At 41.2% G+C, this 263,437-nt stretch overlaps 1 protein-coding gene and 2 pseudogenes across 13 annotated transcripts; all 3 read right to left on the reverse strand.

Moving 5' to 3' along the window:
- Positions 1 to 42,232: 42,232 nt before the first annotated feature.
- Kank1 (KN motif and ankyrin repeat domains 1) lies at positions 42,233 to 243,406 on the reverse strand. 13 transcript variants are annotated; one of them, XM_004838204.4, is made up of 15 exons: positions 243,301 to 243,401; positions 241,346 to 241,396; positions 209,062 to 209,154; positions 157,347 to 157,496; positions 107,066 to 107,185; positions 65,730 to 68,405; positions 56,020 to 56,202; positions 55,258 to 55,366; positions 53,963 to 54,193; positions 52,629 to 52,716; positions 49,397 to 49,616; positions 46,410 to 46,552; positions 45,616 to 45,816; positions 43,627 to 43,725; positions 42,233 to 43,017 (listed from the first exon to the last, which is right to left on the reverse strand). In XM_004838204.4, the coding sequence occupies exons 5-15, from the start codon at positions 107,100 to 107,102 to the stop codon at positions 42,955 to 42,957; spliced, it is 4,050 nt and encodes a 1,349-aa protein (XP_004838261.2). In that variant the 5' UTR covers positions 107,103 to 107,185; positions 157,347 to 157,496; positions 209,062 to 209,154; positions 241,346 to 241,396; positions 243,301 to 243,401; the 3' UTR covers positions 42,233 to 42,954. The 13 variants fall into 13 exon arrangements, with proteins under 13 accessions (XP_004838261.2, XP_087040180.1, XP_087040184.1 ...); XM_087184054.1 differs by lacking the exon at positions 209,062 to 209,154 and having other exon boundaries at positions 243,301 to 243,405; XM_087184058.1 differs by lacking the exons at positions 56,020 to 56,202; positions 209,062 to 209,154 and having other exon boundaries at positions 243,301 to 243,406.
- On the reverse strand, positions 161,961 to 166,461 carry LOC147825948 (calcyclin-binding protein pseudogene; annotated as a pseudogene).
- Positions 166,526 to 182,080, reverse strand: LOC147825949 (UDP-GalNAc:beta-1,3-N-acetylgalactosaminyltransferase 1-like; annotated as a pseudogene).
- Positions 243,407 to 263,437: the final 20,031 nt, after the last annotated feature.

Below are 263,437 nucleotides of genomic sequence, written 5' to 3' on the forward strand. Positions count from 1 at the left end.
ATTGTAAAGAGAGTGCATTTTTAAAGCTGTCCAAATGCCTATTTATGCAGCAGACCATAACTTTTCCCTTGATAGGTGGCTATGCATTATCAAATAAATGATACACATTTAAAAAACTGTCTGAAAGGGCATTTACCTGAGGGACTGTTATTGTTTGTGGGTTTTTTGAGTCCTTGTGGTTCATTGGGTAAATAATATCTTGTAGCCAATTTTTAAATAAACACATCTAGCAGGATGCCATTTTTATCAATCTTACACACTTTTGTATTTTAAATTGCATATCAAGATACTTCACATCAAATAGTAAAACAATTAAATCCTTAAAACTGAATATGGGGCCTGGGATTTAGCTCAGTGGCACCACACCTGCCTCACAAGTGCAAGGTCGTGAGTTTGATCCCTAATGCGAAAAAAAAAAAGGCTTAAAACTGAATATGAAACAGGGATTTGGCATATTGTTTTTGACGCTGAGAGTCAAATCTAGTATTTAGCACAAGCTAGGCAAGCACTCCGCCACTAACTACACCCCAGTCCCTGATTTTTTTTCCTTTGGCAGATTACAAGACTTTCTTGTATCTTTACTTACCTTTTATGATGTGTTGCTACTTCATTATTAAATTCAAGACACTTTTGCCTGTGAAGTATCATATCCTAACCCTCTCCTTCTGTGAATATTCTTGGTTTGATTAGCTTTTGGAAAAAATGAGGTTGAATTGTCACAGAACAATGTGGAGGTCCTTGGGCATGGCCATGTAGTGGAAAAATGTCTGGTAGGACAGTGTGTGGGAGCATGAGTCATGTGACTCCTGTAGGAAATAGAGCCAAGGATGGAGCATGGGCACAGAAGCTCATACAGGGAAAAGAGGACTCAGTGGAGAGTTGCCAGAATGGTGAGAGCATGAGTGCATGAGACCAAAGGTCTCACATGGGTGAGAGGTCTTAGTTGCAGACAACAGGTTCCACTCAGGCCAGTTCAAGCAGAAGTTTATTTACCATGAAGGCTTGGAAGTGATCTATAAACAGTGTAGCCAGGGAGAAATGAATAGTATAGTACTTCAAAAGGGGAGTTTCCAAGATACATGTGTCCTGGACCAGCAGCATCAGCTGAGTGCTTGGCAGAAATACCCATTCTCTGGCCCCATCTCAGACTACTGGGGTGAGGCCCAGCACTCTGTGTTGTAGCAAGTTTCCAGGCAATTCTGATACACAGTGAAGTTTGCAAAGGTTTTTAGCAGAAGCACCATTGCTGCCATTCCCACTCTGTGGTATCTGAAAATTAAGGACTGGATGCCCCAAACTGCCACAGAAGTCTGCCAGTGTGTTTGCTAGAAGTTTTCATCTGGCTGGACATGTCTGCTGCCTCACATTGTTCATTTCTTCCTCAGAGACTCCTAGGAGTCATGCTCTAGGTAGACACAGAATACATTCCCTGCTAGTATTCTAGTCACAAAGGACTCCAATGAATGGAAGTTAGCTTTCTAGACAATAGAGGAAGTTGGGAGGCAATTTTAATGGATGTTGGGAAAGCTAACCTCTACCTCTATTATAAGCCTAAATCCATATTCCCTTATGAATACCCAGAGTCTTTTACAGCATTTTACAGTAGAAGAAGGTAGAAAACGAGAGTTTAGAGGCTGACCACTCAGCCCCACCTTAACAAGGGCCACAGGAACCCCAGCTCTGGTAACTGTACTCCAGCCACTGCCTGGAATAAGAATTTTCACAGGGTTCACAGAAGCTTACCTCAGATATGGTCTGGGCTCTCTGTAACTTACTGAAGAATGACAGAAGTAACCTGTGCTTTAAATAAAATGTTTTTTCTAGTTCTCTTTTAAAAATTGTAAATGGAAATGAAATTCTTTCAAAGAGAATATTGCTTTCTTGGTTTGTAGAAGTGCATTGTTTCTCAACACGGAAAAGTTAGCAAAATCACTACCAAATGTTTGTGCATATTTTTTTTTGCAATCAGAGGAAGGTCTTTGTGGATAAAGCTTTGTATTTAACTCAAACCTATCATATTAGATGACAGTGCTTTGACAGTACTGATTATAAGGTATATCAGGGTACTATATTTGAATAGTGATTCTTAACAATAGCAGCCTGTTATTGTTATCCTTTGGCAGGATATACCCATCCCTGAGATCTAGCTGAGCCAGTAGGACTGATGACCTCCATTGAGTGTCTCCTGAGGTCTGCAAAGGGTCACTTCCTAATTCAGTTCATCATCACCTTAAAGAGGCATTGCTTGGTGACTGCTATGGTTTGAATCTCTAGTGTCCCCTGAAGGCTCATGTATTAGAGAGTCTCTAGTTTGGCACTATTGCAAGATGACAGAACTTTTAATAGTTGTTATGGTTTCAATCTGTGATGTCCCCCAAAATTTTCATGGATGTGGAAGGTTATTGGTTCACAGGGGCAGTACAGCTGCCTTACTGTTAACAGGTGGGGACCTGAGTGGAGATGAGTCATTGTGTGTGTGACCTGAAAGGATACATCTCCCTCCCCCCGCCCTCTTCCTCGTGCATCTTGGCCACCATGATGTGAGCAGCTTTTCTTCCACTAGACCTTTCCACCATGCTGTTTCTGCATTGGAGTCAGCTGACCATGGACTGAACCTGTGAGCCAAAATACAGCTCTCCTCCTTTCAGTTGTAGGTGTTGTGTATTTTATCCCAGTGATAAGACAAAAAAATGGGCAAATAAAATGAATAGACACTTCACAGAAGAAGTACAAATGCCCAATAAATTCATGAAGAAATGCTCAACATCACTGGCCATTAGAGAAATGCAAATTAAAACAACCCTGAGATTCCATCTTATTCCAGAAAGAATGGGTATCATGAAGAAATCAATAATATGTAGTGGCAAGGCTGTGGGAGAAAAAGGAACCATTCTACATTATTGGTGGGAATGTAAACTAGTAGGACCACGATGAAAATCAGTGTGAAGATTTCTCAAAAAACTAAAACTAGCAATTCTTTATCTTCCCAAAAGAGCTAAAGACATCATATTACAGTGATACATGCATATCTGTGCTGATAGCTGCACAATTCATAATAGGTAAAGCTTTGGAAGCACCATAGATGTCCATTAACAGGTGAATAAAGAAAATGTGATGTTTCTATACAATGGAGTAATACTTTGCCTAAAGAAGGATTAAACTTGAGACATTTGTAGGAAAATGGATGTACTTTTAGACATAATATTAAATGAAATAAATCAGATACACAAGCTTAAATATCACATAGTTTCTCTTACATGAGAATCCCAAAACATAAATAAATTTTAGAGCAAAATAAAAGATAATAGAAAACAGGGAGATGCATCCTTTGTAAAAGGGAAGGAGACCAAGTGATGGAGGAAAGGGAAGGGAGGAGAAGAAGAAGATGAGAAGAGTTAAGATTTGTCATATGCACTGCCGACTTCCTATGACAGATGTAATCATTATGTACTGCAAACATGTACTCATAAAAAAGTCCCTCCCCGCCACACTCAGTATTAGGAATTAAACCCAAAGCCTTACACTGAGCTACATCCCAACCCTCTTTAATTTTTTTTAGACAAGGTCTCACTAAGTTGTCCAGGATGATCTTAAAATTGCAGTTCTCCTGCCTCAGCTTCCCAAGCAGCTGGGATTTTAGATATGCCCAACTGCACTTGGCTTCCTCTTCTATTCTTCTTTCCTAATATCCTTCCAGCCAAGTGGTTGACATTCATTGTTTATATCATCTGTGCCCAGTAATATAATTGAAACATATTTCATTTCCTCCTCAATCACAAGGATTTTCCAGGGCACTCAGAATATATATCTTAAATGGGGACTGTTCTAAGCATGAGTGGCATGTGTGTGATGCAGGACACGCACACTGTGCTGGTAGCTCCCATTTGCCCATTTAGATCTGTTCTTCACCTTCTCTACCCTGCTCTCTGCCCACAAGGTTGGTTCTGTACCCCCATATCCATGGGCTCCTGCCCTCTGGTATTGGTTCAGCAAATAGGGAGCCCTGGCAGAGATAGAAGGGTAGGAAGAGAGTGAGATTGGAATATTGATTCTCCTGACTACCTCTGCATGATTACATCAGGCCTCCTGTGCTCCTCAGATGAAAGAGGCCTTTGGCACATGACTCTTTTCTGGCTTCACTAGCTTTAGGAACTAGAGCATTTCCTATACTTCCTAATGCCTAGATATTGTGTTAATAAGTTGTCCCTCATGAAGTCTTTTGGAGTTTCCCAGACTGAATGTGATGTCTGTTTCATATAGGGCCCTGGCTGGCCCCAGCCCTGTCCTATCTGACCAGTGAAGAAGATAGACAAATATGTATACTATGTTGTCATAGTATGTTATGGTTTAGATCTAGAGTGTTCCTCCAAACTTATGCAGACAGAGACAGAACTTTGGAATGTAATTGGATCATGGGAGTACTATACTCACCAGAGGATTCATCCACTATGAGTGCAGTAGCTTTGTGGTTAGAAAGTGGGGTCTGGTTGGGGGAGGTCATTGTGGGTGTAACCTGGAAGTGCATGTCTCCCCCGCTGGCTCTTCCCTTTACTCTCTGCTGTCTGGCTGCCATGGCATTAGTAGCTTTCCTCTGCCAGACCCTTCTACCATGCCCTTTCTGCCTTGGAGCCAGGTGACTATGGACTGTATCCTCTAAAAACTGTGAGTAAAGATTAACTTCTCCTCCTCTAAGTTGTGGGTTCCACAACTAGTGATGAAGAAAGTGACTAAGACACAGTAGTTATAATGCAAGAAACTGGAGTTACTGTGGATATGTAAGAGAAGCTCCGCCACCCCAGTACTGTGGATTGAGTCCATGGTCTTCATATTGAGCTACATTCTTATCATCTTTGTGCATATGTGTGGGATAGTCTCACTAAATCACTACATTGTCCGGGCTCAGCTTGAACTCATGATCCTCCTGTATTGGCCTCCCACAGTGCTGGGATCACAGATGTGCACCACCACACCCAGGAAAAGAAAACTGTTCATAAACGTCTGCCATATAAATAGCAAGAAGCACAGTATAAGTAATTCAGTAGAATTCAGTTGTTCAAAGAACTCTGCATGCTTATCATATTCAAGGCAGTAATATGAATCAAGAACAAATTCTAATCTAAGACATTTGCAATTTACTAAAGAAAAATTATCACAGAAATGAAAAGATTATGTATTGCTTCTTTTCTTTCAAAATTATTTTTTTAATTGTGTAAATTTATGGAGTGCTCTATGATAATTCAATACATGTATATAATAAGAAATGATCCAGTTGGGGTAATTAGCATTTTCATCTCCTTAAATATCTCATTTCTTTGTATTGGGAAATTTTCTCTCCTCTCTTCTTATTGCAAATGACAGGATTTCATTGTTTTTGTGGCTGAATAATATCTGATTTCTTTTATCATTCACACATTGGTTGATTCTGTATCTTGGATTTTATGAATAGTACAGCAATAAATAAGTGATGCAGGTGTCTCTTCCATATATTGAATTCAATTCCTTTGACTGAATACCCTGTAGTGCAATTGCTGGATCATATTGTAGTTTTATTCCTAGTTTTCAGAGGAAATACCATAACGTTTTCTATTCATATTCCTGTACTAATTCATATTCCCACCAATAATGGAAAGTTCCTCTTTGTGCAGATCTTAGCCAGCATTAGTTATTTTTTTACTGTGTTGTTTATAGCCACTTTACTGGAGTAAGTTGATAACTCATCATATTTTTGATTTACATTTCCCTGATGATTAGTGATGAAAATTTTTTCTATTTATAATTGATATTTATTTTTAATTGACACATAAAAATCATGCATATTTATGAGACATGGTATACCATTTCAATACATGTACATAGTATATAATGGTTAGATCGGAGTAATTGGCATATCTTTCACCTCAGGCATATGAGTATATTATCTGTTTGTATTGGGAACATTCAAAATCCTCTTAAGTTATTTTGAAATATTTAATTATCAACTATAGTTATCCTACTATGCTATTGAACATAAGAAGTTATTCCTTTATCCAACTGTACCCCTATACCCGCTGACCATCCTTTTCTGCTCACATACATCCCTTTATGGGCACTAGTAACCACTATTCTGTTCTCTGTTTTATGGAGATCAGCTTTACCTTCCACATACAAAGTGATAATATACAGTATTTGTCTGTGTCTGACTTACTTAACATTATGTAACATTATGTCCATCAATGTCCCATCCACGTTTGTTGCAAATGACAGAATTTCATTCATTTGTATGGCTGAATAATATCCTATCAGTGTATGCATTCCACAGTGTATATATACTGTTTTGCTTATCTATCCATCTGTCAGTGGAAATTTTTGTAGATTCTACATCTTGGCTATTGTGAACACTGGTGTAATAAGCATGTGAGTGCATGTCTCTTTGACATGTTGATTTCAATTCCTTTGGTTTTATATCTAGTAGTGGGATTGCTCAATCATCTGGTTGTTCAGGTTTTTGTTTCATTTGTTTGTTTGTTTGTTTTTAGGAACCTCTGTATTGTTTTCTGTAATGGCTGTGCTAATTTACATTCCCATCAGGCTGGGGATTTAGCTCAGTGGTTTCGCTGCCTGCTGCGCAAGCGCAAGGACCCAAGTTCAATCCCCAGTACCAAAAAAAAAAAAAAAAGTCAAAGGCCTGAAGGTCACTGCACAATCTGGTGTGAGTCCATATTGGAAAGCCAAAGGGTCTGTGTTGGAAGCCTGAGCAAATGTCCAAAGGCAATGGTGGAAGACCGGAGCTCCTCTGAAAAAGAGAAAGAGCAGACATCTTTCCCTTTTTATACCATCCAGGCTACATGTGTATTGGTTGATGCCACCCATATCCAGGGTGACTCTTCCAGTTTCATTAAGTTGAACATCCAGACACTCCCAGAATTGTGCTCCATTAAACCACTAGGCATTTCTTATTCGAGTTGACATCAAAATTAACTATCGCACTAGCATTTATTTTTTAATCTTTTTTATAATACCTATTGTAACTGTGGTGAGTTGATACATTGTGGTTTTGTTGGTATTTCCCTGATGATTAGTAATGACGAACATTTTTCATAGACTTATTTGCAATTGGATATTCCATTTTGAGAAATGTTTATTCAGGTCATTTGCCCATTTTATAATTGGATTTTTTGTTGTTGTTTTGCTGTTGAGTTGTTTGGGTTCCTTATTTATTCTGGAAATTACAATAATCTCTTGTTGAATTAATAGTTGGAAAATACTTTATCCTATTCTGTAGGTTGTCTCTTTATTTTTATCTCCTTTGCTGGCCAGAATCTTCTTGGTTTGATGTAATCTTATTCACTTATTTTTGCTTTTATTGATTGTGCTTTTGAGGTCTTTTCTAAAAAAGTATTGTCTTTATGACATCTTAAAATATCCTCCCTGTTTTCTTCTAGTAGTTTCATAGCTTTATGTTTTAGATCTTTGATCCATTTTATAATGATTTTTGTATATGCCAAGAGAGGAGGGGGTCTAGTTTATTTCTTTTGTATGTGGCTATCCAGTTCTCTCAGCACCATTCATTGAAGGGACTGTTCTTTCTCTAGGTACACTTTTTTTGTTCCTTTGCCCAAGATCAGTTGGATAGAGATGAATGGATTTATTTCTGGACAACTATTCTCTTACATTGGTCTGTGGTCATTTGTCATGACACTTCCATCCTGTTTTGTTTAGTATAACTTTGTAGTATATTTTGAGGCCAAGTATTGTGAAGTTTTTACCTTTGTTCTTTTTGCTGAAAATTGGTTTTGATCTTTTGTTCCTTATGAATTTTAGGATTTTTTTGTGTGAAAATGCCACTGGTATTTGGATGACAATTGCTCTGAATTTGTAAATTGCTTATAGTAGTCTTATAATTTTACCAACGTTAATTCTTACAACCCATGTGCATGGATGTCTTCCCTTTTTATAGATCTTCTTCCATTTCTTTTTTAATTAATTAATTTTTTGTACTGGGGATTGAACTTAGGACCTTGCAGTTGCGAGGCAGGCACAGCACCATGGAGCTAAATTCCCACCCCCTATTAATTTTTATTGGTTCACATTTGATATACATAATGATCACATTCATCATAGAGCATTTGTACCTGGACATAATATATCTTGATTCTTCTTTTTTGCCCATTACACTCCCCTCCCTCAGCCCTTTTTTCCCTCCTTATTTACAAAACCTTTTTTTCATTTTAAAATTTATTTTCTTTTTCTTTTTCCTTCCTTCCTTTACCTTTCCCCTTCCAATTTGAACATTTTCTTCCTACTTCCTGACTATTATCCATTTGGGTCCTCATAGGACTACTTTCATTGTGTCCCATAAGTTCTGGTATGTTGTATTAACATTATCATTTACTTGTAGAAACTAATTACTTCTTTAGTTTCATCTGTGACCCATTGGTTGTTGAGGAGGGTGTTGTTTAATGTCTATTTTTTTCTGTAATTTCTTTTGTCATTGATTTCCAGCTGCATTGCACTAATGTCTGATAATATGCATGGTATAATTTCAATTGGGGGGGGGTACCAGGCATCAAACTCGGGACCTTGCATTTGTGAGGCAGGCACCGGAATCACTGAGCTAAATCCCTGGCCCTAATTTCAATTCTTTTGCATTTACTTAATCATGTTCTATGAAATAGTATGTGGTCTATTTTCAAGAAAGTGAAAAAAAAAAAAAAAAAAAAGAAAGTACCCTGTACTGCTGAGAAGAATCTATATCCTCTTGTGTAGTGGAACACTCTGTAGATATCTACTAAATCCATTTGTTCAATGGTTTGGTTCAGTTCTGATATTTCTTGGTTATTGATTTTTTTTGTCTAGTTGATCTATTTGTGAAAGTAGAGTATTGAGGTCCCCCATTACAATTGTATTGGTGGATACCTGATTTTTCATGTCAATTATCATTTGTTTTATATAGTTGAATGCATCAGTATTTGGTGTATATATATTTATGATTGTTATATCCTCTTGGACTGTTCCCTTAACAAGTAAGTAGTGACCTTCTAAGTCTCTTCTGATCAGTCCTGGCTTGAAATCTACTTTGTCTGCAAATATAATAGCTACCCCTAGTTTTTTCCAGGTTTCTATTGCATGGAGTATTGTTTTCAATCCTTTAACTTTCAGTCTATGAATTCTTTTTGCATTAAATATATTTCTTGTATGCAGGATATTGTTGGATCTTATTTCTTGATCCATTCTGCCAGTCTCTTTTTTTTTTCAGTCTGTTTCTTTTGATTAGTGATTTACATTTATATTATAACCAATACGTATTAACTTATCCTTGTCATATTAATTTGCTGTTGTTAGTTTCCTTTCTTTGCCTTCTGTTTAATTGCTTGCCTTGCTTGGTGGATTCATTCTACTGGGATTCATGGAATTGTTATTTGTGTTGTCTTTTTCTAGAATATTTTTCAGAACTTTTTGGAGTGCTAGTTTGGTGGTCATGAATTTCCTTAGGTGTACTTTATAATGGAAGTATCTTATTTCTCCATGGTTAAAAGAAATTTTTCAAGGTACATCAGTCTGGGTTGGAGGTTGTTTTCTTTTTGGGCTTAATATATTCACTCCAAGTTCTCCTTGACTTAAGGGTCTGTGTTGAGAAGTCTGCTGTGATTCTCATGGGTTTTCCTTTATAGGTGGTTTGTTTCTTTTCTTGAACAGCTTTTAATATTTTGTTCTTATGTTGAATTTCTGGAATCTTGACTATTACATGCTTTGACGTAGCCTTTCACTTATCAAGGATAATTGGGGTTCCATATGCCTCGCGTATCTGTAAGTCAAATTCTTTTTCCATGCTTGAGAAATTCTCTTCTATTATGTCTGTGAATAGGTTTTTTTCATGTCCTTTGTGCTTTTTTCTGACTTTTCATCAATTCCAATTAATCTTACGTCTTGCTCTTTGCATCATCTAGCACTGTTGGATTGATTTTTATGGTTCCTTGCTTTTTTAAAGAAGTCATTCATTTGGTAGTTGCTAACCACAAGCTTGTCTTCTAGATCTAGTATTCTCTCTTCACATCAATTGATTCTGTTGCTTATACTTTTTTTTTTTTTTGGTACCCGGGATTGAACTCGGGTCCTTGCACTTGCACAGCAAGTGGCGAAACCACTGAGCTAAATCCCTGGCCCCTACTGCTTATACTTTCAATAGAATTTTTTTTTTTCGTACCAGGAATCAAACTTGGGACCTTGTGCTTGCAAGGCAGGTGGCAGCACACTGAGCTAAATCCCTGGCCCTTCAATAGAATTCTTAATCTGGATATCTGAATTTGTTTTATGGATTCCAGTTGTTTCCTATGTTGGGCATTTATGGTTTCCATCACTTTCCTAAGCTCCTCTATTTTAAAAAAATCTGTATCAACTCCAGATTTCACTAACCATGACCTTTGTTACGATTGTCATCTCTTTAGTAAACTGTGCAGTTATTTCCAATTTTTTTCCTAAAGCCTCATTGATCTGCTCTGCTACTTCTGCTGCTGCCATTTCAGAAAGTCCACCTAGGTGGCTTTTGATTTCTTCCACCTTAATGCCCCCTGGATTTGCCTTGGGCAAGCTGGAGGTCTGGGTTTGCATGTTCATTCCATGTTTTCTCATTTTCTATTTAAAAAAAAATTTTTTTTCCATTGATGTTTATAAATTTTTTATGGTAGGTAGCTTTGTTACTAGTACTAAAACCTCTTTAGGAAATTACTACTTTTCAGAAATGTTTTTTACATGTAGCTGGCTTTTGGCTTGTGAGTCTGTCCCAAGATCCCACCTTTTTGCTTTGTTAGGGATTAAAGGTTGGTGTCTGTTTGGCCTAGCACCCAGTTCTTTGGTACTGAACTATGGTAATATTTATAACCCCTAGACAATCGCAGTATTGGCATACAAGAACAGTTGATCGCAACTATGTCTTGTTGGCTAAAGTAGTATGACCAGTAATAACTGCATAGTCCAAAAAATGACAAACTGTGATAACTATTAGTTTTCTACCTTTAACCATAGGTACAGGCTTTATAGTTATATAACAAAATCTAAAACCAATCAGAAAATTTATATACAGTAAAAACCCACTTAATAGAGTGGTTTTACCCTCAAGGGAGAGAATTTTAAAAGGATAAGAGGAAAAAATGTAGAAATAAGAAAAGAGAAAGAAATTAGAAGCAAGGCTGAAGTGAAAAGAAGATTACTCAAGCTTTGGGAAACTGGTGAAGAAGACAGGCAAGAAAGAAAAAGGAAACAGAATTACAACAAGAACAAAGCAAAGCAAAAAACCTAAAAAGAATGTTCACACTCATGAAAAAGCAAAAACAATTGAGAAAAGAAGAAAAAAAACAACCAAACAATAACAAAAGAGAAAAACAAAAACAAAAAAGAAAGAAAGAAAAAAAAGAAATTTCTCTGTGACTTTAAGCCTGTGGTTATCTTCTGGTGTCTACAGTTTCGTGGTAGTGTCCGAGTCAAAGCCAGATCTGTTCTGGGTAACCCCAGTAAGTCTGCAGTAGAATTAGGGTGGGGTGCTGGATAATCCCAGCAAGCCTGGAGTGAGTAGGGTTGGAGCGGAGCACCAAATCTAGTACTTTCAACTGCACAGAAGTTCAGGCTGATCCTGGCCTCAGGCTGTGGGGCTGGGGCTTGAGTCTTCAGCCAGCAACACTCTGGATGTCCCTTGGTGGGTCGCCCATGGCTCCCCAACCCTGGATGTCTCCCACATCTGTCATTCGTTCACTCAGCTGCTGTGGAATTTCAACACTGGGAGCCCTGAGATGAAGCAAACCCACAGCTGCTCCAAGTCTCGGGTTCAGTTGGCCCATCCCTAATAAGATGTCCAACTAAAACCTCTATCTGGGGAACATGCATAGCTGTGGCCTGGACTGGAGTCACTCTCCAGCCCCTGTAGTTCATGGCATCCACTGCTTTGCTGCACTGGTGCATCTCTCCCTGGAGGCCTCTGGACTCACTCATTCTCACTGTGCCTCCATAGATGCAATTACACTGCATTCTGGAAGCACGGTGTGGGGGGAGTGCGGTTTGCCTTCTCTCTCTGCACTGTGGTTCTGCTCCTCACTTTCTCTGCAGGTTCCATTCTTTCCTTCAGATCCTTCCTGAGTCTTGGGGATCCACCTGTCTCCTTCCTCTATTCCCCAAGTTGTTATTCTCTGGCGACTGTATTCTGAATCTTGGAGAGGTTGATCTGTTGCTACTTACCACTCTACCATCTTTCTGGAGGTTCAATTCCTTTCACATTTTATAATTTTTATTGTAGAGATCATTTAATTATTTGGGTAAATTTATTCCTAAGTATCTTACTTTTTTGTAGCTATTATGACTATGGTTGCTTTCTTGATTTCTTTATCAACAACTTTGTTATTAGTGTATAAATGTGCTACTGATTTTTGTATGTTAACTCTGTATCCAGCAACTTTACTTAATTTCTTTATTCCAATATTTATTTGGTAGGGTCTTTAGGCTTTTCTATATATAAAATCATATAATCTGGCAACACAGATAATTTAACTTTATTTTTATATGTTAATTCTGTATCCAGCAACTTTAGTTTCTTTCTTTTTTTTTTTTTTAAGAGGGAAAGGTTTATTTAGCTGACAGTTTGGGTCTACCTAACAGGTATTGCAGAGGAAAAACAACATGGCATGCACAAAGTAGCAAAAGAAACAAGGGAACCTTAATAGCATCTTCCTACTCTTTTTATCTTATCTGAACTACTTAGGGTGGATAACGCACACCTTTAATCCTAGTGCCCTTGAGCCTAGCATTGCACCGTGAATCATTTCCAGCATCACACACCCTAGATCCAGCCACCTCCAAAAAAGCCCCACCTCATTGGCATGTGGCTTTGGGGGTACATCTAAACATAAATCATAACATTCTGCCCCTGGCCCCTGAAAGACTCTTGCACATCCCTTTATGCAAAAGGCATTTAGCCCATCTCTAACAGTTGCCAAAGTCCTAACAGTTTCAGCTTTGCTGAAAAGTCTAAGTCCCAAGTCTCCTCTGAGATTTAAGGCAAATTCTTAGCTGCAAACCAATATACAAATGAAAAGAAAGTTAGACACGTTCAACATTCAATGGCACAAGATAGATATTTCCATTCCAAAAGTTACAAAGAGGAGGATACAAAGGAATGGGACCAAACCAAGACCAGAATCCAGCAGGGCAAACAATAAATCTCATAGTTCCACTTCCAGCATCCCCAGCAATCTGGCAGCAACTTTAGTTTCTTTATTAATTCTAATATTTATTTGGTAGGGTCTTGAGGTTTTTCAATGTATAAAATCATAATCTGGCAACAGGGATAATTTAACTTCCTCCTTATTTGGATGCTCTTTTTTTCTTTCCTTTGTGTAATTGTTCTAAAACTTCCACTGCTATATTGAATACAAATAGTGAAAGTGGGCATCCTTGTCTTTTTCTAGATCTTAGAGAAAACATTTTCAGCTTTTTCTCCATTCAGTATGATGTTAGCTGTGCATTTGTCATATATAGACTTTATTGTGTTGAGGTACATTCCTTCTATACTTAACTTTTGAAGGTTTCTTTATGGTCATGAAGTGATGTTGCATTTTATTGAATGCTTTTTTCTTTTGCATCTGTTGAGGTGATCCTGTGGTATGGGTTTTGTCCTTCATTCTGTTGACATGAGGTATTACATTTATTAATTTGCACATGTTGAGCCATCCTTTTATCCCTGGGATAAATCAAACCTTATGATGGTATGTATATCATTTAGTGTTTACTAGAGAAACAGATGTAATAGGAGATATACAATTATATAACAATTTACCAATTGTCTTATGATGGTCACCCACAGAGTTGGGTGTGGAAGAGTGCAAAAGGTCTGTGTATGCACTGGGGATCCAAAGAAGCCAGTCAAAGGCCCAGAGCTCTGTGTAGTGTCCTGTATAAGTCCATATCAGGAGACCAAAGGGCCTGCACTGGAAGGCTGAAGAGTCTATGCCAGAAGACTGAAGGATCTCCACTGGAAGGCTGAAAGGTCAATGCTGGAGGCTAAAGAGTCTGAGTTGAAAGCCAGGAGATGATATCCAAGGTGAAAGTGAAGACTGGTGCTCTGAAGAACACAGAAGTGGACTAGGGATTTAGCTCAGTGGTTTCGCTGCCTGCTGCATAAGTGCAAGGACCCAAGTTCGATCCCTGGTACCAAAAAAACCCACAGAAGCAATCCTTCCTTCTTCGTTTCCCTTTTATAGTATTATTGTAATAATCCTCCCTAGGGTAGATCTTCCACACCCAGAACTGTGGTGAACCAATTTAGTTGGATGTTATTTACTCAAGTTGACACAGTCAACCACCATAGTATGTAAGCTTTTTGATGTGATATTAAATTTGGTTTGCTACTAGTTTATTGAGAATTTTTGCATCTGTTTTCATCAGGGATATTGGTCTATAGTTTTCTTGTCATGTCCTTACCTGGTTTTGATATCAGGGTAATGCTGCCTGTAATGATTAAGCTTGATTGTGTCAACTTGATCAGCTCGCAAGCCTCCCAGGGGATTGGTGGAGCATACTTCTAGATGTGTCCTTGCTTCACAGTGCCTTCCACAATGATGTTCCTGACTAGGAGTCAGCTGACCATTGACTGAATCCCCTGAAAACATGAGCCAAATCACCTCCCATCCTTTAGGTTGCAGCTGTCAGGTTTTGTGTTCCATTAACAGGAAAGCTCACTAACACAGTGGACCTTTGAGTTATGACTGGCCTGACATACGAACAACTTGGGTTACGACCAGAATTTTAGCTTTAACTTATGACCAAAGTCTTGTGTTATGACCCGAATGCCAGCTGCTTGTGCTTCCAGATGGTCTCAGATACAGATTTAACCCTTAAAGACTTCTGGAAGGAATATTACAACATCCTTTCCTGGGTGGGGTTGAGAAATCCTGAGCCAGTGTCTGTCTAAAGACACAGATCTGCCTGGAAGAAAGTGTGGTCTAAAATTATACAGGAGAGAGACTTTGTAGGCAGTTGACCAACTTGAGTTATAACTAGCCCTCAGGAATGAATTGAGTTCATAAGTCAAGGGTCTGCTGTATAAAACATTGGTCCCAGAGAAGGGAGGTTGTTGCTGTGCCTGTATCTTACCATGTGGTTTATAATTGTTGGAATTCGTTTGTGAAAAGAGTTTGGAAAGATTTGAAAATGCTGGCTAATGAAGCCCTAGAATGCTATAAATAGAGCTTGATGGGTAATTCTGGTCAGAGCTCAGAAGACCAGAATGCTGATTAGAATGTGAATAGTAAATGTCAGGCTGAAGAGGTTTCAGTTGGGAACAAGAATTTAATGGAAAGTTGGGCTAGAGGCCATGTGTGCAATGCTCTGGCAGAAAACTTTTCTACACTTTGCCTATGTCCCAAGACTTTGTAGGAGATTGAGATTAAGGGAAGTGGACTAATTAATCTGGCAAAGGAAATTTCAAAACCTCAACATTCGTACTATGGTATGGGTACTGCTGACTGCTTTTAGCTAGACTTATAGTGAGAATTGGGGGCAAAAGGCAGCACAGAAAAACTTGTAAATTTAAATTTTGGCCCAGAAGGAACTATATAAAGTTGGGGGGCCAAGGAGGTATAGAACTAAAACCATTATTAGTTCCATTAAAAAAAAAAGAGTACTTTGTCCAGGGACAAGAATAAAAATGCCTTGAGGGTATCTTAGAAATCATCAAGACATCACCCATCACAGGCTCAAAGGTATAAAAGCATAAACCTCATTTGAGACGAGAATCCCTGGGCACTTGCTTAAGAAGGGCTCCCTAGGTAATTGGTTTTCCAAGATTTATTTCACTTTGTTCAGCCATCTAGGCACTGAGGCTGCTGCAGCCATTGTCCAAAGGGCCCTGCCTACACTTCCATAGACAGCAAACCTTGGTATCATCCACGTGATGCTGATTTTACTGGCATGCAGAATGCAAGAGTTGTGGGGTCAGGATTCCAAGAATATTTCAAAGGAGGACCTGAAAGGGTCGTCAGGGAGCCCCTGAGAGAGCAGTGCGTGAAGCTGTCAGAATGAAGCCAGATATTCAGGGAAGACCCCGGAAAGTCAAAGATGCCAGGAACTTCTAATATCTGCTGAGGAAGGCTACTGGCTGTGAACAGGGCTAACCCAAGACGGAGGGCATGTTACTCACAGCTCACTATCATGTGCCCCAGATGCCAGAAATGGAGCTATGGTACTTAATGTTTGCTTGCTGGGCTTTGGTCCTATTTTATTGTTTTCTTTTCTTTTCTTTTTAAGTGCTGGGGATTTAAACAAAGGCACTTTTTCACTGAGCTACAGTCTCAGCCCTTTATTTTTTATTACGATACATTGCTAAGTTTTCCAGGCTGGGCTCAAACTTGCAGTCATATTTCATCCAGAGGGGCCTCCAATTTAAAAGTTATGTAGGAGTACAAAGGACCTAGAAAAGTTAAAAAAAAAAAAACAGGGTTGGAAGACATTTAGTACCTAATTTTAAGACTTCTTCTAAAGCTACAGTAATCAAGGCAGTGTTGGTGTAAAGAAAAACATATAGATCATTGGAATAAAACAGAGAATCTAGAAATAGAACCACACATACATGGTCCACTGAGTTTTGAAAGATTATTTAGCATTAGCATTTTACAGAATATAAACTCAATTCAAGAACCGAGGAAGAGATTAGTGTTTTCAGCAAATGGCACTAGAACACCTGGTATCCGTCTATAAAAAAATTAACCTCAACCCTTTATTTCCATACATGAAAATAACTTGAAGGGATCTATGAACCTAAATAAGAAAGCCTAAAAGTATAAAACTTTAAGAAGAAATTATAAGGGAAAATATTTATGAGTTCAGGCTAGGCAAGAACTACCTAGGATACAAAAGACATGATGTACAAAAGAAAAAATTGATAACTGAGATTCCATCAAAATGTAGAACTTTAAATGACATCATTAAAATGAAAAGTAGTCCTTAAATAGACCATATTTACAATGCATATAACCTATGACCAGAATATATAAAGAATTCTTAGAGTTCATTAATAGACAACTCAATTAAAAGGCAGACATAAGAAGATGATAAATAGCCAGTATAGCACAAGGAAAGGTCTGCAACTCTAGAATCAGAAAAATACTAATCAGTACAATAATAAGATTGAATTATACACTCATTAGGGAGATGAAGTTAAAAGTTTTAAGAGCCTTGTCATGACTTTTTCTTTTTGTTGGATTCTCCCCCTTTGCGTTTAATTTGTCACACCCAATGGATTCATTCTCCTGGGTTTCCTGGGGTTGTGATCCTCATTGTTTTTTCCTAGGGTATTGTCTAAAATTTTTTGGAGTGCCGGTTTGATATTCATGAAGTTCCTGAGGTGCTCTTTATCATGAAAGTATCTTATTTCTCCATCAATTTTGAAAGATAGTTTTGCAGGGTACATCAATCTGGGTTGGAGGCTGTTTTGCTTTAGGGCTTGAAATCCATCACTCCAAGCTCTTCTTGCCTTGAGGGTTTGCATTGAGAAGTCTGCTGTGATTCTGATGGGCTTTCCTTTGTATGTGATTTGTTTCTTTTCTCTCACTACTTGTAGAATTTTGTTCTTCTGTTGGATTTCTGGAATCCTAACTATTATATGCCTATGTGTAGATTTTTTTTGATTAAGGCTAGCTGGAGTCCTATATGCCTCACTTATCTGTATGTCAAGTTCTTTTCCCCTCCTTGGGAAGTTTTCTGCCATCACTTCTGTGAAGAGTTTTTTTATGTCATCTGCACTCTCTCCTCTTTCTTCATTGAGTCCAATCAGTCTTATGTTATTCTTCTTTGCATCGTCTAGCAGCTGCTGGATTGATTTCTCGTGTTCCTTTACAATTTTAAAGCAATTTTTCTTTTCCTGGTCACTAATTGCAATCTTTTCTTCTGTATCTGAAATTCTATCCTCACATTGGTTCATTCTGCTGTGCAGACTTTCGATGGAGTTTTTAATCTCTTGGAAATCTGTTTGCATCTGTTTTATGGATTCCATTTGTTTCCTATGTTGGGATTCCATCATATTTCTCAGATCCTCTATTTTTTTATCCGTGTCCTCTCTAGATTTATTAATCATGTTCTGCACCATGAGCACAATCTTTGCTGTTATCTGAGTAATTATTTCTGATTTCATTTTTCCCAGATCCTCTTTTATTGCCAGTTCAGAGAGTCCAGGTGGTTGAGTATCAGATTGTTCCATCTCATTTCCCTTTGGGGTTGCTGTAGGTGATCCAGAAGCCTGTTTTTGAGGCTTGTTTACATGTCTTCTCATTTCCACGGTGGCGGGGGTGCTTCTGGCGCCCCCATGGCTTACGTTCTCTGCCCTAGGAGCTTGGGATGGCGGTGGGGGAGCTTCCTTCCAAATGCTGGGACCGGGTCACCTTCTCTGCCCTAGGACCGTGGCATGGCAGTGGGGGAACTTCCTTTCAGGTGCTGGGACTGGCTCAGCTTCTCTGCCCTAGGAGCTTGGGATGGCGGCCAGAAATTTTTCCCCATACTATTATATTGTTGTTTATTTCTCCCTTTAAATTCATTAGTATTTGCTTTATATATTTAAGTATTCTGGTATATAGTTAGGTTATATACTCTTGCTGAATGGACTCCTTTATCATCATATATAACCACATTTGCCTTTTTTATCATTTTAAAATTTTATTTTGGAGTCCTTATTTCTTCATTTCTGAGGGACCGTCTATCTAGGTACAGTATTCCTGGTAGTTTTTCTTTCAACACTTTGAAAATATCATCCCACTCTATCCTGGCCTGTAAGGTTTCTGCCAAGAAGTTAGTGGATAGATTTATTGAAAGTCCTTTATATGTTATTTGACTTTTTTCTCTTATTTCTTTTTTGGTCTTTTGACTGATGATAAATATATCTTTCAGTAATCTCATTTGGATTAAATCTGCTTGATAACCTTTGATTCTTCTGTACCTAGGTAATTATGTCTTTCTCTAAGGCTGGGAATTTTTCTGCTATTGTTTCTCTTTTGTTTTTGGGCTGGGGTTTGAACCCAGGGCCTTCACACTGAACAATACTCTAAGCCTTTAATTTTTAAAAAAATTATTTTAAGACAGATCTTGCTAAGTCTCTTAAATTGCTCAGGTAGGGCCTAAACTTCTAATCCTCCAGACTCAGCCTCCCAGAGTGTTGAGATTATAGTTGTGACCTACCACACCTGTATTTTTCTCTCCTAGTATATGTTTGTATTATTATTTTTATTTCTCTTTAATTGCTGTGATGAAGTTTTGAATTGTTTCTGTCTTTTGAAGTTTGTTCTTACTAAAACAGGTGTTTTGAATTCTCTGACAGATTGCACATCTCTGTCTCTTTTGGGTTAGTTCCTGGCACCTTATTTTATCTGTTTTATCATTTTTTCCTGATTAATCTGAGTGATTATGGATGTATACTGACACTTGCTCACTGAAAGACTATTTAATTCAGTCTGGTTTTGTTTGTACTGATTTATCTTCAGTAGGCCTATGCAGAATTTCTAAGTGGACTGACTTGTATTCCTTAAACATATGACACCACAGGATGTCCTAAGCCCAAGTTTGCTAGGATACTTATAAGTGCTGTGGGATTGGCATGGTATGCTGGCTCTCTTGCACCTTGGGAAAATATAAGGAGGGCACTTGTGCTGTATGGGACAGCTTATCAGGGATCTAAGCCTGGAAGCCTGTCCCAGTGACCCTGACAGGTTGCCTAACAATTCCCTGAATGTAGTTAAGGAATCTGGCGTACAAGTAGAGAAGCTGGAGCCAAGACTGGGTCCCCTAAGGGTCTTCTATAGGATGGGTGAGCCTGTCCCAACTGCCAAGGTGGATCTATGTCTTACAGCAGCCCACTGCATAGGAGAGATAGTTTCCTGAGTACCGTGGGAAGAATTGGAGTTGGCCCCTTAGATCTGCTGTGGGACAGAGGCTGGTAAGCCTGCCCAGGGATCCAGAGAGGTGCACATCTTCTAGCCTTTCCCTGCACAGTTAAACAAGGTAGTTCAGAATAGCTCCTTGTCTGCACCATAAGGGGCTGTAGCATAAAGGGCTGTAGCTTGGCTACAGCCAAGATTGGAGGCCCCTCTGGATGAAATATGAGAGGCCAGTGAGCCCGTGCCAGGGCCCAGATGGGCACATGTCTCCTTGCTCTTCTTCACACAGGCAAGATGAGTCCCCACCTGCAATAAGAGGGGCTGGAGCTGAGACCAGACACTCTCAGTATCTGTTGTGTGGCAGAACCGGACAGGCTTGTCATAGAGGCTGTCACGATGGGTAACCCAGGCTGCAAGGAAAGGGCTCATCTCCCTCTGGGTCCTTGTCCAAGCAGTACTAAGCTGGAACCACAGATGGGAGAGGCTAGAGCTGAGACAATGGGTAGCTTTCAGGTCCAGTGCCGAGGCCAGTATTGGTGGGTAGAGATGCCTCTCTATTATGGCATTAGGGTGCTTGTTCTTCCTAGATGTCTATAGCGGATGGCCTTGTTTGCAAATTCAAGGCCAAATGGGGTACGGTTATACTCTTTGGGGAATGGGGCCATTTCTGGACTTGAGCCCTGCAGTGTGATCAATGGGTCAGCTACCTAGAAATGGGTCTGCAGTTTCAGAATGATTCTCCTAGGTGGTGGGCTTTACAGATTCCTACCTGAACCCTAAGGCTCCCACAAAGAGACTTTTGTCTGTGAATAGGCAAAGAATCTTTTTTGTTGTGAGGTGATATAAGCAGGTGGCCTACCATTCCATGTCGTGCTGACACCACCCACAAGCATTACACGCTCTCATGAAGGATGCACTCCTGGGTTGGAGAGTGCTGTTTCTATCAACCCATCAGTGGTTCTTCTGCCTTGTTCCTAAGGAGATTCAGGGATAGCATTGTACCTTGGTAGGGCCTTGTCTAGTCAACAAAAATAGTTGGGTGACAGTTGGATACATGGTACATTTCTGGTAATGATTGTTGCCAACCACTGTCCCTCCAGTTGTTGGTTGGTGTTCCTGGGCTGCAGTGAACTTTATGATGTTCTCAGTAACGTCAGAATCATTCCATCAATCTGTAATTACCTGTTGGTCTCTGATTTCTCAACCATTTCCATATGGATACCAAAAGTCACAGGCAAATTGGCATTTTAACATCCAGCCTTATTTTCTTTTTATCTTTGTGACAGTTCTATTACTATGCCTGCAAACACTTTCTTAGTCATGTTCAGGGCTAAATCTAGTTTCCAGACAAAAGCAGCCAACAGAAAGTCACTTCCACAGAGTAAATAAGATATTGCAAAGCAGATTCATCTTATCACACAGTGTGAGCTCCGGTACACTGCAACCATTTGCAAGAAGGTTGCTCATTGGCCAACAGGAGAAGACAGACCACCTCAAAATTGGGGGAGTGTCCTGAATGGATGGATGTTTATTTCTGTAATAAATATTTTAATGAAACTATTTCAGAGATCAGCCCTCTCAGGACTGCACTGTGTTAGTCATAAGGGGGATGAGTGCACTGTAGCCATAGCTCAAATAGCCTGAAGTGACCATAGAAGGAAGAGGGTACCCTGGGACAGATGGGCTACTTCAGTACTGGGGGCTCACATTAGAAGTAAAATTCGACCTCTAAAAAAATTTTTTTTAAAAAAAGGAAGAAAACAAAAGACACACACACACCCCCCCGCCGCAGGCAGGGCCCCTCTAAAAAAAAAAAAAAAGAAGAAGAACTAAAATTTGAATTGGATCTTGGTAGATTGATGAATATTTAGGTTAAGATGTAAAAGGTTTGAGAGGAGCCTATAGGATATTTTTTTCAGTACTAGGACTAAACTCAGGGCCTCTGCATCTAACTGCACCCCCAGTCCTGTGTGTGTGTGTGTCTGTCTGCCTGTCAATCCACCTGTCCACCTTTATTTTGAGACAGAGTCTCACCACTCATTTAGTTGCCTGGCTGGGCCTAAACTTGTGATCCCACTTTCTCAGCCTCACAGAGTGCAAGGATTACAGGCGTGCAGCACCAAGCCCAACTAGAACAAGTAGGATTAGATACAAAAAATGTGAGAGAAGGGCCTTGTGCAAGGGAGGGGAGCAGGGGAGTGGAAAATGAGCAAGAAAGAAAAACAGCCCCACAAACATAGGTCAGAATATCGAGGTCTGTGTGTGTCAAGGTCAGGACATTGGACTTTACATGCTTTGGAGAGCCACAGAGGGGTCTAATTCGGTCTCATCCTTAGAGGAAATGTCCACTGTGTAGGATTGACCCTCTTGATTAAGAAATTCATTGTGGGGCCGGGGATTTAGCTCAGCGATTTAGCACAAGGTCCCAAGTTCGATCCCTGGTACCGAAAAAAAAAAAAGAAAAGAAAGAAATTCTTTGTGGTCTTGAATAACTATTGTTAGGGATTTAAAATGTGTATGGGGCTGGGTATGGTGATACATGCCTGATATCCCAGCACTCTGGGAGGCTGAGGCAGGAGGATCACAACTTTAGTCTCAGCCTAGACAACTTAAGGACTTTTTGAGACCATTTCAAAATTTTAGGGTGGGGGCACTGGGAACATAGCTCAGTGCAAAGGCTCTGGGTTCAATTCTCTGTACCATCAAATAAAAAGTAAAAGTTTTAAAAATGTAGGAATAGTGATGTTACTTCAGGGCTAGTGTAATGAAGCCAGAGTTGTCAGATACTGTTGCTAAAGACAAGTCTTCCAATGACTTCTCCCACGATATGGTAATGTTAGTGAAGAGGGTAAATGGCAAGGCCAGTGACAATGTGGGTACTAGTATTTGGAGTACAGAGAATTGGAAAAGAAAAAGTGGTCTTGACATGTTTAGTTTTTTCCTGATTTTTCTTTCTATCCTTCAGTCTCATCATTCATCTGAACTTCAGTACTTTTATGACCATTCTTAGACTATCCAGAGATGTAAACATTTCCAAAGGCTGGAAAGAGCTGTGATTTTTATTCCAGCCGGTTGGGTGCCATTGGCGGGTGCTGAGTGGGAGAATGGCGTGGCCTTGCGCCGGCTACCGTGTGAGGAAGAGGCTTTGGGAAGCGGCCACGCAGGAGACCACTAGGGACAGAAGGAGAGGGAGGCATCACAGATGAGAGGTCACGGTTGGGGCTGTGGAGGTGCTGAAGTGGAGAAAAGCACCTACACAGACGTGGGGTCTAGTCACAGAAGGAGACACCGAATTTACTGGTGACTTGGCTGTAAGGAGATGAAGGAAAAAGAAAAACAAAGGTGACCACTAGTTTTTTCGCTGGAGTGGCTTATACAGAATAACATAGTACATCCTTTTAAAAAAAGTATACATGGGTACTTCCGTTTAAAAATATGAGAAGTGTACTTCTATATGTATGTATTCTATACGTGTACGGTACATGTGTGCAGCTTTATTTTATATATACCTACATAGATACACATGTACATTTCTATGAATATTCAGAGAAAGAATGAATGAAAATTGTGAACAGTTGTTCTCCCATGTGAGTGGGAGAGGAAGACAAAGTAAAGGAGAGGGGCACTTTCCCTTTTATCTGTTTGCTCCTGTTTAATTTTTTAAAATTTTATTTTGAGACAGAGCCTTACTAGGCTGCCTAGGGTGAGCCACAACTCATGATCCCCCTCCTCCGCCTCCTAGAATGCCAGGATTATAAGCATGTGCCACCGTGAGCCTGGTTTAATTATTTTTTTCAATGATAATATGAACTTTATCCAGGATGATGTACACAAAACTGTTAGTAGTGATAATCTAGTGAGAATGTAAACTTTTCTCATATTTGTTATGTAACTAGGTTAGTTATCTGTTGTTACATAACAATGCCTCAACAAACTGAGTGGCAGAAAACAGTGCACATTTGTTAGCCCACGGTTCTGTTGGTCTAGGCATCCCTTAGCTGCGTCAGCTGCCAGGCTGTACTCCAGACCATGACTGGTGTCAGTCTCACCTGGGCTCCAGGAGGGAAGGATTTGTAATGAAAGCAATGGGTCCCCCTTCTGGCGAGAACAAAACCAGGGAATATAACCAGAAGATAGAAGAATGGAGAGAGCTTTATCCCCCCACAACCTGTACGGAGAGCATGGGGGTCCTCTGCAAAAGGAAGCATGGAATTTTTTATTTTTACTTACTTATTTTTGTACTGGGGATTGAACACAGGGCTTTCACACTGAGCTACATGCCCAGCATTAAAAAATATATATTTTGAGATTTTGAGAGAGTCTGCTAAGTCCCTAAGTTGCCCAGGTTGGACTCAAAGTTGCAATTCTCCTGCCTCAGGCTCCCAGAGTGCTGGGATTACAAGTATTCATCACCATGCCCAGCTGGAAACATGGAGATTTTATTCTGAGAGCATATACAAATTCATACAGGAAAGCCCTTAGGGGTGGGTACGCTCCTGAGCATACTCAGTTTAAAGTCATAGTTCTAGAAGGGAAGATGATGGTCACATTTCTGGGCAGGTTCCATTCAAGATTAGTGTATGTTCAAAGATTAAGATGATGGACACCAAGGCTTCTGGGCATGCTCAGTTAAGGATCATAAAGACAGTGGGGACAAACAAAGGAGAAGACACTTCGAAGGCATGTCAATGCAGGAGTCGGCCCCTCAAAGGTGCTTGTGTCAGGAGCTAACAGTCCATTTCTTGCTCACATGGTTGGTTGTTAGAAGCAATGTCCTGCTAATTTTCATACTCAGGGCCTGTTTCTTGTTGACTTTTGACCAGAGGCTCTGCTCCTTGTTATGTGAGTCTACCCCAAAAGACCACTGGCTTCCTCAAAATAAGCAAGGAGGGGAGTCTCTTCACAGGACAGCCGTTTCAGTTGTGTGTGATGTCCTACTATTATCTTTGGCATAAGAAGCAAGTCCTAGGCCAACCCAACTCAAGAGGACAGAATACTGAGGACAGGAATCCTAGGGAGCCTCAAAGTAGGAGTAGCCATGGAGTCTGTCCCCTCTCTAATGTTCAGATAGCTTATAGTGTATGCGCACCTTTTGTAATGATGTACTGTTTTTAAAACACTATGTTGGCTTTTTAAAACTTTTAAAAACAGAGGGAAAAGATTATAAACAAACTACAAGGGGTTAAACATTTATTTATTTAGTACTGGGGACTGAAGTCGGGGCTTTGTGCGCAGTAGGTAAGTGCTCCACCACCAAGCTACATCTCCAGCCGATAAATAAATGTCTCAAGTTAGGCTCTGCTCTAATTGTGTTTTCTAAAGGTAAATTGTGTTCAATAAAGCTATTAGAAAATATAAGACAAAATATTTATATACCTATATTTTTAAAAAGTCCCCTGAGCCCTCCAAATAGGGGTGTGTGTGTGTGTGTGTGTGTGTGTGTGTGTGTAGGGGGGATCATCAAGGGTTAAAAGTGGAGAAAAGCCTGTTCCTCGCCTGGGGGTCATATACAAGACTATGGCTCCTGTGCAGGCCGTCAGGCCTTGATAGGCATTGCTGGCAGGAGCACCCCTCCGGAGTCTGTCCTCTGCCTGGGGCTATGGGCCTGGAGCAGAGGTAGGCCTCCCCAGAATGTGGGGAACATGGGTTCTGCTTACAGACAACCACTTCTCTGACATCCAGGGAGAAATCTTCTGGGCCTCGCTTTCCTTATGTTAAGGTGGGAATAAAATAATACCTTGTACTGGTTGATTCTTTTGAACCCGATGGATGAGATGAATCAGCCCATACCCATTGGCTTTGTGGCCAGATGTTCAAAACGTAGTGTGAAGATCTCACAATGGTTCGATTTAAGACCTCACTCTGCGTCTCAGAAGGGATTCTCCTATCCAAAGCCCACTGCTGCTTGGCTCAGGCCCTCCTGTGATGTAAACACCCTCAGAAGGTCAGTTCACAAGGATCAAGACCCTTCGTCCCCCTAACCCACAGCTGTTTCTACCAGGGCTGGCCCCAACTCAGCTAGGCCAGCCACTGTCTCACATTTGTGAGTGTGGAGCTGGAACTACAGGTGCAACTCAGACAGCCTCGCCCTTGGGAACTGCCATCCTGCTTCTCACCTCCCTGGGCTCTGCAGAGCAGGGGAGTCCGGTGTTGGGAAAGAAGTTGACTGATGGCCCAAACTTCTACCGATCAGTTATTTCATTCCTTCTTTCACTTTTCCATGAAGTGCTTATTGATCTATGATTCACAGACACTTTATGGTATTTCATTTGCCCTTTATACTGTGATATCCATTTGGCTTTGTAGAAGTTCAGGGGTCAGGAGTCTAAAGGCAGGCATTGTCCTCACCATGTTTCTCAAATATGGAAGGTAAGGCTTAACAAAGTCATGTCGCTTACTTAAAGCCTCAGCTAGGAGTCTGAGTTAGGTGTGTGGAGCTCCTGCTTTCCCCCTGCACCATGGCGGCACATGTTCTCATCGCACAGCATTGGGGTTGGCTGTAGTTGTGTGGGGATTGGTGAACACTCCCGTCCTTCTCAGTCAGTGGAATACTGATGAGACTGCAGTGTCTAGATGTGGGCACTAGGTGGCAGAGTGTCACAGGGCGGATGGCACCCCTGGCCTGAATCTGCAGGGTGCAGTTCCTGGGTATTCTTTCTGCATCATTCTGCATTAAGAAAAGGACATGTCCTACTATAAAACTTAAATTTTCTGACATTAATAAAAAGATAGATATAATTATTAAATAGCTACCCCAACTATAAAGTTTTCATACTTTTCTGCAAGGCATAAAGTGGGAATCAAAGAATGAAACGCCAGTATGGAAAAGAAAAATAGCATTGATATGTAAAATACTGTAAACGACAAAATTTCTGTTAAAATTGTGTTTTCAGAAAAAATATCTGTTTGTTACCGGGGATCTAAACCAGGGCCTTTGTACTGAGCTACATCCTCAGTAGTTTTTATTTTTATTTTGAGACAGGATCTTGCTAAGTCACTCAGTTGCCCAGTCTGGGGTTAAATTCCCAATTCTCCTGCCGCAGCTTCCCAAAGCGCTGGGAGTACAGGTGTGTACCACCAGTCCCTGCTAAAGAAAAAATGTTTCTTCAATTTTTATTTTTCATTAGTACATGTTTGGAGCATGCAGTGACCACATTCCTCACAGGAAGTTGGTACATGTACATAACACATCCCAATTCTTTTTTTTTTTTTTTTTTTTTGGTACCAGGGATTGAACTCAGGACCTTGCGCTTGCGAGGCAGGCAATGGCACCACTGAGCTAAATCCCCAGCCCCCAATTCTTTTTTTATACCCTTCCCCCTCTCTCTGTCTTTTGGTCCCCTTCCCATTTGCTAAAGATCTATCACCCTATTATCTATCTTTTATTTTCCTCTCTCTTTATATTTTGAGTTTCTCATATAAGAGAAACCATTGTGATATTTAAGCTTGAGTGTAATTTATTTCACTTAACTTTATGGTCTCAAGGTACATCCATTTTTTTTTTTTGGTACCGGGGATTGAACTCGGGTCCTTGCGCTTGTGCAGCAGGCGGTGAAACCACTGAGCTAAATCCCCAGCAAGGAACATCCATTTTGTTACAAATGACTCAAGTTTATCTTCCTTTATGGCAGAGTAGTACTCTATGGTATACAAAAATACCACATTTTCTTTATCCATTCATCTGTTGATGGACATATAGGCCACTTCCAGGATTTAGCTATTGTGAATTGTGCCACTATAAACATGGGTGTGCATGTATCACTGTAATATGATGTGTTTAACTCTTTCAGGAAAATACCTAGAAGTGGAATAGCTGGGTCAAATGAAATTTTTAGTTTTAGTTTTTTGAGGAATCTCCATACTGATTTCCATAATGGCTATACTAGTTTATATCCCCACCAACAATGTGGAAGGGCTCCTTTTTCACCAGCATTTATTACTTGATTTCTTTTTTGGTACTGGGGATTGAACTTGGATCCTTGCACTTCCAGGGCAGGCGGCAAAACCACTGAGCTAAATCCCCATTATTTGATTTCTTGATGATTACTATTCTTCCAGGGGTAAGATGGAATCTTAGTATTGTTTTGATTTGCATTTTTCTAATGGCCGGAGATAATTGAACATTTTTTCATGTGTTTTTTTGGGCAGAACAGAGATTTTAAAGAGTGGTATATAAATGTGTATGCATGCGTGTTGTGTATTGAACTCAGGGCCTCACACATGATGTGCAGGAAGTCTATCCCCAAGCTACAATCCCAGCCCTTTTTTTTTTTTTTTGGTACTGGGGATTGAACTCGGGTCCTTGTGCTTGCACAGCAGGCGACAAAACCACTGAGCTAAATCTCCAACCCAATCCCAGCCCTTTTTGAATTTTATTTTGAGATAGGCATGGGCAGCCTGGCCTTGAATTTGCAATCCTCTTGCCTCAGCCTCCCGAATAGCTGGGATTACAGGTATGTAAGAAATTAAATGATGGACTGGGGATTTAGCTCAGTGGTTTTGCTGCCTGCTGCGCAAGTGCAAGGACCTGAGTTCAATCCCCGGTACAAAAAAAAAATTTAAATGATAACTTTTTGCAGTATTTCATGTAGAAACATTTAATGGTAACATTTAAAAAAAAATTTTCACCTGGTGCAAGCGCAAGGACCCGAGTTCGATCCCCGATACCAAAAAAAAAAATTTCACCTGGATTTTGAAAAAAATAAGACTTTTTAAGATTCTCTTTTTCTTAGTTTTATTGGAGGGAAAATATTTTCCAGTTACAAAAAGAAAGTGTATCTGTTCCCATTTTATAGGCGAAGTCTGTTTAAACCGTGTTCTATTTTGGCATGATGTGGTTTAGAATGTTAGTACAGAGACTTGGAATCAGGTTGTATTTCCACAAGTGCTGGATAGGCAAGAACAGGCTCATCTCTTGACACTGCCCCCAGAGTGATGGTGTGCCGGCTGAGCTCCATGCTGCTGAGCTGTTCCCGGAAGCCCTCTTTTGGCCCTGAGCATACTTTAAGGTGAAGTCTGGAGGACAACAGAGGTTTTCACTTTGCCAGAGTAGTCGGTACATGCTTTCAAAAATGAAGCATCCGTCAGTTTGACTGCATGATATATGAAGCCTTTTATTCTGCATACCACGATGACTGGCCATTTAAACCTCCTCAGGGAGGAGAAACCCTTAGCAGAGCTAGACTCAAGCTTCCGGTCTAATGAGAAATTCAAGGCCCCAGTACCCGGGTGCTGACCTGCAGTGCCAAGGCTGTGCCGTGATGGGGCTTGTGAGTGAGGCTGGGGCTTTGCCCGTTTAGTCCTGTATGAAACTGAATCGAACCTCTAGATGGATCACCTGCCCTCCAGCTGTCTGGATATATGGGGAGAGTGTTACTCGGATCACTCCTAATGGTCTACCTGTACTGGCCCTCACACGGATGCAGCTCTCTGCCCTGACCCTGGTTGAGGCTATGTCTCTGTCAATCACTCAGATGCCATTTCCTTGGCAAGGGGCCCCAGTGCTTGTCGTTCCAATTTGAGACAGCTCTAAGGGCCTCAGCTTGTCACTGAACGCACTGAGAATCTGTGAGTAATAAAACAGGTGACAGGTGTAGTGGTTCACCCTTGTAATCTCAGCAGTCTGGGAGGCTGAGGCTGGAGGATCTCAAGTTCAAGCCCAGCCTGGGTAACTTAGTGACTTAGAGCTACCCTGTTTCTTTTAGTCACTTTCTTGTCACTGGGACAAAATACCTAGCATTCACAACTTAAAGGAGGAGAGGTTTATTGGCTCACCTTTATAATCTATGGTCAGCTGGCTCCAAGGCTGGTAGGATGGTAGAAGGGCCTGGGCAAAGGACAGCTGCTCACATCATGGGAGGCAGGAAGCAGAGGGAGAAGGGAGGAGCCGGGGACCCACTTCTTCCAACCAGGCCCACCTCCCGACAGCACATTCACAGATTACCCACAGAGAAGTACAGCACCCCCGTGATCCAGTCACCTTCCCAAACTCCACCTCTGAACGCACGAGCCTTTTGGGGAGATTCTAGATCCAAACCATAACAGTGTATCAAAATAAATTGAAAAAGGGCTGGGGATTTAACTCAGTGCGAAGGTCATGAGTTCAACACCCAGTACCTCAGTAACAACAAAAGATGAGAGAAAGTAAAATGGTTGACGCTAGGGCTTTAGGTCAAGACATATGGCAGTTTGGTGTGGCTTGATTGGAGGTGTAGGAGGTGTGTGAGGGGGCTTAGCCCAATCACAGGGGAGGTTTTCTTGTGCCAGTCTAGGAAGGAAGTGAGCAGAGCCTTCCAGTAGCTTTAAGTGGGAATGCCATGCCCATGCTTGCAAGTGGGTGGCCTATTTGAACCCCCTCACTGCAGTCCAGGAGAGAGGGGCGGTGCTCTGAACTGGGGAGTGGTGGTGGGAGCAAGGGATGTACGCAGAGCTGCTGAGGAGGAGGAACTGGGGGCCTGGTGAGCAGTAGCTGAGGGGGTGTGGGAAGGGTTAGAGCAGACCAGACACGGCAGAAGGAACTGGTCCCTGCCAGCTGCTCTCGAATGGGAGGCCGGGTGAGGACCCATTGCAGAGGTGGGGACAGGAGACACAGGACATGAACCTTGCACACTAGAGGGGTGGCGAGCCCAACACAGAGAGGGACATGGCATAAAGAGAGCCCCAGGTCCACCTTGCAGCAGATCCTGCCTCTTGGGAGGACTCCCCTCCACCCCGCACCACAGAGGTAGCCTGAGGACTCCCCTCCACCCCGCACCACAGAGGTAGCCTGCAGACTCCCTTTGCACTGTCCAAGGGCTGCTTTTCTTATCTCTGTTCCCCCTCTCAGTGGCCTTCTGGGCTCAGTGTGCAGGGGACGATCCAGTCTGACCGTCAGGAGCTCCCCTGGGTGCCCACTGGCCCAGCCTTACACTCAGGGTGACCAGGAAGAGCTGCTTTCTGAGTGAGTGCTCTGGGGAGAGATGCCAGTGAGGGACTCAGGAGTGAAAACCAACCTGACTGAGGGGAAAATCACCTTTCCCTGAGCCAGCGCGTTCATAGCACCTGGGCGAGGGGACAGGGCCCTTTCACAGCATGAGCTCCTGGGATTTCATCACCACTTGCTTGTCCATCTATAACGGGCTTGGAGAAAGCAGCTGTGCGTGCTCTTTGGCTTTTGTTCTAAAAGTTTCTCTCTTTCTGGTGGACAAGTCACATGACCTGGTGTGGCAGGACAGGGTTATTGGATGTTTGTGTGACTCCTATGGGTTTATACATTACTAGAAGGGCGCTATAGCCTGCAGGTGTTGCTGTTATCTACTTGCATGATTCTTCCTTGCCTCAGCTCTGGGCAAAACGGTCACACAATGTCTGTCAGAAAACTGCTAGGCAAGAGGACTGTGATAGTAAATTTGGTATGTCGATGTGGCCAAGGATGCCCACATAGCTGGTAAAACATTTCTGAGTATGTCTGTACAGTGTTTCTGGCACAAAACAAATTAGCACTTGATTTGGTGGACTAAGATGATCACATCACTCAGTCCCTAGTGGGCCCAAGTGGAACAAAAAGGCACAGGAAGGGCAGATCTGCCCTTTTCTTGGGCTAGGATCTCCATCTTCTGCCCTCAGACACTGGCTCCTCTGACTTTGGAATTGGACCGGAACTGTCCCCCTGGCCTTCCCCGGGCCTACAGCCTGGAGACTGTCTGGCTTCTTGGCCTCACTCATTACATAAGCCAGTCCCTTATAACAAGTTGCTTTCTATGCTTCTGTTCTGTTCTCCAAGAGAATCCTGACCGCTCCAAGTGGGCCTCATAGGAAAATGTACAGAGCAGGCTGGAAGGTGATTTACTGAGCACCAGAGAACGGGGCTGGGACAGAAGCCTCCAGGCTGGCAGGAGAGCAGTTCCCTGTCCTTGACTTCCCCCATACTCCTGATTTCTGCAGTTCCTTCCTTTTGATGTGAGTGACACTGGTTCATGCTGGCCAGGCCCCTGAGCTGGCAGTGCCTTGGCCCTGCCCTGCAGGTGAGGCTTTTCCAGAGGAAACGGTGGCAGCCAGCAAGTGGGGTGCTCCAGAAGGGCACCTTGAAGGAGGTCTTATCGGAGCTATAGCCTGATGTACTGCAGCAGGTAAATAAGTTCTGTTCTTGTTGACTGATCAGCTCAAGTCCCTAGATTTGCTGACTGCAGCATGACCCGGAGAACCTGACAGCCACACTGCAAGGACATGGAGTCCCTGGGAGCTCAGACTTCCTAATAATATCTTTTCTCCACAAAGCCTGGAAATTAAGGGTTTTTGTTTGTTTTACTGAAGACAGCAGGCCTCCCTCCCGCTCCTGTTTCCCTGGGGTGAGAGTGATACTCGCATCACTTGCTTTTCCAGCTATAACAGGCTTGGAGAAAGCAGCCATGGATTCTCTCTGGTTTTCATTCTAGAAGTTTCTGTCTTTCAAGTCAGAGTCACGTGACCTAAATATAATTAGGGCAGGGTTTTGGAAGCCTGTATGACACTTCTGGGCTTTGCAGCTTGCTGGATAAGCCCTACTTGTAGCCACCATCGTACCTTGGAGTGTAGGCCCCAGGTACCTGGAACCCAGGGTAACTGCTCTCAGAGCAAGGACCTCCCCAGAGCCACACCTCCATGTCTTTAACTAAGCAGAGTCTAGAGCGTGTGGGAGGACCCACGCAGCCTAAGGGTTCCATTTGCCCTGTTTCGGAGGAGACTCTCCCTCACCAGTCCCTGTGGGGCTCAGGGCCACTAATGTTCCTGCAAGTCAAGCACAGTGGTACCTCAGTTCATGAACTTAAGTTTTTCCATGATTCTGGTCACAGAATTCATTCCACAATTCTGCAGTCTTCTCCCTGGGGGAGAAATAACCTTGGCTTTCTGACTTTCAGATAGAGAGCATCTTAGTTGACACTTCCTGTCTGGAAATTGAGAGCTGTAGTGTGGCTTTGGTGAAGAATGCTGTTCTTTCCAAAGAGAGGCAGAGTGGCAGAGCGATGAAGTGCAGGGTCTCTGGAGCCAGATAGGCCTGGCTTTGCCACTTGATAGCTGTGTGACCTTGGGTAACTTATTTAATCTCTGTATGCTTCTGTTTTCTCATCTGTAAAAGAGGAACAATAACAGTGTACAACTACCTCATGGGGTTGTGGTGAGGAGAAAGCGGCCCAGCATACAAGTTCTCCAAACAGTGCCTGGTATGTAGTTAGATACAGGGTTTGTTTTTATTTTTCGCCATTAAAACCAGAGGAGAATGTGAAATAAAAGGGTGTCAAGAAAAGGCAGGCTCTCAAAAGTCTGCAATAATGACAAAAAGGTTTGGCCCAGGCGGTTGGCAGGCCTGGCCTCTCTGATCAGCTCCTCACTGAGTAGTGGGTTACTTTGAGCCAGTCAGGCCTTTGGTCCCTTCATTTTAAAATAGGCTGATAGGGCCGGGGATTTAGCTCAGTGGTTCTGCTGCCTGCCTCGAAAGTGCAAGGACCCGAGTTCGATCCCTGGTACCAAAAAAAAAAAAAAAAAAAAAAAAGGCTGATGGTAACAACCCAGGTGTCTGTCTACAGATGACTGGATGAGTGAAAGATGGCACATCTGCACGATGGAGTGCTACTCGGCCGTAAAAAGGATGAAGTTCTGACGTAGTTCACAATGTGGATGAGCCTCAAAAGGGAAGCCAATTACAAAAGGACAACTATCATATGATTCCACTTATATGAGGTATCTAAGCAAAAGCAGAGAGACAAGTTAGGCATGGTGCTGTACACTGGTAATCCCAATGCTCAGGAGGCTGAGGCAGGAGGATTGCAGAGAGTTCGAGCCCAGCCTGGACTACATAGAGACTTCAAGTCCAGCCTGAAGTGCATAATGAGACCCTGTGTCAGAAAAAAACAAACAAAACAGTAGTCAGAAAGTAGAACTGGGGCCACCAAGGGCTGGGGGAGGAGAAAGTAGACAGTTATTACTTAATAGTTGTGGAGTTTCTTTTTTGGACCATTAAAAAGTTCTGGAAATGGACAGTGGTGGTGGGTACACAACATTGTGCATGTACTTAATGCCACTGAATCATGCATTAAAAATACTAAACTTCCTGTTATGTATATTTTTCTACAATATAAAGTCAGGCATAATAAAAGGAGTAATGACAAGCGAAAGATAAAAGTCAGCTGACTTTGAAACTATGAAACTTTTGTGGTCCACAAGGCTATAAATATGGGTCACCAGGAAGAAGCCCGAGGCAGTGAGGGCGTCAGCCCGAGAGTCCTTTCAGCTCCAGCCTGCTGTGCAGTGAACACCCTGCTCCTCTCCGGCACTTTCAGGGCCACTGTGTGTGTGATGACACAGCTAGGGACCCATGTCCCGGGTGCCCTGTCGTGTTCCATGGCACTTATCCCTACCTGCTGCTCTGCCTGCTGCTCCTGTCTCAGGGGCTTGCAGCACCATGCCCTGCTTTTTCCTTGCATGTGTGTGGCTGGTTGGTTGATTAGCTATTTCTTTTTTGGTACCAGGGATCGAACTTGGGACCTTTCACATGTGAGGCAGGCTGTGGAACCACTGAGCTAAATCCCAGGCCCTTGATTAATTATTTTATCATTAATCTCCCAATAAGCAGGAAGTTATCTCCTCCTTTATTCTTTTCCTTTTGTTTTTGAGATAGTGTCTTGCTATATTGCCCAGGTTGGTCTTGAACTCTTGGGCTCAAAAGATCCTCCTGCCTCAGCCTCCCATGTAGCTGAGACTACAGCTGCACTCAACCATGCCCAGCTATTCTTCTTGCTTTTTGCCTCTCTCCAACCTCAAATCCCTCACCCAGAGTGAGGCCATGTGCACACTTGAAGATGATCCTTCCCAGTATTCCCCGCTATGAGGAACTAGGTAAGATCTGTTTGCATCCTGATCTAGACCTGGGTTTTGCGAATATTTTAAATTATACCCTATTCACCATAACAAGAGCATTTGACTTTTTGATCCAGAACATACACATAGTTTCATGTAATAGTATTGACCATTACTGTATGTCATACAATCTAAAGTGTCAGATTTATTCAATTCTTAGAGCTTCTTGTAACATTGCATTGTTTTTTTTTTTGGTACCGGGGATCGAACTTGGGACCTTGAGCTTGCGAGGTAGGTGGCAGAACCACTAAGCTAATCCCCGACCCTACATTGCATTAATTCTTGTAATCCTTTACATCCTGTTGGAGAAACTGTTTTTTTGTTTTAGAATGGCTCAGACTTGGCTGTGTCCACTACTGGCCGCTAGGAGGAGCTGATGGCTCAGGCTGCGGGGCTAGAGGTAGCAGCCTCTGGCTGGGCCCTCAGGACGCCCACTCAGGCTCTCACTGCCCTTGTCAGGCGTGTACAGAGACAGGGACGCTCATTCCATTTATTTCGTTGGAGGAACACCCATTTAGTTGACTGAGTTAATGGAATTCCTGGCTTCCAGTTTACTCGCCAGTGTGTTGCTCTGTGCAGATTGTTGGGTTTTTGGTTCAGCAGCCACTGGACAGGCCCCACGCTTTCCCTGTGCGCGGCTCTGCTGGGTGGGTGGATGGGAGGGTGCCTTTTATTAAAAAAAATTTTTTTTTGGTACCAGGGATCGAATTCGGGTCCTTGCTCATGCTCAGCAGGCGGCAAAACCACTGAGCTAAATCCCCGGCCTTTTTTTCTTTTTTTGAGACAGGTTGTTGGTATGTAATTCAGGCTGGCCTCAAACTCACAGCGATTCTCCTGCCTCATCCTCCCAAGTGCTAGGATTAGAGGCATGCACCCCCACACCCAGTGAGTGATGCCTTCGAGAATGTGCTCACATACTGAGCCAGACCTTCCGTCTAAGACTGCCTCATGGACAAGAATTCAGGAATGACTGTGGAGCCTCCTCCGCTGGCCTTAAGGAGTAGCCATAGCTTGTGGTGAAGAAAGTGCTCCACTGAAAACAGTGGGGCTCCACAGGGCTCCTGGCAGGTGCGCTCAGCTCTGTCAGTGGGAAACAGAAGGCAGAGACAGGCACATTTCCCTGAGCTTGAGGTGCAGGCCCCCTCAGCTGTGCCTCACCCCAGTCCTCCTGAAAAATCTCACTTGTGAAACTGGCTCCCCGGATACTTTGATAACCTTCCTTTCCTACAGAGAAACAGACTCCGTGCAGCAGCCGTCTTCTGTCTTTCACTCACAGGCACAGCAGGTGCTGTGTGGCAGATGTGTCTTGTTAGGGTCCTCCGTGGTGACAGTCACAGCCAGTGTGGCTGAGAACTCACTAGGCTTCCAACACAGAGGAGCGGAGACATGGCCAGTGTACTGCCCTCCCTTTCCCACAGGTGTGTGGTAAGTTACTAAGAGAGCAGCTCTTGAGCAACCCATTCCTGGCCAGAACTGACTGGGGAGGATCCTACTCTGATAGGTTTACTGCATTTCGTGGTTCCAGATCTTCACTGCTTTCTGTGGCCAAACACTGTGGCCTGTGGCTTTATCATTTCTTTCGCTAACAAATTCAGTTCCTAAATGTCTTTGAATCTGGGCTGGTCTGGAGACTTGCTTGGGCCAAAATGATAGCATGGAATTGATGGGGTTCCAGATCTGAGCCTCACTCCCAAGAAGGCTGGGCACAGTGGCACACACCTAGAACCCCAGCGCTTAGGAGGCTGAGGCAGGAGTATCATGAGTTTGCAGCCCACCTGAGCTACAAAGTGAGACCCTGACTCAAAAAAAACCCCAAAAAACAAAAAAACAACAAATGAAAAGAATCCTTATCCACTTGTCTTCTTGCATCTTTGTATGGCAACAAGAACAAGTTTAGGCAGCCTCGCTGGAGAGCGGGGTCACATGGGACCATGTGGAATCCTCCCCACGGCCTGACCAAAGCAGCTTGTCAGTGCACAGCTGTGAGCAGCTAGGGCCCCAGAGCCACTTCACTGGCCCCTGGGACCTGGAGCGAGAAACGCTTACTGTTGTGTGCTGGGTGCTGTCTGTCCTATACACTGCTGCTGTTCAGCATAGGTAACTAAGGGCTCACTTAGAAATCGGAGGGGACCCTCTCTGAAGAGTTGTTAGAAGCAGCTTGCACCTGCAAACAAAATAGCTACCTGCAGTTGCTATTTGCTTCATTGTCCCTGGCTGAATATTTTTCACTGGTCCTCAACTCTACAGATACATTTAATGTCTTAGTAGACACCAGAGAATGAACACACACAAAGGGAAAGCCATTCACTGTTAGGGATCAGATGCACAGCAGGAGAGGAGCAAGCAGAACCAAAGAGTGAACAAGAAAACCCTCTCTCCCTCGGTCGTGGGGTGTTCACCCCGTAACAGCATGTTGGCATCTGGATAAAACTCCTTCACATATAGGAGTTAGAGTATGTGCAGACAGTTGAAAGGTATCTTCATAGGGTTACTGCTAAGCAATGGCACTTTTGGGCCTTCCTAATTTTAATATGGGTTAGAAGCACAGATAAGAGTTTGATAAAACATCCCTGAATCCCCTGTTCTCTGGAAAGTGTAGGATTCTTGTCTGTTTCAGCTGAAATCCCTAAACTCTGACATAGAAAGGTAAATCAAAGTTGTACCTTTTAAAAGATTATACCAACCAACGTCCAGGGCAGGATTTACACGTCAGACACCGTGTTTCTGGCTGTTTGGTTATGTGTTAGGACACATATCCTGACAATGACTGAATGAAATGTATGGCGCCCTTCACTGATGTCCCTTTGGTCATCTGAGGCCTTCCAACAGTCCATCTTGGCAGGTGGTCTTTGAGGACGTAAGTCTTGTCTCTCAGAGGTGAACTTGTAGGTGGGCAGGACAGAAATGGTGACCCATTTCCTGGTGAAACTCTGGTCTCTGGCTTGTTGCTCATCTCCACTCTGTGAGCCCAGTGCTGTGATAGGCATTCCATGCCTTTCAGCAGGGGATCCCGGAGCTGGCTCCTGGTCCCACGTGGGCCTGTGAGTTCCACGCACAGATGTCTCTATCTCAGGCCTGGCATGAGTACCCAGAATGACCACTGTCCTGACTGGAAGGGACCATTGTGTGCCGCTCCCACCAAGTGCAGAATTAGAACAAAGGGTGGATTGAGGCTCAGAGCGGGGAGCGCGGCGATGCAGCCTGCTCGCTCGCTCGCTCCTTTGCGCCTCACTGGGGTTTCCAGAGCAGACTGTGGCTGCGACAGGAGTCTTCACTCGGGAGGGAGCCAGCACACGGAGACTCGGGCATGAGCATAAAGGGAGATTTCTTTCTGTCTAAGCGAAATGTGTGGGGCATTTTTTATTGTAAAACTGCCAAGATTCAAGTCAAGGCCTTTGGCCGAATTCTAAAACCCAATTGTAGATGAACACAGGATTTATAAACACTATCTTGTAAAGCTGTAGAAAGACAGACCTGCTATTGGGCAATAGCATCTTTGCAAAACAGTGTTATAAATTAGGGAGTAGAAGTTCCACAGGGAAAGGCTTAGTATCTGGAAATGGCAAAAGAAAAAAAATTTTAAAAATAGTAAAGTTCAATGCTAAAACCCCTGAGATGCATGAGACCAGAGCCATAGGGCTCCCTCTGGCGGGCACCTGCAGGGAAGGTAAGGCAAGGGGTCCTGCTCTCCTCACCGCCCTCCCCAGGGCAGTGCTTCCCAGTCGCGCTCCACACCAGCAGCACAGCCCTTCGGAGCTTGTTACAAATGCTGATTCCTAGGTCTTTCCCTTGACAGACCAGGAAACTCTGGGGCTTGGGGCCCAGGGATCTGTTTTCACAAGCCCTGCCCTCCTGATGCAACACACGCTTAAGAGGTACAAGTTTATAAGCTTTGAGCTGCATCCCAAGGTGCATAGAAAGTGGCTCTTCTTTTCCGGAGACAGGCACTGAGTCTTTGAATGGCCTCAGGCCCTTCACTCTTGGAAACAGAAAACCTCTCTGCACAGCTGGGATGGTACTGGTGTGAACTATCCCCGGGAGTACTAAGATAGTACTCATTCACGTAACTTTTGGTGTTCTGTGATGGATTCCCTCAACGAGGCCCATTCCTTTCCACAAGGAAACTACGCAGGCCCTGGGTCACAGCAGCACCCGTTACAGTGAGGTGGTTTCTGTATTGGCAAAGAAAAGCCAAGTCATGCTGCACTGATAAACCAGTGATTTTATTTACGTCGGGGAGCTGGGAGAGGTACATAGCACATCTGAATTCTTTTTTCATCCCTCTTCCCCTCTCATTCCTCCCTACTCCCAACTCTTGTTTCTCTTCCCATTTGCAAAAGTTCTAGTTCCATTTTTTCTTCAATTGTTTTTTCCATCTCTTTCCTCCCCACCCTCCATCTTGTGTTCCCCTTCCCATTTGAAAAAGATCTCCCTACTTCCTGTTGTCTTTTATTTTGCTCTTTATTTATATTTTGGGTATCTCATATAGAGAAACCATGGAATATTTAAACCTGTGTCTGATTTATTTTACTTAACATTACGGTCTGAGGTGCATCCATTTACCTGCAAATGCCTCAAGTTTATCCTTCTTTGTGGCAGAGTAGTACTCCAGGGTGTATAAATATCACATTTTCTGTGTCCATTTGTTGATGGACATATAGGCTGTTTCCAAGATTTAGCCATTAAAAATTGTGCTGCAATAAACATGGGTATGAATGTATCACTGTAGTATGACTTCAGTTCTTTTGGGAAGATACCTAGGAGAATAGCTAGGTCAAATGAAATTTCTATTTTTAGTTTTGAGGAATCTTCATACCGATCGTAATGGTTTACATTCCCACCAACAATGCAGAAGCCCCCCTCCCCACTGAGCCTCACCAGAAATATTATTGTCTGAGTTCTTTTTTTTGGTACCGGGGATCGAACTCGGGTCCTTACGCTTGCGTAGCAGGCAGCGAAAACACTGAGCTAAATCCCCGGCCCTGAGTTCTTGATGATACTCATTCTTTCTGGAATAAGATGGTATCTTAATGTTGTTTTAATTCAGAAGTGGTGTTCTTTGCTTTCCAGCTTCTCTGCATAAGCCTTGCTTGTATTCAGGATAGGTGGGGCTCAGGGTTACCATCATAAGTTCTGACTCCATTTGTCACCTCCCAGAGCAGACCAGGACTGTCCACTTCCCCTCTGAGGAAAGAGCCAGTGACTGCAGTGGGAGGGAGAGAGCACATGGAGGTCAGCCACATCCTTTTGTGGTAATAATCTTTAACAAAGCTCCCTTAAAATATCTTTTTATTTTCAGGCTGGCTTCTACATTATAGCCATGCTGAATAAGAGCAGAGTAAACATATGATTAGTAATTTCCTTATGCAGAAAGTAGAATGAAATAGTTTCTTGCTAAGACTCAGGGCTTAAAACAATGTTGTGCTTTCAGTAAAAAATAAAATGGAAAATTATTATTTCACAGCCAAAGCAATGGGTTCATGGCCTTCTTCTTGAGCAGGAATAGTCCAGCTCCTTGAGGAAGTGGGCAAGGAAAAGATTAAGATGAGAAAATCCTTCCAGGGCTGCCTGGTTGCTTAGCATCTGTCACATACGTAATGAACCACTTATTCCTCAGGTATAGAGAAATGACTCTGTAGCATTTGTTTCTGAGCCTTCTAGAAATGACAACCCCAGGAGATGCAGAAACGCCACTGAACATGGACAAACACCACACACAGATTGGTATCTCAACAGTAAAAGACAGGCTCTGGACTCATTAAAGATAATAAACAGTGCTGCTGGTTTTGATATAGCTCCTCCTACCCTGCCTAACTTGTTTGAAAAGAACCTATATAGAGGGCTTCACAATTTGGGAGTAACTAATTTTCAGTATGGACCTAAGGCCACTTGGAGAAATATGTGAAATGCCTGGTAATGAGGCAGATTCCCAGACATAAAAGATGTGAATTTCCCCCAGGAATTCTTTTCTGTTTTGAAGGGAAAGCTTATAAAAAAGCATCATAAAAATAAAGTATTTCTATGTGCAGCATGCTCCACTGAAAAGGACCCCCAAGGACTACAAGAAGGTTTGATTAGTTGCTCATTACTTCCTCTGAGGGAAAGATGGTAGTTTTCTTTCTATCCAAAGGGTATCACCTATCTGCAGTGTTTCAGTATTAAAACTGGTAGAATACACCATCTGCCTTGCAAGCACAAGGTCCTGAGTTTGATCCCTGGTGCCAAAAAAAAGTAGAACTGTTCCCAGTATAGGCAATTTATATACAAGGCTCAATACTTAACCTATTTGGGGACTTGTGCTAGGTAGTGTGCATGTTCTTGCTAAGTTTCTCCAAAGGAAAAGTATCTCATGCTCAGTGAGAGGTTAGTCATCAATCAGTCTCAAAATTTCTGTTGTCCTGGGGTGAATTCCAGCCTCAGCCACTCACTTTTGAGGGCAAGAGTTCCTGGGAAATTGCCTCTGTTACCTATAGGTTTGGGCTCCTCTTAGGCTAGAATTAGCAGGAATCCTCAACCGTATGCTGGCCTCATTTGAGAACCCACCCATATCTCTTGTCACAGATCCCTTTATGGAGTTGTGCTTCAATAAATTGCAGCTGTACTAATGGGGATAATCAGGCTTGTGTATATAGCGTGTCAAGATCCCAAGATAAAAAGCATTTGAAGTGCCCAGTGTTATGAGAGCAAACAAGGCCCACACCAGTGTACGTTAGCCAGAGGTTAGATACACATTGTATAAGAACTCAACTCACAGATAAAACAAGCACTTTACCCCTCTAGAACCCAGCACTGAAAGACAGCAGGCAGAGGCAAGGTTTTCCCGTGCATTTACAATATTAATGCCTTTCTCAGATGAAACCACCACCACCAAAAAAAAAAAATCCCAAAGGCCACAAACCATGTTGAGATGCAGCCCTCTTTGCTCAAAAGGCATGGAGCAGACAAGACACTTACTTCTCTTCACAAACCCACTCTAATTTCCTGAGCCACTTCAGGTCTGTAGGAACCTGAGCACGAACAACTACCTGAAATTCAGCCTGGATCCCACAGCTGGCAGGGATCCTGTCTTGGTCTTGCTGACTTCACTGTCAGTTCATGGGAAGAAGACAGCCATCTGACAGAGTTTGTCCAGCTTCATCATTTTTTGTTGCTGTTTTTCAACCAGTCACCAGCAGTCACACAATGAAGAGTCAAGGACGAGGGCTCCTGAAGCTGGGAAGAATCAACCTGGGGTTCCCTGGGAGATCGCCTGGCTGATGAATGTATGCAAAACAAGTCTTCACCTTCAGCCTTGTGACATGTAGCCTAGGGACATGGAATCCAGCACATTCTCTGAAGACCAGCCCCCCTGGAGCCCAGGACCTGGAGGCTTCACATTTCCCTTCCCTGCTCTGCCCACCTTCCCAACTATCCACACTTGTGCACTGTAAATCAAGAAGTCTGGGGCAGACAGCTGTCAGAGATGATGCAGGGAAAAGGAAAAGAGCTGAATGAAATTTTATTTTGAAAATAATGGCAAGAGTCTAAGGCACTTCAAACATTTAAATACATATAAGACCAAGGTAAATGTGGCATGGTATAAAGGAATCCATGAATACGTGGAGAACTACACTAAGTTTTTCTGGAGGCAAATACAGAGCCAGTTCCTCTAAGACAATTCAGCCTTTATCAATAGATAGATAGGTCTGTGCAACTGTTAAAACTGTGGTAATGTTACATGTAGTTCTTCATGTGTTTAATTACTATGGAATATAAAAGTTTAAAACACTGTCAATTTCATATAGATGCCTTTTATATAAAAAGTCATATAATACATCCTCCTTTCAGTTTTATACTATTTGAGAGCTCCACCTTTTATTTTTAACCAGAAACAATCAGCCTGGCCTGAGTTACTGATAATCAAGTCATCTCAACTTCCTCACTTTAAAAAGACTCATCTTTGTTGCAGGAGGAAGGGGAGAAGGGAGAGAAGTTGTCTGTCCGGGTCAGGTTACCACTATCCATAATGGAGCCGACTCACAGCCATAGAGAAGAGAGACAGAGGAGGCGGTGCACCCAGGATGGCCTCTCCTGCCGGCACTGCTTCTGCTTCCGTGTGTTGGTGAGTGCAGGTACAGTATATTTACATTCAGTATCTGTCACCGCAACAGGAACAGTTAGCAGCTTAGTGGTGGCATGTCAAAGAAGGGCTACTTTGCACAAATTAATCAAATGAACCTCGGTGGGTGGGACCAGGAGACATCTTCCTTCCAAGCCTAGGGGTGCCCTAGAAACCAGGAAAGGAAAAACAGTAGGGGTTAGTAAGGCGCATGTGTCCCCTGTGACCTTGGGAATTGGTCCACCACAGCTGACAACTACCCAGGAAGAGGTCTGGCTGAGAACACTAGGCAGATGTCCACCAGCAGCAGCCCCTGCTGTATGGCCAGCAGGCCTGGCCTGTCAGCTGTCGGGGAAGTCAACTTCCTACTTGGAGTCAACTTCGGAACTGTAAGCTGCCCGCTGGCAGCTTTAGGAACAATGCCAGGAATGTGGAGACACATATCTGCAAAGTGAGAACATCTGTCTCCCGAGGAGGAGCTGGGCTCAGCCTCTGCTGCACCTCAGCTCTGGTGGCTCTCAGGGTGGTGCAGAAATGATGAGTTCTTTTTTTTTGGTACCGGGGATCGAACTCGGGTCCTTGCGCTTGCGCAGCAGGCGACGAAACCACGGAGCCAAATTCCCAGCCCCAAAATGATGAATTCTTAAGCTCTGGACTCAAACTTCCATTTTCAGAATCAGCACAAAACCCGTGTGTCCTTTCAATTCCCTGAGGAAGGGGACCTGCCCATCTGGTGGGTTTCAGTCTACTTATCAATGCCAAGTGTACAACACTGACCGGAGACTGGGCTTTGGCGAAGTTGACGTGGGCGTACAGAAGAACGGCAATGTCCTTGTGTCCTGCTTCCAGGGCTATGGAGAGGGCAGTGCTGCCGTCCTGAAAATAACACAGACAAGCTGGGTTGGGTTTCTCAAGTGTCCAGATAGCAGAAAGTATAAGACACTCTCCAGCAACTGACGAAGTTCCCCCACTCCAGCCATCCACTGAGACCTTCAGGACACATTTCCGGACCTCTTAAGCTTTGGGGCCCAAGCCCAGGAAGATACAGGAGACAAGCCTCCACCCTGCAGAAATCAGCCGTGAAGCTCACTCCACTCACTGTGTCCTTGCTATCAACGTGCAGCACAGAGGTCTGTAAACCACGGATCCTCAGAAAGGCAGGAATTCCCTGAGGAAGTCCTGTTCAACCACTCACCCATGAGAAGGGGGCAGCAGAAGAAGATGAAGTAGAAACATAACTTAAGTTTCTTTCTTCTTATGATTACAAATGACCAGACAAGTACAAGGTATGCGTGTGAGACACATCCATTTGCCAGAGATCTAACTGTCCCCTTGGGGACAGAGCTGTGGTCCTAAAGCTCTGAGCATCTCTACTGAGTGCCACAAGTAACATCCATGTGAGCACTCAACCCTGGCAGCTTACATATATGTATCTTATGGAAATGCCAACGGAAAGCACCACACATGTGAAGGGAACCTTTTGGTGCATTACTTGATTTCCATTCATTTGTAGGGGAGGTGCAACAAGGCGAACAACACGTAACTTATTTTCTGTCTGGCCTTGAAATAAGGCCTCCCCTCTGGTCATAAGCAGCAGGAAACAATTCTAATGTGGCTTGAATCTTAGCCCCATTCCCTCCCACGCTGTGAATTCTAGAAGCTGCTTTTCTTCCGGAGACCATGTGGACCTTCTCCAACTCATTTATGGGTAAGGAAGTGGGCACTCAGTGGTGAAGCCAGGATTTCTGCAAGTTCCTTGGCTCTACAGATTATTATTCATCTGCAAGCTTATTATTTGCAGTAGAAGTAAAAGCGAGCAAAACCCACAACACATCTAAACGCAGATGGTTCTAGACACTCCGGCTGCTCTCCAGGAAGTTAAGGGAACCTGATGCACTCCTGTTCTGTGGAGGACCTGAGGAGCCAGAGCTGGGGAGCCCTGCAGGCCAGGGAAGACCTGAAATTAATGGCAAAGGATGATGTTTGTTTTCCCTCTGATTTTTAGAAGTTTTGAGCTGAAGGAAGTTCTGGTTCAAGCCTGTGCTCCACAGAGATAAACTTTCAAACACAAGACCAGCCTGACTGCTGTGACCCTCAACCCATTTTACTGCCTTCTGCTTATCAGTGGTGTTCCTCCCCTCTAGCCTGGAGACACCCAGAATATCCCTTTGCCTTAGGAGATTTCCCAGGACAGAGGTTATCTGGGAATGGGGACAGCTTGGAACTAGGTGGCTATTACGGGAACAGACTGAACAGAAGTGGGAAATGTACTTAAAGGCACGGAGGTCTTTTGGATCCCCTCCCTCACAAGTCACCCACTTTGGCAGGCCACAGTGGAGCACTTCCCTTCCCTGCATTTGGGTGGGAAGTGTCTCGCCCAAGGGAAAAGGAGCTGGTCTCAGTCACCTACTCACCCCAACTTCTAATAACCTCAGTTCCCTGAGGGACCGATAACCTGGTCATCTCCTTGTGGACTTCTCAGAAGCTGCCTATGTGGACTTCAATTCTGTAGCCCAATTGTTTACTGCCCTTTAGTATATGGGGTCTCATGTGTACCCAGAAATCACCTTCTTCCTTTTCTGAATGTGGGGAAGAGGGCTATTTTCTGCCCTTGGCTTTAGCTGATGAAGTATTAGTTTTCACACAGTAAAGGCTGCCACACTGGGCCACAAAGGGAAATGCCTGGAAGGCAACACTGAGGGACACACTCGGAGACTCTGCTCGCCTGTCCCCACCCCGCCTGCGGGCCCCATGCAGTCGGCTTACATTGTCCTCCAGATGGCCATTGCAGCCTGGCTGGGCCAGCAGCAGCTTGACGATCTCCACGTGCCCATGCTCACTGGCACACATCAGGGCAGTGGAGCCCTCGTCGTCCTGGACGTTGACGTCAGCCCCACAGGCCAGCAGGCCCTTCACCATGTCTATCCGCCCGTGGCTGACTGCCAGCATGAGGGCTGTCTGCCCCGCCTGTGGGAGGGAGTGATGGCAACTTCAGAAGTACAGGAGGAGCTGGCAGGCGGAGCCTGTGGTGGGCTGTGCTGGGGGGAAGGGAATGAGAACAGTGCAGTGACGAAGAACCTGGCATGTAGTAATTTGGGGGTGGGGTGGGGGCTGGCATGGAGAAACCAGTTTGTTGTGAGATCATAAAGTAAGGAGTCAGTTTTTCACTACAGCTCGAAGGATCTGTCTCAGTACACAAAAGAGCTGGGAAGTTCAGAAAAGTTTAAAATGAAGGCATGAACACATCTGGACTTGAGACTGGCATCTGGCATGAAGAGACTACAGCAGGAAGCAGCAAACACTTGGTGCCTGGTGGGGACACGCAGCCACTTATATGCAGGCAGGCTGGGGCTGTGGGCCAGACAAAGGAGGGGGAGGTTCTGGTGGGAAGTGGAAGTCCATGTGTCATTAGTACATTCAATCAGCAAGAACTGGCTGGGACTGCACGGGTTCCGACTGGGCAGCGTGACACTAAGGCTGCTTTGTCACCTTGGTCGTAGTATTCCCCTCCACCTTGCTATGATGCCATGCTGGTGAGCACAGGAAACATCCATACTGACCTGGCTGGCTTTGGCATTCACATCCCCACAGCCGAAAAGTTCCTCTACAACCCGCATGTCCTTCTCTGCCTCCACGGCCGCGAGGGCTGCCAGCATGATGGGGGTGTACCCTGCCTTGTTCTGGTGATCCACATTACACACATCTGCAAGAAATGAGTCTCTTCAGGGAGAAGCCCTCTCCTACGAGCAGCAGATATGGTGTTATGGCTTGTGTCTAGACGTCCCCGCAAAACCTCATGCAATCACAAGTGGGGCTTTTTCAGAGGTGGCTGAATCTAGAGTGTGTGATGCTAAATCAGTCTGAGTGGTTTGGCCTAAGCCTGGTAGCCTAGAGTATAAAAGGGACAGAAAGAAGCTAAGGCCCTGTGCTTGCTCTGCTACCTTCTGCCTGCCATGAAACACCCCTCCACCATTCACCCTGCCTTGGAGCCAGCCTATGGACTGAGACCTCTACAAACTGTGAGCCAAATAAACCTTTCCTCCCTTAACTTGTGGGTGTTGGGTATTTTGTCCCAGCAGGGAGAAAAGTAACTAAGACACATAGGAATGCAAAGTATGATGCTGTCAGAGTCAGTGAAACAGAAGGATCAAGTGCTCAGAGACAGAGGGACTCAGAAGGAAATGTTTTTATGCTGAACAAAATGTTTCGTCCTATCTCACATGGCCTGCAGCAACAAAAAGGCCTGTCAGTTTCTATAGCACATCTTGCTGGCAACTGGTGGATGAACTGTAAAGCTTGGAGCTAAAGCCAGGCAGTTCAACACTGCCCTGGAGAATGGGCACGAATGTGGGGTCCGGACATTCTGTTGCTCAGGAACTCACTGTTCTGGAGGGAAAGATGCAGAATGAGCGATAAATCAAAGAAAGGTTTGCAAAAGTTGAGCATGGAACACTGTATATGGTGCTGCTCCTTAGCCAATACTACTCAGTTCTGAGGCCCTAATATACTACTGTTCTGATGTGTGGGGTGCCCAAAAGCAGAACTCCGGTCATATACCTTCTAACTCTAGGCTTTGTGGTCAGACAGCAATATAATGCAGCAAGTCCCCTAAGATACTGCCAGAGACCAACACATCTGATGAGCTAGACCTTTGCCATTCTATAATTCTTTTTTTTCTTTTCATGTGTTTTTTTTTTAGTAGTACACATTTCCAGTACATAATGATTATATTTATCATGGGGAATTTGTACATGCACATGACACATCTTAATTCTTTTTTTTGGTCCCCTTCCCCTCCCATCCCTCCCTGCTCCCTCCTATTCTGTAATTCTTAGGAAGTCTTTACGGGCTAAATTATCCTCCAGGCATTTAAAAGTTCCTTCAGCATCTCCTAATGAAATGACAGGATAGTGAGGACTGGACAGCAGCTTTTGTATGTGACTAAACAAGTTTAAAATGTTCAGGATGTTTCTGTCATAAAAGGTGAGAGGGAAGGTACCACGGAAACATTCCTTGAGGTCCCAATCAACTGCATATAAGAATATAAGAGCATTCACAAAAGTGTGTATTAGGAGATGGCCCGGGGCTTTAGCTCAGTGGTTCTGGCACCTGCCTTGCAAGTGCAAGGTCCCGAGTTTGATCCCCGGCACAAAAAAAAAAAAAAAAAAAAAAAAGGTGTGTGTTAGGAGGGAAAAAGAAAAGGCTGTGTGGTGGAGAAGTAGGTGACACATGTACTCGGGCTTCTCGGTATCAGTTCTGAGGATGCTAATGCATCCTAGACTCAAACTGAAGCCAGAATTCCAGCCTATAATGGTAAACTGTAAAAAGTAAGCAGATAAAGAAAGGTGATGAACCAAAATCTTCCAAAATCAGAATTAAAATTATTTAATTTGCCAAGTTATCTTCTCTAGTGTTGTAAGAGTATATAAAAATTGTCCCTTTCAGAAGAATTCTGAAATCTCATTTTCAGCTTCTTTGGATGCTGTTCACTTCTGTTTTCACAATAACCTTGGCTGACGTAACAGCTAACTCTGTTTAGAGTCTGGAAAGTCGACAGGGAAGGAGGCCTGAAATGCCTTCCTGTCAGATGGAATCAGCTATACCCTAACATGGGCCCTAAAATAGGGACTAAGCATTTTTTCCCTTTAGGGGAAAAAAAGGATACATCTTTTTGGATTTCTTTTCTACTTTAATCTTACAACCCTAAATCAGGGAAGAAAATTGGGCACTGGATCAAGATGTAGTAAAAGAAAACTGGGCAGTTTTATTGTATATTCTAAATTGGGTATTGACATTATATCATTAATTGGACCGAAATTAGTGTGAATTTTTCATTAGTCACATACTATTAGTAAAAGGTGAAGAAAGCTCACTATTTCTCAAGGGGATCCTTCTTTGTGCTACTCTATCATTTCATGTTTAAGGCACCCACTGGCTAGATCCCAGAATGACAAATTTCCGCTCTTCTCATTAATATGGTTCAGATGTAAGAACCACACTTTCTCTTGTTTATGCTGATTCCTTTTTTGGAAGGAACAGTGATGGATCTACCATAGCTTTGTTTGGCGCCAATCTTGACCAACCACCACATCCAGAGGCTGATGTGCAAGGACAAACAGCAATCCACAGGCACAAACACTGCAAGTCTGAGCCAGTGAGTAGCACTCTGCCTCCTGAGGGCAAACAAACCAAGCCTGCATGATTCAGCAACAGCATGAACATGAGTCACATTTGTTACAAGGCATACACCTCACTTGAATGCAGATGACTTGCGGTATGTATAGAGTTAAACCCTCCATGTAACCCATTTCTGTCTAAACTTCAAGTTTCCCATATAGGACTCAAGAATAGGGTTCTTGCCATGTCACACTGAAAAGCACTGAAAGGATTTTAGAATAGTCAGAGAGTTCAGGGGTGGATCAACCTGGTTCTCTGAGATGAGTCACAACTTGGATGCTATTAGTAAATGGCGAAAGATTTACACAATCTGAAGAGAAACCAGAGTATCTCAGGTGCTTTCAGAGAACAGTCGGGGCACATACTGTACCTGCGTCCAGGAGTAGCTTGACGATCTCAAAGTTGGAGTGGGACACGCTATAGTGGAGCGCTGTGTTGCCGTTGCCATCAGCCATGTTGATGATGTAGCGGAGCACGTCGGGGGAGACAGCCTCAAAGGCAGCTATGTAGTCCCCCACCATGGCTGGCACGGATGACTTCTGACTGGACACACGGAACCACTCGTGCTGGAGGGTGTTCAAACAGAACCTCTGCCAACACACACAGCTGCCATTAGTTCTTCTATTTATAGGCCTTCCTCAGGCTGAGCTGCAAGGCCAAGTAACCAGGCCTTTTATAGTCAAAGTGTGTGCAGTTAGAATCTGCTCTTAAAAATAGCTAACAAAGCCTAGAGCCCTAAGAACAGCCTTGAACACCAGACTGGAATATCCCTCTTGACTTTAAAGTGCACACAGCATGAATTCTAGTTTCTATAAAAGAGGTCAATCACACAGATGTGTGTGACAGAAATGGGTCTGGAGCCGGAACCCCCAGGCTCAAATTCGGGTTCTGCTTCTTTTAAGGACCCTGGGGAAGTTACTTATTGGGCAATTCAGTTTCCTCATCAGAAAAATGTCTGTGACAAAGATAATAAAACACTGAGGGCTGATTTAACTTTTGAACTATTACTCATGGAATTGGGCTCTGCTGGCCTTGCAAATGCTTTTCATAGAAATCAGAAAGAAGTTAACTGGCCACCCTTCTTTATGCAGCCTCCTTCCTAGCCAAACCAACTCCAACTCTCTCAACTCCATCAACTCCTCCAAGCGCTGGGTTGGAAGACCCTCTCATGTACCCAACCAACTCCGACTAATGTCGTTCAGCCATGGAGAGGGTACTCAAAGAAGTCGGGAAGAAATTTCATTTCTCATTGGGATCATCCAGCCCCACTCCTAACTTCCTTAGACTGTGGACATGTCAATATGGGCTTTGCTTCATGGATGATCAAGAATAACCTGGGACAAATGCAGTTCAGTGTAGGCTGGACACAGCCAGGGCTGGTGATATAGAGTTTAGTTAGGTGTGATTTGTTTATTCTTTAAAAATTCTTACCTATTGTTTAACAGTATATCAAAGAGACAGAACGCCTGCATCGTAAGCACCAGCACACCCAGGAATGTTCTTTGTACTAACAGGGCAAGGCTGGGATTATAGAGTGTCTATGTCTTTATTTTCCTGCTACTGAAAACTCAGTTTTAACCCATTCATATTTTGAGTCATTCAAAAAGGGTCCTGGCCAGAAAAGAATTAATCTATTTTTCCTTCTCTCTTGCTTAGTGTCTTACATACCCAGATTTCTATTTCTCTGGACTTGTCACACAGAAAAAAGTGAAATTATATCCTCTGGCATTCCTAACTCTGTAATTGCCAAGTAATCAGGGTCCTGAAAGGATTATCTGGCCTGGTACTGTGATCACTCTCACAACTAGCACTCTGCAAAGAATAACACTTAAACACGTTTGCAAGGAATGAAAATTGTAGGGGTCAGAGTGTTTGACACCATATTCAAGAATTCAGGTGAAATGTAAAGTCCATAAAGACCAAATGACCCTATGTTCTGAGAAGAAAAAAAGAAAAAACTTATATTACAGCTATAAAACATGGGGTCCTAAAGCACCTGTTTCAAATTGAGGCTAAGCCTAGGGTTATGTTGACATTGAAGTGACATTTCCCAGTTTTACTGTCTTCTACAAAGGTGTGGATAGTACTGCTGAATCTCAGTATGTAGTCCTAGGGGCTGGGAGTGTTGTTCAGTATAGAACACTTACCTAATGTGCGTGAGGACTTGGGACTCCATCCTCAGCACCACTTAAAAAACAAAAAACCCTCAACATGCAGTTCGGTGTTACCCACTGACCAGGAATTTTACTTGGTATTTCCTTCTGTAAATGTCATCGCCGTGCTACCTTGTCAGCACACTAACTGAATATCAAGACTCAGCTGGCTCTGATGAATTTTTCTACAGCAATATCAATAAATATGAAAAGACATCTTAAAATCTAAAAAATATGCCATGTGATAAGGCTACATCCCTTAATTGGAATAACAAAAAACCAAAAGGCAACATGCTGAAGATAGGTTCTAATCCCAGCACTGTTGGTCTAATCTAGTGGCCTCAGGAAAGGGGCTGGACTAGCGCAGCCACATGGGCAGGTGCACTTGTGGTGACTGGCACAGGCAGAGGCAGGAAACACACTAGCTTTTACCACTGTGCGGGAGCCACAGAGTTCCAAATGGGATTTTCATGCAAGAGGAAAACCGCCTTGCCAGGATTAGGTAATTCCTTAGGTCCCTTCTAGTCCTAACATTTTAATTTTATTACTGTAGAATCTTGAGAATCTTATAGCCAACTTTTTCACCAGCTGCAGACTTAGGTTATTTTGCATAAAACAACACAGTAAGTCTGATATGCAAAGATTCATATGCACATGATTAAACACGAGAAGCCATATATATATATATATATTTATATTTCTTTTTTCGTGCTGCTGAAGTGAGCACGAGAAGCCCTATTTTCTCAGTGTGCTGAAGATGAAGCTGTCAAGCAGAGGGTGGGTCTGGTTTATAGAAAGCTGCATATAAAAACCTCAGTGCATCAAAGAGTGACATACTCGGCCAAGGCATCAGATTAACCGTGACTGTAGTAATCTCTGTCCTAGCTTGTGCCATTTGTGATCACCAAGACAACCACAAACTCTTGTTGTTTGCTTCTGGATTTCTCAAACTGAAATGACAAGTGCACTTATTTTTCTGTTTAAAAATAGTGACCACCTACATTCCACATCAGAACATAATATGTACTTTAATAAGTAAAAGGAATGTTGTTCTCGGCCCAGATAACATTTCTTTTAAAAGAACTACCCTAACCTAAAAAAAATTCTGAGGTGCTGTTTCTTGGATCAGAAGGTTCTGTGAACAAAAGTAGAACATGTAGAAAAAAGATAACTCCCTGCAATCAGCTGTCCCTTATGACTGCAACTATGTGGTCCATGGATGTCCACAGAAGCAGAGTGGGTAAGCGCTATGCAGAGCTAGGCCTCGGGGAAACCATGGGTGTGCATGGGGGAGCCAGGTAGAGCAATGAGCACCCACTGCTCATGCAAGGAACAGTTCAGGGAGAAGCATGTGCACAACAGCAGCTCGGGCGGGTGGCCAATGCCTTGTCAGTGATGCCACCTGGGCACTCTGTACAGCCCACAGACAGTGTTTATATGCAAACTCACCATGTCTTTGCTCGTCAAAGCTTTGGGATCATTAATACTATTTTTTAGTAAGTTGCATGCAGACAACATCTTTTCACTTAATTCATACCTAAAAGAGAGGGAAAAGAGAGCTCAGGATTGACCACAAAAAGGAAAGTCATTTTTATCTTCAATCTTTAACCCTGTAAAAGATAATGGCTCTGAACAATGAGCCTGGGGACATGGTGATGGCTGGAGGGGTCTCCAGGCATCCACAATTAATGTCTGTAAAGAACCAATACCACCGGCCAGACCACAAGGTCTTTTCCTGAGGGCAGCTTCAGCTATACCAGTCTGGCTTTCATGACATTATAGAATAACTTTGAGATATAAAAAATTTTTTTACTTTTAACGGGCTGAGGAGATCTAAATTCCTGCATATCCATTATGCTCACCAGTACACTACACATCTGGTGACTCAAGAAGTGTTTGTTCAACTATATGAAAAATGAAAAATCAGATGGCACACAGAAATAAGTTACATCTCAATAAACCTGATGACATTTCAAACCATTTGAATCACCTGGAAATACATACTTGAAACACTTACCTTATGTTAATGCAATTAACTTTCATTTCATTTGCCAAATTAGTTTTCTCCACTTATACCTTCCATAGTGAAAAGGCATACTGAAGTTTCCATTTTTCTAAATTTTCGCCTGTTTCTATGAGGATCAAATCCATTTTTGCTAATAGTCTTTAAAATGCACTTCATTTTGAGGCACATGTGTTAGCCAACCAGAGAGTTTGGTATTTTATTTCACCTGCTATTTATGACATTCCCAAACCCATGGCTGTGCTCACTTAGAGCAACCAGAGACATGATACACATCTTTACAGTAAATGTGCAAATGTGATCTTTGGTCGAGGCTAAATAAATACCGTTTCTCGGGCATACTGAGAAAACGTTGCTGTATCAAGTATGGTATGGCTTGATAATTGGCTAAAGATAAAAAGAAATCAAAATCTGAAAATCTACCAAAAACTTTGAATATATCTTTAAATATAAGGTTAAGTGTTCATACAGTGGAAGCTGAAGTGGATGGTGGTTCCACACATAAAATGAGGTTAACAAAAAGTTGATGTTTCAGAAAACAAACGAGGCTCTATCAAGCCATTCTCTTCGCTTCTCTAATAGATCTAGGAGTTACTATACTCTGCACTTGTATTAGGGTTGTAACCAGGCACACATACTTCTGATGTACAGATAAGACACCCCCATAAATATATATAACTGAAAAATTTCTGAATTGGGCAATTCTGACAAAGTACTAAATGTGGGAGGGCTCAGGGGAGGGGAGGGGAATGTACCACACCTCTCTCTGATTTCCACCTTCTCAGGTTCACATGCTTGAACCTGCATTTCATGGTCCACCCTGGCAGACTTGAAGCCTTCAATATTAACTGCATGGTGCCCTTCTGCCACTCCCCGAGTGTCTTCATTCTCCTCTTCCTCTGGAGGATACTCAACGACATCACATTCGTCATCTGACTCGGAAGAAGAGCTTTCATCTGAGCTGGAATCATCACTTGAAGTTGTTTCATACCTAGATAGCAATTAGGATTTCAAAGATGCAAGGTGTGCCCATAAAGACCCAGCAACCGAAATTTCTATGAATGGAAAGCTGCTGATTAGACTCCAGAAATCTCACCAGTGGTTAGAAGTTCAATGTAAGGTCTATGTGAGTACCTGGTGGTTTTCTTAATGGGTTCTGACTTAAAAGGGACAGCTTGAGCTGCCAAGTGGTACCATATACCACTTGTTAAAAATTAGGGCTCCTCTGGCTAAGTATCAACTGCAAACACCACATGTGCAGTTGCTCAAATAATATTTTTCTCCATTCTTGCTATTTTGCCCCATTCATTCTCCCAGTGTCAAGGTGAAACATAAGTAACCAACATACCTCCTCTGATGCCTGACTTCCAAAATCTCCTGAGGCACACCACCCCATGAAACATTTTAAGATTTGGAAAATGGGCCCCATCATGGTAAGCCTTGGCAGCTCAGTCTACTATAAATATTATTTCAGCTAACTCCGCACTATTGCTTTGTTGATTAGTCAACTAATTGCTTTGACTGTAGGAGGATAAACAGGCTTAAGTATTTACATGAATCAATGGGAAGAGAAGGAACAAACAACTAATAAACATTCTGTTTAGAAAGAAAGGGAGCATTGGCATGTCGGATTACTCTTCAGGTGAAAAGCCTAGTTTCTCCATGAACATGGGGGCTAAGCAAAAGGCACCCCATGCTCTGGAGTGATGTTCTCTTTCTCCTCCTTTCTGAGTTGTAACACAGGCAAGGAAAAGCTGTCCAGCACAGTACAGCAACTACTGTGTGCTGCTCTTTATTGAAGACTTTTTTTCAGGACAGTAATGAGATGGCAATGGCTCAGCTTCATCAGGAATCCTTACAAGCATGACATATCCTTGAAGACAGCAAGAGAAGGAGGGAAGCAGAGAAGCTCAAATGCACCCTTTTGATGAGGGAGTCCTCCTTCACCCAGGTGTGGCAGCACTCCAGGCCTGGCACCTTGAACTGAGACTTAAACAGGTAGGAGGCGAAGGAGACAGACAGATACTGAGATCTAGTACTGCCACCTTTCCTTACCCTCCATTAATGCCAACAAACTGAAGATTCTTTTTTGCACCATTTGAATCTTTACTCCCATCTCGCTTCTTCATGATGGACTTCAGTGTATTTTCATTATTCGTACATACTGTGAAAAAACCATATCAAGATGATCACAATTAACAAAACTCATACCTGTCAAATTAACAGGTATTCTCTCTTCATGTACATTTGGCATGCATACATGAGAAATTTGCACAAATCCATTGGGAAAAGTGTGTGCATGGAGAGAATAAAGTCCTATTAATAAAAAAAAAATAAAGTCCCATTAATAACATTCTTTAAATGGGGAACATTTCTATTAGTACTTCCAGACATGACAATGCCATGACACCTGGCATCTTATCAGACCTGCTGTTCACGGAGATGTGTCTCATTTCAAATTAAATAACCTGGAAAAAATGTTTGCCTGCTAGAATGTGAAAAAGTAAAACGCTCTTTATATTATTTCATAATTGGCAATACCAGATAAATTTTTAAATTAAGATTATCAAAGAAAGCTTAATTTTTAGATATCATAGGCCTTTTTTCCAAACAGCTATCTAATTCTTTCTCCAGGTCACTTGGGGGGGGGGTGCGCCGGGGATGGAACTCGGGACCTTGTGCTTTCGAGGCAGGGGGCGGAACCACTGAGCTAAATCCCCAGGCCTCTCTAGGTCAATTTAGAAGACACACTGTCATTTAACTGGAATGCTGGCAATGGGGCCAGAAAGAATCCTGATGCCAAGGAGTGAGACTTACTGTAGAGGCCAGAAGCCACCTGGTCATCTGTCAGGTTCACCGGGGTCGGTATTCCCTCCTGAGAGGGGAAGGTCTCCTGGATGCTCTCTGGCATCCCTTCTGCCATGCCCACCTTGAGCTCAGGCCAGGACACCTGAGTGCTCAGTAGCCCTCCACACTGGCACGTATATTCCAAATTCTTTCCTGTCCGGAAAGAGCAGGGCATAAAGTAATGTGATACCAACTCTGGATGAAATGGACTGAAAAACAACTACTTGCAACTTATCCTTTTCTCAAGTGTTTCCTTCCCATGTTTTCTTTCTCAGTAAGTGACACCACTCTCTAAGCCACCTAACCCCCCAAGGTGACCTTTGACTCTCGACCTTTCCTGCATTATCACATCTGCCAAAGCTTGTCACTCTAGCTCCATGCGATCACCTCTTTTTTTCCTGTGTTCCTGCTGTTCTCCTCACATTGGCTCTGGGAGACAGCAGTCACCTCCATCCTGTTGCCTCTCTCTTTTCCTGCCACTCCCCTCGGGCACATTGCTGCAGAGGAATACTCCCGCCAAGCTCTAACGCTATCATTGCTGCAGCTAAAACAAGACCTGGCAATCTCACCTCGGGCCGCCTAGGAAGCTTGGTCCACACTGCTTATCCAGATACTCTAAGCCATGGGCAATGCACCAGTTTTCCCCTGCAACCTCACTCCCACCACCCCTGTGGTCCTTTCTGGGACAGGGAGTGTATCAGGGTGGAGGGAACCACTCTTTGGCTGCAGGGTGGGGGTCTCTGGTTCGCACTTCCTCTTCTGTGGAGGAATGCCCCTCTTCCCAACTCCACATGGCCCACCCTCCCACCTTCCTATTTAAACACGACTTTCCTTTCTCTGATCTCTCACAGCTCATCTTCCATACCCTCTTCTGGGATCTACAGTACAAGGTACAAGATGATTTTTCTGCCTCTGTGAGATTCCCTCATAGACTACATGCATATATGTATTCAGAAGAGTTATTTGGAAGACTAGTAAAATTAAAGTTACAATGATTTAATTTCCCCCCTTATTTGCCACTTCATAATGGATATGGACTATGTTCAAAATCACTCTTATAAAAATAATTCTTTGACTTGGTAATTTGATTTCTAGAACTTTTTTCTTAAGGATATACAAAAAGGTATAAGGATGGTTGTTTTCATATCTGAAACAGTGAAGAGAGCAGGCACCATAGTCTGCCTGTAAGAAACTAGTAAGTGCTGGGACATTAGACAGGAATTCTCTGTAGCTATTAAACAGGCTGATGTAGGAAGGCATTTGTTACATACAATAATGAGCATAGCTTGCTTGAAAACGGGTTATAAAATAGTATGGGGCAATTATTAGTAAATAATTATATGTATATATATATTTTCTAAAACCTGAAAGGTATACAAGAAAAAAAAGAATATTTAAAAATTTTTATTCTTTTGGTAATGCTGGGGATGGAACCTAGGGACCATGGCCTAGAGCAGGCTGGGGGAGTTCTCTACCACAGAGCCCCTTTCATACTGCTCGTTTGAGGCCAAAGAATTACAGTTGCTTATAATTTTTCTTCTTTGTATCTGTTATTTTCTGAATTATACCTATAAGGTATAAGGTATTAACAAAATAACATTTAAATCTACTCCCAATATTGTCATGGAATAAGAATTTGATCAGTTTTCCCTTTTAAAAATAAAGCTTTGAAATCCATTAGATGTTTAGAAGAAAAGGAAATTAATCACTGTATTCTGAGGCAATCTAAAGAAAGATTACTCATGAGAAACACTAAAGCTAAGTTCTAGTGTTCAAAATAATCACAGGTGTATCAAGTGCAGATCACCAGGCCTGGGCTGCCAGGAAGTCACTGTCCTGGCTGGGGCTCAGAGATGGGCCTTTCTGACACGGCCCCCCAAAGAGTTTTTGATGCAGGGGCCCACTTTGAATGCCGGTAGTTTTAAACAATGGCAAAAGAAATTTTAGGAGGAGGGGCAGACAAAATATTCAAGATGAGACATTAGAGAACATCCAAAATTGTTCATTTTCATATTTCTACTTATGAACTCCGAAGGTCACTGAGATTCGGTAACTTGCCTGAGGCCATGCAAGCTGGACCCGAATTCACTTCCTTAATTCTGTGAACAGTGCTTCCTCCTCCAGTCCTGCAGGCACTGGGTGTGTATGTGTACAGGTACAATCCTTCACAAGCCTGCCTGCCTCCACACAGGCAGTACTGCGTGCTGCCCTCCATTTAACGGCCCCAGGACCTGATGCAGCCCCTAAATGCCAATGTGAAATGTCCAGCTTGCCTTTAACTTACTCCAAGTAAAATCAATAGGCCGGGCAATGGCACATTTATCTTCATTTCTTCCTCCTCCTCCACTCATCAGTAGTTTGAAATGGCTGCATCTCCTCCAAAAGGTCTCACTAGTTAGTGTGAGTGCAAGCACTCGTCCTAGAGGAACACTGAGTAACCATTTTCCCATGCAAGACCCAACAATCATTTTTAAACACAAATACATCAGTAATGTTTTACCATTATAAATCCTTAAACATAGAAAAGTGGGCAATAGCACAATCTGGCATCACTTAATGATGAGGACACATTTTGAGAAATGCATCCTTAGGTGATGTGGAGTGGAGTGGACATCACAGTATGCTGACAAACACCCCTAAGTGACACACTCTTGTGAGACTCCCATTGTAATGTGGTCTCTGTGGTTGTCTAAAACATTGTTATGTGGCACACAACTACATAATAAATTCCCTTGTTCCCATCACTACGTTCAACATCTGGTTTCATCTCTCACTTCCATTCACTTACACAGGATTATTTTCAAGTAAAAGCTAGACGTCCAATCATTTTCATCCATATATATTTTAGTATATATCTCTAAAAGAACTCTTTAAACAGACACATACACAAAATATTAATGATAAAACTAATCAAACCTTAAAAAATGATAATCATTACCTAATCAATGTTCAAATTTCTCCAAGGCTCTCACAAAAAAAAGGGTGTAAGAAGCCTGAATGAGAATCCCACTATTTCCATTGGCTGTTATGGCTTTAAAGTCTTTTAACTCAAAGGTTACCAATTGAAATGTGGTTGTAAAAAATACTTTGAAATTAGAAGCTCAAAGGTAGTATTTACTTAGTGTAAGGCCCTGAGTGTGATTCCCTGCACAGCAAAAAAAAAAAAAATTATATACATATAGAAATGAAACTATACACACATATTTTTACAAGGTATTACATACAATTAAAATGTAATTTTTATGTGTATACTTACATGAGTTTGGGTAAATGCATACACCTGTGTAACAACCTAAAATACTGAATATTTTAAACTCAGTAAACCCCTCTGCAAATTCTTGAGAATCTCCCCACCTGGAGACACCAATACCCTGATTTCTCTCACCATAGTTTAGTAAGCCAAGACTTCTTAAAGCTTTCCCAACCCCAAGCCTATGTGGGTCCTTCATAAAGAAAGTGAGCAGCTTTGTCTTGCCAGCGGGAGTTGTACCACTCAACTTCTCCTACCTGCCACTTTGTTCAGGGAGGTCTTCGTGTCTTCATTCCTCCCAACTCTCTGTCCTTACTGCCGTTGACCAGGCCTGGAATTCCAGCATCTTCACAAGGTGCCCCCCATGTTCTTTTCAAGGACTGGCCCAAATCCTACTTCCTTTGTAGTTTCTTTCATTTATTTATTTAGGCTACTACTCCACAGGTGTTTTTTTCCCTTGTTGCTCTGCAGCACGTATGTCCAGACTCAAAATTCGTCCAGCCCTGTTTTCTCAGCTTCACCTGTCTCCTCCAGGAGGAGGTAAGCTCCCCGAGCTCCTTGACTGTGGTCTTATTTGGTGTGCCCCCGCCCCCATACTTACAATAGTGCTGGACAATAAAAGGCCTTTCAGAAGTGCCATGTGACTCACCTGAAAGTCACAGATTCTGTTGAGGCCAAAAGGTAAGCCAAGAACATTGTGAAACATCAAACTGGTGCTTATTTGTCCAGTCTGAGGGAAACTGCGCCTGTATGGCCAGAAAAATCTTTTTTGGGATGTTGTTCAAACGCTGGCTGGAATCAAGCAGCCCATACACTATTCTCAAGAGGTTAATGAGAACCAGCCCGCTGTTGTAGGTGCACACGGTGCTGTACCTGCACCTGCAGCTGAGTAGGGACTGCCATGTCCAAGCAAAACAAAGGACATGTGCGGCCCGGAAACACAAAAATAAAGTGGCCACCAAACTAAATTTAATGTTTTCAACCCAGCTGCCTTTATAGTCACTGGAATTGAGGGTGGGGGTTTAAAAAAAAAATACACTGAGCAGTCTGCAGATGGGCCCAGACAGTGAATTTTAACCTCCCACCCCCACACCGGTGATTCTGCTGTGCAGGCAGGATTGAGAACCACTGAATTAAATTAAGCAAAATAAAACTCAACTGCTAAAAATTTGACTATAGATTCCCCTGTGGTCTCAACTCATAAACCTGGACCTTGTGAATTCTTAGGAATTACTAGTGGTATAATTAATAGCCCTGGGTCACTGATGGTGGAAGTGCATGGGAACAGTAAACAGTACCCCACATGACTGCCACAGCACAAGAGGAGTGATTACAGAACACCCGCAAACTCTGGCCCTCTGGATGGACCTCAAGACTCCCACCGGCTGGCAACAGTCTGCGCATGCACCACTGGGGAGCTGGTGGGCAGGGGAGCAGGCAACAGTGAGAAACCTTCTGTCACTAACACCATGGCTGTAACTGTCAGTAAAGCATCAGACTCATTTTACAACTGGCCAGATTAGTGATGACTAAACGACAGCAAGTGACAGAAATCTCAGTGTTCTGGAAAATGGAAAGCATTAAGCATCTGATATAGAAATAATCACAGCAGCTAGGGGAAACTATAATGAAAAGAGACTTAAAGTGAAAACTGTTTGATAATGTCCTGAACTTTAAGGATGTTAGATGCAAACAACAACAAAAAAATTCAATAAAAACTAGAGCTGGGAGAATAGTTTAAAGAATCTCTCTTGCCTGATTTTATCCATCTAGAATGAGTATCAGCTGATGGGATACAAGGAGTGAGCTTCTAAATTGGAAGTCATACATTTTTAAAATGTATTAAAATGTTTGTTTTGTTTTTTTGGTACTGGGGATTGAACTCAGGACCTTGCACTTTCGAGGCAGGCACGGTGCCACTGAGCTAAATCCCCGGCCCCCTAAAATGGGTTTTAAAGGCTGGTCTGATCTCAGATGTCAACTGTTCTGCAATGCCAATCCGTATTTTTGTTTATAATGTCAAGTGCTATCTCCCCAAAACACAGCTCTGAACAGTGTGGCCAGTGAATTAACCATGGTGTGTGCCCAATTTTCAGCAAAGCACTCGGATTTGATTTTTAAACCACTTCTAACTTGTCAAGAATAGGTAGGACTGAAATATCTGACTCGTTATGGAGGCCATTCAGTCTGTTTTCCCAAGTATGACTCGGAATTTAAGGAGATCTGAAATACTTTAGCTTTTTCATAAAGAAAAAGGGCTTCAGCATGAATTCACCCCTTAGCCCAAATATTACTGTAGAAATTCTTCATGAAGAATCAATCACCTTCTATTTTGGTGTGTATTACTTTGCAGGGGAAAGTACGGAGTGTTGATGGAGGACAAACCCTCTCTGCCTCTATGCTCTCCTCTCTGAGCCCTGCCTGAAGCCTCAGACGTGTGGTCACTGGCACAAATAGCCAAGTCAAACTGGGGATGGAAAACTTAAAAGGTCAGAGCTGCAGTTTCAGGGCCTTTTTTTTTTTTTTGGTACCAGGGATCGAACTCGGGTCCTTGCGCTTGCGCAGCAGGTGGCGAAACCACTGAGCTAAATCCCCGGCCCCCAAGGGCCTTTTTGATATTTTCCTGGGAATGTATTGAACAGCTGCCATGGATGTATTTAAAAGTGGACACTTAGAAATTAAAATGCTAGAGTGGATTAAGAACCAGATTCTCCCTCAACCCCACCCCACCCCACCCACATTTAATCATATACCAATCCCAAGACTTGACCCAGAAATCCCAGGCTGACTGGCTGCATTAACTAAAGCTGGGTAAAAATATACTTCTCCCGATTCGGCTGAGGTCCTCCTTTCCTTCCCAGACCTCAGCTAACTTGACTACAGCTGCACCCGGAGCAGTTTCTAATTGCACACCATTTTGAACCTAATGTATACTGGTGTTGCCATAGGTGTGCATGTCCTGGCTTCCCAACTAGATGCCGAGTTCTGCAAGGGACATCCTTCCACCTCTGTTGCAGTATCACCACATTTTGCATACCAGTGACACTTAATGCATAGCTATCAACTGAGATGACAGAGGTGGGGACAGGGAAGACTTTCCACATCTTTACTGAAGTATGAATGACTTGCTGCTCAGAAAAACAAACAGCTGTGGCTGTCATCCAGTATCGATCATTACATCTGTCATTGAACTCAACACTATTTCAGTTCTTGAAGATGGCTAATCTCCATGCTTTAGCCTGAAATGAACTGTACACCTTAAGATTCAAAGTTTCAAAGTAAACCTGCATCTTTTACCAGAGCACATTTCCATTTTACTAACACTCATTAAAAACTATTAGTTTAAAATAACAAGATTTTTAAACAAGTGCCTACTGAAGGGCTTACAAAGGTGATGGGCCGAATTAAATCTTCTGAAGATCTTTTCCTGAAGCCTAAGTGCCTTTTCCAAAGTTCTGTCACAAATGACGTACAAATAAGCACTCCTGACTTCCGGTCAGTAGGCCCCTCACACACTATGCCAATTTATACCCCTGCAGGGTTCCGGAAACACCAGGTTTAGATTATTTTGATGCTCTTGAACTAGGAGACAAAGAACTAGAAATGGTGTTCTGTAATGACCTCATTTTCCCGCTTTTGGTATCTCTCTACAAACATTTTTACAGTTATGAGAATGACTTCAAGCTCATAAACGTTTTAACAAACCCAAGATGACCAAGAGTACAAATACAGAAGCTGATTTAAAAAGTAGTCCTTTTGTTTGGATAGGAGATAAATTTTCTATAAATTTACAGTGGTTCTGCCGCCTGCCTTGAAAGCACAAGGTACCCAAGTTTGATCCCCAGTACCAAAAAACAAAACAAAACAAAACAAAAAAACATTACTATGCACTTTCTTTGGCAGATGTCAAATCCAAATTCCCTTTCACTTTGGTTGGTGGGGGGGAGGTGTGAACAAATACTTCACTACATCTTACAGTAGACATCCACTTCACACTGCGTGAGCAATATACTATATTATAATATGTATATATTATGGTATATTGTTATAATATGCACAGCAATCCAGGGTACATTTTGACACACCTTCATTCTTCACAGCCTGCAGGTGTTAGCAATCTGAACTCAGTATATCAAGATGCTTTAGTTTTCAGCCCCATATATACAAACACCATAATGTGGGTCAAGTTGGCAACCTAATTCTTTTCTCATCAGAACTCTAAAGCAACGTGGTTAAAACACAAAGGTAACATGGATTTCAGATATACTTTAAAGATGTTCTTGTGCACGCTGGGAGAGACTACTACTATGACTAAATCAGTGCCATTAAAATGTTTATTCTTGGGCCGAGGATTTAGGTCAGTGGCACAGTGCCTGCCTTGCAAGCGCAAGGTTCTGAGAATTCCATCCCCGGTACCAAATAAATAAATAAGTGAATAAAATATTTGTTTTGTTCATAAATGCTGTAGGCCTCATATCTTTTAGCTAATCAGGTGTTTGTTTGCAGTCACATCTACACAGTGCTGTGCAGAATGTCTGCAGCAGTGGAGACAGACCAAAACACACCGCAGCACAACCACAGGGCACCTGCTCCTTGGTCTCCAAGCCCAGGGGCCAAACAAATTACTTCATTGTTACAGCTGAATATTTTGGGCAAGAATGTGAAAGAGAAGGAGGGAGGAAGCCTGGGAAGAAAATGCTTTTATGATCCTCTGTGCCATCTGTTGACTGGATGTAAGAATTTTATTTTCCCTTATCTGACATCATGATTTTTAAAAGGATGTGGAAGCAGACATCTTGTTACCTAAGACTCTGCTTCAGTCCACATATCATTATAATCCTGTTTACTCTAAAATGACTCCCTTGTACATTTATTAGACTCTTGATTCTAAAAGAAAAAACCTACACAGCAGCTGTCATGTTCATTTTTTTCTTTCATAAGAAACTATATCCCATAGCAGATACTAAAAACTCTTAGTCATTCAGATTGAAAGTGGAAATACAGGAAGATATAAAAAGAATCTATTTCAGTCCATTTTGATCACTGTCCTTTCAGGTTTACAGAACAAAACAGCAAGACTGAAAGCTTTTGTGGATGGCTTAATTAAGTCTATATTGCACATTTTCACAAAAAATTCTGATGCACACACACCCTCCTCCTGATCATGCTGCTCTGTGAGAAGCAGAGTGTCCAGCATGATAGCCAGGTGGTATGGCCTCAGCCCCAGGAAGACACGGGGTATCTGATCCTCAGGGAAGGGATTTCAGTGAGGCTAACAGGGAAACCACACAGTGTAAAATCTCCCCTGGTAGTTTCTCAGCGATCAGCTTCAATTTAAAGAAAAAAGCACAGGTGAGTAGGAATCCCAATGAATAAAGGGAAAGAAAGGGAAAGGCAAAACATATGTGTTTACTAAAATGAGCAGTGGGAAAAGACCCTCTTCTCCCAGAGCTCCTGCCCATCTCCAACAGCCCCACCCAGAACCACTGCCACTCTGCCCCCAGAAGTGGAGTCTCATGCTCAAAGTACCTGCGCCTCCTCCTGGGCCTGTTTCAGGTCTGTCACCTGTGCCCCTGACTGGAATGGTAAGCCCCTCAGGGAAGGGACCCTGGCTTCGCTTGCTAAACTATCCTCAGAGCCTCCACCTGTGCTTGAGATGGAGTAGAACATTAATCATTATTTGCAGTGTTAGTAAAATGAACTGATGAAGTCTCTTCCCTTCGTGGAAATATAAACATTTTATACTGCTGATAATTGTGGGTACAAATAATACAAGATTTTCTTCAGAGAGATCTATATAAAATGAGAAAGTTAATAGCTGGAAGACAATAAAACATCACATAAAACTAGCAGCTCCAGAAGATAATCTCTAAGCCTGCCAATACCAGTTTATTTTTCTTATGTTAGTCTACAGACAGAGACCAAAGAAACAACCAGATACTAAGAATCAGTACAATTCCTCACAGATCTGGACTCTCAGTTTTCATTCTGTCCATTATCATCCTAAGGCTTTCTCCGTAGTTCCAAAAAATGGCTCAAGTAGTTAAAAAAGTATCTTTAGCTCTTGAGAAGACATTCTTTCCCAAGAGAATGTGTCCCTAAAACTTCAGGGACAGGAGTTCGGGGGTTGGACACTTAACCTCTGCTCTCAAAATGGACTAATGTCACTATCAGGGAGTGGGTCCATTAGTGCAGGAGTCTCTGGCACCCTTGATTTTTTTGACCATTTGATGCCCTCTGCCTTTTTATGATGGAGCAGAAAAACCCTTACCGGATACGGATGCCATGCTTCGGGCTTCCCAGCTTCAGAACCATGAGCTAAATAAACTTCTATTCTCTAGAAATTTCCTAGTCTCTGGAATTCAGTTACAGCAACAGAGAATGCACTAAAGCACTTCCTTACTCCCAGGTCCCTCAAGATGTCACCTACCTGCAATTCTACCCAGACTGGTTTTCTGGAAGTCGGAGTTCTTGAGCTCCTCAGTGCTTGCAGACTTCATGACAGAATTGATGGAGGTCAGGGTGCTAATGAGCTGTGAATTGAGGGAGCCAATCTGTGAGTGAGGCTCCCCAAAAGCTTCTGCTAGTTCACTGTAGTTCTCAGCCAGCAGTGTTTGCTGCTCCGCCAGCAGCTTCTGGACACGTTCAATGTAGTGATCCAAGCTCGTCACCATTCCTGAGGGAGCCTGGGACTGGGGGTCCTCCAGGAGCTCCCCTACAGGCTCATCCCCAACACCCACGCTCCTCCTGTTGCCTGTCAGCCCCATGGTCAACTGTGGGGGCCCACAAGCTATGGTCCTCATTTTGAGACCAACCAGATAGTTGTCATGAATATTTATCTGCCCCACACCCAACTCTTTGGTCTTCACAGCAGATGGCCTGTCAAACCCAGAATTGCCCGAAAGCAGGGTCCCAACACCAACAGAACGCATCTTGGTGGAGGAGTTGACGTCCTTGACTCGGCCTTCTCCTATGGCCACGGTTCGCATCTCTACTGTCTGTGTGCTGGTCTGCTTGTCCAGAGTGCTTAAGGAAGTGTTGGTACAGCAATCCACCAGCACGGTCGTCTTAGTGTTAGTGGACTGGCTCACCTGTTCCCAAACTGTACTGGTGTGCTGGTCTGTGGTAGCAGGTGCTGCCATGATGGCCGCTTCCACCTGCGCAACAGCCTCTGTGTTCACGCTGCGGGAGGCGTACTCTTTGGGAGAGCAGACCGTCACGTCCACGCAACAGTCTCCACAGCCGATAGACCGCACGTCTTTTAAATTCAAGTTTGTCTTGAGCAGTGTCAGGTCACTCACAGACGCCTCTGTGTTGCTGCCTGTTTCACAGATGCTGACTTCCACACCCACACACTCGTCACAGGTCTCCACAGACCTCCCTGTACACCGGTCATGGGTTTCCACCCTCTCCTTAACAATCCACCGATTCATGGGCAGCTCGGGCCCCACAGCTTGATTGTTGCATTCAGGCTGGCACGAGATGCCTACACTACTTGCCTGCACCGAGGTCCCGACACAAGCGTCCACCAGGTCCACATGACTGCCAACCATTTGGTCTCTTGTTGGCACCACTGCCTCCACCAACTTGCTGAAGACAAGTGGCTGGGCCGTCGTGGCCTTGTCAACTTTCTTCCTTGATCCAGCAGCCTGCAGCTCTTGTTTCAGTTTGGTCATCTCCCGGTCGTGGGTGGTTTCTTTAAGCTGTACTTCCAGGCGGTAGACCTTCTCCTTCAAGGCTTCTATGGTCTGCTGTTGCAGCTCAATTTCTTTGTCAGCTTCTGTTGTCACTCCGAGCATAGCCTCTGTCACACCAATGCCAGAATCCCTCATCTCAGTGACTGTCCCTACAGCGGCATCCTTGCAGGCCCTGGAACCCTGGGGGTACACAACAATGTCATTCATGTTCTCATCGCCGCCTACAGCCACAGACCGGTACTCCTGAGGTGGACACTGTCCATTCTCCCTGAGCGCCGAGGAGGCCTCACAGCTGCTGTCCTGGATCTTCTGCTCCAGGGCCTGCATGTCTGCGGTAAGCTGCCGGAACTCCCTGATTCTCTGTGTGCTCTGTTCCATGCTCTCCATCTCTTCCTCCTCATAGTCAATGTATAACTCGCTACCACTTCTCCGCGCTCGAGAGAGCTGTTCCAGCTGGGAGGCGTTCCCTGCGCTGTAGGAGCGCTTCCGCACACCACAGATATCATTCTGTGATGCTGCCCTCTGAGTCTTCAGCTGTGAGGCCAGCTGCCGCTTCTCCTCTTGCAAGACAGAGATCTTCACCTGGAGCACGGGGATGGTTCTCACCTGCTCCTCGAGCTCCTTCAGGCGTTTCAGGGCAATGGCCATCTGCTCACGGATGTGCTGCAGGTGCACGGGGCTCACGTTGGTCACTGGGGTGGAGATCCCTGAGCTCAGAGGGCTGTGGCGGATGGAGCTCCCCATGGAGGAAGTGGTGGCAGCCACCGGGGCGTACCCGCCATAATCCCCATTGCCTTGGTATCCATTCTGAAGCTGGTGAATGGCAGCACCGTAGTTTCCAGAACCCATAAAGGAAGGAAGAGAGCTCGTGGAGCTCATGCCTCCAAAACTGGCCAGCCTGGGCCTTCTGAATTCACCTGGTGACATTTGCATGGCGACTCTCTCCTGTTCAAGTCTTCTCCGGGTCTCCATCAGTGTCTTGGTGACATGAAGGTTGTGCTTTGGGAATTGTGGGGAGGGAGGGGGCAGCTGTCGATTTTCAGGGATGGGAAGAAAAGTGGGTGAGGTCTCTAGAGGGGGAGGTGGCTTTGGGACTGGGGTCGATGTAACTTGGCCTCTGGCTAGGAGGAAGCTGGGACACTGTTTGTTGTCATCACTGTTGGAAGATGATAGAGATTCAGTGGAAGTCCACACACCTTGTGGACCTGGAGTGACCCTGGGTTCTGGGCATGGCGCAGATGGCTTCCGCCTCTTTTGGATGTTCAGTTTCTTGATGGTATTTCCCTTCTGGATGTCATCCACATATTTGAGGAAATCCAAGTCTAGTTGATAACCATAGGGAGTTTCCACAAAATAAGGGTCTTTCTGTCCCTTGTCATGGTCTCCATTCAGAACATCATCTGTTTTTCCTGAGAGAGAGAAGAGAATATTACAATGCTATGTATTACACGGTAGGGTAAAAACTAAGAGCTGACAGACCTATGTTCTTACGCTGGATCTACAACTTAGCTGGTGAGCAACTTAACACACTTTTCTGGACTTCAGTTTTTCCATGAGTAAAATTTGAGATCACGTATTTAACTTATAAGGTTAAATAATGTAATGAGATAACATTCCTTTTTTTTTTGAGTACTGCAAACTAAACCCAAGGTATGCTGGGCAACAGCCCTAGGTCTTTTAAAATTTTTTGAGAAAATGTCTGATTTCCCCAGGCTGGCCTTGAACCCATGATCCTCTAGTTTCATAACTGGAATTGCTGGGATTAGGGGTATGCACCACGGAGGAATGTGACATGAGATAATGATCTGAAGAGTTAGGCATGGTCCTTACTAAGTATTTTTAAAAGAATCCATTTAAAAAGGCTTAGTAACGCTGTCAAAGAGATTGTTCCATTTGTCTATAGTTCCTTGAAGAAGGGAGAGCAGACACTGCAATTCCTATTTTACAAAATGGTTTCTGAGACACAAAATCTGAAACTTAGCAGACTAAGGTCAGTGCAGACCCTTGAGCCTGTGACCACCCCCACCTCGATTGCCCCCTCAGGCTGGGCAGCCTCTCGCCACTCACACAGAGCCACCCGGGCGCTTGACCACTGTTACAAGACCATGATTTCCCTCGGACCCTTCTTGCTAGAAAGCTGGTCCATGGGATGTTGAGTGATTGGCTCGAGCACAAACATAGAGACTTCAACTCTATTCTGTCCCACACTTCTGTCTGTCTCCCCACCTAAAAACAAAACCCTCTCCCAACTGGAGAAACGTTTTCACAGTTATTTTCTGACAAAAATCTACTTCTGAACAATACACATATGACAAATTTAAACAGATTCCAAGGAGAATGAAAAGAAGAGCAAAGCCGATTCCGGCTATGGGATCATATGGCTGGCATTCAGTAAATGCTACTTCTGGCTAAACCAAACATTTAAAAAAGGAAACAGGAACTTTTCAAAGCACAGCCCTTGGTGCTGACCTGAGCTTTGCATTTCAAATTTTAAAAAAGCAAGGCCATTTTTTGTTTGTTTAAATTATATGATTAAGTAATGTGTTTTCCTAGAGCTGTACTAACAGCCTCTGGATTTTCAGAGCGATGGAAAAACTCAACAGCAGAGAAGAGAAATGGAAACCACCCTACCTCGGTCCCGGTCCTGCACACAGCTCCTCCCCTCCCCGACCCCACCCCACTGCCATCAAGGTCCCAGGACTTCCAGCAACTCCTAGCTGCCTGTCCCCAACACTGCGGGACTTTACAGCTGACAGCGTGAATTCTCTGAATGATCTTTTTGCCCCCACTTGTCTGTTGTGAAATGTTAGTGGGGGCAAGTACAAGAAGATCGCTAAGCAGAGGAGTGAAGAGGGTGTGGATTCTCCCGGTTTTAATTTACAACAGTGCTAAAACTATTCTAGCTCCCAGAAGGCAGACACTCGATTTCCATCCTAAAGCAGGAGAGAAACGAATTCTATTTGAAAGTTCCAGCCTAAACCCGGGCAAGCGCATTCGGAGCGCGTGCCTGGAAACTGGCGCTCACGTTAACTTGTCTCTGGTCTCTCTCTTTTCTAACTTTACTCGGGAAGAGGACGCCTGGCATTCAAAATATGCGGCCAGACCTGTTTCCAGAGCTGTCTGAAATTCCTTAAGCAAAGAGGAGCCCGAAGATAGGGTGTCAGGCGACCCCAGCACGGGTCACACGTTAGCAACGGATTCTACCTGGACCGCGCAGCCCAGTCTGGGGACCCAGCGGGAGGCGCTCGCCCCGCATGCGGCATGCCGCCCGCGCCCACCTACCTGCAGCGCACACGGCCGGCTCCCGGCCGCGGACGCCCTCCTCAACCCCGGCCCGCAGCCCCAGGAAAAGACCGTCCGCCCAGCCGCTCCTCCTGGCCCCGCGCAGACGCCATAGGCCGACTTCTCACCAATGAAGTGTCCCTGCTGCTGGGCGACACCGCCTCCACCACACTCGGAGGGTCGGCATTCCTTGCTTTCTTAATGAAAACAGGAAACCGGCATCGTTTGAAAATGTATATTCTTCACTCCAGTTCTGCCAGGAGTACAAATAAACCCAGCAATGGAAGCATCTCCACAGACAGGCTGCCTTTCCCGAAGCAGCCCCTTCTCCATGAAAGAGGCTGTGTTCTGGGCTGCAAACCTAGCAGCCTCAGCCCGTCACCTAAGGAAGGGCAGGGCCACAATCGGCCACTGTTCTCCGGCTCCGCAGAGCAGCCAGCAGGACCGCCTGGTTCCAGGGCGCATGTTCCTAACAGGGAAGACTGGTAACTCTTTAATCCCGGCCTCAACTGCGCCCTGCAACTGGTGGAAGTATTTTTTCCCCAATTAATAAAATTTCTTTTCCAGTTACAAAGTAGTTCATGCTTGTTCATAAAAAACAAGTCAAGGTGGTGTACACTGCCTGTAATCCCAGCACTCTGAGAGGCGGAAACAGGAGGATTACAAATTTGAGTCCAGTTTGGGCAATTTAATGACTTAGTGAGACCCTGTCTCAAAATAAAAAGGTTTGGGAATGTAGCTCAGGGCTAATGCCATGAATTCAATCCCAACTACTGGGGTGGGGTGGGGGGGAGAGTCATATAGAGACCATATAAAAAAGAAATAAATATATGCTCTGGATATCTCAAGTGTTGCTATTTTGACATAACTCCTAGGCTGGTGTGTGTGTCCCCTCGAGCCTGTGGTACTGAGGATTGAACCTAGGGCGTGTGCACTGAGCTACATCCTGCCTTTTTTTTTTTTAATTTTCCGACAGGGCCTTGTTAAATTGCTAAATTGCTAAATTGCTCAGGCTGAACTCAAACTTTTGATCCTCCTGCTTCAGCCTCCCAGAATGCTAAGATTACAGATGGTGCCACCAGGCCAGCTTGACTTTTGTTTTTTGAAAAACATAGCTACTCCACCCCCCACCCTCAGCATTTTCAATAGGAAAGGTGAGCTGATTCAAGGTCAGGATTTAGAACACAACAAAACATAGCACGCATTTCAGCATTTCAGTAAAACTTAACAGGCCCACCTTTGGTTCTTTTTCATCTTTAGTAGAAATCACCAAAGGCCTGAGTCATGTCAAATTATCCCCAAGTGAACTTCAGACTTTTATCTCTGGGAACCTGGAGAGGTTAGAATTTAACCATGCTAGGTTTCATTATTTCCCAGTTTGGCTTAACCCAGGCTACTTAAAGGATTTGTAATTCACGATTCATTCTCTAGCAACTAAAAAAGTGAGATATGTTCTTAAAGTGTCATTTGTACAAACAGTTGTCCTTGGCACCAATTATGCTACAATTAAAAATATCCAGTCATTTTTATCTCCTGCTTTCTAGTATATCTTATATCTTTTACACATGTTAATACAAATAGGGCATTTATGGAGCCCTTGTATATCTTATCGTTCTCAGAATGGAAGCCTCCTAAACCCAACAAATTCAATTTTTAAAATTCCCTGGGCCAGGGATTTAGCTCAGTGGTTCCACCACCTGCCTTGCAAGCACAAGGTCCCAAGTTGGATCCCTGGTACCAAATAAATAAATAAATAAATAAATAAAATTTCCTTCATTGTTCCACTCTCCCAATCACACAGCAATTAACAAGATGCTAGGAACAAAGAGGTCATTAAAAAGTATTCACTAAAGTAACAAATAACTGAATATACACTATAACATAAACTCAAAAACATTAATGATCTGAAGATAGTTATTAAATATTAATATTATGGACATGTCTTGCATGACACTGTTTCAGTAGTTATTTTTAAAGTAGGGAATTATGGGCAGTTTTTATTTTGTTCTTTATATTTTATAAATTTTCACATCACATGGGCATTATCTTTTAAAACTATTACAAGAAGTCACTGTTAGTAAAATGAAAAGAATGTAAGACATAAACTGGGAAAGTTCAAGTGGGAGGGGCATGAATGTGGGAAGCCACAGCAAATAGAGCTGCATATTCCTCCGTATGCATTATCCAGCCTTCCACACTAATAGAAGTACCTATTTTTAAGATGGATAAATATGAACTGTATATTTCCCCCACCTTCCTTCCTGTTAGCAGGCCCATAGGCACAAGTGTCATGTAGCAATTTCCAGGGATCTCCCTTAAAAGATAAAGGAATATACCACTGATCTCCTTTCTTTTCTTCCTCTATCCTGCTACCCAGAATGCAGATGTAATGACTGAACATTAACTGCTACTCTGGGCTTTAAGTCCACACCTAGGAAAGGAGGAACATGGGTCTCAAAGGATCAGAAGGACTATAATACTCCTGAAGAGTCTACCTCTACCCTCTCCTTCACTTTTTGCATCATGGAGACACAATACCCAACAACCACAACTTAAAGGAGAGGTTTATTTTGGGTCATATTTTAGTACATAGTTGGCTGGCTCCAAGGCAGAACAACATGGCAGTGGGGAATAGTGGAAAAGAGCTGCTCATGGCATGGTGGACAGCAAGTAGAAAGCAAAGGGAGAAGCTGGGGAGTGAGACAAACCCTTCCAGGCCGTGCCTCCACACACCTGCTGTCTTAGTTACTTTTCTCTTGTTGCTAAGACAAAATACCTGACACCCAAAGTTAAAGGAGGACAGGTTTGTTTAGCTCACAGTTTGTAGGGGTTTCAGTCCATCATTGGCTGGCTCCAAGGTGGAGTGGCGTCGGAGAGAAGAATAGTTTATCAGAGAATAGTTCATGGTGGGCAGAAGGTAACAAAACAAAAAGGCACCTTCGCAGCATCTTTCTATCCCTTTTATACTCTATCTAGGCTGCCCTGATGAGGGCAGTGTGGAAACCAATCAGTGGATTGGTTTAGTAATCACACACTCTTAATCTCAGTCTCGGGCAGTCTCTGGACAGAAGCAAAATGCAGAAGTTTCTGCCACAGCATAATAAATCACCTAGAGCCAACAGCCAATGCAGTCCTTCTTAGCAGAATCCTCCCCAAGCCTGGTCTTTACCAGCAGAATTTTTCTTAGTATATTGGTCTTCTGAGCTCTGACTACAATCTCCTATCAAGTAGAGCCTAAGGCATTGCAGCTCTACTTTTTTAGCCAGCATTTCCGAACCTTTCCAAACGCTTCCCACTAGCCATTCCCAAAGGCTCCAGCCTGAACCACATGGTCAGGTTACAGCAATGATCCTACTTCTCTGGTACCAAATTCTGTCTTAGTTACTTTTCTCTTGTTGCTGAGACAAAATACCCGACAGCCAAAAGTTAAAGGAGGAAATTAGCTCACAGTTTGTGGAGATTGCAGTCCATAATCAGCTGGCTCCAAGGCAGGGTGGCACATGGCAGAGGAGAACAGTTGATGGCGGGGAGAAGGTAGCCCTTGTGGCCTCTCTCTCCAGCTGGCTTTGCTTACTCCTTGTAGTTTACCTCAGACTTTAACATTTCTAACTTCTCCAACTTTTTGGGGTCTCCACTGCTGTCTTTGGCTTCAGTCTCACAGCTTCACTCTCTGCCCTCTCAAGGCCTCCTTGCCTGGCTACCCAAGCCTTCTTTACCTCAAAACTTGTATATTCTTCATGGCCATAAAGCCAGCACCATATGGATGATACCATGTGCCAGCTTGAGAAGTAGCTTGGCCCTCGGGCATCATGGCTGCAGAGGTCTCTGAGTGCTTGGATGGCTAAGCCCTAAGAACAGAATCCCATTCTCCTGCATGGTGCCCTGGGGCTTTCTTTGAAACAAAGTATTGCCTTTTGAAATTTTGAGCCTGTAAGGGCTGGGACCTTGCTGATTCCTGACATGGCCTTAAGCGATTCTTCCTATTGTCCTGATTCAAAATACTTTTTTTTTTTTTTGGTACCGGGGATGGGATTTAACTCGGGTCATTGCGCTTGGCTTGCACAGCAAAATACTTCTTTTTAATGTTAATCTTTTCAGCAATCGAGCTCTCCTTCTCTCCTACCTTATAGACAGTTTCTTTCAGGGAAAACTGAAGACCTCCCCCGCACCTGGTACTGGGGATCAAACTCAGGACCCTGCACTTGTGAGGCAGGCGCAGTGCCACTGAGTTAAATCCCCTGCCCCAGAAACTGAAGACTTTTAAAAAATCACTCAGCTGTGCCATTTGTACATGATTTTCAATGTACAGCTGACTAAAAGCCCCCAACAGTATCTACAACACAGCCTGAACATTGGCCTGCCCTGAATCTCTGCCAGATTAGTGAGTCCACTGCCCTTAATCTCAGTCTTCCCCAGTTTTAGTACCTGGGCAAAATGTAGACAAATTTTCTGCCAGAGGGTAACACAAATAGTCTTGAGCCCAAGTGCCACTGAGTTCTTGTTCTCAACTGAAACCTCTTAAAGAGTGGTCTTTTGTCTTTTCTCTGTCTGCTTTTTAAAATCTGCATTCTGGTCTTTTGAGCTTTGACCAGGATCTCCCATCAAGCTCAGCTTTCAGCATTCTAGGGCTGTTTCTCCAGCCGACATCACCAAACCTTTCCAAACTCTTCCCCTGAACCAGTTCCAAGGGTGTTTAAAATCACATGGTCAAGTAGTCACAGGGATGACCCCACTTCCCTGGTACCAAAATCTGTCTTAGTCACTTTTCTCATTGCTGAGACTCAATACCTGACACCCACAGTTTAAAGAAGAGGTTTATTTTGGCTCAGGTTTCAGTGCAGAGTCAGCTGGCTAAAGGCTGGATAGATGGCTTGGGAGAGATGTATGGCAGAGGAATAGCTATTCCCATCATGGCAGTCTGGAAGCAGAGAGGGAAGGGAGGAGCTGGGGAGAGATAAACCATTCCAGGCCACACCCCTAGACACCTGCCTCTTCTTATTGGACTCTACCTCTTAACAGTAAGCCAGCTATAAAACTCCATAATCCAATCACCTTTCAAAATCCAATCACTCCTACCTATGAGTACCTAAGGCTCTTGTGGAATATTTACATATGAACTGAAACAATGCTTTTATGTGAAAAAGGAATAAAATTCTAATTTTGTTTGGTTATTATTTGTTTTGGGTCTTGACTACATGGAGCTAAACTGAATTTTAATAGACACAGAAGTTTTCCTCTCATTTCCCGAAAATTAAGACAATACCTTAAAAAGAAGAAAAATGCTAAATGATAAACTGATGAGAGACTTCAAAAATTTTTATTATAAAAGGTGGTAAATCAAGAATAACTAAGAGGCCGAGGATTTAGCTCAGTGGTTTTGCCGCCTGCTGCACAAGTGCAAGGACCCGAGTTTGATTCCCAGTACCAAAAAAAAAAAAAAAGAATAACTAAGAAAGTATAAAAACAAGTTGTTTTTTTTTTTTCTTTTTAAATACCCCCTAAGTACCTTATAGGAAGCGTCTCAGCCTAAAAAGCCTTTTCAGACTAAGAGAACTATGTCTGCTTTTACACAGCCAAAAATCCCCTGGCTGTACCTGCAACTGCAATTTTTAAAGTAGTGGCTTCCAAGCAAATACTCTGGAACTGGAGAGCTGTCCCTTGTGTTTATAAGAATTTTCTGAATGTCTGGAAATCCAGGGCTGGAGACCACTCCTGGTATCTTTCCCTTCATTATATAACATTTGTTGAAATTTAATCGGTGCAGAAAAAGGGTCATATTTAGTAGAAATGGTAATATTTAGAGCAGGAGGAAGAATTATAAGACATAAAATGAAATACTCTAGCTGAAAGCCAACATAATATGAATTGAGGTCAGTTACAAAGGCATATTCTTAGTAACTCAGTACGATGGTATGTGAACAAGTAACAAAACAGCACAGAGTTAGCCTGCAATTGAGTTGTGAAGACCAGGTAAGTGAGGATAGAGTACAAAGGAAAGGGAGGGGCGGAGAAGAGGTGAGGCGGAGCTTGCAGTTGCGGGGGGATGAGCACAGAAGAGGCCTTCGCCGGGGCCTGGAGCAGGGCAGGCTGGTCCACTTAATCACTGCTGGATTGTTCCCTGAGCCCATGGTAGGGGCTATGAGGCATTAACAATGATTTTCTTGACGGCTGTGTGTGGATTAGACGGAGTTATGCAGAGATTAAATTCCAAGGGACCAGTAAAATGTTGTTCTACCCAAGTGTGAAGAACCGAACAAATACAAAAATTATACACATGTTCAATTTACATTTGTAATCGATACCAAGACAAAGGCATATTAATATCCATCATCTGCCCATTTTTATTATTTACTGGGTCCTGTTCTAGGAGCTGGGGACACAGTGTAAACAAAAGAGACAAGGTTTCCACTCTCAAAAGGCTAAGAGATGAAAAGAAAAATAAATAGATAAAATGCAAAGCACAAGTGAAACAGAGGTGTCGTAGTACGGGTGGCCTCATCAGAATCGGTTCAGGATTAAGTGAATGGCCTGCTAATAGCAGCTCCTCTCTGAGTCAACCCCCCACATCAAGGGTCATGCAGTCCTTTTTCTCCTCCTCTTCTCCCAGCCCAGTCTGTCCAGTCTGCAATTTGTGGTAACCAAACACCAATGTGACAGCATCAATTAGAGAAAAGTCCAGCCCCAAATGCCATACATGTGGAGAAAGTCAAAATCAACAAAGTGATGGTAACATTCCTCTTTATTTATATACTTACCTCCTGTAAAAGTTAGTGCTCCACGAGAGGCCCCAGTTTATGGCCTCAAGAGCAATGTGAAATTTCCTTGCAATTCTGCATTAACAAAGTGAAATGGAGATAGAAATATTTTTCATCTAGATTCAAAATGTATTCTATGATTTTAACTTTTCAAAGAAACAAAATTTTACTGACCAAATAATACTTTGGAAAGACAAAAATTAATGTACTCATTGGGAAGTAGAAGGTAACACAGTAGGAGACTAGTCTGGGAGGTTCTCATCCAGGGGCAATCTTGCCCCCAGGCAACATCTGGCAGTGCCTGGAGGCATTTCTGGTTGTCACTACAGGAAGTAAAGGGTACTACTGCATCTCATGGAGGAAGGCAGGGGTACTACTACATGTCCTACAAGGTACAGAACAGCCACTTTCTCCCCTCACCAAAGAGTTTTCCAGCTCCAAATGTCAACAGTTCTGAGGCTGAAGAAGCCTCTGCTGGAGACAGTGAGCAGAGTATAAAATCTACATCCAGCAACTGAGACTCTGGCCATAAGGCTGTGGTCTTCAAGGCTTCCACTTCCTAGTGGGATAACATTATATGCATGTGACAAGGTGACAAAAATACCACTTTGGAATAAGAAAGTATTCAGTATTCTTCTTCTACATACTCTACCATAAGGGGTCATTCTTTAATGTGAGCAAAAAGCACTGGAGGTTTCTGAAATAATGTGTCCTGGCAGACTTCATGGACAAGCTTTTGATGTCATTACTTTATCTGTTATTAGGGTACACTGATTTCTTTGCACTTGTTTTACTACTGCACATTCTGGGCCCAAACACTGATCAGTGGCACCCTGAAAAATAATTCCACCCATATGCCACAATCTTTCACACTTTGTCCATGTGTTTTTTTTAACCAGATAGTCTTCCTGACCTATGGAATTAAAGAATTTGCTAATTCTCATTAACATATTGTCCCCTCTCATAGGAAGTCTGAAGATCTCTGCCCCAAGAGCTACACCAGTCCCAGCAGAGCCTGTAATTCCCACAGATTCCCTCAGCTAGGAGCAATGGCTAGGTGACATCACAAAGGCTTCCTTCAGCTGAGGCCTGAGGGCAGGAAAGGAAACTGGATGGACCTGGGAGAGAGGCGAAGTTCTCACGAAGCTAATCACTCAGAGTATGAAGGTAACTGAGCTAGCAATTCAACTTTTCGAAGAAGGGAGCGCTGGGACAGAGAAGGCAGCAAAGCGGAACGGCGTCCTGTCCTTCTGAACAGGTTTGGCAGGAAGCAGAAACAAGTCCTAATGACACTGTTAGCCTTGTGCTCTTCAACACCCAAAGGGCTTCCCTCTCTATACTAAATCCACATGTGAACACCACAGTTAGAGAACCTGCAACAAAGAGGCCAGTAGTACTGAGTGTTCTTCATTCTGTTGTCAAAGAATGTGTGGTAGATAAGGTTTTTCTCCTGTTGCATTTGCCAAAGAGTTCTTTTTAAACTTGTTTTTTACCCCCTCGTGAAAGCCCATCCATCCGTCCATCTATCCATCCATCCATCCATCTATCCATCCATCCATCCATCCATCCATCCATCCAAATCAAAGGCAATACAGAGTTAGGCTCTGTTCTAAGAAAACTCTCTCTCTCTTCCTATGGAGTTTATACCACTTTTCTCAATCTTAGAGCTACTCTAAGCAGCTACTCAAACACTTCATGCAAATAAAATAACTTTATACAAAGTAAAAGTGTATGCTAGAAGTTCATGGAGAAGTACTAAGACAATTGCCATGTCACTTATAACTGCAATTTTATAGGCTTGGTTTGTTCATACGGCTAAGTTTTAAAGTGGTGCTTGCTAATATTCATAACTCTTAACTCCCTTTGCTTCTCCTCAAATCTTTAGATTTCTTCTCTCACATGTGATTTCATTCTACTTTTTAAACCTGTATTATATGCTGGGAATGCCACAAAAGAAATGCTGATCTAAGGAAGATGCAATTGTCACACTGAAAAACATTCATTTTTACAATCCATAAATATTTATCAAGAACGTACCATGTGGCAAACACTGCTGGGTACTAAGCAAAGGGATGTGCAGCCTGTCTGGGTAGAACTTAAAAACTATAGGAAGAGACAGCAGTGGCTGCAAAAAGAAATAGCAAATGTAGAAAGTGCTATGAAGGAAAAACACAGGTGTGGGGCTAGCACCGAGCAGGGGGCTCACCAGAGGGTGTGCGAAGTGTTCCTAGGAGCCCCATATGAGGAGCCTGCTGGCAACCTGTGGGGTACATGGAGTGAATGGGAGGACTACTAGGCAGAGGAAACAGCATAGAGGAAACTTGCCGCTTTTAGGCACTGAAAAGGAAAACCTCAAGTGAAGCAGAGAGGGGATGGAGCCCCAACCAGGCAGGGCCCAGAGAGTGGTGTTTTTGTTTGGGTTTTTTTGGTACCGGGGATCAAACACGGGACCTTGCGCTTGCACAGTAGGTGCTGGAACCACTGAGCTAAATCCCTGGCCCAGAGAGTGGTGTTTTTGATTCTTAAGTGCATTAGGAAAGCACAGAAGTGTTTTAAGCAAGAGGGTGAAATGACCAATTTCTGCTCTGGCTAGATGCTGGAGTATGCACTAAACTCTCTTCTCCATCCTCCATTAGGTTTTCCATAATTTTTTTTCCATGAATTTTTCTCTCTGTATCACAAATTCCTTTGCAACATGTGAGTGTCTTCTATAAGTATACACAAGTATTAAACCATCCAAACTTAGACACTGCTCGAGCTTGGGCCAGCTGACATGTGGCCCTGTGTCCCCCGCCGCATGTCTAGGAGGAAGATGAGAAGCCCTAACAAATTTCAGCTGATCTGGGCTGAGCTGGAGATCAGGAGCACAGCTCTGGGTTTGTCCTCTAGTAACTCCAGCTGTTATCACTCTGCTGCTAAAAAGGAAAATATTTATTTTTCCTTAAGCAAATGGATACAGAGGGAAAATGATGGGATTTCCTTTTCTATTAAAGTACAATAACTCTAATCTAGGAAGGGCAGATGTGTCATGAGTGATCTTCGGAATAAAGCAGAGAGGACATTTTAGGGAATTCAGGCTCTCACTTGGACACTGAGACAAGGAACACAGATTTTCTCTGTGATTGAGACTCTTTTAAGATGGGCACAGCAAGGACTATAAAGCAAAGATGTTTTCAGATTATGGCCAGGGAGCATCTCTGTGGAGGAGGTAGAGAAAGCACTGTTTATGTAAGCACTATAGAAGCAGCACTTTTTCTAACCTCTGTGGACTTCCCCACCTGCTCCTGACCAGGGGCCTGACGGGAAAGCTAAAGGCAAGGGATAGGACTAGGAGAACTTTCACTATACACCCTCAAAACTTCTACCCACTGGCTAATCTCTGCAAGCTGGGTTTTAGGTTGGGTTGTCTCTAGGGTCTTGATTATTACTGTCTGCCTGCGTGACAAGGCTCTTGCTACAAGGGATCCATTTTGCCTGAAGTGCTAAAACCCACTGCTGTTACTACTCTTAAGTATCAGCACATATCACATTATTTCAAACCAATGTCAGTTGGTTCAGAAACCCTTTTGGGCTCCCATTGCCCAAATCTTGGATAATTTGAGCATCAAAATAATCTAAATAATAATAGTAACAGATAAATAAACTGGGTATTTTGTGAGTCCATAGTACACAAGTACAGTGGACTCTGCTATAATACCTGAGTACAGTGGAAGGTCAACTAATGAATATAGAGGGATTATGGAAACAGAAAATCATCACATACTAGTCACACAGCAGTGGCTGATTCAAGCAGGAGTCATCAATGGATACTAAGGTTATTGGATAGGCCATTTCTCACCAAAGATTAAAATACTGCTACAGTCTTAAGAAAAATTCACCATGAAACAGATTATCAATCACAAAGGAAAAATGATGACTCCACAGTGAAAAAAAATCAATGGCCAACCACCCACACCAAGGCTGACACCATCCCCTGCAGAATACACCAAGAAGAACACATGACTTCTGCCAAGAAAGTATGGCCTTGCTCTAGAAACGAGGGGCCCCATTTGAAAGACCTCCTACAAAGTAAAAAGGCTCTTTTATAAAACTATCAAAGCCACAAAAGGAAGGAAACAGAACTGTTTCAGATGGAAGGAGACTAAAGAGACATGATAATTGCATGTGCTTACAATACAAGTACACAAAGGCGCGCACGCAGAAGGAGATGGAGCAAATTTGATAAAGTGTTAACTACTGGGGAAATCTGAACCTGTGTGAGGGAGCTGAAATTTCCTTACAAGTTTCCTATAAGTTTGAAATTACTTAAAAATAAATTTAAATCCCTCTCTCCCTTCCTTGCCCCGTACTTGATGTGTTTATTATGATGAAGCAGTAATGCACTGTATAAGACAGGCCTTTGCCTTGCCCCCATGCTTTTTTTTCCCCCATAAGATGTTCGGTCCCAGAAATGTAACCATTTGGGCTCCACAGTGTTCCAGCCCAATGTATCAAAATATTCTGTGACTGTGCTCCACATGTACCTGCTCAAGTATCAAAAGTGTTTTGTTCAAACAATGTAACTGTTAGTACCTGATGTTTCTACCCCAAAAGGTTCCTCTCAACTGACTTTCCCCAACTATACATAAACCAACTCTTACTGCAACAAGGCATTCAGAATCCCCAGTGGGCAAACTCCTCTGAGCTAGCTGGCTAATAAAAGGTTTTCTCCATCTCTCTGAATAATTTTTGGATTCTCAAGTCTTCAAATTGCTGTAGTTATAACACAGAGCTGTAACACTTGGCTCTAACACTGAGCTGTTCCACTTTGCCACAACATTTAGAGTACATGAATACGGGACGTTAGTCACCAGGGAACACAGCCAAAACTGTGTGTTGTCCATTTTGCAAATTGAGCAGCCTATTTTTAAGAGTGCATGTTCTCACTCTTATTAATTACTGAGGAATTTTACCTTTGTTTTAGGTATCTTTTAAAGTTGTATAGCTTCTCAATCTTGCAGATTAATGTGCTCAGAGCTTCATTAGAGAAAAGCTTAAAAGCGCCTTTCCGTGGCATTGAAAATCTTTAACAATTTAGCCCAAATCACCACTTCCCAGGCACCCCCACCAAACTGCAACATACCAAGCAACTTTCACACCTACCTACCTTTACTCATTCTGCTCCCTCAACAGCATGCTCTTCCCAGCCCCTTCCAAATGTCAAAATCAGTTGTACTGTTGGAGAAGAATGGGTCGCCTCCCCTCCCTTCTCCTGAAACCCCTTTCCCCTATGTACTGAACAACTGTGTTAAGGTTAGCAGGCACATGCTCATCTTCCCCACCAGACTGTAAGTGTTTTGGGGAGACAGGCATCAGGCAATATTTATTTTTGCATCCCTCAGTGCTCTGCATAATGCTTAGCACATGGCATGCTTAATGTTTGCTAGAATGAAAAACTTAACATTTAGACATTTCTTGATTTAAAAAAAAAGTACAGGGGAGGAAGAGATTAAAATCGGATAATCTGGGGCCAGCATGCCCGTGCCACTTTCTAGCTATTAGCAAGTTAGATTAGGTGCCAATGGTATAACCTGGGAAATTCCATTATCTATATCATTGGGGTGTTTCAGCACACAGAGAAATGCCTGGGCTCTATATTACTATTACTGGATCACACTATTGTTTGGTAGGGTGCACAGCCTTGGTATCCCAGCAATGACCCAGAACTCTTCCCTTATACTCTGTCCCCCTTCCCTATGAAGTCAGGGTTAGAGGTGTCTGTGATTCCTGTGTCAAAATCATGTGAATCTGGGCCGGGGATTTAGCTTCGTGGTACCTTGCCTGCCTGGCAAGCTCAAGGTCCTGAGTTCAACCCCTGGCACTGGAAAAAAAAAAATTAAAAATCATGTGAATCTGTTAAAATCTTGAGGGCTACATTGGTTTCTGCTTCCTAAGTGGATAAGCAGATGCTGGTGCCGTGTGTGTGTATGTGTGTGTGTGTGTGTGTGTGTGTGTGTATGCACGCCTAACTCTCAAGATAGGCAGTGGTTAGGTATAAAGAAGTCCTGGCCCCACATCAATTATGCCCAGGAAGGACGTAAAATAAAAGTGGACAAACATGCCTCAACCTTTAAAAGCGTATTTGGGCAAGTTAAAATATTCCCTTCCTACACTCAGGGGGTGAGGGTGCGCACTGTGTGCTGAGCACATGCACTCAGCCCCCTCTGGGAGGTGCTCAGGGCAGAGGGTGGTTCCATGCTGTGCACAGCGCCTGAGACTTGTCCAGGGCACAGCTCCACAGCAGGCACCAGAGGGCCTGCCTAAGCTGGGGAACAGATTAACTGCCTTTTCATGGGGCCGACACAGAAGCTACGAATGTGTTCTACTTCATGGACAAGCAATGCGCAGCAGAGGCTTGGGCCCACACAACAAAATAACAAGATTTGTACCCATAAAACCAGGTGGGTAGGACACCATGATTTCCAAAGCTGCTTCTGGACTATGATGTCATTACACTGACACAAATATAGCACGCTATGTGATCAAGGGAAGACAAAAGTTAGGCCCAGCAGTGTCGGAGGTGAGCTCCAGCCGCCTCCTAGCAGACACCATGGAACGCAAAGACAGCATCCCTTCTGTTGCAGATCATTTTTAGCTTGGACATAACTTCAAAGGCCGGAAGCCAAGCACCAGGTGAGAGGCGGGGAAAGTGGAAAGGGTCACTATTATTGGGAAAGAAAAGCTTGTACCTTTCTAAAGGCACAGTGGATTAGGGAGGCGCGTGACAGAAGCAGGCGCCTTGTGTCCCGCAGTGGCCCCGTCTCCAGCGTTCAGCGCCCACATGAGCTGCAGGAGGTCTTCACCCAAAATCTGTCTGCGAAGAGCCAAGCATCTAGGGCACCTGAGTGCTTGCCGATTACCAGTCCCACATCACTCTCTAATGCCAGCTGTTAATACAAAGAATTACTACTGAAACCCAGCCCAATTCATCTAGACAGAAGAGAACTAGCTTAGGAACAAACTGCCACTTTCTTCAAAAATTTCTTCAAAATTTTTCTTCAAACCTTCTTCAAAAATCACATGCTGTTCTCAGGGTCAATAGGAAATGTGTCCATCAAAGGAAAATTTTGTGAAAAGCAGAGAAAGTACACAAGTTAAGACTTTGAGATAGAAAAGCTTTTCTAACAAAACTGTGCAGTTTCGGGGGATGAGGTGCCGGGAAAGAGGTGAAAAGCTATAGTATTTATGTGAATTCCAGCCCTTATTTTGTTTTATAGTGTTTATATAAGAAACTGAACCAGCACTAATGTACACTGAATAACTCTATTAGAAAAACAGCTGAAAACAAATGACCAAAGATGGATTTAACAACAAAAAAGGGAAATTCTGGAATTCAAGTAAACCATAAACTTAAAACTCAAACCTTAGCAAAAACTTAAACCCTTTCACTCCTGTAACAATGGCATCTTTATGTTAAAGCCATAGCTAAAGCTGAAATTTTTGCTGAACCAAAAACCAAGTACTGAGTTATCCCTTCCAGGGTAATAATTGTAATAAAAGTAAATATTTTTCATAACGTACAGAGCTTTACTTTGTATTTCACCAACCCCCACCCAAATGTCATACTACACTCTCTCTCTTTTTTGGGCTCTCCTACTTACCCACCCAGAAACAAAATAACTGTGATCTGCACCAAGCAGGAAACCAAGTCTCAGGCACACTTCCCTCGGCATTAAAGGGACTACACACTTTAGCAGGCACAGAGCCCGGGAGTGGTTGCCGAGAACTTATTTATACTCATTTGGAATTTCCTGGCCAAGTAACAGCCTGCTGGCCCTGGGGTTTAATTCCAGAAGACACTTGGCGTCAGTGAGACAGCAAAAATGACCCATGAACAAAACGGCTGCAAGAATCTTAATGACAACAACAACAAAACAAGTCAAAGACACAACTCTATCACTCTAATTTTCCAAACTGTCCTCTTTCGACACACGAAACACTGACCTAGAAATGTAGCTGTAAACCTGTTAATTCTAGGAAGAATCTGAAGAGAAAGGCAGCAAATGTTCTTCATTCTTCTTCTTCCTGCCAACTTAACTCCTTCTCCCTCCACCCCTCTGGTGCCCAGAAAGGCTCCTGGTTATAATCAGAATCTGAGCTACAGCATAGCAGCTGGCTCCAAAGGAGGAGCTTTTGTCTTATGCAGACCCGGTACTGGGCTGCAGCAGGTAGTTTTCCTGGTGGGTTTATCCTTATTTAATGCAACGTGTAATCTAAAGGCTAAAAACACGCACTGTGCAGTTGTAAACCACAGATTCACCCCTCCCACTATCCCCCTAAAGATTTTATCCAACTTAACATCATGTGACTTTCAAAACCACAGATTTAATTCCCAAAGGCATTTTGTTTTTGTGTAATACCATCATCCAGCAACCTTTTGTTCTGTTTTTAAAAGTTAATAAGCATGATTAGTCCCTTAAGTAGTTTAAATTTGTCATTGCAAAAAAAAAAAATTCTTTAAAAAGTTCTTTTAAATGCCTGCTTCGCCTGTACCCAAGTACAGCAGGCAAACTTGGTCTCAGTGGAAGAGTTGCCCAATTTTGTCACACAGTAAACAAGTAAAGCAGCTTCTAAACAATACAACAGAGATCAACAAAGATTGGGGATGATTCTAAATAGCCTGCTTAGTAAAATTCAAAACAGGACAGCTTCATTTTAGAAGAATACATCCAATTTGCCTAGCGTCACTGGTTGGTCCCCGTGTCTGCACGTACCCTACCTCACTCCATTTTCCATCTCCTTCCATCTGTCCTCTTCCCACAATGGTGTCCAACTGCAGCTGGATGGGTGCCTGGGCATCTTGGGGACAGACGGTTTTTCTCAGTGAAGCAACAAAGACTGAATTTTCTCAGACCAAGACCATGGCACTCCTGTGCTCTTGTTGTATACCAAATAAACCAACTGATCAAAGAGAAATACTGTGAACTGAGGACAAAGCTTCAAGTGCCATAGACTTTGAAATATCCACTCCCAATAATTCCAAATTACTTCAGCCCACAACAATCCTTCAGCTAAAAGATTTGAGTTGACCCTATTTTTTTTTTTTCCTGGTTTTGGACTTTAAAAAAATAGGAAAAAAGAAATGAAACTATGGAGGTATACTTTACAGAGCACAAAGTTCACTCATTTAAGAGTACAGTTTGCGTTTTAGTAAATATAGTTATGTATCCATCAGGTTTCAGAACATGTCCATCACCCTAAAAGACAGCATTTATCATTTTCTTCTATTTTTGAAAAACATTCTGGTGTTATATAATCATATTATTATATTCAAAACTAAACCTTAATACCAAAAACACTTGTTCTTAAGAACTAAACTGAGGAAAAAATCTGAATGTAGTATTTCTTGATCCTATCAAAACATTCTGCTAAATTAAAAAAAAAATTCTCCTACACTTTTATTCAGAAATATGGTGTTCAAGTAACCATATACTTTCATATATTTTACTATACAAAGTAGTTGAAGGTAATTATTTTGCTAAGGTAGCTTATATTCTATGCATTTCTATGAAGGTGATATCACCCAGACAAAAGTAACTGCATGCAAATAAATGCCTAATGCTTTATCAGAGGATGACAAGCGCTCGGAAGGGAAACAATTGAAAATATGAGGTCCTTCTGCCTGGAAACCATCAGTCACAAAGGTTCCCACTGTAGACAGAAGGTCATGCCTATCTGCCTCTCTTCCTCTTAATAGATGTATAAAGAAAGCCAAAGGAGCTGTGGGAAGATGAGGATTACTAAAGCTTTTCCTGTGATAGGTGGGGAGCAGTGACTCCCAGGGAGAAGGGAAATGACAGCAGAGGGAAGGCGTCTGCAATACCAGACTAGCTGAGAACACACTAGCCCTGTCTCCTCTGAGTGGGCTTAGAACTTGGGACTGCAAGCAAGCACATCTGAACCCACAGTTCCGACACTCAACAGGATTAATGCAGTGAGACTTCTCCCCAGACTGCCTCCCTTGTCCAAAGACAAGATAGGCATGAATTTAAGAAGCAAGCAGATAACATGGATCACCACTGTGGACAACTCTGAGATGCATGTCTCCTGAAGTATGCTGAGTTCACCTTCCTCCCTCTGCATTCCTCTCCTTGTTAGGAAGTTTACAGCGCCTTTCCAGCCTCACCCTACAGCACACTTGCACTGAGTTATCAATGTTGCAATGGCACCTGCCTGCTGCTAAGGCATGCTTTCCTGTCTTCTCCCACCACCCACTGTGCACAGTGCTTCCGCAACAGTTCATGTATCTATGAAGCACTTGAAACAGTGAGCTCATTCAGTCTTCATAACAACCTTTTGAAGCAGGTCTGATCACTTGGGCATTTTACGGACTGCGGCACTGTTGTGAAAAGCCATAAACCAGTGATAGTCTCTCCTCTAGTCCTTGGAGGGCAAAGCAAGGTGGAAAAGGGAAGAGATTAGCATTTCTGAGGCAGGAGAAGGAGAAAAGCACTTTCCTGTTTCAGTGATTTGCTTATACTTTTCCTTCCTTTTCTGAGGTGCCCCCAACTTTCTTTAGGCAAAACCTTCTAGTTTGCAAGGACCAGCTACAACACAGGCTTCAAAGCCACCCCTTATCTCTCCAGTCCCCTCTCCTGTCTCGCCTTGCAGAACAGCTGATTGTCCCCCTGTTCCCACCGGCATACACCTCACATCTCCTGCAAAGAGAAGCTCTGTCCTCTTCATCTCAGCCAGGGCTGCACCCGAGAACTTCAACAGTCCAGGATACCTTCAACTGCGTTGCTTCCCCGGGAGCCAAGCTCTGAGTGTTTGGTTTTTTTTACAGAGCTCTGTGAGCACACCAAGAACTCTGAGCCCACACCCTCATTTTACAGACAAGCTGGACTCTGGGCACAGAGAGGGGCCAGTAATGACTTTAGCGCTACCATTCAAGGCAATGGTGCCAAGTATGGAAGCTTCCAGAGCAGGCACCCTGCTGCAGACTTCTCAACACTGCTGTACTGGCTGGGGCAGTTTGTAAAATTGCTACCTCCACACCTACCCGTAAAGCACAATCTTCTCAAGTGGGGCAGGGGCATCAGGATTTTTAAAAAGTTCTGCAGATGATTCTGTCCTGCATCCTGGGATGAGATCCAGGCTTTTAACTTATGCAACTCAGAACATGTTCTCTTTGGCTTCTGGGGAATTAAAGTCAAAGTGGCTTTTGATTCAAGCACACTGAAGGTCCCCACAGCAAGTTCAGATACCTGCAGGGTCAGGCCAGTCACTGAAGGAAAGGGGTCCTGAAGAAGCTGGGGAGCCTGAGAACGCCCGTCCTCTCTAGGTGACTGGCCATGGGGAAGTTCAGACCCAGTGATATCAGATCTTCTGATTTTTCTCCCCAAAAAGCTGAAGAAATTGGTATTATTTATATGAAATTAATTTTAAAATCATGGCAATCAATTCAAATTACAACAAAACACTGGGTAAGTCAAACAGAACACACCCCCAGGCCACCAAGGAACTCTACCAAGGCCTTTTTGATATTCCCTTTGTGATTCAATTTCAGTCCTGTTTCTATTCTTTTCCTTTCTCTGTTCTTCCTGTTGGCCAACTTTTGCTTTCTCATTTTAAGTTAATTTTGTCTTACAAGCTTTTGGGGGGAGGGGAGTAAAAAGTATAACATCAATTAGAAAAAACATTTTAATTCTCCTGCATATTAATTTGATTATCTCTCATGTTTAAACTTAGCTATTTAACTAATGAGGAGTTTTTAAAAACGAAATAAAGACAAGGACAGCAGCCAAAATAACATCCTAGCAACCCTACCATTTCTTCTCAGACAAACATATCTTGCAAAAACTCTACCTATGCATAGTCATAAAGAGATACTCATTGCTTGATGATTGAAAGATTAAAAGCAAAATGCTCGACTACCCTTCTCTGAAAGTCTGCCATTTCTGCTATGTTGGAGACTCCTCTCAAATCCTGAAGACTTCAAATACCTTTTTGTGCTACTTTTACCTGCCCTCTCTACACAGACTGCTGGGATGTTGGATGTCTAACAGTTGGATGTCTAAGAAGTCAGCACTTCCTTCTATAAGAGGATCACTTCCTTCTATAGCACTGAGGCGCTTTTCCATCCACCTCTGTCAGTCTCTAGGGGTGACAGGACCGGCAGGGGCAGGGAATTAAATGAGCAAGTCTTGCAAGGGCTCCATGCTTTCTTCTCCTCTTAGGTGTGTATTGTGTACCTTGCTGGGTGCTGGAAGAGGACTCCTATACTTGCTTGTGTTAGCAGGATCTGTTCAGTAAGGCTTAACAGAAGGGAGGACTCATCCCAGGAGAGGCCACCCTACATCTAAGAGGAGCAGGGTGTGCCCCAAGGAAGGGTGTGATTCTGTCTGCAAAGGGACACTGAGGAGAGGAGCTACTCAGATTCCAGGCTTATCTTGTCCTTCATTATCTCCTATGCACCGCTAGTGCCTTTTTCTGAACACAACTGAGTTCTATACGTTAGACTTTCTTTATAGACTGGGTTCCCCCACCATTAATGTCTCCATCAAACTTAAAGGAGAGACTGTCTCATAATACATTTTCATCCCAAATGTGAAATCAACATTTAAAAAAAGCCAAATGACAAAATGAAATGAAGGGGAGCTAAATAAAAGAATTAAAACCTTCTTAGATTGCCATAATGATTACATAGGCTATGAATATGGGATAATAAAGGCTGCTTATTTCCTTACATTTTAAAAGAGGTGGTGGGCGAGGGATTTAGCTCAGTGGTTCCACCGCCTGCCTCGCAAGGGCAAGGTCCTGAGTTCAATCCCCAGTACCAAAAAAATAAAAAAGAGGTGGCAAGTCTATGGAGACTTCCCCAAGAAAACAGTGTGAAAGTAGAGCAAACTGGGCACCCTCCCAGATCCTCCTCCATAATTCTAACCAGCCCATCCAACTGGACTAAATAATACGCTTGGGGCAAAAGGAACAGATTGGTCCCTACCTCCTGTCTTACTGGTTGGCTTGGTAATGAACTGTGGAAGGAGCAAAGGTGGGGGAGGCTAGAAAGAGCTTTGCAAATGGCCTATGACAAAAACCTTCATGGATAACCATATTATTCCTGGTCATTCTCTGGAACCCAAAACACTGACAGAAAATACCATTTTAAGCCTGTCTTACAGCAAATGATGGTGAGAGAGAGAGAGAGAGCAAGAGAGAGCAGATACTACTATTAAACTTGCACAAGAAAGCAGGAGAATGTGTGAGACACAATGAAAGCCAACTGTTTAGTGAAGAAAATTTCCTAGGTGAACTATCAGGGGATGAATTAACACAGGATTCAATGGGTGATTTAGAATAGGCTGTAAGAAAACCGCAAAGAACCAGAGTGGCATCAGACCAGTAAATGGCAGGGTTCACTTCAATGCCACAAGTTCTCAGGCAGGCACTGGGCCTGCCTTTTGCTCGTGTCACATGTCTGGTATTAGCCAGCACAAAGTGGAGGCTCTGCAAATGGGCTTGAAATGGAGTTGGCTGACTCTACCGAGTCCTCAGCAACCCATGATGGGCTCAAAAAAGAAGATGACATTATTTTTACCTCTTAAAATCCTCAAGTTTATGGGGCCGGGGATTTAGCCCAGTGGTTTCGCCGCCTGCTGTGCAGGCGGCAAGGACCCAAGTTCAATCCCCGGTACCAAAAAAAAAAAAATCCTGAAGTTTATAGATTCGTAAGGCACCTAGCCAAATTCATAACTGGAATAAATGATGGTGACGATTTAATAGAAATGTAAAGTACTCTAGGAATAACGAGGAAGCGATGCATTCCATTGGGAATATCTGAAAACACTGCTGGGAGGAGAACAGCAGGACATGAGGAGAAGAACCTTTATTAATAGACATGGGAAGGATCTATATTAATAGACACAGGAAAGCCAACCAGCCCAGAGAAGAGTCCTTTGAGCAAAGCCACAAGTTGGGGAACAGGGCAGGGTGGGACTGGGGAACAGCAGCTGGGTTGCAGCAAAATCCCCCTACTTCTTACACAACACTTTGCACCTAGCCAGCCTCCTACTGCCTGTAGCCAAAAAGGGATGGGAGTGGCACCATGAATTTTGCAGACACTGGAACTAATGAAAGCAGAAGCCACAATTTCTGCCAAAATAAGGCCCCAAATAAAGGTTCACAGTTAAGAGAATAGTTATCAAGTTTATGAAAGCACAAATATTTGGGGAGACAGAAAAATAAAAGATTACAAAGTCAATGATCCTTAATCTTGCCAGCCATCCTTAACAAAACAAAATCACAAAGTAGTGAAAATAAGGCAATGAAAGGGCAAATTTTACCCGGCCTCAGGACTGGTCCATTACACAAAGAAGGGATACAGCTGCCCTTCTGCCAAATAAATCTGTGTGGTCATTTTAAAGTGAGCAGCTCAATGAATGAACTCACTGAATTCAAGTATTTCTGCTGAGTTTCATATTATTCCTCCTGGTAATCTCCAAACCACCCCTCAGTTTAAATTCACCATTATTTGGAAAGTTGTCTTTCTCATCATCAAAGTATCCAGGAGACAAAACACCAAAGAATAATAATTCAGAGGAAAACCCCCCTCGAAGCCTCCTTTACCTTTCTGAAAGATGCTGTCTCAGGAGCTTTCATTTACAATCAGGAGGAATAGCGAACTCCAGTTGCTGACTTCTAACACTCAGGTAAAGTCCTAGCACCTTTCCTCACAGTTCCAGCAAGCCTGTGTGATCCCTGGAGTACAGGAGGCAAAGCTCAGGCCTGCTGCAACCCCTTATGGTTCAGGTTGATAGGTAACCAGCCACAGAACCCAGGGATGTGATGTGGCTGTTGCCCACACAGCCCAGATCTGCTGTCCCTGGGGCAGACTGGGAAGCTATGTAAGCGTGGTGCTGATGGAAAAATCTGGTGGCACAGGGCTTTGGTGTTTTGTAATTTTTTCCTGTAAGCTACATTGCTGGAATGGTTTGACATGCAAACCGCCGCTCCTCCCCCATGGCCCAGGTCTCCACCCTAGTGTGTTGTAAAACTCAGTGTATCATCAGGCTGATTCACCAGTTGGGGTACATGCTTCATAAACCCAGCAGGTACTTCTGCCTCCTCTGCCAGGCCATAGAAAGACAAACCAGTCTCTGTCCTCACAGCTGGAGGGGAGCACACCAAATAGGCCATTCCAAAAACATGTCCATGGTACGTCCCTGATATGAATAAAGCACCTCAGCCAATCAATCCAAAATTTAGAGGGAAAAGAGAGCAAGAAGCTGTACCTTGATTGGTATTGAACTTAGATGAGGGAGATAACGAAAGCAGAGGAAGAGAGAACTTCTTTGGATTTCAGTTAGAGCAAAGGAGCTGATGCACATGATTATGGTTACAAAGTTATTAAGCACTGGACTTATGAAGCACTAGAAATACACCATTATCTCTCCCAGTTGTATTTCTAGTTTGGAACAGTCTTCCTTACTCTTGCTGCAAACTCTTAAATATACCTGCCTTATAGAAACACAAATTCTTCGCTTGATGGACAGTTGATGCAAGGGGAAACGATACCAAGAAAAGAGGGCAGTGCCGGGAAAGTTGGGCAATATGAGCGAATTAATATTTTCACAAAATTTTTTGCAAAGCTGATGGGATTTAGCAACTAAAACAAATGTGAGAATAAATTCAGAGAAACCCAATTCTACCTTTAAAAGATCATGTACAAAATATAGAGATCTTTTGGAGAGAAAACTTTTTCCAATTAAATAAAATCACAAACAAGGAATTGTGACTATACTACCAAACCGCTTCCATAAATAGTTACTCCCATCTCCTTCCAATAAAAGTTTATATAGTACAACTGTATTCGGGGCCACAACCTCTGATTCCACTGGGAAAGATGTGGAAGGATGGCTCAAATTGGGCTTGCCAAAGAGATGGAGAACAATATCACAAAACCAACAACTTGTTCCTTGGCAGAGCTCTCTGGCGCATTCATAGCTCTACAGTCTCTCTACTGATCACAAAGGCCTCCTCAATATTAGAGAGTATGGGCCGGGCATTTAGCTCAGTGGTTTCGCCGCCTGCTGCACAAGTGGCAAGGACCAGAGTTCAATCCCCGGTACCAAAAAAAAAAAAAAAAAATTAGAGAGTATTACTTTATCTGAACTTGAGCTATGGCGTGTTCTGAGAGCTGCTAAGATGAGAAATCTGGTCACTATATTTAAAAAAAATCTTCAGAATAGCAACATACTTATTTTTAAGTGGTGAGATCACTTGTCTGTATGGAACTACCCACTGAGATGACTAATGCTATATGTACAAATGGGCCACTTATTTTTAAACTTCTTCTGTTTTCAGGCTTTATAAAGAACTGCAGCCCAAAAGCAGAACCCAACTTGACCTGTAAACATGAATATATTTTTCCAAAAGCATATGGAAATGAGTAAATCAGTTAACAACTCACTCCAAATATATCCATCAGAGAAGCCAAAAAGGCAAAAGAAAATAATTTTTAGTCCAATTTTATTTGTACTAAGAATTTTGTACAAGTTTGAATGAATCTCATAAAATCTGATTTCCTGGTTGCATCCTGAGGTTTTAAAGAAGTCTACTTAATATTATTTTTAAAAACTGTCAGAACAGAGTAAGAATTTATATTGCTTCTGTGAATCTGAGAACTATGCTAACATTTTTCATGCCAGATCAAATCAAACAGCCTTTTACAAAAAAGGATGCAAAAGCAGAAACTAGGAGCTTTAGTAACTCCTTTTTCTCCAAGCCTATACAAACCTTTCTCAGAAACTACCCAAAGGCAATAAGCTGAAATTATCCAAGACACAGGAAAAAGGAAAACTGGAAAAGGAAGCAAATGAGCTGACTTTTGATGGCTTCAGCTAGCCCACCCAACTCCTTCAAGAAAGAGGGGAAGTGCATAATCAGAAATAAATGGCAATACTCACAATGGGAAGTCGGGGTGGCAATACGCAAATCCTGTAGGAAGGGTGAAGGGCTGTTTTGTTCCTCTGATTGACTACCCAGTCTCTAGGAATAACAGCAAGAGCTCAAGTTCTTAACACAGTGACTTTCTGAGCTGGGTTTTTATTTTGTGTTTTTTCTTTCTTGTTGGCACCTACAGTGCATCTGGGCAGGAATCTCCAACTGAAGAGTTTTTTTTGTTGTTGGACAAGAAGGAGCTCAGATTCTATGCTTCCTACACCCAAATAGGCTGGTACTCGCTAAAAGGTAAATCATCCTTTCTCAGCTTAGTTGGAGAGCTAATCGCCTGTCTGAAATCTGATGGTTAACCCATTATGACTTGCTCAGGGTTTGGGGCAGGTTTACAAGATGAAGCTGGCTACAGCTTGAAAGAGTAGAGAGTTTGTAAAACAGACATGTCCTGGTGAGGGAGGACTTTCAAAATCTCTCCAGGGATTCATGAATTCTGGGGTTCTGATTAACTATAAAGGCAAGATTCCGAAACCCAGGGTCTCATATTTACAAGTGGTCTTGGCATTTTAACAGTTATAAAATTCAAGTGTAACTACTTTGTACTTAAAAAATAATTATCTCAAGATCATCTCTATAAGAAAATTATTTCATTTATAATCTTCAGTGTGAAATTAGCCTTCAATATACGAATTTCATTTAAAGCCACAATGTACAATTTAGTTAAATCTAAATAATAAACACATCTAATGCTACCATGAAACTGCATGATGCAATAAATCACACATTAGAAAAGATTAATGTGGCTTCATGAAGAAAAAATAACCTATGAACAAAACGTCTAGGAGGGAGGACTTTTTTTTTTTTTTTTTTTTTTTTGCTACCGGGGATCGAACTTGGGTCCTTACGCTTGCGCAGCAGGCTGCGAAACCACTGAGCTAAATCTCCAGCCCAGGAGGGCATTTTTTAACCATTCTACTTTCAGATTTTATGTAGTTTCCTGAAATACATACTTTTCCCTTGACCTGTTAATCAGATCTTTTGATTTTTAATGTTACCATAATGCCTTGAACAAAGGAAAAAGTCCCTCCATATCCTGCTTCTACTCTAGTCAGTAACTTGCTGTGTGAACTGGCAAGTTGTGTTTTGTCATCTGTGGGTAGGGAAGGGAAGCTGGACAACTGAAAATGAAAATGCCCCCTCTAGTTCTGTTTTTGTTAGCCAGCTTTGTTTTACCCTCTCAGCTCTTCTGATAGTCAGACCATACTACCTAGGGGAGAACACAAAGCACAAATAAAAACACGTATCTTAATCCTGCTGCACTAGAAGTCACAGAAGGCACCCAGGAATGAAAGCAGCCTTTCCTAATCAGTTCACCATGCTCTGCCTTTAGGGGAAGGGCAACCAGATAACAGGTCTAAGACTTACCACCTCTGCTCTCTGTGCCTCTCCTTACAGATGGTCTCAAAACACCAGGCTGATTCCAGACAGACCAGTCAGGGCAAGCCACTCATGGTTGGCACCCAATTCCTACTGTCAGGTTCACTGCAGGGGGCTCAGAGTTCTGTTTGAGAAATGCTCCTGCCCAGAAACAATATTTACTCAACCAAGTGGGCTGCACAGCCCTGGAGCTCTCCTGCTCTGCAGGAGTCTTTGGAGCTGTGTGATTGACCTCATCTTATCAGTGGCCTTTGTACCTCATCTGAGATCAGCACAGAGACAAAACCTAGATCCTAATAACTGACCAAAGTAACAAGATTCAAGCCCACAACAGTTACTAACGCTGCCATAAGAACAGTCGGGCCCTTTCATCCTGTTGTCCTGTTCCTGTGAGATTATCCTCAGGAAGTAATCAAAAAGGAGGAGAAAAATGACTAGGCAATGTTCTAGGCCTAATGACTAGGCCTAATGTTCTACCTAAATGAGGAAAGCATGGAGACTTTCAGTTCAAACATCCAAACAAAAAAGAGCAGCAACTGCAAGACACACTGGAGCATTATACAGTAGCTGAAAATATTAATGTGAAAACTATTTTCCATGAAGACTTGGAAAAGTGCAAAGAAGGTTAAAGCCAAGGATTGAGTACCAAAAAGTACAAAAACTTATTAAAACTATGTTTGTTCGTCTGACAAGAATGAAAAATATTGAAAATAAGACCTACTGCGTATTTTTGAGTGATTTTTCTATTTTCTTATCATTTTATTCATGTTATATTAATACAAATAAACTAAAAATTTAATATATTTGAGGAGGCGCCTTAAATAAGCAAGAAGGTGCATGTTTGAAATAAATGTCATATATATGAAAAAACTGAAGGGAAAAAGCTATTATAAACTGGGAAAGGCAATTACTAGCAAAAATAAAATGGTAATGGTGACCATAAAAGTCACTTCACAATGGTCACTTATTCATTTCAGTTAACTCTTAGCGACAGTAACACAATTTTTCATTTGTGTTACAGCACCTGGCAGGATGTGATGCGAGAACAAAAACAATGGTGCTAGCCACTGACCTCGGGCTAGCACTTTGTATTTTAAAAAGTATTTTTCACTGAGTTCGTGGTACATACCTATAATTCTAGCACTCTGGGCAAGGATCACCAAGTTTGAGCCTACCTTAGGCAACTTAGCAAGACCCTGTCTCAAAATAGAAAATAAACACTAAAAAAAAGTCTGAGGACGTAGTTCAGTGTGAAGACCTTGGGTTGAACTCCCAGCAAGTGTGGGGATGTGTGTTTTTATAGCTATTGTTTTATTTTTCCCTTGCAATTCTCTTGTGAAGAAGATAGGACAGGTGTTATTATCTTCATCTGACAAATACATCACTTGTTATTTGGCTTCTAAAAGAATTCTAAGCTGTAATTAAAGTTTCACAACATTAATTATTATTTAGAGAGGTATCAATCAGTGTATCTGATATGGAAATAATGCACAACAGGGCAAGCCTTTGTCTGTTGCCAAGCCCTCCTCCATGTTTTTGCCATAAGATGTTCTGTTCAAGCAATGTAACTGTTTGTGCTGTGGTATGTTCCTGCTCAATGTATCAAGATGTTCTGTTCAAGCAATGTAACTGTTTGTGCTGTGGTATGTTCCTGCTCAATGTATCAAAATGTTCTTTTCAAGCAATGTAACTGTGCTGCATGATGTTATCTACCTAAGGTTTCAAGAATGTTCTGTTAACTCTGCCTATCCGCCTCAATGAGCATGCTCTCCTCAGACTTTGGAGTAGGAACTCCTCAGACCCCACCAGCATAGTAAAAGTTTCCTCCGTCTCTCATAATGTGGCTAGATTTCTTCACCTTGAGACCTTCGGATAGCCATAACACTTGGCTGTTTAACACTTGGCTATAACACTGAGCTGTCACACTTTGCTCTAACATATCTAGTTCATCAATTAGATTCAGGAACTTGGGTAAAAGTAAACTATCTCCTTTCTTTACCCTGAAGAAATACAGTATAGCCGTTTTCCTAACCAATGATCCCTACTTACTTCCTAGCTGGCTGTAAGAGAAGGGTCAAGACCAATTTAGGATCTTCCTATTTTGTTACACTAACAAAAGACAGTATGGTACTATTAGTAATACTATTTAGTAAAAATTGAAATGTTTTAAATTAACAAATACAAAACTGGGCCTGGGATTTAGCTCAGAGGTTTCACCGCCTGCCGCGCAAGCACAAGGACCCAAGTTCAATCCCCGGTACCAAAAAACCCAAAAACAAAAAACAAAAAAACAAGTACAAAACTGTACCAGTCAACAGAAAGTTGAAGCACTGGTGAAGAAGAACTAACATTAGCACCAACAGTTGATATCATTGTGGGGGAAAGGGATGAATGGGGGTGTAATCCAGAAGGGCTACACAAGTGAGACTACGAAGTTTAACAGTTAAAATATAACATCCAATTAACTCTGAACTGCAGGTGAACAAATGATGCTTCTTAGGTATAAATATGTTCTCTATTTTATCTGGCCACCCTGTACACCAGAGATCGCAGCTTCCACTAGAATGTATAATTCTTGAGGACAGGGATTTTTGCCTGTGTTGTTCACTGCTATCTCCCTGGTACCAAGCAGTGCTTGGCACAGAGTAGGTACTCGATAATATCTGTTGTGTACTAGCACTAGTACATGTACCAGTTTACTTCTTAAGCTAAGTGGTGTGCATTCAGGTACTTGTCATACAACCTTTATACATTTTTATATGTCAGAAATCTATCACAATAAAATTTATAAACTACAGTACTAACAAGCTCTTTAAAATCAGTGTCATTATCCAGTCTAACTGAAAGTCTCTATGGGAAAGTGAGATTTGAAAAGGACTTGTGAATCATTCCTTATCCAGTTTACACCCTAAACAAAGGCACCAGTGTGAGATGATCAGTCGTCATTGGGTTTTACAGCTGAGAGAAGCTATAGTTTTATTTTTTAGTGCTTTTCTTGGCTGCTTTTATTTGGCTTCTGTTTTATTCCTAAGACCATGAAGTTTTTCTTTCCTTTGCCACTGTCCTAACCCCACCTTTCCCTGGGATTTCTATTCATGTTCTATGAACTCCAAAGCAGTGATTTTGGGGGAGGAAGTATAAGGGAACCCTTTTTGGGCCCAGCACATCTATGGGAAATATAGGCATATATAATACTTTATCCCTAAAAAATGAAAAAAATCATATAATTTACTTTACATTTAAAACTTTCAAACATCCCAGACAATTTATCTTTTTCTCATAGGAAAGATGAGTAACTGGCCCTCATTAGCTGCTATAAAGTCCTATCTCATCAATCTTGGTGGGGCCTACAAATGCTTCTATGTTAATTACATTTAAAAACTGTATTTATAACCAACATACATTTTTCTATTATTTTTTAAAGCATGGGTATTTCTCTTGTAGTACAAAAATGGGAAAAGAAAAACTCAAAGAATGCTTTTTATAAGCATCTTCTCAACCATGGAGTTATACAAAATTTTAAAACCATCTGAAAAATAAATAAATCATTTATATTGGGGTGATAATATTACTAGTAATTCTTAATTTTTTAAAAAGATAATGCCACATTTCTATATTTATAAATTTTCTATGAGCATTATACACATGTATATACAAGTATGCATATAAAGTAACTGAACGACTGACCCTCTGAACAGATTTATGTACAGCTTTCTGGGGTTATGATGACTAGAATGAGCAAAAGCCTTCCCTTGTCTAGTCCAGGCACTTAATCTGCAGTAACAGTTCATACTCAGGTACCCTGGAAGTCATAAAGCAGAGAGTTTTCTTTTGCTTTCAAACTCAATACCAAGACCTAGCACGCAGGACATGAGAAGAGGAAGAGGAGTTAGGCCTGGATCAAAAGAACTCAGGGACAAAGGAAAACTGAAGTATAGGACAAGTTGGAAAAGCCATAAATAGTACAAATTCGATGAGTATTAAGATATTGTCATTCATATTTGTATGATTGACAGCAATCCTTAAGCAGAATCTATGAAAGTCCCAAAAAGCTGGGTAGTAGAAAGGATAAACAAAAGAAAGTACAGGAAAAGAGCAGCTGACCCAGAGTAAACAGTGCACTAGAGTTTGGGCAAGTTACAATGTTCTTGCCAGAGGAGTACTTGCTGACAACTGGGATTGCTGAACAAAAGTCAGGAACATGGGGGCGGGGCATGCCACTTCAGGGGCCTCTTTCTCTGCTGCTGTCTTTACAGTGCTTTAGAGCTCCCGCAGCATGTGTAAGTACACTTCAGGTGCTCTCACTGATCCTATCTCTGCAGGTTGCTATACTTACCAATGTCATATGTGTGGAGAAATACACCTGCCTGCTATTTTACTCTTAGTGCTGCAACTAATATAGACAGCCAAAGTAGAGAGAAGCATAACAGACAGTCAAACAGGGCTAGGCCTTCGAGAGTCAGGTCGAAGGTGAAATACATCACAACTGTGGCCGGAGACACATCTGTTAGAGACCAGACCTCAAGATAAAAATGAAATGAATAGGCCTCTATAGTACCCAAAAAGACACACACCATGCCTAATGCAGCCTACATAGATATCAGTCACCCTAGTTGGTAACCATCACTTCCTTTTAAAAAAAAAAAGTCTTTGTTCTTTCCATGCACCCTTGTTACGTGACTTGTTCCCCCACTGGATCACTATTACCTAAGTGACTATACTCGTAACCTTATTTGGTTAACCATAGCTGTAACCCACATGGGTTTTGCTCTAAATACATCCCTACACAGTGGGATCCCTGGGTACCCACTTGGGTCCCTTTCTGCCTCTCAAGAGCAATCCTTTCAATAAATATTTTCCTACTCTTAACTTCTGTTTTCCTACAATTCATTTTTAGAATTTAGAGAACACAAACTCAGTGTATCAGACATCTAACAGGTTGGGAGATACAGTATTTTCATATTTAATCTATATCAAAACTAAGACTCTGTAAGTCTCCTGGCTCCAATTCCACCTCCCACCAATATACAGTTGATGTTCAAGGGTCCCAGCAGACCTAGGACCTTGCATCCCGGCTCTGGGAAAGAACTTCTAAGTAGATGATTACTGCTCCCATTCATTCATCTGTTTGACAACTCTAGACAGGAAGGAGCACTAGGCATGCTGTTTTGCACAGGGTGTCATCTCCAGTCTTTTCCCATCTCTTAGGAGGATGTCTTCTCTACCTGTACTACACATTTCTCTCAAATCTTACATAAGCAATATAGGTTATTTAAACAATACAGATCTCTAATATAAGCAAAGTAAGAATTAGAATATAGGTCATTATGACTCAAAATATAGATTACTGCATATTTCTCTCTCGATGTCACTTTACAGAATATACCCATCTCTTCCCTTCTTTCTCTCTGGTTAGCATCATCAAATATAAAGCTATCAGGAATTAGTTTTCAGCATCTAAAACCATTTCTTCTCTCCTCATTCAATCTCTCAGAAAAAAAGCACAAGAGGAGTTTACTATGCTTGTATCAGCATTCAGGATTTAGAATTTCCACTTCAACATTTCAAGAGAATTCACTTAGTAATTTATCTAATTTCAGTACATAAAGACTCTAAAGATAAAAGTAATTTTTTCTAATAGATCAAGAAAAAGACAACAAAATTTCAACTGATAGAAAACTACTTTGACATCCTACTTATCAAGGCAACTTGCTATTACCTAGCCATTAAAAAAAGAAATAAAAAACACACACCGAATCAGCCTGCTGCAGACAGGCAGCCACCTGATTCCACACTACAAAGACGCAGAGGATACCAGACCACCAGACCACAGTACTGAGGCCCACTGCTCCCGGCCCAGAGGTAGGGGATTCTGAGCCATCGTCCCACTGCTCCTGGTCCAGAGGAAGGGGCTTCCAGGTCACCATCCCTCCCGCTGCTCCCAGCCCAGAGGAAAGGGCTTTTGGGCCACCTTCTGTCCCATTGCTCCTGGTCCAGAGGAAGGGGTTTCCCAGCCACCATCCCTCCGGCTGCTCCCAGCCCACAGGAAAGGGCTTTTGGGTCACCATCCCTACCGCTGCTCCCGGACCCTGTCCCAACTCACAGAGCTCAGAGGAGGTAATGTGTGCAGGCGCTAACAGCCCCCCACCCCAGTCGAAATGAAAAAACACGTAAATAAGTCTCAAAACCAGACTTCCAGATCACCTACAGCAACTCCAAAGGAAAATGAGATGGAACATTCTGATACTCAACCACCTGGACCCACTGAACTGGCAACAAAAGGGGATCTGGAAAAAAGGAAATCAGAAATAATTTCTCAGATAACAGAAATTGTGCCCCTAGTGCAAGATGTGATTAATAAATCTAGAGAGGAACTGAGGAACATGATGGAATCCCAACATAAGAAACAAATGGAATCCATAAGACAGATACAAATAGATTTCCAGGACATGAAAAACTCCACTGAAAGTCTACACAGCAGAAGGAGCCAATGTGAGGACAGAATCTCAGATATAGAAGATAAGATTGTAATTAGTGATCAGGAAAAGAAAAATTGCTTCAAAATTATAAGGGAACATGAGAAATCAATCCAGCAGCTGCTAGATGATGCACAAAAGAATAACATAAGACTGATTGGGCTCAATGAAGAAACAGGAGAGAGTGCAGATGACATAAATAATCTCTTCACAGAAATAACGGTAGAAAGCTTCCCAAGGAGGGGAAAAGAGCTTGACATACAGATAAGTGAGGCATACAGGACTCCAAATAGCCTTGATCAAAAAAAATCTACACATAGGCATATAATTGTTAAGATTCCAGAAACACAACAGAAAAACAAAGTTCTCCAAGCAGTCAGAGAAAAGAAACAAATCCCATACAAAGGAAAGCCCATCACAATCACAGCAGACTTCTCAACACAATCCATCAAGGCAAGAAGAGCTTGGAGTGACATATTCCAAGCCCTAAAAAGAAAACAGCTTCCAACCCAGATTGATGTACCCTGCAAAACTATCTTTCAAAATGGATGGAGAAGTAAGATACTTTCATGACAAAGAGCACCTTACGAACTTCGTGAATACCAAACCAGCACTCCAAAGAATTTGACACAATAGCCTAGGAACAGACATTGAGGATCACAACCCCAGGAAACAAAACAGAATGAACCCATGTGGCATGACAAGAAATTAAATGGAAAGGGGGAGAACCCAACAAAAAGAAAAAGACATGGCAATGACAAGTCAATATGTTTCAGTTATAACCATCAACGTTAATGGTCTCAATTCACCAATCAAAAGAAATAGACTGGCAGAATGGGTCAAGAAGCAAAATCCAACAATATGCTGCATACAAGAAACACAATTCAAAAGGAAACTCATAAACTGAAAGTTAAAGGGTGGAAAACAATACTCCATGTGACAGGAACCTGAAAAAAAGCAGGAGTAGCTATCCTCTTGGCAGATCAAGTAGATTTCAAACCAACACTGATTAAGAGAGACGAAGAAGGACACTACATCCTTGTAAAGGGAAGAATCCAAGAGGAAGAGATGACAATCATAAATATCTATGCACCAAACACTCGTGCACCCAACTATATAAAACGAATACTAACGGACATGAAAAGTCATATATGCACTAATACAATTGTAGTGGGGGACCTCAACACCCCACTGTCACTAATAGATAGATCAACTAGACTAAAAATAAGTAATGAAATACTAGAACTCAATCGAACTCTTGAACAAATGAACTTAACAGATGTTTCCAGAGTCTTCCACCCCACAAAATCAGAGTACATGTTCTTCTCAGCTGCACATGGGTCATTCTCCAAAATAGACCACATACTCACACATGGAACATGTTTAAGTAAGTGCAAAGGAATGGAAGTTATCCCCTGTATATTATCAGACCATAGTGCGATGAAATTGGAGATCCATAGCAAAAGAAACTCAAAAAATTTCATAAACACGTGGAAATTGAACAACACACTTCTGAATAACCAATGGGTCACAGAGGAAATTCAAGAACAAATCAGACAGTTCCTTCAATTAAATGACAATGACAATACAACATATCAGAATCTATGGGAAACAATGAAAGCAGTCTTATGAGGGAAATTCATAGCAGTGAATACGCATATTAGGAAAACAGAACGAGCCCCATTAAACAACCTGATGCTGAACCTCAAGCTTCTAGAAAAAGAAGAGCAGGACAACCCCAAAGCTCAAACAAGGGAGGAAATTATAAAGATCAGAGGAGAAATCAATGCAATGGAGACTAAGAGAACGATACAAAAAGTCAATGAAGCCAAGAGTTGGTTCTTCAAAAGAATCAACAAAATTGACAAACCTTTAGCCAACCTTGTCAGCAAAAGGAAAGAAAAGGCCCAAACCCATGCAATTAGGAATGAAAAGGGTGAAATGACAACAGACCCAGCAGAAATCCAGAGGAGCATCAATGCCTACTTCCAGAACCTATACGCCAATAAGATGGACAACACAGAAGAAATGGACAGATTCCTAGATACATATGAATTACCAAAGTTGAACGAAGAAGACCTAAAAATTCTGAACAACCCAATATCAGCCAATGAAACTGAAAATGTAATTAAAAACTTATCAACTAAGAAAAGCCCAGGCCCTGATGGCTTCACTGCTGAATTCTACAAGACATTTAGAGAGGAACTGCTGCCACTACTGTTTAAACTCTTCAATGAATTTGAAAGGGAAGCAATACTCCCAAATTCATTCCTGGAAGCAAGCATCACCTTGATCTCCAAAGCAGAGAAAGACCCAACCAAAAAGGAGAACTATAGGTCAATCTCACTAATGAACATAGATGCAAAAATCCTTAATAAGATACTGGCAAACAGAATGCAGAAGATCATCAAGAAGATCATACACCCTGATCAAATGGGATTCATCCCAGGGATGCAGGGATGGTTCAATATATGAAAATCAATTAATGTAATACCCTATATCAATAGAGCCAAGGACAAAAACCATATGATTATCTCCGTAGACGCAGAAAAATCATTTGACAAATTCCAACATGCATTTATGATCAAAACCCTACAAAAAATTGGAATAGATGGTCTCTACCTCAAACTGATAGAAGCCATCTATGAAAAGCCAACAGCCAATATCATACTAAATGGTCAAAAACTGAAATCCTTCACACTAAAATCAGGAACAAGACAAGGATGTCCACTATCACCACTCTTGTTCAATACAGTTCTGGAAACATTAGCCATGGCAATTAGACAAGAGAAAGAAATAAAAGGAATAAAGATGGGAAATGAAGAAGTCAAATTGTCATTATTTGCAGATGACATGATACTCTATATAGAAGACCCCAAGAACTCCACCAAAAGTCTTCTAGACTTAATAACCAAATTCAGTCAAGTAGCTGGTTACAAGGTCAACACACAAAAATCAATAGCTTTCCTCTACACAAATGACAGACTCACTGAGAGAGAAATAGGGTGAATAATTCCTTTCACAATAGCATCCAAAAAACTGAAATACCTAGGAATCATCCTAACGAAAGAAATCAAAGACCTCTTCTCTGAAAACTATGGCACTCTGAAAAGAGAGATTGAAGATGATATCAGAAAATGGACAGACATCCCCTGCTCCTGGGTAGGAAGGATCAATATAATGAAAATGGCCATACTTCCAAAACTGCTATAGAGATTTAATGCAATTCCAATTGAGATCCCAGCAGCATACTTCATAGACCTCGAGAAAACAATCCAAAAATTCATTTGGAGCAAGAAGAGACCCAGAATAGCAAAAGCAATTCTAGGTAACAGAGACATGGCAGGGGGTATCACAATCCCCAACCTGCAACTATACTACAAAGCTGTGATAAAAACAGCATGGTAGTGGCAAAGAAACAGACTTGAGGACCAGTGGAACAGAGTAGAAGATGCAGAAACAACACCAGACACACTCGGCCATCTCATCTTTGACAAAGGAGCCCAACACCCTCACTGGAGGAAAGATAGCCTCTTTAATAAATGGTGCTGGAAAAATTGGGCTTCAACTTGCCAAAGATTAAAACTAGACCTATGTCTCTCACCATGCACTAAACTAAAATCAAAATGGATTAAAGATCTAAATAAAAATAGAAACTCTGAACCAGTTGGAACAGAGGTTAGGTAGAACTCTTGAAGACATCGGTGTAGGAAAAGATTTTATGAACAAAACCTCAGTTGCCCGTGAACTAGCACGAACAATCAACAAATGGGATCTCTTCTTATTAAAAGGCTTCTGCACAGCAAGAGAAACCACCAGCAGTGTGAAGAGACAACCCACAATGTGGGAAAAAATCTTCACCTGCTCTTCCTCAGACAAAGGTCTACTATCTCGAATCTATAAAGAACTTAAAAAGATCAGACCTCCCAAATTTAAAGACCCAACCCGAAAATGGGCATCTGAAATGAACAGACATTTCTCAGACAAAGAAATAGAAATAGCAAATAAATACATGAAAAAATGTTCAACATCACTGGTCATTCGAAAGATGCAAATGAAAACAGTGCTGAGATTCCACTTCACTCCAGAAAGAATGGCTGCTATCATGAAATCAACCAATACCAAATGCTGGTGGGGCTGTGGGGAAAGAGGAACCCTGCTCCACTCCTGGTGGGAGTGTAGACTGGTGCAACCACTGTGGAAATCAGTATGGAGATACCTCAAAGAACTAGGACTGGAAGTCCCATTTGACCCTGCTCTTCCACTGCTGGGGATCTTCCCCAAAGAATTAAAAGAGTCATACCACAGTGATATATGTGCGCCCATGTTCATAGCAGCACAGTTTGTAATAGTTAAAACTTGGAAACAGCCCAAATGCCCATCAACTGGAGACTGGATAAAGAAAATGTGGTTTTTTTATAAAATAGAGTACTACTCAGCCATAAAAAATGAGAAATTAGAGACATTTATAGCTAAGTGGATGCACATTGAGGGAATACTCTTAAATGAAATAAATAGGACACGCATGTGTAAATACCGAATAGTTTCTCTGGTGTGAGAAACTGAAAGTGTAAATAAGGACTAAATGTATAATAGGTCATGTGAAATAGGAAGAAAAGGGGCAAAGGGGAAGGAAGCGGGAGGGCTAGGGGAAAGGATAGAAGGGAATGGATTAATATGAGAAAATGGAAAAATAGGAACAAAATCTTTGTAAGTAGGGAGGACTGGAGGGGTTGAAGGGAGGGCTGGGCAAGGGTGAAAAATAAGAACCAAGAGAGACTATGTAAAGGTGCAAATTTCCAATGATGAATGTCATTATATTGTATACCTAAATTGTACCAATGATTAGAATGAATAATCGATAATGTAAAATAGGAAGAAAAGGTCCAAAGGGGTAGGGGTAGTGGGAGGGGCAGGGGAAAGGAAAGAAGGGAAAGGAAAAGGGCTGAGAAATGCAAAAAATGGAAATAAAGTCTTTGTAAATAGGGAAGGGTGGAGGGGGTGAAGGGAGGGCTAGGAATGGGGAAAAAATAAGAACCAAGATGCATTACGTAAAGGTACAATTCCCAATGAGAAATGTAATTGTGTTGTACACCTACAATGTACCAATAAAAGAATTTAATAAAAAAAAAAAGAAATAAAAATTAGTTTCAGCAGACATACTCCCCTCCCCATCCCAGTTACCTGAGGCACAGCCGTTAACCTTTGTGGTGTGAGCCATGCTGGCTTGAATCCAAGGACAGACCCAGAAAGGAAGTAGGAGTCATGCAAATTTTATGCATCAAGTTCCCAAACGCATTCAACCTGAAATAATAAACACAGTGCCATCAACAAGGATCATTTAAAAATATGTACAACACTAAATCTTAAGAGTTCTGTTTACAAAGATGACTACTAATAAAGAAAGCAAATTGGAATAGTGTTTGACAGACTGAGGACCCGAGGAGTGGCTTCATGGGACCTGGCCACTCAGTGCAAAGACATAGCACAGGCCCAGGGATGGGCTACCTGGTCTGAAACGTCTCCAAACAGACTGCTCTTACAGAAAACTCAGGCTTGACTACTTTAGGAAGGTGGTTTTCAAATGTGTCATTCTATAGCACCCCCCGCCAAACTATTTTGGTTTTTAAGTTTATCCTCCTTTCCAAATGTTGGTTCAACAGCTTCATTTATTCACTGTAATTTCAAAGCAGTTCTTGCACCAAATGTTCACATTTTAAAAAAAATCAACTTCATCCAAATTCTTCTAAGATATCAAGTCTTTCCCACAACCCCATCTTTCCTCCACGCAGTCACCTTTCTAAAATACATGTATGATGTGATCAGACTCCTCTTAAAATATAAACAAACTTCAGTATCTTCCACTGTCATGTTGGATAAACTTCAAATTACATGATATGGCACACCATTTGAGCCACAAAATTCTTATTTTATATTCATTTTCCATCTTGAAGTTACCTGAGGTTATTATAACAAGATATGTTACCACAAAATTTAAAACAAATAAAATATAAGCTAGGAAAAAAAAATACTGCTCTAACACTTACTGTTTGAAAATTCCTTTGGAAAAACGCCGACAAAGCAAATAGTACACGTAGAAATATTCCATTTCTATTATGCCTACCTTAACTCTAGACCCATCAAACCAGAAGAAAGTGAGCTAAATAAATTCCAAGCTGAAAAATTAAAACTTCAATTAGAAGCCTGCACGACACCCCAGTAGCATGAGGATGCTAAATGAACAACACAAGCATATATTGGATTCTAATGTGGCCACTGAAATCATGTAAGACTTAAATAACCTGGTAAAATACTCAAAGTATGCTGATGGAGAAAAACAAAGATGACCATCACACTGATGATAATGCCAACAGCTAAGAATCAATCTCTTACTGCTATTAAAATCTAAAATGTCACCTACTTTAAAGTGCACCATTATTTTAAGTATCACTATTTTAAAAAGAAGCTACCAATTAAATCATAAGCCAAACTTAGTTAAAAATACATATGCATACAAACATTTAATTAAAACAGATGGCCCCTGGGTGAAGCAATGATGGATGAGTTCCCCTCTTTTATTACTTTTGTAATAAAAATTATTAAAAAGAAACTTCTCTACTCATATTGTTAATGTTGATTTTATCTGCTTTGAAAATCATCAGAGAAAGGAAACAGTACTTTAAAATGCTATGCAAAAGGAACCTATCAGTCTCCAGTCCTGGAGATGATATAAGAGGTAGGGAAGGGCTGGAGGCTTTGATCACACAGGTCAGAACCTGGTGCTGAGCTGGTGAACCTTTCCTCACTGTTGAAATTGGTTTGTACCACAATTTAATGCTAACTACTATGGAAGCAGCTCAGTGAAAGGTCACTTTTTTTTCCACCTCAAAAGGCTGCTTTGCCCAGCATGGTCTCCTGCAGGCTTTTGCCCTCACAGCAGCCAGCGCTGGGCTCACACACTCCCAGTGACCAGGCCCTAAACTGGCTGGTCCCAGTTTTGGCTGGCAGCACTCCAGGACAGGATGGCTCTGATCTCTGTCTAAAGAGCAATCACCTGACATCTCCAGGGAACAGGGGCACTGGTTCAGGTTCAGGGCCTTGAACTTGGACAGCAAAATAATCTTTGTGTACAGCCCAAGCTCACAGAATTAAGAGGCAGGAATAGAACAAGTATTATCTCTAAGAACAGGAGTGAATGTCCATCCATGTCTGACAAGTGCAGTTTTACAAACACTGTGGGGAACTGGGAAGACTAGACCAGGAGGAAATGAAAGGTAAAGGAATGAAGCCCAGATTTTATATTATTCTACGAATTATACTGCTAAACGCCAACAACAATAACCTAAGCCCAAACCCTGTTTACCGGCCCCTTGCTAGCCTTCTGTGTTTGAGCTCTTGCTTCATAGGGGCTTGTAAATACTACCATTCAAGCTCTGGAGGCAAACAAAAGGCAAGAAGAGACAAGCTGCATGCGTTACAGGTGAATGAAGTACATGTCAAGCTTTCTGGATGGAGATGTGCCCAGAATCTTCCTAGGTAAGCTCCTGTTATTGAACCTCCTTCACCAGGCAAAAGATATTTATCTCAGATCCAAATTAGTCTGTCCTATCCTCCCCAGAGCTAAGCAACAAAATCAAAAGGAGGAGGAAGCCTAAAATTAGTCACTACAAGCACAGAACTTGTAAAATAAGAAGACACCATCACTGGGTCAGGATGCTGGCAGTCTCAGTGTGAAGAGAACAGTTGTGCATTGTGCATCGATTTCTCCCAGTTATTGTTCATGTCTGACAGGTGGCCTCAAATTGTGGGGACTTGTTCTTCTTAATGATATGCAGATTCTTATGTCAGTGCATTGTATGAACCAGAAAAAGTTTGGCCACAGTTCATTCCTTTGTTCTAGATCAATAAACTGCTTCTTCTCTCTCTTGGAGCAAAGTGCAAACCAGTAAATCTTTAGTGGTATAATGGTGGCTTAGTTCTGCTACCTAAGAAAAAGCAGCTCTTCTTTCAATGGATTTAGAAAAATAACGAATGTCTTCTCTGTTTATTTCAAGAGACTGAATGTTGAAGAACATTTTAGTAGCTCCCCAAGAATGATAGAGTGAATAATATAAACTTTGCATGAACTCTCCCACAGTTTACATTTGCTAAAATGAAACAAACTGTGAAAAACGGCTCACTAGACTGTTTCTAAGAACACACCAGTGAAAGCAATTTTCAAAACTGAGATTTGGTATGTACTCTACCACTGTGAACAATCAAATGCCACATATGAGTTGGAACCGTGAGAACAATGACGATCACGCTGAGGATAATGCTGACGGCAACTGACATTAACTGACCATTTATGATTAGTTACTGAAATCTAAAACATCACTGACTCTCAGGAGCACCATTATTATTATTATTATTATTTATTTATTCATTTTATTTTTGGTACCAGTGATCGAACTCGGGATCTGGCGCTTGCGAGGCAGGCGACGGAACCACTGAGCTAAATCCCCGGCCCAGGAGCACCATTATTTTAAATACCATTGATTTAAAAAATATATCACCCATTAAATGATGATGAAATGATTATTAAAAATTACATTGGGGCCGGGGTGCAGCTTGATAGTACAGCAGTGATTAGCATGTATGAAGCCCTAGGTTCAATCCTTAGCACCAAAAAACAAAACAAACATCAACTCGAGACACATTCTCATTTCACAAGTGTTGAAATCTAAAAAATGTGCATCTTAGAATTGATAAAATTATACTACGATCTAGGGACTTAACAGTTATTACCTTGTTTAAACCTCACAACAATTTTGCAAATACTAACATCCCCTTCTCCCATTTTAACAATTGGAAACTGAGGCACAGAAAGCCTAAAAATTTGCCCCATCACACAGCTAGAGCTAACACTTAAAGCTAAGCAACTCAGCTCTGGCATTCATGCTCCTGACCTGTGGTGATGTGATTGGAGGGAGAACACTTTTAACAAGGGAGAACACTTTTAACAAGGGAGAACACGGTGGTCACTGTAGAGATCCAGATGCTTACAGTAAGAGTGCCTTGCTCAAAGCCCTTTTAGACAAAGTCTCAGAACTGTATTTACAACCTTGTTCTTCGGGACCACATGTTTGAAAGCCCAAGGGGATACTTTTCTGACACACAGGAAATGTCTTTCAGGACTTGGCCATCACTCTGTCCTAGACTGCACACTGTATCGGCTTCATCAGCAATACTATTCCTTAGACTTCGTATGAGTGTCATTTGATGAGCTGAAACACTTTCTTAGTGGGAAAAAAAAACCCCTCTGATCACTGAGGCCAGGTATAAAGCTCTAAATGGAAAAACAGGAGTTTCAGAAATGGATAAAAGGAAAGTATTATAATTGGAATAGGAACTTTGTTCCTCAAAATGACAATTACAAAAGAAAAATCAAAAGTTTTGAGTGAAAGTTATAAAATTTCTTTTTGGTGTCATACTTTTTTACTTAACAATAAAATGAAGAAAGTCATGTAATTACTTTAGCCTAAAAACTTCAATCCGGTAATCTTAACATAAACATTGTTAGAACTGGAGACAATTTCTTTTCAATATTTTTATGTGACTGTGTGACTATTTTAATTAATTGCCCTACAGCATCCTAGGATTTGGCACTAGAAACGATTTTGCTTCTCTTCTGGAGGCATAATATAGACTAAGGGTGGTACCATACCTACCCAGTCACAAATTCATGCTGGAAGAACACACAGATTCAATTAATGGAGAAAGCATTAGAAAAGCAGTGTACAAACCATTTGATCTATAGTAAAGATGTCTTACTTTGTCTCAAAAGGGTGGCAGTGGCCAGAAAAATGCATTCCTAACAACAGATCAGTTGGTTCAGGTCTTGAAGAATGAGCAAGTATTTTCCATGGGCAGAAAGGCAAAATGGCTGGGCATGGTGGCACATGCCTATAATCCCCGCACTTGGGAGGCTGAGGAAGGAGGATTGTCTTGAGTTTGAGGCCAGCCTGGATTACAGGGTGAGTCAAGATCAGCATAAACCACATAGCAAGTCCCTAAGACCTGGTCTCAAAAACAAAACAAAACAAAAAAACCCAACCAACTAACCAAACAAACAGAAAAGACAGAACAACACTCAAGGGTAGTGATGGTGAAACTTCTAGAGCTTTCAATTATAACACAGAGCTGGGTGAGGCATGCGTGCCATAGGTTTGCCACCACTGTTCTAGCAAAGAGGACTGCCCCATGCAAAGACAAGAGCCAAGAACAGTGCACAGCAAGTAGCTTCTGGGACAGGAGCATGGTTTGTTCATGGGGGTTCAGTCATAAAGGAAGCCAACCACCTGGGACAAAGATGACTTAAGGAAACTGGTGCTACAGAGGAACCTAAAGGAAGGAGAATACAAAAAAAAACCAAATGGAAGACACATAGATATCTATACCCCAGTAAAAAAACTCAGAGCCACTGTGGATGCAGCTCAGTGGCACAGCAATTGCCTAGCATGGGTTCAGTCCCCAGCACAACACACAAATAGACTCACAAAAAAGGCAGAGCTCATTTATTTCTTCAAATCAGTGAATCTTTCAAGCAAGCAAGCATCCAAAAACTTGTCTAATTTATTATACATCCAGTATGATTGTCCACATACTGCTGTAGACCACAATGCAAAGGCAGTCAACAACTTAATTAAAAGTAGCCGATAAATGTATGTTGGAAGGTAGAGTCTGGCCACAGTTCATTATCTGGTTACCTTCTAGCGATCTTCAATGCTGGCTCCTACTGTGATGAGGGCGGGGAGAGTGTGGACCACCTTTTGGTTGTTTTGTCACCAAATTACCTAATATGACCCAACCGTGTTTGGCCTCTTCAAATACAGCGGATAATTTCCTTGGGATTGGTAGGCTAATACTTGGTAGGAAATCTCAAGTTTGGATCAAGATCTAAATTAAAATCTTACCTGAATATTGTTTTCATTTCTAATGTAGGAAAAAACACTGATTTTTCTATTAGGAAAAACTGTATACTATGTCCGAACAGCTATATTTACGATTTTATTCCTTGGAGTAACATAGTTAAGAAATTAGAGGAGGTATTTATATCATCACAATAAATTTTAAAATGCAGACAATAAAGAGAAAACAGAAGCAGTGATATTTGTTAATTTGTTCACAAAATGAATGAATGTGCATTGTGTGCCAGGGTCTGGTTTTGACACTTAGGACGTAGAAATGAACACAGGAGGTACCCAACCAACCTCTCCTCCAAAATAAGGAAACGAGACCGAAGAGAATTTAGGTTGACTGTGTGCTTAATAGATTAGCTGAGCTAAAAGCCGATTCCTCACTCATCTCTCTCTTTTTTTTTTTTTTAGCCTTACTTGAAGAGTTCCCAGAATAAAATTTGCCTCCTTGTGCCCCGAAGTGGGCCTGGGAGAGTCCCGCCCTCTTGCAGATCCCAGCGGCTCATGCACATCCATGCTACATCAGGAAAGGACACTGCCATCTTTCCCAGGTGTGCGTAAGGTTAGCGGAGCCTGCAAATTTTTCCTGAGTCCCGCACTAGCTCTGCTACAACTGGGTGTCTGAGACCCATGGGGCTTCCTGAATATTTAATGAAAACTGATGCATTAACAACCTCGTAGGCGATGACTCTGCCATATCACAAAGGTTCTCAAAACTCCTGCCTTAAAAGATAGATTAACTGGGGAAAAAAACCAAGCTCTGTGATTCCAAAAGCCAGGATTATTCTCTGATTTTAGGAAAACGATACCCCGTAATTTAGAAAATACTCCTCAGGAAGTCTGATTTTGTTTCATTCAGTTATTTGTTAAAAAATGCTTGAACTGTGTGCATGTAACAGTTTTAGATACTAGAGTGATAAACAAATGGACTCTGCTTTTGGTTTTTTTGAGCCATATATCCCTCAAAAATGATATATCCCAAGAGTGGGTTACTAAGATCTCACTGAGAGGATTTCACCTTGAAGACATAACCCACACTTCAATTTCATTTAAAAATTTTTTTGGGCCAGGGATTTAGCTCAGTGGTTTTGCCGCCTGCTTCGCAAGCGCAAGAACCCGAGTTTGATCCCCGGTACCAAAAAAAAAATTTTTTTTAATCTTCTGTTCATAGCAGAAAGGCTCAGCCGTGCTAAACAGAAATTCCCTGGATTTCCTTGTGTTTTCCCAAGAACATACAAGTACCTACTTATTTAAGATAAATTTAAAGGTGGTCAAATGCCAAGACCAGATGATCTGCAATTCACTCCCTGACAAAAGTTCTCACAATGATAAACTATGTTCCCATGGGCCAGGGATTTAGCTCAGCAGTTTCGCCGCCTGCTGCACAAGCATAAGGACTCGAGTTTGATCCCCGGTACCAAAAAATAAAAATAAAAAATAAAATAAAATAAATTATGTTCCCAGAATAGCATATGTACTTCCACTGAAAATGGCTTGTGGAAATGCTAGAACTAGAGACTGAATACAGAGATTTTAAAGGCAGAACTAAATCAAAACTTCATACCCATGAGGATGGCCACTATCAGAAACCCAGAGAATAACAAGTGTTCCTAACTTGTGGAGAAACTGGAAGGCTTGTAGGCTGCTTATGGGTTTGTAAAATGGTGGTGCTGTGTAGGAAACAGCATGGGAGTTTCTCTATAATGAAAAACGGTGCTTCTACATGATCCAGCAATCCCATTTCTGGATATATATCTAAGGAACTGAAACAAAAACTTGAAGAGGTAGTCATATCTCCATTTTCGTTAGAATTATTCAGAAGTCAACATGTAGATGCACCTAAATGTCCACTGACAGATGAGTAGAGGAAATGTGGACTAAGCATAGGAAGAGACAGTACCCAGCTTCCGGACAGTCACAGAGGCAGGATGCACATGTGAAGAAACTATGCTAAACAACATGGATAAACCTTGAAGACCTTATGCTAAGTGAAAATAACCTAATCACAAAAGCCAAATACTGAATGACATTCCCTTTACATGGGGTATCTAAAGTAATCAGGCTCACAGCAACAGAAACCAGAATACTAGTGCCAGGGGTTGGAGGGAGGAGAAATAGGGAGTCATTTGATATGTGCAGTTTCCTCCAAAATGAGAAAAGGATATTGGAGATGAAAGAGATTTGAGAGATCTGTTATACAACAATATGTATATAGTTAACAAGTACAGTATTGCAATGTACCTTTTTAAAAATTAAGTGAGTAGATTTCCGTGTTATTTTAACACAATAAAAGAGGGCAGGCCAGTGTGCACTGCGCCCAGGCACACCCCAGGTTCAGCGGCCTTCCCCAAGCCCTACAAACAGCTCAGCAAATCTTGAATGATGCATTCCTTTAAGTGAAATGAATCTCACTTAAGCTTTTTCCTTTTGAATGCAGGGCAGTCAGAACATTCTCTCCTCTTTTATTGTCATGGGTTTCCCTGGGGGAAAGCACAGTGCTCTCAGGGTTCTTTAAGAGTCTGCGGGCAACAGTCCACCCAAGCTAAGCAGGCAAGTACCACGGCACAGGGTAGAACTAAGGGAGAGATGGAGGACCCACCATACAAATGGGAAATGACTAGGTAGATATGATGGCACATGCCTACGGTCCCATCACTCTGGGAGGGCGAGGCCTGCAACTTTGGTCTCAGCCTGGGCAACCTAACAACTTAGTAAGACCCTGTCTCCAAAGAAAAGGAGGACAGGGGATGTAACTCAATGTAAAGGCCCCGAGTTCAATGCATAGTAAGGGGGCGGGGGGCAGTGACAGACAGATGGAGTTTAGGGAGAAAATATGAATGAGAACACGACTCACTAAAAACTCTTTCTTCCTGGCTCCCATCATGCTCAGCGATGCTTTGGAGAATAGCAGTATGAAGTCATTCTGAGCAATGACAGGCCATGCTCAGAAGAGTCCCTGTCCCCTGCTCAGCAGAGAGAGGGCCACTGGGACATCCTTGCCAATTTCAAAAGATCATCCTCTTAAGGTCCAATTCAAAGGCCACCAACTACGTCTGCTGTGTTCAGCTAGGGAAATGCAACAGGGCAAGGAAGCAGACTCCACAGCTGCAACTCAAACCCCTTCCTCCCCACTGAGGCCCTGCCTCTTCCTTTCCCCTGTCTCAAAGGCTCTCATGGCAATGTCTCCACTCCAGCACAACAGGAAAAGTGCCAGAAGATGAGACCTGCCAGAGAAAAAGATTCAACTCTCACCCAGGCTGCTGAAATTGGGCTCCTGCCAGAAACAGGATGCAACCATGTCTCAAGAAGCCCAGCTCTCCAGAGTGGGCAATCTGACAGGCCGAAGGGTAGGAGCCATTCATTCACTCCTGAAAGGAGGGCCCTGCAGCACTACAGAGCATTTGACCTCCAGGGCAGTAACATCCAACAGGCCAGGTCTGGGATAAGGGCAAGGTCAGAAGGCAAGATCCCCAAACTCAGAAAAACAGCAAATCTTGAGATCCAGTTATAGGGAGAAAGGCCTATTAGTATATGTGTATCATACTAACACAAAATTAATTGACATTTTTAAAACTGTGAGTAAATGGGTAGGAAGCCAAAACAAAAATTTCTACCATCAAAGAAGATAAATGCTCATGAATGGTAAAATAGCTTTTATTTCTAATTTAAGGTGTTGAAATCTCATTGTAGTTACTTTTTTTTTTGTTCTATACTGTTTTAAAACTTAATACAACAGAAGTGCTGACAGGTATGTACACAGGCTTATTAACACTTTTTAACCCCCTTGCCAGTGGATGTGGACCTTCTGCCAAAAGAAATAGCATTACTAACTTGTTAACAAGCAGAATTGTGGGCCCCACCTACCCCAGGCTGTGGAATCAGAATCTGCATTCTAACAAGCTCCCCAGCAGATCATACACACCAAGTGTCATAACTGCTGGCTTGCCCCTTTCTGCACGAGGCCTTCAGCTTCCAACTGTGGCTGATCTTTGGAATTACTCTCCAGGCTGCATCAGGCAAATTACCTTCTGGGAGTGAAACTCAAACACAAGTATTTTTTTAATGCTCCCCTAGGAGATTCCAATTGCTATGCTTGAAAGTTACTGGTCTATTTCAGTGATTCTCAAAGGATGGTCCTTGGACCAGCAGAATCATTATCATCAGCGGACCTAACTGGAAATGCACCTTTCTTCTCCTTCCTCACTCCTTCGACCCATCTGCTCATCCATTTGTCTGTTTGTTTCTCTTTCACACACACACACACACAGAGAGAGAGAGAGAGAGAGAGAGAGAGAGAGATGACTGCTTATTAAAAGGGAATTCAGCAAAACTTCAGGAAATTCTCAGAAGGCAGGCATTGAGACAACACATTAGCATCTGAAATACAAATATTTATGTTGTTAAGGATTACTTAAAACGCACTTTAAAAATGAGGATCTGCCAGGGGATATGCTTCTGGCGACTGAGGAAGGTCAAGAGTCAAAGCAACGATAAAGAAACTACAGTTCAGAAATAAGTTCTGTCCCACGGGTGGTTTGCAAGCAAGCAAAGCTCCATTAGGGCTGAACCAATAGCAACAATATCCCCCCAGCTCTGACACCACTGCACCCAGGACTCTCCCAGAGTCTGATTCCATATGTGAGGCATGGGGTTGAAATTTACATTTTTAACACACATTCCCAAGTGATTATTACCAGAGAAGCTTAAAGAGCATACTACCTGAACTAGAGAAAGGGGGTTGTTCTAGTTCATTGTTTCTCGAAGTTTGGTTCTAGATAAGTCTTGTAAGATTACCTGGGAACCTACTAGAAATGCATATTCTCAGGCTCAGCCTGGACTATCAAATCAGACAGTCTCTGGGCGAGCCCAGTGGTCTGTGTGGTAGGTAACAAGTCCCCCGATGATCTGAAAACACTGCACAAGGCCATTCTTACAACTCTTACAACCTTTTAAGTGGAAGCTACCTCTTCTCATTCAAACACCTTATTTTTGGTAAGAAGTATAAAGAAATACTGGCCTGACCTCATTCTGTGCCTTGACCTGTATCTATCACATGAAGGATGTCCTGTCTCAAAGGATGGGAGGAAGGAGGAGGGTGATGAAGATAGTCTTGGAAACAGTGGAGCACAGTGCAAATCCTGAACAGCATTATTCAATGGAAAGACAATCCAACAGCAAGTAAAGAAAATGCTACACGTCTAATGTGACAAGCCTTGTTTACATAACATGCATTCATCCTTTCCTTCTCTTTCCAGACTGGTTTGGGCAAGAAAGCATGTTTATCACAAAGTTATGAAAACTAGTTCGTATTCCAGGGAGTCCAAATACAAGAGAGCTACTTAAGAATGTAGGGGATGCAAGACAAAGGACAAAGAGCATCTGAACATCTTTACAGGGTTCCTGGAACTTCTAAATCCAAGTGTAAACTTTGCGACTTTCAGCAGATGTGCACTGTTCAAGAGAGAAGGTTCACAGCCTTTATTACATATCCAAAAGCTGCCAGGCCCAAGCAAAGACAACCACCTCTGAATTTCCACATACTTCTTTGGACAGTGATCTGGATGAAAGACCTAACAATTTAAGGTTCTAAGGTAGGAAAGAAAGATCATCCTCTTACCTGGGAACCTTCTTTTCTGGCCTTAAAAGCCTCTATGAGACTGGGGATTCAGAACTTGGAGATAAGCAGAACAGTAGCACTAGGTATCCAGGCAGCTGCAAACCATGTTTTCATCTCAACTTGGCCTGGAACCACCTCTGGAGCTCTGGGAAAGTTTCTCAAATCGTGCTCTCCTAAGTCCTGGGCCCAAGAATGAAAAGTTCCCTTGGGTCAATGTTGCCTAATAAAGTAAGAGCACACACAATGCTGTGTACAGGTCAGGAGGACACAGGTCCTGCTCCCAGAGGGCCCCTACATACAGCAGTGACTGGTCACAGAATTCCTACCAGCCAGCACCAGAGATAATGAAACACCCAGGCCCTGTTTCTCCTCTAACTCAGCTCTCAGAGAGGCTGGTTTTTTCCCACCCCTTTCAAAATAAGTTTTCTATTCTCCTCTCTCTACATGATACTACTGAATACTCAACAGTAAAGTATAAAAGAAAAAGTGCGGAAAAAAATCAGCTATAATTCCACTGCTATCAACATTTGGGGTAGGAGACATAACTCAGTGGTAGACACTTCCTTAGCATGCATTAGGCTCTGGGTTCCATTCCCATTAACACACACACACACACACACACACACGTTTAGTTTCTTAATTGTCCCCTGTGCTTATGTTTACTTTCCAGTATGCTCCTTATAACTTTTAATATATTATAGCCATATTTCTAGGACAGTATTTTTTCTTTTTAATGGCTGCATGATATTCTCTCACATTTATTCCATATTTTACTTTACCCTTCTTTACTATCGAATATTTGTTACCGAATTTTTCACATTGCAATATTTTGATGAATATACTTTCCTAGGTAGTTTATGTGCTTTTTCCAGTAATTTTTTATGGGTAAATTTCAAGAAGTGGGTTTGTAAGATAAAAAGATGGCGAGTAGACATATCCTACAATATGTTTTTTTTTTGGTACCGGGGATCAAACTCAGGTCCTGCACTTGCGCAGCAGGCAGCAAAACCACTGAGCTAAATCCCCAGCCCCATAACATACAATATGGATAAGAGCAAGCTATCCTCAGAAAGGAGGCATCAGTTTATAACCTTACCAAAACCTCATGTGATACTTACTGAGTTCCTTTCCCAAGTTGTTTTGAATGCTGTAAATGCATTCTTAAATAAAATGTTTCTGAAGTCTCTCTGCATAAAGCATTTTCATTAAGTTTTGTAATAACTTTAGATGTTCAACGTGGAATTCTATGTTTACTTTTCATCCTTTTCTCAGTGAAATTTATATTTTATAAAGCTCAATCCCGGTATGCAATATGAACACTGTCTCTGAGAGCAAATTTATAGATACAGTGAAACCTTGGTGTCAAACTTGATTTGTTCCAAATTTGTTTGAACACCAAAAAGTTTGAGAACTGAGTATGTTTTTCCCACATGAAATAATGGAAAACCAAATAACTGGTTTTGAGGCCCAAAACTTACACTTTATAAAATTTATTTTTCCAGGACTTTAACACATTTCACAATGATTTCTTTAACTTTGTCATGGTTCTCACAGTTTTCCTCTTAGCTTTATTGCTGATATCACTTTCTTTGAAGCCATGGTTACAATATTTTATACAAATAAAGTGCACAAAAATAAAGCACAATCACGGATGTTTTCGTGCAGGAATACAAGCAAACAGAAAGACCCAATTCAAAAATGGAGATATGAAATGAACAGACATTTCTCAGACAAATAAGTAAAAGCAGGAAATAAACACATGAAATAATGTTCAACATCATTGGTCATTTGAGAGATGCAGATGAAAACAACACAGATTCCACCTCACCCTAGAAAGAATGGCTGCTATCAAGAAATCAACCAATAACAAATGTTGGAGGGGCTGTGCAGAGAAAGGAACCCTTCTCTGTCGGGAGCAATGCTACATAATTTTAGGGAAAAATCATTTGGGTAGCCTAGTTCTCTTGCCTACAGCCCAGCTATGGAATTCCAAGACAATTCCATTTTGGCCTCCGGTCACAACTGAAACTTCAATGATCCGGTGATGCTATGATTCTCCAGGACAAGAAACATCCTGGGAGCTGAGAACATCCTGGGAGGAACAAATATCTACTCAGTTCCTCATTGTTCTTGGACTGTTACATCTTGTTTACGCAGATGTACTGAACTCTCTGCAAGTCATTTGTTACATTTGTTTCTCCCGATGTACTTAGTACTGAATAAAAGGTGCGGTAAGGTGGGGGCTTTTGTCTTTGACTCCCAGAGCAGCACTGATCAGACCCAAAGCTTAGCTTCTTCGCAGTGTCATTTTTCCTACCTTTCCTGTAATTTGCCGTGTAGTGCCATGGCTCGCAGGAGACTAGGACTTAACTGCACAAGTTCTAGTAACATCCCCTTTCCCTGGTTCCCTACACTTCGCCATTGTTGATGGGAGTGCAGACTGGTGCAACCACTGTGGAAATCAATATGGAGACACCTCAAACAACTAGAATTAGAACTCCCATTTGACCCAGCTATGCCTCTGCTGGGTATCTTCCCAAAAGAATTAAAAGAATCATACCACAGCGATATATGCTCACCTTCACCCATGTTTACAGTGGCACAGTTTATAATAGCTAAAGCTTGGAAACAGCCCAACTGCCCATCGACTGGAGACTGGATAAAGATGGGTTTTTTTATAAAATGGAGTACTACTCAGTCATGAACAAATGGATGCACACTGAGGCCATATTCAAGTGAAAGAAATAGGACACGTGTAAATACCGAATAGTTTCTCTGGTGTGAAAAACTAAAAGTAAATAAGGATCAAAATGTGTAATTGATATTGTGTAATAGGAAGAAAAGGTCTAAAGGAGTAAGGGAAGTGGGAGGGGTAGGGAAAAGGAAAGAAGGGAAAAGAAAAAATATGAGAAAAGGAAAAAAATAGAAACAAAGTCTTTGTAAATAGGGAAAGGTGGAGGGGATGAAGGGAGGGCAGGGGAATGGAAAAATAAGAATTAAGATACATTATGTAAAGGTACAAGATCCCAATGATGAATGTAACTATTGTATACATAAAATGTACCAATAAACTTAATGGAAAGAAAAACAGTCAAATATAAATTATATACAAAGAAAAATTTCCAGAACATTTGAAATCATGAAATAAAAATCTTTTTTAAAAGGAAGAGATTAGGTAACAGAAAGATATAAAATGTACATATATTAACACTTACTTAGGAGGTGGCCTTACTGCTATAAAGCCACCTTCCAGTACTGAAGATGGAACCCAGGGCCTCACGCTACGCAAGAGCTCTACTACTGAGCTACATCCCCAACCCTAAAACCACATTCTTCTTCAAGTAAACATATGTATTATATATGATTATAAACTTATTTGCATGCTTTCACAATCAAAAAGGCTCTCAAACCATTTGGATCCAAATTATCACTTTTTTAGATAGCTATTTTGTGAAGTAACAGAGGTTAAACAGCCAGAAGACAGTCACACAAACTAGTTAGTAAGTTCTGTTGCTTTATCAAGAGGTATAAGGAGAGGATGACACATAATTGTGTTGTTTTTCCTAAGATGGAAGAATGCAGCAGGAAACAGTGTTCCTCCCACTTCCTAGTACTTCCTTAGTCTCCTGCCCCTCCTTCCATTCCTGTCCTTAACAGCCTTTAATAGACTCAAAAGGAGCCAATTTCTGGTTTGTTTGTTTGGGTTGTTTTTGTACCAGGGATGGAACTGGGAACCTTGTGCTTGCTTGCAAGGCAGGCACTGGAACCACTGAGGTAAATATCCCTGGCCCAGGAGCCAGTTTCTGGAATTCCAATTCCAATTCTTTTCACAAGAGGATGTTGGGCCTCTGCCAGAGATACCTGGAGATGTTTTAGGGGTTGAGGTGATATTTAGGCTCCAACCGTCCAGGAAGTCCCTCTCACCTTACTGTGTTGACCTCTAAGGAGATCACTGCTACTCCTGACAGCCAAGGGTCCTATCTGTGCCACTCCAAGTTGCACATGGTACAAGAGTGACTTCCCCAGTCAGAGCCAGCTGATGTACTCCTTTCCTGACAACCTGACACTTCAGTTGTGTAGCTTGGGGTTTGGGTTGATAGCACTAGCATTCCCTAGACCTGGTTGGGAACTAGAATTTTATGTTCCATTCCAGACTACTGGGTCAGAATCTGCATTTCACTATGAGCCCCACACTAATGGGTGAGAATCACTTTTTTTTTTTTTGGTACTGGGGATGGAACTCGGGTCCTTGTGCTTGTGAGGCAGGCTGGCAGCAGAACCACTGAGCTAAATCCCTGGCCCAAGAATCACTATTTTAACAGACATCTTTATACCATTTTTCCCTTGCTGGAGAGTAAAATGAGGATAGCAGTAAAAATGTCCCATTTCATTGGTATTTTTTTTCTTTATTCACATTTCTTTAGGGCACATAAGCACAGAGATCAACCCTAAACTCCAATATAGCTGTCAACAGAGAAGGGAGAATTATGCATTTGATTTTAACCAAGCATAACTTGCCCTGAACTTTTTTCAAACTGCCCTGCAATTTAAAGGCTGAGAGTACATGTAATAAAAGAGTAAAGTATCCCTTTGGCCTTTATATAAATTTTGTATTAATGCCAACAGCAAGGGACAATTTCATTACTTTATACTGAGGATTGCAAGCAGCCAGACAAAGTGCACCTTTCCCCTTTGGTGTGAAAAATATAGGACTGTAGAATTTTCTGTTTAAGCTTCTGGACCTTTTCAGTCTTGCCTTCCATTCTGGGGGCAGGAGGTAGGTAGCAGGCATGCTGCAACACAGGCCCATCCCTCCGAATGCATCCCCTCTGTCCCCTTGGCTCATTCCAAGGAGCTGAGGGAGCTGGGGAGCGGGCGACAGATCCTCTTGGTTGGCTGACTGACAGACAGGTGTGGACTACGTTCAGAGAGGGATCAATACAGTCTTAATGCACATGCTCACACTGAATGCAAACCTTGTCAGGCTTTCAGAAGGAATGCTGGCTTTCAAGCTGCAAACAAGCCATGCCAGAGTGAAAACTGCTCAAGGTGTCAAAGCTACTGGTCTGCGCCAGGAGGAAAAAACTCATGCTTTAGTTTTAAGTCAAAGGAAGCCCACTGTGATATGTAACTATAGTTGGACACTACCGACTTAAATCTGTAAGTTGCATTCTGGGATATTACTAGACCAGATCCAGACTTTGTAAATCAGTTTAGTGCTAAGTCTGCTATCACAGATCTTTTATAATTCCACTAATTTGCTGGTTCATCCTTTAATTTTCTTCTATGCCTTGAGCCAGGGTGACCAGGATCACTAAAGGTCCAAATTGGGGTGATTTTTAGAGAACTGAAATGTGAAATAGAAGCAATACTGGACAATAGGTGTAAACTAGGACTATTCCGAGCAAATTGGGGCATGTGATTTACCTACTTTTGAAGAATTAAGAGATAAAAAGGAACATAGAGGTGAGTAATAATTAAAAAAATTTGGTGACTCCTAGAAGGATACTCTAGAAACCAACAGTAAGACAAGCATATTATGTGTATCTCTAGGCCATGTGACGCAACACATTCTTAGTGAGACAGAGTAAAAACATACTGTGAACGCCAATAATGTGTGATTTCAAATGAAACTATGCTGCTCCCAATGTCACCACTACCTAGTATAAATGCCAACAAACAGTAACTGTGGAATGAGGAGCTCCTATGGATACAGTCTTAACCACTCTCCTGGGACGGCGCAGTTTCCTTCACTTTAACCAGGCTAATGGACTGTCTACATGGTTTTGAGATAACAGTTCTCCTAAGCTTCTATTTTAAATTAAACACAACAACATACACATCTTCAGCGTTTTCACACACATTGTTTTAAGCTTTAAAACAACTTTGCAAGGTTCTTTCCCTTGAAACTGGTTAAGAAACTGAAGCCCAGAGAAGGGAGATCTGCTTGGTGTGTACAGTACTCGCCATGCTGTACTTCTGATCCTAATGCATGGCCCTTCCCACTCGCTGTTAAGCTTTCCAAGTACAATGATTACATCATCTCAGTTTCGCCCGTACCCAGCGCTCACAGACTAGGACAGCCAGTACTCAAAATTATTTTTATTTTACTTATTTGTTTTTGAAGCAGAGTCTCACTGTGTAGTTCATGCTAGCCTGAATTCACTATATTGCCTAGGCTGGCCTCAAATTTGTCATCCTCTTGATTCAGCCTCCGAAGTGCTCAGATTATGGCTATGTGCCACCAGGCTCACAGCTATGAAAACATTTTTTAATTAATCTCATTAAAAATTGTATTTTGAATGAGTGGATACAATACATAAGAAAAGGAACTGGTACATTTTTATTTCTGTGTCTATATTCTCACCTTGATCCAGAGAAGGCAAATTGTTTTTTAAAAAAATACTGAAAAGGCTGGGGATTTAGCTCAGTGGTTTCACTGCCTGCTGTGCAAGCACAAGGGCCTGAGTTCAATCCCCGGTACCAAAAAAACTGAGAAGATCTCATGGGGGGGGGGAGGGAATTTACTACTATGTAGATAATACAGTTTAAAGGAAAAGAAAACCCAGAAAGGTTATCTTAAATTGTAGATTAGCAGTGTGTCAGATCTACATAAAAGCAGAAGGGTTTCCCCCTCTACAAAAAAGAGAACAGTAAAAGGCTCATCTAGTTTAACATAAAAAAGAAAAATTGCTTTAAGTAGGAGTTAGGTTAAAACTTGCTTCTAATTGAAGTTATAATCAAATAGGGTAGTTACAGAATTGTCATCAACTACTGAATATACTGTATAATAATTTCTGTTTTAGAAGCTTGCCAAGAATAAAAACTTACATGTTTAAGAAAAAGCAGAAGGTTGTAATAGATCAAATAGATTTTGGACCAAATAGATTCTTTTGGTTTCTACGGAATTTCCTTGGAATTCAACATCTCTATGAAAACCTTTCCCCAAACTACCCACTAAAAGGGTTACAGACTGGAGCTGATACATTACATCTCTGCTATATATATGTATGGATCAGAAGAACTGGGGTTGTTCAGTACTTTAGTGCTCACTGATCTGAGTCAAAAAGGAAAAAACAGCCAAGGATTTAGCTCAGTGGTTCCGCTGTCTGCCTCGCAAGCGCAAGGTCCCAAGTTTGATTCCTGGTACCAAAAAAAAAAACAAAAAAAAACAGAGAAAGAGAAAAAAGGAAAAACAGCCTGGAACAATTCACTGGACTGCAGTGAACTGAGACCTGCAGTGAGACCTGCTCACAATGTTTTCCCTCATGCTGCAGAGGCAAACAACTACATTAAACTTCTCGTGACTATGCTCGTAAGGCAAGCTAGAATAATTTTTTAAAATCTAGATTAAATATACATTTGCAAAATGAAAAGATATGGTCTCTAAAAAGCTATACTTGCTTCCTGGTTCTCATCAGTTTGGGACCTCCCTGAGGGTAAGCAGTCATAATGGACTGTTTGTGTTTCACAGAAAAGCAGAGAAAGAAACTGAAGAGGCAGAAAGTGATAAAGTCTTCCTAAATTTAATTTTTGCTGTGTATTTCTCACATTGCATAAATATAATAAATAACATTTTTTTCTTATTTATAATGTCAAGAAACACTGTTAAGACAGCATTATGCAACAGTGACAAATCTTACCTGGAACTTAGCTGTCACGCCACAACACTGGAACACTAATGAGAAAATAAAATAATAAAAAAACATAGCACCTATGAATTTAACTTATTAGAAGGTCTCCTAGGCCAATTTACATATGGTCTTTTGATTGTCATTCCTCCCACCACCATGTCCAGCCTGCATCAGACTATTTTAGAATGAGCATTGCTTTGGAAACGTATAGCAATGCAAGGGTAAAAATTCCTATAGCAAAGGAAATGATTTTAAAAATGACATTTAGGGCCGAGGATTTAGCTCAGTGGTTTCACTGCCTGCTGCACAAGCGCAAGGACCTGAGTTCGATCCCCGGTACCAAAAAACAAAAAAAAACCCCACATTTAATAAGAAGAACTGCTGGGAAAAAAGCTCTATAGGATACACAGTTCCTACAGGCATAGATGTTACTACAGCACATTACAGTAATTATCACTGAGATCAAACATGTTTAATACATAGTCTTAAAAAGTCTGTAAGTCAGGCTAGGGATTTAGCTCAGTGGCATTGTGCCTGCCTTGCAAGTGCAAGGTCCTGAGTTGGATTCCTAGTACTAAGAAAAAAAAAAAACTGTAAGTATATAACCAATTTTAGAAAGCTTCACAACAAAATTATTGAAACTAGAGAAGGAAAGAAAAGATGAATTAGAGAGACAGACCTTGTGCCATCTAGAGAGCTCAGTTATCCAGAATAACTTTCTCTCTAGTGCGGAAAGATAATCTACACTTGTGCTATAATTTATCCTTAAAGACTTTTTTCTATTTCCTTGTGATGCTTCGTGATAGCTATACTTTCCAAATAGGTCTCCTAAACAAATGCAGAAAAATTCATTTTTAAAAAAACAGCAAGACACAGCAACTTTCTTATAGGTCTGCTGTGGCCTGAACTGTGAGGTCCAGGGGACTGCTCTCCTGCGAAGACCTCCTATCATTCCTGAACATAGTCTCACATGGCAAGCATTCAATAAACATTTGTTTGGAATGTATCTTTGAGTGTTGTGGCTAAATCATGAAATTAATTTCTGAACCTGCTCTTGTGGTATACCAGAGGGTAAATATTAATTTTTAAGCATTAAGGATTTCATTTCTTAAGAACGTGACTTCTCGTATTTACTAATTACTAACATCAGGCCTAATTTTTAGCTCCTAAGTATTTCAGAGTGGAGCCCAGCTTGGTGGTACACTCCTGTAATCCCAGTACTTTGGAGGCTGAGGCAGGAGGATCATCACGAGTTCAAGACCAGACTGAACTACAAAGGGAGACCCTGCCTCAAAAAAAAAGTTTTTCAGAGTGGAACTCAATCCTCCCACCTTTTTTTTGGTACTGGTGACAGAACTCGGGGCCTTTAAGAAGCAGGTGCTTGAGAGGCAGGCAGTGGCACCACTGTGCTAAATCCTCGGCCTCAATCCCTTTTTATCCAGACTAACAGAAACTGATGCTTCCTCTCAAAAAAGTAGAACACACCCACAAGTCATCTTGACTGAAATCTTAGTAACCATATTGATTTAAAAATGTGTGCTTTAACTGCTTTCCTGGAAGACAAGATAGCTTATTCTCCAGACTCACAGGGCCAGGCCCCTGCCTCTATTACTAGGATTAAAAAGCCAGGTCCTTCCTACCACGGACATGACATCTAGACTAACCAGGGTGATCATGGTAAAAGCAAGGTGTGTTCTTTGCAATGGCATCACACACAACATTAGAACACATCCTTTCCCACACACAAAATAAATCAAAGCTAAGAGTAGTTCATTTCTGTCAAAATTTCTTTACTTTTAAACAAAATTCTCATGTGAGAAGGCCCTTAAAGTTCTGACCATTATTCTGGGTGGACAATAAATTAAACAGAACAATGTCTTGCAAAATGGATCTTATTCGGCAGAAGAAACATTTAAAGAGTTAACTAATACTGAAAGTTGTTTTTACATAGCCAAAAGCAGATTTTAAAATAATAATTACAGTAAAATTTAGCCACTGAAAAATATCTGAAGGCAGTAGCTTTGAAAAGCTTATGGAGGTTGTAGACTTTTTCCTCAGAGGTTGCAGATTTATACACACACCTCTCAAAAAAGTCTGGAGGAGATTTCAAAGAAAATGGAGATGGGAGAGTGTGACCTCCACCCTTGACCTATCCTTGGTTCGAAACTTTTGTTCTAAAATATGTACAACCATCATTTGCCAATGCATAAAAAATGTTTTAAAACTGTGCCTGTGCTATTTTTATATGTTTCCAAGGAGGGTTTTTCTCTTTTTTGGTTTTGTTTACAAGAAGGTTCCTAACATATTTAATATACAGCCATAAAATAGAAAAAACATAAATTCACACAGTTATAACATGCATCAAAAACATCTTCCGGACCATCAGTGACACTTACCCTCACCATCACTTCAACACTGGCTTTACTGAGGGAGATGGCAGCTAAGCAAAGGCACAAAAATAAAACTCTCAAAATATCAAAAGGCGGCACTAACTTCCTTCCATTTATAGTACAAGCTAACCTGATGTAGTAAAAATAAAAGAGGGACAGGCACCTACTTACTATAAGGACACAGACAGAAATTAATTTGCCTCTAGAAATTAACAAACATTTCCAGTAATAACTGCCCACCCCAAAAGTTCTTGTCTGGCTTAAATATTTCTCCCACAAAGATGGAGAAGTCTTACCAGCTGGTAATCAGAAAAATGTGAACTCTCTCTAAGTTCTGGGGACTGAGTGTGTCTTAGAATCAAAAATTCTTGGGCCGGGAATTTAGCTGAGTGGTTTCACCGCCTGCTGTGCAAGTGCAAGGTCCTGAGTTCGATCCCAGGTACCAGAAAGAAAAAGAAAGAATAAAAAATTCTGGGTAGAAAATTTACAAAAGTAAGCTTATGTGCTACCAAGATCAGTGAAACCAAATACCTATGTAAAACCAGGTCTGTCAGCTAAGCTCCACTCTTCTCTTTGCAGTTATTTGATCAAGTGCCAATCAATTTAGAAAAGCTGCTATGAGAGCAACATCTATTTCTCAAGATTAGAGTAGATAAGCAAATAGCACTTTCTAATGTGACCCTGAAAGAGAAAGGCTGTTCCTTCCCATCATCTTTGTAAAACATGAATAGGGTCACTTAACAGTGAGGTTTTCTGTGTACCTATTTATTCCAAGACTTTTGGAATATGATATTATGCTACAGAGCCAACAAGTCAGGAGACACAATGAGAAAAGAAGTAAAACTCCAGTACCTGTTGTATCAGAGTGAGTAGCTTTAAGCCAGTGAGCAATCCATGCCAACAAATCATCTGAATTCAACCTTCTAGACCAGTGATGCCGAACCTCACAGCTGGCTGGGGCACAAGTGCCATAGGTTTGCCACCACTTGCCTACTAGAATGTAGATATCAAATCCTTAATAAAAACAGTCTAGGGCCGGGGATTTAGCTCAGTAGTTCCGCTGCCTGCCTCCCAAGCACAAGGTCCTGAGTTCGATCCCCAGTACCAAAAACAAAAAAACAGTCTACTCATAGAGACAGAACACAGATTAAGGGCTGCTGAGGGCTAATGGGTTGAGAGGAAAGGGCTCATGACCACCAATGGGTATGAATTTTCTTTCTGGAGTGATAGAAATATTCTAATATTATTTCTGATGATGGTTGTATAATTATGTGAATATACGAAAGACCACTGTACAATTTAAATGGGTGAACTGCATGCTTTGTGAATTATACTTCAGTGAAATTATTATTTAAAAAACAAAATATCTGAATTTCCTTGATCATTAAGATTAGGGTGAATTGGCAGGAGAAGGCTAAAACCTTTTAGAAGAAAAGGCAAGGGAATAAAATGAAAGACAGGTGGAGAAACTACTATCACCGAATCATTCCTCCACTGACGACAACACAAACTAAGACTCCCTAAGGTCAGGACTCGGACGCCTCTGCTCCAAGTTCCTAAGTGGAATGTATGTGCCCTAAAATTATTTGGAATCTCAGTGCTCAGCATAAATCCTGAATTTTGTAAGCAGTCCCACTTCTATGTTGTTGATGGTGATGGAGATGAACTTCCCAGCCATTCTGTAAAACAAACGCATCTCCTAGAAAGGGTATTCAGGGTACTAAGAAACAGAGAGCATTACCTCCATGATCAAAGCACACATCTGATAAGAACGACTCTCACACAGGAAACAACAATTAGGCGAAAGACTTTCCAATTGTTTATCTGATGGAGACAGAGTATACATATAGGAAGGAGCATGCCCGGACTACCTTCCAACATGATGTACACATGTAACTGCATTCACTGTAACTTCCATAAGAACACTGGTTTCTTACAGCTGATTTTCCCCTATGAAAGGGATCTTCTCAGCAGAGAACTACATTTTTCAAGCTTGAAGTTTCATTGATGGTAAATGGAAAACTGGTTTGTTCTATCAACATGGCTCTTGGCAATGTCTGTTAAAAACTGATGTTAAAATTTAGCACTGCTTTTGAAAATTTTATTGTAACACAGGCAGATGTTTTAAAATGCTGACATGTACTCAAAAAAGAAAAAGTTTCTGGGCCAGGGATTTAGCTCAGTGCTATAGGGCCTGCCCGGCAGGCACGAGGTCCTGAGTTCGATCCTCAGTGGCAAAAAAAAAAAAAAAAGTTTCCATGCAGAATGACTACCTCTGCCTAAACACGATGAGGTTGAGCAGCCACGCATCTTCAATTCCATGAAGCAAAGGCTTAGAGATGAGGGCTTTTGGGTCCCCAACTCACATATGGAGTTATCCTGAAAAGAGGCTGCGCACAGTGGAATACGGGAGGCTGATGTGGTCTGAAAGTTTGTGCCCTGCCTCTCAGAGATCCATATGCTAAAACTTAACTTCCTGGGCGGGGATTTAGCTCGGTGGTTCAGGGTCCAGAGTTTGATCCCCGGTACCAAAAAAAAAAAACCCCAACTAAAACTTAACTTCCAAGGCGACAGTATTAAGAGAAGATCTGAGCCTCTCCTCCCACCCTGAGATGTGAGGCACTAGGACTACAAGTCTGAACTCAACCTGGGCAATTTAGTGACTTAGCAAGTCTCTGTCTAAGTAAAGGGGGAGGGAGACTGAGGATGTAGCTCCATGCAAAGAACTGGATTCAACACCTAGTACTGTTTTTAAAAAAAAGATCTATGGGAAGTCATAAGGACTCCATCCTCACGAATGGGATTTGGCCCTTATAGAAGGGCTTGAGATAGCAGGTTGGCCCCCTCTGTCTTTCCACCATGTGAGGACAGAGAAGGCACTATCCACTGAGAACAGGCAAGGCCCTCCCACATACTGAATCTGTTTATCCTTTTATCTTGGACTTCCCAGCCTCTAGAACTGTGAGCAATACATTTATGCTGTTTATAAATTACCCAGCCAATGGGGTTTTTGTTAGAGCAGCCCAAACTAAAGAGACTAATTTAGAGCCTGAGACAAACACAGAGGGCAGAAAGGTGTAATACTATTTGGGAAACCACCCCAGATCCAATCTACAGGTAGAAGAAAGCAGGCTTTTGATATGCTGATTACCACTGATAAGAAAGAGAAAATTAAAGGGAAGGTTTAAGTGAAATAGGGTAAATGTAATCCTAGCAAATATAAAATGACAACTTTGAAGATAACTGTTGAGTGAAGCAGTGTTTACCATCAGATTTATGGAGAAAAGCATATTTTTAAGAGTGTTTTTATGAGGTTACTGTAGGAATGTAAGACTTACATTAAGAGTGTGTGTTTTTGTACTACGCGTTTTATAAAGCTTCCAAATCACTGGTTTTCTTTAAGCTAATGTATTAAAATATAAAAATGAATGTGTTTAGATCCAATTTGAGAAGATTTAGGTTAAAAGAAGTAAATGGCCAGTATGCTGTGAACAAGGCTGATGTCCCTTTCACCTGTCTGTTCCTGGAAACGAGGTGAAACTCAATGGCAGAGAGAAGAATCACTCTGGAGGAGTCAGAAGAGGAGACTCCAATACCTAAAGTCATTGGAGGATGAGAGGGATCTATAGAAGATGATTATAAGGAACCAAGTGCTAGTTCAGCAGAAATTAAAATTAACAAGTTTATGAAAGACAAAAAGTCACTCTACCTCAAAAGAATGGATAACTCAAGGTTTGTCCAGAATCTGGTAGTGAAGAACCAATATCTGCCAAATATTCTGCCTGTGACAGAACACACTGAGACACTTTATGGAGCCAGTGTCCCGTCCAACTGTAACCCCGTGCCTAAGAAACAGATTTATCAGAGATTCTATGTATATGGTTATTATGAACTAAAACAGAATATCCTTGACCCAGCCGAGGGGGACAAGTTACAGATTCCATCATGAAAGGCAAGATGATAACCATGTGAACAAAACCTCACAGAAGGTATAAGAAGAGAAGAAGGTAGGAAGTAGCTAGTATGGTTCAAGTGAGGCTTCAGCCCAGCAGGCTTTGTTAGCTCCCTGGGGCAGGAATGCAGGGAACTCAAGTCAATGAACTCACTGCCTATTCCCATTTAGTTGACTGCTGTTTGAAACTAGCCTCTGACACAAATGGTGAGCCCATCTGCTGTTTCATGTTGCCACATTGGACTAGCCACAGAATTCCAGACAGTGACAGAAGTAGCTTTCTTACTGGCCTGGTTAAAAAAAAAAAAAAAAAAAAAAAAAATATATATATATATATATATATATATATATATATATTTACACACATACACATACATACCTACATACACACACACACACCTTGGAACGAAGATTCTATGAACCCTGAATTATTAAGATGTTTACAAAGCTGATGCAAGGCTTCAATATTTATGGAGTAGGTGAGGAAAGAACCTCAAGAGTATACTTCTTGGATAAGTAATGTGTGAACTACTGCTAGTCATGGAGAATGCCTAAGAAAATTAACTTGTCTCAATGACCACTTAGAACTTCAATATCCCCAAAGGTTACTAAAACTGTATAAGCTAGGACACTGGAAAGAGGGTATCTATCTGGATGTGATAACTGGTACTTGCAAAGACATTCTGCTACCACAGAGCTAATCTGAGGATACACAAGCACAGAAGGATGGAGTCACAGTACCCAGGGTCTCCGGTGACATCATTGGCATTAATTACCACTTAATCGACCCCAAAACTTGCTTTCTGGATTTCTGTTGTAAAAAATATTGACATTTCTCATGCTTAAGGGAATTTTCCATCTGCCCCAACTTAGAGAGTTCCTGTTAAAAATCTATGATATATAATGGATATCACATGAAAAACTCTGAGTACTTACTATTAGGGAAAGAATCTGAAAAGCACTTATCTAAAAAAATTCTAAATATATTAAGTATTTAACTTGGGTTGTTAAATGGTCCATGGGTTGTTTCTTGGTCCAAGAGGACAGTGCTTCTAAAACTGTGATCACCAGATGAACAGCATTATCATGACCAGGGAACATAAATTCCCAGGCCTCACCCAGATCTGGTGAGTCAGAAACCCATGGGGGTAGGGCTCAGCAATGTGTTTGAACAAACACTTCGGGATTGAGAAACCTGCTGCAGTGTAAGAACCTCTCCTGCAAGAAACTCAGGTATGACACCAGATATTAGTCATTATTAGTCACCCACGTGAATGGTGCACTCTACAAAGTGGGCTGCCTAAGTTCCACCCTGTCCTCCAGTTCTTAAGCCAAGTATTGTTAGAGACGATGAAAGGCCAGAGAAAATAATGAACATTCAATAAATGCTCACACAAAAGCTTTCACATCATTACTGTGAAGAGATAACAAGAATATTTGGTAGTATCTATAAAGGAAACAGAAGACCTGGGAAGAGCAAAATTGAGGGGGAAAATGGGGTTGAGAAAAGGACAGCTTTCTTGATACAGCTGAAGTGAAAGAGTTGTTGGAGAAGTAGAATAAAGGCAAAATTGCAGGGATTGGGGTGTGGTGGGGTGATAGAACAAGACGAAACTAGTGTTAGATGAAACACTGCATCCTGACAGGTGCAAAGGTCTCAAGACAGGACCAGATGAAGGACAGCAAGCTCTAGAGCTGCTGCTCAAAGGCTCAAGAAGGAAGTTGGCCTCTGGACCTAAGGAGGTTGTGCAAAGTATTCCGAATAGCATCCCAGCAAGCATCAGGCTGACAAATAATGTTCAGGATCTGGGCAATAACTACCCTGCAGATGGGAACTGATTGAGCCTCCATGATATCATTCATATTGCTGTGGAGAGAAGAAAAAGGAGATCTTTACAATCCACAAAAGGGAAACAGAAAAGGGGCAGGTGGCTAGTTAGCTATCAAACTCACAAGCTATTAGTTATCTTTCATGATCAGATGTACCAATGATGAGAAACAGATATGACAACTGAATGGACACAGATACTGAAAATTTTGTAATTATTCTTACAATTCCACACAAGAAGGGTTTTATACATGGAAATCTAAGGCCAGAGCTTTCAACCAGGCTGACATCAGAATGGCTTCGGGAACTTTTATGAATAGATTGGGTCCTTCTCCAGGCCAAGCAACACTGAGTCCTGAAACGGGACTTACACTGGCTTTTTTTTTTTTTTTTTTGGTACCAGGGATCAAACGCAGGACACCTTGCTCTTGGGAGGCAGGCAGCAGAACCACTGAGCTAAATCCCCGGCCCTATATTGACATATTTTTAAAAATACTCCCTCTCAATGATCCTAGTGAATAAACACTTACCTGAGAATTTCAGAAAAAAACAGCGAAATTTAAAAAAATTAAAGCTTGTATGTCCTGTGCAGAAAATGAGTTCATGATATTTTTGAAAGAAATAAAACGGAAATGTAAGTAAAGAAAGAATGTGAATAAACTGGGAATGCCACATTTACTCTTTCTTATTCCATTATTATGGAATTCTTAATATTCTAATAATGGAAAGAGATCACTGTTATCCTATTTTATGAACTAGCCTAGACTCAGAGGATCTTATTGTGCACAGGATGTAAGAACATTTCCTTCTGCAGGTTATATTAGTCTTTTTGCACAAATATTGTCAGGGTCCTCTGAAAAGTACACAAGCAGAGAAAAAACACAGACATGCCCTGAAAGACCTTACAGTCTATTGCAAAGGTGTGAGATTCATACCAGTGCCAAAGGACAGAGCAAGCAGCTGGCAAGGAGAGATCCATAGAGCAGACAGAAGGGGAGTTAGGACTTGGGAGGTGCAGGGTCTGCAGGGGCAGAAAAGAACTTTGGTGACAGGCAGGCACTAGGCTTTGCAGGACATCACAAGGAGACCACAATGGCTGATTACCATAGTAACCCAATTCCCCTTATCAGTGCTGGTTTAGGAAAGGACATGTGACTCAGTTCTGGTCAATGAGGTATTAGGAGACAGCCCTTAATTTGGGAAATGCTTCTGGGGAAGGTTTCCTCATGCTTAAGAAGAAACACCAGATGCCCAGCCTGGATGTGACAGCTGTTACTTTTCCTGCCACTCTGCCTCTCTGAAGAGCCCATCTGAGGATGCACCAGCAACTGTAGGATGGCAGAGCGGAGAGACAATACCTGTTGGTATCAAAAGCCACTGAATCAGTTAATCTCAAAGCTGCTCTCTGCACTTCACTTATGAAAAGATTAATTATCCTTATTGTGGAAGGGAATTCGCACTAAGATTTTCTTGCATTTTTTACTTGCATCTAATACACATTCAAACATTAAGACTGGAAAATGAGTATGACTTTTTAAGCACCTGAAAGCCTAGATTCAGGAATCTGGATTTTGTGTTACAGATAAACAGACTTCATTAAGTAGGAGTCCTGTAAGAAGAACTAGTGCTACTGGAAATAACCTGAACAGCATAAAAAGGGTTGTGGATTTATTAACAGTCCATGAAAAGTTTTACCCCATAACCTTACGGGACACAAAAAGTGTGATGTGGAAAACCGAGACTGGGCACAAAATAGTAACATCTCCTGAGGTGTGAAGGAAAGAGCTGTGCTTCCTCTGCCTTTGTGCTTTGCTAAACGCCCACATTCCCTCTCAGATGAGGCGCCACTTTCCCAAAGTCAATTAGAAATCCTCCAGAGGGTCACTGAAATGGACATGGCCCGCCCCCTCCTTACACAGCAGCCAAGTTGCAGCTATGCAATTAATTTTAAAAGTCCCATCAAAAGGTAGGCCTAGCCTTGTGCCTTGAAGGTTGCTAAACCTGCATATGACAGAAGTTGTAAAAAACAAAAACTACAAGCTGTTTTATTTTGCGTGAAACCTCCAACTGCACCAGTTACAGTAATTAAAAAATTACCCTCTCCATGCTCTCAAATAATTATCTTCTCTAACCAGTTTTTAAAAGTACTTTCCATTCAACTTTCATTTTAAGATTAACAACATAATTACTAAACCTTTTATTCCTTTAACCTCTTCTCTTAGGGCCCCAAGGTGGAGCCTAATTATCAAGACAGATAATTACATGGCCTAGATGTATCATCCCAGATCTTAAAATTTCAGTAATATTTTTGGCCAAGAAAGCCTAGAAAAGCTGACTGCCAATATCTGACATTAAAAGAAAATACGAGGGCCAGGGATTTAGCTCAGTGGTGCCGCTGCCTGCCCCACAAGAGCAAGGACCCTAGTTCAATCCCTGGTACCAAAAAAAAAAAAAAAAAAAGAAAAGAAAATATGAACTCTGGCTTCAACAGAAGATTACTGCTACTATCTACCAACACCAAATCATATTTAAATTGAGAGTCAAATATCACTTCCTTTTCATTCAAACTTTTATTAAGTGATTGTTTAGTTCTACACAGGGTGCACACCCTAGGCTAGGGAGACACAAGTAATGATAGAGCCTTTGTACTCATGGAGCTCTGAGGGATGAGAAGGACGTGACTAGACACACTGCAATTGAACTGTGTTAAGTACTTGCCCTACTGGTGTGAGCTGAAAAGCTCCTGAACCACAGAGGTGCAGTAGAGAACCAAGGCCCAGGATGTGGGGAAGGATCAAGCAAGGACAGGACCCCTGAAGTGAGCCTTAAAGATGAGTAAGCTGGCCCTGGGGGGAGGAAGCAGTCTTCAAAGACAGGAGCAGAGCAGAGACCACAGGTTGAGGTGTGTATAAGGGAGGCAGAAGAAATTAAATATACAAGGGCTTTGTATCCCCATCTACGGAGTTTGAATTTGATTTTGAAAGCATAAAGAGTCACTGAAAGATTCTTAAGCTCAGGATTGGGTTACTTTTTAGAAATTACTACGCTGGCTAAAATGAGGAAGATGACTTGCTCAAAGGAGGAAACAAGGGAACCCTCAGAGGTTGTTCTATTTCAGTGGGTAGAGTAGGAATGGCCTGGAGAGGGAGGCCTGCAATGGAGGTGAGGCCAACAGCCTCAAAGAGTGTGGGAGGACTGAGCCTGAAGGGATGGCTGCTGGTCCTCACTGAGAAGAAGGAAGTCATGAATCCTGGGCTGAGATACTGTGGAGACCGTTCTCCAGGTAAGGTCATCTAGAGGGAAGCCCTGAAAGTCTTGGATGCTGATGAGTCCATACAGTATTCCATCTCCGTGGGTCCCTTAACTTGCACAGATTATTGTTATTGTTATTGATTATTGTTTGCTGAGCACAGACTGCGTATCTGATCTACTTCCAACTCAACTTGTAAGTTCATGCTCTTTGTCTCAAAAGCAGATATATTTGTAGATGGGTGTGGTGCAAAACATTGAACACTGAACAGAAATAACAACAACAACAAAACATACATTTCATTCCTACAACTCTTTATACCAAGACATTTCTGCCTATCAACCAGTAATGCTTCACTTTGTCATTTTCTTGATCTTCAACAATAAGATTTTTTTTATGGAGGGAGTGGTATTAGGGTTTGAACCTAGGGCCTTCTCACTGGGCATGTTACACTCCCATTCCTTTTTTAAAATTCTTTTCTTTTGAGAAAGGGCCTTGCTCAGTCACTAAATTGCCTGGGCTGGGCTCGAACTTTTGATACTCCTCCTGGCTCAGCTTCCCAGGGTGCTAGGATTACAGGCATGCATGACCACACCTGGCAAACAAACAGATTTTGACTAAGTTTTCTGTAGTCTCTCTCACTTCTCTCTCACATCTGAACCACATCTATACTTTTATTATCTTTTATTCTTCTCATTATTCCTTTGTTCTTAAACTAAGCACTCAGATTCCATTTACAGATGAGTTAATGTATGCAAAATGCCTTGTAAAGTGCCTGACACATGGGCCCTCAGTAAGTTATTGTTGCCAACTATATTACTGCCACTTTCCTCTCCCTGAATCACTGACCAAGAAGCTATTAGTCTAATTTTCCCCTCCACTTCATTATATTCATTCTCCAGCTATAAGTATTATTTTTAAGTATTATTATCCCCTCATGTTTCCACAACAGATTACAACTGTAAGGCTATGGAATTGAGCTGTTTTTGATCTTCAAGTGGAGAATTGAGAATGAGGTATCACTTGTTATATATATTTGCTTCAGAGACCAATGTCTTTCTCTTAGGATATACACTTGGATATTTATAATGTGTTTGCATATGATGTGCCTTCCAGGAGGCTGGAAAATAGTTAAGCTACTGAATCAGAAAATGTCACTGCTTTTCCTGGTAACTCATCTGAGCAGATGGCAAGTGACTATTTTAACAGCTTGTTTCTCCATTACATGCAGAAATATTTATTAACATTGTATTTCTGCTACATGTGTGCAACCAACAAAAAAACAAGCTAGGCATCAGCCACTGCGGCTGGGGAAAGGGTGAATGTGGAATCACTCCGGCCTTTGTCTTAGCAGGTAAAGAAGCCCAACATTCACCTGAGGGAAGGGTGCCCAGAAAGACCCACTTGTTTCCCTGTAGCCAACAAGTGCTAAGCTAGTAACACTGGGAGAGGTGAGGAGCAACTCACCAGACATAACCATATTTTATCACATCTATTAAGTCACTGATCACAACATGCACATTATTTTATGTAACCACTAAGAAAGCAAAAGCATTTAAAATTGGGGCTTTAGCAGGGCAGTTCCCCAGGAAGCTGGGGCACTAAAAGGTCACAAAGAAATCAACCCACCATCTAAATAAGGATGACAAGGAGATTTATATGTCAACCCAGCAAGTGGCAGGAGAGGAGTCTCTCTCAAGGACTTGACCCATAAACCATTCTCACCAGGGTTTACATTCTGAATTCACACCACCAGTGAGGTTCAAAGGCTGTCAGGAAGAAAACCTGAACTTTGGTCCTAGGTTCATAGTACCCAGTATCAGAAAGAAATGGACTCCATAGCAAGTATGAGATACACTAATGCATCTCTCAGATACACTAATGCATAAAAATAGGTGCATCTGGGAATAGAAATAAATACAGTAACCTTCACCCATTGTGAAGCCACCATAAGTTATTCAGAGTATGGAGTTATGAATATAAAAATCAGAAAGAGGTCAAGATAGACACCAAAGTCCAAAAATCAGGCCAGGATCCAAAAGGTGACCCACAAAAGGCCACAAAAGGACCTGGGAGAGGCAGAGCCAATGATGTCTCTGCAGCCAGGAGGAGGTTACAGACAAAAAGGCTTACAGTTCTGACCGCTCATTTTCTCATTTAGGGTCAGGTGAAAAGCATCCTCTGCTTCAATTCTTATCATTAAAGTGGAGAAAACATCTTCTCTAGGCTTACTGATGAAATGAAACAATATATTTTAAAGTGTTTTGTATACTGAAAGAGCACTGTCCCAATAAGATATTTATACTCATTCTTAATAGAAATATTTTGAATGCTCCTTTAGTCAATTCTTTGTTTTCTGATTTCTTAATTTTCACTTAAAAGAGGTCTGCACATAAATCAAGCCCTTCATAAATTCTTATCAAGTAACTAAATAAATACTGCCAACATCTAGCATCAGCCCTATTTGGTCCCGAATTCCTAAGGAGTGGTTACCACTGTTGCTGAAAATAGAAAGGAGAGACAAAAACACACACAAAAAATCCATCAGTCCAGGACAGGATGTATTTGTGCTTTAAAAAGCACACCGTTCTCATACAGCCACTCTTAGCCTCCTTGAAACTCACAACAACAAAACCAAAATGTAAGTGACACAGATGTTTTCACAACAGACTGAAGAGAGTCCGCAGGAGGAAGCGTCACAATGGGAGCCGAAAGTGTAGGGGATAGTCAGCCTCAAAATGAGAGGCCTGTTTCTTACTGGCAAAAAGGACTACCGGCAGCAAGCAGGAGCACCGTGGGGAGAAGAGACACATGCCTAGGTTACCTGGAACATCTTGGTATCTTTGGGTGAAGATCATTAACAGGGACAGATGGGAAAAGAGGTCCTTGCCAACCAAGCACAATGCTTGACATGAAAGGGGACAGAAGGCACATGGCTGGGCACAACTGGGGCTGAAGAGTGGCCAGGAATACACTGAAGGGCAGCTGTTGTTCAAGGAGAAGAGCGTGAGGGAATGGAGACTTGGGTTTTTGCAAGCTCTGACCTCCCCTATCACATGCCCTTGGGTGGACCTAACCATGAAATAAACAACAGGGCAGAAGAATTAAGGCATGGTCTCTACCTCACACTTCATGATCCCAGATATTTAAGGATGAAAATGTTTAAGGAGTAATAGTGCTGTTCATTCTCTGTTGCTCAATCTTCATTTTGGGCTGAGAAACAAGCAAGCTGAGGAAAGAAGAAATCAGGTAAATAAAGGCAAAAACAGCTACACAGAACTTCAAAAGAGATAAGTTGGGAAATGAGATTGAGAAACAATATGTACGTACACCTGGAATGCAAGAAATTAAAGGAGAAGCCCAGAGAGTTGAGCAGAATCCAGGGGTGATCTGAATTAATGATCTTTTGGTGTAGTGGAGACCAGTTAAACCCAGGAGATAAACTGAGGGGGGAGGAGAGTCTAGAGAAGGGCCCAACCTTTCAGTCTTCCAACACATAGTATCACCCTAAGCCAAAACTCTGTGAGATGAACATTTTAGAACACAGGTCTGTGCTTGACTGACGTGGACTGAAACTACATTTCATTCTTTTTATTCTAAGTATCTGTCTGAGTAACTATTTCTATGGGGGCTGTTTCAGTTAACAAACATGGCAAGGAATAAACTGGTCCAAAGCACTAATTATACAAAATGACCACAAGTTCTGGTCTTTTCCAGACAGTCCTGCACAGGAAGGTATGTAGAAATACACACTATCTAAAAGTGATAACCATCACAGGACCCAACCCACACATTTCTTGTGGATTAAAGGGCAAAGAAAAACAAAAACAAGGAGGTCTGGGGTTTGCCTGCTCCTAGTCATATTTCTGGGAAACTTGGATACAAGGTTTATTTTACCTCAGGCAGGCTGTTTGGCCAGGATTTTTGTTGGACTCGATTTCCTAAAGATTTAAATATTTCCTATTCTCAAGCTTTGGCCTACAGCTAAATATTCAACGGTTCTTATCTGGAGGCCCTCTGTGATAAGGACTTAGAAAAATACACTAAAAAATGTGCTTCAACAAATCTTTTTCATGTCAGGAGCAGTCTTTTCCTCCATGAGGAAATCTGGCCCTTGGAGCTCTCTGCAGGAAATCTGCTGTCAAAGATGACTGCACGGGCTCTGGGGTTTGCTCTGCACATTCACAACCCCAAGTGCTGCACACCTGCGGAACATCTTCAAGACTCAGAGCATCTCACAAGCACTGTTTCACAGCAGGTTCGACTGACATTTTATGATTCGGAAATTAAGGAACTAAAACGTTAAGTAAGATTGCCCAGGTATATAAAGTAAACTTAATAGAAGATTTAAGCTTTAAACTGGTCTGTCTGGCCGCAAACCCCTTGCTCTCATTCACAGATGGGCTTTCACTGGTGCTATGGTAAGGAAACTTTTTTTTTTAAGTTACATTTTTAAAGGGGATATTATTTATTGTAATTCTTTAATACAAACTTCAGGATGCTTCTGTTTTTCCTACAACCCTAGTAATTAAAATTGACAAAAAATATATACTCACAGTGCACAATGTGATGATTTGAGATGAGGATTATCACAATTAAATTAAACAGCATATGCATTACTGTGCAATTTATCCCGTGGGTGTGTGTGAGCTTCTGTGTGTATATAGGGGAGAGCATGGTAAGTATACTTAAGATTGATTTACTCTTGCCAAATTTCACATGTAGAGTATTAATAACCATAGTCACTCTGCTATACAGTAGCTCTCCAAAACTTACTCCTCTTAAACTGAAAGCCTGTATCCTTTGACTTAACACCTCCCCATTTCTCCTAAGCCCCAGCCCCTGGTAATCACCATTATACTCTATGTTTCTGAGTTTGTCTTTTTTAGATTCCATGTGCAAGTGAGATCATTCATTATTTGTCTTTTTGTGTCTGGCTTATTTCACTTAACGCCTTTCAGGTTTGACCATTGTGTCTGGAATGGCAGGCTTTCTTTTTTATGGCTGAATTGTACCCCCCCCCCCATACACACTGGTTCACAAAGTCAGGTTTTAGTTGATAGGTTATTAAAGAGTTAATGTCCCATTCCAAGACAGGGTGGGAAGAGAATGAGATGTGGTAAGGACACTGAGTAATAAAGAGGAGGAATATTTTGGAAAACACCAGTATGCCTAAACAAAGATGTTTGGCCTGCCTAGACCTGAACTAGATAACTGATAATACAACAAAAAAATTTAGGCTGGCCAAATACTTGAAGAAAATAATCCCACCTAAATAAGAGTATACTTAACATATTTTGAAATTACAGCAAATTCTTAAGGTTTCAACATTTTAATATAGGAATGTGTTGCATATAAAATCCTTAAAAAATATAGTAAGGGGGCCGGGGATTTAGCTCAGTGGTGCTGCCACCTGCCTCACAAGCGCAAGGTCCCGAGTTCAATCCCTGGTACCAAGGGAAGAAAATAAAATAGTAAGGCTGACCTGAGAAAAATCTGTGTTCTGTGGTTTGGTAAAGCAAAATTAGTAATGGATCATCACATATTTTTATCCCTTGCCGAATGTTGCAAAGCTATTATGATTGCAGTATCATCTGATTTTAAATACATGACAGACCTATTCTGAATTAATGTGTCAGCTCTTTGTATAAAAACTATGCATTTTCAAAATTTAAAGCAACTAGGCCCACCAAACCTAATGACATGTAAAGAGACAATCATGTAAAGAGACAATCATGTAAAGTTCTTGTCCCAAGCAAGTAACATGTCACTATAAAATCAGCTTGTCCTTGATGCTGCAGCCTTGATTTAATCTCATTCTGTTCTCTCTTGCCCTCTCTACACAGCTAGACAAATACTATGAGTTTTCTCAGTATTATATGGCTTAAAAAGTAACATTTATACCAACTAATCTTAGGCAGGGATAAGAGGCCTCCTAAAAATTCAAAAGCACCATAAATCATCCCCACTCTTTTGAGACAATTATTGACTCTGAAGCTACAAGGGGGCTTTTTAATCTGATCTGGAGAAGCTACCCTAGCCCCAAAGAGAGTCTTGCACTTTTTTATGTCCAGTTTTCCTCCTAGAGGTGATGTGGATTTTCACCAACAGGCAGTGAATTTAAATTCAGAAAATGTTAAGTCCACATCTAAAAGCAATTTTAATTTTCTTTCAGTACTGGGGATCGAACTCAGGACCTTGCACTTGCCAGGCAGGTGTAATGCTACATCAACTTTAATTTTCTTAAGTTACAAGATACCCAAATAGGTAAAGTTTGGTCAATAATTCTTTACTTCTTTCCTTCAACAATTTGTTCTCAGTTTTAAGGTGGCAAACTACCAAGTGCAGTAGATTATATTTGTGACAACAGAGAGGAAGCAATCTTGCCTCAGGACAGACACTGGAAGCCAGGAACGAGAAGAAAGGCAGCCTCCCCACCATGCAGGACCTTTCTTACTGAACGGAGCATATGACCAACTGGAATGCTGTGGCCAGAGACTTTTTTAAACTGAGCAAGCTCTAGTATTCATTGTCAAAAAAAAAAATCAGAGTAGTATTTTTAAAAATCATTGATGCCTCTTGTATATGTAAAACAGTAAATTAGGCACTTAAAAGTGAAAAAAATTTTAATGCTTTCTTTTTACTTAAATTTTAAAAAATTGGTGTGGGGGGGGGGGGGTGGTACTGGGAATCAAACTCAGGACCTTGTGCTTGCCAGGCAGGCACAGTGCTACTGACCTAAAACCCCAGCCCTCTTTTCACTTTAGAAGAACTATGTACTGGTAAATATTTTAACTGGGAGATAATACCTATTTCTTGGTTTTTAAAATATGATCTGGATCTCAGAACACTACTTTTTTCCTCAACAAGTGCAGTCTTACAATACATGGGGTCTAATCTGTGTATTTTATTCCTAGGAATGCAGCTAATTGCCCAAAGAAAGCTAAACTCCATGGGTAGAGTAGTATTAGAAATGATCTTCAGGATGATGCCCGGCACACAGGGTGGATTACAGCAGGAGGCAGGAGGGTCACACTTGTTTCTCTGATAACTGCTCACAATGAGCTTGGCATCCGGAGGGTGGTTCCATAAATACTAGTGACTGACAACAGCCAGGATTCATTTCATCCTTCACTCTGCCCACATCTTCTTTCCATAAGATATTCCACTCTATAAATATGCTCTTTCTTCTGTATGAAAGTGCTAAGTCTTAGGTAGAGGCCAGCCCTGTGAGAAACATGAGCAGGAAAGAGGAAAGTAATCAAAGTGCACTTATGTACGTGTCAGGAACTGGCCTGCAGATCTGAGTCTCTGCCAAGGAAGAGAGGTGCAGGGTATCAGCCTAAGTTGGCAGTGGGAAAATACACATTAGCCCAGGAAGAAACTTTTCCTGCCAGCCCATTCTGCTTGTGTCTCCCCTCACAGAAAGGTGAAAGACAAGTAGCTGGGTCCTTATCGTCATTAAGTAGCTGACAAGGGCTCTGGCTCTGCCTGCCAGGCTGGCTTCAAGATTAAAAGAACCTAGTTTCAGGGTTCCCCAACATCCTTGACCAGAGAGCAAAAATAAATACTTCTCAAACTAAAGACATAAATGCAGGTGAACAAGGGCTGACATTTCTGAGAAAATTAACAAAGGAAATAAAACCTAGGATATTAGATATTTGCCACCTTTCTTCTTCCATATCCTTCCAATTCCATTTGTCTTTTGAAGACAAAAGAAATGTCTGATTCTAGAAAAATACAAGTCAACAAGTGTGAGCTGTAGAATATAAACTGATAAAAAATAACATGGTAAAAAAAATTCAATGACAGCTCAAATATATGGTTAACTTTTTACTAGAAATTTTTAGCAGAAGTGTCCTGTATCATTCCAGGAGGAAGCTTTTTAAGGGCAAGTTTAAAAAAAAAATGTTTTCAAAAGTCTTTTTATTTAAAGCCTTTAAGGGCAAGTGTGAAACTTTACCTTGCTCCCCCCCTCCCCTCCGTCACTAGGCAATGATGTAGGCATAGGTTCTCCATCAACAGATGGGAGGTTAACAGCCAGCAGAGCTGTAGCTAACCCACAACAGACATGTAGCGAAAGTGAGAAATTTTGGCTTCTGCTGTTGAAAGCCACTGAGGATTTGGAGTCATGCAGAATGATTACTATCTTGATTGATACTGTTTGGAAACTCTGGATTGGGGTTGAACATGACCACCTTCTCCACACAAACATAAAGGTGGCCATCTTTTCCAGAATCATGGAATGAATTCAGTTTGTGAACTGAGGTACCACTGTAGTGTATTCAGAAATTCCAAGGCTGAAATTTGGTTAAGTATCAAGTAAATATCAAATAAATTTCTTTACAGGGTATGGAGACAAGAAGCTTGTAGATTAAATGACAGCTTGGAGAAATGACAAACAAAGATTCTGTAGGTTAAAATAAATATCTGAGGTATGCAGTTTGACAGTAACTTGGGCAATGTTTAAAATATCTATTCGAATGATCAAATGAAGACAGCACCTGCCTTTAGTTCCAAGTTGCTTCAGACATGAGCTCACAGAATATCGACTAAAACCAAATAAATCACTAAATGACTACAGAAAATGGATTCACTTTCATCCTCATGGTATACCTTGCAATGAGACATTTATAGAGGTTGGGTGAAAAATTAAAAATCTAATAGCCTAGACAATTTCCTAAGCTTACCTATTCTTAAAGATTCTATCTTGTTGAATGATACATTTTAGAATTAAACAACACTTCTTCACTGACTGTCAGTTAGGGTGTGGTCCAGGCTGTTGTGGGGTAGGGAAATAACACCGGTATGATGGTTGCAGAAGTCCCTGCTGATCCTTCATAGGAGACATTCCTTAGGCTTTTGTGCCTGACGAGGCTTGTCTAGGAAGGAAAATGGCATCTGCCCAGATACAGAACATGTGTATAAGTTGGTATTCCTTTGGAGTTTGGCATACCAAGGTCCAGAAATAGACAAGCATTTCTCACCTGGATTGTTTGCTCCCATTTCTCTTTTATTCCTCATGGGTCTTTAGTTAGATCAGGTGCCATTTTGCATCTCCTCTACCACTATCTTCTATCTCTAGACATCAAAAGGAATATGTGATGTGGTGGACATACTGTATGGTGACCTCACCTGTATCCAAAAGTTAGTGTTAACTGCCCTAATACAAAGACCAAACGCGGAAATTAAATTGAGAAGGTACCAATTATGTAATTAAGTCTTTACCTAAAGGATGTAGCACTATGAAACTATCCCTATGCTGAGTACTATGAGAACGAGTAGAAATCCTAAATTCCAGCCCTTAAGTTTAGGGTTTTTTTTTTAAGCTAGTGAGATAAAACAGTGAGAGAAGAAACAAGATCATTCCTCTCCTCAACTAGCATAATTAAGAAATGAACAAGATGTGGACATGCAAGCCATCCTAGGTAAACTGCATCCTTCCTGATAATTTTTCTGGGAGGAAAAAATGGAAAAGCACATGATGCCACATGGACTAAAATGGCAAAGATTATAATTCTTCCCCTAAACAATTTCAGTTAAAATATAATAAGAGTCTTTCTAAATCTCAAGAAAATGATATTAAAATTCACACAAGAAAAAAATAAATGGTTACAACTTTCAAAGAGCATTATTTTAAAAGGGGGAGTGGGAATAGGGTGGAGAAGAACGGACCACCCTGACAAGATGCATTAGCTAAACAGACAGTAAGGAACAGAAGGAAAAGTACATGCCATGGTCCTATAAAAAGTGTAGTATAAAATTATTTATGTGCAATTTTGTACTAAGTAAAAACTGGGTTTATACAGAATTAACCAGAATCAGAATACATAAATATAGATGAGTAGAAGTTTCAGGTGATGGGCTGTAGTTGTGAGGTTTTGTAAATATATAAAGTAGATTGACACACATTTCTTTAAAATACTACTTCCATTAAATTCCACAGCTCCATTACTCACTCTACCACCTCTGGTGCAAGCAGTGCCCCTCCCTGAAGGCACATGGAAATGTGCATGATGTTCCTGTTAGTCATGTCTGAGGGCACTTCTGCCTTTAATGGGTGAGGGACAGGGGTGCAGAATACCTGTGACACACACAACAGTCCCACACAGAGACAGACTGTCCCCTTAAAAGCACCATCGGCACTACTGTAAGAAATTGCCACTAGGAGTAGGTCAAAGATCAGTTTTTCTAGGACCTTGCAGATGCTAAGACACGCTAAAGATCCTAAAATTCAACCAAATACCATTAATGTAATCATAATATGATTTTAAAATAATGAAGATAGACATGGGGAAAAGTTTACATGAATAGAGAAAACACTTCATTTCCTGAGATACATTACTCTGCTTTAATGCTAGATGTAGCAAACACTGAGGGTCTAAGTTATCACCACTTACTAAAACACAATTTTGCAGCTTATCAATACACCAGTATCCCACAGCTGGTTCCTGAATGATTGCAACTCCTGCCCTGATCTGAAAGTTCCCAAAGAAAGAAGCAGGGAAGCCCCGCAGCCCCTGGAAGACTAAGAGTTGAACACACAGCTAGCAAATTCACCCCTAGTGAGTAACAGCCCTTTGCTGCCGTCCAGAAATGGCTGTGCATGGCACCTTCTCCCTGGCCTTGAACAAAATAGAAGGTAGGGATGGAAAAAGATCCTCGTGCAGGGTGTGGAAAAGAAGAGCATCTATGCTCAATTAAATGGTTTTCCAGCTTTTATGCATTTTTCAGTACTTAGGAGAATCAAGATCATAATTAACTTCCCAAAAGGCTGTTGATACTGCCATCTAGTGAATATAATCCTTTTTACAACAGAAAGTCACAAAAACTCAAGAGCTCAAGGGACTCTATTTCTAAGGTAGACTTGGGTAAGTCTAAGTGTCCTGTTTTCCATCTCACTTAAAAATCACATATGGTATACCAAGAAGAAGAAAAAAAGTAACGAAGTTAGTGGTCTGTGGCTCAGTACATTTAGGAATTAGCAAAACTTTACAAATAAGCACAATGGGGCATCAAGCATATTGTTTTCCCATGAAGGAGTGAAGCTCTGCTCCATCTCCAGCAGTGACTATTACAGCTGTACTATCAGTGCACTGCTCACAGCCTGCCCCACCTGCCCAGTCTAGAGAACACTTGGGCTTTTCCTGAGTTAGTAGCTCATTTCATCTTAAAGCCCTGGTAACTGTACTGGTCACAATCCCTTGTTGGCCTAGGCTGCCTGGGGGCCAAATCAGTGGTCCATTCCCAGCACGTTGATAATAAAGTCTTACACAAGACAGGCTATCTAAATCTTCTTTTTTCATTTCCTCTTTGTATTATTTTCCCTCTGTCCCAATCACCTACTGGTTTTAAATTTTATTTTCTATACTTTTTAAATCACTTAAAGATTTTTCCCAAAACAAGATTGGGTACTTATAAATAAAACATGTTAGTTACATTTGCTGTGTGTATGATGCTCTTGTTGGGATCCTGATCACATAACCCTAAGCACAGGGATGCAAGTATCAGGCAACAGCAATTCCTTTCTTAGATAACTGTAAGGTCTCTTTTCAATTAACGCTCCATTAGAGAAACTACTGATAGTTTAAACAGGCTCAAACTAGTGTCACTGTCAAGGAGATTACCCTCTTATAATTATTGTCTTCTTCACATTTCAGTATGGCCTCCTGAGATGTTGGGCTTATATTTCTGCAGCTCCTTTAACTGAAGGGGCTGCTTCTTCACTTCTCATCCCACAAATCCATTCTCCTTGTTTCTTCATTCTGTCCTATGTATTCCAAAATGTGAAGTATTTATGTAAACGTTTTACTTGTTTAATCTAAGGACTGAAGGCAGAACATAATCTGCCGCAATAGACATGAAGATAACAATCCTGAAACTCTGAATACTGTCACACACACAACAGGGCTACCTCATTGCTACTTTAGTGCATACCACATTAATCTAAGAAGTGGGATCTGCATGCTGATTAACTGCTCTCAATCTATGTTTAGATAATTTCCCAGAAACTGCCAAGAGCACAAAACAGCTGATAGTTTCAGGCAGGGCAGAAGGCACTCTGGACAATATGTGTATTCTTTTTTTTTTTGTACCAGAGCTCGAACTCGGGACCTTGCACTTTCGAGGCAGGTGGTGGCACCACTGAGCTAAATCCCTGGCCCCCGTATGTATTCTTTTCTTTCTTTCTTTTTTTGGTACCGGGGATGGAACTCAGGACCTTGTGCTTGCAAAGCAGGTGGCGGAACTACTGAGCTAAATCCCTGGCCCCCGTATGTATTCTTTTCTTTCTTTCTTTTTTTGGTACCGGGGATGGAACTCAGGACCTTGTGCTTGCAAAGCAGGTGGCGGAACTACTGAGCTAAATCCCCGGCCCATCTATGTGTATTCTTTACATACGAAAGTTTGTTTTTTTTTGAAATGGAGTCTTGCTGTGTTGCCCACACTGGTCTCAAACTTGTAATCCTCTTGCCTAGCCTTCCACATTTTACTTTAAAACACTGCATCTGTATATGTACAGACATGTATATCCAAGTATTAGATGGTTAAGAAAGGTGATAAAGAGAACTGAAATATAGCTGGGATGATAAATTATTAAAAAGACCTGGGAAATGGAAAAACAGTATATTTGAAGGTCAGGCAATTAGCATCTAAGGGTCTAAATTTTGTAAATCTATTTAATGACATATATACTTCATTTTATTAAAAAGTGACACGAAACATAACATCTTCAATGACTTCTTGTTTGAAATTCACTTTTTGCTCTGGTAGCAAGGGCTAAGTCATATCTGAAATGCATGACAGACAAAGGACAAGGATCCTGTGGTTTTTATCTCAAGTTCAGCTATCACTTGAGGTTTCTATCAGTGTTCTAGACAGAATCTTGATGGTAAAGTCAAATTTTACAAATAAGAAATTAGAGCATGCAGTGAGGAACTCAACCCAGTGAGCTATACTCAGCTCAGTGACAGTGTTCTGTGATTTACCGCAAGATTTCTAGTTTGCTTGTTTTTAGTAAAAATCTATCGACGGGGTCCAAGACTGGTAAACAGAACTCTGGGGGTGACAACGACATCTCGGAGGGACAAAGTCCACTTTGCGTGTCAGGCCCACCTTCCCTCTGAACATGGAGGTAGAGATGGGGCTGTCAGGCAGAGTGCTATCGTCACCTGATGAGAATCAGTCCAGCATAAGAGAGTGAGCACAGAGCACAGCAGACCCTTCCCTCAGAGACAGAGAACTGAACAATCCTATAAAACCATCCAATGGGAGAACACCACTGCTGCCTTACACTACAGGCCTGTAGAAGAAGTTAACCTTTTGGAATTAGCCGTCTTCTGTTCACTTTGCTTAGCTGCAGGGTCCTACTCCTAGCCCCAAGTGGAAAAGACCACACACTTGATTTATTTATGGATCTAGGTTACTAAAGCAAAGTCAGATACCCAGTTCACAGACACACAAGCCAGAAAAGTTGTCTCAACTTACTCTCCCAGCCTTCCAAGGCTGGTCATCCCTCCAGGGCCTGAAATTCCTCTCTTATCTACAAGGACCTTTCCAGGATCCTTAAACCCAGGAAAGTTGAAACCTCAAGATTCCAGGGATCTCTCAAGGGGCCTGGACATCACTTAACACATCTGACACAGTAGACTGCATTTTGTCAAACCAGATGCTCTATTAAACCAACACTGGACGCCTCAACATCTTGTAGAAGAGAACTGCTTGGATTCCATTTTATAAGTCACACAGATAAATTAGTACCTTATTTTATTGGTTAACTACAAAGTATGCCACCATCTCTTCTATCAGAACCATCTTTTTTTTAGTCTATACAACATCTACTTAAGGGCTCATCACGGTTCATTTTGGAGAGAGGGACTGAGGTCAGAGAATTCTTTTTTCTTTTAACCTTATCTATTTCTATATTATTTCTATGTTAATTTTGTAGTTTAAAGATTTTTTAATTAATATAAAGTGTTCAACAAAACAAAACACATTCCTTCTTGTGACTTTATTATTCTTTTAAGTTTATCACAAGGAAATAAATTATTATGGCCTGAATATTTCACTGTAATGATATCTAAAGTAGCAAAGAACTAGACACAATCTACTAACAGTGGGAAGATGGTTTTTAGAGTATGGTGCATCAATGTGACTGAGTATTATTTTATCATTATAACTGGAAAGGTTTCATAAATGAGTGGCAAAACCTGACATCTCAAGTAAAAGCCATATTTTAGCTAAAGATTCAACCACATAAAATGCAAACTAACCATATAAAAAGACTGAAACATGTTATATTAGAATAGTAAAGTTTATAGGTAATTTGAAAATATTTTGATAATTTTCTTTAACAAATAAATACAAAATACCTGTTAACCAGTGGTCTAGAAAATTCTGCCATAGTACCAAACACATTGATCATTGTAGGATAATTCTCCTTAGAATTAACTTTATTGGAATTTATAATCTTTCCTAAATTTAAATGATGTCTACGAAAGGAAATAAAGGAAGTACCAGTGGATTAAGAAGCAAAATATATGTTGGCAGAATCAATATACACTGAATCTATCTAAAATGAATTCGAAGTAGCTAGCGATTAAGTTTAAGAAATCCGCCCCCCAAATTTACAAAGTAATAAACTTATCAAATGCTTTCTAAATTAAAAGACTATGGATTCATAATATCTTTTAATAGCATGTCTTTGTTTTTTTGTTGTTGTTTTTGTGGCACTGATGATTGAACCTGGGGCCTTCACACTGAGCTACACTCCCAGCCCTTTGTATTTTTTATTTTGAGAGAGGATCTTGCTAAGTTACTAAGCTGCCTAGGTTTGGCTTGAACTTGCAATCTTTCTGCTTTAGCCTCCCAGAGTGCTAAGATTATATGTATTATCAAAGTAAATTTTACTAGAAAAGTGATTTCAGTTACTATGATCCCCACAAGCTTTTCAAAGAGTTTTAGGTCAGGTTTTCTTCCCTTTGTGTTCTCATAACACAAGGATGTGCAATGCTCTTAAAAGATTCAAGTTCCAATGGACAACTGGTTAAGGAAGAGAGCAGGAGGCCAACTGTGACCCTGAAAGCTAACAGGAGGCGTGAGTAAATGCCCATGTGCTATTTCCCATGCTTCCATCCAAGAAAATACTGTACTGAAGCAATGTGTATGAATGCATCCATTATGCATATCGCCACTGCCTGATCCCACTCAAAGTTTTAACACTGACTTCGTTCACCTCCCTTGGATACAATCTGGAGCATCAGCTGGGGTGGAGGCTCCTAAGTAACTTTATAAGTAGGCATCATCTAGCTGGCTTCTCAGGTGCGGTTCAGCAGCCACACCCTAATAACTGACAATCTTTGTGAACAAGTGTTCAATTCTGTTTATCCTTTTGGTTTCGTGAAAGCCGGACTGACTAAATCAGCTTGGTTGATGACTACACTAGTCCTGAAGTACAGTTACAGATGCAGCCTAGTCTTATAAACTTCAACTACTGTGATAGAGCCCACATCCAGACACCCTCAAATTACCATCTTCACTTCACATGCTTTAATGCAATGACATTTTTCTATTTATTAAAAATTTACTTCTTTTGAGGGCCGGGGATTTAGCTCAGTGGTTCCGGCGCCTGCCTCGCAAGTGCAAGGTCCCAAGTTCGATACCCGGTACCAAAAAAAAAATTTACTTCTTTTAGATCTTTAACAGAATACACAAATACTGATAAAGAAGAACTGGTCTAATTTCATGTAGCAGTGGTACATCTCAAATGAAATCATTATTGTTGTAATTCTCAAAGTTTTACACTCTTTCAAAAATTCCATGATATTAGATAAATTAACTACACAAACACACACAGAGATAAGCAAACAAAAAAACAATAGAGACAACCAGGTCAGTTACCAGTAACCAGAGAAGGGAATGTTAAGGTGCTTCCAAGAGATCAAGCTAATTGCAAGACAACTTCCATTTCAGTGTTTTCTTTGCCTACAATCCTTGCCACTCCACTGTATGTTTCCTCCCACCACAGTGAGTTAGCAGAGGAAGAAAGGGAGAAGTCACGATGGCTCATACAGCTCTGGATGCATATTTTTCTGGAACTGCACCTCGGGGCTGGGTGCAAAGAACAGGGCGGCCTCCTGGACTGTGCTGAGGTATGTGAGCAGGAATGAGCAGCTGATTGGGACTCTGTAGAAGCAAGAATCTGCACAAGAACCAACAAGCCCACAGCAGAGGTGCCAATCAGACTGTTTAGCAGGCGTGGCCATCTGCTTTCAAGTGGATTATGGTGTGCCAAGGCTAACTTCACTGCCATTCGGATGACCAGAAGCATACAAAGGAACTGAGAAGAGCAAAAAAAGTATCATTGTGTAATTATTGGTCTAAGACCAGGTTTTAAAGAAAACTTGTAAAATTACAATTCAAGTGCCAGTCTCAGGTCTCCCTTGGGCATAAATCTTTAAAAATAAAAATCTGAATGGACAGCTATACCTCACCAGTTCCTTCCTAGGTTTTGAGCCAACTGAGTAGACAGCCTTAACCAGATCCAAGCCTCCTAGAACATAAACTCCCTGAATGCACACACTTTGCTGTTTTTCTCTGGCTTTTCTACACAAAAACAGTGCCTACCTTAGAACAGGTCCTCAGTATGTATTTGCTGAGTGGATTAATATATTTTAAAAGCTTATTAATTATAGTCCTCTTTCTTTAGCTGCAATTGTCCTACGAGAGCATCTCAGATCACGAACACTTTTGTTTGCAAATCATTTGGTTCACAAACAGAAGCACATTTGGCAAAATTTTGTTTCTGTTTGCAACTGCATAGGATGACAAACAGGACCCCGGCCATCTCTCCCGCAATGAATACTAACGTGGCCATTTTTTCCAAAATTGTAGAACAAATTAAGTTCGTGAACTGAGGTACTACTGTATTAATTTAATACAATTGGTTGAATGGCGAGACATAGAACAGAATTTAGCATGCGGCAGAGCTTGTCTAACCACCACCTATTCTGACAAGAAGAGACATGTGAGAGCCCAGAAAGGTATGTTCCCAATAAAAGTGACCTTTATATGATTTCTACCCATTTAAAAAAAAAACAAAAAACTGGTGCCACTGCCTGCCTCACAAGTGCAAGGTCCCGAGTTTGATCCCCAGTACCCACAAAAAAAAAAGTAGATAAAATAATGTTGTGTAGAAAAATATACAAACAATATGAGTAATAGCCTTTTTTAGATTTCTGGATGCACATTTACAAGGTAATCTGGAGCTTTATAAAAGAATTTACATTAATTAGCATAAAGCATTTTTAGCTTACATTAACATTAATAGCATCACATGACACACACCTTTAATTGTCCTGCATTTATTATATGATCAGAGAAGTCACTACTTCAGAAATCAGAAGCATCCCCGATGACTATTCCCAATGGCTGGAAGCCTTCTTGCCCACTTTAATGTAACATAGCTGTTTTAAACCCAAATTCTCAAAAATGACTTTGAGAAGCTTTACCAAACATTCCATACCTGCTTTGAAAGGTGCCCACCTAACCATAGGCCAGGCCATGGACAAGGCAGCCCAACCTCGGTGCTGAGGGCACAGTGCACTCAGTGAGTAAAAGTACTAGGCCAGGCCAGAATGCGGACAAATCAAAAAGCAGAGGGTGAGACCCAAAAGGCGGGTGTAGGGAGACAAAGGCTTCTGCAGACTAGCACTGAAAATTACCGGGGGCTTCTCCCTGCTGTACTTGAGGTCAGCAAGAAGGGCAGAACTCACTCTCTTTCCATGAACACTTGAATGCCTCACTGCACCAGGGTCACTATATTAAAATCTTCTAAAACCAAAAAACTTCAGTGATAAGAGATATCTCCCATGTCATGATATACTTAACTTTAGTAAAGCAGAATCCGGTGTTTTCTACTTAGGCTAACTTCCTCAAATTTTTAAGTCTATAAACATCACATATTCAATTATAGAAAACTTTTCCTTGCTATTTTATTTTCTAGTCACTTTCTAGGTGTGATTTAAGATACCAGGTGGTAAAAAGATACTTTCCAACACCAACAAAAAACACAGATCCGAACTAACTGCTTTTACCAACGTGCCTGTTTCTACAAGGACAAGAGCATTCTGTGAAACATAAATTGTAAGAGGGTGGTTTTCTTACTTACTTCACAGATACACGCAGCAAATACAAAACACTGACAATTTGTTTTCCAGCTCATATTCTAAACATCACTTACATGAAGCCCATGTGATGTTTTGACATTCAAACCCATTTGCCAACCAGTTTCTTTTTGTGTTTAAGTAAACTGTGATTCCTATGTTCATGATCTCTACTATATTTTTGGGTAAGTAGAGAAATTCCAGACTTAATAAACTACATAACTCCATTAAGTCCTAAATCATTTATCAGACCAAAATCCTTTTGTACCTTAAATCCAACACCTACGACTCCACTTTTGCAGAGCATGTAAACACGGGTTTTTGATGACATACCAGATGAAAATCTACCCTTTTCCTTTTCTCAGAACCTCCTTCTTTTAAAAGATCTCATCATGAGCCCTACTCATCATGAGTTAAAGGCTCTTATCTTCGAGACCTGGGAAGGACAAATGGAGGGGGTGGCAGGCTGGAGTTAAGAGCTTTTTATTTATCCAGGTAAGTTCCCAACTACTTCATTTTGCTGGGCTTCTTCAATTCAAACTCTGTACAATGTTAATTGGGAACAGGGTGAAGCCAGGGGTGCTCACACTAAAGTTCCAGGTAGTTAGAACTGACACCTATTTATAGTCTACACATTGTTGTGCTTGGTGCTTTACTTTCCCGGTCATTAATGCTCCACCAGGCCAAAGCCTGAAGTTTCCACTTACAGGAAAAAAACAAAACTCTAGAGTGAAGACATACTCAAGTTTCAAGGAAAGGTATGGTATGGGCTGGGTGTAGTGGTGCTTGGGGAGGGGAGGAGGTGGGGGGAGACATTTTTACCACCTTAAAGTAATTACTTTTCCTTATATCCAATATTAGAAAGTTTCCATTAAGACTGAATGAGATAGTTTTGGAAACCACCCAACACAAGGTCTGGCACATAATTTCCATTCAATAAAGGGCTATGACTGGAATCATCATCATTATTTACTATGTCTCCAGAAAAGAGATGGAGAAAAGAACCAAACAATTACTTGTTTGGTGCTCTGAATATTAGCTATAACTTTCACCTTAGTAATGAATTTGTGAACAGTTACTCCAATTAAAGAGCCTGAGATCAAAAAACTTTGCTGAAATCAAGACCATTGACACTTTACTCTCTTCCCTGAGACTTAATGGAAAAAAAAAGACAAAAAACCAACAAGAACATCATCATCAACCACAAAATAAAATAGTAAGTTTAAAATAATTTTGGATTTTTTAAAAAAAAAGAACAACTTTAATGCACATATTCTTTTAATTAATAATAGGATCTTGGGGCCAGGGATTTAGCTCAGTGGTTCTGCCGCCTGCCTTGCAAGCACAAGGACCCAAGTTCGATCCCCGGTACCAAAAAAACCCCAAAAAACCCCAAAAACCCAAAAAAACCAGGATCTATTGTGAGCCGGGGATTTAGGTCAGTGGTTCTGCCATGCAAGTGCAAGGTCTCGAGTTCGATCCCCAGTACCAAAAAAAAAAAAAAAAAAAAAAAAAGGATCTATGTAAAATATCCTTTTGTCCTAGAACTAGGAAAAGATAAAGAAGGCGGCCAATGTAGCAACTGTTCAGAGTAAGAAAATACAAAATACTGACATGATGTATCTCTACATAACTAGAATCTACAAGCACTAAGAACAAGTCTGACAATACTGACCTTTAAATTAGATGCAAGACATACAAACTGCTCTTAGTAAATTCTTCTGGCTGAATGATTAGTTATCAGACCTACTTCAAGCTCTACAAGATCTCTTCTTGGGCTGGGGATGTAGTTCAGTGGTGGAGCATTTGCCCAGGTGGCTTCTTCCTGCAAAGACAAAGACAATTTACACAATCGTGGTCAGTCAGCCAGCCATGTTTTTGAACTACAAACAATTTGACATAGGCTTTATTTTTCAACCAGGATTTGAGCCATATTGACACACTTAATCCCATCCCAAATTAAAGTCTATTAGTAGATGAAAGAATATGAAAATTTCTAAAAAAACACCAGAGAAAAATGTCCTTAAAAAGGAAAAAGGGTTGAAGGGAGGGGAAGGGAATAGAGGGGGGAAATAAAGATATATTATGTACAGGTACAAATTCCCTATGATGAATGTGATCATTAGGTATATCAAAAGTATACCAATAACGTGATTTTTTTTTAAAGATTCATCTTTTAAAGCCTAATAAAAACTCACTTTTCCATCTATATTCTAGAAGGAAGAGCAAGAGATTCTTTCCCCATATATAAGAAACAGGAAGCAAGACACAGAAGTGTTTTGAAATGGAGCAGAACGCTTACATCCCCGCAGATGAACACACTTTGTAATTATCACAATCCCACTATCCACACACAAATGTGCCCTGATATCAGGCTTTGTTTTCTCAGAAACTGCTATTCAACTTAGTTGAGATGTAAGAGCAGAAATATGAAAAATTCCAAAGGAAAATTAAATTACAGTGGAATCTCATCTAAGCAAAATTTTGTAAGAATTAAAACTATCAATCAAAAGAAATTATGCTGGATCAGCAAGGAAAAGGGGACTTAAATGCTTTTAAAAAATAAAAATATTTTTCAATATCCTCTGTACAGTTCCACAGATAAAATTATAAGGACAGGTATAATTTATTATCAAAAGTGCTACACAAAAATAAGGTTATTTTATTCCAGGATGATCAATCTGTACTTAGACACTGAGTAAAATACCCTAATAGAAATATATCAAAGAGTATTTACCTCTATAACTAATCAAGTTATTCTCATTAAATATAGAATGGGCTAAAAATGGAGTAAAAAAAACCAATGAAGGGCTGTTACAGTAATGTCAGAGATAACTGGACGGTAATATTTGCCTTTCAGTGTTGAAGTATTTTTCACATGAAAAATGAATCCATCCCATTTATAATCAAAATATCTACAAGTCTCCTCATGTGTGCTAATTTTAACAAGTCACCATTAAGTGGGCTGATCAAACTGACTTTACATCTACTGTCTGTCTGGAAATGTCAAGTTCTAGTTTCAGACCTGCTATAACCATACTCACAAGGAAAGAGCTTACTTTAAAATTGACAAAAGATAAAAGTAATGACACCCAGTTGCAAAGTACAGGCCTAGCACACAGATACCAGTTTATAAACACCACTGTCCAGTAGAAGGACGCAGAGCTTCTTGAAGTGATTGATTCTAAGGGTAGGGTAAGGAAAATTCCAGATAAGCCTGGGATATCAGCAGATGCCACAAAGCAAGAAAGTACTTGCAAAGGGTTAGAACACATTAAAAGGATATCAGAGTCAGCCTGAAGGAGCTCACAATGGCCAAAGCTGGAACAATCTGAGCACCAAAATAATAACTTATAGAATAAAAGAACTTCCTACATGTTCATACTAATATAAATGATTAATTAGTTGATAGATAAGAGACAGCTCTTCTTATAGAATTCCAAATAATAAATATGCAATGAAGGCAATTTAGACAAATTTGTAGTAATTATCTGTAGTAACTGCAGTAATTATTGCCGCGAATAATATGCCAATGGATGCCATATTCTGCAGGTAAAAGCTTGAAGAGAAATAGGACACTTGTACAGTGCCAAAGTGTCTCCTCCAAGATAATTGTTAATTACAAAGGGAACAATAGTCGCTTGAGAAATCCAGGAGATACTACTTGAATCAAGGGATGAAGTTACCATCACCATTCAGATGAAAACTAACATTAAATCATTCATTACAAGGTAGTAAAAAAGATAATTTATCACTTTCGTGGTATTCCTCCCCAAAATGCAAAAACCTCAAAACAAACATTATAAAATACCAGGCAACCCTAAATCTAGAGTCAACCTACAACACAAAACTGACCGGTACTGTTCAAAAGTATAGACCACTGGCTCTGGGATTTAGCTCAGTGACAGCAAGCCTGCCTCACAAGCACAAGGTCCTGAGTTCAATCCCTGGTACCAAAAAAAAAAAAAAGTACAGACCATGAGAGATAAAGAGTTGAGGAACTGTCACAAACTGTTAGCACTTCAGGAGTCAGAACACCTAACCACAATGTGAATCTGGGAACGGATTAGTAGGATACCAGGTAGAATGCTAACAAGTCTGCTGCTCAGTTAGTACTGTGCTAATTTAAATCCCTTGATTTTGATCATTATACTATGGCTACATGAGATACTAACAGTAGGGGAAGCTGGTAAAGGGTATGTTTGAACTCTGGACTAGCTTTACAACATTTTTCTAAATGTAGTATCATTTTTTAAAAACGTTTTTAAAAACTGATGGTAAAGGAATACAACTAGTTATTCTTGCTCCTCATTCCCGTCTGGTTTTCTTTTCTTAGAGAATTGTACAAAAGCCTCTCTATGTTGAAAATGGTCAAGGAAGGTACAAGATAGGAAGGTGTGAAATCTGAGATCCAGACACACAATATCACAGAGGCCCTCCTCCAAAAAGAGTATGATCTGGCCTCTACATGTAGGTGAACTTTTCAGTTATCCCTGGACAAAACTCAGTCTTTAACTTTAGAACATGTGAACAAATTCCCCAACTGGTCTTTCTTGGATGGTGCTAAAGCAGAGAACATGGGGTGTTCATAAAGTCTGTCCACAAGCAAAGTATCTATTGGCATAAAATGCAAAGCTTTTAATGAGTGACTGCCAGTGGTGAGTGGAGGCATAACGAAAGGTACTTCTGGAGCAATGTGGGGCCTAAGGAGGGAAAGAGCAGAAGAGCCCAAGAAGCACACAGGGGCTAACAGCTGCTTTCTCCCCTAACCATATTAACTTGGACAAACAATGCATTTTAAAACACTCCATTTTACATAGACACATGCCCAAAAGGACTTCACCATTTACATTCTATTTAGATTTTTATGTTCGCACATTATATATGAGATTAAAAAATTATACCCCTCTTCCCTCTTTTCTTTCCAAGTGCTCAATTACTCAATATGATGTTCCTAGCTAATAGTGGGTAGCATCTATGACCACAAGTAGTCATCTCTTACTGTTCATCAAAAGACAAGATGTACTACAAGAAACCTCATTCAGCCTTAAAAAGGATCAAAATTCTGAAATGTTACAAAACTGATGAATTCTGAGAATGTTCTAAGTAAAATAAGCTGATCGCAAAAAGATAAATGCTGTATGATTTTACTTAGATGAGTACCTAGAATAGTCAAAATCACAGAGAGTTGGGCCGGGGATTTAGCTCAGTGGTTCTGCTGCCTGCCTCGAAAGCATAAGGTCCCGAGTTTGCTCCCCGGTACCAAAAAAAAAAAACTCAGAGAGCGAGAAAGTAGAATACTTGTCAGGGTGAGAAGGGAACGAGTTGTTGTTTAATATAACACTTTTGTTCAATAAAATGAAAAAGTTCTGAGACTAGTTGCACAGTAATGCTAGTAGACATATAACATTCTGAATTGAAACTAAAAAATGGTTAAGATCATAAATTTTATGTTATGTATATTTTAACACAAAAATTTGAAAATTTTTTGTGGATGTGTGGGCATGTGTGGTGCTAGGGCCTCACATAGTGTTCTGTCTCTGAGCTACATCCCCAACCCCTCAAAAAAAAAATTTAAAAGGTAACATGCAGTTTTTGGCCTCAGCAATTCTTATTACCTTAAAGATATATTCACACAGGTACATGTATCTATATAGATATATAGATATAGGTACAACACTTAATTGCTGTGCTGTTTCTAGTAGAGAAAACTGAAAACACTGAATTCTTATTAAAATAACAACCTTAAACAGACCATAGTATCTCTGTACAGCAGGCTGCTCTGTAGCATTTAAGAGAAATAAGGTACTGATGAAGAAAGGTACACATAATTTATAAGCAAAATAAATATATAAAGCATATTATATCCATAGGAAAATTTATTTTGTGCATATATATATAGGCACAGAGAATATGGAAGGATATATATGTCAAACTTAACAAGGGTCACTCTAAAGAATATCTGGAGGAATGGTAGGGTTCTTATTGTGATTTTTTAAATAACCAACAGAAATAATAGTTGTTATTATAATTGTTGCTACTTTTATTGTGCTTGTGTATGGTGCTCAGACTTAACCTAGGGCCTTGGACATGCTAGGCATGCTCTACCACCAAGCCACACCCTCAGCCCCCAAAATTAGTTTTTAAAATAAAAAATCATAAGTAGTTATTTTTCTATTCACCAGGATTGAATAAACCAAAAAGAAAATCAAGAAGGCAATTTTACTGTTAAATAAGAAAAATTTAATAGAGATAAAAGTCTTGAACACCAAAAACTATAAAACACTGTGGATAGAAATTAATTAAGACCTAAAATAATGGAAAGACTTTCCATGTTCATAGATTAGAAGTCTTAATATTTTTCTTAAATTTTATTGTAATTTTATTAATAAGACATAAATGGTTAATGGACAGGCATCACCAACTTGACTGACTTATCTAGCCTGTGGAAAAAAATATTTTCTATATCATCCAACTTACCAGTGATTGTTCATATGCTGGTTGAAAATGTCATGTTGGACCCCACGTTTATACAACAAATAATTCTAATTTATAAATCAGCCATTACATCTTTTAAAAAAGCTAAAAACTAAACTAAAACAGTATCACTTTTCTTCAACTTTTAAAACACTCGTGCAAGTTTCTTACTGCGATCAGAAGCAGAGAGCTGACAAAAAAATATAAGATGGTAACATGAGATAAAAATATCTGTGAGACTGTCCATCATTAATGTTTCATCAATGGGCAGGTCTCTCATACTGATGTATCAAAAACACATTTCCAACAGTAAAGCAGAAAATTCCCTTGTTCATTTCTTAAATTTCTTTGCCCTTAGTTGTTCACATCAATAAATCCTATACTTCACGTGAAACACCATGACAATGTATATTACATAACATACGGTATACTGAAATCAAATACCAAAAGACCTAACAATTTGGGAAATGCTTCTCAGTCCTCTCTTTTCTTGCTTTTTATTGATCTGGACACAAGTACATATGCCTGGAAACAAAAGAATCTTGTAGTATTTCCACAATGATAATAATTAACTTTCCTACCAGGAAAAAAAGTAGACCATGCAGCCCAGGACAATTACATAGAAATGGGCAGCTCCTACGATAACAGCAGTCCTCGGGTCTGTCTCCCATCATCATCACAAAGGTGGTTATCTCCACTGTAGAAGTCTTAACATTTTTAAGAGGGCAATACTACCCAAAATCATTTGTATTCAATGCACTTCTATCAAAATTCAACACTGTTTTTTGTAGAAATAGAAAAACTGATTCTTTAATTGGTAAGAAACCTCACGGGATCCAAAACAATATTGAAAAAACTAACAAATTTTGAGTAGTCAAATTTTATTTTATTTATTTACATAAAAATCCAACTTTACTGAACATAGGAATAGATGGATTTTCAAATTAATTATTTTTGCTCTATGGTTATTAGTATCTGATCCATGGTAGTACTAACTGCTACTATATGAAGATGCTTGTTTATTCTTAATTCTATATTCATAAACAAATATATTTAAATCTAGAGAGAAACATTTGTGATTGGCTTATTAGTGCATGGTAATCCCTGGTATATGCACTGCTCAAGCTGGTAATAAGGGATCATCCATTCTACAACAAATTTGAAGCACAGGCACAAATCTGAATTTTATACAAAAATTCAGTTTTACTCTTATTCTTAAATTAAGTGGGAGCTGACATCTGTAACTTACAGGCAAGCAAATACTTTTGTTTGCTACCTCCTAGCTGAACAAAAACACATATAATGTTTTTAGACAAGACTTGGTTTTTTTTTTTGTACTGGGGATTGAACTGGGGTCCTTGTGGTTGCAAGGCAGGCAGCGGAACCACTGAGCTAAATCCCCAGCCCTAAGACTTGCTTTTTGTATATTTCAATGAGAATAACATATAACCCTTCCTTAAACAAAATGACCAGGGTATAATGAAACCATTTCTGGAGGAAATGTTTAATATGCATATCTTATTTAAATAAATCCTCCAATAAGAAATGGAGAATTCACTGCCTTTACTTTGAAGGCTTTGCAGTTATCTACCAAATTTATATGTGCAGCTCACCAACATTCCCTTATTGGAAATAGCAGTATTTCCACATAATAGTTCTCCAAAGGACTTAAAAGTCTCAAAATTCTGCGTCTCCTTTGGCTTGTTTCTCTCTTGATTCCACCCAGGCTTTATTAATGGTTTGCTTCATATCATCATCTCCATCTTCATAAATTGTCTTTAGAACATTCATTAATCCCTCACTAGGATCTGTTTCAGCATCATAGGTTGGCTTTTCTTTTTCTTTGCATTCTTTTTCAACCTGAGTCAAGTATTACCATCGCGTGTTTTCTGCTTTCTTTCTACATAAGATAAGAACTGTATCAGTCTTGATTTTTTTGAACTGCCTTCCACTGAGATGGGTTTTAAGAGATTGTTCACAATCATAGAGTAACTCTTCCCATTTAGATTCTTTACCAAAAGATCAAATGACCTCTCTGTGAAATGCACCTGCGCATTCTCAGCAGGAACTTGATGAACTCCAGTTAAGGTAACGTAGATTTTCACAAACTTATCTGACTGATCCCATCTGTAATTACTGATTTTCACAGTATATCCTGTTGTGATGGGAGCAACCACAGCACCTGGTTTTTCACTGTCAAGAAATTCTGACTTCTTTTGTGATTTTTGTTGCACCTTATTCTTTATTTCTGTTTTAATCTTGGATTTTTCAGCTGTCAGGGCATCTGGTACTCTCTTCCTAGTGGCCTTTTTCAACAACACCTTTACCTCTTCTAGATCATTCTGCAACTCCTCCAAAGCTGAAGCCATGGCCGGGCTGGGTCAGACCAGAGGCCAAAGCAGCAGGCGTGCACGCAAGGACAGGACCCAGCGCGCTCTCCGCAAGCATGGACCACAGCAGTGCAGGATGCGGGACCAGCCTCAAATTTTATTTTTGATAAAAGCACAAAGCATATTTAATGAAGACAAATAGTTTCCTCAACAAATGGTAAAGAGCTCGATATACATATGCAAAAGAATGAAGTTGGGCCCATCTCTCACAATGTAGGAAAATTAATTTAAAATGAGTTAATAAAAACTAGAGCTGAAAGCATAAAACTCTAAGCTAAAAACATAAGGAAAATCTTCATAAATTTTGATTAGCAATGAATTCTTAGATATAACACCAAAAGTATAAATAATGAAAAAACATATAGGTCACCTGGGCTTCACCAAAATCAAAAACTTCTGTGCATAACAGGACATTATCACAAAAGTAAAACAGAAAACCTTAAAAACGAAAGAAAATATTTGTAAATCGCATATCTGATAAGGGGATACTGTTAAGAATGTATTAGAAACTATTACAACTGAACAATGAAAAGATAATCCTACTGAAAAATGGGCAAAGGCCTTGAATAGACATTTCTCCAAAGAAAATATACAAATGGCCAATAAGCACATGAGAAGATGATCAATACCATTAACCATTAAGGAAATACAAATCAAAACCATAAATGAACAGCTTAATACTTAACAGCCACAAAGATAATTATAACAATTTAAAAAATAATAGTATTGGCAAGGATATGGAGAAATTGGAACCCCATGCATTGTTGGCTGGAATGAAAATGGTTTAGCTGCTATGGAAAATACCACATGGTCCATCACAACTCTAGATTCATACCCGAAAGAACTTTTAAACAGGATTCAAATGCTTGAACACTCCTGAATCACAATTGTCAAAAGGTAAGGGAAAAAACCCTAATGCACATCAACAGATTAATGGATAAACAAATTATGGTATATCCACATAGTGGAATATTATTCCACCAAAAAATGGCTGCTACATGCTACGGCATGGATAAACATTGAAAATACATTAAATAAAAGCGGCCAGACACAAAAGGTCACATATTATATGACATCATTTCTATATCCAGAATTGTTAAACTCATACAGACTGAAAGCAGATTTATGATTGTTGGGGAGGGAAAAGGGAATATGGGGTTACTGCTTAATGGATTCAGGGTTTTCTTTTATGGTGATGAAAACGTTTTTAAACTAGTTAAGAGGTGACAGCTGCACTATACTAAATGTCACTGAACTGCTAATTTTTAAGTTGTTAATTGTTATGTTATACAAATTGTACCTTATTTAAAATAACAAGTTTTTTAAAAATGTATGGGCCCATGATGAATGTGATCATTGTGTATAGCAAATATATACTAATAAAAATAAAATATAATATAATGGATGGGTAAGAATGAACACTAATTCCCTGTCAGTGCTGCACCGTGGAATAGTGGGACGTTGGTACCAGGACGGATGCCCATCTTCCGCACCCAGGTGCCTCTCTGTGGCACTCTCTGGATGAAGGGCGACTGCCTGGGTAAAAGGGAACACATTCAAAACCAGGGATTGTAAACACTCACTGGCCCCAGGGCGACGGAATGATCCACTGCCTGGGAAATAAAGTCTAGTCCACCATAAGGACTAAGGGGATAGTCAGGCCTCGCTACCTTTAGCTTCTCTGTATCCAAACCTCATGGATATTTTTTTTTTTATTAAATTCTTTTATTGGTAAATTGTAGGTATACAACACAATTACATTTCTCATTGGGAATTGTACCTTTACATAATGCATCTTGGTTCTTATTTTTTCCCCATTCCTAGCCCTCCCTTCATCCCCTCCACCCTTCCCTATTTACAAAGACTTTATTTCCATTTTTTCCATTTCTCAGCATTTTTCCTTTCCCTTCTTTCCTTTGCCCTGCCCCTCCCATTACCCCCACCCCTTTGGACCTTTTCTTCCTATTTTACATTATCGATTATTCATTCGAATCATTGGTACATTTTAGGTATACAATATAATGACATTCATCATTGGAAATTTGCACCTTTACATAGTCTCTCTTGGTTCTTATTTTTCACCCCTGCCCAGCCCTCCCTTCAACCCCTCCAGTCCTCCCTATTTACAAAGATTTTGTTCCTATTTTTCCATTTTCTCATATTAATCCCATTCCCTTCTGTCCTTTCCCCAGCCCTCCTACTTCCTTCCCCTTTGCCCCTTTTCTTCCTATTTCACATGACCTATTATACATTTAGTCCTTATTTACACTTTCAGTTTCTCACACCAGAGAAACTATTTGGTATTTATACATGTGTGTCCTATTTATTTCACTTAAGAGTATTGCCTCAATGTGCATCCACTTAGCTATAAATGTCTCTAATTTCTCATTTTTTATGGTTGAGTAGTACTCCATTTTATAAAAAACCACATTTTCTTGATCTAGTCTCCAGTTGATGGGCATTTGGGCTGTTTCCAAGTTTTAGCTATTACAAACTGTGCTTCTATGAACATGGGTGCACATATATCACTGTGGTATGATTCTTTTTAATTCTTTGGGGAAGATCCCCAGCAGTGGAAGAGCGAGGTCAAATGGGACTTCCAGTCCTAGTTCTTTGAGGTATCTCCATACTGATCTCCACAGTGCTTGCACCAGTCTACACTCCCACCAGCAGTGGACCAGGGTTCCTCTTTCCCCACAGCCCCGCCAGCATTTCTTATTGGTTGATTTCATGATAGCAGCCATTCTTTCTGGAGTGAGGTGGAATCTCAGCGTTGTCAAACCTCATGGATAGAGATGAACACACACAGAGGCCCCGCGCCCTCTTTATGGATGAGGAAACTGAACTGTGGTGCTTCCAAAGCCTGCACCTGGGCCTTTGGGGGTACTTGGAAATATTTAGTGGTTTACTATAAATGCTGTTTGTTACCCTAAACTCTAGAAGTCAGAATTTCCAGCTCTCTCCCTCCAAGTCCTCTTACAAGTACCCTATCCAGAAGCACATCCTGAGAAGCAGGAAGATCACTCTGCAGTTTACTCCTAGGATTCTTATTCTACTAATGAAGCTGAGAGCCAGGGTGCACCTGCAAGGGCATTCCATCTCCCCACCAGAAATGCACCCCAGAAAAACACTGCCCTTCTATGGGTCATGTAAATTTAGTTAATCCATTTTCAACAGGTACAACCATCAAATTTTAATTTAAGCTATTTGTTCCAGTCATTTCAACATGATTATTAGGAAATATGCAAGACAAATAAATTCAACTCAAAGGAAGAGTTTTTAAATTTCTTAAAATCAAATTCTTTTCATAATAAGAATGACATTCTTATTACATTCATCTTTATTTGTCCTTTGTTTTTTAATATTTGATTGGAGTAGGTTATCAATACAAAATGATTATACCAAAAGGATATAATTTACATGTTAAAGGAAGATGAAAGGAGCAGGGAATCTGAATTTTATGTTCTGTTTTTGAAAATATTTTCCTCACTGTCCAGGGATTTAGCTCAGTGGTTTCGCCGCCTGCTGCGCAAGTGCAAGGCTGAGTTCGATCCCCGGTACCAAAAGAAAATAAAAATTTTCCTCACTGTAACTGTTACTATTGAGAATTACTAGGGCTGAGGATGTAACTTAGTGGTACAGTGCGTACTTAACATGCATGAGGGTCCTGAGTTTGATACTCAGCCTCAAAAACAGTAATTACTAACACTAATTTTTACAGTTCTAGAAACTTAATACTGAAACTCCATTCAGTATTTTTGAATACTTATGATCGGTTTGAAGTTATGAATGCAAGTTTAGAGAATTTTTTTAAAAACCTCATGAACTCTACTTTATTGTATTTTAAGATATTCTGCAAAATATGAACAGTCTCAAGCATATTAATTTAGGATTTCAGAGTGTTTGGGGCTCATTTCATCCTTGGCAAGGTTGGTTCCCATCCTGAAATGAAAACTCTATGCTAAGGTAGAGGATTTAGGGACTTACAAAGTCAAAAAGAAATCATAACTCCCACATTTTTAATCATCCATTCTCCTGGCCGATGATTTACCCCATTAATTCCCACCAGAAAATGAACAAAGTTTTGAAGAACGAGTTATTCTCAATGTAAATCTCCAGCCAGCCTCTGTCAATCATGTTAGCCTTTTCTCCTAGTTAGCTTTTCTCCACCTCCTGCCTGAAAACTACACTATTATTTAATTGCTTTGGGACTTCACATTTTATTAAAAGGCAGAAAAACATAGAGAGCTAAAACAGGGAGATAAGCCCATTGCCATAAATTGTCCCCGAGGCAATGAAACTTGCCTCTCTAGTGTAATAAGCTGGGCACTGTGAAAAACTCCAACAAGCACAATTCTGTGAAGTCCACAGCCCCATCACTTACAGCCACCCTTACAGTTTTCTGGGCTGCAGGGCCATAGATCAGTGCCCAGGGCAGTCAGCTGCACACTTCTCAAAACTAGTGTGAAGGGCACGGCAGGAGTCACTTTCTCTTCTACCATCACCCATCCCCAACTTATCTTCCATTCTCACAGGGTAAGAGAAAAGCGTTAAGAAACACCAGACAAATGAAAAATTTTATAACCTAGCAGCACTCTGTCAACCCATCTCCCAAGTAATTAAACTAGGTTTATAAACCAGCGAAAACACAATAGCTAAAGGTTCACTCTATGAACTTCTAATTCATTACTATCCCACTCACTGGCTTCCCACCCAAGTTCCCATTTCTTCCTCTGTAATGAGACAAAAATCATTAACAGATTATCACTGAATCCTGGAATGTGCCCAAGCCCTTGCTGCCTTCCACATCCGCCAAGTCTCAAAAACTAAGCAGGGCTTGATGTTTTAAAGCCCCTGGAAAACATCAATTGGTGACTTCTCTAGAATGCTGTCAAAACAAAGGCTTTGCCACAAAACAAAGGCTTCAAGTGCTTTTAAAGCTGACTATTGATGTGCACAAAAGAATGGGTTTATGATACTATTCAGAAAACCAATGAATGTTTAGCGTGTGTGTAAGTGTGTATGCAGATACAATACAGCCACTGAACATAAAAAGGGTAAGCAGCGGTTACATTAAGAAGGCCGATTAGAAAGTAGAATCCAAGTCTATTTTTTTTCTGTATATGTGTTGTAACAATGGGCATGCACTACTTTAGTCATTAACTTTCATTTAAAAAGAGTTCAAATATGGAAAAGAATGGTGATTGATATTTTTCAAACTAAAAAATCTGAATACATATTCTGCCAAAGCAATTTTGTCCTACATCTAGAGGCTAGAGACAGCTTTAGAAGCAGTCCTATAGTCATGTTAGGAATGTTGGAGTTTGTTGGTTTCAATGATTTTTAAAAAGTGGCAGGCAGAAATTATCTCAAATAAGATTATCTAAAATATCCAGCACGTTAAGCAGCATTAGACACTGGGTTAATGGTAGAAGTCCCTAAGGCACAACACTATGTCTTCCTTCCTTTTAGAAACCTGGCCTGGAGGGATGACCCTGGGATCATCTTTCCTGGCAACAGGCCAGCATGCACACATGCTGGAATCTAGCTCAAGCACTTCAACAGTTTCTGCATTTATTTTCTGCACACAACCTCCAGGGAGAGAAAACCAAACAGAAGAAACAATAATCAATATCCAAGTCCCCAAGGATGTAACTTGAGCTGGTGCTCATTTAAAAGAATTACAAAAATTGCAATTGACTATTCATTTGGTAAAATATTAATTCTGATTCCTGCATCAGATCATATTTCAAGACAAGGTTAATACAGATGAAATATTTAAAAATATGAAAAATAAAATTTCAGTAAGAAAATGTAGGTAGCTGGGTGCAGCAGCACAAACCAGTAATCTCAGCTTCTCAGGAGGCTGAGGCAGAAGGATCATAAATTGGAGGCCAACCCATACAACTTAATAAGATCTTGTCTCAAATTAAAAAATAAAAAAAGACCAGGGATGTACTTTAGTAGTAGAGCACCCCTAGGTTCATGTCCTACAACTGCAAAATGAATGAGTAAAATTCTATGCAATCTTGTGGCTGAGACATTGCTATTTATTCCTCCTATAAACACTATATGCTAAGCACTAGCAACCTCACCATGGACAACCCCTCCTCTGGAGTTACAGAGTAGAGGCGAACACTGGAAAAAAATAAGTGAATAACAAATAAAGATTGCATACTGAGGACCAGAGATTTAGCTCAGTGGTTCCACCACCTGCCTCACTAGTGCAAGGACCCAAGTTCGATCCCCAGTACCAAAAAAAAAAAAAAAGAAAGAAAGATTGTATACTGAAAAGTGTTTAAAGAGGAAAAGACAAATTTAGGAGCTAGAGAATACTGCAGGGAACGAGCAGTGTTAGGGGGCACTCTGCAGTGAAATTTAGGTTGAAACCTGAAAAATGATGAATGGCAACATTTAAGCACTGATGTGCCTTGGTGTGCATAGAGTACTTTTCCAAGAGCTTCACATGACTTAATCTCCTTAATCTTCCCAAATAATTCTGAGATAGGTACCATTACAATGCTGTTGCTGATTTTACAGGTGAGGAAGAAGCAAAGTAACATTCCAAAGGGCAGAGCTGGCAAAGGGGAAGCCAGGTGAGCCCAAGCAGCGTGTTTTCAAGTCCTCGGCCCAGAACTGTCTCTGGGGAATCAGCTACAGGCAATGCACGTGAACACCTGTGTGTGTGTATACACATGTGGCTATGCATGCAACTCCCCCAAGCAAAAGAAGGGCACCTGCAGAACCCCAGGGAGTAGGGTAGAGGCTGACCTGCTCCCTGAACTGAGGATACCACCAGGCTGAAACAAGGTGGGGGATGTCAAGGGGTGGAACTGAAGAGTAGGAACAGCCAGACCCAGTCGCCTTCCAGGCCACGGTGAGAACGTGCGAAGGCTCAGGCACAGCTGGAACAATATGACCACACCTGAGAGAGATTTCTCTGCTCTGTGAAAACAGACTGGGGCGCCAATAACACCACATTCTGCTTCCTAGTTAGTCTCTATGGAAACCATAAAGATCTGGCAGCTTAAAATTAAATATTTACAAATACTCAAAAGCACTATGCATGATTCATGCTCACAAATTCTTAACACTTTATAATGAAAAAGTTTTAAAGAGTATTTTAAAAATAAAAACACTCTTACAAATTACAAATAAAAATAAATGTCCCCCACTAGAGAAATGGATAAAGGGTATGAACAGAAAATTCACAAAAGAAGCAACATAGGGCCAGGGATTTAACTCAGTGGTTCCGCCTCCTGCCTTGCAAGAGCAAGGTCCCAAGTTCGATCTCCGATACCAAAAAAAAAAAAAAAAAAAGAAGGAATATAAATGATAAATAAATAGGAATTCATCTGTCCATAAAACTAGGTAAATTTTTTGGTGGTTTTTTTTTTTTTTTTGGTCTTTTTTCCTCTTTATTCACAATTAAACTGTTAATGAGGAAATACATGGGGAAGATTAACAATGCAACTTGGATATTCAGTTTTTCCAACTCAAACTCTGGAATACACTTTTCATAAATTCCTGGCTGTCAGGTTCTTGCCCTTCTTTTGTGCTTTCAAAGTCTTTTCCAAAAGGAAATGTACTGCCTGGCATTCTATATCACTCCTGAGTTTCAAGAGGAAAAACAAAACAGATGAATGACATCTAAAAGCACTGGGGACTATGTTTTTAAAAACAAGATGACAATATCTCAGATTTTCTTGCTTTAGTTCTTCTTTGTATTATCACAGTAAAATATGTAACAAGTTCAAGAGATTAATACTCAATAATGACCTATGGCTTCATATTAATGGGGTATCAATAATAAAATGATCAGTGAAGTAAATGGAACAAAGTTCAAGTGTAAGAAGTGATTCACTATTCCATTTATACAGTATTTAAACCACCATAACATTTAAACATTCAGAAAGTCTGAAGTAATATTAAATAATAATTGATAACTCTGAAATATTGCAACATCATGAAATATCTTCTGAATGACTGAAAACAGATGAAAGTTGTTCAGTATAATTTCAGTGAAGTTTCTTTACACAGAACTACATACTTTTTAAAAACTGACAATCCATGTAAGATACACACTAAACTCCTAGACTGTTCAATAAACAGAACTCCACAATGCTTTGTTGTTATAGATTAATGAGCTTATAACTCAGGGAAACCCTTTTAAGAAGTCCTAATCTATAGAATGACATGTTCAAATTGTTTGGTCCCATTAATTTTATGAGCAAACACCTCTGACTCCTTTGTAAGATGTTTAATTCTGCCAAATACCATCTTAAAAGACCTCATTTGAATTTTATCAAAATAAATCACAAGTACAGCATACCCCTCCAATCTCCATTGAGTTGCACATCAGTGTGAGCCAGCACACTGACCTTTCCAAGAGTTTTCTACAGCACTCTCCACAAAGTATGTTCCCCTTCACTAGGCTTTTGGTAGAGTGTGAAGTTAATAATGGCACGTGGTGTTTCTTAGCATAACCTGCCAAAATGTGATGATTTCCTTAGAAGAAAATCCATGGGCTGCAATCACACGTCTGAGCTGACAGACATCCAAATGGATTCTATACAAAAAGAAAAGGTTGGTATCTTCTGGAATATGAATGTCCACTTTTAACAAATTCAAACAGATCCCAACATGAACATCTTCAAACTTGATGGGTTTTACGTGACTCATCATTTCATAGATCCTTGGCACCAAATCTCTGGACATTATATAGCCCAACCCACTGCAGTAGGGAGGGAACACTTTGAAAGGATACTCCTGATATGAAATATGAGGTTTTTGGTAAAATCCTCTGTAGGAATAATTATCAATTAGAGGATAACCTGTGAAAAACTTCTCTGAGTGGTTTAAGTTTAAAAGATACTTCACTAAATTACCAGTATTGACAAAAACATCAGTGTCTGTCTTCATGATGTACCTGGCATTGGGGCAAAATTCAGTTACCCACCTGAATGCCATAATGGTTTTTAAGGTCAGGTTATTATATGTGTCTAGAAAATCTTGTCGTATTATGTCACCATAGAGAAGGTGCTCATCCTCTAAGGACAGCATTAACATTTTGTCTTCCCTTTCAGACTGTTGGCCTAATAAGAAAAATGTAAGAACTTCATATCCCCACCAAGACTTTTTCTCACCCCAAGTAACTCTAATGGCCTGTCTGGCTTTCACATCTGAGGGATGCGAAGTCACAGGGATGACCAGAAATGGGTTTTGATGAGAGCAGTTTGAATGCTCTCAAAGTGTGAAGTGAAAGTCTTGTCTGTAAACTGGCTCATACTCATAGAAGTACATCAAGTTCACATGTTCGATCATTGTAATGGGGAAGGCTGAGGTACCAACATCACCAGGAAGCTCAGGAGTGACAGCAGCAAGGGGCTCGCTCCATTTAAGGGACCTCAGTGACATCCTACTGGGAAGGGTAGTCAAGAGATCCAGGGCCATCCACAGCAGCTTCTTGATTTATTTCTTCTGAAAGAACTTCAGTTTCACCAAATGAACATTCAGCAGTATGTAGTTATCAAAAATGATGCTGAAGATATAAATTAAAGGAGGAGAGGTTTACTTGGTTCACAGTTCCAGGGGGTTCAGTCCATGGTAGGCTGGCTCCTGGGTAGGAACATCATGGCAGAAGGTCATGGTGGCTGGGAAGCCAGAAGTGTGCTTTACTGATCCTCTAGGCAGCTCCCAAGCCAGTCAAGTTGACAATTAAATGTAACTGTCAGATAGACCCGAATTTGGGCAACATACCAGGGGCAATCCTCCTTCCACTGTCCTGTTGAGTTTTAGATGAGATTTGATCACTAGCTGAAGTTTTTCTGTGGTTGTGTACATTCCATTCTTTAAAGCCCTCAGATTTGTTGTGAACCACTCCCGAGCCGGGGGTGGGGGTGGGGGGATGATTGACCTTGAGACCTTATTATGCTTGCAAGGCAGGCAGTGGAACCACTAAACTAAATCCCTGGCCCAGTAAATTTTTTGGTTTTTAAAAAATTCTAGTATCTAATGTTAAGAAAGGTATGGGAAAACAGACCTCTTGCATATTGTTTGAGACATTATAAATCGGTCCCATCTTGTAGGTAATATACATTAAAACCTCTTTCCTAATTTTATCATAAGGAAAAACGTAAAAGTGGTATCAGAAGTACAGTCAGAAGAACATTCATTAACATACATGGCCAAAGAGATTTTTGGTAAATGCTGTATGTTCCTGAAATAAAATCTTTAACCATCTTTAATAATTACAGAGTACTGACTTGATGTGAAAAGATATTTATACACTGTTGACTGAAAAAAGCAGACTGCATTTTTGTATCTTAAAAAACCTTATTTAGGTGTAGAAAACTCTCTGGATGGATATTAACAGTGGTGATTTGAAGGTGGTATGATTATACATTTTTTTTTTGGTACCGGGGATCAAACTCGGGTCCTTGAGCTTATGCAGCAGGCAGCAAACCCACTGAGCTAAATCCCCGGCCCGATTATACATTTTAATAGAACATTTTCTTTAATTTTTCTACAATCAATATACATCACTTTTTTCTTCAACTAGTTTTTGTTATGCATAATGTTTACACTTTTTGTGCGGAATTGGTACACGGACATATCTTCATTCCTTTTCTCATCCCCTTTCTTTCCTTCCCTCCCCTCCCCATCTGAGAACCATCTCCCTACTTCCTTTATCCATCTTCTATTTTGCCCTTTATTTATATTTTGAGTATCTCATATGAGAGAAAGCATGTGACATTTAAGTTTGTGTGTCTGATTTATTTCACTATTTCATGGATTATTTCACTAATCACTTTCACTGATTTATTTCATTTAAGTCATTCACAAATGACTTAACTTTTATGGTAGACTAGTATTCCACTGGGTGTAAGTACCACATTTTCTTTATCTATTTGTCTGTTGATGGCCATAAAGGATGCTCAGATATTACAAATTATGCTGCTATAAAGATGGGTATGCAGATATCCCTGTAATATGGTATCTTTAACTTTTTGGGGAAATACCCAGAGGGTAAATAGCCTGGTCAAATGCAATTTCTATTTTTACTTTGTTAAGGAATCTCCATACTGATTTCCATAGTGGTTGTACTAGTTTACATTCCTATCAACAATGTAGAATTCTTTCTTTCCCGGCAGCCTCATCAACATTTGATACTTGATTTCTTGATGATGGCCATTCTTTCTGGGGTAAGATGGAATCTCAGTGTTGTTTTAATTTGCATTTCTCTAGTGGCTGGTCATGCTGAGTATTTCTTCAGGTACTGACTGGCCATTTGCAAAATATCTATTCATTTCACTTGTCCATTTTTTGATTGGGTCTTTTACTTGTGGGGGGGTCTAATTTTTGAGTTCTTTGTATATTCTAGATATTAGTCCTCTACATGAGGAATAGCTTTTAATAATCAGCAAAGGAGTCTGACTTGCCAGTGCATGTTTATAATCTCAGCATTCTGGAAAGCTGAGGCAGGAAGATCACAAGTTCAAGCCCAGCCTGGGCAACTTAGCCCCGTCCCAAAATTTAAAAAAGGAACGGGGACGTAGCTCAGTGGGAAAGCCTTGAGGCTGGGGGAATAAACAATTATAAAATGAAACTGGAGATGTGCTAAACTATTTAGTAAAGGCAGTGACAGACAGGAGTCTGAGTGTAGACTGGACGTGAATTAGAAGGTGCCAATGGCAGGACGGGAATCGGGAAGCTTCTGATGAGTCCGACTCCTCATTTCACTCCCTACGAAACCTCTCCCCTCTTTCCACTTCACCTACCTAACTGGAAAGCACAGTCCTTGACAAAGGCTTTTCGAACCAAGCCCTAGGGACTCCTGCTTTTTGTTTCTCTGCTGACCATGAAACCACGTGCCCATCCACACAGGTATAAATACTGTCACTGCTGTGCCTAACTCTTAAGCAAAAGGCATTTGGGGACACAGCCGGACAGTAGTTTTGGTCACTGGAAACAAGAAGGTTATTGCAGAAAGTCATTTCTTTTCATTCTATAGGCAAATAACAAATTTCATTTTCCTAATACTGGCCCTGTACCTGTCTTGACAGATAGAAAAGTCTGGCAAATCATCCACAGTCCCTCTAGTTCAAGCAGCTGGCTCACAGTCTCTGCCCCAGTTGGGCCCATAGGTTACCAGGTTCCTGCATCCTGGGCCACAGAGGCCTCTGACCGCTGTTTCTAAGGCCCTGCTCACTTCCCACAACACATGTGCCATACAGTCCTCCTTTCTCAGTTCTGAATCCCAGAACTTACCACTGTTCTTCTCTACAAATACTTTTGTTTATTCGGGAGTTTGTCAGGCCACAAGTCTTCAGCTCCTGAAACGTTCCTTTCTACCCAGAGCACCCTAGTCTATGTTCCCCTTCTCTTCCTTTCTCCCAGCACGGAGGAAGCAGCCCCTCTCTCTGAAAAATGGATCTGGGCTGTTGCCAATGCCAAGAAATGATAAGTACTGAAATCTCACACTGCATCCCCATAAATATGTATAATTATGTGTCAGTTTGAAAAAGCCCTCTTCCTTTCCCTCCTCAGCATGGGCACTGAGGTCTACAATACTTCCCCTTTATGACTTTTTCCACCATCCCCTTCACAGGCTCCTTCCCTCATCCCTAGAATGTCCAAGTTTGCTTATCCCAACTCTGCTGCCACCCTCCCTTTTGCTCCTTCTTTTCTAGGAAATCTCTTTTCCAGTAAACCTGGCTAACCACACCTGTACCTCCTTCGTATTGTTATGCCATTAAGCATCAATCAAGGGTGAGGGTTCAGAGGCAGGCATGGCGGTGTACACCTGAAATCCCAGCACTCTGGGAGGCTGAGGCAGGATAGTAAGCTCAAGGCCAGTCTGGGCAACTTGGTGACTTAGTAAGAAACTGTCTCAAAATAAATAAATGAATAAACAAAACTAAAAGGGCTGGAGATATAGCTCACTGCAGAGGCCCAGGTTCAATCTCCAGTACTGGAAGGAGAGGAAGAGGGAGGAAATAGATGTAGACTGATTGATTCACAGTCAGAAGGCCTAGAACACACATCCAGCTCTGCCACTGACCCATTTCCATAACCCTGAGTAAGCAAAGAACTTAATCCTCCAAGTCAATTTCCCCCTCCCTAAACCTGGTTAGTAATATCTGCTCCACCTCTCTCACAGGTGTGTTGTGAGCACTGAACGAGATAGTGCATGGGAAAGTGCTTTGGGAGCTGTAAAGCTGGTTGATGTTCTTGGGCTGTTCACTACTTTCTCTTCATTACTCTCGACCTCTCTGCATGAACCAGGGCAGGGAAGGTAATTTGTGATCGCTGGGTTGGTTAGTGTTAACACAAATAATATAACCATGCCACCATTTTACTTTCAACTGTGAGTTACTAATTTGGGAGTAATCATATTTCATTCAAACCAAGCATAACATATTTGTTTTGGGGGTTTTTTTGGTCCCGGGGATTGAACTCAGGACCTTGCGCTTGCGAGGCAGGTGGTGGCACCACTGAGCTGAATCCCCGGACCTGGTTTTTTAATTATATGTTGTGGACTTCTGAAAGACCAACAATTATCCAGCAATACCAAAAGTCAGGCACTGCTCTAAAGGATTTAACACAAGGTCTTCCTGTCACATATTTCCATTTTGTTGGTGAGGAAAATGAGGCAGAGTAGCATAGCCATGATTGGAACCCAGCTATCTCCTTTCAGAGCCCATGGGCTTACGCACAATTCTTTCACTGACAAAGCAAGTTCTAGACAGAGAGAGAAAACAGGAAGAAAGTCATGAATACTAAGATATTAGAGGCATGAAATAATATGAGCCCTACCAAGAATCCTTGGAATCTTAAAAACAAACACCATATTCAAGTGGCTATCAATGTTGCCGAAGGGAGCGTCATCAGGCACTTCTATATATTGCTGCTGGGAACACATGCTGGCACAACCTTTTGAGAAACCAATTCACAGAGAGTATCAAAACCCGAGGGCTACATTCCCACTGACCCATTAATGCTGTTTGTGGTAGCAATTCATCCTAAGGATTCATGGATGTGTGCAAAGAGTGCTCATGGCACTGTCGTTTCTAAAATCAAAGAAAAGAGTAACGATGTCCAATAAAAAGAGAGAAGACAGACCAGCAGTCCCCAACCATTTTGGCACAGAAACTGATTCTGTAGAAGATATTTTTCCATGGACGGGGGCAGGGTGATGATTTCAAGGGTCTTTCCCCTTTTTCAAAGAAGTTCTCCCAGTGACATTTGTTTTTTGCTCATTTTGGCTTGGGTCAGTATATGAGCTTATCAAAACTGTTACTGACACAAGCGTGCAGTGCAGGAAAGAGGCACAGATAGAAGTGGTCAATAAAACAATGAGTGGGACACATGGGAACTAAAATAAGTGTCAGATTCTGACTTAAAGCCAGCCACGAGATACAGCTTCATTATCGCTTGCCACTCACTGACAGGGTTATGATCTGAGTCTGCAAGCAACTGATTACTATGACCACGGTACAGTCAAACCTCCTTGCTAATGTTATCTGTATTTGCAGCTGCTCCCCAGCTAGCATCACCTTCTCAGCTCCACCTAAGATCACCAGGCACTAGATTCTCATAAGGAACAAACAATCCAGATCCCTCAAGTGTGCAGTTCACAGTAGGGTTGTGTGCCTATGGGAATCTAATGCTGCCACTGAACTGACATGTGGCAGAGCTCCAGTAGTAATGTGAATGATGGAGAACAGCTGTGAATACAGATGAAGCTTGCTTAGGTCACACTCCTGCCACTCACCTCTTACTGGGTATCCCAGTTCCTAATGGGCGGTAGACCAGTACTGGTCTGTGGCCCAGTGGTTAGGAACCCCTGGGGCATAGAAACCATTGCATACCTATATAACTGAACATATGTATCTATATACAAAGACGTAGGTAGATGTGTGTGTGTGTGTGTGTGTGTGTGTGTGTGTGTGTAAAATGATGTAGAGAAAAGGAATAAGTATTTTGTTCAGTATGTATAAAAGATCACTGGTATGGGCTTCAGCACCTAATTCAAGTTAATGGGTTTCCTGGCTATGCAAACATGGCCATGTCATTTAATTTTTTACACACAAGAGAAGAACGTACCAACCTCACAGGGTTGTGAGAATTAATAAATTAGCACATACAAAGTGCTTGGTGCAGAGTCTCACACAAGTGAAGCCTGGGATAAATGTTACATATTTGGAAAAATCTTGTAAGTGAACACAAGTACTACAAAGACTAAAAAATGCTGTGAAATTTTAATATTATCGCTAAAATGGAATAATAATTTTTTTCTTTTAAATTCTGTTATTTAGATTTTCATTACTTGAATGAACCCAGAAATTAAGTACCTCCATTTTTTTTCAAGAAGCCTCAATAATACCTTTTGATCCATTAAGATTTTCTACTATAACCCAGTCTACGCATATTGTTTATGGAAATAGAGTATTTTTATTGATTTAATCTGAAGAGTAATACATTTCACTTTTATTCTTCAGAGTCAAACAGGCTGCTTATATTTCATCCTATAAAAGTCTTTTCTGCACTCTTATACATTTTGCAGACTAAGTTTACTATGAAAGGAGCATTAGAACATAAATGTTAGGAGAAGAAAAGAGATTAATATCTCTAAAAAGCAAAGTTAAAGGACAGAAACATGACAATGTCGTGATAGATGTAGGGTAAAAATTACATTTTACCTTAATTATATTAGGCCAGAAGTTTCTGCAATAAATATTTCAACACTGTGGACAATGTCCACTGTGGGCAAAAGATGGAAGTAATTCAATTGTTTTGTTGAGCAGTTCATCCAGTCTGGGGACCAGTATTCTGGGAAAAAGAAGCCTCGTTGAGGGAAATGTGACAGAGCAACACTCCTTTCTAGGATTGAGACCCACGGGAGAGGAGAATCAATTATGAGAGACAGCTATGCATTTCAGAAATCAAAGTACAGCTATGCCACTTGCCTGCTGGGGTGAAGGGAGCGGGCTGGAATAAAAAGAACTGAGGACACTGCAAACGTTAGTCACCATTATTTCAAAGGAAAGGGCTTGACCCCTCAACAGCCCTTCACCTTCGGTTCTGTAACTTTACTCCTCCTCTGTGCATTTGCTAATATAGACCTAAGTCAGTTCATGCATGCCGCCCAAATTTTACATTTTGTTACCTGTCACTTCAGACTCAGGGCACTCCATCACAAACACTGTAAATGAAGTTCCCTGGGAGTAATAAAACCTTCAGACTGCTTTTCAAGACATCCCTTGCCATCATTTCCCATTCCAAGATAAGCCTGCCATCCCTTCCCGTGAATGTCCTGCTTCTTTTTCACTTCTACACCACCTCTATAACCAAATTCTTTGGTACGCACCATCTCTACAACATTTCATCATCCTCTAACCTGGCCTCTTGGCTGCAGAGCAACTGCTTCATTTTAGAACCTATATAATCCTGAATGGGTCCCTGACCCTGTATGGTCCCTGAAACCACTGGGACTCAGTTTTCTTAGCTCCGAAGCAGATGTCCCTGGGCATGAGTCCTGCTCCATTCTGCAGAATTTCGACAAGTTCTGTATGCTCTGCTCCAAACTCAGTTTCATTATGCAGAAAGTGGGGATAATCTCAACCCCTAAGGGTGCTGGAGAATAAAAACAATGAAGCTTGGGCTGGGGATTTAGCTCAGTGGTTTCACCGCCTGCTGTGGAAGTGCAAGGACTAGAGTTCGATCCCTGGTACCAAAAAAAAAACAAAAACAAAAACAATGAAGCTTGGTATAGTGGTGCTTGCCTGTTCCCTGCAACCTGAGAGACTGAATGGAGCAGGAAGATTGCAACTTCAAGCCCAGCCCAATCAATTTAGCAATTTAGTGACAACCTGTCTTAAAATAAAATAAAAAGGCTGGAAAGTAGCCCAGTGTGAAGGCGCTGGTCCAATCCCCAGTACCACATAAAAGCACACAAAACAGAAACAATAAACAACAACAAGATCTTGGACCTTACAGATCACAGCACATTAGCCATTTCTATTCCACCCTACAGAATACTACCAAGTCTAAAAAGTCTTCTCGGGCTGGGGATTTAGCTCAGTGGCTCTGGCGCCTGCCTTGAAAGCGCAAGGTCCTGAGTCCAATCCCCAGTACCAAATAAATAAATAAATAAATAAAGTCTTCTGGTCTTGTATTCCCAGATCCAGTGTTTTCTTCTATCCATACCCTTGGGATAATTGTTTCTTCTATCAAATATAAAATCTGCTAATTTTCAGTTCATGATCTAACATTTTTAGTGGAAGTGTTGCATCATTTAATAGTCTTCTGCAACTTTCTTCCCCCCCTCTTAGGTATGGAAAGTATTTTTTTATTCATTAAGTTTACTGATACATTTTAAGAATACATTATGATCGCATTCATCATTGGGAATTTGTACCTGTACATAATGTATCTTGGTTCTTGCTTTTTCCCATTCCCCTTCCCTCCCTTTCACCCCTCCACCTGTTCACAAAAGCTGTTTTTTCCTTTTCCCATTTTTTTCTTTCCCTTCTTTCCCTTCCCCCACCCACCCTCCCTAGTTGCCCTTCCCCATTTGAAACTTTTCTTCCTATTGCACAGCATCAATTATACATTTTGCTCCTCATTTACACATTGTTTCTCACACCAGAGAAACAATTTGGTATTTACACATGTGTGTCCTATTTATTTCACTTAAGAGTATGGTCTCAAGGTCCATCCATTTAGCTATAAACATCTTTAGTTTCTTGTTCTTTATGACTAAGTAATACTCCATTTTATAAAAAAATCCACACCTTCTTTATCCAGTCACCAGCTGATGGGCACTTGGGCTGTTTCCAAGCTTTAGCTATTACCAACTGTGCCTCTATAAACATGGGAGTGCATATATTGCTGTGGTACAATGTTTTTAACTCTTTTCAAAAGATACCCAACAGGGGAACAGCTGGGTCAAATGGGATTTTTAATGACATTGTAATTCATTTAATAAATCCCTTCAAACCACTGAAATCACTTCCAAATTTTCAATGATACAAATAATGTTGAGATGGATATCCTTCCATCTGTTATTAAGTATTTACCTGGATAAAGTTACAAGTGGTTAAAAGTATAGGAAATAGGGGGTTTTGATAGTTCATTCGCTTTGCAGAGTGTATGACCAACAAGAAAAAGACAATATCCACTCTTCCACACCCTAACACTGGGCAGTATTACTTTTTTAATGTATTCTACAAAAATTTATTTAAATTAACATGTTTGAGGTTGAGCACCTTTTACTTTTTAAATACTTGTTATTCAAGCCCTTTGTTTATTTTTCTACTCGAGTATAAATCTTACTGATTTGTAATACCTCACTACAACATAATTAGCTTGGTACCCTGATAATGGGGGAAAAACTGTACATTAGCTGGGAACTTTGGGCTACAAGGAACAAAACTAAGATGAGCCTATTAGTTCCAGAAAGGATCCTTATCATATGAATGATCCTTATCATATGAATTTCTTATATAAGGACAGCAGTATGGTACGTTAACTTCATCATATGTACTGCAAACAATTTTCTCAGCTTATTTTTATTACCAAAATGGAAACATCACAATTCATTGGCTCATTTTGAAGACTGCAGAAAATGCAGGGAAGTCATGAGTAGACAATTACACACACACATCACTGCTACACAGTAAGTAATAAGGCACCTTATTGTTTTAGTCCTTGTGATAGCCTATTAGGCAGGTATTATCATTCCTTTTTTTTTTTTTTTTTTTTTTGGTACCAGGGATCGAACTCTGGACCTAGCACTTGCAAGGCAGGTGCAGTCCCGCTAAGATAAATCCCAGGCCCTATCATTCCTCTTTTACAGATAAACTGTAACAGGCATCCATAGATAATAAAGTGATAATTAGATTTTTATTTTTACAAATAAGCTCTATATTGACCTTAAAAGGCTTTATTCCCAGCTGAGTCTTTTTCTTAGACATTATTCCAGACTACTCCAATTTCTCCACCTTCTGCACCATACACTCTTTTAAGTTTTTGTTTTTGAGTAAATTCTCTTTTCCTTCTTCCGTGATGTGTATTTATTATCAAGCATTCTGATAACACGGTAAATATTTTTGGCTAGCAACCAAGGCTACTTTATCAAACACTACAAACTCAACCCAATGCCTTTCTTCCAAATAACCTTGAAGGTGCTTCAGCTGTGTATACGTCAGCACCTTAGTAACAACACACACCTGAACCCATGCTTTTGTCAGAGGCAAAACGCTGTGCTCTATAAATATTTCATGTATAGCCTGTACTGAAATTCTACCCAAAGTATTCACAGAACCTCTGAAATATGCTGGTTCCCCAGTGTATTTTGATCAATGCATATAGGCTTTGTCATCTCTTATCTGAGTTTCCTTCAAGCAACCCTCATTACCTTCCCCCAAAAGGTTTTTATTTTTTTTAATGTATTGATGGTGCTGCAGCAAGGCAGCATCTGAAATAATGGCAAAAGGCAGACAGCTGCAACTTGTTGGGAGCGGTAACTCACAGTAGTCCTGCCACTGCAGATTCAGGGGGTAGAAGTGCCAGTGTGTGTGAGCCTGGGAGGTTGAGTTTCTATGAAAGAATATTAACAGAACTAAATTAATCATTGCCAGAAATAAATATATATTTTTACTAATTCATTGAAGATTTATACATAATGTTTAGGAATCTGAAGGCTTCACTTGAGGAATAAACAAGTTTTGAAATTGGTTTTGGAAAGCCAATAAAATGCCTCAAATCCCCTGCCAGTCTAGAGCAGGTGCAAACCCCCTGCAGATGACTAAGTATGAGGCGATGCTGCTGATGTCTCAGTGGGCAGCTGCCATGGGAGATGACAGCTAGGTGACCATGGAAGCAGTGCCCACCACAAGCCAGGCTCCCGCCAGCACTGGGATAGGCACTGACTCTGGGCAGGTGGCTTGCTTTTTTTTTTTTTTTGGTACTGGGAATCAAACTCAGGACCTTGTGAGGCAGGCAGCGGAACCACTGAGCTAAACCCCCAGTCCCAGGGGGCTTTCTAATAGTCTGCCCAGCTATCTCAACTTTCCACATGCATGTGGGAGTGGCCTCTGCTTTCCTGCTTCAGGTAAGTTGTGGTAGGCCTTCCTTAAGGAGAAAAGAGTTGGAGAAGAAAGCAATATCCCGAGACTAGGAGATTCTTGGACACCTGCTGATTCTTGGATGTGTGATGGTTACCCTTAAATGTGCAGGAGCCCCAAGAGAATGGCTAGATGCTGAGCCCAGGCTCCACATGTGACAGGGCATTGGCACTCTCCAGCCTCACCATGCCCCAGGGGTGGCAAGAACCAGTGTGAACAGAGACCCAGAGTGGCTTCCTGACATCAGCACACATCATAAGGCCTGGAACCTTGGCACAACCCCGAGAGGGTGGCACGGGAATGTGCTGAAGAACAACTAAGGTGAACCTTTCTGCTACTTTAGAAAAGCTCAAAGTCAAAGTTAAGGGCCGGGGAATTAACTCTGTGGTTCCACCGCTTGCCTTGCAAGCGCAAGGTCCCCAGTTGGATCCCCAGTACCAAAAAAAAACAAAAACAAAAAACCCCAAAGTTAAATCATTTAGAAATCTGCAATATTCCTCAGATTCCAGGTTTGTGGACCAAGATTCATTCCTAACTTAAATCACCAACTTAAGTAAGCAAATGAATGAGAGAAACAGGGTTAATATTTCATAACCCATGTTTTTCTTAGATCAAAGGCACTGGCTTCCATCAGTGGGTAGAATGGTATTCAGAATAAAGGAGGCTTTCAAACCAGAGACTCGGGTGAAGGCTTTCGCACAGTGTGCGCATTTCACCAAGAAAACCCAGTCTCAGGTATCATCACTGCTATGTGAAGAGTCTGCTCTGACAAAGACAGACATCCCTGGAGCCATCGGGTGCCGACAGCCAGGAGACCTCAGTGGGTGGAGTCACCACGGAATTAACCAAAATCCATGACTCCCAACTCACTCACTGTCTGGCTTGAGGTTTTTCAGGTCTATCACCTTGGAGCCAAGGCAGATTACTCCCCATAGTGTGGGGTTAGTGAACAAACGCCCAGCAATATGCTAATGGTATGTGTACGGTAAATGTTTTTGTCCCTTCTGCAAGCTGTTCCTCTCCTTGGGATCTTCTTACTGGGTCATGGGGTCAAAGGCAGTGCTCCCTCACCCCCATACCACCTCCCAACAAATACTTACCCTACCCAAACAGGGATCACCAGAACAAGCAAGGACCTCAGACCCAAGTTGAGTATGATTCTCCCCTAGAGCTTTGAAATCGGGGCTTGGGATCTGCTAGGCAGACTGCAGGTGCAGGAGAACCTGCAACATGTACCTCTGGGCATCACAACAGACAGAGGTGGTCTGCAGAAGGTGAGGATGGAACTGAGAGAAGTAGGGACAATACAGAGTTTTCAACTCCCTTGTGCTTTTCTAGTCGTGATTTCCAGACTTACTCTTAAGTGTCCAGGGTTCTTGGAAGTATTTCAGTATTCTGATAAAATCTTCCCTAAGCTTGTTTTGTTCCTCAGGTTCGCAGTTGAAGACAATCAAGCTAATAACCTGAAGCCCTGAAGCAGGGGGAAATGGATACTTGGTGGGATGGGGGTGGTAGTGCATGGTGCAGCAACTGGGAACAACTGCCCAGTGCCTGGGCATCTCACCCCTCCAGACTAAGCGTGCTTCATCGAATCCCAGTTTTTGTGGCATGCATGTTGAACACTCTTCAGCTTACATTTTTTAATGTCTTTACGTTCAAACCTGCACAGAGTCAATCCTCCTGTTTTCTACGGCAGACATTTTACTAAATCAAGATAAAACATTAAAACTCCTAGAGTTATGAGGATGCTCTGCTCTCTGCCCCTATGGGTTTGTCATCTTAGAGATGGAATTTTTATATTCAATTGGGCCTACATTAAAAATAAAAGTTAAGGGGCCAGGGATTTAGCTCAGTGGTTCTTCTGCCTGCCTTGCCAGCACAAGGACCCGAGTTCGATCCCCAGTACAAAAAAAAAAGTTAAACATTATACATGGGGGGAGAAAATGGTTGTCTAGACTAGTATCAGTTTTCTGAAACAACTGGTAGGGCTGTAATAATTTCTCCCATAAACATTTAAGGACAATTTCTTGAAATGGAAAAGGATAGTGTAGCTTGGAAGTGGCTGTTTTGTTTTCTATAGTCATAACTGATTTTTCCTTAAGAACTTGCACTGATGTCACAATAATGTATAAATCCACTTTTGTGGATTTTAAAATATTTATGGCAAAATATATTCCTAAACTGTGATGATGTCCCAGGGAAGATGAAGTTACAGTAGAGATAATTCGGCCAGGGATTTAGCTCAGTGGTTTCATCGCCTGCCCGGCAAGCGCAAGGACCCGAGTTCGATCTCTGGTTCCAAAAAAAAAAAAAAGAGAGAGAGATGATTACGTTTTAAAATTTAGTATGGAGGGCTCTTGTTTTTAAAAAAATCCTCTTTTAGGATTAATCAGAAATTAAACACTAAACTAGGCTATTAATACATACCACACTTGGGAACCACTCAGTAAACTTATGTCTAAAGCCATTGTTTCCTTACTATTGGCTAGAACATGCTCTCTGTAATTAATTTATTACACCAAACTGATCTCTTAAAAGTACTAAGGATGTGGTTTTTGTCACCAACTGTTACGAGTGACCACAAGGCATGTACTTTACTTTCTCTATCCTTACATTTCCATATGTACATGATGAACACTTATCTCCATTAATACTGTAAATCTCACTGCCCATTATTACTATGTAGTTTATAAGATGTTTTTAGTATCAACTGCTGCCTTTTAGAATACTGTTCACTGCTTTAACTGAAATAATTCGTAACATTTAAGACTAGTGCCCTAGGTCCCCTCATCAACTAACCAAAATAGGAGAAACCCAAGAGCTTTTAAGATAAACCCTTACAAATATAAGCGCTCTCAAAATTCAAAATAATCTGAGAAATTTTATTTTCTCTCATGAAAAAATTACTTCAGTCAAGTTCCACTGTGTGTATAAAGACAAAGCCAACATAGGTTTCAATTTTGAACATGTATACACTTGAGAATTTTTAATAAAGCATTACAAATCCAAAGCCTCTTCCCTGTTGAGAAAAGGGCAGTGCTGCTATTAACAACCATACAAATGCCATACTTCAGGGAGGAAAAAGTGAGAAGCAGGGCCCTTTTCTCCAGAGCACGCCAGTCAACTGGGTCAGCCACAAAGTATGCCCAGGAAATGATCTCTTGAATCTCATTAGTTATCAGGGCTCAAACTCACATTTGGCAAACGCAGCTGGTGCCCTGCCCACTCACCAACCTCAGGATCCTTAAGCTTATGGAATGTTTTAGTGGCCTGTCCTAAAAGAGAAGTGGGTCTGAGGGGGCCTCTCAAGCCTTTCCAGCCAGAGAACAAAGGCCACGTGATGCTAGGGATGTATCAGGGACTGCTACAAGACAAGATGCTTCCACTGAGACAAAGCCAGGCTACCCTGGCACACATCCTAGAAGGACCAAGCCACAGTAGATGGCATTGCCCATGAATCCCCTGCCAGGCTCCTCCAAGCAGCTCCTAGCTTTCTGCTCTGAGCCACTAATTAAAGTTAACTGCAATCACAAAAACAAGTAGTGCATTGTTCATCTAAAGCCAACCCAATCCAAAAGTGAGCCTTTTCAAAGCATGCATGCATCTTGTAGTGTAGGAAGACTGACTTTTCACCATCAGCCACTCTCACCACAATAATTTCTCCATCTCTCTTCTTACTCACGGTTTGCAAAGCAAACAGCAATCAGTGGGGTGAGGGACAGTGCTGAGTTAGAGGACTGTCAACCCTTTTAACATTTTCTTTAGAATGAAAACAATACTTATGACTTTCTTAATCCATGCCCCACTCACGAACTTCTCTCACCGATACTGGCTTTTGTTAGTTCTGGCTTAAATGGGGAAAAAGTCCTATTTTTATGTTTTAAATTTGGAGACTGGTAAAGCAGCAACTATTATTCTAGGCCTGCCATATGTACAGATTATCTTTTACTCTCTCACTATAAAGATTGACCTTTGTGATGTCATTAACTCATGAAACGCTTGACTAATTTCAGCCATCGTGTACTAGCGCTGGAAACCCTGACAGACTCTTACACCTCTGCCAGTAAACTCTACATCAGCTCAAACATTATTCTCAAAGCATGCGAGAAGAAAAGGTAACAAACTTCCTTCTAAACCTAAACATTACTGCATTGTGACACTCTGATGTCTACAGAGACTGGAAAGCATGAAAAGTTAAGTCCTATAGATACCTACTACCACTTTTTTTTTTTGGTACCAGGGATCAAACTCGGGACCTTGTGCTTTCGAGGCAGGTGGTGGAACCACTGATCCCCAGGCCCCCTACCACTTTTTTTTTTTTCAGAGCTAGGGATTGATCCCAGGGCCTTTAAATTGAACTACATGTCCAGCCTCTTCCCCCCGCCCCATTATTAAATTTTTCTGATAAGGTCTCACTAAGTCACTAAGTTGCCCAGGCTGGGCTTGAAATTTGTGATCCTCCTGCCTCAGCCTCCCAGAGTGCTAGGATTACAGATTATGTGCCACCATGCTCAGCTGATGTCTACCACTTGATCAGATCTTACTTTATTCTAGCCCTAGAGGAAATTATATTTCTGAAATCTTCTGATATAAAGAGAGGTGGCAATATCATTCTGCCAAAAATACCCTTTGTCACCTTATCAGATAAAACATGCACTGATACAAAGAGTGCACTATTAAAATTTCTGATGAAAACAGATGTCCCCTAAAAAAGCATATTCTAATTATTATTTATTACAAATACAACCTAGAGATAATATTAATGGAGGGGAAACACTGACTATCCAGTTTCAACTTGTTTTAAACTGAAATACCTGAAAAAAGGAGAACAGGCATTTATGCTTGGCCACTGCTATGCGGGATGGCAAAGGCACCCAACTGCAGGGTTCTGAACCCCGACTCACAGGTGACCTGGGAGGGACCACTGCTTGGTGAACTTAGCACTTGATTTATGAGAATGGAGCTAAAGAACAAAAATCTGAGTCCATACCAAATACAGGCATTTTTCTAAAAGCCTGTACTGTACTTTTCTCTAAATAATCTATCTACTGCCTTACAAAATGAGTTGCCATTAATTTTTCTGATAAATTAAGGAACACATCCCACTCCTTGTGTTTAAGTTTTTCAGCTTAGATTTTACACTCCAACTGCATTTTTGGCACTCTTTCAAAAGAGCTGAATTGGGTAAGTCTAGAAGTGTAAATTTATTAGATTATACATGCCTAAAGACCAGGGAGCATACCTCGGTCATCATTCTTGTTTTTAAAATGTGTTCAAGTTCTTTCAAGGCAGATAATTGAACTTGAGCCTCATGAATGCTAGCCAAGCACTGTACTATGGGGATACATCCCCATCCCAATGTGTTTACTTAAAAAATGTTTTTAAATTTAAGAGAAGCATGTCTATTTCCTCACCTAGTAAAAAGAAAAAAGTAATCTACCTTGTTGAACAACATGTGATCTCCCTTGCTAAATCTTAACAAGCAATATATTCCTGAGGTCATTTATTTTATTGCTACATTTTTCCAGTGTAGGTGTTCAGAATTTCACTTTAGAAGGGCTCCAACACTGGAACAGTCAATTAGCATGTGTTGCCAAAGGAACACTATGTAACTTCTGTACTATCACAACCTCTAGCAATTGTCAACAATCTCTCTGCAGAAGGCTTCTTTGAAATAGACCCAAGGGTATCAAGTAGCACTGTTTGCCTTGGAAACAATGCTTGTGCTTGCAGGGAAGACACAGGACACCACCTTGTAACACAAAGCACTCACAGTGGAGCTGGGCCTGGGTGAGGCCAGAACTCTTTCTTTCATTCCTGGGTCTACAGGGAAATGGGTACACCCATATATGAACAAACTGGTCTTTTTTTTTTTTGGTACTGGGGATCGAACTCAGGACCTTGCGCTTGTGAGGCAGGCAGCAGAATCACTGAGCTAAAACCCCGGCCCCAAACTGGTCTTGTTTTAAAAGATGGCAATTTGGCAAAATGCACTGAGGGCTTTTAGAGTGGTTAGTTTTTTCTTTAAAAGATCTAACTTTCAACTCCCCCCCTCTAATAATATATACTAAGGAAATAACATTCACAAAATATGCCCACATAAATTTAGGCACAAATATATTCATCTTCCTCTATTATAACAGCAAAAGACAGAAACTTAAATTATCATTAAGTTATTATGCAGACATTAAACATGTTTATGTAGTCTTGCAAAGAACAAAACCAAGAGGTCTTAAATGACTATTCACATGAAAAGCAACTTAACTTGGTCACTATCTAATTAGTGTATATACACCTACCTTAAAAACTTAGAAAAAGGACAAATTTTCACATGCTTGGTATATACAATTATTGTATGTTACTGAAGGCAGGCAGTTTTAAAAAGGAAAATGAAACCTCTAATGCTCACTCTTCATAATAAGCAGTATTAAACAGGATGTATCCAGACCTTATCAACGGAATTAAGAAAATTGTTTCTGCCTTGAACCATGATGAAAGATTCTCTAACAGATTAACATTCTGACAGAAGCACCTCAGAGACAGGGTCTGGATCACAGAGTAGGCGTCTAGGGAGGGTTCCGTATTGTCATTTTTTTTCTATTACAGGCAGGCTGTGCATCCAGCTGGGCCCACTGACTGACAGTGCAGCCATGAGGTGAGACTTTTATCTCCACACTGCTGTGCTTGAAAAGGAGGTCAAAGCTTCATATTCAGGGCATGCTGAGGATGTCAGATTTTCATTATAATGAAAATACAGTACATCTGCTGATTTGAATATATCTAAGTTAACTGTACAAAGATAACTTTTCTCAAGTGTACACCTCACACATGTAAAGCATAGTAGACAAAAGAATTCAATAAATTTTACAAAGTAGCAATGTTAGGCCATACTCCAAATACACATTAAAACTGTCACAGAAAAGAAAAACAGGCATGTATAATGAACAGCCAACACATGAAGAAAAAAAAAAATCTCCTAAATAATTAGTTTTAAAGAAATACAAATCCTATTATCAGACTACTTTGAAATAACAAAAAGAATTGAGGGCCAGGGATCAAGCGCAAGGTCCCAAGTTCGATCCTGGGTACCAAAACAAACAAACAAACAAACAAACAAACAAACAGAGTTGAGGTAGAGAAAGAGCAGAATGAAAACAGAAACCCCACAGACTGAACTTTATTGAGTGAAGTAAACACACGCCTTAAGTAATTAAAATACATGAACTACGCATACAAATGACAAAAAAAGACTCAACCCAATTTGTCTGAAAAAAGACAACAAAATATATCAGTAACAATGAATGCATTAATAAAATGAGCCAGGTGTGGTAGCACACACCTGTAATCCCAGTACTGGAGAGGCCATGAGTTTCAGGCCAGCCTGGGCTACACAATGAGTTTAAGTCCAGGTTGAAATACACAGCGAGACCCTGTCTCAAAACATAAAAAATTAAAAATGACAAGGGCCGGGGATTTAGCTCAGTGGTTTTGCCGCCTGGTGCGCAAGCACAAGGACCCGAGTTCGATCCCCGGTACCAAAAAAACAAACAAACAAACAAAAATTAAAAATGCTAAGTCCAAGAGCTTCTTTAAAAATGAAATCAAAGAGGTAAATCTCTTGTAAGACTACACAAGAGAACAGTGAATATCTGAGAAATAACAAAAGTACTGTAACATGCTGAGGAGACATCAGGAAGAAAATGACAAATACAGACAGACAGGAAGCTATGCTTTGTGAGACAAAGTTGACACAATGCTGAGGAGACAGGGCAGCCAGTAGGTTCTAGGGCAGAGAGGTGGAAACAACAGGGTATCAGATACACTGAGAGGACACCTTCGCGCTAACTGCCTCCCAAAGCCTCAGGAGTTGTCCCAGCAACCCTGCAGCTGAGGAAAGCAGCACAGATACCACCCGTCCTGCCCTGAGGAAAGGTCTGCAGGCAGACAGGCACACACACTCAGTGCTGTCTGGGAGAGATGAGCTCCATTTTTTAAAGAAATCAATCCGCATGGCCGGGGATTTAGCTGAGTGGTTTCGCCAACTGCTGCACAAGCGCAAGGACCTGAGTTCGATCTCTGGTTCCAAAATAAAAAAAAAGAAATCAATCTGCCAAATGTATTCAGTTTTTCAGAGTTTTTCAGGTAGTTATAATATTTTTAATGTTACTTATGACCTTATAATTTTATACCTACTAATACACAGTAAGGAATTTTTTTTTTTAACAAATCAATCCATATACTTGGGCACAAATACAGTCACTACAGAAAAATTTCAGAAACTGTTAAATTACTATACAAACATTAAACATTTATGAAGATTTTAAGATGAGGAAATAGTTTATAAAGTTAAGTTGAAAACACATATGAAGTTAAACAAAAATACATTACTGATTGGAAGGAAATATATCAACATTTGAATTTTTTGCTCTTGGTCTAAAGATAGTCTCCAAGGGAGTGATTTTTAAACCTTTCACACGTGGTGAAAGTAAATAAAATGCACCTTAAAATGCTTGGTTAAGAGAAATGTAAGCTAATCTGACACAAGATCAATTTCTACCTCACACCTGACCAGTCTGTGACTTAGTCAAATTACTTAACTATGAGGTTTTTTTCTTCCCCCTCTGTTAGGTAATCATAGTTGACAGAAGCACAAAAATAAAAAATAAAAAGAGTGCAAAGTGCTAAACTCTGGCTGGCTAGTGCTCCCCCAATGCCAGATTAAACTGTTCATGTTGGATGCTTCTGAGTCCGTTTTAAAAAATTAACTCTAAATTCAATACCTTTGTACCATTTAGAGTTATGAGAGGCTGCAACTTTCTATACTTTAGAACATACTGAAATGGGAAAAATCTAACAAGACACTCAGCTACCTCTCCAGGTATTCAATAAACTTATGGAAAATTGTCCAACACTGCACCAAAGCTCCATGAAGGGACTGAAATAAGTGCTGCTTTTCAGAAGAAAACATCCACATGGGTGCATAAATAGGTTTTCCATTCCCAAATATGTGCGTCATTCACATGGCACTTTCAAACCAGGGAATGCTGCAAGTTTTGCCAGCTCAGTCTATGTGGAAGCGATTCAGACAAACCAAAGTGTGCCCTGAGGAAGAAATCTTTAAACTCTTCTCTGCACACCAGGCTGAAATGGAGCAAACCTAAAAATGTTCTTCATGATGGACCTCCCCAATCCAAGAACTAGTGGTTAAGTCTTAAAGATGAAGCTGTGTTTTCTCCCCAGTAGTAACTAGACAGGGTAGGTGAATGGGTAGCAAGGATCTTTAAGAGAATAAATGGTCATCACTTCTCTGATTTACTTAAATTATAAAGTCTGCCTAACCACACAGATGTAAGGATTCTAAGTATGGATATACAATGAAAAACCAGAGGAAGTCAGACTCTGTCCTCTTCTCTATCCACAGACCTTTCTGTCATGGTGAGGCTGATGCCCATTCAGCCTTTCACCAAGCTCCTTGTCCATGAAGGTGTCTGTCACTGTCACACTCACTTTGCAGCCGGGACAACCATGTTTGTGCCAGGCAACTCTTATATCCCACTTAACACAGCCAGCTGTGTGCAGCAGAAGGGACTTCCCAAGAATGGCCAAAATAACACTTTTATCCAAGAGATTCACCTGAGCTGACCTGACATGATAAAGTGAACTGAATGAATCAGATCTCAACTCCCAAGAGCTGGGGTGAAGAAGCACGGAGAATAAGCAGCTGGTGGTCTGCTTAAAAGGTATTAGGAGGCAGAAGAGGAAACACAAAGAGCCAGAGCCGGGTGCAAACTCAGATTATGAGGCAGCCAAAAGGAGGAATGAACGGAAAGCAGTCTACAGTGTGCCTTTTACAGTAGCTAATATTAATATGGAGCCAACTCAGTCATCAGCCTTTCCTCATTCCTATTTTAGTAACTATGTGTTTTATATTATCAGCATAAAACAATCAAAGCACATCCTCAACACAGACACATGCATGTATATCCTTTATAAATAAATGCTTATATTGAGGATATGTGCTCATATTGTTTCGATGAATTAGGATGTATAATCAGTAAAGTTTCAAGACTTCTATTTTGCCTAGACAGCATGCTAGCTAGGTGATGAGATAGGTTAGCTGCCAAGGGATTTAAGACAAAGACCCTGTTCTTGAGGGTATCACTGGCCATGGGTTACAGATAAGGAAAAAGAAGCACCTGTGATTTTTATTGAGCTCCAACAAATATGTTTATGTGTGCCCTGTGACATCTAGGTATTTCGTGTCACAAAGTCACCATGGAGCAAACAAATTACTGAAATAAATTTGCTGGGCAGTGGTCTCTAAACATTTCTGAACCATAGAGCAATTTGAGGTTCTGATTATTTTAATGGAACATCTAGGAAAGCATACAAAAATACAAATTCTGGATTCAATTTCATTGATACTTTTCACTGAAAGCCCAAAGGTAAGAAGCTACTGATTCTACCTTTTATTTGAACATACAGACACAAAATCTTGAGATCCTAAACTGAAAGAATATTTGTTTCCAAAATCCAAAGTACTTACAAGGTTTATTCATAGGCCTATTTTTTTCAGTAGCATCATTTTATTAGTGGCAATGAGAGAAGTCCCATCAGAAATAAAAAGAAATGTTTATCCTCAAGCACAATACATAGAACTGACAAAGAATATCACTCCGGCCACACAATGGCTTTTCAGAGTTCTTAGTTAATAGAATATTGACAGTTTAAGAGCAAACACAATGTATAAAGAACAAAAATACAGACAAAGATGCTGTATTGGAGATGTAGAGGACAGAATTAGCTTCCTAGCAACAGACTTTGGTGACAGTGATATATAAAACAAAGAAACAAAAATTATTTTCTACTAGGTATCAGTAAGTAAAAATAAAGTCTGACACAAAATTTTATCCATTTAAACAATTTTACACAACAGAACTACAGAACACAGTCTTGATTCCATCTTGTCTTAACCAACCAAAGGAAGCACTTGATATATAATTAGAAATCACCTGAAAATAGCACTGTCTAGCAATCAGATTGATTTGAGAATCAATGGATGTTTCCCTGTTTGTTTATCTTTCATTGTTTTATGCCAATTCAAGCTACAGCTCACAAATATTTCTTGAACTCATACAACAAATCTTTACTGAATTGCAACTATGAGGCAAAATCAGACCTAACTTCTTCCTTGATGAAGTTTGCTAGCTCCTTCATCCACTGGAAAGGTTTAAAGCCAAAAGTGCCATTACCTGATAGTGGTAAGCAATATTTGTGTAGTGTTTTACAGATGATAAAGTGCTACTCTATATATCTCATTCACAGGTGAAGAGACTGGCTCAGGGGCCCAGCAGCTTAGCCAAGCAATGCAGCTGGAATCCTGTGCAGATGACTTCAGGACATTACACCATCTCACCGGAGTTGAGTTAGGGGCTGTGAGGATAAAACATGTACAACATCATTTTGAGCTCTTCATGGATGTTTGTCTGCTCCCATCTTCCCAGAGGCAGGTGTTACTCAGTTCTACTAGTATGTACAAATGCAACTGACTTAGTTTGGAAAAGTCCACCTTTGTAAGTAACAAAATAGTTAATTTGCTGAATGACCCTTTGCTATTTCTTTTACACGTGCAACCTAACAGCACTGAGTTCCAGCCAGCCATATGCCTCTCTCTGACTTGTGGATTTCTAGTGTTTTAAAAAAATTAAATCCAATGGAAATGATAATCATGACAGTAGTCTTCCATGAAGAACTGAGGCCTTCTCAGGAACGGGAAGCAATTCATGTCTTAACTGTGATCACATGTGCTTAAGTATGTGAATATTGACCAGAAAGTCATACATGCTTCATGATGAGACTAACAGAGACTTTCTTTGTTATCCTTTGAGGAAAATCAATGGAGGGATGTGGCACCAACTTTCTGATCACCAATTTCCACACAGAGAAGATATATAAGCATACCTCAGTGGACTTGGTGATGACCTTCATGGAGGAAACAGGAAGGGGGATCCGTGGAATGAAGTACAGTGGTACCTTGGTAATTCTTTCTGTGATTCTGGTCACAGAATCTGTTCTACGATTGCAACTGAAATGCAAGCATACATGATTGTGTGACCAGAATCATGAAAAGAATTATGTTGGTAACCCGTGGTACCACATTGTTGTTGCTCACTGCCAGCAGCATGCACCCTGTGACCAAGAAATTCTGTAAGAGTTTTTAAATAATCTGGTCTACAGAGATTTTAGAATGAAGAAATCTTCTACATTATCTTCCTCATTATAGACTCTTAATTTAGTTTGCTATGACAGTATGACTTACACGTAAGACTGAAACATGACAGCTCTAGATGAAATAATCACCTCGTCCTCAAACATTCACAATATCTTTGTTTTGTTTTGAGACAGAGTCTCACTTTGTAGTGCAAGCTGGCCTTGTGCTCACTATGTAGCTACAGCTGGCCCCAAACCTGAGTTTATCCTTCTACCTCAGCCTCCCAAGTGCTGAGACTAAAGGTATGCACCACCATGCCCAGCAATTTTACAATATTTTTAAAGGGATCTTAGGCCAATGTCCAACATACAACCCCAAATCCCTTCTATTAACATCTCTGATTTCAGGTAAGCTGACATTTTTTAACATGTCCAGTTCATATTACTGATAAGGCAGTTTGGCAATAAGTATCCAAAGCCACAAACAAACACTGACCCAGCTATTCCACTTCTGGGAATTTGTCTTAAGGAATTAACTCAACAAGTACATAGTGACAAAAATGCTCACTGTAGTGTTTATGATACCAAGAAGTTGGAAATAATTACAGTAACTACCAATAAGGGGTGGCTTTACTAAGTAAGAGCACCTTCATACAAAGGAATGCTATGTTGCCACTAAAAATGGTAATAATTATTAATATATATTTCATTTACGTGTTTATGTACAAGAAAATCTCGTTACTGAAATACAAAAGCATGTTCACTTGATGTCTATCCAAAAGTTCCAATTCTCCTCCCTGAAACTGGGAATGTATGTTTGTTCCCCTTTCAATAGCCTTTCAACTATTCCTGGTAGGGAACAGTTTCTAGTCCATTTACCTCCCTGGTTTCCCTCCTAAAGCAGAGCTTGTTTGAAAACAAGCCCTTGGAGCAGCCCAACTAGGCAGAAAACAATAGGACGATTATCTCCTTCATTCTGGGTGCCATTAGTGCTGCTGGAGATGCCTCAGAATGTCAGTCAGTCACCTGACATCTTAAATCTTAACAAGAGCTGCTTCTGATCCAGGTCTCCCCATTCTATAAACACTCGGGGACGTTGCACCCAGCACAGCTTAATTGTATATTTCTTCCTGTCAACTGCCACCAGCTTTTTCAATCCTTTACTATCATGATTTCTGATATCCAGTTGGTTAGCTTCCCTCCCAACGAGGCAGATACAAATCTGACCCATCTTCCTTTACCAAAGGCCACTTTTCTCAAACTAAGATACCATGTCACTTCACAGGGGCTACTCATCCCATTTTATTTGATGAATTTTTTTTTTTTAGAGTAGCTTTTTTATTTTTTATTTTTTTTGTTAAATTCTTTTATTGGTACATTGTAGGTATACAACACAATTATATTTCTCATTGGGAATTGTACCTTTACATAATGCATCTTGGTTCTTATTTTTTCCCCATTCCTAGCCCTCCCTTCACCCCCTCCACCCTTCCCTATTTACAAAGACTTTATTTCCATTTTTTCCATTTCTCAGCATTTGTCCTTTCCCTTCTTTCCTTTCCCCTGCCCCTCCCACTAACCCTACCCCTTTGGACCTTTTCTTCCTATTTTGCATTATTGATTATTCATTCTAATCACTGCTATTATCTCTCGCCATGCACTAAACTAAAATCAAAATGGATTAAAGATCTAAATATTAAAATAGAAACTCTGAACCAGCTGGAACAGAGGTTAGGTAGACCCCTTGAAGACATCGGTGTAGGAAAAGATTTTATGCCCATGAACTAGCACAAACGATCAACAAGTGGGATCTCTTATTAAAAGGCTTCTGCACTGCAAGAGAAACCACCAGCAGTGTGAAGAGACAACCCACAATGTGGGAAAAAAATCTTCACCTGCTCTTCCTCAGACAAAGGTCTACTATCTCGAATCTATAAAGAACTTAAAAAGATCAGACCTCCCAAATTTAAAGACCCAATCCGAAAATGGGCATCTGAAATGAACAGACATTTCTCAGACAAAGAAGTAGAAACAGCAAATAAATACATGAAAAAATGTTCAACATCACTGGTCATTTGAGAGATGCAAATGAAAACAGTGCTGAGATTCCACTTCACTCCAGAAAGAATGGCTGCTATCATGAAATCAACCAATAACAAATGCTGGTGGGGCTGTGAGGAAAGAGGAACCCTGGCTCCACTGCTGGTGGGAGTGTAGACTGGTGCAACCACTGTGGAAATCAGTATGGAGATACCTCAAAGAACTAGGACTGGAAGTCTCATTTGACCCTGCTATTCCACTGCTGGGGATCTTCCCCAAAGAATTAAAAGAATCATACCACAGTGATATATGTGCACCCATGTTCATAGCAGCACAGTTTGTGAGAGCTCAAACTTGGAAACAGCCCAAATGCCCATCAACTGGAGACTGGATAAAGAAAATGTGGTTTTTTTTATAAAATGAAGTACTACTCAGCTATAAAAAGTGAGAAATTAGAGACATTTATAGCTAAGTGGATGCACATTGAGGCAATACTCTTAAGTGAAATAAATAGGACACACATGTGTAAATATCAATAGTTTCTCTGGTGTGAGAAACTGAAAGTGTAAATAAGGACTAAATGTATAATAGGTAATGTGCAATAGGAAGAAAAGGGGCAAAGGGGAAGGAAGTGGGAGGACTAGGGGAAAGGATAAAAGGGAATGGGATTAATATGAGAAAATGGAAAAATAGGAACAAAATCTTTGTAAATAGGGAGGAATGGAGGGGTTTGAAGGGAGGGCTGGGCAAGGGTGAAAAGTAAGAACCAAGAGAGACTATGTAATGGTGCAAATTTCCAAGGATGAATGTCATTACATTGTATACCTAAAATGTACCAATGATTAGAATGAATAATCGATAATGTAAAATAGGAAGAAAAGGTCCAAAGGGGTAGGGGTAGTGGGAGGGGCAGGGGAAAGGAAAGAAGGGAAAGGACAAATGCTGAGAAATGGAAAAAATGGAAACAACGTCTTTGTAAATAGGGAAGGGTGGAGGGGGTGAAGGGAGGGCTAGGAATGGGGAAAAAATAAGAACCAAGATGCATTATGTAAAGGTACAATTCCTGGGCTGGGGATTTAGCTCAGTGGTTCCGCCGCCTGCCTCGCAAGCGCAAGGACCCAAGTTCGATCCCTGGTACCAAAAAAAAAAAAAAAAAGAAAGGTACAATTCCCAATGAGAAATGTAATTGTGTTGTATACCTACAATGTACCAATAAAAGAATTTAATAAAAAAAATTTTATTTGTAACCCTAAAGTCCAAATATTTGAGTCATTCTACACACACATTTCCAGCCTGAAGTTAAGGCCATACCTACAGCTCTCCTAAACAGATGTCCTTTCGGGCAGCCTTTCTTTGTGCCACTTCTTGGGGGATGGGGGGTTGTGCCTTTTGGTGGTGACTTAGCTGTTTAAAACAGCCTCCAAGCATCTAGCATAAGCAGTGTCTTAGGTTCCCAAGTTAAGAGGCCATGATGTCTTAAGGAGAAAATCTGCATCAGATAAGCTTCAGTAGCCATGAGTTATTGTGCTGTTGCCCACGAGCCTGACATTAAGGAATTAACAATATACATCAAACAAGGTATCTCTAAACAAAAACATATAAAACAAGTCATGTATTGATCAGTTGGCAAAAATGTTATGACCAGTCTCCTAAGAATCTAACCCAGTATTACTTCCCTAGAGGCTGTGGCTCTGAATTCACTAATTTGATGTTCACAGTGAATCTACAGAAAGTGACTACCATAAATAATAATTAACTCCTTATCAGTGGTGTGAGGGAGGGGGTCCTCTGCATTATTTTATATTTCCTATGGTTTCTTAACTAAGGGTCGCCTATTAATATTACAGAACACCTCCAAGTCCTATGTCTATCCCTTCTTGCCAGACTTCAAGGATATTCTAAAATTTTTCTGCAGCTTTTCAAAATGTGTTGGCCCCCTTCTAGACTTGACATTCTCCACCTCTCTGACAGTATCTGACTAACCTATGCTTATCATCTTTGAACAGGCCCAGTTACCAAATAATTTCCCTTCAGTTCTTGGGTAGCTGCAGCCACTGCTTAGCCTGCCTTCGTCTCCTCTTCCTCACATACGGATTATTACATTTGTGACCAGACCTCTACATTGATGTCTTTGGCCAAGGAACCATACCTAGGTTTTTGTCTAATTGTTTAAAACACATTTTTCAATACCCATCTGACAAAAATTCCCTATTTTAAACTCTACAATGTAAGTATTTTTCCCCAATGTCATTCAAGTAGCCTTTACAAACACTTGATTGGATCCTAAAACTCCAAGTTCATTTTTGCTCTGATTTTTAAGAATCTTTTAATATGGAAAATTTCAAATATACACAGAATATACAATGAATCCACTGTGTGCATCAATGAGCTGCAACAATTACCAATATTTTGCCAGTCTTCTTCACCTATTCCTTCTCTTTTTTTGTCCTATTTTGGTTTTTTGTTTGTATTTTTGGTACCGGGGATCGAACTCTAGGACCTTGTGCTTGCAAGGCAGGCACAGTGCCACTGACCTAAATCCCGGGCCCCTTTTTTGGTTCTGTTTTGCTAGAATATCTTAAGAGCAAAACAAAGATAATGTATCTTTTTATCTATAAGAATTATTGTGCGCATTTATAACAAAATTGTTTTTAACATAACCACAATGCCATTATCAAACCTGACAAAATTTATACTTTCTGCTCCTCAAGAACTATGTATTGAAATTTTCATTATCATCTCAAAAGTGAAACATTCCCCATACTGCATCTCACTGAGACCCGTTTTGATGCTGATTAATGCAGAGGGTTCAGTTCTAAATGAGTTTGCAAAAAAGAAATGCCTCACTCAATTAAAAGAATTAAATTGGAGGACTAGCCCCAAAAAGTGGAAAGCTAAAACTATTCAGGAACATCATGAAGCAAAGCGAGGCCCAGAAAGAACCCAAGGAACTAAGAACTTGAGGAAAGAAACTAATTGGACAAAAGATTGGATTTTCTTAAATTGGGGACAAGGATGTGAGCTGGGGGAAAAAAAATCTCAATTCAGATCAATGGAGTAATGAAAAATAGGTATTAAAAAGGGACACCTTCTAGTCACTGAATCTAGTTTACGTCACTTCCTAATCCTTAGTTTCATAAGCACACTTGTGCAGCATGGCACTTTTAACTTTAAAATGATCATGAGTACAAGTTTTTTTTCATTAGACATCAAAATAAAATAACCCTGAAACATCATATTAAGCAAGTAACAGTGGTGCAAGTATCTCTTGGACTCTTACCTATCTCAGTCTCTTGGAGTTGGACTTCTCTTTTCTTGCCAGAAGAAAATGGAGATGGTCTGCAACTTATCAGGGTGGAGTTAACAGTACAGATGACTAAGCCAGGTACCTCACACCAACATGTGATGCTTACTATAACAATACCTATGTTCCAGATGTGGAAACTGAGGTTTCCCAGTCAAAAGATATTGTTAGGGTCATATCTAGCAACTAGCCATGCTGGGATTCTAAAACTGGCCGACTCCAGAGACCTCAGCCCACACAAATCGGGCCAGCACAACTTAAGACACCAGGATCCTCAGATGCTTCCCTAACTTCTCTCTGCCCTATACACACAAGGAGGAATTTTTAGATAAATGATACATGCTCAGTAATTTTAAAAGAGAGAAAATTAAGGAAGTTAATGAATTCAAGTTTGTTTTCCTTCTCTTTCTTTTAGTCACTAAGGACTAAACCAATGGGCTTGCACACTCTGGGGGAGGATTCTACCACTGAGCTACACCCCTAGACTTTTCTCATATTTGGGGGGTTCATTATCAGAAGCTGCTCTAGAAGTTCCCCTCCTCTCCGCATTTGTGTTTTCCCCCAAGCTAAGCTAGACAGAATCTAAAGGAGTTACAACTTACCACCTATCAACTTTGCAGTAATATTTTAATTATAGTAGTATGATTAAAATGTAGTTAAGTATAGCTCTGAAAAAACCTTAATGATCACTTTAAACAAGGCCATTAATGTTTGTCCATACAAAGTTAATGATGCTATTGTAATACCAGAAAGGTTAAAAGTTGTTTTATTTCTAAGTAGAAGTGGCTGTCAGCATCTTTATCATTAAAGGGTAATTTTCACATTTCAAAGGAATTTTTTCCTAATTGTATTTTGAGAAACATTTCTTAAAAACACTTATGCACTGGGAACCCACGGATCTTGTCAAATCCAGTATTTCATATATGAGTACAAGTCTGGACACATCAACTCTGAAAGAATTTCTTAAGGCTTACTAAGCCAGCCTGTGTGACTTAACTTGCAGCCAACTAAGAATTTCAGCTTGTAGCTACTGCAGCTGATTCTCAGTCACTGTAAGGACAGATGGGGAAATTTAGCCAAGCTTTTGGCTCTGAAACTTTTCAGAAGAGAGACAACCTCCATAACGGGCAAATTTGAATGGATATCCTACATAATTGGGATCTGAATCCTGATTTATGTTTACTCATTTGACTTATCCAATTTAGCAATGTCGGTGACTATGCCACATACACAGGAGAACAAAAGAGTTTAATCATTACAGAGGTGACAGTGCATTCAATGTACACAGCAGAGTCGGGCATCATCAGGTGGTGTGGGGGGGATATACAGGAGCCCCTGCTGTCCACCCAGCAGTGCTGATGGCTCCAGGGAGTCCTTGTATCACCCTAGACCCTGGAGGCATCATCTCTGCTTTGGGTTGTAGATGTGATCTGAGACAGGAAATGGCTTTCTCAGGGATTAGGTACTGGCTCATCTAATTCCACTGGCACTTAATACTCTCCAGTGGCTCTGTATCTTACCTCTCACTAGTGGTTTTCAAAGTGTGGTCCCTAGACAAGCAGCAATGGCAGCCTATTTGAGTGTGATAATTTTATGTGCCAAGTTGGCTAAGCTAAGGGATGCCCTGGTGGCTGATTAGCATGAGTTAGCAGACTTCACAAAGAAGACTGCTCTTGCCAATGTGGGTAGGCATTATCCAACTTAATGAGGACCTGAATATACCTTAAACACCGAAGAAAGGCAAAAATCATTCCCTCTACTTGGAGCTTTCATCTTCTCTTGTCCTCACTCATCAGTGCTCATGGTTCTCCAATCTGGGCACTCAGACCAGGACTTACACCAGCAGGTTTGGGTTTTTTTTATCCCTAGTTCTCATCCCTCAGGCTCATAATGAATTACACCCATGGCTCTCCTGGCTCTCCAGCATTCAACTTCTTGGCCTCCAAAATCACATGAGCCAATTTCGATAATGAACTTCCTTCTGTCTCTCTTACTCATCTTTATCTGTGTCTCATAGACAGATACAGATATAAATATTCATATATAATTTGTTCCTCTGGAAAAGCCTAAGTAATACACCTGGAAATTTGTAATAAATATAAACTCTTATGCCAGTCCCAGATTCCCTGATCTGAAAGGGCAGAGCTGGGCCCAGCAATCTGTGTCCTACTACAGCTCTCCAGGGAATTGAGATATGCATTAAAGTTTGAGAATCACTGCTATACACAATGTATTTAAAGTAACCATTCATTTAGACTGCCATTGTATTTGGGTTTAATTTCCACTAACTCTATTTGGTATAGTTTAGGAATATCTAATATTCCTTTAAAAGTAAGTATCATCTGTTCTTTGTAAGAGAGAATCTTTTTGTCAATGTCTTGTACCCTTGAGTAACTACTTTGAGGATAATGATACATGCTGTATTAACTATTTTAGTGTATGTGCTGTCTGAGCAAGCACCGTGTGTATTAACTGTTGCTACTCTTATTCTTATTTTATGAAATTTTATTTTTTCAAAAAATAAAAAAGTGAACTAAAAAAGAGGGAACACTGGAATTTACCAACAATTGAGTGGAAAAGAGTATGTGAAATTTAAAGTTTAATTTTAAAGTGTTTTTAAATTCCATGTTTCCCTAATGTTCTCTGGAACAAAATCCTTACAATAGTTTGTAAGGAGGGCTGGGGATTTAGCTCAGTGGTGCTGGGCCTGCCCTGCAAGCGCAAGGTCCTGAGTTTGATTCCCAGTACCGGAAAAACAAAACAAAACAAGAATAGTTTGTAAGGAAATACCGCATTTCATTACATTGCTTACATTTAGTTGATGTCCCATGTTACACAGGTTCTCAGCATTTGAGGTGACTTCCAATAATTGCCTAAAATGAATTTCACCCTGAAACCAGAATTTCAGCATGCCAAAAAGCAGGCACCCTGAGAGGGACTGAAATTGAATGGAAGTCTCATCTTCATCACTTTCCACATGGGAGCTCTTGAAAAAATCACTTAGTCACTTTAAGTCTCAGTTCCCCTAAATGTAAAACGAAAATTACCACACAACCCTCATCACAGAGAACTTATGACAATCAAAAGTATTCAAAGCCTATTGTCTAGCACAAAGTAGCTCTCTGTGTACAATAGTAATTATCGTTATTAGTAAGGGAGCTATTCAAGTTTAAATATTTCTGAACACACAGAAGTCTCTAGACGTGGGAGAGGATGTGAACATCTACAATGGTTTCCACAGAAAGCATCTGCTGGGTTGGGGTGTCTGCAGCTCACTGATAGAACATTTGTCCTAGCATGTGCCAGACCCTGGGTTCAATCACCAGCGCCACGAAAAAATAAAAAATTAAAAAGCACCCAGTAAGTGATTTTTTTTAAAATATGAGAAAGTTGGGCTCAGTGGTTCCGCCACCTGCCTCGCAAGCTCAAGGTCCCGAGTTCGATCCCTGGTACCAAAAAAAAAAAGTGAGAAAGCTACAATTGCATTCATTTCTAACAAAGGATGTCATGGTAGAATAATAGCTTGTTCTGCAAATGAATGTAGTGTACACAATATCTAACCACAGAATCCTGATCAAGAGAAAACATTTCATAATATTTTCTCTAAAGATCTCAAAACTGTCACAGGGGAAAAAAGCCAAGGCACAGTACGGACTTGAACAGATTAGTTAAGAATGTGATTGAAAGAATTAAAGAAATTACATTTTGGCAAGGCCGAAGCCGAATGCAGGCAAAATTCCAAGTTTCATCTGGTTCATTCAAATGAGTACTTCCCTCCCTTTTTGCAGCTGATAACTTAATATTCAAACATTTTATATTATAAATCAAAGTTCCACTGCCTGCCCCGCAAGCGCAAGGACCCGAGTTCAATCCCTGGTACAAAAAAAAATAAGCAAAATAAAATAAAAAATAAAAATAAATCAAAGAGCAAAAAGCCATGTGAAGGGCTGGGGAATTTAGCTCAGTGGTTTCGCCGCCTGCTGTGCAAGTGTAAGGACCCGAGTTAGATCCCCGGTACCCAAAAAAAAGCCATGTGAAAAGAAATGTCACTTAAGGATCTTTTAAATACGCATTGACTTGATATAAGCATCATTACTAAATATTATTTAACACACACTAGAGAGATGAAGAGTGTGTTGCGTTTTTACAGGTCTCAGCTTGGTCATTTATCAGCTAAGTGACCTTGGGTAAGTCCCTGAGCTTCTGCTTCTACCCATGCTCCCATAGCAATCACACCATCCAAATGTCCTCAGGAAGGCTAATGCTCCTCCTACCTAAGGACCTCTGCACACCACTCTTACCCTTCACAGCACAAGCTCCCAACCTTCACTCAGCCAATTATACTGACCTTTCAGGTCTGAAGTCCCTTCCTTCCTTGCCTAGGATAACTTAAGATTCTCCTATGACATGTTCCCTTTACTTACTTTTATAACTTTTGTCACCATTATAATACCATTTGTAACTTTTTGTGTAATGTCAGCCTACCCCACCAGGTTTGGAAAGCTGCACAGGGGCAGCAGGAACTGTGTTTTGCAGCGTGTTTCTAGCATCAAGCATAGTTCTAGAGCACAGGAGAAAATAATTACAAACAGCCCTCTGAGGACTGTCTCAGCAGGCCAGAGAAGCCATTTAAATTCACAGGGTTAAGAGGGAACATTTTCAGATCTGCTGGATTCTGAAATATTATGAGATGAGTCAGTTCTCTCAAGACCTTTCTAATTTCTAAAAGAAGAATCAAGAAAAAGCTGAAAAACTGAACCCTCCAAATTTAGACAGACAGCTAACTTGAGATTAAAAATTCTAGGAATCATGCCTAATAACTCAGTATACTAAATCTAGTACTACATACCATCATGGGTTACAACTGCATCTTCCATTCAGACACTAGATAAAAGCAGCAAATGGACAAATGTGTCTGGGTCCCATTTGCCCTCATCCTTCCCATCTGCCTCTCCACTTTGACCGTAACTAGGAGAAGGCCTGGGGGATGCAGGCGGCACTTACCCGGGCTTCTCACACTCTTGGTTATACTGAACCATACAAATTGCATTAACCCTAAATTGACATTCCCCTCCTTGTCCTATTCCTGTTCATCACTCATTCCCACCAATTTTCTATCTTGGCTTTCCTCCCTGGTCCCTCCTATCTTTTCCAGCTTTCCCTTACTCTCTCCCACTGAACCCTCAAAATGAAATTCTAAGGATACTGCAGAAAGAGGGCTGGGTTTCAAGATTCCTGGAGGTACACTATCTTAAAGACACTGCTAAAATGAGGAAATGTATCCAGAGTACGGAAAAAGGAGAAAGATTACATTAAAAATGGATGGTTTAGGGCAAGAAAGGAAAAAGAAACAGGATAAAATGGAATAGTTAGAGAAGACTGCTCAGCCTCTCACTCAAAAAAAAATTAACCCATTCCCTCTCACAAACCCACAGAACTGGACTCTAAAGGCTATGTGTTTTCTCAGGCTGTTGGCCACTGACTCTCACTTCTAAGAGGATTTAATGTGGCAGACAAGTCTGAGTTATTTTCTCTTTTTTTGGTACTGGGGATCGAACTCGGGACCTTGCACTTGCAAGGCAGGCGGCTGAACCCCTCAGCTAAATCCCCAGCCCTAGTCTGAGTAATTTTCCATAGTGCTTTGGGTATATGGCCTCTCTGTTTTTGCTGTTTTGCCCAAAGATCTGCTGCAATCAGGATTACATCTCAAGCATGACTTCTCTATTCCTGTTGCTCAGCCCAAACATCTGCAATCAACCTTACAGATGGATGTAGGGAGAAAGGAGTAGCTAGCACTGTTATTAAATAGTAAGAAGGTTGTTTTTTGGAACACCTTAAGAGATTTCAGAAAGCCCAATTTAAAAACTGAAGCATCTCTTTAGAATTATCAGTGTTCAAAACATAAAACAATTACAACCTGAAGGGAACCTGGTGCAGATTAGGTGTGCTTATTTATCCCACCTGCAGTGTATGTTTTCAAGAACACATGTGACTTTCAATGTCCTGCATTTAATTTAGTGGTGTTGAGACTGCTGACATTCCACACATACTCACATCAGAAAGTGAGTCCTTGCTCTGAAAAGCCTCAGTTATGTGGAGAGAAAAGATTAAAATCCACCCAGTAAGTTTTCCCCAGTGTTAAATCTACTGCACTTATTTCCCTAGGGAACTTTCTGACCACCCCCTTCTTTGTGTATGCCCTCCCCCAACCCCCATTAAGTATTATTTTGCCCTCTGGAAGCTATAAGGAGATGAAAGCAGTTCCAGGAAGACCCAGGCTTGCTTTCTTCAGACAACAGCCAGCCACCTGCACAGGGATTTATTCCCCAGCTTCCTAGTTCCTGTGTCATGGAGTCACTGCCGCCTGCACCCCAGACAACGAGGAGAAAGAACAAAGGGGCCAGGTGGCTGGGCCAGAGGGAGGATGGGTAGCTTCTCTGTCACACCCCCACAATGCGGCCTGTGGCTTGAGAAATCCAGGTTGCTCCCATCTCAAGCTGTGTGCTGGGACAGCTGTTAAGAGCTAGAATAGGAAAAGGAAGGGAAAATACTGTAGCCCTTTCTAAGGATGGCTGGGCTTTTATTCTGAAGGAAAGAAAACTGCTCAACCTGAAACGGAGCCCATCCTGCGACGCTTGCTGTGGACTTTCCTCCCCAGTTCCATTAGATCCTGCCATGAACAACTCCTTGACAATTATTTTCAGGATAAACTTAAGAAATTTAAAAAGAAGTTAGTTAGCCACATGAATGAGGCCCCATCACTGTTTACTAATCACCCTTTACCCAAAGGGCAGTCTGCCACGGAGTGGGGAATGCTGAGGACGGTTAGCTGGGCACCTGCATGCATTCCCAGGAGAGCAGCGATCTCGAAGAGTTCTGACGGGGTAAGTGCCACTTCCTCCATAAGTCTTTGCGACAAGAGACCAAGAACTATTTAAGGAGAAGAGAGGAAGAAATAAAAATCACATAGAAGGAAAATTGAAAATTCACACATATCTCCTTTCCCTCTATTTTTCTGCAGAAAAAGAAAAAGGAAACATTTCTTTGAAATTACTGATGAAATTAAAATAAATATTAACTACACTATCTCATTTACAATGATGCAATACATAGTTCTCCAACCACATCATAAAATTCCTATCATTTACATAGTTGTACTTTCCCCGTTTTATTTTTATTTCTTAAGTATAACATGGTCACTATAAAACTCATAAAAATCCTGATCAGAAAAAAAATTAAAGTACCACAATTCCCAGATAAATTTTACCAGTTAATATTCTAGTATATCACTTCATATCTCTCTATGCAAAAATATAGATATAGATGCATGGTGGGTTAGTGAGGAGTATTGTTTATAAAAATTTCCTAATGTTAAACCTGTTGGAGTTTTTCACAGAAGCCATGAATACTGTTTATACAAATAAATGCAGACTTGTTTGTATTCTCTTCTCAAACATTCTTGGCACACATTCCTTCCATTTACTGTTAAAACTTCAAAAGCACACAGGGGGACCAGTATCTGCTGCAGAGGGTTTAAAAGCCTACAAAGTACCAAATTCACCTGCAGCACTGCCAAAAGAAATCAGATTTATGCATGATAAATATTCTTTTCTCAAGAAATTATAAAGGATTTTTAGCACATAATCAAAAAAAACAACATATGAGAGGGCCGGGGATTTAGCTCAGGGGTACCAGCACCTGCCTCGCAAGCACAAGGTCCTGAGTTCAATCCCTGGCACAAAAAATATATATATATACACGTGTATATATATGTGTGAGAAAGTATTAATTATCAAAAAGCAAATGCTAGCATGGTTGTGAATTTCATGAAATGTAGATCTAATAAACAAGATAGACATTTATCAACATTTCCTGCAGGCTATAACTGCAGTCCTCACAAAAGACAAGACAACAAATTGCTAGAAGATCCAGGTTCTTTCTTTAAAAATTTATTTTTGTGTGAAGTGACAGATGACGTATATTTTTATCATATACAAGACTTTTTGAAGTGTACATACACTGTGGAATGATTAAATCTAGCTAATTGACATTGACAAGTGCTTTGCCTTTCATTGTTACTATTATTGTGCTGAGAGCACCAAAGCCCATTCTCTTTACCCTTTTCAAGAACACAGTATGTTGTCATTAACTATAGTGACCTTGCTATAGACTAGATCTCTTGAGTCTTATTCCTATCTAACTGTAATTATGTATCCTTAGACTGATACCCCCCCTCCTCAAGGTTCTTAACTAAATGGGAAATAAGATTTTATATCAACATTCTATATCCCTTTTTTTTGGTACCGAGGATTGAACTCAGGTCCTTGCACTTGGGGGCAAGGTGGCAGAACCACTGAGCTAAATCCCTAGCCCAATATTCTATAGCCTAAAACTTCCCATCCACCACCACTTTCCCTTTCACAGCATGGCTTAATCCACTACAGAAATGTCAGAGCTCATACACTGTGTTTTACTTTTGTGGAGTTGTACACTGAGTGAGGCCATACATATACAGATACATTTTTAATGATACCACACAGGAAGAGAATTCTTACTCAGCCCTATCTTTGAAACTATACAGACGACAATTTAATCAAAAGGGACCTAAAACACATCTACAAATATAGTAATTTGTTCAGAAGCAATGTCCCCACAATCAAGGCCTATTTCACACTCAACTTGGCCTGCAGCTTATTTTTTATCTTCCTACAGCATTTTAAAATTAATACATCCTGTTCTTTTCTGTTTGTTTTTTTTTGTTTGTTTGGTACCAGAGATCGAACTCGGGTCCTTGCGCTAGCGAGGCAGGTGGCGGAACCACTGAGCTAAATCCCCCGGTCCCTGTTTCTTTGTTTTTGAGACAGGCTCAGGGTGCCCTCAAGCTTGCGATCTTCCTGCCTCAGTCTCCCAAGTGCTGGAATTACTGGTAAGTGCTACCATGCCTGGCTCACTTCCTGTTCTTGACCCAAACATTCTCAGTCTCCCACATACTCTTTGCCAAACCTTAACGTTCAAGCTGGTTTTCATTCTTTCAAGGGGTTTAGATTTACACAGTGCAACAGAGTAAAACATTCCTGAAAACAGAAAGAACACCCAGGACTTTCCAAGACTGTTTTCTGAATTCAAATCCTTCCCCATTGATGAAACCACAGAATATTTTCTTGTTCACTGGATCCAAGATACTGTCGGTCTCACATTAGAGGGGCTCACAAAATTTAGCCCACAACCCTTTGTACCAAGCAAAACACAATTATCAAATGAGCAGCCAGCATGTCTAAGGGAGTCTCATGCTGCAATTTGAGAAGGCTGAAAAAGGACACCAAAGGACGGAGATGCTAATTAATTCTTCTCCCCATCAGCCCCAAATGTTTCAAACAACAACTGATCCCAGAACACAGTTTTGACATTGTGGAGATAATGACTTGATTTGTTCCCAAAATGCTGGGAGAGCTACTGAAACCCTATCTGGTGAGAACCATTTGTACTCTATGCTTCTCAAAGCCTGAAGCAAGGCTTGCTTCCAAAGACAAGGAATACTTCCTGTCTTTTTCCCAAGCTGGCAGTCCAGAGGCTGACTGGCCATGCATTAAGCCTTCTCAACCTGGCAAGGAATCACAGGCTACTTTAGCTTAGCCAAAGCAACATCTGTTGGTTGCCAAAATAGAATTTCCTGCTCCATTCTAGATATTTTACAATGTATCTAGAAGAAGAAATGAGGACACCCTGTATTACATATTCATGGCCTGGGAGGAGCATGAAGAAAGTGGTTACAGAAAATGAAACACGTGAAGAGCTAGACCTGATGACCAAGAGCTACACAGTACAGAGGTGGGGGAGGGAAGATGAAAACTGCCACAATCAACCAGACTATAGCCAAGGACCTAGTGCATTCCCCTAAAGTCAGCCTCCAACTCTGGCCCTCCCTCCCTCACAGCCAAAGATCTTGAAAAGTTCATCTACACTAGAGTGTCACAACATCTGTACAACTGACATTGGGGGCTGGATCATTATTTTTTGTAGAGGGAGCTGTCCTCTGCATGTGGGGTGATTAAAGGCATCCTGGACCTCCCCTCATCCCTGCCAGATGAGAGCAGCATCTACCCTGCCGATTCACCTGTAACCAAGTTGCAGCCAGACCTGGCCAAATGTGCCCTGGGAGACAAAACTACCCTGGATGGACACTGATGACTGGCCTGGGGATGTAGCTCAGTGGTAGAGCACTTGTCTTTCATGTGCAAGGCCCTGGGTTCAACCCCTAGCAATGCAACACACACACAAACACACACACACACACACACACAGAGTGATGATCTAGGCCACCGTGCATGCAGGATACAGTTTGTACACTGAAAATTTGCACCAGCTTAGATGACGTATGGGAGCTGAATTCCCATCCACTGTCCTCACCAATCCATATGCCACCTGGAAGAGCCTACATTTTTTTCTGATGTCCTCAAAGACCCTATATAAGCCAACAAGAGCATAGCATCCACATAAGCTGTCTCCTTTCTCACTTTCCACTCACTCCTGGTCCGGCAGCTATCAAGCTTCTGAAACTACTATTGTTGCCAAATTTAGTAAAAATGACTCAATCCTCACTGCTCTGGAGGACCTGACCCTGGGAACCACTCCCTCTCAGACACACTCTTGCAGGCGTCCTCAGTACTCTGGCCATTCAGTCTCAGCCTCCCTCACAGGCTGCTATTCAGGGCTGTCTTAGCATTCTTTTGCTCTACTGCTCCTAACCAGATGATCTTACTACCTCAAAGCTGCAGCTACCATCTGGATGGGAGAGACTCACAGAATTCAATCCACTGTGCTACTTTCTTCTGAACTTTAAGTGCAGAGTTCCAACTGACATTTCCCCTTCAACGATCCAAACACCCCTGAACTCAGTCTATCCATAAATGAGCTCATTTTCCCCCTCACAAACTTCCTAGGCTTCCTCTCCCTTAGTAGTTGCCAGGTTTCTGGGCACTCTCTGAATTTGACTTCCCTCTTCCCAGTCCAGAAATTCTTTGTAAAGCTCCAACTGGTTCACCTTTTTCTAACCCCATGGTCACTGCCCTAGCCCACGTTAGGTTTGTTCTTACCTGGGTATTATAGGTACCTCAGTTCTCAAGCCATCCTCACCCCCCCAAACTGGAAAGACTGGCACTTCTAGTCATAGGACTCACCAGCTTAAAACTAGTCAATGATTTTCCACTACATGGCTTCTCAGGCCTGTTATGATCTACTCCCACCTCACGCACACTCAGCTCCACTCTCAAATGTGAAGTCATAAGCTAAGCTCTCTTTATGGTGTTGGCTGGTCCCTCCATTAACTGGTAATCTCGTCTGTTATAGCTCAGCACCAACAGTGAGTATAATAAATACTAAGACTGCAGAATACCCTCAAGAACTATATATGGAACTAACCCTCAAGATATAAAAGCAGAGAAATAATACAACATGAAATATTATATACATTCAGCAGCCTCATCTAAAAACCTGAAATCTGAAATGCTCCAACATATGTAGCTTTTTGAGCACGAATATGACCCCACAAGTAGAAAATTCCACGCTTGACCTCAAAGGACAGATCACAATCAAAACGCAATAAAATACTGCATAAAAATACTGTGTAAAATCTGAACATATTGTGTAAAAATACCTTCAGGCTACGTGTACAGTTACATGATGCGTAAATGAAGTTTGTGTTTGGACTTCAATCTCATAACCTGGATATTTCAAGGATATGAGAAAAAATCCTAGAGATCTGTGTTCTTTTGCCACAAAAGATCAAATGGCAGAACGTACTTCTCAAATATCAATTTTTTTCAAAATACAACTGTATAATTAACAGGGTCCATGAAAAATTAATTACATCTAGTGACACTTTTGTATATATTTATTTTTGACCACTTTCTCATTTCATAAAAAGTTAGCTAAATATATTTATAGTATATAACAATGTTTTGATATATACATTGTAAAATGATTAAATCTAACATATTGCCTCACATACTTATCTTTTTTGTGGTACACCATTTGAGGTAATGCTTTACTAATTTTTCAAGTATATACTATTATTAACTGTAGTCACCTTGCTGTGCGATATATATCCAAGGCTTATTCATCCTAACTGAAATTTTGTATCCTCTGACCTGCATCTCCTCCAAATCCCTCCACTCCCAGACTAACTGCCATTCCATTCTCTGCTTCCAAGTTCAACTGATTTAGATATTCCACATATAAGTGAGATAGTGCAGTACTTGTCTTTGTCTGGTTTATCTCACTTACCACAATGTCCTTCTGGTTCATCTCCATTTTCAAAATTAGCTGAATAGCATTCATTGTATATACATATGTGTGACAATTTCTTTACACATTCGTTGATAGACACTTAAGCAGATTTGATATCTTACCTATTGTAAATAATGCTACAATGAATATGGGTGTGCAGATGTCTAACTGATTTCAATTCCTCTGGATGTATACCCAATAGTGGAACTGCTAGATCGTATGGCAGTTCTATTTTTCATTTTTTGAGGAACTTCCATGTTGTTTCCACAACCGCTATACTAATTTACATTCCCAACAACAATGCACAAGAATTCCAATTTCTCCACATCCTTGCCAACACCTGTTATTTTCTGTATTTTGGGTAGCAGCCATTCTAATAGATATGGCATATTATCTCATTTGCATTTCTCTAATGCTTAATGATATTGAGCATTTTCATATACATATTTAGCAACCATTCGTAAGTCTTCTTTTTTCAAATGTCTATTCAGTCATTTCTGCACTTTTTAATCAGGTCTTAGACTTTGGGGATAGGACCAACTCACCTTCCTAGGGAGCTAAGAATAATCAAAAATGCGTAACACTTCCTTATGAAAATTTTAAAGAGCATCTCTCTTAAATATTCACATGCATCTTAAGGTGGGCACTATTATCACTTCTATTTCACAGATAAGAAAGCAGAAACAGGGAAATTTAAAGCTTGTTTTCTTGCTAATCAAGTGCTTGAGTTCCTTATACATTTGGGATATTAAGTCTCTTGACTGTTTCCTTTGCTGTGCACAAATTTTTAGTTTTGTGCAATACCAGGTCTATTTTTCTGCTTTTGTTGCCTGTGCTTTTTTTTTTTTTTTAAGTCATATAGTGTTAGTTTTAAAAATAGCTGAATCCTGAGGCAAGATGTGCCTCAGGTACTTGAGGCTGTATTGTCAATCATGGAATACTCTTTACTGAAAAGCTGTAAATTTCTTTCATCTTCCTATAGAGCTAAAAACCACCCCAGAATGCATACAATTTCCTTATGAAAACGTTAAAGGGCACCTTTCTTAAATATTCACATGCATCGCACAGTAAGCACTACCATGACCTCCATTTCAGAGACTGAGGGAAGTTTAAAGTTTGTGTTCCTCCCACTCTCCCTACCAGGCTGATTCTGCTACAATTGGGCCATTTGCTTTGTCAATGCTACTCTCAGGAGCTCTGCTCCAGGCCAGAGGATGAACCCCTTAACAAGTGCGTGAGGGACAAGCAACAACAGATAGATGCTTGAGCCCACTACGCACAAGCTGCTTTGCTGAGTAAGAAAATAAAAGAAATACACCTTATCATAGATTAATATTAATAATTATTAATTCAGGTTCAATACTAAGAGATATCTAAATAAGTGAAAATAGAAAACCATCTGTTTCTCAACCTCAACCCTATTAAGTTTGGGCTGAGCCATTCATTCTCTGTTGTGGGCCTATGCTAGGCATCGTACATCGGTCAGCAGCCTCTGTTCTCTAGATGCCAGCAGCACCTCTGCTGAATTATGATGGTCAAAAATATCTTCAAACTTTGCCAAATACCCTCCATGGGGCAAATCATTCCCCTCCCCAATCTGCTGAGAACCACTGCTCTAAATGAGATACAAGCTGAAATCACCTAGCATTATCATTTCAGGGCTTCTTTTTACTTAGGTCAGTACAAGTTTGCAGAGTTCTTTTTCAACATATTAAGATATGAATCAATCAGACATAGAATTATAATCTTAAAAGAGAAAAAAAGAGCCTCAAAATTTACTCCTTCACCAAGGACATTAGCACACTTAAGAGATAATGTTTACATTCTCCCGAACCTTTGTTGAAAATTAATTTGCTCCATCTATCCTTTGATCTTCTTGCAAATTATTTCCTGAGACAAGATTTAACATGAGAGCTCAACAGCCTAACCAGCTGTCAGATCGGAACTGGCATCAAATTCCAGGTGTGTGCAGAGAGGGGTTTCTGGTCCCCCAAGGGGACCCTGCTTAGTAGCATACCAAATGCCACAGTGGGGCCCAATTTTCCCATGAAAGAATAGAGGATCAAAAGACAATGCAGCTTACCTCTGTCTTCAAAAGAGAAAGAGGCCTTTGGGAGATAATTCAATTTTATATACTAGCGTTCCTATTTCAGTTATAAGGAGTGCTTTATTGATGTTTTAAGTTTTATCTCTTAAATTTGCAATAAGGAGGCTAGTCACAACCCAAGTGGTCTCCTTGCCTCTTTCTCACTTCCTTTCACTAAAGAAAAGGAGGAGGGATGTTCCACGCTTCTCCCAACTCTTGCTTATCTCACACCTGCCCTGCAAGGTGTGTGCTGTCAGCCAGATGGGACAGATGTACCCTGTGTTAAAAACCTCATGTACCACCTACATGAGCACCACCTGCAAACTCAGACCAGAGTACGTATTTTCATGTTCTGTGCATGGTAAGCAGAAAAACGCACCCTCTAAAGCTGTGCAACTCCTAATTCCCAAACCTGTTAGCACGTTATGTACATGGCAAAAGTGACTGCACATGGGATTAAAAGTAAGGACCTTGAGATGGGGAGATTTTCCTGGATTAGCCACGTGGGCCCAGTCTAGTCTTGAATCCTTAAAAACCAAGAGATTAGATAGCAGAAAAATGGGCAGGAGAAATCTGAAGTATAAAAGGGACTCAGCCATTAGAAGCACTAAAGATGCTGGAAGCGGGTCACAGACCAATGAATGCAGTGGCTTCTAGAAGCCAGAGACAGCAAGGACACGGATTCTCCCCCAGAGCCTTCAGGAAGAACCAGCCCTGCTAAACCCTTGATTTTATTCCCATGAGGTTCACACTGAGCTCCTGACCTACACAATGGTAACATAATAATCTATTTTCAGCATGAAGTTTATGGTTTCTATTACAGCAGGGATGGAAAACTGATACAGACTTTAGTACCTGCAAATAGGGTGATGCCGTAAGAAATACCAAATAAATGTGGAAGTGGCTTTGGAATTGGAAAGTGGGTAGAACTTGGCAGAATTTTAGAAACATGTTAGAAAAAGTCTAGATCGCTTTGACCCGATCTGTTAATAGAAATTTGGACATTAAAGACAGTGAGCGCTCACAGAAGTGGGAGCAGTGACAAAGTATACTTGAGAATACCTAAATTGTCAAGAACAGAGGAAATCACAAATAACATGATTCTATGGCCCAGATGCTACTGACTGTGCCCTAAGAACAGGAAGCCCCCGAGTTTAAGAAGCCATCTTAACAGCCCAGGGGGACAACTGACTCCCAGTAGTTCTCCTGTACATTCTGTCTCACTTTACAGTGAGTAAAGTGGTTTCCTTGGAATGCTATTACATGCTAGCCATGTGACCTAGGGTCCAACAACCTCTCCAAATCCTACCTGCGGATGAGGAGCATGCGTGAAAAACTCAGTACAGTGCCTCATACACAGTAGATACCCAAAAATGGGAGTCATTTTTCTGACTTGTTTAGAAGGGAAAATAACTAGACAGAAATGTGTTCTTCTTTTCTCCCCCAGAAAAGCATGGGATGAGCCTTCCCACAGGAAAGACTTAGGGCCTAAGCTTAAAAGAAGGATACAGAGCAAAATGCAGGAGATATTCAGGAGGCCAGGGCTAAATAAATGAAAGGTCCTCGAGGTTTGGGGACTCCATGGGGCCCTTCCAAAGTACAGAGGACGCTGGTAATGAGGCCTGGGGAAGCTGCCCAAGGCAGCAGAGAAAGAAAAATAGGAGACTGAGTTGTTTCCCTGGGAGACTCTATTACTGGAAACTTGCCAGGTGAAGTTTGAGACCTCTGGGCAGAGTCACTGTGCCACTGCTGGTGCCAACCCGGACAGGAAGTGATGTGCAGAGTCCCGTGGTCATGAGGGGGGGTGGTGAAGGGGGCACCCTCAAAGAAAGACATCATTTAATTCTCTGGCCCAACTGCCTACCTCAGCCTTCCCTCTCCCCAACCCCCACCATCTCTATCCATGGATAATACACAACTCAAATTAAAAGACAATTGTTCCTCATGGGCAAGGCAAAGCAAAATTTTGTAGAAACTCATAGAATGTTCTATATAAGAATGACAGTCCTACATAGAAGAATGACAATTTTCAAGAAGGCATTGAGTGAAGATAGACACAAAAAAACCATTTAATCCTTTCTATCTCTTTACATCTGTACCCTTGAATATAAATGACAGCAGCTCATTCCCAGGATTAACAGTCAAGAGCAAATATCAACCAGCAGGGCTTCTACATAACTAAGGAAGAAATCCCTAGGAATGATTAAGATAAAACTAAGGGAGAATAATTACATCATTCTTCTCTATCACGTCTGCAAGATACTGACATCTGCCAGCCAACGCAGCATTTTCTGTTGCCAGCAGTATTCTGCCCCCTATTCCTTTTTTTTGTTTTTCCAAAAAATCTCCTAGGACCTGCTGAGAAGACATCACAACCTAGACCTTGCTGATGATACTGAAAACCACAGCATCCTCAACGTGATTAAGGCACAAAGTTTTGTGGCCAAGGAACATGTATCCACTGAGCACAGCACAGCATTCAAAAGCTCTCCCAAGGATCCCATTGTTTTAGAAGCATAAGCTGGAAGAACGTACATTTTTGCATAACATTTTCTGAATTTCCCCAAGTTGGATTAGTCTAAAGGCTCATTCTTCACACTCCCACTAGTTATTACTCAATGCCCTTTCCAAGGGAAATAAGGCAGGCAACTATCAAAGAAGATACATTATTTGGGTACATTAGACAACAGAACTGCTCTTATCATCGACCCTGCTCCCCATGCTGCAAACCTCTGCTCAGGCCTGTGGATAAACAAGCAAAGTGGAGAAGGCGCTGGGTGACATCCTCCTCTCCTTATCTCAACCCGAATCTGTGGAATCTGGGAGTGCCAGCTGGTGAATCTCCAGATCCCCCTAAAAGGACGATGTGCCTACTGGTTTTGTTTTGCTTTACGTACACCATGGGAGAGGGGAGGCAGAGCTTGGAGACAATTAAATAATGAACTCAGCTACTGAAAACAAATTCCAACCTACTTCTCCAAAAGGAAAACAACGCAGTGTGTAGGATTCAAATGAGTCAAATATGCAGGATGAAATGATCTTAAAAATGTTCTGGAAGAATTCTCCAGGTCATATGCCCTGTTCAGGGACAGAAGAGGTTTCATGTATTAAGTATTTAGACTTTGCCAAGCACTTCAAGTACATTATGCATTATCTCATCTCTCCCTTACAAGTAACCCAGAATGAATTTTCTCTATGTCCATTTCTTAGACAAGGAAACTGAGGCTTAGAAAAGTTAAAGATGCTTAAAGTCACAATAGGTAGATCTAAAGCCTGAATCCAAAACTCATCCTCTTAACCCAGAATTCTATGACAGAGATAATACTTAAAAACTCCCCGGAGGGCTCAACAAATTTTGTGGCAAAATAAATGATTATCTCCTTTTTCTCACCGACCTTTGTTCCTCACACACCCAACTTTGCCTCTAACCAGCAGTAAGTCACAATATCTCCATGGTGCCAGCTTCAAAGCAATGCAAATATTCAAACGGGGCTTCCTCTTCAAAGACTCTCCATCACTGTGGGACAAAATTCAATTCCAAAACTGCTCCAACCAACAACTACACAGCACCAGATGCCCCATTATGTTCCGCAAGTCACCCAGCCTCTGACAGACACCTCCCCATCCTCCTGCAGCTGTGTACACAAGGTTTATTATACCACAACGGCCAGTTCAGCCTTCTGGCCAAGAGATAAAAACAAGGTTGACTGAAACACTACTGTTAGTAAGAAAATCTTTGATCCACACTCCCAGAGAGGACATTGCTCTGTAATAAAGTTTCACCTGCCTGTGTGATGCTCCAAAAACAGTGATGAATACTGTATTTTAGTCCTAAAATAAGACTTCTCCAGCCCTGTGGATGCTCAAGCCAAAGAGCTTGGTGAAGACTTATTATGTAGAGAATGTTAAGCTCCCCCGAGGATCAACTGTGTATCTATCTAAATTCAAAAATACAAGTACAATGTAGAATGGTGGTGACCAAGGTCTGGAAAGAGAAGGCAGGATAAGGAGTTGGTGTTAATGAATACAGAGTTTCTGTGAGAAGAAGTTCTGGGGATGGATGGGGGTGATGGGTTGTGTTAAATATGGCAGTTGTGCAGCCACAGCTGTATGGTTAACAACGGTTAAAATGTTTTTAAAATGCTGTTTAGTTACTGTATACATCATATACAGTGAACATCTAAGTGGTACCCAAGTCTTCTGTAGGATCCTTTAAGGAAAGGACTAACCACAGGGTCTCAGAGAGGCTTATCAATTATTTTACAGTGTACTGTGTAGCAGCTTTGTATCCGCATTCATATTCAATTACGGTTTGAAACTAATTACCACCTGGAGAGAGAAAACAACTTTGAAATGCCCTCATCATAGGCATGCTGTCTGAATACCAGGTGAGCATCTGAACAAGTCCCGTGCCTCAGTGTCACAGTAAATGAGCAGTGGCCTCGTGTGTGCACACATACGCATACGTGCACATGCGCATGCACACACACAAGTGGTGATAATTTTTCCCATTTTACGGGCCATTTCAGAGTAACCAAAAGACAGATGCCAAAAGGCTACCGAAGTTCAAAATGCAACAGCTTCTGGTTTACTATGGGTCTCTTTTCTAACTCCTACAAATGAAGGCTGTTCCTGAAGGAGAAGCGCCGAAGCTGTTGTGCCCCCTAACTGCTCACACTGCTTTGTCATTACCTGAGAAGGGACCCAGAGGTGCATCTCAAATGGCAGAGTCCCCACAGTCTAAGTCTCTTCGTCTCAGACAGAATTTTGCTTCGCAATTGTTGACCTATTTAATCTTTTTTTCCCCTTTGTCCAAGGCTAAAAGTTCTGATTTATAAGTCAATCTTGATCCCAAAGGTAAATAATTAGGTGCTTCCTACCTTTGCTATAACATCCCCCCCTCACTGGAGGGAGGGAAAAGGGCAGAGAACAACTTTGAGTTAAAACTCAGACCTTCAGCTTAGGTTAGTATACTTCTTTTGAGTTATATAAAATCCTGATCCTTTTCCTTTTCAAATGTCACTATAATATTGATGGGAAAATATCAACAGCAACAGTAAGATATGTAAAATAAACCTAATCTTCCCTAATACAAAAATATTAACAATTGGAATAGGTTACCATTAAAACATGACTAGTCAGGCGGATCAATAGAACAGAAAAGAAACACACAAATGTAAATGGGATATACTCTATGATAAAGATACCAGTTCCAAGAAAAGGAAAGAAAATGGACTATTAAATAAATAGATGGTTCCGCAAAAAAAATAAATAAATAGGTGGGAAAACCAGTGACCATCACGGGGAAAAAATGCATTGGGATCCATATTTACTAAATTCAAGATGGAAAACTAGTTTATATATAAAAAACAAACTAGGGTAGGGTAACAGCTCAGTGGTACAGCATGTGCTTAGCATACCCAAGGCCCTGGATTCAATCCCACCTTCCAAAATCAAACCAACCAAACAACAAAAAAATAAAACCATGAAAGTACTAGGAAAAAATCCTGGATGACTGAAAAAAAATAACATTAGGGCATGGAAGGGCTTTTTCTCTTTATTATAGTCACTCTAAAGACCTTAAACTAAGTATCTGGTAAATCTATCTGGGTGGAAAAAATGTAATATAATTCAAGTTAAAGGATGAACAATAAACTGGGAACAACTCTAATTCTTACCACAGATAAGGGACTTATTTCCCTTATATATGAAGCAATACAACTTGATACCTAACAGTTAACAGTTCACAGAAAGTAAATACAAATGGTTCTTACAGACTCATGGAAAGATACTTAACCTTTTAAAAAGTACAAACTAAATAAAAACCACTTTAGATACCACTTTTCACTCAACAGTTTGGCAAAGATTAAAAAGTTTCCTAACTCACTGTTTTGGCAAGGATGAAGGGACAGGTACTTCTGTATCCTGCAGGTGAGAGGATATACTAGCACAGCTTCTAAGGAAGCCATTCAGGGCAATACTTTCTACAAGCACAAATGCACACGTCCTTTCACCTGGCAATTTCATGCCCATCACACATGTCGTTAGTACATGGGAGCAAAATAATACAGGCGCAAAGCTATTTCTTGAAACACAGCAAAACCAACAGGAAACTGATTAAACAAAATATGAAGTATCCACTTTTTAAAAATACTATGCTAGGGCCGGGGATTTAGCTCAGTGGTTCTGGTGCCTCCCTTGAAAGTGCAAGGTCCTGAGTTCGATCCCCAGTACCAAAAAAATAAATAAATAAAAATACTATGCTGCTGAGTTTAAATGATAAAACTGAAGTATAGTAAAAATCATATCTATACAGAAGAGTCTTAAGACACATGGTTACATGAAAAAAGCAAGCTGCGTAACAATATGTAAAGTATGCTCTCACCTATAATTTAAAAAGATAATGGATCTCTCTCTCTCTCTCACACATGCACATACACACACCTCTTCACATTTTCTTATATATGTACAGACTGTCTCTGAAGGAGGACACCGAGTTAGTTGCTAGTGCTGCCTACCAACTTCTACCTGTAGTTAGGCATCACCTCGCTGTCTCACTCCCTGGGAAAAATGCCTCCATGACAATGTCAGGATGATCGTGCTCCTTAAAGAATTCAGCATTTTTCAGGTTTTCTCACTAACAATGCAATTTTTAATCATTCTAAAATGATGAAGATCACAACATAAAATCCTGAGAGGCCGTCAGGAATAGGTGTGGAATTGCATACAGAACTTAGTTAAAAGCAACTTGAATAGGAAACTGACCTAATGTGTAAAAAACAATGGCTTAGGAAAACAGATTTTCAAAGTAGAGACTACTGATCTTTTAGGTGACAAATTTAAGGAATTAAGAAAAACCAGCTGTGTGCTTTCTAAGGAGTCACAGCCAAAGTTCCAGTTATAAGGGACGAGCAGCCGTCAGGGAGGCAGGGACACCGGCACAACTCACTGTGGCTCTCCCTGTCATAGTACTAACATCAGCACATTCCTGCTTAAATACAAATGTAGCTGTCACTAAAGTCACTGACTCAAATTGGCCAATTCAGAAATACGACAATTCTACAGATTTTTATAATCACCTGTGCATCAGAACTTGCAAAGATTGCGCAAATTCAAAGAGATTTCTCTGAAGATTTCAAGTAAAACTGAATTTCCAGGATAATGCTTATTTTGTGGCTTTGGGTACCTCCTGAAACTATCTACATATGAAAAACATGCAGTAGGATGGGTTCTTCTGTGTCCAGGCTGAATACCCTAAAAAGAATGTAATCTTTTCTACTTTTAGCTAACAATTCCTTTCATGGAACTGTGACAAGAAGTATTTCAAAGCATATTCTGTCAGAAATTAAGGGCCTGGGGTTTAAGAAGAGTTGGGGACTAACCAAAAAGTGGACAATAGTGGTTTACAAGTATGTTAGTACTTATTTAAGTGCAATTCAAACAGAAACCTATTCAGAGAGCATACCCAAAATGGCTGCTTCATAACACGATCAATCCCGCAAGCAACATACTAACTGAAACTGGTGCTAGCCAGGCCCAAGCAAAAACAAAACCAGCTGTAAGCTCAGACAAAGTTGAATGATGAACCCCTTTTCTTCCTTTGTAGATTAGATTTCAATTCTTATACATCATACCTTCCCAAAAGTTATGCGAAGATTCTAACATCAAAAGGCTAACTTATTGTAAAAAAAAAAAAAAAAAAGGAAAGGGGGAGGTGGAATTAGAATTAGAGAAGTGTTAATCAAGGATTAGAAAGGAAGAGAAGGTTTGTATTATTTTACCAACATATGTAGTTCCTGACATGTTGGTAGCCAAAGCAGAGAAGGAAATGTGATGAGTCATGTGATTGTTTTATAACAGGCTTAGGGGGTCCCCTGTTCACCAGTGAACTGAAGCACACCACTTCTTCATATAAGGGATTTTGAACAGCATAGTAAGTCGTTGTCAGCAGTTCAACAACAATTATATATGTAAGTGCCTTCTATGATTCTAGGCTCTGTTCAAGCAGCTCAATGGACGTTAGCCAATGCCTTGTAATAACGATGCCGGCCCTGAGAAGACCTATATTCCACTAGTGTAGACAGACACTAAACAACAAACACAATAGATAAATTACATAATGTTTTATTGGTCGCTTTGTTCAACGGGGAAAAAAGAACAGGCTGAGCTGGTAAAGGGAGATGTGAAGTGGCAGGAGAAGGCAGACTTTAACTGTGAGTAGTCACAGTACTGAGATGGTGCTGCCAAGCAAGGACTTCAAGGAGAAAAGAGAACACTCCAGAAGAGGAAAGGCTGGTGCAAAGGCTCTAAGGAGACGCACTCGGGCAAGGCTGGGGAAGAGCTATCAAGGAGGAGTCCCCGGGATCAGGGTTAGAGAGGCACAAGGACCTGGGGCAAGAGAGTCATGGTGGTAACCTCTATGGAAGACAAGATGGGTTTGAACAGAGAAGTAGCAGCACAATCTGACTTTCGTTTTTAAAGAATCACTGCCAGGAATGGACTCCAAATGTAGAAGCAAGGAGATGAGTTGCGAGGCTACTGCAGTAATCCAGGGGAGTCAAAATGTGGCACCAGAGGAAGGGAGGAGGAGGCAAATTCTCTGTGTATTTTGATGGTGTAGTCAACAGGAGTTGCTGGAAGCCTGGATGTCAGATATGCAAAAGAGGGGAGTGAAATGATTACAAAGATTCTAAGTTTTGCTATCACTGAAGAAGACTTTGGAAGAATGAGCTGTGTGGGTGCGGGAAGGGGGATGGAATCAGGGATTCCACTTCATTTGTGATGAATTTGAGGTGGTCACTAAGCATCAAGGTGGTAACTGGATGTATGACAAGATGAGGCCACCAAGGGAATATCTACAGAAAAGAGAAGACTGAGCCACCACCACCCCCAACGCTGAGGAAGATATGAGAAACCCGAAAAGTGGCCAGAGAGCAAGGAGGGCTCCTAGATGGTGGACATTTTTAACATAAGCACATATTATTGCTTTTATCCATCAATAAAAGCAAAAGGCATAACCATAAGCCAAAGTTCAGTAAAGTAATGTCTAGGGAAGTGGTAAGCAAAGCAGTATAGGTGTTTTCACTTCTGACCAGTTTGAGCCAAATCAGTTTGATTTCCATTAGCCTCAGCACCCAGAGGGGCAAGGAGGTGAAAGGCAGCGCAGGCCACAGGCGGGCCTCAGGAGAGCATAGGCAGCCACGCTCCACTACCCCAAGAAGCACAGTAAACTTGGGAGAGTGAGCTGGGTTGATACAACAGTAGCTTATCGGAAAATACCAACTCCAAATTCAAGATCTGTCCGGCAGATCTGTCCCTCCTGGTGTTTGCCTTCTGCCAATTCAATCCTACTCCAGGTCCAGAAGATAGACCTGTTCCTCATTAGCAAATGGGCTCAGAAAGGGTTTGGTGCTTTAAGTCTGCACACTGGGACAGAAAGGAAGGAAGCAGAGAAGAGTATTATCTAGCTAGCTTCATGTGTGCATGTGTGTACTTCAAACACACAGGGGCCTCCTAAAATTTAAGTGCATGCACTAAGAACAATGTATGTATTTATCCTCAACCTTGTCCCAAAAGCACTTGAAGCAATTCTCAAAACTAGATGTGATTACAATTATCTTAACTTAAAAAACAGGGTAAAAAAAACCCTAAATCTAGAACAAGGAAAAAATGTATTGAAGTAGTAAATGGTATCTAAATTGGTTAATAAAAGTAGCTATCATGATGTCTTACATGTTTTTTTAACAGTGGGATATAAATTTGGCCAAAGCAACAGGGAAATCACAATCTCTTACAAGACTTATATCATTCAATAAATCAATTATTTTTCCAGGAAACATCCAGAATTTCCTTATATCAGGGCCTACAGCAACTTTTCTCAAGATTCTCCAAAAAGCGGGTGACTGAGACAGGCAAAATGAATGGCAATATGCAAGGATTTCCTGTGACTGTTTCTTAAACTATTCCCCATTCTTTAATAATGTAAGGTGAGGATATAAAACATGCTAAGTCAATGAAAGAAATTAGAGGAAAAAGGAAGAGCAGCATTCCAAGTGCCCAATACTCTAACAAAACTGAGTCAAGTCCTTCAGAATTTTATGAACGGACACCACAAAACAAGGTTTCACAAAGCTTTGGGGGTGGGTCAAGAGAACAGCATTCTGTTTCCTCAGTTGAGGGCTGGTCCACTTTAGAAGTGAACCAAGCAAAAGAGATTTCAACATTCTCATGAAAATTACAGAACCTATCAAGACGCCTCCCTTAAATAGACAATGCCCCCCCCACCTAATCAGATACACATCCAATGTGTAGGGGAAGCTGTAGGAATGTCATGACGCTCCCCCAAATGAGTTCTGTGTCTCCCCACATGAAGACGATAGATCACCATTTGAGACTCTGAAGTTCTGTATCTTTACATCACAGTAAGTATGACTGGCCGTCTTTCTTCAAAGAATTATGATGTTGTACTTTGAAGTGATAAGTCAGAAATTTCCTAATATCAGCAACAGCTTAGTAATTCCACTATTTAAAGAAAAATACTTTAATAAATTTTTGTTTTCATCAACAAGTCTCATTTCTGCCCCTCTCAACAGCACCATCCATCTTTAATTGGCCACCAAAATTATATTAATACAGGCAATTAAACAAAAATTAGTGGACCAACAAGATAGCAGCATATGAACAAACAAGAAGAAATTAATTTCTTGACTAAAATAGATCTAGAATCTTGAGAAACAATGAATGCAAAGTTACTAAATTTCAGGTACAGCTCTCCAGCTCATAAAAGATTAATCAGTTCTATCCCAAAACAGGAGACCTTGTTTTCCAAACCCAGGCAGATTTCTGAGGCATAACCTTTTCAAAGTAAAACCCAAAGTACAGATTTAATCAATTCTCAAAATTGTTTGTGAAATGGCATACAGGCCATTAAACCTCTCTGAATTAAATATAGTCTGCCATCGTGGTAGATTATGTTGTCTCCAATTATTTGCTGCCCCCCCCCCCGAGAAATTAGGCCCTCCCCATGGTCACGTGACTATGTCTCCAGCTGGAAGAATTACACTTCCCTAAGCCATGGTTGGCAGGCTTAATATAAGAGTTGTTTCAGCCAATTAAATACAAGTGAAAGTGACACACAAGCAGGAACATTAATTGCCAAGAATGGCTTGGTCATTTCCTTCCTAACCCTCTAACATAAGAGTATGTCCCAAAATGGGGAGGTTCACTGGGTGTGATGATCTAAAATAAAGAAGAGGGCTGGAGATTTAGCTGAGTGGTGGTGCTGCTGCCTGCCTCGAAAGCACAAGGTCCTGAGTTCAATCCAGGGTACTAAAAAAAATAAATAAAATAAAATAAAGAAGACCTGCCCAACATAGTGGCACACACCTGTAATCCCAGCTGCTCAGGAGGCCGAGGCAGGCCGATCACAGGATTGAGCCCAGCCTGTGTGACTCAGCAAGGCCCAACCTCAAAATATAATTAAAGCACCTAGGAATGTAGATCAGTAGTAGAGCACTTGCCTAACATGAACAGGGTTCAATCCCCCAGAGGGGGGAGGGGTCAGTGGGGGGAACATTATGGCAGAGCCTGGACCGTTGCCTAAAGTGAACAAAAATTAAAGCGCTTTAAATCACTGAGCATAATCTAGTGTGTTTTTTAAATTATTTTAATGATTAATTAATACCTAAAATGATCTAAAGATGCTAGATGGATGTATTGATCTTACTGTTGGTAAATTTTCATAACAAATATAATAAAGTGAAAATAACTTCTAACTTTTTCCAATTAAAGTTTTTACCTTACAAATAGGCGCTCTGGGGAAGCAGGAACATTCGAGTTACTTGTTTGGCTGACCTTTAGAAGACCTTGATGAGAACAACAGTAAGTTCAAAGAAGACAGGGTCCAGCAGCTCACCCTTCCCAGGCACATAATTAATGTCGACCGGGCATATGTGTGTGTGTAAACAAGGACCAAGGTTACATGTGTAAAAGGTAGACCAGACTGCTGACAAAATAAGGAAATACAATTCTCTGGGATTTTATGAGCTATAGAAAGCCTTTTTTTTTTTTTGCTACCGGGATTAAACTCGGGTCCTTGCACCTTCGAGGCAGGCAGCTGAACCACTGAGCTAAATCCCCGGCCCTAGAGAGCATTTTTTGAAGTCCGAGTTTTGGGGTGTTTTTTTTAAGCTTTTTTTTTGGTGCTGGGGATCGAACTCAGGACCTTGCACTTTCAAGGCAGGCAGCAGAACCACTGAGCTAAATTCCCAGCCCTTTTTTAAGCTTTTTAGTACTAGTCTCTGCCTGGAAATGTTATCAAAACTTGATGTGAATAGTTTTTCAAATGATCAATTACAATAGAACTTGATGAAAATTTCTAGATCTATCCAATTTTTTTTTTCCAGAAGCCAAAGGAAAATAACACCCAAAGTCAAGCCTCTTTTCATGACTATTCTCACAAAAATATACACGAACTCACTTAAAAATCAAATTTCTGAAGGAAAAATATTCCATAAGATTGCTTACAAGTTTGTGGTAGACCTCGACAAGCTGGAAGTCTAGAGAAATTCAGCACAGTTATGAGGACGTAACCAACAGATTTTCACTGGCTGAGGCCACTGTGAGAGGGAACAGGTGGAGCTAAGGGCACAGCTGGAAGTGCATAGTGAAGAGACCAAGGGGCAGAGCTAAGGACTACACAGGCACAGGGACCCACTGGCCATCACAGCTTACCCCAAAGTGCCTTGCCTGGAAAAGTCCTGAATCTGGGGCCCACAGTTCTCCCTCTCAGGATCAGCAAGACCATAAGAGATGTCAGGAAGGTTATGTGAATTGCTCATATCAACTTAAGAATACTGTTTCCTATAATTTGGTACAAAGTGTGATGACTCGGTCTGAATCTTCCTGCATCTAGGAAACTATTCCACAACCCCAAAATGTACAAGGACACAGCTCCTTTCTCTCTTAATCTGTACTGCTGAATAAAGTTTTTAATTTTAATGAGTACAGAATAAGCAATACTTTGTTCATGTGCTGTAAGAAACAATCCAACCCAAATCGCTGGATTCAGCAGAAGGAAAGTTAAAAGAATGGGATGGACCAGGCCTTTGGACACCCCTGTAAACGCTAGTACAAATACAATGTTACTATCCTCACTTCCCCAAGCTTCAGATCCAAGGAACCACCAGTTTAACAACCAACAGCATACTCAGAGTTTATCGAATCCATTCATGAGTGATGCTCTCGAAACCTCAGGAACGATGAATGGTTTGCACCGCAGGCCCTTTGAAGCCCAGAAGTTGCTTAGAGGATGGCTCTGCACCAACAGTCCTACAGGTATTCCAAGGAGAAGAGTTCAGCACACCAAACTGGAATCCCAGGAAAGTACCTCATCTCTCCTTATCACAGGCTCCCCATTATCCAGTGCCCCAACCTCAACTCTTACCTAGCAATCACCTAGAATCTCTCAACCCTAAACAACCAGGGACACTGAGTGTGAGGCTCACATATCTGGTATCTCACCGATCCTCTCACTCTCTGTGTGTCAGCTTTCATTATTCCCATTTTGTTGGCAGTAAGATTGTTCTGCTCAGGCAAAACTGGTTAAGAGTGAATAGAGGAAGAAGGGAGTACTTCATGGTGTTGGGGTTTCTTTTTTTTGGTACCAGGGATCGAACTCAGGTCCTTGCGCTTAAGCAGCAGGCAGCAGAATCACTGAGCTAAATCCCCGGCTCATGTTGGGATTTCTCATAGTACTCAGTTCCCTGAGTCTGCCTCTACCCTTTTATTTCCTGCCAGAGCTCTACTTTCTGGTCCACTGTGGGATAACTGGGGCTTCAGCCTTTTTTTCTGCTCCGCAGGCCAGAAGCACACAAGGCAGCTCTTTGGAGATTTTTCTAGTTTTACAGTCAGGAAATACTACATCCTAGGTCTTCCTCATCTTCCCTCCCTGCACACTCCCCCCATCCTCAGCCCACAATTTACCAAGACACACTTAAACCCATAATATAATGATACTTATGTTTCTTTCCAATCTCAGAGAGGTAAACAAAACATATGCCCAGCAGGTAATACTAGGGTTGAGTCTCTTAAGACTAAAGCTCCAAACCAGTGCCTTATACTTGTATTGTTTTCTGTTTCACTAGGCAGTCCAGGCTGGCCCTGAACTCATATTGATCCTCTTGCCTCAGCCTCCCAATTGTTGGGATTACATGCTTCAATCAGGTCCCCTCAACCTGACCAGTCCAAAAGTAAAAAGTAGGTTAGAAATGGAAAAAGAAGCTATACTGTTCTGGGTCACTGAGGTCAAGGAGAGAAAGGGATGCCCAGGATGAAGCTCAGTTTGCATGGATGTGGTGTCCCCACCTTAGCCTGGGTCCCAGGGCCAAATACAGCTGTCAACCTGGGACCACAGCTTTACCTCAAGACTCTACCCAAACGGGCCGCGTTGCAGGTAAGCAGTTACCTGCGCACATTAGACGTGAAGCCAGAGGTTCACAACACTTTTTCCTTGACAAAGTTCCCAGGAAGACGATTTATAAGCTACGTAAACACCAAGCCCTTAAAGCAGTGTTTCCTCCTCTTGCTACTGAAGGTGACAGAGCAGGAAAAAGTAAGTTTTTCCACTGTACAACAGCTACTTTATGGAATCACTTTGGGGTGGCTGGAGGTCCTCAAGGTCCCATTACTCTTTTAGGACTTCGAAAAAGTAAACAGCAGGCATGCCCTTCCCAACCAACAACAGGTGGAGCTGAGTGCTGACATTATGCCACCTCTGTTCCTAGAGACAGACAGGGTCTCTAGGTGTGACAGGCTGTAGCAGCAAAAGGATTTCACGAAGACCTCAAATTTGGTTTTCCTGTTCCCTCAAGAGTATCTGAACAGGAGCCTTTTGTTTTCTAGGGATGGCTAAAATAAACCTTCAATGCAACAGTTCTCTTTTGCTTAGCCTAACAACTGATCCAAACATTCCTTACACAACAGTGTACACTGAGAGTGGAGAGCGTAACTTATAGTTCCTCATGACTGAGTCCACAGAATAAAGCAAAGGCGAACAAGACAGGAACTCAAATGCCAACTCAGCAGGTGGGGTCAAACCTCACTAGAACAAATCTCTTTATAACCTAACTATTTACATTTTAGGTGATGGAAAGAGGAGATTCTGAGCCCCCTAAAGGACAAGTACCACGTAATGGAACCTAAACTACTAGTGATTCAGTTTGTTCGGGCAGAGCTGACTGCCTTAGTATGCTATTGGTAAAATTCATTCAACAAACATGTTTGAATGCCTTAGGAAGAACAACCTAGCTCCCACCTGGCCACACCATGAAAAGGCCCTGCTATTCCTCAAGCCAGTCTGCCCTGCACCTCCTACCCACATTTCTGTCATTCCCGGTACCACGAACAATTCTCAGATCCGACTCTGGAACAGTAATTCTTCCTATCCTCATCCCTGTAAGGACACAGCGGAACACAACTAAGTTCACATGATCTCATTAGGCAACTAGCCCTGAATTCTTTTAACTTTAAATGAGTAAAAGCAACATACAAAAAATTTCATCAGTTGCTTCTCCCAACTGTCCCTGAAAGCATGCCAGGGCTGAGAAACTTTGTGCTGAAGTAAGTAAACCACAATCATTTCTCTCCCAACCATCTGTCCTTGATAGGCATTCAGCAGTTCTCCTCCTACTCTTGAATTATAATTCCAGAAAGAGTTTAAAGTGTGGTAAATCTGGAGGCAAAGAAATCTTATTCTGCTCCCAAGGTCAGAAGCCTAAATTCTCCCAAACCCTCCAGGTTATGTAATCCAGGATTTAGTCTTGCTACCAAGAGGCCAAACAATACCCAAAATTACCTTACAAGTATTTAAGACCACATGGCACTTGTTTCTTGCTCGGGGCCTCTAATAATATTGAAGGGAGGGAATATATACACAGAGTAAGTACAAACCTGGGTGTTAGGTGCATGTGATATTCTTTAAAAAGTTCATGATTCTTAAGAATCAGGGGGGGGATTTAGTTCAGTGGTTCCCCACCCTGCCTCAAAAGTGAAAGGACCCTAGTTGAATTTCAGGTACCAAAAAAAAAACAAACAAAAAAACCAATCAACTGAAAAGACAAAATAGGTGCTCTAATGAGAAGACATTTCAAGAAGCCAACAGGAAATAAAACAATCTCAAATATGCCAAACTATAGGTTATTTCCTAGAAACTACTCATTTCATTTTCAAAGAAACAGCAAAACCTTAGAGCTCTACCCTTGAAACGTCAGAAGAAACAAATTAACCCTGTACTAACAATCCCTTTTTCCTCCACCTAAAAAAAATTATGCAATAAGATCTCAAATTTTCTTTTGTACTTCCATGTGGAAATTTGATTCCTGACTAAGTTCAGGGAATGACTCAGACAACTTCCCTATAAAAATGTCACAGGGAAAGGCAAAAATCAATAGGCTGATTAGCAAATTAGAAAAGTTTAAACAGCATGAGCAAAATTTCAGCTTCAAGCATACTGAGTACCTGAATCCGCAGAATTGGTAGAGTTTATTTGTAGATTCATATTCTTTAATTTTATTCCCTTCAACTCTTTCCCACCCCCCGCCCCCAAAAGAGAGAAAGAGAGAGAAGTGAATTTTATAGCATGGAGAAACAGAAGCACTACATCAGTTAAATGACTCAGAAAATCTCTAGATGGGGCCGGGGATTTAGCTGAGTGGTTTCACTGCCTGCTGCACAAGCACAAGGACCCGAGTTCGATCCCCGGTACCAAAACAAAAAAGAAAAGAAAAGAAAATCTCTAGATGAACATTGAACTGACTTAGCTTTTCTACTCACTACACTAAAAAGTACAAAGATACAAATCCTTTTGAAGTGCTTATCTTCATTAGTCATCTGCAAAACCTGGTAACACATTTACAAGATTAGCTGAAGACATTAGACAATAAGCATTGGTAAGAATGTAGAGCAACTGGAACTCACTACTGGTGGCAGTATAAATTGATAAAACTACTGACAGCGGGGCCGGGGATTTAGCTCAGTGGTTTCACCGCCTGCTATGCAAGTGGAAGGACCTGAGTTCAAACCCGGTACCAAAAAAAATACACACACAAAAAAACTGACAGTATCTACATTAGCTTAAACATACAGTGCAACAAATCTACTTCTAGATATATATCCAAAATAAATGTGCATATATATTCACTAGAAAACACACAAAATTGCTCATGACAGTACTATTCACCTAAGTAGTCCAAAAACTGAAGCAACCCAATATAAATCTACAGTTAAACACTAGGGTAGTTAGACAATGGAAGGCTACAGCAATGAGAATACATAACCCATAATTTCGTGTAACAAGATGGACCAATCTTATAAATATAATATGAAGTGAGGAAAGCCAGGGACAGAAGGGCACATGCTCTGTGATACCAGGTACATAAAGTTCAAACACTAATAAAAGTAATCTCTGAAGCAGAAGAGAAGAGGGTACAATATAAAGGTGATCAACTTGGTCTAGGCTCCATTTGGGAAAAGAAAATGAGGGAGTATTTGGCAGAAAAGTAAGGTTACCATCTCATAACAAGGGATATCTCATTCCTAAAAGGGCTCTTTATAGGAGAGGGCAGGTCTGTTGAGATAAAAACTAAAATAGAGGAGGAAGAGGAAGTGTAGGAGAGGAGAAAAGATGGAAAACATTCAAGCTTGATTTCTACTATTGCTCTAATTTTAAAAATATTTTTCTACAAAGTTAAAGAGTAAACCAGTCAGTAATACCAAGAGAAATATGAACAAATTTAGGCAAAAATGTAATATAGCTATCAAAAAATATAAATTTACATTCTTATCTCTAATCGAACCAAAAATTACATTTTAAAAACATCAAATGACTTTTATCTGCAACATGTAGCAACTGCAAATCAACAAGAGAACTTCTTACATGCTCCTCGGGGACTCTGAAAATATAAAAAGAGATTAGCATGTGTCTTGTGAGAGTTAAACTAAGCCCCATTGCTCAATTCCATTAACTAAATGAATTAAAAGAGGAAAAAAATCTACCACCAAGAGAATTACAGGGTTCCAGACACTCCCCATAATATATAACCGTTTCCAATTAACTGATTGCTTTTGTAATGAAAAAGCATGAGGATACTTATTTCTGACAGGTCTTTCTGTGTGAAATCCATACACAAATACTCAGCAGTGCATCTAAGATTCTTCATTAGAGAGAATACCATTTGCTTCCGTCATCCATAATTTAAATGCAAAGTACAAAGAAGGAAAAGCAAACAGGTATGAATTTAAAAGACAAAGAGAAGAAATAAACTGTCAGATTACATGACCTGCTATGTCCGTGAAGAGAACATACTCAGATAATCACATCTCTAGATGGACTTTTCCTAAGAGCTGCATTGGCAGGCCTCCCCCATTCAAGACCAGGCTGGTGTTTCCCTCCACTGTCCCCCCCCCCCGCCAGTTTCCAACAAACCCTTGTTTTTCCTATCTCTAAAGCCTTGTGAGAATGGAATTCTTTAAAATTATAAAGGTAACCAAGAGAACTAAAGATAGTATCCAATGAAAACTGTAAGCTGGGCATGGCGGCACATACCTGTAATCCTAGCACTCAGGTGACTGAAGCAGGAGGATTCTAGTTCGAGGGCAGCCTGGGCAACACAAAACTTTTTAAAAATGGAGGCAGAGGGGAGTGGAGAGAAGGTATGAGGTTATCAACTCTACTCCCTGCTTAATAGATAGTTAATAATACATATTATCAAATTGTTAAATCAAATATAGACTAGCAGTTTAAAAGGAAGGCTGCAAGCAAGGCATGGTGGCACATGCCTGTAAACCCAGTACTCTGGGAGGCTGAGACCAGAGAATCACAAGTTTGAGCCTAGCCTGGGCAACTTGAGAGAACCTCTTAAAATAGAAAATTTAAAAGGGCCTACAGAAACAGCTTTTTCTAAAGGCCCTGGGTTCAATCCCCAGCTGTTTTTTGGGGTTTTTTTTTAAGTCCATGAAGCTTCCAACTGGTTGGTTTGAGGTTCTTATCACAGGGTACAATGGTTAATTTTAGTCAACTTGGAGACAGTTTCTGGATTGAACCCAGGGCCTTTGCACTGAGCTACTCGCTGATCCTTTCTTTTTTTGGTGCTGGGGATCGAACTCCGGACCTTGCACATTCGAGGCAGGCAGCAGCACCACTGAGCTAAATCCCCAGCCCTCATTTTTTATTTTGAGACAGGGTTTCCTTAAACTGTCAAGTTGCCCAGGCTGAGTTTGAATTTCCAATCCTCCTACTCAGTTTCCCAAATGCTGGGATTACACGCACGTGCCACTACCCTATAACTGCAGATTTTAGACTTGTGGGTCTCCAGCAATTGTGAAACAATCCCTTATTAAACAAAAAAAGTACACACATACACACCCTACTGGTTGTTTGTCTGCCTAATACTGCCTACTGGAGTTTTCTGCCTAATACCTGGGGGGAACCTTATGCTATATAAGTGCACCTGCCTGGGGCCACCATGCTGAAGTCACCATAAGAACAAATAAGCTGCCAAGTGTACACACCTTGGTCAACAGTCAACACTGAGTGCACCTCCACCGAGACACGAGACATGGGAGCTAAGTGTTCCTGCACCCTCCAGAGAAGTCTGTTCAACAGTGGGTGCGCCACAGAGTGATGTCCCAAGCAGCAAAACAATCCAGGCAAACCATTAAATATCCAAAATACCATTAAAAGATTTTTTAGGGCACTAAGTTTTGGGTTAATTTGTTACAATCATAACTACCAGAAGACCTAAAAACAGAAAGAGCAATTATGTTTAAAAAGAAACTGTAGGGGGGCCGGGGGATTTAGCTCAGTGGGTCCTCTGCTGCAAGCACAAGGACCTGAGTTCAATCCCTGGTAGGAAGGAAAGAAGGAAGGAGGGAGGGAGGGAGGGAGGGAGGGAGGGAGGGAAGGAGGGAGGGAGGGAGGGAGAGAGAGGAAGAGAAAGAAAAAAATAAAAAGAAACTGTAACTGAGCTGGAATCAGAGAAGAGTGGTGGATCTTAATTTTCATTTTCAACCCTTTCTTTTTTGTTTGTATTATTCTCCTTGTAAAAATATAAAAATTTTTAAATTCAGAAATTTAGTAATTAAGAAATAGCCAACATGATGTGCCAGCCACTCTTGATTCTGGGCAGCTTTGAAACCATCTCAATCAATAGGGTTGGTTTTAATCTTCACAATAAACCCTATGAAGCAAGAGTTTATTTTTAGGAGTCTCACTATTGTTGCCCAGGCTGGCCTTAAATTTGCAATCTTCCTGCCTGAACCTCTTGAGTAGCTGCGTTTACGTGGATACACCACCACCACAAGCTTGTTGCCCCTTTTTTTAATAGATGAGAATAGAGAAGCTCTAGTAAGTTGCTAAAAGTCACCCAGCAAGCAAGAGATCCTACAGTCCAATTAGTTGGGTCCAGAGCTACAATATTTACACAAAGATCGCCAGGCTGGCTTGGCAATCACAGTCAATAGAAAAAAGGTACAGTATCATCTCAAACTGCCATTCACCTGGATCGCCAAGCATGTGACTGGCCCGGCTATTATGAGTCAAGCAGTGCTGACTGTTCATGATCTTACTTTTTCTAAAGCTATTGCCCAAATATGATTCTCTTTACTCTCCACCTATACACATTTTTCAAAGCCCAGTCTCCCTAAGTATCACCCAGACCTCTCAGCACGAATTTCTCCATCAGCCACCTTTCCAGAATGAGCCATTTATATCCATATTGAGTAGTTCCATCCTTTTGGCTCCTATTTCAGTTCTCTATCTTCTATCTCACTACTTACTATGAATTCTGAGGGTTTAGTCTCTGAATTCGTCCACTAGAGCCCAGCAAGTCATAGAAATATAACTGTTACTTACTAAAGTTAATGGATATTGACTTGTTCTAAATAAAGTTTGGTGGAGTAGCCTTTACATTAGGGAAATTTTCAGTAAATTTTATCTGCAGAGAAAGAGGGAAAGGAGTTAAGAGCTATAAGCAGGCAAAGCAGCAGCCCCCTGCCAAGTGTTCATAATCAAATCCCATGGGCCAACTTGCACATTCAAACAGCTTTCTCCCAAAAACCCCAAGTATTTTTTTCTGCCTTTATACTGGGTCAGTTATTTTTATCTTCCAGAAAAAGAATGATAAGGAAGCCAACATCACTCCCATTGTCCAGTTAATCTCTCCCCTTGAGAAGGCTCAGGGGTCCTAGACCTTCAGACAGATCCACTCTCCAGCCAATTTCTAAAGATCCCTTGAAGCTCAGCCCAAGTCTTAACTTTTCTATGAAGCTACTTTTAACCATCCAGGTAAGAACTCTTCTAACCCAGAACTCAAACAAATATTCAGCATTTACTGAATAAACTAAATATCCCTTTGTAAAAAAAATTTACCTGACTGGTATTTGAAATTTTGACATCTAACTTCTGGACAAAAAACTACTTCATAGATTACTCTTCTTGAAACCCCTAAAGCTCCTGGCTTAGTACCTTTACCAAGAGTATCAAGAATAAAGAAAAACTGCATGTAACTGGTTAATCAGATTGTACCAAAAGTTCAACTTCTACTATTTGTAATTAAGATATTAGAGTTAAATTGACCTTTATTCTATTTTATTTTAGAGACAGGGTCTCCCTATGTAGTTCAGGCTAGCCTTGAACTCACTATGTAGCCCGGGCTGGCCTTGAACTCAGTGATCCTTGGACCTCAGCCTCCCAAGTGCTGGGATTAAGGGTGTGCACCACCATGCGGAGGCTAACCATTATTTTAGAATTATAATTAAACTCTGTAAGACTTATCTTTTGCAGGTAATCTATTGGCAATTTAAAGATTTAATCAAGTCCACATGAAGCTCAACAGTTTAACAAGAATCCACAGCCATAGAAAAGAAAATCACTAGTTTAGGTAACATGGAAAAAAAGGGGTGAGGGACTTGTGCACAAAGATTAATTCTGCAAAAGAATGGATGATCAAAAATATGGTGAATGGGGCAGGGGGTTTAGCTCAGTGGTGCTGCTGCCTGCCTCGCAAGTGCAAGGTCCTGAGTTCGATCCCTGTATCAAAAAAAACTTTTAAAAATTTATCATAGTAAAAGACATATTGCCAAGAATGATGGGCTAAGTGTGTCAGAAGTGAGGGGGAATGCTCTGAGTATCTTGAGACAATGTGTTACTTAAACAATTTTTAAATTTAAGCATTCACTTTAGTGTTTATCACATCTCATTGATCAAACTTTTTATGGCAATTTCTGTCAAAAAAAATATAATGGTGGGGGCCAGGGATTTAGCTCAGTGGTTCCGCTGCCTGCTTCGCAAGCACAAGGTCCCGAGTTTGATCCCTGGCACCAAAAAAAAAAAAGAACTGCAATTTTACATGAACAGATATAGAAAGGTACTGAAAGTGAACACACTAGAAATAACCTGCTAGGATGAGGTAAATAGGGATCACACTCTGTTCTTTTGCTAAATTCACTACAGATCTGCTTTTGGAGTTTAAGAAGCCAGGCTAGAGCTCTCATACACTGCTGGTAGAGGTATAACCTAAATAAACACTTTGGAAATCTATCTGACAGTATCTTCCAACCTGAATACTAGTTTGGGATTCAGAAATCTATCCCTAAGTATATATCCAAAAAAAGCGCACTGCGTGTACCAAGACATGTATTAGAATATTCATAATCCCACTATTTGCCATAGGAAAAAAATTAGAAACTACAATGCTTAAAAGCCCTTCAACCCTAATGTGATAGTTAACTGACTTGTGTAGACTTCAGAAACACCCAACTAAGCTGGATCCGCATAGTCCTGGGTGTGGCTGAAGGGATTTACTGAAAACAGAAGACCCACCCAAGGGCAGCTAGTCCCCTGAATGGAATAAAAGAGAAATGAAGAAGGAAGGCTTGCTTCTGTTCTTCAGAGAAGCTCTAGTCTTCCTCTTCCCTTGGAAGTTGTCTCCTACCTTCTGGCACAGACCCTTTAGCGTTCCATTGAAGACCCTTCGGTCTCCTTATACAAACTTGTATGGGACCCTACAGTGAGTTCCAGGCCTTTGTCCTTTGACTGGATCCTTTGGATCTCCAGTGGGCAGACAACTCTTTTGCACTCTTCCACACCTGGCTGTTCGGTGGCCACTGTAAGCCTACCTTGTAAATCCTTATATATCCTGCATTAAATGTTTCTCTAGTGAGTACTAACTGATATACCTAGAATGGATATACTGTGATAAAGTCACACAATGAAATAATACACAGCAATAAACAAGATTCAACTCCAGCCACCAGCAACAACACCGCTGAGATTCAAACAAAATGTTGAAACAAACTACATACCACATATACATACATATATTAATTTTGTTCATGTATATAAAGCATGAAAATTCGCAAAACCCATCTATGGCTGGCATAGTGATTCCTCTAGGGAAGGGGTAGTAACTGGAGAAAGATATGAGAGGATTTTCTCCAATGTTGGCAGTGTTGTTTCTTTATCTGGGTGTGGCTTATAGGTTTATGATGTTAGTTTTGTGAAAATTTGTCAAGATGTACTGTATGTTTGGCATACAGCTCAATTTTGGGGGGGAGTACAGGGATCAAACTCGGGACCTTGTGCTTGCAAGGCAGGCAGCAGAACCACTGAGCTAATAGCTTCATTTTTAAGTTACTATGAAAAAAAAAAGAAGTGGTATAAATCCAGTTGCCTGCAATACACATAACATTTTTCCTATAATTCAGTATTTGAAACCAACCTGACATCTTTATATAATTGGAGGGTAGATGAGAAGTGCAGTTGAGGCCTAATTTGGACAGGTTCAACTCAATACAACTGATTTTTAAAACATGCATGAACAATACAACAAAAGGCAGGTGAAATGTCTGCAATTTCTCACAGAGACCCACTTTGCTGCTTCTGAATCTGCTTACCCTATACTTACCTAACACCCAAGCACAGCTCTCCCCAGTCTTTCTCCCACACCCTTCCCAATTCCTCACATTCCCTCCAGCCAGATCCTTTCTCATCTCCTCCTACCTCATCAAGAAGGTTAAGGCAGGAGCACATTAATTCAGAGGAGTATTTGTGAGCCAATGCTACATTCCTGAAATGAACCTTGTCTTGAATATATCAATGCCTGTGGTTTCTTTCCTTGGGGGCCAGGTTGGAGAATATTTTAAGGACTACTTTTAAGGACTCAGGATATAGATCTGGGACAGAACACTTCCCTGGCATGCTTGAGACCCTTATATTTAATCCCCAGCACCTCCAAAACAACAACAACAACAAAAACTCCTTTTATCCTGAAGTTATTATTCTCTAACATCTCTCCAGAATTCACTTCTGCTGCAGAACTTCAACTAGACAGATCAGTAGATGAGGCAAATTAAGAGCACAAAAGATGACCAAATGTATCCCTGTGCCCTAGGAGATAAAGCACATCCCAATTTCTGTATCTGAAAGGGACGCAATTACGCCTTCACCAATAGGTTCTCCTTCCTTAGACATTTTAACCTCCCTGTAGGATTGCCCATACTTAACTTCTTTTCAATTGCCTCAGTGGCAGCAGCTTTCCCCAAACCTACTGACAGTAAAAGGACCAAAGTTAATCATCATCATCATGCTCTCATTCAATCTCTCTAACAAGTGGTTACCCTCAAATGTAGGAATAAGGGTAGGAAGGAGGAAATGGGGAATGACTCAAGAAATGGTGTTTGGGGTACGGGATTTACCTCAGTGGTTCTGACGCCTGCCTGGAAAGCGCAAGGTCCCAAGTTCGATCCCTGGTAACAAAAGAAAAAGAAATGGTGTTTTTCTGACAGGGTGATGGAAACATTCTGAAATTAGTGATGACTTCATAAATATACTAAAAGCCACTCTGAATTGTACACTTTAAGGGGTAAACTTGTGGTATGTTTATTACATCTCAAAAAAAATTTTTTAAACATTTCATATTTTAATTTTATTGGTGAGAAAGATTTGTGAACAACTTTTCCCTATAATTTTCTTGGCAAAATTTGGTATAAAATAAGTTGTTAATATTTCTTAGTTTTGATTCTCTCAAATAATTTGTAGATTATTTTTCTTCCTTAAAAAGCCTAGGAGAATTCACTAGTGGAAACCAACTGGCTGTGGAATTCTCTTGTAGGGATATTTTACTCTTTTCAAGTGTTTACTCTTTTATTAGTACATGTCTGCAGTACACAATGATTACATGCACTATGGGCAGTTGGTACATGTACCTAACACATCTTAATTCTTTTTTCATCCTGTTCCATTCCTCTTCCCTCCATCTCCTGGTCTCCTTCCCTTTTGCAAAATATCTCCTTGTTTCCTAATATCTATCTTTTATTTTGCTCCTTATATTTCAGGTTTCTCATATAAGAGAAACGAGGCATACATCTCAAATTTTTAAATAAATAAAATGTGGGAATGCCCAACATTCAAACAGAGAGAGTTGAGGAAAGGAGAAACTAGCAAATAAACTGAGTACCATATAAAAAAATCAAGAATAAAGTCATTAACTAAAAACAAGGAAAAAGGGTCGGGGATGTAGCTCAGTGGCGCCGCGCCTGCCTGGCAAGCGCAAGGTCCTGAGTTCGATCCCCGGTACCGAAAAACATAAAAATAAAAATAAGAAGTCCCTGATTTCCATCTAGCTCAAGTGTGCGGCATTAAGGTGGGTCAAGGAACTGCTCGATGACAGATGTGGATGATTAACCTTGTTAGTCTTAGGGCTCGCAGTCTGATATAATTTAATTTATAAGATGGGCTGAAACTCCGCAGAGGGCGAGCGCTGGAGGACGCCATAGGTTGTTATTAACGCTAGCACGAGAGCTACAGAGCTCTTGCTGAACTGCAGCACCTATCCCGAAGGGCTGCCCCTCAAACTTCCACGGGACCCAGGTGAAATGGAACGGGTGGCTGCCCTGAGATCGGGGCTCCTTGTGCGTTTGTCAAAGTGACACGTAAGAAGGGACGCCCAGGGACGAAGCCCGCTTAAGGACGCGTGCACCCTCCCTCGACTTGCACCTCGGATCCTCCAGAAACCCACGCTGTCCTCCGGGCTGGGCGGTTTCCCCAAGCCCTGGGCGCCGTAGCGCCCACACCCACCCTCCACCCCGCCCCTCCACCCCAGGCTGGAGCCATCTCTGAATCGACTGAGGCGACCCGGGGCCACCTGCCGCTCTAGGACGAGGATAAAGGGGTCCTGATCGCCACTGCCTTCGGCAGAGCAGAGCACCGACCTTAACGGAAAAACGCCTCCAGAGAAGGGTGCTTCAGCCCGTCTCGGACTAAGAAAGGGCCCAGAGGCACCCAAGGGCCGGCGCCCTCGGCTAGGGGCGGCGAGGAGCCCGCACCCTCCCGCCCGCCGGCGCGAGCGTACTTTCCCGCTGCCCGGGGCCGGGGCGCTCCGCTCCCCCTCCCACACCCGGAGCTCCGGGCCGACCGCGGGCCCCAAGCCAGCTCTCGGATCCTCCCCAAGGCCGTGCGGAGGCCGCCTCGGAAGCCCGGAGAGTGCAAGCCCGCGGGGCCGCCCTCCGTCCCCGCCGCAGAGCCCCCAGGGCGCGAGCCAAGTTTGCCCAGCTCGGCCCGCGGGGCGGCCGCGATGCAGGGGTCGCAGCCTGGGCGACCCCGGGCCGACCCCGCCGGGGAAGGGAGTGCAGCGCACCCCGGCGCCACTCACCTCCAGCCTCTCCTCGCGAGCCCCGGCTGGCAGCTCGCGGCGCCACTGCTCTGGGCTCCAGAGGGCGGGGCGGGCGCAGGGGGCGGAGCCGGCCGGGCTGGCAGCGCCAGAATTAAACCCGGAGCGCGCGGCGGCCGGGCACTGACGGCCGCGGACGGTAGCTGCGCCCTGAAGCGAGCAGGAGTGTCCCGCGGGCCTGCGGTTAGGTCGGGCCGGGAGGAAGCCTAGGCTTACGCGGCGATCTTTTGTACCCAGGAGCCGGCCGGCCCCAGTGCGCCTGCGCGCCGCTCAGCCTGCCGCGGACCCACGAGGCACCTAGGCGCACCTCCGCCCTGCATGCTGTCCCCGAGTTGCAGTACTTACTCCCACCGCCCCGAGTGAAAACCATGTCCCCAGTGAGACAGGTAGGGCCGGACACGCGGGACTGGCACACACACCCCCCGCCGACCCCGCACACCGCTAAGAAACTGTTCTCCGGCCCCGGCTGAGAGGCGGGCTCGGAAGTGTGCAGGTTTCTGGTTTCCTGCGGGTGGCTCGGCCGGGACAGACTTCCCCCCCGTCTGGTCACCGAAGTGCCCACCGTGCTATCGGAGAAAAGTCCTGGGTCCAGAGGGTGCCGCGGTTCGAGGGGCTCTAAAGAAAACGTAGCGACTGCCTCGAGTTTAGGGCTGAAAGTGACTCGCTAGTTCAGTCCTAAACGCTCGAGTCGTAGAAAGTCCAAGAAGAGACCGAAGGTGGCTTGAAACAGGAGAGCTTGGGGAGGGGAGGATCGATTTTATGAAAAAAACAGGTATTACTGAAACAAAAACCATTACGCCAGCTATCCAGTCATTCTTTTACAGTAAGGGTCCTCCTCGTGAGCCGTCCTCCCCAGCAAGCGGCACGCGTCTTGCAAGTATGCTGGAGTCATCGCGCATCACCGAGTGAAATGCGCGCCCCTGGGAAGGAGAGGCGGGGAACCGGTGCTCCCTTAGGGGTCACCGCGAGCCACCCCTGCGGGGTCCTCGAGCTGAGGGCCCTGACCGCTAGGAAGGCCGCAGGGCAACCCACAGACAGTCCGGAAAGGAAATCTTTGATTCTCAGCCCTTCGCTGGGTCTCTGGGTGGCTGAGAGCAAACCTTTTTCTCCTGAACCTGGGCTCCTTCACCTATAAAATACAGCATTTGGATTCAGTATTCTCTAAAATTCCTCCTCATAAATGTCAGTGTTCCCATTGTCAACTCTTCCCATTGTAGTAAGAGGTGGAAGATCAAAGGCAAAGGGGTTCTTGGATTGAAAAGGTTCAACCCTCAGTACCCCCTAAAAGCAAGTGTCCTCCACTCCAGAATTATCTGTCTTGACCTCTCATTTCTCTTTTTCTTTGTGTGTTCGCGCGCGCACGCGTGTGTGTGTGTGTGTGTGTGTGTGTGTGTGTGTGTGTGTTTTGAGAAAAGGTCTCACTATTTAGTCCAGGCCAGCCTTGAACTCACGATCCTCCTGCGTGCTACAATAAGTATATACTTATTGTATAGGCCCTCAGATGAAGGCAAATATAATTTTTTTTACACTTGATCTTAGCCAAAAGGCCGAGAAGTGATAATTAATTAATGTTTTTCAAAAGGACAGTTGAGTACGGGGCCAGAGATTTAGCTCAGTGGCACCGCACCAGCCGCGAAAGCACAAGGTCCTGAGTTCGATCCCGGGTACCAAAAAACCAAAAAAAGCTGGGTGTGGTGGTACATGCCTTTAATCCCAGCACTCTGCAAGGCTGAGGCAGGAGGATCACAAGTTTGATCCTAGCCTAGGCAATTTAGCTAGACCCTGTCTCAAAATTTAAAAATAGGGGGCCAGGGATTTACCTCAGTGGCACTGCACCTGCCTCGAAAGGTCCAGAGTTCGATCCCCAGTACCAAAAACAATTTAAATAAGGGATGGGGAGACACCTGGGATGTAGCTCAATGTGAAGGCCCTGAGTTCAATACTCAGTATCAAAAAACAGCAAAATATATGACAGATTCTGAGGTTTTAATAGATTTATGTTTGAAATTATATTTTAGATTTAGTCATTTAAATTAAGATACAATCCACACACTATGGAATTTACTCTTAAAGTGCACAATTAGGTGATTTTTATATATTCACAAAGTTAGAGACCGTCACCAGGAATTCCAGAGCATTTCCATCATCCCAATTAGAAACCCCATATCTATTATCAGTCAACTCCCCACTCCTGCAGGAGCCCCTTACAGTTACCAAACCATTTATTCTGTCTCTATGGGTTTGCCCATTCTGGACATTCCACATAAATAGAAACAATGTGTCTTGTCTGGCTTCTTATACTAAACAATAATTACAAGATCCACCCATGCCATAATGCCTATTAAGATGTCATTCCTTTGCCCCCATCATACCATTGATTAATGGTGGAATTATGCTGGAAAACAATCACAAGTGAACAATTGTTTGCATAGTTTACTAAGTGAACTCTTTCTTTGAAGCATAACATGCAAAAAAGAGTGTCTCCTTGTCAGTATAGAAGCTCTTGATTTATAGAAAGACATCTCAGCAGTGATTTAAATTCTTATTGCATCAAGCAATTACTTTGTGAATGTGTGTTAATATCTGTATCTGGGAATAATGGACCACACACTAGCTGGGCTACTCAGAAAATATTTGCTCGAATTGAGACCTATGAAAGAAAAGGTATTTTGTTCAGGGGGTGAGGTCTTATCCTAAATGAAAGCAATACAGTTCAGCTTCAGAACAGAGTGATCTATTCAGTACTGTACTAATATATATAATATATGTATTATATATATGTGATTTTTTAAAGTTTCTTTCTGGTTCTAAAAGCCTTGAATTTCTCCCTCTGATTTTTAGGGAAAAAAGAGAGAGGCATAGTTGAAACTGATACTGGGGACCTTGGTGGCAGACATCTTGATGAGACTATTGAACCAGTATTTGAGTTGTAAACTTGGTTCAGAGTTGGCATGGATTGAAAATGGAAATCTGGGGAGGTTAAGGTCACAAATTGCAATCAATTGTTTTAGAGGTTGAATTTTTCAGACATGGTGGTGTAGAATTTCATTTATATTTGCCAAAATTGCTCCAATTCCTTTTTTTTTTTTTCTGGAGACATGGTCTCACTGTATATTCTGGGATGCTTGCCTTGAACTCACTATGTAGCACATACTGGCCTCAAACTTGGAGTGATCCTCCTGCCCCAGTCTCCCCAGTGCTGGGATTATAGTTGTACACCACCATACCTGGCTCTAATTCCATATTGATGTATTTTGTTCAAACCTGCAGGAACCAGAATTGTGTTTTCTTTTTTTCTAAATTACTACACAAGATATTCTGAGTCAACACATCAGAATATTTTGGCTGTCTCAGTTTAGGTATAGCTTTGAAGGGACAGAGTCATTAGGAAAGTGCTGGAATAAAGGAGGTAGTTTGTGTCCCTCTTTTTGTGTAGTTATATGTTGTAATATTTCCACCTCCAGTAAACATGTTATCAAGTGTTCGGTAGAACTTTCTGGAGATTCCATGATCATTTTCCAATTTTCTATTTTGAGAGGGTTCAGTTGTCCAAATCTAGAGGGAAGGAAGGAGAAAATAAGATAGGAAAATGCAACTGATTCTTTTTCTTTTTCTTTTTCTTTTTTTTCCGGTACCAGGGATTAAACTCAGGACCTTGCACTTGCATGGATCCACTTACAGCTGCTTTTTTTTTTGAGATCCCAACAGTTTGCAAAAACTTGCAGACTAGTTGGGTGTGTGGTGTACTTTACCACTGAGCTACATCCCCAGCCCTGGAAGCCAGAGCTTAACCTCCCTGAGCCTCAAGCTCCTTCTGTTAAAATGGAAGTACATAATACCTCCTGTGGCTCTTTCATCAGGTTGCAATAAAAACCAAGTCATAGTGGGTCTTGAGTATGCTGCAGCTAGGAATCTGGTGCCTGAGAAGGGACATGGTAATGAGATTTATGAGGAGGAAGTGAGGAAGAGACCCCTGGGCAAGAAGTCACCAACATCGAACCAGACCTTCAGGACAGGTGGAATTGGAGCAACCCTCTAGGTAATTCTCATCTTCATACAGTTTTTCATTTCACTTTTTAAAAAAAAATGAGTACATACCACCCTGAATTGAGGGGGCTTTTTGTTTGTTTGGTTAGTTTGGAAAGTTTTTGTTATACTCAAATATTTTGCAGAGCTGTTAAGGGGCTGTGTTTGTCTTGAGTGTTTAAGGGAAGTCATGGTGGCAAGGTGTGTGTGTGTGTGTGTGTGTGTGTGTGTGTGAGTATGTGAATCATGTGCCCACGAAAAAACAAAGTGAGTCTCCCCAGAGAAAATGATGTGCACTTTGGGACAGCTGGGTTCACCACCTGCATATAACTTTCCAGTGGAGGAAACCCGAGGGGGCTTACTAAGGGGACCAGTGTGTTCCCTCATTGCTGCCCCAGGTGTTACTGCTACGAACGCTACTTCTTTCTGAAGAACATTGGTTAACGTTAGAAAACTCAACTCTGGATCACAGTGTGGACAACTTACCTATACTGGTGGCAGGCTCTGTGATTTCCTCTCACAGAACAGTGCTGAGTCTCTCTCATTTGGAAAAAGCTAGAATTGAGAAAGCGGAAGGGAATGGCCCATGTGGCCTGCTCTGCTTCCTTCTATGTCCAAAAGCTCCTAAGATTTCACTAGTTGGTTTGCCACTTAGTCATAGGCATTACAAAGCTTACCAAACGAATGCAAAATAATCCAATGGCTGACTTGTCAAAAAACAAGTAAAGTAGTTATTATGTAAATGTAGAAAGAAAAGAGGACCTAATGTGTTGCAACCTACAGCACTGCCCAGTGCTCCTGGTTCTAGAAACAGCTGTTTGAAAGGTAAAGGACACATTGATTTGTTTGCTTTAGTTATTTTAAGAAGTAAGTTAGGGTTCAGTTTGCATTAAGCTGAAATCTTATGCAAATAAATTTTCAATGCTGCCGACAGACATAACCCTAGTTCAGGAAATTCGTGCTAAGAGTAATCTTTATTCATAATTATAATCATTATATCATTGTGGTTATTTTATTTTGGTACCGGGAATGGAACTCAGGACCTTGAGCTTGCAAGGCAGGCGGTGGAACCACTGAGCTAAATCCCTGGCCCATCATTGTGGTTATTATAAAATATTCATAGAGCATTCAAAAAGTGTATGACATTCTACTAGGATCCTAAGTAGGGGGATTATATGTACATGCCTCTGGCTGCAGACCCACTCTAATTAGAATGTTTATTTTTTCACCAAATATTTAGATCTGGGTTACGCTTCATAAAGGACACAAAGATGAAGAATCCCAAGAACTATCTCTACTTTATAGCTGTATACATGTGCTAGAAATACACACAAACATCTGTAATATTAAGAGTTTGGCTGGGGATTTAGCTCAGTGGTTTCACCGCCTGCTGCACAAGCGCAAGGACCCGAGTTTGATCCCTGGTACCAAAAAAAGAGTTTGGCTTGAAAGAGATATAAAGTGTTACAGTAACTGAAAACGAGAATATAATTTTACATTTCTAAGCCTCAGCACGTACCACTACCATTCCACCCCCGTACCGGGGATCGAACTCAGGACCTTGCGCTTGTGAGTCGGGTGCGGTACCACTGAGCTAAATCCCTTACTCAACAATAGTTTTATTAATTGATGACACTTACTGAGAGCTTATGTTGGTGCTCAGCACAGTACTAGGAGCATTCCCTGAACCCACTTGCTTCTCCTGTGAGGTAGTCATGACTGTTACCTACAGGTGTGGAAAAGGCTCAAGGAGGCTCTACTCTGTAAGAAACCTCTTGCTAAGAGGTCGAGGCACCCTTAGAACCGAGTTGGCTGCAGCGTGGAGCCAGAACTCTGCCCTGATCACTTGCATTTAGGACAGTGTGTGCATTAGATGATTGCTGTTGTTCTGGTTTTGCTTATGTCAGTAAAGCTAACTTTGTACTGAGTCATTGTCATGGAAGCTTTTCTCCCTTGGCGAGAAAACCCTGGCCTAGTGACCTTTTGACCTTGACCTCATAGCACCATTCTCTAACCCTGTGGTTTTTAAACAACCGAGCCTTCTTTTGAGCCTCAGAGTCATTTCACCAAACAAACTCTTAATGGAAGATAAAAATGAAGGTTCTTGAGTGCGGTTGAATGGGGGGCCGGTTTTTCACGGGCGGTAGGGTCATGAGGGGTGGGAGGGAGGCTGCCCCACATTCAGCAGAGGATTATCACAGCTGAAACTTAGTAAGGCGCCAGGCTAATCACTAAGCAAGCGTGAACTCCCCTCTCCCTCTGTCCCCGGCAGGACTGCATGTGGTTCAATAGACGCACGGCAACAGCCTAATGAAGTTTTAGAATGAGTCTTTTTTTTTTTTTTTTTTTTTTAGTGCTAGAGATTTAACCCAGGACCTTGGCACTGAACTATATCCCTACCCTTTTTATAAAAAATGTTTGTTTGAGACAGGGTTTTGCTAGGTTGTCCAGACCTGGCTCAACTTGTGATCCTCTTGCCTCAGCTTCCCAGCCGTGTGATGCCCTGCCAGCAGAATTAGTCGTGCTTAAGGTTCCTTGGTATGTTTAATGTAAATCTACTTAATCATAAATACTTTTTTAAAAAGGTTACAGATAGCATGCTTGCCTGGCAATCCTCAAAACCTCATCAGGAAGGTGGGCAAAGTGAAAGGTTAAACACCAGAACCAACCCATCTGAGTAAACCAATGTGGAGGACTTCGGCTGTCTGCTACTAGGATCTGGTTACAGAAGAACCTCTTAATGAGTGCTGCATTCAGATTCGAGAGAGTTATTATTATTGTCTGCACGAATAAGTTCACCCAGCTCCTTTCACTCCCTGCCTTAGGTCATTGGAAAGGTCAGTCACTTATCTAACCCTTGCATGTGTTCAGTGTTCGTTCATAGTCTGTGTACTTTGAGAGGATGGGCCTCTCTGTGTTGTCTTTGATGGATCAAAGGGCCCTAGTCTACGTAATTCTCACTACATTGCATACCTAATTTGTATTTTTTTTTATTGTGACAGTTATTATTTTGAAAAACTAGAAGTAATTCCAATGTCCTACCACAGGGAATTGACATGGTGGAGCATAAATAACATTGGGGACAGAATGTTATAAACCAATATAAATGCTAAGAATCGTGCACTCCATTGGAATAAGTCAACAGGGGAAAACCAGATACAAAGTAGAGTGTATGCATTGAAAATAACTATGTAAAAAATGAATGCTTGTAAATTACTAAGGATCAACAGTGATTTGGGGCTGGGGATGTAGCTCAGTGGCAGAGGACCTGGGTTTGATACCCAGTACTGTTCCCCTCCCCCCAAAAAGTGAAATAGATTTAGGTCCAATAAATTCTTTATACTTAAAAGTTAATTAGAAACACACACGCGCGCGCGCGCGCACACAGCTGTGTAAGAGGACAAACACTGATCACTGATCATCACACAGAGCCCTGAGGGTCAGGAATCTTAAGCTGCTTTGCTGAGGCTCTGACTCAGGGCATCTAATGAGGGTGCAGTCAAAATGTCAGTGGGAGCTTCTGTCACCCAAAGGCTTGATCAGAGCTGGCAGATCCACTTCCAAAAAAGGCTGTGTCACACGAACCTCTCCATAGGACTGCTCATAGCATGGTAGTGGGCTTGCCCCAGAACAAGTGGTGACAGAGAAAGTCACCAAGATGGCAAGTGCAGTGCCTTCTGAAACCTGAGAAGCGACAGACATCACATTTGCCATGTCCTGTGGTCACCCAGACCAACTGTGCTACAAAGTGGGAGGGGACTGTACGGGACGTGAATCCTCAGAGACAGGGATCACTGGGGACCATCTTGGAAGCTAGGCAGGCTTTCACAACTGTTTGCTCATGGTTACTAAATGTACATGTCAAACACATCAAAACAGGTATTTCAAAATATTTAATCCTTTTAGTTTTCAAGAAATAATGATGTTTACTTAGTACTTTCTATCTGCCACCCACTGGGTTAAGCATTGCCCTTATGACCCTCACAACTACAAAAGAGGTGTTTTATTTCTCATTTCAAAGAAATGGAACTTGAAGCACAGAGAAGTTAAGGACTCTGCCCAAGCCACGCATCTAATAAGTAGGGGAATGAGAATATGAACTTGGAGCCACCCAGTTAAGTACATACTATATCGCTAAGCTATACTGAGTCCCTCTGGTCATTGTTTCTGAAACAGATTTGCCCCGTATCCATGTTTTGCAAGTTGAGGCCCATATTCCATGTTTAGGATTTCCATACAGTCCCAGAATAAGTAAGACTCAAACTGGAAGGTAGGCTCCTAGAATCCTTTATCAGTGGTTCTGACACTGATAGTCACTCCGTCTTCTCTCCCACTCCTACTCTCCTGGCTTCCCCTTGTCCTGCCCAGCCACACTGTTCCCTGGCTGTTCTTGGAAGGCTCCTGTGCTGCTGCCTGTTATTTGTGTACATTGTCCTCCTTTACTTCTTTCAGATCAGTGTGGCCTCACCCTTTCTCTTTCCCTTCCTTCCTGCCTGGCCTGGAATGCCACCTTCCCAGAGAGCCCCACTGCCACCATACTGTTTAAAACTGCCACTCCACCCCATCACATAGTCCTATCTTCCTTCCCTTCATTTCTTCCCACAGGACCTATCACCTTCCAGATCCTAATTAATTCACTTAGTATGTTTATATTTGCCTTCATAAACCAGAATGCAAGCTCCATAAGGGCAAAGATTTGGGTGTGTTCCCTTCACTGATGGTCTCCAGCACCTACCACAGTGCCTGGCACATAATATGTGTTCAGCAAATGTGTGTTCACTAAGCCATGAAATAAACTTGGAGGGCTTAAAGTATTTAGTTGATATTAGAGTAGCTCTGTTGAAAATTGAATTGTCAATCTATTATCTATCCATACCTCCTTAAATTGGATAATGAGATTATCTAAGTATTTTGTTCAAATAGATGTTTCTGGAGAGAACTATTTCCTTTTAAGGAACATTTTACACTTAATGCTATGTTTGCCTTTTTTTTTTTTAAACTAGGGGAGATGTGTTAAAATGTCTAGAAACAACAAAAGCTCTAGGAATATACCATACTTTTGACCTAGAAGAGAGATAAATCAGCCCAAAACTGAAGTATTTCCACTGCACAAGTAATGGCCCATTCATCCCTACAAAACCTGAGCAAATATGTAGCTCTGACATCAGAAGTCAGTTAAGCAAATGACATTTCATAGTGAATGAAAGACTTCCTTCCTTTATTTATTTTGGATAATCCATTAAACTTTAGTATGGTTTCGTTCCCCCAGACATAGAGGTATTGTTTGAGAGTAAGCCTACATTCATTCTACCTTTGCCCAGCTTTATCTAGGACAATCAACTATAATCTCAGTCATTTTCAAAGTGCTGGTGTAGTAGGACAGTGAATCAGATCAACTGTAGTAATCATAATGAAACTTCATTGAATATCTACTAAGTGCTAGGCATACCTATATTATCTCTAATATTTTCATCAACTCCATGGGGTAGGTGATACAGTTATGGAGCCCACTGAAATGAAGAAATTTGCTCAGATCACACATTCAGGGCTAAGACGCAAACCAAGATTCCCTGTCTGATTCTCAAATCTGGGCCAGTTTCAAGGTACCACTCTCTCCCTAACCATCATCTCAGCAGGAGCCTCATTTGTTGGTCTTTACCTAAGTTATTGCAATTAAATATTGCACTCCGTGTACTTACACTAAAAAGTATTCATTGTTCATCTGAAATTCAAATTTAACTGTATAACCTGTCTTTATTTGCTGAATTTGGCAATTGTATTTGAAGGGACTTTGGAGATTGCTGAGTGTAGTGGTTCCTGGTGGTTCTGATCCAGGGATGCTTGAAAATTACCAAGAGGAATTTTCCAAATATATACACAGGCTCTGCTCTATACTACATGAGGATTCCAGGCCAGTTCACCCAGGCCTGTGAACTTTTAAATTTTTAATCTACTCATAAAATATATATGTGTTAATTGAATACCCTTTTCATGCCAAGCACCTTTCTAGTCTTGGAAACAGAGCCAGAAACAAGACAAAAATTTCACCTTTGGGGGTCTTCCCAGGTGATTTCAAAACTCATCTCAGTTAATAACCAATGGATCAAGCATTCTCATTTTACAAATTGGAGAAATTGAGGCCCAAAATAGTGCCATATTAGTTTAAAAATCATTGAAGGATTAGAGGTGAAGTCTTCAACTTCTAATCTAGTTCTTCAAAAAAAAAAAGGAAAGGCCCGGGGATTTAGCTCAGTGGGCACCATGCCTGACTCTTGAGCGCAAGGTCCTGAGTTTGATCCCCAGTACCAAAACAAAAAAAAAAGGAAAGAAAACTACATTCTGACCATAAGTTCTCGATTTCCATAATTTTCCTTTTAATATTTCACTATCCCTAAAATTATTATCTTTGGTTAATAAATTATGGATCCAGAATCTATGCCATTCTTACAATAATAACTTGAGATTACAGATGTGACCAGACACCAGTAATAGAGTATGTTGACCCAAATGAAAGTGGCAGTCATTATTGGCCCTGCACTTTTATAAGATAGTCACGGTTTATATTGTGTATATATGTAGCATTCTTCAAATACATGGATGCATTCATTCTTTTAACCCTGTGAATGAGACAGGAAAAATGTTATTGTAACTGCCCTTTTCGCTGTTGAAATAACTGAGACTAGCTGACATATCCAAGTTCCCACAATTCATAAGTGGCAGAAATGGGACTCAAATCGAGATTTCTACCTCCACATTAGAATAAAATAATCTGAGAATGAGCAAATGTTTTGGCTTATTTTTTTTTTCTTCTTCCAGCATGAATGAGAAATGAAGCGTTGAAAACAAGGATAGAAAAAAATCTGCTATCACAATCCACTCTTTATATCCCTGGGTTCCTTATCTGTAGATTAAACCAAGGACCAAAAGTATTTTTTAAAATTGTATATGTACTGCAAATGCTTAGACTTCTTTTTTTCATTATTCACTAAACAATACAGTATAACTACTTCCATAACATTTACATTATATTTGGTCCCATAAATCATTTAGAAATAGTTTAAAGTAGCGGGGAGGATATATATTAGTTCTATGCAACACTACACCATTTTACATAAGGGATTTGATTTTGATATTCTTGGTGGGGCAAGATCCTGAAACCAATCCTCTGTGGGTACTGAGGGGCAGCTATACCTATGAGACACCAGTATCTTGTCTGTCCCAATGCCTCTCTCCCCAGCAGCTTGGTCATCCTTTCCTGCCAAGCTATATATCCTTACATTTTGAAGGTGAACAAGGACTGCAGAGAAACTCTTACTCAGAATGTACACACATTATCCAGGAATCACACCTCAGTGTCCTCTTTGAGTTACTTTCTTGTTGCTGGGACAAAATACCATACACCCATAACTTAAAGAAAGAGAGGTTTATTTTGCCTCACAAAATAAAATGTAAAGGCTTCAGTCCATAGTGGGCTGGCTCCAAGGCAGAGGGGCATGGCAGAGGAGAAACAGTTCATGACATGGCAGGCAGGAAGTAGCAAAGGCTCAAGGGAGGAGGAGGACTATATATATATCCTTCCAGGCCACGCCCACAGTGAGCCACCTCCTCCCACCAGCCTTCACCTCCCAACATCACACCCAGTTGTAAGCCTATCAGTGGACTAGTCCAGTGATGAGTGTCACACACCCTTGATCCAGTCACCTCCCAGAAGCCGTGCCTATGAGTACAGGAAGCTTTGGGAGGCATGTGGATATAAACCATAACAGCCTCCATACTTGTAGAGATTCGTGGAGCAGAATAATCTGTTAATACTGAGTTTGTGGGGAAGGTAGTGGCCATATTGAGCCATCTTTTTACAGCATGTGTGTGAAATCAGGCTGGACCAAGGAAGGAGCAACCTGGAAATGAGGAATGGGAAAGGTGGGATCCAGGTTTGATGAAGAAGGTATTGTCAAATTTGCATGTATTCCCCAAGGCAGGCACACCCTTTCTTAGAGTGAAACACAAATTTCTCAAGAATTTTAAAGATAAAACTGGAAGGGGCTGCTGATGGCTTGCTCTAGACTCTTGTGGGTAGCAGCTACCTTCTACAGTGATGCATCTCTTGATTTGGGAAGCCCACTCCGGTGCATCTCCCTTGCTGGAGGTCTGAGTAGACAGGCCCAGCATCCTTTGCCCAGGTTCCACAGTTGGTTTCTCCAGTCCACACTCCAACTCCAACTCGTACTGTTGTTTCCTACAATTAACGTGCTACTTGTTACTGCTCAGTGATCTTTAACGCCATGTGGATGACCCATGGATTTTAGCACTAGAACTTGCAGCAAAGTTCTGTTGCCTTAGATCCAAGTCAATCTCAAGACCTGGTACAGACCCTTGTATTAAACAAACATGTTTGAGGTTTTTGCAAAAATGGCCTTCCAAGCTGTTCTCTCTCCCTACAGTCCCCACCCCACCCCAACCATCCTATACATGTCCATCAACAGAATTCTAAAAGACTGCTTTCACCATGGCATTGTACATAGAAGCAGACACCTTCTGTGGCACTTCCTTAAAAGCAACAGTGCTTATTAACTTCATAATCCCTGCTCAACCATTCAGTTTAGGGAAATATAACTGAGACAGTGTACCGGAAAATAAAGAATACAGGATGTTGCATCTCTATTGAGTTTTAGAGCTTTTGAAGCATTTCATATATATTTTGTTTAAGTAAAGTGGAATAATTTTGCTATTTTTTTTTTTTTGCTGTGTGACTGATAGGTAAAATTCCACATTAAGTTATGATATTATCATACAATATTAAGTATATATTAAAGTTGATAAAGCAGAGGCATCTGTTTTTCATCCAAAAAGATGTAAAAATAAAATTTTTGTCACAGTTAGACCTATTGAGAAGGACAGAACAAAGTTGTCAGAAGTCCAAAAATTAGAACATCTTAAAGTGGCTAGATAAAAATTATGTGTATAGCTGGGGATTTAGCTCAGTGGTTCCGGCGCCTGCCTCGCAAGTGCAAGGTCCCAAGTTTGATCCCCGGTACCAAAAAAAAAACCCCAAGATTATGTGTATAACTGAAGAGCCTTAGACTATGGAAAAGAGTTGGGTTCTGGTTTGTTTTTAATTTTTATAATGAAAAAATAGAAGTTCAGAAGAAAGCAGTACCTCCTGATGAAAGACCAATGGGACTCTGATTAGAAGCTGAGGTTAGGTTGATTTTTCTGTACAAGAGGTACAGCCCGGGGAGAATGTGCTAGTGCATGCCTGCAATTCCAACACTCAGGAGACTGAGGCAGGAGGATCATGGGTTTGAGGCCAGCCTAGGCTGCACAGTACACTTGATCTTAGCCAACAGGCCGAGAAGCAATCTAAGCTGCACAGTGAGTCCAAGGCTGGCTGGAATACACAACAAGACTGTATCCCAAAAAACCAAACAAACAAATTAGGCAGCCCAGTGTACTGTTTAAAAGCATCATGAAATGAAAAGAGTTAATATTTGTAAAATACTTAGCATAAGGCCTGGCATTTGGTAAATGATTTTTTATTTTTTTTTTGGTTAAATTCTTTTATTGGTACATTGTAGGTATACAACACAATTACATTACTCATTGGGAATTGTACCTTTACATAATGCATCTTGGTTCTTATTTTTTCCCCATTCCTAGCCCTCCCTTCATCCCCTCCACCCTTCCCTATTTACAAAGACTTTATTTCCATTTTTTCCATTTCTCAGCATTTGTCCTTTCCCTTCTTTCCTTTGCCCTGCCCCTCCCACTACCCCTACCCCTTTGGACCTTTTCTTCCTATTTTACATTATCGATTATTCATTTGAATCATTGGTACATTTTAGGTATACAATATAATGACATTCATCATTGGAAATTTGCACCTTTACATAGTCTCTCTTGGTTCTTATTTTTCACCCTTGCCCAGCCCTCCCTTCAACCCCTCCAGTCCTCCCTATTTACAAAGATTTTGTTCCTATTTTTCCATTTTCTCATATTAATCCCATTCCCTTCTATCTTTTCCCCTAGCCCTCCCACTTCCTTCCCCTTTGCCCCTTTTCTTCCTATTGCACATTACCTATTATACATTTAGTCCTTATTTACACTTTCAGTTTCTCACACCAGAGAAACTATTTGGTATTTATACATGTGTGTCCTATTTATTTCACTTAAGAGTATGGCCTCAATGTGCATCCACTTAGCTATAAATGTCTCTAATTTCTCATTTTTTATGGCTGAGTAATACTCCATTTTATAAAAAAACCACATTTTCTTTATCCAGTCTCCAGTTGATGGGCATTTGGGCTGTTTCCAAGTTTTAGCTATTACAAACTGTGCTGCTATGAACATGGGTGCACATATATCACTGTGGTATGATTCTTTTAATTCTTTGGGGAAGATCCCCAGCAGTGGAATAGCGGGGTCAAATGGGACTTCCAGTCCTAGTTCTTTGAGGTATCTCCATACTGATTTCCACAGTGGTTGCACCAGTCTGCACTCCCACCAGCAGTGGAGCAGGGTTCCTCTTTCCCCACAGCCCCGCCAGCATTTGTTATTGGTTGATTTCATGATAGCAGCCATTCTTTCTGGAGTGAAGTGGAATCTCAGCACTGTTTTCATTTGCATCTCTCCAATGATCAATGATGTTGAACATTTTTTCATGTATTTATTTGCTATTTCTACTTCTTTGTCTGAGAAATGTCTGTTCATTTCAGATGCCCATTTTTGGATTGAGTCTTTAAATTTGGGAGGTCTGATCTTTTTAAGTTCTTTAGAGATTCGAGATAGTAGGCCTTTGTCTGAGGAAGAGCAGGTGAAGATTTTTTCCCACATTGTGGCTTGTCTCTTCACATTGCTGGTGGTTTCTCTTGCTGTGCAGAAGCCTTTTAATAAGAAGAGATCCCACTTGTTGATTGTTTGTGCTAGTTCACGGGCAACTGAGGTTTTGTTCATAAAATCTTTTCCTACACTGATGTCTTCAAGGGGTCTACCTAACCTCTGTTCCAACTGGTTCAGAGTTTCTATTTTAATATTTAGATCTTTAATCCATTTTGATTTTAGTTTAGTGCATGGTGAGAGATATAGGTCTAGTTTTAATCTTTGGCAAGTTGAAGCCCAATTTTTCCAGCACCATTTATTAAAGAGGCTATCTTTCCTCCAGTGAGGGTGTTCGACTCCTTTGTCGAAGATGAGATGGCTGAGTGTGTCTGGCATTGTTTCTGCATCTTCTAATCTGTTCCACTGGTCCTCAAGTCTGTTTCTTTGCCAGTACCATTCTGTTTTTATCACAGTAGCGTTGCAGGTTGGGGATTGTGATACCCCCTGCCATATCTCTGTTACCTAGAATTGCTTTTGCTATTCTGGGTCTCTTCTTGCTCCAAATGAATTTTTGGATTGTTTTCTCAAGGTCCATGAAGTATGCTGCTGGGATCTCAATTGGAATTGCATTAAATCTCTATAGCAGTTTTGGAAGTATGGCCATTTTCACTCTATTAATCCTTCCTACACAGGAGCAGGGAATGTCTGTCCACTTTCTGATATCATCTTCAATCTCTCTTTTCAGAGTGCCATAGTTTTCAGAGAAGAGGTCTTTGATTTCTTTCGTTAGGATGATTCCTAGGTATTTCAGTTTTTTGGATGCTATTGTGAAAGGAATTACTTGCCCTATTTCTCTCTCAGTGAGTCTGTCATTTGTGTAGAGGAAAACTATTGATTTTTGTGTGTTGTCCTTGTAACCAGCTACTTGACTGAATTTGGTCATTAAGTCAAGAAGACTTTTGGTGGAGTTCTTGGGGTCTTCTATATAGAGTATCATGTCATCTGCAAATAATGACAATTTGACTTCTTCATTTCCTATCTTTATTCCTTTTATTTCTTTCTCTTGTCTAATTCCCATGGCTAATGTTTCCAGAACTATATTGAACAAGAGTGGTGATAGTGGACATCCTTGTCTTGTTCCTGATGGTAAATGCTTTATTTATAAGAAATGAGAGCTATGTGATGATGAGGATAACTTGAGAGGCAGATCTAGGCTCAAATTCAGGGTTACATGGAGCCAAGGACTTTTCTAGATTCTCCTGATTAACCAATTCACTTCTCTGGGGCCAAATCTTCATTTGGAAAATGGTCTTTATTGTCATATGTAAAATAATCTTATAATTACAACAGGTCTGGAGATGGACCAACCTATGTGGATATCCACTTAATAAAGGTTCAGTGCTAGTCCTTAGAATCTGGTCAGTTTTTGGAATGGGTTGAGATTTTTGTCACTGCAAGAGATTGAAAACCCAAAGCAAACTGGTGAAGACAAGAGGGACCATCTCAGCTCCTGTAACTGAGACATTAGGTTCAGCCTGGTCAGATCCTGGCTTAAACAACCTCCAAACTCCATGTCTCCCTCTCTCTTGACTCTGCCTGCTGCCGGTTTTGCTTTATCCTGGGTTCTTCGAAATGACTCCTCATAGCTCCAGGGTCCTGTCATCAGAACTGCAAAGAGGCCTAGGCAAAGGAGGAGGATGGATTTCCCCTGCCAACTTGCCAAAGTCTCTCTGTGACCGCAAGTGAGAACAAGAGATTTTGGTGAAAGTACAATAAATAATGTTCAAAGTCCCAGTTGTTGCAATGGTTTTTCTAAATTTACCCAACATTTTTTAACTGTTCATGGACGGTTCAAACCAATAATTTTCAACTTTATAATGGTGTGAAAGTGATTACAAATGCAGTAAAAACCATGTTTCATATTTTCAATTTTTGTCTTTTCCAGGCTAGTGACAGATGCCAGGCAGAGGAAGTGAGCAGCGGTTCCCCTTCAGCCACATGGTCACAAGAGGAAACACCAATGTTCTCAGTAAACTGTGTTGCTAAGCTAGGGTGTTCAATGCGTTTTCAGGTTATATACTTTCAACTATAATGGTCTCATTGGGACATAACTCCATCAAAAGTTGAGCAGCAGCATCAAATAGATGTATTTTAGGGTATATAAATAATACCTCCCTAAAGCCCTTAAAAACAATTTTCAGGGTTGCAGCTATAGCTCAGCAGTACAGAACTTGCTTAGCATGTGTGAGGCCCTGGGCTTAATTCTCAGTTCTGCCAAACAAAATAAACAAGTTTCCTTGCTTACCAGTGGCTCTGATGGGCTCACATGCCCATTTCTGAACCTGTCACTGGGTGAAAGGAATGCGATGCACTGATTAGTCAGGCTGCAGCCAAAGCTACTCACCGGAGACAGGGATAAAGTCCGCTTCATCCAAAGCACGGTGATGGGGTGGGAAGGAAGTGGTTTCCCAGTGTAAAAGCAGGTGAATGGATGCAGCCTCTTAAAGTCTAAGGACCAGCGTTGCGCTAGGACAAATCCAGGCTTCCAGGGCCTCTCTGAACTCACTTTTAGGTCCAGCACAGGCCGACCCACAGTCACATTCCTACCTTGTGAAGCTTTACTTCTGTTTTTCTTGCCTTCTGCATCGCAGATGTCAAAGTGAGCAAAATATGATGAAAGTAGGCAGAATTCATGCTATATTCCCATTTTTAAAAACACTGTCATAGTCATACAAATTGAGAAAGTCCTTATCTTCAGCCTCACATTATTACTTACTGCTGGATTGACTGAACCTGGGTCCTGCCCAGTGTCCGCTGGAACCTCCTCCCAGGCCAGGGATGTAAGAGTGTCCTTGTCACTTCCCTATGCCCCACTCTGCCGGCCACCAGCCTGGTGCTCCCAGGGAACAGAGCAGCCACTAATTCTCCACCTTTGTTATTTTATATCCTTTATCTCACTCCTATCACAAATTTGATTCACAATGCTTGTGACTGTGTATTCAAAGAGGGGATGAGGTAATAGATTGGAACGAGCTATGCCATTGAGCTGATTTTCCAGGGCATAGAGGAAAGAGTACTACAGGCTCCCTTTCTTTCTTGAAGATGGCAAAGTCACAATAAGGGCAGACATATGTGGAGGGCCTCTAAGAGCAGAGGCACTGTGCTGAATGCTCTACTTTTGTGGTTCTTTTAACCTTCACAACACCCTTGAGCAGTGCATGATCTTATTCACATTGTATATGGAAAGATATTTGTTCAGAGAAGTTAGCTAAGCCACACAGCTAGTTTAAAGCAGAGCTGGGGTCTCCGTAAGGTGGGAACTTTACACTGCTGGCTGCTCTTCTGCTTCTAATTTGGGTCATCTGTAGGCTCCTGAATGGTCAATAACCATTGAATCCCCTGGAACTTTCCAATGGAGGGGGAAAGCAGAAGTCACAGCTCATCAGAGCAGAAGCTGGGAGGAACCACCGAGCACATGGGTAAAGCTGAAGGTATAACTCCTGGTTTTACAGACTGATGCCCCTCCTACTGCATGTGGGTCTCTCTGGCCAGCACCCTGGTGGTGGCAGTACCAGTAATTGTTGCTGTTTTTCATGAACTTAAATGCCCTTGCTGGGGCATCTTCTCTCCTATTCATTCTGCTTTTTAAAAACAGCCACAATAGCTTTATCCTAGTTACTTCATATCTGTATGTAAGCTGGCTGGCTCTGCAAGATATTTGTCTTTTTATCTCTCTGAAAGAGAAAGTTGCCAGGAGCGCCTGCCTGGCCCCCTCCTCCAACCTGCAGTGTCAGGAGGCCTGAGCAGAAAATGGGAAGAATACATGTCTAACGTAACCATTGTGTTTTGCCTTGGAAATTATAATCTTTGATTACATAATGGATTAATGAGGCTTTTTTTTTTTTGGTACTGAGGATCGAACTTGGGTCCTTGAGCTTGCGAGGCAGGCAGCAGAACCACTGAGCTAAATCCCTGGCCCTAATGAGGCTTTTAAAGGTGAGACCAAGAACCTAACCATTATTCCATAGCATCGTCTCCATTTAATATAATCCTGTATCATCCCCATGAAGTATGTACTTCTATCATTCCCATTTTACAGATGAGAAAACTAAGGCTCACACAGGGACTAGAACTAGCCCTACACCCTCACTTTTTACTGCCTTTGTTCTTGCTCTCTCTCCACATTAAGTTACCTGGATCTTCTTCTTTTTTTTTTTTTTTTTTTTTTGGCACCAGGGATAAACTTGGGACCTTGTGCTTGGGAGGCAGGCGGTGGCACCACTGAGCTAAATCCCCCGCCCAACGTGGATCTTTTTTATACCAATGCCTGACTCAAACCCAAACCACTTATTTCCAAGTCTCTGGGGCAGATTGGGCCATCACTGGTTTCTTGTGGTCTTTGTATTTCCCCAGGTGATTCAAATGTTGTGAACGCACTGCACTATTTGAAGAGCCAGTCACACAAATTCACACAGCAAATGGATGTTTTGTTTGGGAGACTGGGGACACTTACATCCAGTGACAGGCCAGCAGATGATTCTGGGCAGCTGAATGTATGTTCACACATCCTTATGAATGGTACAATAACATGAAGTTGTACTGTGTAATGGTTAATGGCTATAATGGTTGTAGTCCCTTTCTGCAGACAGAAGACTTGGGTTTGAATTGGTGCCTGTTAGTTGTATGACTCTGCGTGTGTTATTCAACCTCTCTGAGCCTCAGTTTGCTCTTCTCTAAAGAAGGGATAATAATGGAGCCCACTTTGGAGGCTGTCTGAGGAGGCAAGTGTGGGCCTTCATGTGTGGCTCAGCACAGATTCTGGCACTTGTAAACAATTAGTTGCTGCGAGCTGCTGATGCCAATCAGTACACCATCAAAGACGTATGTCTTATAGATTGAAGGACAAATTCCAAATCCGAATAGAATTTCTGCTTCCCCACTTCTGATCATTAAGTGTTTAGAATTACCCTCTTTACTTGAAAATTTGCCTTGGTGATTTAGCATCAAGAGTAACTGTTTTGAAGGAGCCCAAGAACCCTGCTGATAAGTTTGCAAACAGGCAGCATGCCGTGGTGTGGACCAGGCACACACAAGGAGAGCTCTAAGGTCTCTGACCACAGGTGGGTACCCTCTGAGGGAACTGGGGTCCCAGAAAAGCCTTTCAGTTCCCAATAAGGGAGAGGTCTGGGAGCTAAGGAGGCTTAAAACACAGTAGGTGAATGGAAGCCAATTTAAGGATCAGGGAAAGAAGTTGTATCACCTCACTCTAATCTTGTAC

Source organism: Heterocephalus glaber, unplaced genomic scaffold, assembly GCF_053883595.1.
Source record: "Heterocephalus glaber isolate CG9 unplaced genomic scaffold, H.glaber_assembly_v1.0 deba00001481, whole genome shotgun sequence".
NCBI lineage: Eukaryota > Metazoa > Chordata > Mammalia > Rodentia > Bathyergidae > Heterocephalus > Heterocephalus glaber.

Excerpts from the sequence above, each read along its gene's own strand:
- Kank1 (XM_087184054.1), bottom strand. The coding sequence starts at position 107,102 with ATGGCTCACACCACAAAGGTTAACGGCTGTGCCTCAG. Across the intron at positions 56,203-65,729 it reads CAGTCTGGGTAGAATTGCAG|GAAAGAATTTGGAATATACG; the intron begins GTAGGTGACATC and ends CTTTCCGGACAG. Across the intron at positions 46,553-49,396 it reads CAAGCTACTCCTGGACGCAG|ATGTGTGTAATGTGGATCAC; the intron begins GTACAGTATGTG and ends CATTTCTTGCAG.